The 288,358-nt window shown below is 45.7% G+C and overlaps 5 protein-coding genes and 1 pseudogene across 5 annotated transcripts in view; 4 read left to right on the top strand and 2 right to left on the bottom strand.

Moving 5' to 3' along the window:
• The first annotated feature begins 212 nt into the window (after window positions 1–212).
• On the top strand, window positions 213–29,311 carry LOC119159388 (growth arrest-specific protein 1). The gene is made up of 2 exons (XM_037412131.2): window positions 213–1,105; window positions 28,967–29,311. The coding sequence occupies exons 1-2, from the start codon at window positions 345–347 to the stop codon at window positions 28,998–29,000; spliced, it is 795 nt and encodes a 264-aa protein (XP_037268028.2). The 5' UTR covers window positions 213–344; the 3' UTR covers window positions 29,001–29,311.
• A 71,023-nt stretch (window positions 29,312–100,334) lies between these two features.
• On the bottom strand, window positions 100,335–138,180 carry LOC119159390 (serine/threonine-protein kinase ULK3). Its single transcript, XM_037412133.2, has 15 exons — window positions 138,050–138,180; window positions 137,827–137,967; window positions 137,625–137,745; window positions 137,452–137,556; window positions 133,795–133,938; window positions 131,584–131,666; window positions 129,424–129,579; window positions 126,845–126,950; window positions 115,409–115,449; window positions 112,657–112,759; window positions 112,217–112,284; window positions 109,736–109,811; window positions 109,594–109,631; window positions 106,120–106,210; window positions 100,335–101,674 (listed from the first exon to the last, which is right to left on the bottom strand). The coding sequence occupies exons 1-15, from the start codon at window positions 138,143–138,145 to the stop codon at window positions 101,652–101,654; spliced, it is 1,392 nt and encodes a 463-aa protein (XP_037268030.1). The 5' UTR covers window positions 138,146–138,180; the 3' UTR covers window positions 100,335–101,651.
• LOC119159389 (elongation factor Tu) lies at window positions 138,118–139,850 on the top strand. The gene has a single exon (XM_037412132.2). The coding sequence runs from the start codon at window positions 138,247–138,249 to the stop codon at window positions 139,657–139,659; it is 1,413 nt and encodes a 470-aa protein (XP_037268029.2). The 5' UTR covers window positions 138,118–138,246; the 3' UTR covers window positions 139,660–139,850.
• A 627-nt stretch (window positions 139,851–140,477) lies between these two features.
• Window positions 140,478–220,557, bottom strand: Phm (Peptidylglycine-alpha-hydroxylating monooxygenase). The gene is made up of 17 exons (XM_075865108.1): window positions 220,345–220,557; window positions 216,817–216,874; window positions 215,163–215,384; window positions 209,185–209,268; window positions 208,252–208,312; window positions 206,252–206,316; window positions 206,081–206,161; window positions 204,940–205,067; window positions 202,193–202,242; window positions 154,175–154,290; window positions 153,513–153,543; window positions 153,346–153,417; window positions 151,696–151,743; window positions 151,528–151,591; window positions 151,377–151,428; window positions 144,578–144,659; window positions 140,478–141,283 (listed from the first exon to the last, which is right to left on the bottom strand). Exons 1-17 carry the CDS (start codon window positions 220,462–220,464, stop codon window positions 141,142–141,144), a joined length of 1,476 nt encoding a protein of 491 aa, XP_075721223.1. The 5' UTR covers window positions 220,465–220,557; the 3' UTR covers window positions 140,478–141,141.
• On the top strand, window positions 155,298–187,982 carry LOC142761736 (mortality factor 4-like protein 1; annotated as a pseudogene).
• Window positions 220,558–285,184: 64,627 nt separating the features above from the next.
• Window positions 285,185–288,358, top strand: part of tup (LIM1_Isl and LIM2_Isl domain-containing protein tup) — a 184,413-nt gene continuing 181,239 nt past the window's right edge. The window contains exon 1 of the mRNA XM_037412135.2: window positions 285,185–285,709. Coding sequence (XP_037268032.2) covers window positions 285,688–285,709 — 22 coding nt within the window. The 5' untranslated portion in view covers window positions 285,185–285,687. The remainder of the gene's footprint in view (window positions 285,710–288,358) is intronic.

The raw sequence follows: 288,358 nt of genomic DNA on the forward strand, positions 1-288,358 counted from the left end.
AGAGCGCGGCGGGTGCAGGGAAGAGGATGGAGAAGGGGCACGAAGCAGCCGGAAAAGGAAGAGAGAGGCGATATTGGAGGCGGGAGAGAACGTAGCGGAGCGCTCCCTTTCCAGGCGTTCTCTTTCCAACTGGATGAAAACAAGTCGTCGCCCTCTCGCTCCCCGGTGCCGGCCCCTCCAGAGGAGCGGGAAAAAACGAAGCGGACCTCAGTCAGTAGCGAAAGATCGAGCGGACCGCGTGGAGACCCGACCTGCCGGCTTTTTCTCTCGGGAGCGCGCGGCTCGCTTGCTGGCTTCACCGAGGGCCAGGCCAAGACCGACATGCAGCTGCTTGTACCGCCGGTATGAGTGCCTGTCAGGCCGCCTTCTCGGTACTGTTGCTGTTCGTGGCGGCGGTCGCCTGTGGCCGGTCGTCGTCCTCGGCCACGCCGCCGGACAACAACGAGGACGCGCCGCCCCTGGTGCGCACCTGCGAGGAAGTGCAGATGCGGTGCGCGCAGCGCAAGGGCTGCGGCTCGGCGCTGCACGCCTACCTGTACCAGTGCAACGAGGTGATCCAGGCGGGCGCCTCGCAGTGTCCCGTGCCGTGTCAGCGCGCGCTGGCCGCCCTCACGTCGACGGACGAAGGTCGCGGCCTGTCGGACTGCGAGTGCGGCGAGAACGACGTGTGCCGCAAGAGCAAGCTGCGCGTCGAGGTGTGTCGCGAGGCCGTGGAGAAGCTGACCGCTCCCGGTGCGCGAATCCCGTGCAGCGTGGCCTTCTGGATGTGCGAGGCCGAGCCCCAGTGCGGCACGGCGCTCGCCTACTACTACCGCTACTGCCGCGGCGCGTTCCACGGCAAGCGATGCACGCCGCGCTGCAACAACAGCCTGGCCATCCTCAACAGGCAGCCGCGATCGGACACGCTACGTTCGTGCTACTGCGACGGCTCCGAGGAGTTTCCCTGCCAGAAGATCCGCGACAGGACGGACCAGTTGTGTTACGGCAGGCAGGAGCCGTCCACGACGCCGAAGCCCGGTTCCGCGGGAACAGCTGTGCATCCCGCCGGGTGGCCCCAGCTGACGGTCGCGGTCACGCTGCTGCTTCTCGTATCTCTTGCTACGCGGTAAGTACCTGTTCTGTTCTGTTTTAACTGTTTCGCTGTGGAGAGGTTGAGGTGCCTATTGCCTCGGCTACCCCATATCACAAAGTTCTGCAGCCAAAAATAAAATAATTATACAGAACGGTACCCAAATTTAACAATACGAAAAAAAAACATAATAGGACACTGAAACCAGTTCAAATAACATGCCAATACACAGTTTTCTTCACGAAGTTCACACAGTCGTAAACTACTTACACGCACACCTTACTAATCTAATGTCAGTATACGGTCTCTTTGACCTGTAAGAGCGCAGGAATTCATAGAGCGATAATCTAAACGGTCTTATCAAGTCGAGTGTGCCTGTGTCGATTAAGTGCTGCTTCACTAACATACAAGCTCGAGAATTCGCGCAAATTACTTGGAAATGCGTGAGGGTTGGCAGATTTTCGTTTCTCGAAATCAGCAAAACGCGATATGACTGTCGGCTTCAATCGCCTGAGATTGCGCTTTACCACTGGCTTGTAGGTTATGATAGGAAACCAAGATTACGAGACAAAAATACAAACGACTGTTTCCCACTCTCCGACATTCGCATCCTGCGAACTAGCACTACCAAGCTGTCCTTGCAGTTAGTGGACGCAGGCTTGAATACGGACCAGGCAACAACAACAAAAAAAAAGCACATGGAAACTTTTCGCTTAGCGTGTTTACCGAACCTGTGTGTTGATTGCTGGTGTGTGGTCAGTGCGAAACTTCCTGACAGGTTTACTACGCCACGTGTCGCCGAAGTTTTTCCTTTCATAACCAAGGCGAAAACGGATCGCGTCCAGTGGCGTTTTTTTATGTCCCGCGTGCTGCTTATGGCCTCGGCGGCACACGTGTGCGCGAGACGATAAACGTATCGAGCCCGCGAAAGAATGTTGCCAGTTTTACTGCTCTGCCCCGCGTGGCCAGTCCTGTGCCGTATCTTCCAAGCCAACTCTGCTCAAATCTTCGCGCAGCTTTTTGCTAGGAACATTCCATGACCCCCTCCCCCTTCTTTCCTCATCGTCAAAATTTCAGATCAGTGCTCGTTGCTGGTATGTGTACCTTATAGGGCTGCACACGCTGAAATGCGTGCCAAGGGTACGATCGCAGCTTTAACGGGACGCTTGTTTGATGTCATGCGCGTTCAGGCGTGTCTGACATAATATACGTGAATACACCTGTGCTGCGCACCAGTGGCTACATGAAACAGAGAAGCGTAGTACTTTTCGTTATCTTGTACATATACTTCCGCTCAAGCACATAGACACCGGCTGGATAGATATCCGGCACACCAGGCGCTGTCGTATTGGCTTGAACACATAATCGGCGCTCAATCTCATTCGTTATTTGAACAGCCGATCTGGCGATTCCCGCAACCACCTCTGTTTTTGTTTTCGGTAGTTTAAAAGATGACTTCAGCATCGGGGATTCCGTTTTGCATAAGATAGCCGATGTCACACGTGATACATCGAGCAGAGGTGGGAACGCACAAGGATCAGATGACAACTGAACTTTCGTTGATCGTTACATGGATCTACATGTTGAAAAGCTACTCGACTGGTCCTTGTGTTGTTCCATTTATTATGTGCCCTCTGCGCGTGATGCATTGCTTCTGATACCAAAACTCGCAAGTCTAAGATGGATTCTACACTTTATGCGCGCAATATGCTTACCGTCGTCACAATTCGTTCCGGGTTTAAGTAGCTCGCAGTAGGGAGGATTTCAACCATTAGATAGCGCAAGCCTTGCTGAGAGCACACCTGTTCGTGCGAGTAAGGCACAACACCAGCCAGCACAGAGATAAAGGCGTTACTTAAGCCCATTCGCATGCCTAATCATGCTAATCGATGGTAGTGTCGGCTAAGGACAGACAACAGAAAAGCAGAATCGACACAAAACAGTGTCGAACGTGCCTTCTTTGCTCTGTCTGCGTTTATCCTGTGCTATACACAAAGTAGAATGCAATACCAACAAGCCACAGCTACCACCTTCAGCGACTTCATTAATGATACTTAAGGACACTGTGCACTCGATAATCGCTGGTTTGCGCCTTTGCTTCACGGCCTTAGATAAATGTTTTACAAAAGCATTTACTGGTTTTCCAAATGCATATGGCAAATCGTCACTTCCTTCTGGTTGATCTACTGTAGCTGGAAGATAAACTGTGCCGCTAATAAAATGCGCGAATTCTTTGGAATCATACTCGCATGTGTAAATACTCTGATACATTTTCAGGTTCGAGTCTTTATGTGTCTCAACTAGTGAGGCGGTGTATATTACGAATCGTCTCACAGTCCGCAATTGCACCGCCAACGTCACCATCGCTAAGCATTGACGGACTTGCCTTCTCCAAGCGTATACATAGTACAACATTCTTTTGTCTTTCTGTCGTCACGGACTCACAGTCCGATCACATCCTGCGACCACGTTTGGTGTCAGTAAGGTGTCCCAGTGAACCTGGTCACATAATGTAGCAGCGCTTGCAAACAACGCGGACGCCCTTCCAAGAACACGTGTTCTTTAAAAGACGTGCACGAAAACATTTATTATTTAGAGGAAGTCCTTCCCAAAGGCGCGCTAAATGAACTATAACGGCCATTTCATCCAGTTTCGTCGACACCTGCGTCTCTCTTGGGCGCTGCAAACATTAGAGCGGGACAAAATTTAAATCCGGGTGGTTGTCGCAGCCCATGATTACCTCAACTGTAATAGCCTCGCGTGATGTTTCGCACATGTAAAGCGACTCCGACAATGTCGTAAAGGGTCCACAAATACAAATCAAGTCAACGTCTACAAAAGCGGGTTGCACAAATGCATGAACTCTCGCGCAGGAGATGCTCAAGCAACCTTAACGACTGCGCGTTCAATCACGCCTATCACAACCATGCGCCTGGTTTGTTATTATAGACGGCAGTTTTAAACAACAAGCGCGTTGGATATCCTAAAACCCCTCGCGTTTTCGTTGTCAGCTCTAACGGTAACCACTGCCTCGACATCATCGCTCGTGGTCCGAACGACTCGCGTATGAGAACTAGTTGCCCACACTATACTTTTCCAGAAGCCCAACGTCCTTATCGCTACATTAGCGAGTCTAGGGAAATCCTTTCCCCTTCTGGTGTTCGACGGCTGCGTCTTGACGACTTATCTTTCACTTCCCCTACACCGGCGGCGACCTTTTTCTCAGTCTCATCAAGGGTGTCTTCCTTAAGTAAACGCATTACCTTTGGCATTACGCAAGCCAAGTACTGCTCATCCTTCGAATAAATTGCGTCCGTAATAGCATCCCCATTACGGGGTATCCTTCCCCTATTTTCCTGCAGAAGATCTCCTCCGCTGAGCTGGGGGAAAAGTTTTTTTCCGGGCTTTGGTCGTCTTCCCTTCTGGGGCGGAAACCATTTCGCGAACTTGGCGAGTTCTCGCAGTTTTTTCGCCGATAATCGTTCCGCCTTTTCGCTTATGTTGTCCCATCGGTCCCGGAGGGGAAAAAAAAAGAGGTGGTACATGGGTGGTATTCCGGTGCCACGGGAAGATTCCAATTTCGTGGGATCGATCTGCAGGAAATGGGAGAACTCAAGTAAACGCGTCGGATTCTTTCGCATCGTCGCGAGGGCGCAAAGAAAGAACTCTGGTGAGGGAGTCATTTTTCCGCCGCAATTATCTCAGGAGAGAAACCGGATATTACTCCGGTGCTCCCTTTTTTCCGTTGTCATTAAAGCTATTAAAATTTCGCCCCATACTCCACCGGAGAGGTTCCAGGAATAAAAAAAAAAAGTTACTTTCGCGCTGGAACATGTAAGAAGAGGTGGATGGGGTTGGCGCATTGGATTGCACGCAGAGCAAGCGGGTGACGTGTTTGCTTCGCGTATTGGAATTCAGCTAAAACCATAAGGTATAGCTAGTATGCGGGCTTTTTTTTTTCGTGCGATGCTTTCTTCATTCACAGCAAATGAATCCTCAGCAGGTGCGTTAGATATTTCTCGGGCCGCGGGCAAAACGTAAACTAAATATATATAATTGGATGAAAGGGAAAACGTAACTGAGAATACTGAAGACATGCTGTACTTTCAACGTTCGCAAATTTTCTAGCGCTGCTTCTGTGCCAATCCTGAAACTTTTTTTTTCATATTTTACAGCCCCCTACAGCATTTAAACAAGAAGATGTGTGAATCACAGTACACGTTCGAGTCACACGTCGCCTATTAAACCAGCGATTCTTCGTCGTGTTGACAGTGTATAGTAGGAACGCCATCGCTTGGCCCGAACTATCTTGTGGCCCTACTGTGCCAAAATTTATATTCTAGCTACGTCTAGAAGGAATAATAAAGTCTTCTATATCTCCGCAGAGTAGGAAAATTTGACGCTATAACGGTCGTCGTATGTACAAGTCAAACACGCGTCCTAACAACCTCCTCTTTCATTTCCGCTATCGTTCATAACTCATATCTTCAATCGCGGAACCCCTAAAGTCTTAACTACCGCTCGTTTCCTGGGATGTAAAGTTCACCCGAGTCGCCTCCGTAGAGTTGCATATGCGCGGGGTCGTGTCCATGAAATATACGGCCAAGCTTAAACGTGAAATGTGGTTTCAAGGCGACGACGTTGTTTTACGAGAGTGCCGACACACACGACTCCGTGTTGTGCCTGTGTGCACGGCACATAAAATTTGCATCGAGGTGCCGGTATAGCAGTATGTCGAGAACTAAATGTTCTTGTTTCTGAACTCCGTGGACTCCATGCCTAACAACCATCGCTTTATGACTCCGAGACGGTGATGTAATGTTCGCAGAATTTTTCGAGTGATCATATAGTGCCAGATACGATACCAGATAGACGGGTAGAGCAGGAGGACGTGGGAACCAAAGCACGCTCCACCACTTATGAGACCACGTCCGGTACGGCAGTAACCATGGAGGTGATATCTTTAATCCAGGTGCACGAGCCAAAGAGGCCCAGCCCGCGTGACATACGATGATGATCACTACAATGGTTTTGTCATACAGATGAAGATGAAGTACATAGCGCTCACAATATATGTATATATATAGATTCCCAGCAGCGCGCGTCATCATCGGAAACTGTGCTGTATAGTGGATCGTGTCTCACTATTTTCCGCCCCAATGAAACCGCTGGCGCTCTTGCCGTTCTGTTTTAGTGACCCTACAGTTACGCCGGATAGCCAATACGTAATCGCGAACCATGTCAAGACTTCCCCGATCATTTCTTCGCAAGAGCTCGCGCGTGCTGTGGTGGAAACTTTTTTTTTTAGTTTCTACTTGGCGCTGTACTACAATGTAAGTTCTGCACACAACACCAACACTGATTCAGACTTTACCACGTCAAACTTCTCGAAGAATTTCACAGTTCGACTGATCAATTCATAACGGAATTTTTTCTCGTGGTTTTCGTCTTAACTGGGTCTAACGTTGCAGTTCCTTCACGAACTTTGAGCTCCTTCAATGTTGTTGTATGCTATAAGATTGCTTAAAAACGTTTAAAAAAGTGATGAGTCTTTAAGCTTCGCCTTTAAGAATTGAACGCGATATCAATATTCTGTCCCTAGTGCGTACTGAGTTCAAAATGACGTGTATCAGTGAAGCTTTAGCATGCGACTGTATCCTGTGCTATGGGTAGCAAGCTTTGATTGATTGATTTGTGCGGTTTAACGTCCCAAACCCACTATATGATTATGAGAGACGCCGTAGTGGAGGGCTCCGGAAATTTCGACCACCTGGGGTTCTTTAACGTGCACCCAAATCTGAGCGCACGGGCCTACAACATTTCCGCCTCCATCGGAAATGCAGCAACGCAGCCGGGATTCGATCCCGCGACCTGCGGGTCAGCAGCCGAGTACCTTAGCCACTAGACCACCGCGGCGGGGCGGGTAGCAAGCTTTAAATCACGGGCAGTTCTGCGTGCGAAATCTTTTCGAACTTGCTATGCACGTAGGCTTAAGTCATGAAAAGGCGCTGTAACGTATGTGCCTTTTGTTTTGGGCGGGCCGCTTCAAACCACGAAGTCATAATATTCGCATGTCTATACGCCCGATGGCAACGTATACGCTTGTACCACGCAGTATTATATTAGTATTATATGGCATGCTGTATTGCGAAGCACATAAGCAGAACACGTGTGTTTGGGGGGGGAGGGGGGCACATCATTGTTATGTTTACTGCATTTTTAAGCAGGAGTTATTTTGACGGTATTTCGAAGCACAAGCAGTCGCATGGCACATTGCAGAGACAACAATCTGCCACGCGACCGCTGTCCTTCGGAGTACCGTGAAAATAACTTACCATAGAAAATAGAACACTGCTTTATTGGCTGCAATAGATGCCATTCTGTTTTGCGACATCCTTCAACGAACCGTTAAAAAAGATTTCAACATTTATTCACATACCATAAAACGTGGATGCAAGACCGTAGTGCAGAACCAACGACTGCTTCAAGTATGCGTTTCATGCATATGACTCTTCATCTTAAGGAGATTTACGAAGAACTTCACTTCACACCAGACTGGCACCCCATTTTGATGAGGTGCTCATCCTTACCAACCCTTTGAAGAAATTTTGCTCCTCTTTTTCAGGACTTGCTAAGTGTGTGTGCGCGCATATATATATATATATATATATATATATATATATATATATATATATATATATATATATATATATATATATATATATATATATATATATATATATATATATATATCTTTCCGTGTATGTGCACTAGTTATGCGATTATTGTTGTCGCTCGGTGAATGCATCACTATGCCAAAGCGAATGTTATAATTTAAAATGCATAATAAACATCATGAAAGCAAAGAAAAAAACAAACCAGTCGCGTGGCTCTATTGCAAAACACTTGCTAAGCAAACGACCCGGGTTCGATCCTCTCTCACAACCAGATTTTTTAAATTTACGTCATTTGCATCTTTCTCTATTTTTCGTTCACGCACGAGATCATCGTTCTTCACTCACAACCAAGTACGCTGACGCTAACACTGGAATTGCTGCGAGACGAGCTATCTAACGCAGCCGCGTTAAAACATGGAATGATATGAAAGCACAACAAAGTCTGATCTTATTTTATTCTTTGAATGGCTATTTGTGAAACTTCGGAGAGGGAGGATTAATAAGTAGTTTGAAATAATGGGACCACTTGCACTGTACGGTCAGTATGTAGGGCAGAAGGAGAGAGAGAAAAAAAACTTTATTGTATCTATATATATGGGGAGTAAGTGGGAGGTGGTGCAAGACACCGCTCTTCATTGCAGAAGTCCATTGGCATCCAACGCGACTAAAGGGCCCGGTTGACCAGGGCCTTCTGGCTCGCCAGGTCGGAGCAGCCGAGAAGGGCTGCAGATCTCCCTAGTGGGGTTCAGTTTTGAAGTGAGGCGAGGGTTCGACTCACACCGTGTGGGAGATGTTCGAAGACTTCTCCGCACACTGCGGACATTTTCCATTTCGCAAAGGCGTAAGAGTAAACGCTCCTCCGCCTTTGTTATTTAGGTTCTTACAGGGTTTAGGAAGAATTGAGAGGCCGAATCGATAAAATTCAGTAATTTCCCTAAATGTAAAAACACTCTCCGGGTAACGCCTTCAGACTCTTCTGGAATGGATCTCGAACATTTTGAGAATAGAAGGAAAACGCATGGACTAATAATCAATACCGTTTTCAGTTGAATGCCGACACACTTTCCGAAGAGGGTACACAAAGATAAAAAAAAAACATGAGATCGAGATTTACGAAAGTACTATGAACTGAGCAGGCACACATTCTTTTAATATTCTATATGGATGCAAGGAACTATGAAGCCGCGGCTCCTTTTTTAAGCAATCGGCGATTGCACAGAAAGACAATTTCCCTTAAAAAAACCGGCCATCGAAGAGCATAATTATATCGCCGCAAATCTCTAATTAGCCTCTTCGTAGCGTTGTCCGCCAGGTACTGAATCATAGTAGTTATAAAATTAGGAGGGAAATAGTTTCTCTCTGAGCCCAGCTCAATGCTCTTTAAATAATTGCATCCTTTTTTTATGTTCGAACTGTTTGACACCAGCATTAACCACGTCTTTAAAGCTCCCCACGCAAAGTTCACACCAGTGCTGCTCGTAATGCACAGGCAGAAGAACTCATAGAAAAACAACCGAAATGATAAGAAATAATGAAACGTAAGGGAGTCGTTCAGCCACCGTTATAGTATACGTTATTTTTTTTCTTCTTACTTTATACAGCCCTGCTTCAACTCCTGGGCGGTATTTAAACTGGATGTCCTCGCATTGGGCGCGCGTGCTGTTACTATTGAAGCACTTACACGTTGACGACGAAAATGAGTGTTCTCGCTAGGCGGGACTAATCACGCGGACCGTATATGCATAAGAAGTGCAATTTAGCCAAGACGCACCATTTCTTATAGTTACTTCCTATTCTGTGCGCGACACAGCCTTATGAGCTCGCACATGTCTCTCCCGGCGGGCCGACATAACTTCGAAACTAACGACCCTTCCGTTCGCCTAACCCAAATGAAGAAGAAAACCTGAGAAAAAAAAAATCTCGGAACGGTTGAAAGAAAAAAAAAACTGAAATTGGTCAAACGCGCGCTCTGCTCTACATTCACGATCAACGTTCACATAGATAGATGCCTTACATGACCTTCTCCGAGACGGCTTATTAACACCGCTGACGCAAGTTTGTATCCGACCACATTTGCGAGGGCTTAGGGTGCGAGTGCAGAATCGTTAAATATAGCTGCGACTTTGTGACGTCTGCCAACAACGTCGTTGAACTCGAAGTGAATCAAGACATGTTCGGTAAGGTTGCAGTCGTTAGTCAAGTATATATATGGATTAAGTTTATTAATGCGTGGGTCGCTTTTATACATGCGACGCACAAGTGTAAATTCCATCGCGGATGTTTGCATCCGAAAAACAGTAACTTTGGTTCCTGCAAGCATTTTGCCGACGTGATCACGTTCTACAGATTTGTTAAGCGTAAGCCAGTTAAAAATAACCATTTAGTTAGCAGTACATCCGGCAATTTCTGCGAGGAAAGCTGGAGAGGTGACCTTTGTAGCGCGCGAAGGAGCGGTTAGCTGAAAAACAACGCTAAAAGGAAAGACGCATGGCCACGCCCCTTCAGTGTTCTCGCATTTGCATCTCGTGACGTCATTGGTTTCGAGATCGTTTGTTTCTCTCTTTCTACCGAGAGCTGTTTATCTATAACAAACACAGCGCATTAAAGGCAGACAAGACCCAACAGAGGAAGCTTTGACGACGGCAGAATAATTTTGAGTGCTTGAGATAACATTAACGTACACGGACGTTTCCGTTTCGGAATTGAATTCTCAAGAAAGTGAAGTTATACCTCCGTTGCGAAGCCAGTGATCAACATTTGTCCCCCTAAGGAAATGCAAACAACGCCTCTATACTCCACGCTATCTTGGCGTTTTTATAAGCGTTCCGTTTTTGCTTTTCCGCCACGGTGAATCAGTGGGTGTGGTGCTTGGCTATACTTGAAGGTCACGCGTTCAATCCCGTTCGCAGCGGCCGCTTTTCTGTGGAGGCGAAATGATATAAGGCCTGTGTGCTGTTCAAATTCGTAGCACGTTAAAGAACATCCCATGTTCCGCCACGGTGGTCTAGTGGCTAAGGTACTCGGCTGCTGACCCGCAGGTCGCGGGTTCGTATCCCGGCTGCGGCGGCTGCATTTTCGATGGAGGCGGAAATGTTGTAGGCCCGTGTGCTCAGATATGGGTGCACGTTAAAGAACCCCAGGTGGTCGAAATTTCCGGAGCCTTCCACTACGGCGTCTCTCATAATCATATGGTGGTTTTGGGACGTTAAACCCCACATATCAATCAATCAGTCAATCAAAAAACATCCCATGGTCAAAATTTCTGGAGCCCCCCCCCCCCCTACCTAAGGCGTCCCTCACAATTATATCGGGTTTCTAAGACGTAAAGCCTCAAATATTATATTACTTTTATGCACTGACGTCACCGATGCCACTATGTTGTCCTAAAACGAACACTGTGAAAATCTGCGCTGTATCTCGGGCTTGATTGATTTGTGGGGTTTAACGTTCCAAAACTACCACATGATTATGAGAGACGCCGTAGTGGAGGGCTCCGGAAATTTCGACCACCTGGGGTTCTTTAACGTGCACCCAAATCTGAGCACACGGGCCTGCAACATTTCCGCCTCCATCGGAAATGCAGGCGCCGCAGCCGGGATTCTAACCCGCGACCTGCGTGTCAGCAGCCGAGTACCTTAGCCACTAGACCACCGTGGCGGTCCTGTATCTCGGGCTGCTTAACTCCGGAACTACACAACACCAAAACTACACACAACAAAAATGGCGTGCGTTGACGTAACGTGAATACTGCTAATGAGTCGTGAGTATAGCGAAGTCATTCTAACATCAGACTCGCGATAACGAACTGAGGCGAAGCTACCGTCGTTCGCGTGTTTTTGTTTCTGTCGCCAGAGAACACACGAGCCGGAGACACGAAATGCGGAACGACGACGAGAGTGGGTGGGACAAAAGTGCGCGACAACTGTACAGCCACTCGCTCAGTGGCGCAACTCTCACTCGACAAGCTGAAAACCCAGGCGAGCTAACTCGTGTGCCGTGCTTACAAACACAAGCAGAGAGTCGGCTCCGTCGTAAGTGCGGCGCTTCATTTTTTTTTTTTTTGTAAGCTTTATCCGAGAGTGGGACAACAATAGGCGGCACGGACGTTTAATCTTTCTGGTGCGCGCGACCGGCTGGCTGCATGCCGCGGACGGCTGTCAGCCGGCGCAGGCGGGCGGGCCAGTGGTCTTCTCCGAAGCCTCGCTCGCTGGAAAAGCACGGCGTGCTCAGAGAAGGGGCCTGCCGCGCTGAGAAGAGGAAAAGGATAGCGATGTTCCCGCCCAGCGGACAACGACGACGATGGGAAGACAAAAGCGGCCACGCCGAAGCCGAAGAACAAAGCGCGCGGCGTTTCCCTGACTCTTGCCGGGAGAGGACCGATAAGGGCCGGGCTCGATTGGCCCTGCGGCGCGCTAGCAGCCGCCGACGTCGGCGAGCCGCCTGGTTCTGGCGCCTGGAAGAATAAAAGCTAAAGGGAAAAAAAAAGAACAAGAAGCGATACTGGTCCAATAGAGACATCAACTGGTCGGACGAGGTAGCCCACGCGCCGGGCCAGGCCGGCCGCTGGGACAAGCCAAACGGGTCTGGCCGAGGCACCTCGAGAACCGTGGAGCGCGCGTGGCAGCAACAACGTCACGAACGGAGAAGCTTCTCAGCTGCTACCCTGCTGCAGTGCAGCTGACACTCGGGCCTTGAAACGCTGGGCGAAACGCCGCTATCACCCTTGATATAAAAAAAAAACAGAAATGACTACAGCTTTCTTGTCGAGTACGCCGCTAAGCAGTTCGCGGCGAGGCAGGGGGTGGGGGAATGGCGAAAAGAACATTGTTGTACGTAGCTAAGCGGCGCAAGTAATGGCCGTCGTTCGTGGGGCGTGGTCGGAATTGCGTGTCTGGTATTGACGCCACTTCGTGGCTTGTGGGCGGTGACGACCTGGGGCCCTGAAAGAGCGTCCGAGAAAAAAAAACAAACACGCACACTGCAGTGGTGTGCGTGTGTCAGCGTTAACTGTGAGTGCGTGGAGTGTGATCAACGGTGAAGGATTAAGGACGGCGAATGTTTTTTTTTTCTTATCTCTATCATTATCTCGCGGTCACTCGCGTGCTGCGGCCATCACGTCATGATAAAAAGCCTGTACAGGGTGAGGCTCACGAGTGGAGGTATAGTGTGGGATCCCAACCGCTGGTTGGCTGTCTGATAAATTGCGCGTGCCACATGCGCGCTCGTATGATAGAGTATGGGAAAACTAACAACGTACCTTCACTCGACGCTCTACAAGAGCTGCGTTTTGCTGCGCTTGTTGCGAAGTGCCGACTTGTCGATGGCGGCTCCCGCAAACCGAGCGAGTATATTTCGTAAGCTCATTCCATACAAGCTCATATATTACACGATGCGTCCATTTCACGCACTACCTTTTGATTCACGTGGACGTGTTTCGCTATGGGCTACAGAGCGCCATCTATAGCCGTTTAAGATCCTTTAAGATCCACTTTTTCATTGTTTATTATTTTTCTTCGTATGAGACTTAAAAGAGGCCGACGAATTGCCGCCCAGTGTGGGCCACTTCCCAGCAATAGAATAAAACACGGATAGAATGCGAAATGCACAGCCGCAAAGTACGGGCCCATAAGAGATAAAGTTTTACGATGATGCGCCATCGTATGCTTCCATGTTTACTGTCGACCGTAAAGGAGAAATATCGTTATGGCCAAGCAAGCTCCCTCGACTTCGTGAAAGGACGAAACATATAGGAGCAGGGACGCCCGTAGACCTTTCAAATTACTATTATACTAATTGTCCTTATTGCGTGGCGTTCCAGCTCTTCGCAAGCCGACCGTAGATTTGTTTCTAGTAACTTGCGCTTCGTTTATGGCCCACAACCGGCGCTATAATGCCATACAAGCCATAGCCTGCCATTGACTTATCGCATCATATATATATAGCTCTCCTGGCCATTTCGAGGCGTCCAGAGACAGCGAGGAAATAGTGTGCGCGGAGTTACGTCGTGTTCGTGCCGCAGGCGTGGTGGTTGCGGTGGTGACAGCGACGACGACCAACCTTCAGAGACCGCCCCGCGCGCGCGCTCGCGTGGTGATGGATCGGCACCCGTAAACTGCACACTTCCGCTCGGCCTGTCTGGCGGAGTTTATGTGACGTCTTCCTAAGCTCTCGCCATCTTTCTTCGCTTCCTCGCCGCTGCGGTTGCTTCTGCGTCGAGAAGGCAGGAGGACAAGGCCGTAGCAAAGAAGACCAACACCACGGCCAGCAATACAGTTGTAAGACTAGCTGAGGGAGAGAGATAGGCCCGCGCACGAGTCCAGGGGACCTCTTTTTTTTTTCCATGAGCTTGTGGATCTGACGTTCATGTGGGGTTACACAACGAGCATTTCTTTTCCTGTCTCTCTTTCCCTGGCCATGGAGACAGTAGCGGGAGAAGAAATGAACTGTCTGTTGTGCGTAACTGTTGGGAGCCGAGGGCGGCCCGTTGCTTGGTTGGGAAGGGCGCTCCTAATCGGCTTGGAGGTGTGTACGGATCCGTGATGAGGGGCCGTGGTCCTAACCTTGCCCCGAACGAAGCCCGGCTCGTCTTCCGCGCGTCCTCCACAAAAGCCGCGGAGGAGGCAGGTTAGCGCTGGCCCGTGTAACCAGTGCTATATACCGCGGCCGCACCAATGGTCCCCGATACCGCGATGCGGCGGCGGGGGGGTCATCCTCTTTTCCGCCGCGTTTGTTGTTCCTTTCCTTTCGACTCGCTGGTTTCGCCGCCGTGCTCGGAGGGGATCAGGGGCCAGCCGAGATTGCGGATTGCGGGGCCGCTGGCCCGGAAGAAGGATGGCCTCTGTTCCTTGGACGCTGGCGCACCACATTGTCGCTTCGTGGCGGCGGGCCCAAACAAATCGTGGATCCGACGGCGCTGGAACACATTCGAGATCCCTCGCTAATACCGTGTACGTTGGGATGTTGCGGATGTGGCTGGAATTGCGACAGCGAGAAGACGCGGAGCGGTGTTGGAACTAAACCTACGATCTCGAGGACTTCCCTAAACCATAAACAAAAAAACACACAAATTGCAATCTGGCTCGTTGCCCAAGTACGAGAAAGCGCAGGCAGGTGTCGCGGCTGTAATGCATCCGGTTCTGAACGTGTGAGTGTATATAACTGTAATCGTCAAGAGAAGGCCATCAGAGCGGGATCAGTAGCAAGCGCGCACACCAGAGCCCTTGTAACTCTCCAATAGGATTCCGTACACGTGTCTCGCAACCGCAATCAGAAGGAAGTTGAGGTATATATCAAATGGACAGTAAAACCTAATTTGAGTTGTACACATCTTTTTGTGGTGTTATACGTAGCTACGTATTAAGCGACTATATCGGCGAAATCCCTCACCTGCACGCAGTGATGTTCCGTACTACGCCGAAGAATTCCCATTCAGAGACACGAAAATTCCCTATTTCGAAGATTTTTTCCCTGCAAGCGTGGACGAAATTCCCAGCACATTTCCCAGCACAATAGTATACTAATATCCGCGCCCATCCACGCACACGCATACCTATATTTTCACGCGTTTGGCGTACTGGCGACTTTTGAAATCATAACTAGCCCCTCAGCTGCCACACAACAAAAGCATGACTTTATTCATATACTGTTAGTACAATGCGCATTGTGGTCTTCAAGTCCAACACCAATGGTGAACTGTATAAATCGCTCCGGGTAAATATCAGAAACAAACCTCAAGGACTATGCTTGCGTGATGCATGCGCCAGAGCCGATTACAGCAGTTGATGGCACGCTGTGACCGCTAATTATCGGTCCTCATAGGAGAAGTTAATTAATCCTGAAATTCCCTGCAATATCACGAAGATTCCTCTTCTCAGATTTGGGTGCACGTTAAAGAACCCCAGGTGGTCTAAATTTCCGGAGCCCTCCACTACGGCGTCTCTCATAATCATATAGTGGTTTTGGGACGTTAAACCCCACATATCAATCAATCAAGATTCCTCTTTCCCGTTCGGCTCAAAATGACATGCGGGAATTTCCCGAAAGTGGGGAAAATTCCCTGCACAGAACGTCACTGCCATACATGCAACGCTCGGCTCTGCTAATGCTCAGCTGCTGGCCCGAAAGACGCGGTTTCGATCCCGTTCTCAGGGTCGCATTTTCATAGAAATGAAATGCGAAACACGCGATTACTGTACGATTTCAGAGCACGTTAAAGAACTCCCGGGAATATAAAGTTTACGAAATTCCCTTCGCAGCTGCAACTGATAATCATATACTGGTTTTAGCACATAAAACCCTAGATACTAATATATTTGTGCTGATAACTTAAAGTTGCTTATTTTTGTTTGAATGTTAAGCCTTCAAGCTGATGAGAGCAATATGGGTGTTGCACGTGCGATACTTTTGCTTTCCTTTTCATCATCAAAATAAGGTATCTTTCGTAACTGGTGCGAAGGTGAATACTATCTTCTCGCAAAAAAGGACCCCAACCGAGGCTACATCACGCGGTCAGACAAAATGGAAAGCAATCACACGCATTAGCCGTATTTACCTCAGGTGATTGACGGATAAGGATTTTACGGATATACGCCGGTATCCGAGATATACACTCTAGAAATCTTGGTTGAGTTTCGCCACAAAGCCGCTCACGTACGCAACAATCAGGAGACATGTCCTTGCGGGAAAACAAAAAAGATGCTGCTTTACATGGAAATTGTTTTCGAGCTTAGCACGTATAGTCTCCTGCGCTTTTGCTGTGGTTGAAGCTGATCAAAATTGTATCTTCTTACAGTCCTTCTAATACTTTTGAAGCGCTAGTCGAGCGCCCGTTCACTTCTTTACGTGCAATTTTGCGTTGGGTCTTTCAAAATCAACATTGTTCTATGACTAGACCTCCTCCACGATGCTCGATCTATTGCAAGCGCCGGAATTTTTATCAGGTGATTCGCACGCGAAATCGTCACGCTCCGATAGTTTACTGAAGCGTAATTGCGTCGAGGAGCCACAAGGATGCTTTTATGGTTCACTTATTTACTTTGATGCAAGAAGAACCGCGGGTATACGTTAACGGCAGTTTAGGCTCGGGAGCAGATCTTGGGTGCATGGTCTCACAGTAAGTCAGCCCAGAAAGCCAGACGATCATTTCTACAATTATTGAAGGAAACGTCACGGAACGACCGTCTCTGGAACCCTACACTGTGTGTTGTGTGCAATGTGCATCTGTTGCTCTGTCTTTCTCTCTCTCTCTCCCTCTCTCTTATCCCTTATTCCTCTCTTCCCACGTGTATACGGTAGCAACCTGGAATTAGTTTAGTTAACCTCCTTACCTTTCCTATATTCCTTGTTTCTCTCTCTCTCTACACTGCCTGTGCAACAATGGTATAATAGTCCTATGCTTTCTTTCCCTCTCCCTCATTCAACTATTTTAGTCATTCTTGCGACTGCCACCACGTCAGTCACGCATTCAACATGGACACACTTTGCTCAAGCGAATCTTGCCATATCGTGGTGAAGAAACAAAAAAATGAGGGGGGGGCGGGTCAAAAGGGAATCGACTCGTCATCCCCAAGTTTCCCCGACTTGTTTTCCCCAGCAGGCACTTTCGCAGTAAGCCGAATGGCTAATTACCGGCGCCTAATTAATGAGTTTATCGGAGTTGACGCACCACCGACATGTGCTCCAGGTAAGACACCAGCCACGATGCAAATTCTCCATTTATGCTAAACTAGCCAATGTACACGTCCCGCATTACACCAAAACGCGGTTGGTTACGCATCGCAGACTTACTTAAATTACGGCACCAGGCCCCGAAATCGAACCCGCGTCTTCTCGAGTTTAGTGGCCGCTGCGCTGGCGCGCAGCTAGCTACTCTGCCGCTTCTAAACATTCGCGGCGTCTAAACACCCACGATGCGCCCACGTGGGGTGGCCGCTGACCTGTCTCCACGATACGTGGACGAGAAAGATGAGCGGTCATTACGGTAATAATAACGGCCCTGGCACGCCGTTTTCCCCCAGCGGTGGTGGGGGCCCGGCCTTTATCAGCTCAAACGCTCAGCGTGCTGCCGCGCTGCGGCCCACCAGCCTCCACACATGGGTCTTATCGTGACCGACGCAGGTCTCGAGCCCCCGGTTCCCAGCAGCCAGTTCGGGGCGCATCCTTGGCCGTCATTTGAGGCCGCCCAGTGCCAAGAAAGTTGCGTGCAGCTTGTAACGTGAGGGAGGGAACAGGCGTGGCTCCTGTCCTAGTCAAAGATAGCAGCATGTCTGTTAAGCCCGTTCGGACAGCTTCTATACTCTCGCAGCCAGGATGTTTGGAAGATGCGCACCGTTGTACAGCTAAAAAAACGGCTGGTTAGGCACTGCGCCGTGCTCCCGACCGGGTTGCAGAAATTAGGTGCCTTTTCTCATCTTCTAACCACTAACACCAAACACGGCTAGCGCATCCGGAAGTGCCGGCGAAGACCCCCTGCACCGAAGAAACGCGAACGGCGGTCAGGATCGCAACGGCTGCGCTCAGCTGCGGTGCATGGAAATATATAAAAACCACGGGGGGGATAGAAGCACGTGAGAAAGGGACCAGATGTCTGAGGAACCTGCGCGGCGTGGCCACCCAGCGTGAAACGAGACCGCGTAGTCCCGGAGACACCCGCTATCTCCCCCTCTCGCCGCTGCACGGCGCTCGCTGCCTGCCAACGGAAAGCGGTGAACGGGAATGCGCGCGGTGAACGAAAGAACGCAGGCGTAGCCAGTGCGCTATGACGCAGCCCTGCCTTCACCACCTCTCCCCAGTAGCGCAACCGTACGGCCGGGTGCACGTGGCCCGGAGGACCTGCCGCGGTGGTGTTGCTTTGGACGACGGGGAAGGGGCATACACACTGGTACATGCACAACCTGCTCAGCCACACTGATTGATTTCGTGCTCCGCTGTTCATGACGCCGCTGGTGATTTTTTTTTAATAAACATGTAGTTCGCGGTGGTGCTGACGGGCTACTGGTCGGGGAAGTTCACAAAAATGATTTGCGGGGAAGGCGAAAGCAATTACTCGAAAAATAATGTGCATACGAGTGAGTCGGGATGTCTTGCAACAACATCGTCGATCTATATCAACACGCGAAATTTACGGAGTTAGCTGTAAATGTTGGCACTTATATACTGCGATACTAGGAGTATTTTCATTCTAAATAATTCATGCCACTTTTTATGGCGGCATGCAGAGCTTCATGTCTGTATCAATCTACATACGTAGATAAAGCTCGGGCGTATTTAGGGTCTAATCTAGAATAATAGTCATGAGAAATACCGTAGTAGTGATATCCGTGTTAATTTTTACGCTTGGGGTTCGTTAACGTAATCACAAATCTAAGTACACGGATGTTTCAGGATTTCGCAAGCACCGAACACGTCTCCTTGAGCTTAGCAGCGCAACACCTCACCTGCTAAGTGGTACCACCAATGCGCATCTCAATTGCCTTCAAATTTCCTGTTAATCACAAGAAATAGAGCAACAACTCCGCCATTTCCTTGTCAGGCTGAAAGAAGTATGTGCATTACAAATAAACGTGACATGCGAGCCCAAACCACGGTATGACTATGAGGCTAGCCGTAGTGGAGGGCTCCGAAAATTCGGACCACCTGGGGTTGACCGAGGACTGCTCAGAAAATTTGATGACTACACTGATGGAAAGATTGTCACTCAGTAGTGATTCAAACCAACCCAATTTTTTTCGAGAGAAGTGGAGTTATATTTTTATTTCTTTATTAAATATTGCGCCCCGACGTGGCTAAGGTACTCGGTTGCTGACCGCAGGTCGCAGGATCGAATCCCGGCTGCGGCGGCTGTATTTTTGATGGAGGAAAAAATGCTGTAGGTCCGCGTGCTCAGATGCACGTTAAAGAACCCCTGGTGGTCAAAATTTCCGGAGCCCTCCACTACGGCTTCTCTCATGATCATATGGTGGTGGTTTGGGGACGTTAAACCCCACACATCCTTAAATATCGCGAAAACAGCCTGTGGCGCCACATGGTGGCAGAAACTTTAATTATCCGAGCTGCCCTCTGACGCGACCATAAACTAGCGTACGCTGTCAACAATTTACTTGATGGTACTGAAGTATTGTTACTTCTTTAAAGTAAAAGATATTATTCGGCACAAACGTACATGTAAGCCTGCGTTAGAAGTAAGCATTAAAGTGGCGCTGCCTTCGCATGACGTAATCATTCCACGCTCGTCAGCGTGTCTTGAATAACTTTTCTGTGCGCTCATGGAACCGTGCACGCTGTTTCCAGGTAGCCAAAATTTTTAGCGACGTTGTTTTTTTTTTCTTATTTACAATCTGATTCAAAATTGACGTGTACATGCCAGTCGGAACAGCCGCGCTTTTGCGCAGTGACGTTTGTGGAAACTTGGCTTGGCTCGTGTGTCGAGAGAGTAACGACGACGGGACAAGCCACCCATTGATTGATATGTGGGGTTTAACGTCCCAAAACCACCATATGATTGTGAGAGACGCCGTAGAGGAGGGCTCCGAAAGTTTCGACCACCTGGGGTTCTTTAACGTGCACCCAAATCTGAGCACACGGGCCTACATTTCCGCCTCCATCGGAAATGCAGCCGCCGCAGCCGGGATTCAATCCCGCGACCTGCGGGTCAGCAGCCGAGTACCTTAGCCACTAGACCACCGTGGCGGGGCGGACAAGCCACCGACACAGGCACAACGTTGGGCGCAGGCGGACGCAACGAGGTACTAATACAGAGAAGCTGTATAAAGCCACATCGTTTCATGGTAATGGCTTGTTATTTTTAATAATAGTTGTAAAGCTAAAAATAAATGTGGTTAAGCATAGTTACAGGAACTCTTGCCAAACCAGAACAACCACAGCATGCACAGGTCGCTAGCAGGACCACCTGCATCGCTCTCGATTTTCAGCGTTGCTAGACAAAAGGGCACGTCCGTGTTCAGAGTCTTTCATGACGAAAAATGCCGTTTGTAAGATAACTGAGTGCTTTAGAGACTAACTACGGCAACTAAAAACACTACGAGAGGCAAGTTTTGTATCGCGCCGGAAAAACTTGGTCGAAGAAAATCAGTTGTCGGTCCCTTTCCTCGTAACCTATAGCCATTACTCCGATATTTCAGAACTTTGTCCGGACTGCCACAATCGCAGTGATTTTAACCACGTGCTCTGGAGGTGCCCCCTCTTTACAAAGAAAAAAAAATGAAGAATTTTCCGGAAACTCTTTTCATTTGATGCTCACGAGTCCGGTTCTCGTACAACAACTCAAGTCTGTCCAGAAGGCCCACGATGCGGTGGTGAGGCTGGACCTCCCCGTCCCTACGTGGGAGCGGCCCACGATCCTACCCCTATAAAGCAGGGTTTTTCATCCATCCATCGGCCCCTTTAATATCCACTGACATCGCACAGTACATAAACCTCTGACATTTCGCCGCCATTGAAATGCGACCGCCGAAGCCGGGATCAAACCAGCGACTTATGGCTCAGCTGCCGAGCAAGCATCGTGACTGTGAACTGTATCACTGCGGCGGACAACGCGCAGGCGTACCACAAGTACGCGTTTCGCCTTTGACGCGTTCACGAAGCAACTTCGGACCGCTGATCACTTCGCCCAGGCGAAGTGATCAGCGGTCCGAAGTTGCTTCATGAACGCATCGAATGCTGAACGCTGAACGAGTAATCAGCGGTCCGAAAGCGGGTCGAAACTGGGCAAGCACGAGCACCGAAAATGGTCTTCGTCTTTCGCTGACACTGCTACCTACGAAGGCGAAGTGATTAGCGGTCCGAAGTTGCTTCATGAACGCATCAAATGCTGAACGCTGAAAGAGTGATCAGTGGTCCGAAAACGGGTTGAAACTGGGCGAGCATGAGCACCGAAAACGGTATTCGTCTTTCGCTGGCACTGCTACCTACGCGCTGTCCATTCTACAGCGTATACAAATTTACAAGTCTATACTGTCGTGCACACATCTTAGTGACAACAATATGGCTTTATCGTTAATGCACGCAATGTCGTATATGAGTCAAAAGCTCTAGCGATTTCCCTTCCGCCATGTTTATGGCGGACCGTCTGTGGCGATTCAATAGCAGAAATTCCGCGTGGGCATGCTATAAATCGAGTCTGCGCATCGCAAACACGAATGCAAGTGCACTTTGGAAACATTGTCCGACTTGACGTCTAAGACATACGGCGGCATCTCAAGGAGCGGTTGAGTGAAAAGGAAAGCATAGATCAATGACGTGTGCTTCTGAGCGTGAATGCTATAGCCACAGCCACGACGACGGCGGCAAATATATATATATATATATATATATATATATATATATATATATATATATATATATATATATATATATATATATATATATATATAAGGGAAAGAAGTGTATACCTAAGGGCTCGTTTTCCGTGTTTTTAACACAATAATAATGAGATATAACAATAAGAATTCGAAGGTCGTAGGTTCGATTCCTGCTTACAGTTGGTAATTTTTTCATCCACTTTTCTTTCTTCTTATTTACATTCCATTAATGTCAATAACTTCCCCTGTACATTCCTTGGCATTACTGTCTGTTATATCTTATATATATATATATATATATATATATATATATATATATATATATATATATATATATATATATATATATATATATATATATATATATATATATATATATATATATATGGAGAGAGAGATGCAACGTTTTGAAGCGCCTCGGCTCAACGAGTGTGGCAAGGAACACGGTTCTTCCATTTCCGGCACAATGATGCAGGACAGAATTTTAAAGAAGAGCCATAAAACAAAAAGGAGGCAGTTGCAAACTGCAAGAAAAAAATTTCGGAGCGCATATTTCTTACTTCCGTCTTGAGAAGAGAGAAATCATGACATGGCGCGTTCTGCAAAGTCTGAATAGGAAAAAGGCGTACCGGCAGAAGGGGTGGAGGTAAGGGGAGAAGAGTTTAATTCTTTTTCTTTTTTTGTGTGTGTGTGAGACAGCCTTCTATTTGGTCGATTCGTCCCGGGTTTCGAATGCAGCTGTACCTACACCATAGCTCTAGTATCTTGCTATTTCTTGTTCTTTCTTCCGTATCAAAAAAAAAGACAAAAGAAAAGACAGCGAGGCACACAAATCTAGAAAACTACGCTTCGCTTGCCCCGAATGTAAATAAAATGTGGTTACGCATGGGCGAAAGAAGTATACCAGCTGCATTCCACGAGGCATACGAGAAGAGACAAACGCGGGAGGACAAAGAAAATGTGACATTTCGCCCACTCAGTCCGCGAATGGCGACGCCTTGAGGGTAAGTGAGAAAGCAGGGGGGGAGCACTCGCGACATCTGACTCGCATCAGATTCACTTTATTGACAAAAAAAAAAGGGGGGGGGGGTGTTCTGTGGCACGCGTAGTCCACACGGACGGGGCGAAACGACGCGGACCTGCGGCCTGCATTCGTCGAGTTGGGTGTCCTTCCAATTCACAGCACGGAGAGCACGATCGACGGCTGCAAAATAGGGGAGCCTGGGTTGAAGAAGGCCCAGGGATGCCTTCCACGGCTCGTATAAGGAGATTCGTTCAATCGGATTGACTTCCCACGCCCCATCCCACCCACTTACGTTTTCCCTTGAGACGTATAAAGAGAGGGTGTTTTTTCTGCTACGCACGCAAAGAGATAGAAAGAGGTGTCTAACAAACGGGCGTCTCCCTTACCTACCAGTGTCACGGCCTTCTCCAAATCCTTTTCTCCCGCGCTGCCGCTGTTTTCCATTACGCGCGCGGGCGCGCTTTTTGTAGACTTCTGATGAAACTTTCATTCGGTTGTCGCTCTTGCTGTTCGTTTTTTTTTCTCGGGACGGCGAGGGCATCGCGACCATGTGGGAATAAACTTTTGATTTTTCGTTCGGTGTGCGCTGTTGCTGCCGCCGCGGCCGAGAAGCGAACTTCTTTCGTTTCCGACCGCAGCTGTTGCGTAAAACTGCAAAGGCGGTGGGTGCGCGCTCCTTGCAAAGTAAGCAGCGAGCCAGGGGCTTGGTGATTCGCTTCCTCCCTCCCACTTTTTCTCTCTTGGCCGTATATTTGGAGAGCCGGCTGTGCGTGAGACGACCTGTGCTCGAGTTTTGAGCAAGGCCCTGAGGGCAAAGTCGAGACGAGCCCCGGTTCAGAGAAAAAGAGAGTGCGAGGACCCGAAAAAGGCCGTAGAGAAGGCCTCGAGATCATCGCCGGGGACAAGCCGCGAGATTTTGGGCGAACGAAGTGGCGCAGCAGCGGACGAATGTGCGGCGACCGCGGCGAGAAGAGACCTCGTTTTCGGGCTCTCCGTTTCTGCATTTTTACTTAGTTTTCCCTCGAAATGTTCCAAAACCGGCTTCAAGCCATTTTCTTCCAACGCTATACCGCTCTCTTCAAGGGTTTTCTTTTTCCTTCAAAGCAGAAGGTGGAGTATGTGTGTGTGTGTGTGTGTGAAAGGAAGTGGGGGGCGGGAGGGGGGGGAGTGAAGCGGTGTACGAGATTCTCACTCCCTCTGAGTTCTCAAGCCGCTGACGCGGAATGGAAGAGGAGGATCTGCAGGCCGAGCCCTGATTACGTCTTTGCTTCCCTCTGAGTCGACCGTTCTTTGCTTTCCTTTCTCGCATCCTCTCGGGGTCCCGAGAAAAGGGGCAAGAAATTGTAAGATAAAAAAAATTAAAAACGCACTCACTTGTGTATATTGCGAGTATAAAAAAAAAGCGGGAGGAAAGTAATAAGGAAGAAAAAAAAACTAGACAGGAGTGGCAGGCGCGAGAATTGTGCCACGATAAAAATTAAATAAGAGATGACGAGAATGAACCGTACGCTCAGCCCGGCACCGTATATATATACGCGTGGATAATGAAAGCCGGCAGAAGACGAGCCAGTGTAAGTGGGGGGGAAAGACGTTAAAAGAACTCGGAGAAGGGATGCCTTCGCTTCGCCCGCGAGGCAGCGAATAGTCGGGGCGAGGCAATTTGCGTCGGCGCCTCCGGCTGACGTGGCGGCGTTCAAGGCAGGTTTTGACTTTCCATCTACGGAGCTAGGTGACCGCGGCTGAACGCACGGAAAGGGGCGCGCCGGAGAAAAGGGCGGCCACGGTTGCTGTTCCGGGAATCGAGAGACGGCAACCCGGCGTGGAGGTGTACACCGCTGTCACGTGACGACCGAGTCACGCTGGGGCGATGAAATTCCCGCGGCATCCGGGGTAACTGATGGGGTCCGACTAAATAGGGTCGGCAGGCGATTACGCGACGCGAGAGACCGCAACCGACGTCCTTGGAGGAGTTCGTGTGCCGCTCACCGGCGTGGGAGTCTGACGCAAGCGTGCCACTGAGTGTTCCCCACAATACTTACCAGAGGGAACTCTGGCGCTAATGTCTATGGGAGTTGCAACACACGGCGCTTCAACGAGCATGGGAATGACGGGTAGTACACGCATTTGTCTAATTTTCGTACTTCTGGCCTGCTTCTGGCTCCGTGTGTGTTCGTGTGGCTTGGAGCTGTTTTTTTTTTTTCACGAAAACATAAATTAGCAAATGTTCACCGTTTGCGCTTCACAACCTTATTAATTTAAGCTTACTATTTTGAATCAAGTCCCTAAGTTCAAAAGGGTTCGTTCTTTCTTTCAAAACAAAACCGTAACCAGCAATAAACGAAGCCGCAAGTACGATTCGCCGCCCGCAAGTACGAAGACTAGGCAAATGTGCGTACTACCCATCATTCCCATGGTCGTTGAACGATCGCAGCGCCAGAGTGCGCTCTAGTTAATTTTGAGAAACTCTATGCGCGCCACAGAGTTGAATCGAATGACTACAGCAGTAGCCGCAGACCACTCGTCGTTGGCCAGTTCGTATGGAGCAGGCAGGCCCGGATTTTCTGTTTTCTTCGTTGTTCGTTTCCTTCGCCCTTCCTTTTCTTGTTGAAGCTATTGTAGATGTCGCCCAATACGAAATATCGTCGGACGACAAACAGAAATAGTACCGTTAGCGAACGGCACCGCTTTTCACGTGAAAAAAAAAAAAACATCTTTACAGACAACTGGGAACACTTTGCGCCTTGAAAGTGCACCTTTGGGTCCCAAGTGTGCGCACATTGCGCGTTTCTTTCTCGCCAGAATATGTACCTTTGGTCACTCGCTATGCGGAAACCAACTTATGAAATCTCCTTCAGTTCTGGACGAATTTCGATTTGCAAACTTTTGTTCTATGCGAACAGCCGCGTGTGGATTCCACGGGTGTTTCTCTTTGTTTGTTAGTATGTGTCTATCTCTTCAGATTTCTCGCAGTAGAATAACCTCGTTAATAATAACAATAAGAAGAAGAAGAAGAAGAAGAAGAAGTGCCTAAAACACGACAGGGTAATGAGGCCTGCCGTAACGGAGAAAGTTCTGACCATTTGGTGTGCACTGACAGAGCACAGCACGGGCCTCAAGATGTCGCCAGCATCGAAATGTGACCGGAATCGAACCCAGGACTTTCGGGTCAGCGGCCGAGCACAATAACCACTGCTCTGCGGACCCTCGCTTAGATCTGTTGCGAGAGTAGCGAAGACCCTCTGCTAGGCCGTGGGCTACGAGAGTAGCGAAGAGAGAGAAAGACAAGTAGTTCTTCGAAACGAAGTTCTGAGATAGCAGTCAAGAAAGAGAGAGAGCAACTTCGGCAAACGCTATACATAGTTTCGGCAAGTGTTGCGTTCTTCGCCAGCACACGTACATAGACGTGAGTCTTGTTCGGCCACCCTCCCCACCCTTATACAAGGTTCGTTTGGGCACACTTCCGAGCAGAAATAGGAAAATTGACTTTCTCCGGAAAACAACGCTGAGGGCTAGAGGACCAAAGAACAAATAAATAGATACGGAGAAGGGCCACCACCACGTACGCTTGGGAGCGGTGGTGCAGCACGGTCGAGAAAGGGACGGCTTCCACGGGAGGCCGCAGCACGAAATTGGACGCGGCGCATCGCTCGATAACACTCGCTCAACCGCGTCTGGCGCCAAGCGCGGACGTGGAAACAAGGTCCTCGAAGAGAAGCGACAGCACCGCAGCGTCCATCGACAGACGAAGTGGCCTTATGCGGCGGAAACAGTAAGGGCCAGAGACGAAACAGAAAAAACGAATGGACAGCACCACTCTTCGCCTGCCAGCTGGACCCTTACCCGTTTTCCAACTGGCTCTTCCTCTCGAAACGGCAACAAGCGACGGTCAAACGGGGGGCAAACAAACCTGGGCCTTTGTTATATGCGCGTATACACACAGCTTCGCTGAAGGACACTCTCGCGCGTCTGCCGCTGGCTACTACCGCGAGTATGGACAGTTATTAGTACAATGGACTATGGACATCCTACGGACTTGGACACTTTAGTTTAAATGTGTAGTGTATGTTGTGCTTTGTCCTTTGTTTGTTATTGTACCTGTTATACAGACGCTTGTCTCTTAGGTTTGTTGCGTCCCATGAAAGAATAAACTTTTTCTAAACAGAAGAGAGACAGTTGTTGTAGGTGACCCGAACTGGCGCACGACGGAAGAACGTTTCTCGATTCTTTCAGGGAGGACGCAAGAAATAGCTCATCGGCAGCATGAGCTCGCCCAGCACTCAGGCAGACAGGCGCTTGAAGGCGCTTAGTGGCACTGTTTTTCTTTTGCAAGCGCAATGAAACTTCGAGGTTTACCGAGTTATAACCGCATCGCTACTAGGCTTTTCTTTGTTTGCCCCCGCGGTATAGCTTGCGGAGCCGAGCCGATGAGTTCTTGCCCCGCGGAGGTAAGGCACGTCTTGTTGTCTTCGTGGCGCGGCCTCCGTCAACGCATTCTCTCGTCACCGGCGCGCTGCGGAAGGATGGAGTCCGTGCGGGCCGTTCTAATATTAGGTGCACGTAGAAACCAGCGAGAGGCATGGAACGAGGCATAAGCGAGCGCCCGAGCAGCCTGCAAGATTGCGCGGGCGCTGCGGAGCGCGAAAAAAGGGTTGCCGCATCGCCGATTCTCCCGAGATCCGCGTGTTTTGCTTATACACCGCGGTTCCCCGGGACATCCGGTAACGCAGTCGCGAGGCGGCTATATACTGCGTGCGACTGGCTTTGAACGCGAAGCCAGCCGCGATGACATTACTCGAGACCCTTCACCACCCTCCTCCCCCCCCCCCTTCCCGCTTTTCATCCGTACATGATGGGAATGCGGGCAAGCGAAACTCGCGTAGCACCATCTTCATAACTCTGTACTGGATCAGCATTTAGGAGTAAAGCTATGAACAACCACTTGAAAAGAACACGTTAGGACTCGGCAAGTGTACGCTCTGAGAAACACGACGAAATAGTATGCGTATAATTAAAAACTGTGCGAAATGAAAGGCTTTTGAATGTCAGTCTGCCCTCAGGATAAGCCGTATAGTTTACTCAAGTCATTGAAGAAACGCGTCTGAGCGTATATATAGCAGCTGTGTTGTCGTTTCCCCGCGCAGTGGTGGCCCGCAGGTAAGACCATAAGGGGAGGACAGTGGTGCAGAGGAGGGCTAATAAGAAATCAAAACTCACCGAAGTGTTGGGAAACGCTGTAGTGCCTTGAGGAAGACGATGAGAAAGAGCTTATTGTTGTTTGGTGCGCACAGTAAGCATGACTTCAGCTTGTTCTATGTCGCCCTCAAATAACAGAGACAACTGTTTGTGTATACTTAGCTACGGAGCAGAAACCTGGAGACTTACAAAGAGGGTTCAGCTTAAATTGAGGACGACGCAGCGAGCAATGGAAAGAAAAATGGTAGGTGTAACCTTAAGAGACAAGAAGAGAGCAGAGTGAATTAGGGGACAAACGGGGGTTAAGGATATCATAGTTGAAATCAAGAAGAGGAAATGGACGTGGGCCGGGCATGTAGTGCGTAGACAGGATAACCGCTGGTCATTAAGGGTAACTAACTGCATTCCCAGAGAAGGGAAGCGGGTTTGGGTGAGACAGAAGGTTAGGTGGGCAGATGAGATTAAGAAGTTTGCTGGTATAAATTGGCAGCAGCAAGCACAGGACCGGGTTAACTGGCGGAACATGGGAGAGGTCTTTGTCCTGCAATGGACGTAGTCAGGCTGATGATGATGATGATGACAAGGAGCAAGGATAATAATAAGATGTTTGTAAAGCACAAAATAGCAGTCTCTTTACGCGCTGTTGTCAATGTTTTATTACTTTTTTCTTTCTCTTTCGTTGCAGGCGCGGCCCGTGCAGTGTCTCTGAAGTGACGTGACCGCCTGCGCAGAGGACCGCGCGGACAGCAGCCGGAAGAAGCGGAGACGGCGCGATACAGACTTCGCACGTGCTCACGCGAGCGGAACTCTACCCCGGCTGAAAGCGTGCCAAGACAAACTGCAACGCGGCGCAGCTTTGACAAGGAAGCAGCGTCTTGTGGACTTTGTTTTGTCGGGAGTGCGTTATGTTTGGACTCGCATTTGAGTGGGTGCGTGCGTGTGTGTGGTCGACTGCGTGGGGGTGGGAAATAACGGCGTCGAGTCGCGTGCGTCGTCCTCTGAACGTGCAATGCCGGCGACGGGGGCGGCCGTGTACAGTGTTCCCCGGTGAGATTGAGAAACAGCATTCCTACGCGGCAGAAGTACGAGGGGGAAATCCAAATGATGGTGAATGGACAGGTCGCATCCTTCTCTCAACCGTTGAAAGTACGAATGTTAAGAAAATTTCTGGCTAGATCAAGAGCTCTGCACCGTCGACTGGGACGTCTGTGCTTCTGTATCGAATGGGCGGTGACGCGAAACTTGAGTGAATGGATAACGTTGGCTCGTAGATAACAAATGCGTCTATAGGAGGCCCTGAATCTGAAGCGGTTTGATGTATACAGTCATGAACAAAGTTATGGGGAGCACACTTCATATTAGCGACTGTAAATGGGCTCGCCCTAACTATAGGAGACGAACGAGCTTACGCTTGCAAGCGCGAGAGATGATGACAAGTGAACACACACGTACTTACATCCAGTTTTCGTTGTGCTTTCGCACCATGGCAGAGCGTTTCATGTATCGCCTGGGGCTGTGCACAACCTGCTGTCGGTTGCAATTTCACCGTTGCTTTTTTAACTTATCGTTCATTTTTAACCGAAGGTTCACATTCGAAAGTTCTGCCGCGTGCTTTTTTTTTTTTTTTTGAAGATACGAAGAACGAACCAGGGAGTCAGCGTATAGTTAAACGTAAGATATGTGTAAGTAGATATGAACTGGGTGTACAATCGTATAGCTAGCTTAGAACTCGTCTGCAAGCGCGCACTCTTAAGAATAGAACTTATCCGAGTCTAATCGATGTACGCATAGGTCTACGTTGTGGACATATTGTCTTAGAATATATGTTATAGAACTTCGCTCAGGGAAGCAAACATCAGCTTGCGCTAAGCAAGGGCAGCAATGTCGTATATTTGTGTAAATAACAAAAGTATCTATGTATATATTATATAGTTGTGTATAGTCAGCAAAATAGGCACTGTCTACGTCGTGGTATAACAGAATCAGGCATCCGCGTAATGCGTTTCACGAGGAGCGAAAAAAAGGCACTGTGCAAACCGGTACTTTCGTATCATTACACATGGCTGCTGCAACTGAAATTGTTGGCTCGTCAAGTGTTCAAACAAATAAAGATGGCAGGCTCCTTGCGAGTCTGTACCTCTCCTTTTTTTTTAACCTCTCGTGTCTATCTGAAAACTTTGAGTCCGCATGGCAGCACGAGGACGCAGGTAAAATTGAGGGTTCGAATTCAGGAAACCCTCTTACGCTGGAGTTGTTCGTAACAGAAAAGTTCAGCGAATCCGGGAGCAGGACGTATTGTTTGCGAAGGCATCCGTCCAATGGCAAAGGACATTTACGAAAGTAGAGCTTCGTGAATCCGTCCTAGGATTGAAGAACCACTGGGAATCAAAATGGAGCGTATGACCAGAGAAAGTTCAATGTCTCTTGCTTACATCAAACTTGGGTGTGATGAAATCACCGTAACTAAATTACATTCTGCTGTAATAAGCTTTATGAATTACTTTTGCGGCCTGGCAATCTAATGTCATGAATGGCCTCCAGTGAGTTATTTCAAGAAATTTACTGATTACTTTCCCAATAACATTTGACTAAGATACAGTTCTTTCGCTTCCCTCGTGGCACATAAAACAGATCTGAGTGCCAAGCCTCGGGTGCGGTATGCGAGGCAGGTCGAGAGAAAAATCGCATGGCATCCGCCCTTTTGTTAAAGTGATTACAAAGCAGCTTCATTACTTTTCAAAAGTAATAAAGCATTGACATTATTTTCGACCAGCTTTAGTTCGTAATGCATCATAATTACGTTTAAAATATTTCAGAGAAGTAATCAGTAATGTAATTTAACTATTCTTTCGAAATCATTTCGCTATCTCACGAAATGAAGAACGACATCAAACCTTCATGTATGATAAGTGCGTAGCTGCTTCAGATAGCGGCGTCATGTTGCTACGAATCCGGTCACAAAGAGTGATGCTGCCTCTGACGCAAGTGTGCGAGTTACACGTACGTGCCCGAATCCCTTGGTCAACTATAGTTTTACCACGAACACAACCACCGATGAGACGCAGACTAAAGGCGGTGAAAACAAATGCACGAAAGCTCTAAACTCTAAATCTCTAATAATTCTACAGTTTCGATCCGTTAGCATGCAGTGTATCGAGGAGCAAGACTGTCAACCGTTACTTCTAGGGCAGCAGCTCTGCAGCAAATCAAGTACAAAAGTTGTATACAAAGACAACAAAACTATTGTAGCGAAAAAAAAAACATATCCGACGATTTCCACTCACCATGGTACCCAACACCATGGTGATCTCGCAGACCATTCAGCACGTGTGTCTAATACTCAAACTATGAGACACAGCTATGGTACCGCTTCAACATGTAATGCATGCAACTATAGTAACAATAATTACGTGGAGTTTAACGTACCAGAATGAAGATGTGATTACGAGGCATGCCGTAGTGGAAGGCTTCGAAAAGTTTGATCATCTGGTGCTTTTAACTGGGCACTGGCGCACCACAGTATAATGCCCTCCAGAATTTCCCCTTCATCGAAATGTCACTGCAGCATGCCGCGACCGGGTTCGAACGCGCGGCTTTCGAGGCAGCAGCCTTCTGTACCACCGAGGAGTACGCACTGCATGCGAATGTGTAAACAACAACCGTCAAACTGTTGTTTTGAGAGATTCTCTGAAAATGGTGGCTTGAAGGGCGTTTGAGAATCAATCAATACAATTTATTATTCCTATAACAGTCAGCTGTTTTGCTGTACCAGTAATACACATAATGCGCGTAGCTAATCCGGGTACACAATACGTTCTTTGGTGTGTGTGTGTGTGTGTGTGTGTGTGTGTGTGTGTGTGTGTGTGTGTGTGTGTGTGTGTGTGTGTGTGTGTGTGTGTGTGTGTGTGTGTGTGTGTGTGTGTGTGTGTGTGTGTGTGTGTGTGTGAGAGAGAGAGAGAGAGAAGAGAAAGTTTAAAAGTACACTCAAAAGATGAAAGATGAGTACATGCAGCCTTTCATTAGAGCGGGCTGGAAGAAACCCCAACTTTCAGCTTCAGGCATATTGTGCTATAGTCTCTCCTGGTGAAGCTTCCGTTTGTTGTGCATACACCCTTCTCCGCAGTCTTCCTGTGAAAATCTATTGCATGACCCCCCCCCCCCCCTTGAGGCAGCCCGCTTATCTGAAATCCGGAGAATTGCCGCAATTTCAACTGAGAAGTCGTCGGCACACGTTCATGGGCTCCTTCGCCTATTACACTTCCATGGGTTGCGCGCAGTTTGCGATCTACGGCTTTTTTTCTGACTGAGCGTATTTTCGTGTTTAACTCAAAAACCGCACTCGCGCCTTTAAAATTTGTCCGGGCGAAGCAATCTTCGTGACTGCGTGTTGAATCAAAATATCTGTGCGTGGATCTCGAGGGAGTTATCTAGGTCGCTTTCTGCTTGAAATTTATATTCGTTCAAAAAGCTGCTTCTGAATTACGTTTCGCACAGATGACGGTCATCATGAATATATCTTACGGATAAACTACAGTTGCACCGCAGTTGAAGTCGTGATTGGAAATGAGAACCCCTCAAGCCACTCGCTTGGTGGCCATCTATTATACAGGCAATTAACAAAGGATTGCTCCAGACATATACACTACAAACAGATGCACTTCATGTGGCGAGGTTACCACCCTTAGTCACATGCTGTGGGAGTGTCAGGGCCTAATAAACAATTCGAACTGTGCCGATTCATCTCACTCTTCCACCGCCAGCCTCCGCTCGCGTTGGAAGGCCGCACTGCTCAGCTCGAACCTGACAGCACAACTCTGGGCCGTCCAGCGTGCCGAGGAAGCCGCTTCGAGACAAGGTCTCGGAACTGCATCCGCGGTGGGTCCCCAGGCCCACTAAAAAACGCCGGACTGTAATCGTCTGGATTCGACAAATAAAGTTTATGTTCTTCTTAGTCGAGTTTAAGGCCCAGTTTGCTATTGTCTGTCAAATTCAACTGGGCAGCCAGTTACTGCGTCGAAAAAGACGCGAATGGTTGTATTGAAGCGATCAAAAAAGAAAAGACAATTTCCTCTCCGGTCGCTGCCGCTTCGCCTGCTTTTCGCACCTTCCAGCCAAAGGAATAATTAACTAACTTTGAAAGCAGCGACATGTAGTTGATGAGAGTGACGTGGGCGGCACGCCGTGCAGGTCGTTTCACATCAACCGCCGCAGACGGAACGTAGCGCGGCTTCAGAAAGTTTCCTTGTACGCACGTATTGATTGATATGTGGGGTTTAACGTCCCAAAACCACCATATGATTATGAGAGACGCCATAGTGGAGGGCTCCGGAAATTTTGACCACCTGGGGTTCTTTAACGTGCACCCAAATCTTCCTTGTACGCACGTAAAGCACGGCAAAAAAATGAAAGTACATACAGACAGACAGAGCACTAACTTCCAACATAGTTTATTCTTGAAAACCAGAGAACATGTATGCCCTTGTCTGACTATAATGTTATTTTTTATTTTATTTTTTATTTTTTTGATACCCACAGCGCCATAAGGCATTACAGTGATGAGCTACCAACAAGCCCGCATCGCGTCTCTCGTAGCGCGAGTGCCTCACTAACCGGGAGACAGCGGAAGCATGTGTGCCGGTACGTTCCACCATGGAGTTAACCAGAGGGTACCGTGGCGCTGCGATCGTTCACCGGCCACAGGAATGATGTAGTACACAAATGTGCCTAGTCTTCGTTCTTGCGGGTGGCGAATCGCACTTTTGGCTTCGTTAGCGGTTTCGGTTTTGTTTCGAAGAAAAAAAAAACGAACCCTTTTGAACTTCGTGACCCGATTTGAAATTGTAAGGCTAAAAGAGTACGGTGGTGAAGCGCAACTACCGAACATTTGCCGATTGTTGTTTCGTGACGAAACAACTCCGAGCCGCGAGAAGCCAAAATGAACGTAAAGTACGAAGATGAGGCGAATCCGTCTACTACCCATAATTCTCTTTTTGATTGAAGCGCCACGCGTTGCAGCTCCCATAGACACTAGAGTCAGAGTTCACTTTAGTGTGTATATATGATACTATATATGCCTTCCACGACAGCCGGGATATGGGAGCTTCGAACTTGACTCGTATTTCTATATAGTTCGCGTATAGAGCCCGGCTTAAAGTTTCCTAAATATGCACTAGAAAGAACTCAGCCACTATAGCTATAGTGTTTATGGCAGCTGCAACGCACAGCGCTTCAGCGAGCATGGAAATGATGGGTAGTACATGGATTTGTTTAATATTCGTACTTTTGGCTCTCTTTCATCCCCGTTCGCTCTGGCAGTTACGACGACGGCGACGCCGCTAAACTCAGGATCAGGCGTCTAAGATCTGCGCTTCAAAAACGGGCCGCGAAACTCTCATGACAGAGAAAGCTAATTCTCCTAAAGCGTGCAGAAAAAGTGTGCGAGTACATGTATCTACTGCATAGCTCTAAAAGCTGGTGCAAATACCGTGACGTTTGGCCCGGCAGTTCATCTAGGCAGACGCCATTGTGTGTAAGCCGGTCTGCCAGTGATGCTTTCAACCCCATCGGCGCCCAGTCTGCAAGACGCTGTCCTGTAGATGTTCCAGGAAGCAGTCGGGTCTCAACGAAAGCTTCGCGAGACAAGCCTTTTGTTGAACTGGCTCGAACAGCGTCACTGTGGCTGGTCTCATCAAGTCAACCTTTCGACTCTGCTATTGTCGTCGCCGACGCGAAATCGTCACAAAAGCACCGTCAGCCCTGAAGCGTGGGAAGACGTCGAAGAAGCCGTTCTCAGGGATCGAGCGTTTGGACGGCCATGTTCGAGAGAGTTCTGGAAGCCTGTAGCTGAAAGCAGCTGTTGACCACTGCTGACGTTCGGGTCAGCGGCCATCTCCCCGGAGGAGCTTAACTTTCCCTCTTCGGACTCTACCTCCCCGCCCTGCGGTGCCTTCAAGGCGTGGGCAGGGTGCGTCATTATGTGGTGCACTTGTGCTACCATTGGACCTTTTCGCTCAGGCAAGTGGTGCGATATCTGCATCCGTTCTGGTAGATGGACCTCGAAGACTTCGTCATCTGATTTGTGGCAAGAGTGGTCACTACCTCCTTCGGACTGCCGTGAAAAGAATCAACGGGCTGTAAAAGCCGAGACATTTTGGTAATAAGCTTCATCATCAGCGGAATCATGAACTGAATCTCTGTTGCACATAATGCGGGATCTTCTGAATCACTGTACAGTTCCCATCTTTCAACTATCATGTAAATAAACCTTCGTTCTATCTCTCTTACGAACGCGTTTCTTCACTGGCGAATGTCAGCTATGCGGACGACGGCGCGGAGCCAGCTACCGCGAAGAAACCCGCCGTACCTGCTATCGACCTCGAGCCCTTAACAACTGGTGGCAGCGGTGGGATGCCATCTTCAACCTCATACCCTTAACAATACTGGAAGCAGCCGTAGCGGGGGGAGGGGGGGCAGCTGTCCTGATTTTTTTTTCTGTGATCACGCTGGGGGGGGGGGGAATCATCCCTTTTAAGTGTCCCCATTTGTCTTTCAAACAACATATACTTAAACTGCGCGACCAATAAGTACATCATCATCATCATCATCAGCCTGACTACGTCCACTGCAGGACAAAGGCCTCTCCCATTATCCGCCAGTTAACCCGGTCCTGTGCTTGCTGCTGCCAATTTATACCCGCAAACTTCTTAATCTCATCTGCCCACCTAACCTTCTGTCTCCCTCTAACCCGCTTCCCTTCTCTGGGAATCCAGTCAGTTACCCTTAATGACCAGCGGTTATCCTGTCTACGCGCTACATGCCCTGCCCATGTCCATTTCTTCTTCTTGATTTCAGCTATGATATCCTTAACCCCCGTTTGTTCCCTAATCCACTCTGCTCTCTTCTTGTCTCTTAAGGTTACACCTACCATTTTTCTTTTCATTGCTCGCTGCGTCGTCCTCAATTTAAGCTGAACTCTCTTTGTAAGTCTCCAGGTTTCTGCTCCGTAGCTAAGTACCGGCAAGATACAGCTGTTATATACCTTCCTCTTGAGGGATAGTGGCAATCTACCTGTCATAATTTGAGAGTGCCTGCCGAATGTGCTCCACCCCATTCTTATTCTTCTAGTTACTTCAATCTCGTGGTTCGACTCTGCGGTTGTTACCTGCCCTAAGTAGACATAGTCTTTTACAACTTCAAGTGCACTATTACCTATCTCGAAGCGCTGCTCCTTGCCGAGGTTGTTGTACATTACTTTCGTTTTCTGCAGATTAATTTTAAGACCCACCTTTCTGCTCTCCTTGTCTAACTCCGTAATCATGAGTTGCAATTCGTCCCCCGAGTTACTCAGCAATGCAATGTCATCGGCGAAGCGCAGGTTACTAAGGTATTCTCCATTGACTCTTATCCCTAACTGTTCCCATTCTAGGCTTCTGAAAACCTCCTGTAAGCACGCGGTAAATAGCATTGGGGAAATTGTGTCCCCCTGCCTTACACCCTTCTTGATTGGTATTCTGTTGCTTTCTTTATGAAGCACTATGGTAGCAGTTGACGGCTGATATTTCTACTGAATCAAACGCCTTCTCGTAATCTATGAAGGCTATGTATAGTGGTTGGTTATACTCTGAGCATTTCTCTATTACCTGATTGATAGTATGAATGTGGTCAATTGTTGAGTAGCCTGTTTGAAATCCTGCTTGTTCCTTTGGTTGATTGAATTCTAATGTTTTCTTTACTCTGTTAGCAATTACCTTTGTAAATAGCTTGTATACTACAGAGAGCAAGCTGATCGGCCTGTAATTCTTCAACTCCTTGTCATCTCCTTTCTTATGTATTAAGATGATGTTAGCGTTCTTCCAAGACTCTGGTACTCTTCCCGTCAGGAGACACCTCGTAAACAGGGTGGCTAGTTTTTCTAACACAATCTGTCCTCCATCTTTCAGCAGATCTGATGTTACCTGATCCTCACCAGCAGCTTTGCCCCTTTGCATGCTCTCCAAAGCTTTTCTGACTTCTTCTATCATTACTGGTGGGGTGTAATCTGGGTTACTGCTAGTTCTTATAGTATTAAGGTCGTGGTTGTCTCGGCAAAACTCCTCCGCTATTTTAACTATCCTATCCATATTGGTAGTTATTTTGCCTTCTTTGTCCCTTAGTGCATACATCCGACTTTTGCCTATCCCAAGTTTCCTCTTCAATGCTTTGACACTTCCTCCGTTTTTCAGAGCGTGTTCAATTCTCTCCATGTTATACCTTCTTACATCGCATACCTTACGTCTATTAATCAACTTCGAAAGCTCTGCCAGTTCTATTTTGTCTGTTGTACTTGACGCTTTCATGATTGGACGCTTCTTAATTAGGTTCTTCGTTTCCTGGGAAAGCTTGCCAGTGTCCTGTCTAACTACCCTGCCTCCAACTTCCACTGCACACTCCGTAATGATACTCGTCAGATTATCATTCATTGTATCTACGCTAAGGTTGGTTTCCTCACTGAGAGCCGAGTACCTGTTCTGCAGCGACACTCTGAATTCCTGTACTTTCCCTCTCAGTGCTAGCTGGTTGATTGGCTTCTTGCGTATCAGTTTCTGTCGTTCCTTCTTCAAGTCTAGGCGAATTCGAGACCGTACCATTCTATGGTCACTGCATCGTACCTTGCCAATCACTTCCACATCCTGCACGATTCCAGGGTGTGCACTCATTATAAAGTCTATTTCGTTCTTATTTTCGCCATTAGGGCTCCTCCATGTCCACTTGCGGTTTTCTCGTTTTCGGTAGAAGGTATTCAAAATCCGTAAATTATTGCGTTCTGCGAATTCTACTAGTAGCTCTCCTCTGGCGTTTCTAGTACCGATGCCATAATCTCCTACTGCCTGGTCTCCAGCCTGCTTCTTCCCTACCTTTGCATTAAAGTCGCCCATCACTATAGTATACTGTGTTTTTACCTTACTCATTGCCGATTCCATGTCTTCATAGAAGCTTTCAACTGAAGCGTCATCATGGCTGGATGTAGGCGCGTAAGCCTGTACTACCTTCATCTTGTATCTTTTATTCAGTTTAATTACAATACCTACCACCCTTTCAGTAATGCTATAGTATTCCTCTATGTTGCCAGCTATGTTTCTGTGAATTAGGAACCCCACTCCCAGTTCTCTTCTGTCTGCCAAGCCCCTGTAGCAAAGGACGTGCCCATTCTGTAGCACCGTATAGGCCTCATCTGTCCTCCTAACCTCACTGAGCCCTATTATATCCCATTTAACACCCTCTAGCTCCTCGAATAGTACAGCTAGACTTCCCTCACTAGATAAGGTTCTAGCGTTAAACGTTTCCAAGTTCAGGTTCCAATGGCGGCCTGTCCGGATCCAGAGATTCTTAGCACCCTCTGCTGCGTTGCAGATCTGACCGCCGCCGTGGTCAGTTGCTTCGCAGCTGCTGGGGACTGAGGGCCGTGAGTTATTTGACGTAAGCATGTGGGAGGTAGTGTCCAGATACTGCACCAGGGTGGCCAATCCTTCTCTGGTGAGGGAGTGCGTTCTCGGCGGTGTTTGCCGGTGAGGCCGAACCCAGGCCTCTTAATGCAGTTCCATCAACACGCGGATTTTTTTTTTTTTAACCGGTTGGGAACTGCGCGGTACCGGGATTTGAACCACGGACCTCTTGCATGCGAGGCGGATGCTCTAACCACTACGCCATCGCCGCCTCTGACCGATAAGTACAGTGCACTCAAAATTCTTCCTATCTGTTTTGCAGAGCATAGTTGAGTTCAATACTCCTCGGAAATCACTGCTTCCGCTCAAGCGGTTTCAGAGTCAATAGATTAAGGCAATTACGCAAGCAGGGAACCCACGCTGGTCCTTTTCGAATTTATTGCAAAGAATTATTTTTGTTTTATATAAATAAAAACAACATCCATATTTATAAAAACAATATGGCCGCCATGGCAAGCTGTTTGTCACCAGGAATACTCTGTGGTGAGCTAGTCGGTTCAAATTTCTGCACAAGTCACAGAAATGTGGGTTATTGCGCGCGATGGAAAAACGAAGAAAGGTGTCAAGGGGAGTGCCAACTTTCGACTATTTACTGAACACGTTCTGCTTCAAAATTTGTAAGGCGCAGAGAAGCGCAGAAAACAAGCACACAGTGAGTGCAAACCACTCTATAGTCACAACCTGTGAACTAACTCTCTCTCTGCCTTTCTCTTTCTCTCTGCCTGCGAGAGAGACACTGACGTATCAGTGATACGAAAGTTTGCGCTTCCTTTGGCCTTTCCCCCCGTTTCCCATTGTGCGAAAGTTGCCATATTTTTGTGGCTTACTCTGTGGTGAGCTAGTCGGTTCAAATTTCTGCACAAGTCACAGAAATGTGGGTTATTGCGCGCGATGGAAAAACGAAGAAAGGTGTCAAGGGGAGTGCCAACTTTCGACTATTTACTGAACACGTTCTGCTTCAAAATTTGTAAGGCGCAGAGAAGCGCAGAAAACAAGCACACAGTGAGTGCAAACCACTCTATAGTCACAACCTGCGAACTAACTCTCTCTCTGCCTTTATCTTTCTCTCTGCCTGCGAGAGAGACACTGACGTATCAGTGATACGAAAGTTTGCGCTTCCTTTGGCCTTTCCCCCCGTTTCCCATTGTGCGAAAGTAGCCATATTTTTGTGGCTTGTGCAGAAAAAAAAATGTTTGTCACCTTTTGTGATTTTCCTGGATTGATGCAACTGACCCAAAGAGTGAACCAGCACCGGACAGGTGCACATGTTGCGTCCTTTCCTTCGAACTTGCTTACCTACCATGACATGTCTCGAGCAGAACGCAAGGTCGCCGTTTTGAACCCACACGACCGTGGCCACTTCGAGATGGAGACTAACTATAAAGACATTATTTGTGTACTTCATTAAACCTCACACTGAAGTTCAGGTTGCCACTGTGGACGCGGTTCCCAGAACACTTCGGCATTTCTTACAGCTTCAACATTCGTGTCCACCGCTGTGGTGTAGCGGTTACACTGCTCGGCTGCTGAGCCGAAGGTCGCGGGTTCGATTCCGACCACAGCAATCGCATTTCGATAGAGGCGAAGTGCCAGAGGGCCGTGTACTGTTCGATATCAATGTATACTATCCGCGTCAAATGAAACCAGAACAGCGGCAAGCCTTCGCAATGGTACAGTTCGTGCCGTCCAGCCATCACCGCGGACAGGCACGCATATATCACAGCTAGTTGTGAAAGTTTCAGGAGATTCTGTGGATCAAAAGCCAGCCCGGAAGTCAGGAGGATATGCGCAGAGCTGCCGAACAGTGGCTGTGTTCCAATACTCACCGTATACGGCTAAATAGACAGCAAAACGGACGGCGGCCATCTTAAGTCCCATTCCAATTCTCACGTAGCTGGCACAGTAGACAGCTCCGAGAAGACCGCATCGTAGACAAATACGATGAAGGCTACTTTGCTGTCTAAACAAGACGGTGGCTCAGCGAATCACTCAGATAGATCAAATCTCGCCAGAATGGCCGTCTCCACACAAGCAGACGCTTTCCCAGACGCACAATGTGAGTAACGTTTATTTGTTTTTGTTTTATTTTAACACGAAATAAGCCAGAAATTACAACTGTTACATTTGTTTCTTTTAGCTTTTTCTTCTCGACGCGAGGTGGCGCATCGTCGCGTAAAAGGTGTCTAAACGTGTTCCCATTCTCAGACAGCATCCATGGGCTCGGTGCGGTCTTCTAAGCAGTCTGCGTAGACTGTCTATGTGCTGTCTAAGAATTGGAACACAGCCAGTATGCGCGCGCCTGTCAACGGTGATAAATGAACGTCATGCACTACACTGTCGCGAAGGCTTGCTGCTGTTCGGGTTTCATTTGACGCTGATAGTACCTTAAGGAACACCAGATGGTCACAATCTCTGGAGCCGCCTACTACAACGTCTCTCACAATAATAATGAGAAACGTTAAGAATGTAAAACCCCAACCATTAATAATAGCGTCAACATTGTTTAGAGACGTGAAGCCTCTGCACCTAAAGTGTCAACTGTTTCTAGTCAAATGTCTTGCAAGTTTCCATACCATCCTAGAACCCCAAACATACGTACGCCGTAGCATAACGTACGTTTACGTGATCTATTACGTCTTATCTCTTCCTCACCAGCCACGTATTGTTTGTCGTCGCGAAAACGTACGATAAAAAAGCAATTTCACTGCATAGTTTACAAAAAAAAAGGCAAGCATATAGAGTATATTGCTTTCATTTGCTTCGGTGCTGGGCCTCAGATTCCGCACAGAAATGCGTAACAAAAAAAAAAAGGACAGATAACGTAAACCAGCATGCAACTGGCGTCGGCCATACGTTATTACTTCAACGTCGCCGCTCAGAACGACATATACGGGGTGCGCGGGCTACCCCCCCCCCTTCTTTTTTTTTTTTTTTTTCCTCGGGACGCTTGCATCCTGCACGCACGCCTGAAGTGAACCTGGTCCGAAGTAAAAGCGATTTGGCGAGTGAAGAAGCTCCCTGCCTCGTCGTGCGCCGAGATATATCTCGGAGCACGCAAACTCAATTTTTCTCGCCACTCGAGCAGCGAGCATACACACATCGACGTTCGATGCGACGCAGCGATATGCGCGTCCTGGCTCAGCTCGCCCTCAGCTGCGTGCCCTCCTATATTCCTTCTCATTTTTTTTCTCTTCTTTTAGCAAATCCCCAAGAAAAACTTCGCTCCCCGAGGCAGAGAATCGATCAGGCCAAGTACAAAGCGTGCAAACACTGCTCGTTTAGAAAAAATTTTGATACGAAATGGAGAAAGGAAAAAGAACTGCACAGGTTGTTTACTCTGCACCGAGACACTATCAAGCGTGCAAGAACGAGAGCCTACGTTCGAAGTGCGTTCAGTAGCTGTTTATTTCACTCTATCTCTCTCTTCCCTCTCCAAACGATTCTTCTATTTCTAATTTTCACCCGGGATACACATAAACTCCCAACTTTGCGGCTGCTTCTGCTGCCCGTTGTTGCTTCAGCGGCGGCTGTGTATACAGTTGTCCGAACGCCATAACCGTCGCGCGTTTCGCTTCTCTTTCCTTCTTGCTAATTTTTCTCCTCCTCCTTACTTAAATTTTTACTTATTTGCATCCACGACGTTCCTTTCCAAAGAAAACTCCGCCACCACGCCGCCGAGATCGTCGAGAAAGTCCGGACACAACCGACCAGCGAGGCGCGCCCGAGTCGCGCTTCTTTTTCTTTTCACACATGGCCGAGATCGGCGTCGCCTAGCACAGAGCGGCTGCCGGTACCCGCTGAAAGCGACTCGCAATTTTCCCGGCGCGTTCGGTGGCGTCAACACTCAGCGTGAAGAACGACGCCTCGCCATAGGCGCACATCTCTCTCTCTCTCTCTCTCTCTCTCTCTCTCTCTCTCTCTCTCTCTCTCTCTCTCTCTCTCTATCTATCTATCTATCTATCTATCTATCTATCTCTCTTTCTCTCTCTCTCTCTTTTTTTCTTTCTTTCTTTCTTTCTCATTGGATGTGTCGTCGCCCGTCCTCCAAAAGAGAGCAGCGAGTGATGCATAGTACACTTCATTCCCGCGCTTCCCTGACGCAGTACAGCGGATGGTACATTATCAATCTACAGAGACAACTTCATTAGACCACGGACTTGAAAGCATCGACGCTGCATTGACTTCCGCTAATCCTTCCTTACGCTGCGCGGCTGAATCATCCAATGGGATCGGCGGACAACAAATGGGCGGGGAACTTGTTACGTGTACACATGTAGGAACGGTATACAATCGTCGACGATGTCACGGCTACAACCTGGTGGTAGTGGTTTCAATCGTCGATGATGTCACGGCTACAACCTGGTGGTTGTGGTTAGATGATGAGAAAAGGCACCCAATTTCTGCAACCCGGTCGGGAGCACGGCGCAGTGCCTATAGGCTACAACCTTCGGTGCGTACTGCACAGTATTCGAGGGCGACACAACGCGACGCGAGAGAGAGGGAGGGAGGGAGACGGAGCAACTCGAGGAGTCGCCCGAGCTGGAGGTATGCGCGTGGTACGAGAGGGCGCTGTGCGCCTACCTAAACAAACAGGCACACACACAGGAGGGTGCGGAAGCACTTCGTGGAAGCGGCCGGGAGAGATACTTGCTCGTCACTCTTCATCGGCCACGAATGCGAAGGAGAAATGCAGAGACAGCCACAGCAACAAAACAAAGTAAAGCGAAAGAAAGAATCTATGTTTTTCTTCAAAACGAAAAAAAAATCGCTTGCTCCTCCTACAACTGTGAAGGGGCATTCACGCGGCGCGCCCGCTACCTAAGTAAAATATGCATAACAACGTATATATATATATATATATATATATATATATATATATATATATATATATATATATTGAAATACAACGGTGCAGCTGACGCTTTATTGAAGCAACAGCAAAATGGCGCCGATCATGAAGAGGAACGGGCCGAAGACTGATGATGATTATTGATAGATGAGGAAGATGACGTACAATGAATTCTCACACTAATTTCCCCCGTCGACGGAAGCGGCCAGCCTGGCCGCGAATTACGCTGTGGAACGCATACAATAGGGCTTGAGACGCGAAACGTGCACAATCTCTGTCCCGCGGCAGCGTTGGTCAGTGGGGACATGAACAGGTGTGACACGGTAGTTCACCGGTGAGGTCTGTTCGATAACTTTGTAAGGGCCAAGATAGCGTGACTCAAACTTTTCGCATAAGCCAGGCGTTCGCGCAGGAGTCCACAGAAGTACATTGTCGCCAGGGCGGTAGAGAACGACGCGGTGAGTGGCATCGTAACGATGTTTGCGATCTTCTTGGCTAGCTTCGGTGTTTACGCGGGCAAGACGACGGCATCGAGCAACGCGGGACAGAAACTGGTCGCAAACGAATGGTGAAGAGTTGACGGGGCCAGAAAAGAATGAAACGTCGAGTGGTGATGTCGGTTGGCGTCCGTATACTAGGAAAAATGGAGAATAGCCTGTGGTTCGTTGAACTGACGTATTATATGCATACGTGACAAAGGGTAGTATGGCATCCCAATTGCGATGGTCCGGTCGGATATACATGGACAGCATGTCACACAGCGTGCGATGAAATCTTTCCGTTAAGCCATTGGTTTGCGGGTGATAGCTAGATGTTGTTTTATGAACTGTTTTTGATGCTTGAAGAACTTCACTGAGCGTGCTTGAAAGAAATGCCTTTCCCCGGTCGCTCAAAAGGACACGAGGGGCTCCATGACGTAGATAAATAGCATTCAAGAAGAAAGTTGCTACTTCCGAAGCACTTCCTGAAGTGATTGAGGCCGTCTCAGCGTACCGGGTCAAGTGATCAACCGCGGTGACTATCCACCTCTTGCCGTCTGATGTAGTTGGGAGGGGCCCGAAGAGGTCAATTCCGACGACAGAGAACGGCTCTGATGGACAAGGAAGTGGTTGTAGGGTCCCGACTGGAGGAGTAGTGGGCCGCTTGCGGTGTTGGCAAAGTGCGCACGAGGCAATATATTTAGCTACTGTCGTGGAAAGACCTGGCCAGAAAAATCGACTGCGGATGCGCTCGTATGTTTTGTAGTAACCCAAGTGTCCTGACGTCGGGTCGTCGTGGGAAGCGCGCAGAACTTCAGTGCGTAGTGCGCGTGGTACGACGGGAACCCATCGGTGGCCTTCCGGGTGCAAAATGTATCGATATAGCACATCGTCCTCCAACTTGAATAGTCGGAGTTGTTTCCGGAGCCTGGCATTAGGGGAAGACGAAGCACCGGTAAGCCGACCAATGATGTCAGTGCAATAAGAATCGGCTCGCTGGTGAGTAGCAAGTGCTGACGGACGGGTGGATGAAGGTAGGGAAGAAATGGATGATATCGACGAGGCGTCCTCCGTATAGCCAATTTGACAAGGGGATGTGACGTGCACCGAAAACTGCGGCAAAGGGCATCGTGACAAAGCGTCGGCATCTTGATGTTGTCTTCCAGTCTTGTAGATGACGTCAAAGTCATAAGATTGTAATCGGAGAATCCAGCGGCCAAGTCGTCCCGACAAGTTTTTGATTGTGGACAACCAGCAAAGAGCATGGTGGTCTGTCACAACAGTAAAATGTCGACCATGTAGGTACGGACGAAATTTTTGGATGGACCAGACAACAGCCAAGCACTCTTGTTCGGTTATCGAGTACCTCTTCTCTGCAGTGGTCAGAGTGCGGCTTGCATACGCGACAACTTTCTCGCGAAAGGCATGGTCGCGCTGGAGCAGTACGGCGCCGATTCCTTGTCCACTCGCGTCAGTGTGTAATATCGTAGGTGCCTTGTCATCGAAATAACAAAGCACCGGTGGGGATGTCAGTGCCTGCTTGAGTTCTTGGAATGAGGCTTCGCATTGATCATTCCAATCGAAGGAACCGGTATTAGCAAGGAGCTTGTGGAGAGGAGCGGCAATAGTGGCAAAGTTGCGAATGAAGCGGCGAAAGTACGATGCGAGTCCAAGAAAACTGCGTAGTTCTTTGGAGCGAAAGGGTCGCGGAAAGTTGAGGACTGCGGAAATTTTGTCCGGATCGGGCTGGATGCCATCTTTAGTAACGAGATGTCCTAGTACTTTTATAGCTGTGTTGCCAAAATGGCACTTCCTTGTGTTTAGTTGAAGTCCAGCGTTGGAGAGACATGTAAGCACTTGATCTAGGCGTTGCAGATGATCATCAAAAGTGGAAGAAAACACGACGATATCATCGAGGTAGCATAGACAAGTTTTCCACTTGAGGCCACGAAGAACAGTGTCGATCATCCTTTCAAATGTGGCGGGAGCATTACATAGACCGAATGGCATTACGTTAAACTCGTAAAGACCGTCCGGCGTAGAAAAGGCGGTCTTTTCTTTGTCTGCTTCGTCCATTGGTATTTGCCAATACCCGGACCGAAGGTCAAGGGTGGAGAAGTATTGGGCGCCTTGCAATGAGTCAAGTGCATCATCTATACGGGGCATCGGATATACATCCTTTCGGGTAATCTTGTTGAGCGTGCGGTAATCAACACAAAATCGTACCGATCCATCCTTCTTTTGTACCAACACAACGGGTGATGACCAAGAACTGGTAGAGGGTCGTATGATGTTTCTGTTTAGCATATCGGTCACGTTCTCCTCGATGATTTTGCGCTCGGCCAAGGAGACTCGGTAGGGACGACGGCGTACAACAGTCTGACCTTCAGTGTCGATGCGATGATGCGCAACTGTGGTCTGTCCTAGTGCCGAAGCATTGGCGTCGAAGGAGGCCTGGTGTTTCCTGAGCAAATTCAGCAACGCCTCACGCTGAGAAGCAGAAAGGTCAGGATTTATCCCGGGAGCAAAGGAGGAGGACGTAACAGACTGGGCCTGTTGTGGCTGAGCTGTCAAGGCGTCAAGAGAGACCAAAGAAACCGGTTGGGTATCCACATAACATGACACTGCAGAACCTTGGGGTAGGAGGACGGGCTCTGGGGTAGGGTTCAGGCCAATGATTATCGCTGCACTGTCTTTGAACCGCACCAGGCTGGAGGGGACTACAACGCCGCGAGCTAGACAGCTGCTGGAAGGGGTGATGAGGACGTCACCATTGGCAATATTCGGAGAAGTGATGGTGATGAGTTGCTCTTGACCCGGGAGTAGTATGGATTCGGAAGCTGTGAAGAAACGCAATGGTCTTTCGTCGACGCGTTCGCTGCAGTGATCGGTCTCGGTCATTTCGACTACACGTTGACGGCAAGAAATTAATGCAGATGCTGATGAGAGAAAGTCCCAGCCTAAAATTAGTTCATGAGCACATGAAATTAAGACAGCGAAGGTGATGTGATGAAGAATACCATCAATGAAGACACGCGCTGTACATTGGGCCGATGGTCTAATTATTGCTCCATTGGCCCCAATCAAAGATGATCCAAGGTAGGGTGTCTTCACTTTCCGCAATCGAGAACACAAGTCGGCACGCATAACTGAAATAGTTGCTCCCGTGTCCACCAAAGCCAACACCCGCACACCTTCCACAGTTACCAATAACATGTTTGACGGTCGTTCAGGAGGACTTGGGTCATTTCGCCGCGATGCAGTTTTCCCTCCAAAAACTGCACTGTTTAGTTTTCCGATCGCTGGGCAGCCAGTTGAGAGACAGGCCGAAGTGGTGAAACAGAGCGTCGGAGTGGCGAAGGGGAGCGTGGTCGGGATGCACATGTATTGTTGGTCGTGTTGGAAATGCGCACAGGAGACGGTGATCGGTGGTTGGAAGGACTGTCGGCATAACGGTAGTAACCTCGAGCATATGTGTCGTCTCGTTCAAAAGCGGCATAACCACGACGTTCATCTTGCTGCCGACGTCGACAGATCCGGGAAATGTGTCCTCGAATTCCACAGTAGTAGCAAATAGGACGTGGGGCCCGCCAGGAAGAATGGTAGGTAGGGTTCGGTGGACGGGCGACTAGAGGTGCGAGATGTTCGTGATCAGGTACAGGTGGTGGTGCTTGAGACGGCGAGGGTTGCATTGCAGCGATCTGTGCATACGAAGGGGGTTGGGCGCATGGTGGAGCACGGTGAATGCTTTGGAACGCTGACATTTCTTCCCTAATAATTCCACGCAGATCGCTAGAGGCGGGTTGAGCGGGAACGTTGTTAGAAGGAGGTAAAGTGTAGGCTTGCAATTACTCACGAATTATGTCTCGAATGATGGATCGGAGCTCCATACTGTTTGCCAGGGGGTTCTCAGAGAAGTCGGGTCGTAGGCGGATTGACTGCAAGGTATCAAGCCGCTGGCATACCGAGACGACGTCGGAAACCGTCGAAGGGTTGTGTGCGACGAGGGCGTTGAAAGCGGTAGGTCCGATACCCTTCAGAAGGTGCCGGACACGATCACCTTCTGGCATGGTGTCGTCGATACGGCGGCAAAGTGCAAGCACATCCTCAATATAGGAAGTGTAGGACTCACCGCAATGTTGAACGCGTTCTGCCAGTTTCTTGCGAGCAACTTCTGAACGGACGGTCGGTGTACCGAAAATGCGTCGGAGCTGGTCTTTGAAGGAAGACCAATCGCGGAAGTCGCTCTCGTGGTTCAGGAACCACGTCTTGGCAACCTGAGAGACGTAGAACTGGACGCGTGCTAATTTCGATGCCTCGTTCCAGTTGTTGTAGACACCTACGCGGTCATAGTTGTCGAGCCAGTCTTCGACATCTTCGCCAGGCAGACCGGAGAAGATTGGAGGCTCCCGAGGGGGGTTGTTGACCGGGCTAGGGTTGGCGGCTGGTGGTTGCGCCGGCGAGTGGTTCGGTTGGGCTTGCTCTTGGGCCATGGTGCTCTGCTGGCGCAAGCGACGTCCCGAACGGAGCTCCAGGAGCTGGCTTTGGATGGAGAGAGGTCGAAGAGATCGGGAAGCACCTTCCACCACTTGAAATACAACGGTGCAGCTGACGCTTTATTGAAGCAACAGCAAAATGGCGCCGATCATGAAGAGGAACGGGCCGAAGACTGATGATGATTATTGATAGATGAGGAAGATGACGTACTATGAATTCTCACAATATATATATATATATATATATATATATATATATATATATATATATATATATATATATATATATATATATATATATATATATGGGGGAGGCCGACGAGAACTGCTGCGCTAGTACGCACACATCAGCGCAAGTGGGGTGCAGAACGAATATCGTGTTATGTTGTTTGTTTACTTCTTGCTTTTCGTTTTCGTTTTCAACTCCCATTTCTCTTAGTTCATTATTCAGTATATGTATATAAACGCCCCATATATGTCCCTGCTGCACCACGATTGTCGCCGTTGCAAGTCTTTTAAAATGACAGAAAACAAAAGAAGAACACGCGCTCCACTCACGAGAGAGTGCGCATATACTGGAAGTTGGAACTGCGTTTCCATACAGTGCAGTGCGTAGGGTGGAGAGAAACAACACGACTGCGATATAAATATAATCGAAAATAAGTATGCCTCAAACATCAAAGCAAAAAGGAAATTCGTGGTGCACGTGGAAGTGTTTTTTTTTTAAGGGCTCTTATCTATTTGTATTTTATTTATTGATTTCACGTACTTTCAAGTGCTGCAATTTTTTCTAGGTCAGCGGGCTTCTTTATATATCAGCTGCGTCATGGAGTGTTGTACGGAAAAAAAGAAAAACAAAAGGATGCCAAAAAAAAAAAACGTGGCCGGAAGAATTATTGGCGCCGCCCGATTGCCTGCGCTGAAAAGGGCGTCGGGGCACGCGCAACATATCGGGACCGTTTTTCCAGAAAATAGTCCCCCGATGGGCAGCCGCTCCAAAAAATGAACGCGTTCGACTCAAACACGGCGCCGACCTCGGACAGGGCTCTATAGCTGCATGCCGAACGGATGTTTGGCGAAATGCGCTTTTCGAGTTCGTGGCAAATGACCCCGAACGCATCTTCCCGGTCGCTCGTGTGCTTTATTTTTCACGTCACTACAAGCACGTCCCCTCAATTTCTCATCTTTGTCAGGGGAGTAAAAGCTGCGTGCTACGGCGCCATGAGCGATATACACTCTTTGATAAGCTGTCACAGACACAAGGTAAAAAGAAAAAAGAAAAGGCTACAAAGAAACAAGGAAAACGTGTAAGCATGCTTGCATAGTCAAGCATACCTCAACGAGCGAGTCTTTTCCAGATGTTCCTTTCAGCCAGATGTTCTTTTCGGGGCAGGGAGCATGGGTTGACTACCTGCAATATACATGGTTGATTGATTTGTGGGGTTTAACGTCCCAAAACCACCATATGATTATGAGAGACGCCGTAGTGGAGGGCTCCGGAAATTTCGCCCACCTGGGGCTCTTTAACGTGCGCCCAAACCATGCAGCCGCCGCAGCCGGGAATCGAACCCGCGACCAGCGGGTCAGCAGCCGAGTACCTTAGCCACTAGACCACCGCGGCGGGGCGCAATATACATGGTCATGCGTGTGTTTGTGTGTGTGTATATTTACCCTTAAAATACTGAAAACTATTGGGAGCGATTGCGCCCCTCTCCCCCTACCATTTACAACTTGGCTGCGCCAGTGCATGGACCGAACGCCTCTGTACAGATCCGCGCGAGAATCAAGCGTGCCTGCAGCTCACTTATTCATTCGCGAGTAAACCACCCGCAAATCGAGGACGCGTCACTGAATACGAATATTGAATTATTTTCATCGTTTTATACATTCACGTATACGGCCGTCAGCACCTTTAACACGAACACTTCGATGCGTGGCCAGGCCTAGTTTGATTGATGCCAGCCGCGAAGTGCTCGGCACTTTTGCCGAGATTATAGCTCGGATAGGCTTGGATAGTATGTCGGCATGTATGGTTAGCATCCTGGCAACAGAAGCCAAACGTACGTGGCGTCAGCGTCAATCAAACTGCAGGACACGTGGTGGAGCATTCATGTTAGGCCTCGTTCTCACAGCCGTCAAACGACCCGACGCAATATGTGACGTCAAAAAAAAAAAAAAAAACGTAGCGAATACACGACGGAACTGTGTACGGACAGACGACAGTGGTTGCAAGGCCGACAGCAGCGCATTTTTGCACACGATAATCGCGTTTTCCATGACCATGCAAACACCTAGTGGTTCTATCCCCGCGTTCCTTTGTGCTCTGCGCGTTCGTCAGGTGCACCGAGGGGGAACCGGCCCCGGTACACTGAGGAGTGGGAGCATCACTCTGACGTCACCGTCACCCCGTTTTAGGGGCGAAGCTCCTTATGGCGTGGCTTGTGCGTCCCTCGTAGTACGTAACCACCAGTGGCACATACCCGAAATAGCGGTCCTTACGATTTTGACCTCCAAGGTGTTTCCGGTGAGAGATTTCGTCTGTGCGTTGTTGAACAATAAAAGATAGTGCTCAATGCACATGTTAATGGCTGCTAAGGGGGAATGAGAGTCAGGAGCATTCGACCTTTAGGTAACGCGCACGCTGCGATCCCCATTAGCAGCTATTGGCATGTACATTGAGCACGATCTGACAAGAAAGGGTTGCTACGTTATACTCGCTGGGTGTAACCTCCTTGGTTTTAGAAAGGTTTAGCGAGCGTTGGGCCGCATAGCCATGAATACAGTGAACTAGTATACACCATGAACTCGAGGTGGTTAAAGGTGGGAAGTAAACCCGAAGCGCAAACCGTAAGAAAGTGTGCATGTGCCACCTCCCGTTTAGTCCTTGAATTGTCCGCTGGATGGCGGTGCTTCTATATGGAGAATATATGACGAAAAGATGCGAGATGGTGGTACTTGGAGTGCTGAATAGATGGACGAACGGACACACAGACAGATGCATGGATGGACGCATGAACCGTGGATGGACGCATGGACGGTTACACAGACGTACGCAGGAACGGACGGAAGCAAGAACGAATGGACGGACGAATGCTTCGCCCCACTCCCCGTCATTCACTCCGTGGATATGCTGTCATTTTGAAAGAGAAAACTGGCCGGATATTCCTCTCCCCTGGCAAAAACCGGTGACGTCATGTTGACGTCACGGGTCGTTTGACGGTGTGAGAACGAGCCCATAAAGGTGTTGATGGCTGTACCATCACGCATGCACGTGCATACAGTACCGTCACAGAAATGACATGAGCTTACGTATACGGGACAGCGCCCGTTCATGTGAGTGCCTATGTGTCTTCACGAGTGCATAACGGCGATGCAAGAAAAAAAAAGATGAGAAATTAAGCTCGGCTTACGCCCAGCGGGCAAAATGAGAACTACAGAGCCCGTAATTATTCTGAACGTCCGAGCACGAAGGGAAAAATATGATAATAAAGGAACCTTAATGAACGAATGACAAAAAAGGTGAAAAAAAAAAGCCGGAATGAAGTGGGGGACTTTGCGGGCGACAGTAATCAGCGCGACCACTGGAGAGCAGCGGGAAACAAGAATAAGGTACGACAAGTCAGCGAGGGGTGGACGCAGTTACAAAGAGTACAGACAAACAGCAGGGACTATAATGGCGAGCCAGATCGGATGAATAAGTTAAAAGCGGAAACCGGGCTTGCGCATACGGGAACGCATTCGCAGAAAAAGTACGCGTACGTGTTGGAGCGCAGTGACTGCGACAGCTACAGAGCGATTAATCTGGGTTTACGCTGACAACCTACCCGCACGCGCGCTGTTTTTTTTTTTTTGTTGTTGTTGTTGTTGTTGTTTTGTGTGTGTGTGTGTGAGCCGCGAATGAAAGAGTCGGACACGTACGTACGTAGACACCATACACGCACGCACGGACCAGCGACGAGCGAGCCAATTTATTACTCACACGTGAACAGGCCGCATTTAAAGGTTCCGAGGCAAGCGCAGAGCCGGTCGTTTAAAAGCCGCGGGCGGCGAACGAACATTTGTTCAGCGAGAATGGAATGTCACCGCGCGGATTTTCCGCGTCGTCCGTCGAATCCCTCTCGCTCTCTCCCTATCGCGCTTACAGTGAACGGTTTGATAGGCGGCCGGTAATTACAAAAGTGAAACCGCCGGGCGGAGACTGAAGAATATTTATCGATCTTTCAATTTCGATCGACAATGACTTCGGAAAGCTCGCGGTGCACGCGCTTTTATCCTCAAGCTTTTGAAAAAAAAAATAGGTAAGAGAAAAAGAAAGAGACCGCGTACCACTTGCGAAGCCGCGGACGACAGTATAGACTCATCGGCGGCCAGAGGTTATTGTGCGCGACACATACTTTACTTGCTGGCTCTGCTCAGCCTGCGCTGGTCGCTCGCTTCATTGTGCGATAAAAGTGGTTTTCGGAACTGGCGGGAACTTCGCTGGTGCGGTGACTTTGTACATTTTGGGGACGATTCGTTCAAGATTGGGTCCTCCTCTTTCCGTTATCCTTGCGCGGGCGGTGCGGCGAAGGAATTCGTGTTCCCTCTCCCGTTGTTCGTCGCATCTCGCTCGTTCGAATTCATTCAAAATGAGAGATATCGAGACAAGGCGCGAATAGACAATGCCCGTATACACTCCGTGGTGGTCTTGCCTCGCCACTTACACGCAAGCAACTATAGAGCGAGTGCAAGCGAAGGGCTCAGCGGCACAAGTGGTCCGGGTCTGGATTTTTCTATCTATTGCAAGCACTACCGTTGGCCAGAGGAGTAACGAATGGCTACGATTGTGTTTTGACAAGAGCTTTCAGTACGCAGAAAAATGTGGTATAGAGCAAAAAATGTTCGCTTTTGTTCGTTTCCTTGTTTCTCTGTTTTTTCGCTATGCAACTTAAAACAAGGCGTAAACGTTTGATTGATTGATTGATTGATTGATTGATTGATTGATTGATTGATTGATTGATATGTGGGGTTTAACGTCCCAAAACCACTACATGATTATGAGAGACGCCGTAGTGGAGGGCTCCGGAAATTTCGACCACCTGGGGTTCTTTAACGTGCACCCAAATCTGAGCACACGGGCCAACGACATTTCCGCCTCCATCGGAAATGCAGCCGCCGCAGCCGGGATTCGAACCCGCGCCCTGCGGGTCAGCAGCCGAGTACCTTAGCCACTAGACCAGCGTGACGGGGCCTACGATTGTGTTTTCACAAGAGCTTTCAGTACGCAGAAAACCGTGGTATAGAGCAAAAAATGTTCCCTTTTGTTCATTCCCTTGTTTCTCTGTTTTTTCGTTATGCAACTTAAAACAAGGCGCAAACGTTTCCATGGTGTCATCAACCGCTGTGTTTGTTAGGGGCAAGAAATGAAAACCACAACAAGTATTTGTTTTAGTCATGGAAGCTTCGAAGGGTCTTGACTAGCCGAGTGCGGCTCGCTTGGTCACGAGGCATTTCTCGAAACTCGAAGAGTTGGTATACACCCAAGTCCGTTCAAATTGCGTATAGGTGTCTCTCTGCATACAACATCGTCAAGAATTTGCAGATATGGGTCAGTGCGGTGGCTAACTACTTTCCTACGGAATTAGGTATAGCGACGCACGGACGAACTCGGAAAATTCTTCTTGTTGTTGCGCACATGCTACGACATATACAGATGCTTCGCATGTCTCCTTCCGACTCTACTTAAGGAAAAAGACGATTGGTGCACACGTTTCCGCAAGCCATGCGCGGCCGGTAAGCACCTGCAGCGTTCCCGCCGCAGCCAACTTTATACTTTTCAGAGGCTTAAAAAAATTGTGGTAAAAATTTTGAACAAGAGCACCGCAAGCAACCAGAAAACAAGTATACAGAGACAAAAGCTATAGTCGTTTCATACTCTTCTTCGCTCTTTATTTCAATCTAAAGAACATCAAACTTTCTATTCCCTACAGTAATGATTAGGTGACAGTAAAGAGAGAGAGAGAAAAAAAAAGGTTAACTAGATACTGGAATCTGGTTTGTTACCCAGCACTGGGTGTGGGGAAATAAGGGCAAGAAAGAGGGTGTAGAGAAAGAGAGAGAGAAAACAAAAGAGAAAAAGTCACACGTGCACTCAGGTGACAGTAAACAATAACATCGCAAATAATGGGAGTATATGCTACACATTACCATTTCTTCAACTTTCGTAGGGACGAAAGTATGTATATTCCCTGTGCTATTTTTCCAAGTAGATAAAAGAAAAATAAATGGGCAAAAAAACTCCCAAGCATTTCCCCGAGGGTGAACATGGTTAAGTGCGAATACACGGGGTGATGCTATGAGGGGTATTTATTAATTCGCACTATTATATTTATTAATCACACTATGGTGCCTTTATGTTGTAATGGTTCCAGGGAATCGCAATTTGATCACACGGGGGAGTTTACGTTAACTCACTGGCGAATGCCAACGGATTTTAACTTTACTCCCCCTCACGACCCGCTCTCGACGGGAGACTGAGAGAGAAGGCGGGCGCGAGAGAGAGAGGGGTGCGCGCGCAGCCGCAGCGAGCGAGGAGAGCGGAGGAGCGAGCGAAGGGGGAGGGGGACTATCAGCGTCGCGTCCGTGGCTTATTCGGTAGAGCGTCGCGCTGCGGCCCGCCAAGTCCTCTTTCTTTTAAAGATAGAGAGAAGACTGCGGACGCCGCCGACGGCGGTGGATGGTATTGGGTCGCTTATAAAGTGTATTCACACTTAAAATTTGAAGGTTGCAGCACTTTAATCAGTCTCCTCAGACAGGCTAAACGGGACGGAAGGACGCAGTCGGTCTGCAGTCTGAGTGGAGGGGACAGTATATAGGTAGTGATATAAAATGAATAACGATTGCGCTCACATTAGCCCATATAGCGCCGTGCCTGCGAGGTTGCTCAAATACCACCCTTTATTTTGTCAGAATGCAGGCTACACAGGCAGTCACACAAACTTGTTGACTTACGTCGGTAAAGCTTTCGTTGCCTTCACGGTGTGTTCGACACACGTGTCCCTTCTCTCAGCGCAGGGTAGAAAACCGCGAGTGGTTCTTTTCCTTGTTTTTCTTTTTCTTGTGTTTTTTTGTAATTAACATATCCATTTTCTCTCCGGCCATGTAACATATATGCTCACTGGACTGTATACGTTCTTGGCATCGCGCATTCCGCTTTGGATGCGACGTGCGTTATACTTGAGCGCTCCCTGATCGAACCTTGCATAATCCACCATATTTTCCTACGGAGCAAAGTAGGTCCAGGTGTTTCCGAAATGCCAACGAGAGACCTGCACGAATTCGAGGTCCCAACAACTCTCTTCCAATTGACCCTCGTACTCTAATTAGCCGGTAATAGGGCTCTTAATCGATACAATCAGGCGTTATATATCGATCACAAAATTCCATACAATGCAACAAAAGATAATGAAAGGGGAATAACGATGGCAAATGATGGCAAATTGAGCTGTTGCTTTTTTTGCGGAAGATATACAGTTTCCAAACGCACACAATAACGCGCCGATCCAGGGTAAAATGGTAGTCTGGTTCAGCGCGACCTGCAGAGAGATACACGCATGCATGTACAGGGGACGCGGGCGAACTAAACAGATTGCCAATTTGTCATTTTTCACCGGCGACTTCCTGCCGTTTTGCACGACTCGTTCTGTTGTTGTAGCTAATATCTGTAAGTGGACGTGCCGCCATGAATTAAAGCCCCACTGCTTATCGTGCTCTTTTTTTCTATCATTCGCTTAACTGCTAAATGTTTGTTTTGTTTTTCATTCTACACGGCTTGCAACGTAGGCCGCCTCGTCCCAGCAGCACCCAGTGCTGCCTCCCGCACGTAATAAATTATCAGGAACCATTTTTCCCCGGCACGCACGCAGCTAGGAAGAAGACATAGCAGGGGGGGGGGGGGGGGGGGGGGGCACGCATCGCACTCTGATAAGGCATTTCGAAAGCCGGGGTGCAATAGGAGATTGCCCTAAGAGGGCTGGGAGCGAGGGGGGGGGGGGGGGGGGCTTGCTACGGTGCGCTCATCGGCGTCATGCACTGCATACATGATAGTGGCAGTGCAATGCGCGTGTGTGCGAAAACTGGAGCCATCACTCTATCTACCCTCCCCCCCCCCCCGCACACACACTGCAGGTACACACATATGTTACCCGCCCAGCCATGCGTACTCGCGCGGTGCAGGCACCGTGACACACACGAAGAGTGTATGTGCACGTGCACACTGCTTTTTTCGTGCACGGTCACGTACGTGCACCTTAGAAGTGTGGCAGCTCGGGCTAGTTGGTAATGACATGTGGCGACAGTTATAGCGCCAGGACGACGACACAGAGACAAGAAGCGCTCGTGTCCTTCGCGTCATCTGTGTCGTCGTTCTGTTCTCGCGCTACAACTATCGTCATCGATACGGGCACCAGTGAGATGCTATCGAAAACAGAGGCTCTCACTTTCTCTCTCTTTCGCAAACACACACACACACGGATGAATTCTCAAATGTGGTGCGTCCACGTGTGTATTGCTTGTGCGCTCACACATACACACGCTCACATGCACACAAACGCTCACGATGCACGGAGAAAGCGGAGGCGGCCATCTTTCCGCTGCAGGAGACCTGTGCGATGCAAACACATGTGAAGTGCACAACGCCGCCGCTCCGGGGCGCTCCCGCAGGCTGGGCACGCACGCCGCGACCCTGTTATTACCGCGACGCTCTGCCGGCTTGCAACTCATAATCGGCGTGCGCGCGGAGAAGCGCACGCCCGACGAAGAAAGAGCCTGCGGCAACGAACGATAATCACGTCCCAGTCACGACGGCTCCGATATACTATATAGAGACGCACACATAGCAGCAGAGAGGAATCGAATACGCGCACACACAGAAGCGGAGAGCAATTGAAGCGCGAGTTGAAAGAAAGCAAGGGATAGTGCGCAGGAGAGAGCGAGAACGCTATAGCACGCAGTCACGTGACAGAGAACGAAACGGGAAACAACGACAACCCAAAAAATCCTTTCGGGCTCAGAGACGAGGCCTGGCCAAACACGGCCCGGCCCGTACTGCGGAGAAGAGCAAACGAAGGCGAAGCAGGCAATAACAAGGCGGCCTCTTCGCTGTTGTCTCAGATCAAACAGAGAGCGGAGAGATGAACAAAGTATAGGGATAACGCCTGGAAACAAGAGAAAAAAAGGGAAAGGTCGGCCGAGTTCGGGAAAAGGTGTCCCTATATATATATATATATATATATATATATATATATATATATATATATATATATATATATATATATATATATATATACGTGCAAGCGAATCTTCCAACGAACTGTACGGCATTGACCGCGGCAGCCCTTCGGGACACAAGCCATCGCTGCGGGCTTTTCCTCTTGGCTTCTACATGCGCCGTACTTCTGTTCTCCGGCCGACCTAGCTTTGTATGTCCGTACTTCTATTTTAGCTTTGTATCAAAGCTAGGTCGGCCGATACAAAGCTAGGTCGGCCGACCTTGCTTTGTATCTCCGTGCCCTTTTTGCTTGAGGTGTGCTCTGTAGAAAACAATGGGGAAAAAAAGCGGGCCACAGGCTATCCAGCTATTCGGGAAAAATAGACGCAGCCGCTATCTCCGAGCCGCAGGGCGCGAAGCTTCTTGCGCGAGAATGCGGCCCGCTTCGTCTTCTCCTTTTGGAGCCCGAAACTCGCAGAGAGGGGAAAAAAAAAAGCGAAGGCGCGCAAAGTCAGCGACCTTTGCTCGCCTGAGCAAAATGGGCCCCTGGCTGCCTGCAGGCGTGTACACCATACACGCTGGCGGCAAGTTTACCCGGGCGTAAAAACCACCAGGCTATAGCTTGTCCCTCGGCTACACTCGTGTCTCGCATAGCGCAGCTGCGGTATGTAAGCGTGTCTCCGGACTCTCGTCCATTTTATTTTTTCAGCTTTTTTTTTTCTTGCTAAACGAAAGCGTTGCCCAAGAGCAATTAACCAGTCGCTCTCCGCACGAGTCTCCCTTTCGTCCTCGAGTGAAAAAGCGGACGATTAACTGCGAACAACAACAACAACAACAACAACAACAACAAAACTAGTAAACAATGAATGTACTTATGACAACACGGGTTGGTCGTGTCTAACGCGATGTTCATGTTGGGAGAGCTCAACGTAAAGCCCCGAGACTAGCCGCGTGGATGCGCTTTGAATATCTCCGACAACATGGCGAGCATGCGAAGACGCCTTGTCCAGGAAAATGGCCAATGAGTATAGTACCTGACACTGTGTTACTTTTGCCTAATAGTGCCACGGGGATTACAAACAGACGGAAGAGAGAAACGAGTGTATTTCCAATATTTACAGGTAGGTCTGACACCCCAGGGCTGCCAGCATCTCGCGCGGCGAGTCCGCTTCTTCTTCGTCGATTCGTCTACGACGGCGGAGCCATGCCCACTTATTGCTAGTGTTACAAAGCAGTAACGAAGTCCTTGGGCCGGATGCCCCCAAGCGTGCCTTCCCGTCATCTCGGACGTGTGGGGGCGGGTTGTCACCTGCACCGGCTCTGTTTGTCTCGGCTGTGCGCTTTGCCTGCGGGGCAGTGGCTACGGGCGGGCCCCTCTGGAATGTGCGGAAGGCCGGTTGTGTGCTACAGGAGGGACTGCCGTGAATTTATCCTGCGTGGTCGCTTCCGAGTCCCCGCGCGTGTGCCACGTGCATCTGCCACGTGTGTGAAGGGACACTTGTGTTGTGCTCTCCATGTGTGGTTGGTTCCCCGAAGAGACATTCCGCCTATATCTTCGGAACTGCACGGCGAGGCAGGGGGAGCAGCCCGCCAGAAGAAAACAGGAGAGTGTCGCGCGAAGAGTGGTCGTTCGGACGTTACTGTCCAACATGTTGCAAATAAACGTCTTGTTAAGTTTTCCTTTACGCCTGTCCCTCTGCCTCAGCTCTCGAGGGTTCTGAACGTCCCCGTGGCCTGCGGAATGACGACCACCACCCAGCTCCATGCTACCTACTGGGTCCGCTGCGGCCACCGACGCGGCTCGTAACACTAGTAACAGTTCAACGACATTGCAGCCAAGAATCAGGAAGAAGGAGTACGATGAAACTGCATAACAAGAAGCACTACTTGCACTACTTGCAACAGAAAAGTAATCCCGTAAGGAATATCGAAACGGTGTACAATTACCGTACTCGTGGTCAGCTTTATTCCTTTGGCCGTAATACTCAACTCTCCTACATGAGTAAGGCTTATGTGCATATGTGGATAAAGAGCCTGTATGTCTATTTCCAAACGTGCACTGGACCTCACGTAAACGCCCTTCAAAGACAGTCTTCATGGGCAAGAATACTTTTGTTCGGATTGTGTTTGTTTCGTTTAAAATTGCTGCTCTAGGCAAAAATTTACACGTCATGGAGTAAAAATTTCATCTCATCCTAGAAAGAAACACGATCCCTCCGGTATCGTTTTACAGCGAAAGCTGTTCTGAGATCAGAACACGGGTCGCGTATACGGCGCCGTATAATTGTCCGCCGCCACTGTCGCAGCCGGTGTCCGTAACCACTACCCCATGAAATAGGGGAAAAAAAAACTTTGCAAACAAAAACACCAAGAACATGACGGAATTTGAGCCCATGTCCTCTGCGTGCCAGCCCAGTGTTCTACCACTGAGCCACGCCAGTTTTTTTTTTCTCTTTTATTTCCGAATAAGATAAATATTTTACAATACAAAGAAACAGAACAAAATTACTACCGGGCCTTCAAGCACTGCTATAACACATCGCGTGTTAAAATTCATTCATGGACAGTATAGAGCGCCTATCCTTTCTACTTTTTCTAATCATAAAAGAACACATTCATTTGTTCTTTCTTTTCCAGCACCATATCAATCCCCAGATTAAGTGACAAGTAACATGAACGTAATGTATTTCCCATCTGCGAGTCCAGAGGTAAATTTGACAGCTTTGAAGTATCATCGAAGTCAAACGTAAGAAGCTTCGCAATATTGCTGGTGAACAAATTGAATGCAAGTGTCAAACTGCCAAAGTGTGCAGAAAAGTCCAAATATCTGAGTTGACCGCACGAAAAAAATTATACCACTTAATATGCGTCAAGATAAAAGCACGCACTGAACTATACGCGACGCATTCTGCATTATTCTGCGACAGTGGCTACTGCATGAATACGCAATGCAGTAATGCAACAGCCGGTGGTGAGATACCATTGATTTTCGCTAGCCTAACTTTGAGAGATGCAAAGTAGGCAGCACAACCCGTAGCAGCTCTCGCCTGTATACGCAACGATAGGAAAAAAAAAACGCCTGGAGAACGTGACGCGCTGCCAATATTCGCAAGCTTTAATACCACAATATGTATGCACGAAGCTATCCATCATCCGAGGATATATCCATCAGAGATTTTCGCGTATGCAGCAGCGGTCACGTCAGAAGTCCGAGTGGACTCCTTCGAGACGCCGATAAGCAAAATTAATAGCATGCCTCATAATACATGGTCGCTGTTCTGAACTTGGTTGGGAGAAATAGAGGAAGAAAAAACTTCAATGATATGCCGGAAAGTGAAGCCTGTGTGACAGCGCGGTTTGCTCCCCAGACTCCGGTTGGTAAACAGAGATCATGCAAATCCACGAATAACACATGCAATCAGAGGCACGTGCATGCAGAAAAGAGGTGTCATTTGCTGCGAGGTCTCGTCTAGGCCTGTATAGTTCGGCGTCCGAACCTAAACATGTGAATTGCACTACTGTTGAATCAGTTGTTGCGTATAGGTTCGGGCCATTCATTTCTGTTCATGATTGCCACTTTTTTTTTCTTTTAAATGCATTTCTTTCTCTCTGTAACCACTCTTGCAAGGGCCATTTGAGCCTGCGGTATGTTCAAATAAATAAAAAAAAGCATGCGCCCTCCATTCAGCTGGAGTTTCCCAGTGCGAAACGCTCGTTCCCAATTAAGTCTCGTGACGAATTCCGCATTAATGGCAACGAGCTCTTAGAAAACAAACATGTCGGCAAGATTTGTATACGAAAGCTTTTCTACCCTACTCGCGCCCCCTCCCTTTTTTTTCTTACGCTTTACTTCGCTGATGAATTTCGGTGCAAGGAATTTTGGGTAATGAGGCATCGCGCACTAGCAGTTGTGACTAGCTAGCATTCACCTTTGATAATGCCAGAGTAATGAGAACAGTTTATTGCACATCGTTAGAAAAAAAAAAACTGCGTGTTTTCCCATGTAATGTTCACGGCGTTCCTTCAACTATATCCATTTTTCTCTCTGTTCTTTTTTTGTTATTACGAATAAGCAAACGCACGCCTCTGGGGCTATTCCAATTAAACAAGTCACGCTGTCGCCGTTCAAGTCATCAGTTGTCAGTTGGACGCAACAAAAAAAAAATGCAACAAGTATAATGAATACACGTATACGCAAGAGCAGTCGCATCACAGCATGAAAGACCTGTCGTATAAATTTGTTCGGCGACTCGAGCAGACAGGTCGAGCTGAGAAAAAAATGAACACCCTTCGCATTCCAGCCGTTACTGTCTTCTCCGTGCAGCCAGTCGTTATACCGGTGTCACTTGTCGTTCACTACGCATGGGCGCTCCTCGACCGCGTTCGCCGTGTAGGAGAGAGCGGGTGAAAAGCAAGTACGCACGGTGCAAGAGCATATTTGATGTCGAGGCGCTCCCAACACCCCGCCAAGCAACACGTGAGCTGTCAACTGGTGGTGGCAAGCGGTTTTTCCCTTATCGCCTACGCACGCGCGGTTTGTTCCGGAACCCGACGACCAACGCAAGGTGCCCCCCCCCCTCCCCCCTACTCGAAAGGAAGCCCCAGTCAACAGTAGGAACTGCGAGCAAGGCGCCAGGGTTTTGCACGAGCGTCAGCCATCGCGTCGTGCATCTGCACCTCTCTCCTCCTCAACTGTGTTGCCCAATGCTCTCCGCAAGGTGCCGCAAACAGCGCAAGAAACGGAGAAAGAAGAAAGCGCTGAAGTTTACACAAGTAAAGATTCTAGACACTCACAAAGATGCGCACGCACAAGTCTAGAGTGTGAGGGGGTGTGCAGAGATGGGGGGAATGTGTATGTGGGGGGGGGGGGGGGACAAGACAGAAGGGAAGTGTGGGTGAACGTGGAGGAAGGCTAAAAAAGCAATATAGGTTCGCAGCGCCGCAGTGCTGATGGATAGAGCGATCTCCCGCCGTCCGTTCGGCGTCCTGAAGCCGTCCATCGTGTCCTGCCGTCTCCGCGCCTCCTCCGCCGCGGTCGGTGTTGCAACTTTTCTCGGCAACAGAAGTACGCGCGCACGCGCGCACCGGAGCAAAGCCGGCGTGCCGACAGTGCGGACTCTTCCTCCTTCGATGGCTTCGGGGGGCATCCTCTTTGCTCTAGAGAGGAGAATAACACGCACGCACACACACACACTCCACCCATGCTCCGCAACCCCCGCGCAAACAACGCCCCGCCGTTCTGCTGGGCAAGGGGCTCGCTCAGGGCCCTGGCAAGTGCCCCCCCCCCCCACCTTCCCCGTCCCACTCAACTTTTGATGTCTCTCTTAGCAGCAGCCTGCTGAAGCTACGAGCCCCCTCCTCTTCCCACCTCTGTGGTGCCCCCCATCTCCTCTCCCACCTCAAGGTCACGTACGGGGCGCCTTACCCTCACTCTCGTTTGTTCTGGTTTTTCTTAAACTTCGCTCCGCTCTTTTTCATTTAGGGGAGAGGGGAGGGGCAACTATCTCCCCTCAGGGCCTGCCTAGCTGGGTTCACCATGAGTGAGTGGTGTGCCGTGCCCCCGACGGCGCCGGGCCTTGTTTTCTTTCAGTTCTTGCGAAGAATCTGCATTTCTTTCTTTTTTCTTTCTTTCTTTGCGGGTGTGTAACGATCTTGTTGCTCCGTAGCTGGTTCCGAGGCGATCGTCTTCGGACTGCTGCGAGGCGGAAAGTGCAACAGCCCGTGCCGAGTGAAGGTGTGGCGCCTGCATCACGACTACGGACATTAGTGCGCAGCGTTTCAAAGACGAGACCCGACAATCGTCCGTCGTATCCTAGCCTGCATTCTGTCTCGCCAACACGTCCCCTATTTCGCTCAGAGCAGCTACAGCCTTTCAGCTGATATCAAGAGGCGCAGAGACACTGTCCCTGCTGTAGTAGTTACGAGTCGTGTCGGCGCCTCGAAAGATGGAACACCAGTGGAATGAGCAGTGACACGGTAAAAACTACGATGGATTATTACGATGTATAATCGTCTTGGTCGACTGGGTTCACACCATAACAAATGCATGTTTGTAAGCTTAATTGACGGGTGTCCGTTTGTGTGTGTGTGTGTGTGTGTGTGTGTGTGTGTGTGTGTGTGTGTGTGTGTGTGTGTGTGTGTGTGTGTGTGTGTGTGTGTGTGTGTGTGTGTGTGTGTGTGTGTGTGTGCGTGCGTGCGTGTGTGTGTGTGTGTGTCACGCACTTCGGGTGAGGCCCCGCCGATCCAATATCGACGTGCGGCAGACTCGCAGGCTTCCACTTTACGCTTCGGCCTGCGACGCCTAAAAGGCCTCGAAGTGGCACATTCCGAATTTATTTGCGGGTTGGTCGACCCGTGCGGGGTTGCACGTGTGGTGATGTGTGGGCCTGACCGACGCACTCATAGAGCAGACACGGAGTTCGATTACACATAAACAAGCATTTAATTGAAACAAGGGCAAAGGCAGGAGTTAACGAAAAATAACAAAGAAGGAAGAACTGATACGCGCGATAGAAACAACAGCTACATAACAAAATGTGCTAAAAACACTACAAAAGATACAGGCTAAAGACAAATAAGCGGAATGTTAACAAACTAATGACATGAATCAAAGGAGATACAAGGCAATAATTACAGAATACTCATGGTGGCGCTTTAGAATTTAAACGTGCGACGCAGCGCACACTACAAATATTTAAAAAAAAGGCTGGTTAAAACAAGTTTACGGTTTAACAAAAAAGTCACAATAAAAAAGTTCCATACGGACCAAACCAGCCCTTGGTGCACGTAGGGGAGTTGACGGGTGCCGCTGAAGGTCTCGCCGGCTTGGTAGACGACGAGGGTGCCCGGAATTGCAGCCGTCTCAATACGTTGCGCGGGTCACTCCGTGCTCGCCGCCTACGCGAGACTCGCGACACCGACGACCGCACTTGTTGCTGTCTGTACGTCAACTGCTCTTCCGATGCAGTTCAAACCTCCTCGGGGGCGTCAACGTGCTCCCGTCTCATCTGGGAGTAATTTTCCTTGTTGAGACCGCCGGTTCCCCTTCCGGTCAGGGGCAGGGAAGACGAGCCGGCGCCACGCTGGGTCGTTATAGTCGCCGGATGTCGTCTCCCAACACAAAAACGCCCTTCCTTGGAAGATGGGGCCCGCGGATGCTCCGAAAATTGGAGTCGTTTGTGACATAGCCCCCTTCTTAAGAATATTACCGCGTAATATTCAAGAAAATCACAAACGCTCAATGTTCGAGAGCCTGCCGTGTTCCGGTTGTCCACCAATGCGTTTTCTTTTTCGCGCGCAGCATTTCGCTGACGTGGACGACACCGCAGAGAACACCTGACACACCACACTTTCACGGTCACTATACGATGAAAGTCAGAACTCGCGCACAACGTCATGTCCACACACATGAAAAGACAATGGCAAAAATACTGCACATTTCCAAGCTAAGGCACGTAAGCATCCTTTGATGCCACATATTAAAAACAATACACGCTTTAGGCGGTATTAAAAAGTCACTTATTGACACGCAGCTTTCGAAAAAGATGAATAAGAAAGAAATCGGCATGATCGCCTGTACGCAGTTGCTGAACTTACTGTCCACTAAAGCGCTCTATTTTAAAATAATAATAAAAAGAAAAGTCTTGAATAACATAGCGCCATGTTTGTGCACTCATGCGTACCGTGATTTACTTCAATTGTACGACCAAGCAGTACCTTCAATTAAAAGTCCAACTAAATAAAATAACAACGTCTCTAAAACAAAGCCTTCCAAGCTGAACGGGTAATAGGTTGAAACAACGAACATCGTCTACAAACACACAGACGCCACAAGAAAATCAATAAAAAAAACTAAGCGATTGCTCCGAACGTTTATGAAATGTTTCAAAATCGAATGACTGAAATGAACATTGTTTCCAAAAAGTATCCCATTAGCCTTGAAGGTTGGGTTTACGTTTCGATGTACATACACATAAGTTTTATCCGCGCCCGAGGTGGTCGCACTCTTGGGGGAGCCGTTTGAAACAACCCGGGCAGACAAAAGAGCGTATGGCCGCTACACGGACGCCTGTTTCCCGTTAGTCTGCACCCCGGAGGCATGTCTTCATCGGCGCCTCGTTCTACGAAAACGGGTGCCCGAGCCACGTCGTGTCGCTCGGCCGAAAGGCGCTGCTTCGCCATGCACCCCGCGCCTCGAGCAGGGCAGTGGAGCGAAGGAGGTCGCCTTTTCCGAGCTCCACGAACAAATGCCTGCCTCACCCCTCTATCTGTCGGACGGTTTGAAGCATAGTGACCCACTCGACTGGTGAATGCCACAAAACGCAAACGATGCTTTCGTTGCGTTGATTGCCGTTTGGCAATCCGCGATTTTCCCGGTTGCTTTGCAGCCTTCGTTTTCTTTCGGCTTGTGCGGCGTCTTTTTCTTTTTGCACGTTGCCCAGTGCTCACTTTCGAGAAGTCCGCTTGCAACATTTGCTGAGCGGAACTTGTCTCGCCTGTCTCATCGGCTGTAAAGTCTATACAGTCGGGATTTTCCGTTAATTTGTGGACACCCTGACTTGCGGGAAACTTGACCGACGGCTGAACAATGCAAGTGTCTTCCTCAGGGCTGCGCCGCTCGCACCTGGGAGAACTACTTGCCCCAACATTGCCCAGCTCGCGGTGTGCGTCAGCACACGACTGTGCCCCGCTCTCTTTACAGGGGTCCTCATCTACCGGGCCGGAGGTACTGCGAACTTCACAGTTAGCTGCTATGGCGACGCACAAACAGGGTGGCTGTGCCAAGTCTATTACAGATGGCATTTCTGCATTCACAAGACTCTCCAGGCACAGCGCCTCGTCGCCATCACTGGGGCCTTCAGTGACCTTTGTGGCCACAACGGGACTTTCAGCAGCTAAATTTTTAGGTTCACTCGTGAACCCGATGTTCTCCCCAACAGTACTGCTATTTTGGCCGGCTCTCAGCGGTTTGGCACCTACGGGCTCTTTGCCCCTTTTGTGCCTTGCATCCCAGGCCTCAAACATGCGCCGTCTACTTTCCATTTTCTGGCGCAGTAGCTGAACATGATCCTGGTAAGACTGCTTGTTCAGGCCACGGTAGGTCACGCTACTGGGCGTTCCAGCGGCTAAGCTGGGACTCGACTGTGTGGCACACAGTCCCAAGCGCTCTTTTTCCTTCTGAATTCTAAGCCTTGAATTTTCTCGCTCCTGTTCCATCAAATATTCCAGATGTTGCCTGTACCTAATGCGTTCGGCATCGCGCTCCTCTTTAAGTCTATTTCGTTCTTTTTCGACGAAATTATATAACTCCTTGCCTACAAAGCCAAAGGCTTTGCCCTGTTCAATGAGCTTATCAAACTCCGTGCCGTCCATTGTTAAAACAGTTGTCCACCAACAAAACAATAAAAGGACGCCTACATATCACGCTCAGAGCTACGTCAGTCTCCCAGACATCACCACGTGGTCGGCCAGTCCTGTCGCGCGGACGCCAGATAATGTCACGCACTTCGGGTGAGGCCCCGCCGATCCAACATCGACGTGCGGCAGACTCGCAGGCTTCCACTTTACGCTTCGGCCTGCGACGCCTGAAAGGCCTCGAAGTGGCACATTTCGAATTTATTTGCGGGTTGGTCGACCCGTGCGGGGTTGCACGTGTGGTGATGTGTGGGCCCGACCGACGCACTCATAGAGCAGACACGGAGCTTGATTACACATAAACAAGCATTTAATTGGAACACTGGCAAAGGCAGGAGTTAAGAAAAATAACAGAGAGGAGTAACACTGATACGCAAAGGAAAGAACAGCTATATAACAAAATATGCTAAAAAAAACACTACAAAAGATACAGGCTAAAGACAAATATGCGGAACATTAATAAAATAACAACAAGATGGAAATCAAAGGAGAGAGATACAAGAAAATAATTACAGAATGATCATTGGTAGCGCTTTTTAAATTTCAAAGTGCGACGCAGCGCACACTACAAATATTTAAAAAAAAGGCTGGTTAAAACAAGTTTACGGTTTAACAAAAAAGTCACAATAAAAAAGTTCCATACGGACCAAACCAGCCCTTGGTGCACGTAGGGGAGTTGACGGGTGCCGCTGAAGGTCTCGCCGGCTTGGTAGACGACGAGGGTGCCCGGAATTGCAGCCGTCTCAATACGTTGCGCGGGTCACTCCGTGCTCGCCGCCTACGCGAGACTCGCGACACCGACGACCGCACTTGTTGCTGTCTGTACGTCAACTGCTCTTCCGATGCAGTTCAAACCTCCTCGGGGGCGTCAACGTGCTCCCGTCTCATCTGGGAGTAATTTTCCTTGTTGAGACCGCCGGTTCCCCTTCCGGTCAGGGGCAGGGAAGACGAGCCGGCGCCACGCTGGGTCGTTATAGTCGCCGGATGTCGTCTCCCAACACAAAAACGCCCTTCCTTGGAAGATGGGGCCCGCGGATGCTCCGAAAATTGGAGTCGTTTGTGACAGTGTGTGTGTGTGTGTGTGTGTGTGTGTGTGTGTGTGTGTGTGTGTGTGTGTGTGTGTGTGTGTGTGTGTGTGTGTGTGTGTTACATTGGATCACGAACTTGCACCTGAAAGGCTACAATGTGCGAAGGCTATGCTTACAAAGAGAACGCGATTCAAATGTTTTCTTGATATGCTTCCTATGCGCTGTTAAGAACTAACATTGTATCAGTTAAAACAGGATGAGGGCCAGGCATTCATGTTAGACTTGCTGACCAGGTCACAAGATGGCTGAGTCATATTGAGAACACATGGCATACATGAGTAACCACTTTTAGTAAGGACAGTAAAAATCATCTACACCGTCTTGTTCAAATCCCAGAGAAAGTATATATAAATAGATATATTGCGAGCCCAACACAGAAAGATGTTGCAAGGAAGCATCCACAAAGGAAGAGGAAGTAGTGGAAAGGAATGTAGGTTAGCCGGTTTTCAAATCGGCTGGCTACACTGTGCTGGGAAGAGGGAGGTGAGGTGAGTAAAAAGTGGCAAAGGAAGCATCCACAAAAATATGTCATGCACTACCGAGGCGACTGTGCTGGTTTGAGAGGTCCCGTCGAAAATTGGGGGATCCTTATGCTTATCACCTTTAGGAGTAGAATGCGCTACTGATGTGTGTGTATGTGTGTGTGTGTGTGTGCGCACACGCACACACACGCACAGAAAGAGAGAGAGAAAATTAATTGCATTTAGTTTTTGCGATTAACTTTAACATGCTAGCTCACATTTACACAGACTGTCTATCACTTCTAATGAAACTGCCAAGTCTCACTGATAACGACGAAAGAATTTGGAACATCAAGCTGCTTCTTAACCATATAATCTCGTCAGGGAAAATTATAAACCGTATCAAGTACCCGGCTATCTGAGAATTTTAGGAAACGAACTATATGACGCAGCAGCTGCATCAGGAGGGAGAGATCAGCCTCAGTGCGTTACGCCAAAATATCAATTCGTAGAGTACGAACTCAGTTTCATAAAATCTTGAATTCGTATTGCCACGCCCATTGGCAGACTGTTGGATCTGATTGATTGATTGATATGTGGGGTTTAACGTCCCAAAACCACTATATGGTTATGAGAGACGCCGTAGTGGAGGGCTCCGGAAATTTAGACCACCTGGGGTTCTTTAACGTGCACCCAAATCTGAGCACACGGGCTGTTGGATCTGAGACGACAATATATCATTGGATCCCAAGTCCGTAAAAAATTCTCAGTGGTTCCCCCCTCCTAAAAGCCTAACACATTTATTGTCTGGTCATGGACACTGTAGTATTTTCTTCATCGATTTAATACAACTATATCGTACAGGTGTATGTGTGGCGCACCTTGCTTCAGCTAGCTTCAATGAATGTCCAAACACACAACACATTGCATCCCACGTACGTGTGCACAACAGTGATACAACACTGCGCATTATTATGAGCTATTGGTCAATAAAGAATTTCGTTCGTATGTACTTCGGTTGGCGTCCGTAATGCGCAACTCTGTCACTATGGCAACCACATGACGCACATTAGAGATACCAACACTTTATCAGGATATCGCTTCATACTCCGATTGACCTCACTTGTTATCGTATCATTTTTGCGTGGGCGCCTTTCGATTATAATCGCAGTTACGCCAACAAAGGTAGGCAAAACTCCTGCGACTGATAATGATATCACCATTGCTAATTCTTCCCTAAGTATTATGAGAGACGCCGTAGTGGAGGCCTTCTGAAATTTCGACCACCTAGGGTTCCTTAACGTGCATTCGAACCTGAGCACACAGGCCTACAGCATTTCCGCCTGCATCGGAAATGAAGCCGCCGCAGCCGGGATTCGATTCAGCGGTCAACAGCCGAGTACCTTAGTCACTAGACCACCGCGGCGGGGCACCATGGCATCCGCAACACTTGCACCAGTAGTTATCCATTTGAAAAGCATGCCGCTATTTCAACTGGCACCTTGTTTAAGTTGACAATGCCAAACAGGCTACACAAGGTTTCCTGTTGCAGCGCTGGCCGAAACGATAGCCTACCATGCCACTGCACATGGTGAAGAAATGGACTCTGACTTCTGAGGTACTATACTGTTACCATCCGCATCAATGATTACCTTATCCTCCAAGCCGCTGGCTCGCATCCCACCTCGCCATTTTGTTTGTACTTTCTCGCATTCAACGGCAACGCATTTTAAATAAACACTAAGACATACAGACACACACGCACACACATACACGCACGAACCCCAAACACTGAATTAGGAAAAATACCGGTACACTGCTACTGCAACCTACCCTTTCCTGAGAAGCTAATTGGTTTATTGCTTCCACTTCCATGCGACACTCATTAGGTTTTACCCTTGTTATTTTTTTAAACCAATTGGCTTTAGAAATTGGGAAATTTCGTCTCGTCATCCATGTTAGAGAGGCTTGAGCTCGTTACACCTCCTGGTGGTGCGGGCCATTCCCATTTTCTAACAGCTGTTTTCCTATATATTGGGCCAAAAACATACACACACACACAAACAGCGTCTTTCCCGAACTCTAGCGTGCCTTCGCATCTCGGTGGATACCTAAACTGTACTGATTGAGAGAGAAAGAGAAAGAATATAAGAAAGGGAGCGAGGTTAACTAGACTAGGTCCAGTTTGCTACCCTATACATGGGGAGAGGGGAAGAAAAAAGTGAAAGAGAGAGAAGGAGATGGACAATGCACACATCAGTGTACGTAGAGGAGGCTGGGTGATCGTCCCTTTATTAAGAAGATCATGGCTGCGTGATCTTCAAGTACATCAGCCCAGAAAGCCACACGAGCCCTTCTAAAATTCTTGAAGGCAACATCACTGGGCGACCACCTGTGAAGCCCTGCACTGTGCTGCAAGGAAAGACAAAGTACAAACGCCCTCCGGCTCCAATCTTCAATTGTATGTGCCTGGAATTTTCGCTCACGGCCAACTCTACCTTTTCGCCCACGATTAAAGGTGCCGCTGCCGACAGACACCAGAAGTTCGGCGAGACGAGCTCTTTAACGTTCTCCCGTTAACATAAGGGACATACATTGAACCGCGAGGGGGCAGCCGACACCACAGGCACCAGAAGTTCTGCGAGACGAGCTCTTTAACGTTCTCACGTTGCTATAGGGGGTATAGATGAAACCGCCAGGGGGCGATATATCGCCGGGCAGCGACGCCATGTTGGCAGTCAGGCCGTTCGCGAGCGCAGTACCGACCGGCCTATACGTTCTGTGTGCGCTCCATCTTCACTATCCACGTGTCTAAGAGAAGTGTCGTAGCTCTCTACTGTGCAAGCCACGCTCCTTAGCTTACAAGCAGCAGTGTCTTCTGCGCGGTGCCCATTCATCACGTGAAACGTCTTCGAACTGGTTTATTTACGTCTGCGGAAAGGCGGTATACGTGCCGGGGTTACACACCAGCCAGCAGGGACAGTGATGAACTGTGCCGTACGTGGCTGTAACAACCACGCGAAAAAGAAGCTTAGGGATAGGAATGTTACCTCAGTAGATGTCTTTTTTTTTACACCAATGGTGCTGAAAAGTCAATGCCAGAAGGCCGCAGATGTAACAGCGCGGCGAAGGATGGAGTGGTTCCGCCGCATTAACCGCCGAGACATCCAGCCAAGCCAATTCGCGACCGCGTTTAACGGCTTCGCCGGCGCTAGCACGACAGAAGAAGCGCGATTAGAAGTAAACGCGAAATCGGCTTATTTTTCCGAGAACAGCGATCTTGCTGTGCAGCAGAACGTTCACGCCTGCACTTAACAGCTTCGATCACTCGGCTACACATGAGCACAATGCGCAGCGGTTGTTGAGAAGAAAACAGCTACTGCAGCAAATGATGTGATCCCTTTCCCGCCATTACATCCCGTTACCATATTCACAGTACCAACAGAACGCTCGCACGGCACCATAAACGCGATTACAAGTGGACGAGTACAGTTACCTTTCCGGCTACCACTGTATAATTGTGCTGTTTGAGAAAACCTTTACGCCCGTTTGCTGCACCCACCCGCTCGTAAAATAGTTGTTACCCTCCATGGATTTGTAAACATTTAGTTGCTCACATGACACAAAACTTGTCGCGTGAACGAGGTAGTCTTCTTCATGTCGGCGAAGTCGGCTAGTGCCAGCAGTTCAACAACGCGTTAGAGTTCAGCGTCTTGAAGTTCGAGTAGGTCTATGCCGCCGCACAGATGCACTTTCTCCAGGTAGCGCATCCAGGTTTATCCGACTCACGCGCGTATGCACTTAAATCTATTGCAGCCCACAGGTGCACCAAAAGAACAGAGAAAAACAGATAGCTCCACAGTGTCACCCCAGCCACCGTGTGCGCATCGAACTACTGAGACCGCTAAGATGATGTCAAGTGAACACCCCCTATACGTCAAACAGAAACGAACCTGCATTCGCTGTAACAGCTGGACCTTTCGGTCACATTGGTCGCTAACTGAATGCAGACTATTTTCATTCCTTTCTCACCCCGTCTACGGTACCATGTTCCACTTATCATTCTTTATGCATATCGTCCAAGCGCTTGTTTGCTTGTTGTTTTGTTTCTTTTTTGTTTTTTTACTCAGAAAAGTTTCTTTCTTTGATGCTGCGCAGCATTTGCGCAGGTATCGTCGGAGCATTTCATTCTTTTCTGAGCGTTCCGGTAGCTGGGAACAAGGTATATGCAGCAACCCTATCAGGACAGTACTTCAAGTAGCTCTTTGAGCAAACGCAGCCAACTCGAATGCACCACCGTCCCAGCCCGAAGGGTCGTTTCGGCGCAGACTACACGTATCTCGGAAACCTTTCACGACAGGCCACATCTCCGCGGCTGGGAGTGTGCACTCTACACTGGCCACGTCGCGACAACAGAGATCCCGGGGAACGGCCATGGTCGTGGGGACTGGCATCGCGGCAGCGGGCCTGTTCAAAATACACCGCACCAGCGAAAGCAGCCGACCGGACATGAATCCGCAACAAAGGCTGCGAGCAACACTGCTGACGTACGTTTCTCGCCGGGGCGCACCCGTTCGTTCTGCTGCCGTTCCCTTTCAGCTCCCGCTGTGGAAGGGAAGCCCAGTGGTGCGTCGAGACAAGGCGTAACACGGTGAACAAGAAAGGCGAGAGGGGCACGGACGCGAAAGAAGCAAGATGCGACGAAGGCCGATTGCGAGACGCCGGAGCAGACAGACGTGCACCGGAAAAGTGGGAGGCAGAAGAAGGTTCAGGCGGGAACAAGACGACCGGAGAGAGAAGGGTATCCGCTCTCCAACTGTGTCGTTCAAAAGGGCGAAAGCGGGAGGGGGAGGGGGGGGGGGTCTCCTTCAATACCCGTCATCAACAACAACGGCAACAGCGGGTAGCCGTCGCTGGTACAGCTTGCTTTAATGCTCCTCTTCCGAACAAGCGTCGCCGTGTGTTTCGACGTGCGAACAGTACGACACATTGCCGAGCTTTTCCTTTTCTTCTCGGACCATGGAACTAATGTGGCAGCCGCGCTTCTTGCAGCTAAATAAGGCTCAGCCGCTCTAAAAGGGGTTTTATCGGGGCGTGGGGAGGAGAGGAGTGTCGAGTAAGAACATACGAAGGAAGAAGACTTTGTTGTGGAGTATTTGAGGTCACTCCGAAGAATCGACAATGCATCCAGGGCACGCGTGAGAGCACCGCGGGAAAAGGACACGAAGAAAGCGGAGGGCAGCGGGGCAGGGCTTGTAAGTCATGCGGCTCTGAAGCCCGCGTAGCTTTGGAAAGCCAGTGCCGCCGTTCCGCTTTACGCAGAACAACTCGGCTTTACTCTAGGAAAGAATAACAAGCGGCAACACGGCATAGGGCGGCGCGCTGTATGCTTGAAGATGTCTGGCGGCCATAAAGAAGAAGAGCAAAGCGCGCCGGCAGCCTCGTGCGCGATGTCAGAAGTCCCGAACGGTGAGAAAGGGGCATGCCTGTTCGGCAAGGCTCCGTGCTAGACGAAGCCGGGGAAAAAAACAACATATATGGCCAAGGTGGCAAGGCTAGCAGTCGGCCCAAGTTTTATGACCGGTACTAGCTATACTTCAACTGCGCTGACAGAGTTATCTTTATCAGGATTTTCCACTGCCTACGGAGGTTCCTAAGGTCGCTTCCTCGTTCAGTCGGCGATGCTGTGCCCTTTCCTCTGAACACACGGCTGTTATTACAACAGGCTTGGCCGAAGAAAGAGAGAGGTGCCAACGAAGTGCTATTCGGCCTAAAGTCTATGGTTTCCAAGAAGCTGTCGGTGCCACTTACTCGTTCTTCTGAGCTGCTGGAGCTTCTCTCTTGGCTTACACACACCTCTGCTCAGCTGGACAAGATCAGGCTGCAACAAGTCTGGTAGGTGTATTACAAGGGATGAATAAATGTGAAAGAGGAGCGTAATTATGGTCAAGTAACGCGTGTGCAATTTGCCGGATGCAAATTACGCGAGGTGGTACGCTGTGCCTCGGTCATTAAGAGCAGACTCTTTTTGTACATTTACGCCGTCCCTCGTGAAGCTGAAAAGTGGCGTGCACTGTAATATCTTGAGGTTTTCACAAGCCGCACTTGTGCGGACGCGGGACCAACATTCAGTCGAGCGGACGAGCTTAAGCACACTTAAGGACCACACTTCTTTTGTAGCAAATGGCGAGTTTGACAGTAGAAAAGGTACTTGTAAACGGAAACAACCTCCTGACAGCTATGTGAACAGGTGCAGCACTGTATACTCTATTCACCGAAGATTTACTTGCACCATATACAAACGTCAGAGTGGTACAAAAGAGTGCAAGTGAAAGCATGAAAGGAAAGAGAAATGAGGAAAGATAAGATTGTTACTGACATGGCATCGTATGAAGTGAACTGATCGCGTCTTTGCGCACACCCTTGCTTGCTTTTTGCCTCGTCTGGCAGACATTTCTTTATGGGATTGTACCACCGGGAACTTTCCCCGTGGTGCAACGAACACTACATGCCTGTATCCTCGGGGAAGCGCATATACATCACACAGGGCGCGTGTGCAGCAGCGGAACACGACAGCGCCAATATTCTCGGGGCACAGGATCGATGGAGGGAATACCGGGAACCGAAAGGCTGTGTAGCTCCTTGACGCCCACCTCTCGATCGACACCAGGTCTTTTAATCAGAGAACGGGCTTTGTGGCGCAGCGACCGTATATAAGCAACGGGAACTGCTCCGACACTCGCGACACTATAAGTTCCGATATCAGGGCATGCAGAGACCTCGCTACTCGAAGCCCATTATAATTCATGGGCCACGATGAAGCGAGAGTTCGATGAACCGCGCAGAGTCGCGAACAGTTCTGTGTGTAAGCAATTACTACTGCACTACTCAGAAAACTTATACACCCACAAGCGGAAAACTGATTTTATCAATTTTAATTGTTCGACTCGGCTGGATGACTTTCCGTCCTTTTTTGCACTGGACGGCTGCCAGCGCGGCGGGGCTACTCAGAAAACTTATACACCCATAAGTGGAAAACTGATTTTATCAATTTTAATTGGTCGACTCGGCTGGCTGACTTTCCATCCTTTTTTTTTTTTTGCACTGGATGGCTGCGCTATTTTTAGTACACTGTAGCTGTGCTTCCAGGTTGATCAACTCAGACTCATTGCTTAGCCGTTGTTGCCAACTGGGCTCAGAAAGGCCCGCCTACGCTTGCCTTTTTTCTTATCCCCTGTGCCTCTCAAAAGCTCTCTCATACGTACACTGAAAGCTCAGTGCGGAAACGCTTCCCTTTTCATTCCTTCTTTTCTAACACTTTGTATCAACATGCGACAACCGAAGATGAAGGTGTAACAAAGGGGCCCGCCGAGAACGCCGCCTTAAATTGAGTCGTCACGCGCGTTTTTTTTTTCTTTGCTCTAATATATTTTTGCTCACGCATTTCTCATCATTGAACGTCTTTCGACTCATCAAACGTGTTGATATCGCGTACGTCTCAGCAGTATCGCTGCGTAATAAAGCTGCCTGTGCGTGAAGAACCCCCTTTCTCGCCGCAAGCAAACCGCAAAAGCGATGTATGCAAATAAAGCCACTCACATTCGGTGGCTGCCTAGTCTACAGCGCCGCCTGTAAACTACGAAAGACCTAAAACACACAAAAGAAAGCTCACGGAATTAAATCGGATAAGGACAGCTAGTCCTAACGAGCTTCATTCTCTCTCTTCCCTATCGCTAGCGGCGATGACCCCCGAGTTGATATGTATACGGCAAAGAAGCAAAGTCGCAAATGTTAGCAATTCAAGAGCGAGCCGGCCGCTCCCTGCCCGATTCTGGAGATGCTTATCCTACCGTCGGTGCGTTTAAATACTTGCACTTGCTGCTCCCAGCTCGAGAACTGCTGACTGCAATGCCAAACGCAGTGGAAGCGACACGACTGCGAAATCAGTGCCCCCGAGCGGTGCGGCATGGAACGTGACAGGAATGACGCAAGTTCGGCGGTATATACGCACTCAAGAAACGGAAGCTACGCCTCTCTTTAACAAGGTTCAGGAGGGCCGCCACCGCTTTCAGCAATCGCGCTTTTTGCCCATTCCAGTCTATATACATCATAGTAAGGCAGTTCTAGGAGAAATATGTAGTAATGTTACTTTTAAAAGTACAACGCCGCCAATGACAACTTTACTATACGACTGACCTTCCGTTTGTTTTGTACAATCCGTTCCTCCTTTCTTTTTCGTTTTCGTGTGCCTATTTAGTAGGTCAGTATCACTGAAACTCCTCCTTACGTGACAGCGTATACATCGCTAAACTGTTGTGTTTTCCCGGATAAACATAAATACATACAGACACATACACAAGTATGCAAGCTTACTAAACTGTAGTGTTTTCCAGGATAAACACAAATACATACAGACACATACACAAATATGCAAGCTTACTAAACTGTAGTGTTTTCCAGGATAAACACAAATACATACAGACACAAACTTACACACGTGTGCCCACACCAATGTGAAATTGTGTCTTCGTCCTTGCGTCTGCTTTCCAGAAAATAGTTATGTCGTTCGATAATAATTAATGCATGGCATCCAAGTCAAGACGAAATACTATGTAGTAGCTTCCATGAAGTTGATAAAAAACAAAAACACTTTGGGTACATACGCGCTCTGATGACCGTGTTTTCAACTAATAAAAACACCGTATGCGAGTGCCTAATTTCGACTGTCCACGTCTGTTAAGCACATATACACAAAGCTCTGAACTAACCATACACGGTGTCATATTTACTAATTGAAGCGCTTGTTAGCGCATGTAATGAAGGCATATCTTCACGCGTGTACTTTCACGGGCGCTGTATTTCTCTCGCTTTTTTTTTTTTTTTTTGCCCCGCCGCGGCGGTCTAGTGGCTAAGGTACTCGGCTGCTGACCCGCAGGTCACGGGATATAATCCCGGCTGCGGCGGCTGCATTACCGATGGAGGAGGAAATGCTGTAGGCCCATGTGCTCAGATTTGGGTGCACGTTAAAGGAGCATTGACATCAAATTTCAAGGTCGAGATGTGCTCATCATTCGATCGCTTGATATGCATAGGTCTTCTTGGCCAAATTTGAACGGCATCCGTCGCGTGGAAGTTACTTTAATTCGATGTCAAACAGCGTAGAAAAGCTAAGGAGGAAAAAAAAAAAAACGGAAAATAGACTGCCCTGCGACATCGACACTAGTGCTACGTGTTCGGTGTGATACATAATACCATCCTGAGTGACGATACCCTAGTAGCGATGACGTGTACGATCCGAGTGTTCTTATCGTGGCGCCGACTGGCGCCGAAGCACAGAAACGCACTCGTTCGTCGCGTCTGATCTTCGTCGCACCGGTTTGAATGATTTCGTGAAATTATCAAGATAAAAACCACCTTTAAAAAACGGCGAAAAAAAAGAGCATAATTAAACGTCTGCTTGTCGGTCAGCATGACGGGGAATTGTTGCGAGTTGCAGGTGAGCTGCAGTCGTCTAATTCGATGCACAGAAAAAGCGCCATGAGGGTGTCTTTTCATATCACGCATGTATTACACATCAACATGACCACAAGCTATCAAAAGTGGAACAGCGTAAAATCAGATATCATCGCTAACAAAAACATGCAGGTATCGTTGAATGTTAGTTCATCTGTAGATTTTGCGTCCACGTAAAAGTGATAATACCGTGTAAACCACGAGAGACTGGATAGGTGGGGCCATCTGGAGGCGCAAAAAGGAACCTGGCAAGCAGGAAACTTATTCTATTTCTCCGCTGACGCTCATTCGTGATAGCTATATTGCATTGACCACTTTGCGTATACCTGAATGCTTTGCACGCCAAAATACACCAATAATATAGCTGACTGAGACACACGAGCGAACATGGCTGAAACTAGTATCCTCAGGCACCTCTGTAGTGCTGCTTGGAACGACGTCCATTTCGGAATCACTGTTCTGCAAAAGGTCGATCGAAGCAAAAATAATTCGCAACATCGCGAATCGCGGGGATTCCAAGCTCCAGACTATCGTATTGAACCCGAGTCGACACTTTGTAGGGCGACGACAGCAATGCAGGTGACAAGGCATGACTGAATGTGTCCGCCCAGCAGACGAAATGTTTGCGGAGCAGCTGAGCCTGACGTCACTCTTTTCTCTGGAGAAGTGGTCAGCTGTGGCGTGATCTGGAGGTGACCGCGAGGTAGCGCCACTGCTGGTGCCCCCAGCGCTAAAAATGACGGGATTGCCGGCCGTTTTGAATAGTGCTAGGTACCAGTGATATAAATCAATAAAAGTGATAGTTATTCATCCATCAGTTACGTTGGAGGTCGCGAATCACTGCTACGAAATCTATAGCTACTCGCTGATGCAAAAATCTTGGCATGAGTAAATTTGATGTCAGTGCTCCTTTGAAGAGCCACAACTCCAGGCGGTCGAAATTTCCGGAGCCCTCCACTACGGCGTCTCTCATAATCATATGGTGGTTTTGGGACGTTAAACCCCACATATCAATCAATTGTTCTCGCTTTGGTTTTTCACTTGCCACTTTCGAGACTGCAGGTGATCGCGGGACAAGGATGACAGGAAAAAAAACTGCAGGCATGAGAGAGTGGCGATTCGTACGCCTGCCCCTCACGGCAACTCTTGAAGTGATGAAGGCATATTCACCGTAGCGATCGCCAACCATTAGAGGCGTAGACAGAATTTTTTTCTTGCGATTTACAACCATACTTTATGTATGTTCTTGTGTGCTTGCTCTGTGTAGACGTTCTTCAGTGCCAGGACCTGACGGCATCACTTACCACGCTCTGTGTCACCTAGGAGATCAAGCTCGGCAGGCACTCTTGCAGCTGTACAACGACTCCTGGCAAACTGGCATGGTTCCACAGGAATGGAAGTCAAGTCGCCTGATTCCACTTCTCAAAGCCGGCAAGTCACCCTTGGACATTTCCTCTTACCGCCCGATTGCCCTCGCGAGCTGTGTGGGAAAAGTTATGGAAAGGATTATTTTAACGCGTCTGGAATGGTACTTAGACTTCTACGAAATATATCCAGATGCCATGTCCGGGTTCCGACGAGGCCGCTCGTCAATTGACAATGTAGTTGACTTGGTGACATATGTAGAACACCAGAAGGCCTGCAAACGGTTATCTGCTGCTCTGTTTCTTGACGTTAAAGGGGCATACGACAATGTCACCCACGAAGCCATACTCAGCGCACTAGAAGGAGTGGGACTCGGTGGCAGGATATATACGTGGGTTCAGAGCTACCTACAGAATAGATCATTTCAAGTGCAGACAGAGAATGGCCCGACACCCGAGTATTACTGCAGCCGAGGAGTCCCGCAAGGCGGAGTGCTAAGCCCGACGCTGTTCAACCTAACACTCATTGAACTAGTTGGCAAGCAACCAAGCAGTGTACGACTTTCCATTTATGCTGATGACATCTGTGGGTGGACATCAGGTGTGACTCGACTTCAACTTCGCGCTCGACTTCAGAAGGCAGCATCAGTGACATCGTACCACTTACGCAAACAAGGGCTTGAAATCGCAAGTGAGAAGTGTGCAGTCGTGGCTTTCACCAGAAAACCAATGTCCGCTTACGGCATAATTAACGGGCAGTTGGTGTCATGCAGCCGGAGTCACAGGTTCTTGGGAGTCGTAATCGACCGAAACCTGTCTTGGACACCCCACGTAAACTACGTGAAAAAGCGGCTGACTGCCATTTGTCACTTATTCAGGTTTCTTGCTGGGAAAAGTTGGGAAATGTCTGTCAAGTCTATGTTACAGCTGTACAAGGTATTATTTACTGTATTCTTGCGGTATAGCCTACCTGTTATATCTAACACGTGCAAAACGAACCTGCGCACAATCCAAAATATTCAAGCCCAAGCGCTTAGGATATGCCTTGGTTTACCCCGCTGCGCATCGACAGCTGAAACAATTGCCATTGCACAGGACTACTCGATCATAACGCACATCACCATTGAAACGATGCGTACGTACCTCAGGCAACGTGCTAGGAATCCTTCCCACCACTTGGCAACCCTCGCTACTGAGAGGCTCCGCACGAAATTTAGTGCAATTGTCTGTGCTCATCGTGCGTCGTTTACGTCAGGTTTTACGCCTGCTGAGAAACTGGTGTATCCTCCGTGGTGCCTGACACTTCCACAAGTACGTGTTTCAATTCCAGGAATACAGAAAAAATCAAATTTGCCTTCATCAGCCCTAAAACAATTGAGCTTGAGCCATCTGCACGAAATGTACAACAATTACGTGCACATATACACCGATGGTTCAACCACAGCGTCTGGTTCTGGTGGTGCGGTGGTGATTCCAGCTAGAGGAATCACTCTGCGAATCAAACTGTCACATGTCACTACGTCCACAGCGGCAGAACTTGCGGCTTTGCGTGGCGCCCTAGAGTACATCAAATCCCAAAGACCGAGTAAATGGGCTGTGTTTTCCGACTCAAAACCAGCCCTACAGAGCATGCAGTCAGTCCTTCGACGAGGTTGCCATGAACAATTAACTTACGAAGTTGTCAAGCTTGTTCACCACGTCACAGAAACAGGCCACGAGGTCAAGTTTCAGTGGCTTCCTGGCCATTGTGGGATCAGTGGCAATGATTCCGCAGACAACGCGGCTCGCACATCGCACCAAGAAGAACACACTCTTCCGATTCCTTTGTCAAGGACTGACGCTGCAAAGCAACTTCGTCACCTGGCACGTAGTCCGAGTCTGCAGGAGTGGAACACCCCAAGCATAAGACATACGAGACTATACCAAATAAACCCTCGACTGGAACTTCGACCTCCATCCGGACTTCGTCGACGTGAAGCTTCACTTCTTTGTTGCCTTTGGTTGGGGGTTGCCCTCAAAAAAGCATATAGAACCCTCATCGGATTGACCGACAATGCGGAATGCGACGTCTGCTGCACCAAAGAAGACATCGACCATCTGATATGCCATTGCCCTCGATTTGCCTCTGAAAGACAGAAGCTTTCGGGCGCATCGCGACAATTGGACGATCGGCCACTCTCTGTGCAGATGCTACTGGAACACCGTCATCGCCTTTCGTCGGCTCAAAAAGCAGTCAAAGCTGTCTTGTGCTTTTTGAGGACTACAGGCCTATGTGACCACCTTTAACTTTTGTGTAGTGCCACCGCTGCATACGCGCCAGCCGATTGACTGACAATCCTCCTTTTTTCTCTCTCTCTTTCTCATCTCTTTCCCCTATCTCTCTCATCTTTATGCCCCCTTCCTATTCCCCCAGCGTAGGGTAGCAAACCGGGCATGTGCCTGGTTAACCTCCCTGCCTTCCCTCTTGTTGTTTATCCCTTGTGTGCACTCTTATATGTGCGTGTGTATACAACACACACGCAAGCAAAATAGAAAAAATTTTGGAAAAGAAAAGTTGAACCCCCCCCCCGCCTTTGGCCACGCCCTTGCCAACCACGTATATCAAATTGTTGGGCATCAATATGACCTCAACTATCGGTACTGATGCACGCATGGCATCCACGCGTGAAGCTTTGTGAATGTCACAAACGTCTAGCACTCTCTCCCGCGCGCCCCTTCGTCTTTGTATTGGAAAAAAGACTTCCAAGCTAACCTAACCTAACTACTCGGCAACGGCGCCGCTGCGTCTTCCGTACACCTGCAGCGAGAGACACGTATGTGTTCCGAGAAAGATGACCTCCAGGAGAAACCTTGAAGAAGTTTGACTGCTTCGGCAGTTGGCGTTCATCCAGCGAGAAGTATACGGTCGTCAGTGCCGCGAGTCTCGCGTATACGCGGCGAACATCAAGTGTCTCGTGCAACCCATCAAGACGGATCGCCAGACTAGAGTTACTGTATATGCTACGTAAAGGTAGCATTACTCTAGTATACAGTAACCCTAGTCTGGCGAGACTATCAGTGGCACCCCATCAACTCCCTTACGTGAACCACGAGCTGGATAGAACTTTTTATTGTGATTTTTTTCAACCGTTTCATTTTATTGCACCCAGCTTTTAAATATTGTCTTTGTGTGCGCTGCGTCACACGAGAAGCTCTGAAGCAAAAGTACGGTCTTTTTGTGATTCTTCTTTGTATCTCTTTTAGTTTCCATGCTGTCGTTATTTTATTAACCTCCCGCGTTGTTCGCTTGTACCTCTTGTAGTATTCTTCTAGAACATAGTTTGTATTGTTCTGCAGCTGTTCCTTTCATCGCGTATATTTGTGTTCTTCCTCTTAGTTCATTTTTGTTTACTCCTGCCTTCGCCCCCGATGAAATTAAAGGGCTGTTTTTGAACAAATGTCCGTGTCTGCTCTATGAGTACGTCAGTCAAGCCCAAACATTACAACACGTGCAACCCCACACGGGTCAAGCGGCCTGCAAATAAATTTGAAACGTACCACTTGAAGGGCTTTCAGGCGTCGCAGGCCAAAGTGAAAAGTGGAAGCTTGCGAGTCGGCCGCACGCCGCTGTAAGATTGGCGGGGCCTCACTAGAAGTCTGTTACGTGTGAATATATACGCATTTCTGGAGTATACACAAGGATTCTTCATGTTATTTCATCGCATTTGCAATTCGCCATCAGTCACTGATAACATTGTCATAGTAAGAAAGATCAATCCGTGACGACTTATCATATATTAGACACTGTTCAGAGCTAACGAATACAGATCATTGCTTCTTCTTCTGCTTAGAATAGTGTATTCCTTATATGAACCAGAAAAGAAATTCTATGGGTATATGTCATACATGGGCCCAGAGAAAAGTGGCCCGACGAGATAGGCAGCATACATCAGCAACAGAGCCCTCTGGCATTTGTCCCGCGCGGCCTAAAACCAATACAAAGCTCCTCCAATTTTGTTCTTATTTTCATTTTTATTCAAGCGCACTGAGCGTAATACATTGCGAGCCCCAACCCAAAACCCCGACCGTTTAAATAAAAAAAGTATTCGAGACATCATTGGACAGCGAAGCCAGTGACGAATAAACGCCGCTTTTTGTATATAACACGCACGTGTGCACCGGGAACGCAGATGCAAGGCGCACAAAAGCAATAACCCGGTTGAATAATGCATCGAGACGCCGTCGGCGGGCCGACCGGTAAATACGGAGCGTATCATTTTGCCCCGCACGAGAATGCCCGGAATCAGACGCTTGTTCGGCCGCGATTCGCCGTTTCCCAGTCCATGCTTTATGCAAAGCGCGTGTCATCGCAAAGAGCTGGGAGACAGCTTGATCGCTCAATACATGGCCGCGATCGTGTCTCGGCTCGAGTGGCTCGATTCCGCGCTATAGAGATTTGTACATGCGGCGATTCTATACGCATAGATGCGGGTTGGATCGAAAAACAAGAGACCATAAACAAGACAGGCGCACCGCCGCGCAGCGACTTGAATCATCCTTCGTGGTTAGGCATGTGTCTGGCGCACAGAGACGCTCTCCATGGATACGTTCAAGTATATAGCCGGATTGATTGATTGATATGTGGGGTTTAACGTCCCAAAACCACTGTATGATTATGAGAGACGCCGTAGTGGAGGGCTCCGGAAATTTAGACCACCTGGGGTTCTTTAACGTGCACTCAAATCTGAGCACACGGGCCTACAACATTTCCGCCTCCATCGGAAATGCAGCCGCCGCAGCCGGGATAAGTATATAGCCGGAACAAATCTCATTTTAAGTGCATGCGTCTTGACGAATGAACGTGCAGATTGCACATAAAGAAAAGTAACGACGGCGCGACAGCTATGATCATCATTATACTAACCATATGTCCATGATGCTGTTCTGAGGCTAGTCGTTCCTCAAAGCCTTCATTGTCGTTAATAACCTTTACCCTTAGAGTAGCTGGCTGTAGGGCCACATAATCCAGGCCGACCTCACCACCACTCTCTCCCTCTGTAGTGTTCGGGCGCAAGAGCTGCGCAAGGATTTTTATTTACTAGGGGAGAGATTGGGGCCTCCACGTAGAGTAAGTTCCCTAAGAGGGGCAGGGGACATACCACCTACCTTGGGTCAGATATACTTTTCTTTTTAGGGGTAGGGCTGACCAAAATGAGGGCCGAGTAAATTCTTTTCTGTGGGAGGGGCAGCCCCCTGAGCTTCCCTCCATACCCCATATAGTGCACCTTTGTTAGGTGTGCAGTGTCTGAACAAATGAGAGCAAGCAGGCAGCCTGTATACATAACGGACAAACGATATATGCGAATAAAGCAAGAGGCATGTGACATATACATGTACGACAGGTTTCAGGCAACAGTGCGAGATGGGCAACATAGAAGCGCCTGCGCATTCCTTTGTTCTCCACTGAAATCTTCAAGCTCTGCTGGACACCTTCCATGGCGACCATTTTAAGTATATTATTCCAATTACGTTATAACATTCCCGATTCGTCGGTGGTCAGACCAGCCTCAGGTCTGACCACGTCACATCAGGTTTGGCCGGCACGTTAACACAAGGATCGCGCCAGTTGTGAGCGCTGTGGATGGCAAGATAAAAAGCAAAAAGACTCTGCTCCATCCATCCATAAATAAGTAGAAGGCTGAAAATTCAAAACACACGCGCCTCGACAAATGATGTAGAGCAGAAAGATTTTCGAATCAGCGTAGATCATCCAAAGGTATTTGCTCTTGAAACGCGACATTATTTTTTTTTGCTCCTTTGTTTTTCTTTTGGTATAACGACTGGTATGAGCAATTTCTTGTGGTAACCATATCATTACACTACAACTCTGGCATCTCAGGTGCAATGTCGGCACTGGTGTAAGTGCTCGAGTAAAAATTACGCCTATACAACACGAACTGTATAGACGTTGGAAAGGAAAGTGCGTGCATTACAGCCCTAAATTTACATTATTCACACCAGTTGGGGAAATACACTCTTGACAACATTGTTTTGTTCACCCTTACAATGCAGCATACGGTTTTGCGGAAATAAAACCGCATTTAAATTAAGTGCGCAATCATTTTTCTTTAATTTTGTGCCCCATTTGAATCGCTCCCGCTGCTGGGAAACTAATCTGCACAACCCCATGGAGAGAAACCTCGCCTGACATACACGCATACAAGAACCACAATGCGTTCCGCGATGCCGAACGAGTTCTTCCGTCAATATATAGGCGCCTGCTCGGCATTCCTTGTAAAATGCTGCAGCAATGCTCTAGATCCTCATCTGCGTGCACTGCACACTATACAACCACTTCGTACCGACTGACACTCGTGCAGGGCGAGCGGAATCGTGACGGCCTGTGTTGTTGTTAGCCATTCCCGAAAATATAAGAAGGTGCCAGCGTGGTGATGGAGACGAAAATGAAAGAAGCACTCATGTTTGTTGTCGTCATTCGACAATTCTGGCTGTAGCTATACCATTCCTCTTCAGGCGCGCATAGCGGCGTACGGTCGACGAATTATTCAAATTCGCGAAGCACAATTCCAGAGCACTGAACATTACAATCCAATAAATAAAACTAAGTATAATGTGCTGTTTGTGCGAGTTTCAGCAGCTACATGTTATTTGTTTGTAATAAATACCTGATAATTCTGTCGTCAATCACGTTTCGTTTCAAAGTAAAAAGAATGAAATCAAAGGCCTCTCATGAATGTGAAATTAGTTTTTCGTTGCAATTATTTCGAGAAATGGAAAGTAATACTTTTGACGTTAGTTCTGGAACGCGACACGTCGAACGACCCATCGAACATCGCAGTGTCTTCAGCAAAGTGATCGGCTACGGTGACGCAGCACACAGAAGTCAAGTCACGTAGAAGGCTAATGCGTCCAACGAACAATGTATTTTCTTCTCTTTTGACCACTATAGTACACATAGCTAAAATTGAGGGAAAAAAATGCACGTGCAAACGTAGCTATACCACCGCTGAAGAGGACGTGTTGGTTAATACATTTTCTCCAGATACTTTTCAACGAATATCTGCGTATTTCAAGGCACTAAAAGTGCGTATCAGACGGTGAACACGGTCTCTAAGTAGCGTCCGGCTGCACGCGCCGCCTCATTTCGGATGCCATGCACTGCGATTCATATCAGGAGCTTCAACGTGTGAATTCGAGGACAGCTGATAATTATGATGGCGATCATTAGTAATATTTGCCCTGCCCATTCAAATGAACTGGTAAAAGAAAAAAAAGGCAGTGAATGCAAGAATCAGAGGTATCCCGTTACGATAAGCAATTTCATTCTTCCATTTATTGAAACCGATTGCTCCCTTTCAGTCGCGTGCTACGGGACCTCCTTCTTTATACATACTAGCCCCATTATGTTTACATCTTTCGTACGAATAATAATTTTTGATTGATTGATTAAAAAATTAGGTGGAACCTATTAGAAAGCAGATATTTCCGCTTTTAAACAATTCTCCTTCCGTTATCCATTGTTTCCTCTTTACCATTTCTATTCCTGCCCGGTGCTGGATGTATACGGTGAACAAGACATTTATTCATGTCGTAGCTAACGCGTATTCTATTCCATTCTCTTTTCCACCCAATCCGTTCAATTCAAGACTTCCGGTTCCTTTTTTTTTTCCGCACCCTTTTTCACCGGTATACCCATATTGTGAGAAGCCGCTTCAGTTAAGCCCGGCTCGAGTTAAAGCACACTTATGGTGATACATACATACGACGAAGATGTACAAGTGATGATGACAAGCAAAGAGAATGAAGAGTCATTCACTTGTCGAGCTCACAATATACTGAATGTCACGAGAAAGGAAACGGCGACAATTTTTCAGAAAAAAGAAAGGAGCTATACATATAAATCTCTTTAGATATCATCATCACTTGTACATCTTCGTAAACGGTCTAGCGGATAAACAGACCAACTAATATTTTGCTTTCGGGTTCCTTCACTCACCCCTATAGTGTATGCATGTATAGCGTCCACTCTAGAGAACGCTACGGGATTCATCTTGTAAAACAATCTTGGATTTCAAAACAGAGCATATACCAGCGAAAGACACCTGCAAGACCGCTGTTTTATGTATTCCGCCTTTCGCGGATTTTCGATGTGGTTTTTTTTTTATCTTGCCTCAATCGTGCAGTGCAAAAAGACTTATTTCGCGCACACTATGTTTAGACAGTAGTATGAAAATTATTTGTTGTGTATACGCCTTCGTCTCGTACTAACATGAGACGAGCGTGAAGCGCCACTTTTCTGACATAATTCCAGAAAAATGAGAAAAGAACACGCGTATAATTTCTATGTGATGAAGCCGATTCCTCCTCACAGACGTCTTTTCTGGGTGAGACGATCGAGCGTCATAATGACAATGGGTTTGCGGAGTCGCCATATGACAAGCCATCTTGTATTCTATACACGTCATAGTTTAATTGTGTAAGTCATATATTTTCATCAGGTACCATGTCAGCGCGACACGGTATTATCTAGATTAAGACTCCCTCGGGACGCCGCCGACCTCACGACAGTAAAGCACCAAAAGTAAGGGGGCGCAGGCGGGACAAATTACCACCAGGAAAACTCGTCTCACAAGCGCCGAGGTTCTCTCGAAGCAACAACGGTTGATGGACGCCCTGTTTGCCTTCGGCAGCGGCGCCACGCTTTCAGGATATATGTGTGTATGCAGTCCCCATTTGCGTGAACGCCATCAGAGACTCACGAGATCACTACTTCCATGTGAGAGCTTGTGTGCGTGCGTGTGCGCACACACACACGCACACACACCCACACGCACGCACGCACATGCACCGTGCATGCACATGCTCGTTCACGCTACCGTAGTGCAGGCGAGTAGTCGCTACACCCGACACCTTCGACAACAACACAAGAGGAGCCAGGATAAGAGAGAGAGAGAAGAAAAAGACGCCGCGCCACTTCAGCGCAGCGCAATTAGTCGAAGATCAGAGCAAGCCGCCGCCTTTTTAGGGACGCCGCCGCTAGTCTTGGAGAAGCACTCGCCGCCTCAGACGACGCCGCTGCCGACAATGGGGGCTTATGGCCACGGTACAATTAACCAAGCGCCCCCCACTCTCTCGCTTTCATTTTCTTTGTGCACTTGGTATGCTTTCTTATAGCCGCCTGCCGAAGAGCGCCTGCCAGGACACCGGGGGGGTGAAGGGGTGAACCAAGCGCACGCAAACGTCGCGTGTAGCTTTGACGCGGATGTCATAGTCGCGCGCGAAACAGTGTTCCCAGAGTGGTTGATGGGAAGCGAAGGCTTCCCGCGCGAAAGGACAGGTTTTGAGCGGGGTGTTGCCTAGAACTTGTCAGCCGTGAGCGGCCAAAACGTAGAGCTCATGCACGCAGTGCTTTTCTGGAACTTGATTCTGCACTTGCCCTAGATGTGAGGTTGAGAAGGACACATCTTCTGGGTATGAACGCCGTGATAGTTGCGCTAGAGGCGGATGACCGATCTGTATACGCCTAAAGTTGCATCGACCATATATGTATACTTAGGTAGTTTCCTTCATATCGTTTCGAAGGTCCAAGCGGTGACGAAATTCATTCACTGTGACATACGTTTCGCTCTCAGCTAGTGACGACAAAACACCATGTGGTATAGTAATGGCGCTTGTTCACCTTGTAATACTTGCCCTCTCGAAAATAAGAGCGGGGAATCGCCTAATTAGGTGGCATGTCCCAAGAACTCTCGCGGACGCCTGCCGCGATCTATTAACTGAACACCTATACACGAGGAAACACTCTTCGTCATATACACAACTTATTAAATTATACGTCTGCATCAGCATTGATAGAACGCGCGTAGTACAAAAAACGTGTCATGGGCGACATTACAAATGATAGAGTTTTGTACAGTTAGTTCATTGCGAAAGACGAAGACGCAAGAAAACACGCACTCACATTCATATGTAATTCAGCACTGGCCCTGAGTCTGCGTTTCTTTTTTTTTTTATCTTCGTCTTTTGAGCTGTTTACCTGGCAGATGTCGCACCAACTCGTACAAACCTAAGGCCCCTAGATTTTATCTGGGGACTTCATACAAACCAAATCACTCACCGAATTTAAGTATAAATGCAATCGACTGAGGAAGCGCGAGTGGATTAGGACGAAGAAAGAAACTGACACGATATTGTGCGTGCGTGTGTGCGTGTTGTGTGGGAAGGAGGTGATATATAGCGCAAGACACCACTACAAACGCGCAAAATAACATCGACGACAGCGTTTTTAGGAGAAAATCTGAAGCATAAGTGCAATTAAATACGTCCCGAATCCGTGCACCATGGTAATTTCACATCCATAAAGTTTTGAGTGGCCTTTCATACGCTTTAGTTTGTTTCTTCGTTGAAATGTTCATTTGTCTGGGAACTCGTTCGTACATGGCTCCCATAAGACGGACGCTTCCATCAGCGTTATCACTTCGTGCGCGCGGGAACGCGGTTTCACTTATGCGCCTCCACTGCATTCGGCGTATCAGCGCAGTGCCAGCCCAAACGAGCGGCGCACAAACTCAGATATGATCAAATGCGAGCTTATTGCCGTCCTAGAGCTCAGATCTAAAACTATATATTATTCTTGTCTCTCAGTTTGCCCTTGCTCGAGGAATGCGTGTTTCTTTCTCATTTCTTCCGACAGAACGATAAGGAGGGCAATGAAGGATAATTTGAGGAATGAATTGTTTTTTATGTATATACAAACGAGAGGAGAGCAATTTCGACGAGCCCCGCCGCGGTGGTCTAGTGGCTAAGGTACTCGGCTACTGACCCGCAGGTCGCGGGTTCAAATCCCGGCTGCGGCGGCTGCATTTCCGATGGAGGCGGAAATGTTGTAGGCCCGTGTGCTCAGATTTGGGCGCACGTTAAAGAACCCCAGGTGGTCGAAATTTCCGGAGCCCTCCACTACGGCGTCTCTCATAATCATATGGTGGTTTTGGGACGTTAAACCCCACATATCAATCAATTTCGACGAGTGCTCAGAAGCGCCACATCGCGAGCACCAAGTATACTTCATATCGTTGTGTGCTGCATATGTATAAGGACGGGGAATCCACAACTCAACGAAGGTCGGCGAGAGTTCGTGCTCGCGTAGAAAACTGTATGTGGACAATCGCGTTACCTGTACAGGCCGAAAATGCTGCATGTCGGTGGAAGCGGAAATCGAACGCAGGCTGCGATACGCGTTCTACAAAGCACGGCCGCAAGTATAGCGCGCGCATGCGAGCCATCAAGTAAGGTCCCGAGAAAGCAATCATAAACATGTTGTAGTAGCGAGAACTCGAAAGTGAAAAGAAAGAAAGAAAGAAAGAAAGAAAGAAAGGAAGGAAGGAAGGAAGAAAGAAAGAAAGAAAGAAAGAAAGAAAGAAAGAAAGAAAGAAAGAAAGAAAGAAAGAAAGAAAGAAAGAAAGAAAGAAAGAAAGAAAGAAAGAAAGAAAGAAAGAAAGAAAGAAAGAAAGAACGTCGCTAAACCACTAAATCACCCACGAGGAAATTATTCGAAAGCAAGCAGAGTTCTGCAACGGTAATAGTAACGCATTGATAACAATAATACAATTGAAACATGCATCGCCAACTTCCACAGAAAAGGATGGAAAAGTGAATAGCCTGAGCGTGGCTTCTTTAAAAAAATAAGCGATAGCATTTTGCACGGAGTGCAATGAATTTAGCTAAGATGAAGAAGCACGAATGAACAAGAACCTGAACAGCGCGTCTTTCCGCAAGTTCGTTTCGTCTTCGAATGCTCGATTTTTCAGACACTTATGGCAATCGAGTTACCCTGAGCAACTTAGTTTCTCTGCACTCTTGCACGCATAACAGACTCTGCAGCAAACGTGTGGCATGTTTGACAAATTAGGGATACGCCACTTCATGTTTCAGCCGCAATCTCGGGAGAATGGCGCAACGGGTGCTTCGCTTCCACGAATCAGTCCGTTTCAGCATTTTTTTCTTATCGGTATAATTAATGAATGAGAAAATAAGCGAGAATACTGAAATTAGTTGCGTACCGTACATCAAGCTAACTTAGCCGGAGTGTTGGGTTCTGCAATCTTCTTCCTTCAACAAATATACATTGCTGCGACGTACAGCCTAAGTGTGAACGGCGCACATGTGCATCGTTCCCACGTCACACACATCTGTATACATTTGCAATGCACGATTCACCCGCATTCAGTTTTTTTTTTTTTCCTCTTCGCAGGACGTTACCCTTGATTACGGATGAGAGCGCGTTTCTATTAAGCTTGGTCACTCCATAAAACACACAACTAGGAGCCCACGGTAAATCACGCGGTTAATGCTGATGCCCTCACTAATGTTCTCGTGCGTTGGCGTTTAACGTCCAGAGAACGAGCTAAGTTTTCCACCCGAGTCGTCTGCCGAGTTACCGAGCAAAGCAGCGTCAACTGCAAATGCAGAGGGCGGCGCTGTGTATATGAGTAAACTTGAATATAAAGTGACAGGAATATTGCGATTAGAAAGACAAGCGTGAACTCAATAATATAGAAATTTCGAAAAAAAAAGGCAATTTAGAAATGTGGTTCAAGATGGCATCACTTAATGAAGCCGAGAACACGGTGCGCCTGTAATTAACAATATGTTAATAAAACGTAATAGTAATTATTTGTGGGGCTTTACATACCAAGGCCACGGCATGATTATATGAGGCAAGGTGTAGTGAAGGGATCCGGAAATTTCGCGTCCATCAAAATGCGATCTCCGTGGCATGGATCAAACCAGCGATTCTCGATCGGGTCAGCATCCGAGTACGGCAACCGGCAAGGTCGGCAAAATATTCTCGTAAAATTGATTGACATGTGGAGATTAACGTCCCAAAAAAGCACCATATGATTGTGAGAGACACCGTAGTAGTGGAGGGCTCCCAAAATTTCGACCACCTGGGGTTCTTTAACGCGCACCCAATTCTGAGCACACGGGGCTACAGCATTTTCACGTCTATAAGATATTCTCTTCAGCTTGAAGTGATAGAGAAAGACGCGTCACCAAAACTCCACAGACAATGTCGCGTTTCGAGAATTTCCCAGAGATTTAAGCACGCGGCTGCCGGCGTCGCATTGTCTTCTTGAAACCACAGTATTCCCAAACAGTTTTCGGTACACCGGCTTTCGTGAGGCGCGAACGTAATGACACACTGTCCACAGTGTCAATCTTCGAGGAATGGAAAAAGAAGATCAACAATTTTTAGAATCAAGGATCAAACTCCCCTCGGCGCACAAGCGGGATCCACTCGATTATGGTTGTATACCTCTCGCGACTGATGTGAATCGAACAAAGACCAGCCGCTACCACGTAGGCCAGCCGGACCTCCCCGCTGACGACGAGACGGGGGCGAGCGAAGGCAACTCTCGCGTGAACTATAATAGCGTGCGCCGAAGGACACACGCGGGCCCATCTTGCTTTCATCGCTAATAGCCCGCCGCACTCGGTTCCTGGCTCAGCGACTGCCCCATCGTTACGCGCAAGTCGAGCCTCGCACTCTCAGCTCGTCGCTGAAGAAGGGCAGGCGGACGGCCGGGCGGGAAGGACCTTCTTCCTGGATGCACCGTGGCACGACCACCGCGGATGCTGCCCGCCATCCCACACACGAAGAAGCCCGAACCGCGGCCGGCCCGCCCAAACGCCGAAAATCAGTGCGACCTCGAGTCCACCCCTCCCCGCTTTCCTCGCCGCCCCGCGCACAACGCGCGCGACGCTGAGCAAGTCGAACGACAGAGCGTCAAGTGGGCGCGCTGTATAGCGCGGAGCGGATGAGTCGTTTCGCACCGCGGTATATAGCTTTCGACTATGAGGACTATGAGGCAATTTCTGGCAGACCCGCTGGAGCGGACACAGCTCTCTGCAGAATAGTTGGACGGGTGGGGGGATCAGTGTGAGAACATGAACCCCTCTACTAGCACAAGGATTTTTAGATGGGTCCAAGAACACATCGGCAGAGTAGTGCAAAATACGGAATAGTGATTATTACGCAAGACTTACAGCGATGCGAGATGCACTTGGTAGATGCTGTTTACTGAGCCTTCAGTCGGGCGCCACGAGGCAATATTGGGCCAGTTTTGTTTTGAATAAGCGAAACCAAACCAAACCAAATAATTAGGACTGCGTTCTGAGTGTTTCAATGTCCCGTATTTGGAGCTGTTCCTGCGACATGTTTCAAGGCGCGGAAGCAGTGGCGTAGCCAGGCGGTGGCACCACAGGCCCATGCCCCCCCCCCCCCCCCCCGCCCAAATGTTCCTTATTACTTGGGGACCTTCAATGCAAAAATTTTGGCATGTCTGTCTGTCTGTACATTTGTTTGTTCATCCGCCCTTAACGATACCCCAAACGGCCGACTCCATCCGCAGCACCCACCAATATTGCTCAAGATTCAGCGTTCATACTTGTGCGATTGTCAATTAAAAAAAACAATTATTGCGCATATCTGAGGAGGCCCCATAACAACACCTATATATTCTGTATGTGCGCCTTTACTAGAAAAGACATACTTAAGTGATTCTAAGTACCGTAGCGTTTATCACGCTGCGCTGACAATAGGCGGATAGCCAAACGGGGCACGTCGTCTGCTACGGTACTTCCGGTTCAAGGCCTATCCTTTCGCTGCTTCAAGGTGCCTGCTACGCAGTGTAATCGGCGTGGAAACACGTGTAATTCTGCGACGCTTGTTCAATGATTGTCTTTTTCAATTCTTTTTTTGCGAATGGATAGATGATATTTCGCGCATTTCGAGGAACGAAGCGAGACGTGGACATGGGCAAAAACGAAGAGCGTTGAGAGATAGTTTTCGAGCACAGCATGCGAATATGCTTTGACACACACAGTAAACTTTTGCAGAATCACCTCGATTTAGTATTTTAGAGTGAATACACTTACCGAGAACACTTCAATATCACTCACACATATGTTCACATGCTGCCATAAGTCAATATACGTACGATGTCTACATATGCACGCGCACTTTGCGCCATAAAGTATGCCGATATAGTAATTTCTATTGTATAATCTACATCGCTAACTGTCTGTCAAGTTGATTGAAACAGGTGAGTCCGCAAAAACTCAAATAAGGGTATCGTGCGACGTGAAACGATCGAAGTCGCTTTTGAAGCAATGAGTAGCATGGTATAGCATCTCTGTTGTGTCAGACTTGCAAGCGTGAATTAATCGCCGATAGGTCATGTTATACTCCGACTCATAGCTTTAAAGGCTATCTTGCACAACTGTACGCTGAGTGCGGATAATTTTGCGTGCGTTGAAAAACACTGTTCGAGCGGTTGAGGGACGACACCTCGCTTAAAAAGATATTTAGAAGCGCAAAAAAAAAAAAAACAACAACAGAGAACTACGAGCACGTTTCACTTATAGCGTTCGAAACCCATTACTACAGCCATTTCGCTATATCGAGCCCGGAATGGTATATTTGCAACCCGAAAGTTGATAAATCATTTTACGGGTACGTGAGCAACATGAAAACAAGTGAGCGAATATTTCGTGATCCCACGATGGGCAGAAAACCTTTGCATGTGACAAAAACATGCGCGATATAAACCTTCGCTGCAAAAACAACAAGCATGTGTCCGGAGGTGCAAGCCACTTCAATGAAAAAAAAATCACCACTCGCACGATCTCGTAGTGATTGCATTTGTCATTCAATCACGCTGCATAGCACTAAAAAAAAAAAAAAGTCAAGACAGCTTTGGGCACTGACCCCGCAAACAGATAACCGAGCTCCGGTACTTAGCTATATGCTAAGCCGTTCGTGTACGCAACTTCGTGAAACGGTATAGTGCGAGAAACCACACGAAGCGAACGAACGTCCGGGTTTACGGCGCTCTCCGGCAGGTGACCACTTCCCCGCACGCACGGGCTTACCACGAAACTGATACGCCGAAACTGTGACGGACTCATCTACTCCCGCAGCAGCGGACCGACCATTGCAAGTGAGCGTTCGTTCCAATGAACACGGGAAAGGTTGAGGTTCGTGGCTATACGGGATATCCCAGAACACGAAGACACCTGCACACGTATAACGCGTGTATCGCCATGGCGACGGCGTACACAATGGGGCCAGAGCAACGTATAGCCGCGAGGATCGCATACAACACGGCGTGGAAGCGGATGGCCGTGCGACGCCAGATTGCGCGCCAGCCGTAATAAGCACCTTTTCTATCTGACCGTGTGGTTTGAGCCGGACGGTACCCCCTCCGCGCGGCTCCTATCATCGTGAGGAAACATCTCCACGCTCGGCTCGTCCGCTGCGGGTCTTGCACGACCGATTCCCCCCCCCCCTCTCCCCCTTTCCCGGCTCTTGCAGTTCGAAGAGAGTGTCCAGCGCGTATGGCGTCACTACACTGTGCAGCGTCCGAACGCCCGCTATAGCTGGCGCGCGTGGTGGAGATTGCCGAGACGTAGCCGGCCACCAACGTCGACGCAGCCGAGTGGCGGGGGTCAACGGCGAGCGCGGCAATATGACCGGCAGGCGGCGCCGCCGTAGTAGTACGCCATGTTTTACGGCCGAGTGCGCCCAGCCCGACGATGCGCCGTCGTGCTTGACAAGCCGCACGCGCGCGCACGGATGTTTGTTGCTTCTTGTTCGTTTCGGTTTCGCTTCGGAGAAAGCCGCGTGGAAGGGCGTGGTGAAAACGAGGAGAAAGGAAGCGAGAGAGGTCGAAAGAGGACAAGAACGAATCTTTTAAAAGGTGCGGCGACGTCCGCGCATTATGGCTTCGTTGTGACTGGTTGCCGAGCGTACGACTTGGCTGAATGAACACACGCACTTTATTTTTGATCTCTAGAATCCTTATTTCCTAGAAAAAAAAACTAAAATACTTGGCTCAAGAAAAGCACACAGTAAACGTCTAATATTCACGCCGTTTTTTTTTCTTTTCCTCGTAGGCAACAAGTATTGACTACTACCCCGACAAAAAATCTTTCCTTTTTAAATTTATTTTACATGCAACAGAGCACATACACGTCGTGCAAGACGTGGCGTATCGAATGATGTCTGCACGTCAATGATAGCACGAAAGGAAGACTCTAAAGCTGGCTTCACCGCTAAAAAGGTACTTACGGGGAGAAGCCCACTTGTGCCGTTACATTTATTAACGAGGAAAAAAATGTTTTTTTCTCGTATTCGTATAAGTTACTCTTTCAGGATACCGAAAATACCACAATTGCGAGAAAACGCGCAAAAAAACGCTGGAGGCGACGCCACTCTGAAGTTGCCGCACTAACCACCGAGACGTCACGACTTTGATTGATTGATTGATTTGTGGGGTTTAACGTCCCAAAACCACCATATGATTATGAGAGACGCCGTAGTGGAGGGCTCCGGAAATTTCGACCACCTGGGGTTCTTTAACGTGCACCCAGACGTCACGACTTTGACGGCGTCTACTAGACCATACGCAGTTCCTAAGCAATAATGAAATACTTTGTCCACCGAGAGACCCAGAGAAAACATTCCAGTTCAAGAAATTTTGTTGGGCCAACGTGGCCAAAACACGAAAAAATAAACTTCATAATCCGTGACGTTTCGGCGGAAAATTTCAAATTGAGACTTTTGAGATTCATTTCCTCTTCTATCGATAAAGTTACGGTGGTAAAATTAGCGACACTAGAGTTTTCAGAGTATATTTCTTTAGTTTAGATTTGCTGTTTCGCTTAAACGACCCCAATGTTTAAAAATAACGAGAGAAAAAAAAAGAACGCCACGCCTGCGCGGAATGCACAGCACAGTCACAGCGAAAGCTGAAAGAGCGGCCTTTCTAGAGAATTATTTTTTAAAACACTCTTGAGGCAACTACTGCACTTGCATGGAACTCTTCTGCGCATATAATTGCTACCGAAATAAAAAAATGGCAGCATATCCACGGGGTGAATGATGGAGAGTGGGGCGAAGCAACCGTCCGTCCATTCGTTTTTGCTTCCGTCCGTCTATGCGTCCGTCTGTGTGACCGTCCATGCGTACGTCCCTGTGTTCGTCCATGCATCCACCCCTGCGTCCGTCCATGCGTCCATCCGTTCGTGCAGCCATCCGTGCTTCCGTGTGCCCGTTCGTCCACCTAATCAACACTCCAAGTACCACCATCTCGCATCTTTTCATCATATATTCCTCATATAGAAGCACCGCCATCCAGTGGACATTCCGAGGACTGAACGAGAGGTGGCACACGCACACTTTCTTACGGCTTGCGCTTCGTGTCTACTTCCCACCTTTAACCACCTCGAGTTCATGGTATATACTAGTTCACTGTATTCATGGCACTGCGGCCCAACGCTCGCTAAACCTTTCTAAAACTAAGCAGGTTACGCTCAGCGAGTATAACGTAGCAACACTTTCTTGTAAGATAGTGCTCAATGTGCATGCCAATGGCTGCTAATGGGGAATGAGAGACAGGAGAATTCGGCTTTTAGTTAACGCGCACGCTGCGAATTTTTCATTGTTCAACAACGCACAGGAGAAATCCCCCACCGGCACCACATTGCAGGTCAAAGCGTAAGACATGTTACGCACTACTACGAGGGACGAACGGGTGCCGCTTTAAAGAGCTTCGCCCCTAAAAAAAAAAAAGCGACGCTGAACGTCGTCAGGGGCCACACCATGCGCGCGCAGTGAAAGTATGCACGCGCGCACGGCGTGGAAAACGAAGAGCGAACGACACAGACACCAATACCGTGGAAAACTATTAAGTAAAGCGCCCTCCATATGCAGCGCGACCCCACTAGGCGACGCTAACTAAAAGCGTGGCACTGCCAACGAACAAAATCATGTTTTTTTTGACGGGAGGGCATGCGCCCGCGGGTGGCGAGAACGGCGGCAACTCCGGCTCGTGGCGTGAAGGCCCACCTTGCGCTCTGTTGCCTGGTGCGGCGGCGGAGGCGGGGCAGCCGTGGAAGATGCATGCTCGTACAAAAACGCCAAAATGCGGAAAAAGATTCCTAGATTGTCTGTGGGGAAAAGGCGTTATATCAAGGTTGTCTCTCACTGTTTCTTACATGGAGGTCGCAAATACATGTGCTTCTATGGAGCAGCGGCGGGGAATAGAAAAACTTCCATTATATCGAGTAACTCGTTATATAGAGGTTCGTTATAACCAGGTTCAACTGTAGTAACGTAGAATTATGGCCAAGCCTTTTGTAATAGTTTCGAAGATTGGAAGCATTCAACTACTCACTCGTTATATAATTCGCAATTGGCGTTGTGTGATGGGGCTGGTCGTCATTTTGCACTTTTAGACTGCTCTTTTACACATGTTAACACGATTCCTTCACGTGACATTTGTGTTTACATAGGTTCTGTTTGCGAATGAGTTTCAAGCGCCAATGTGGCTTAATCACAGAATACTGGGCTGCAATGCAGAAGGACTGGGTTTGAGTCCCATTCTACTCTGGATACCTTTAATTTATTTCGTTATTTTTCTTGTTTCGCAGAATAGCGGTTACCGACACCAGTGGTGGCAGCGGGAACTATAAGTCCCCAAAAGCAGCTGTTGTGATCTCGTACAACTTTCACTGTAAAGTTCTTCAACGAATACAATATAGCCCAATGCGAATTCTGTGCGCAGCTTCGTGTTAGGGCAACACTAGCTGCATGATTGAAGTTTTGGATATCCACAGTAGTAGCAAAGTAACAGTCGTTACATATTACTACAGAAACTGCCAGCGCACGAGTGCTGCGCACAACCACTCTATATATTGCAGGCGTCACGAACCAAGAGAAGCGCTGACCACCCCGTTGCGACAAGTGGAGTCAGCCGCAGTGCCCATGTACCAGCCCTGCATGCCCATGAGCTTCGACTTAGGGGACAGCGCGCGTGATGTAGGAAGAAAGTGCTGTTAGAGGCCAGTGGCTTGCGATGTCGGCAGACTCTGCTCATTACCTCTCTTTCGACCTCGTTCCCTCTATCAGTTACACTGATGCCAATGGCCACGCCAGTAATTGCAGGAAAGGGGTACTAAGAGCTGCGCTCTATAATTTATGTGCTCAACGTGAAAGCTGTAGGAAGTGCAGAGCAGTAATGCCAGAACAGTAATGCGTGGCTTGCTTTGAGTATCATTTCCGCGTACACACAGAAGTACAGTATCGTAAAAGTGGCAATTTAATAAAGAAAAGGACTTTGACACACTTTTGTTAACAGCCGGCTAACACCAGTGTTCCTACATGAGGAGGAGAGCAAAAGGATTTTGAATTGTTTGACCAACACGAGCCCATATGAAACTTTATTTACATGCCACAGGCTTGCTTTTGTGTCACAGGCTGCTGATAGAGGGAACCTAATTATCTTTAGGCCATAATGAGAAAGAAAGGAACACATGAGTGCGCTAGTGGAAGTGCTCACTGCAAAACTTCTGGATGTGTTTTCGTTGCCGCCATTAGTTTTTCTTATAATGTTTTAGTCTTCCAAGTCCAAATGAGTACAGTTCAAATTCAGCGCACCATATAACATGTGTAGCTGCTCTATTCTATTTTCGTAGTGAAAATGTCATAATAGAACCTGAAGTCCTTATGCCGAATCTTCTATGAAATACAGTGTAGCAATCAGTGCTGCACAATTTTCAACAAAAAGTATACAACCTTCATGAAATTCAGCACATGTGTAACTGTGATAAGCTGCTTTAATGAACACCTCGTCAACAACTGTACACAATAATATTTATAACATAAATGTGCACAACATTATGCAACACATTTATACTGTTTGAACAATACAAAAAAACCTTTTCATTCATTAAATGCTGCTTTGAACACATTCATTGTCCCTACGTGTGTTATCAAAGGGACACTAGGGGAAGATCCATATTTACTTTTTGTTGTTTCCAAAAGGTTAAGCAAGGACACCTACGACATATTTCACTGTTTGATAGTTTAAAAGTGTTCCAATAAACTGGGTCAAAAGAGCTTTTCTGTACATCATTCTGCACAGGGCAGTTCGATCATGCTAGTCGATTGTAAAGAAGTGCTCCCAATATTTATTACAGTAGGTACTACACCATGGCATCATGCCTTAAGCATGCCATCAGGCATGTATTCAGCTAACAAATTTCTGTCCAAAACAGACCAAGCTGGGCAGACTGCTCCAGCCCTGAGCTGCTTCCCACAGCGAAACAGTGATGCTGGTGTTGAATATGAGAGTTGTGTCTACCCATTAAATAAGATGCCAGCTCTAAGACATTCTAACGAGTACAAACGCAGGCTCCTGTGTGCAGTCTCCAACCAGACAACCCTATAAATTTACAAATTTACCACAGCTAACGAGTACAAACGCAGGCTCCTGTGTGCAGTCTCCAACCAGACAACCCTATAAATTTACAAATTTACCACAGCCTCACTGTAAAACACACTGTAAACACACTATCCATCTATAGTCGCTGAAAGAAGACACATAGCACGGACAGAATCAAGACAGCATGCTGAACGTGTGATCTGATTGATTTAAGTATGACAGTGACTGTAGCTTCCTTCGTGTTGCTGCTTAGTTTTTAGCATAACATTTTCTTTCTGAAGCTGTGGGTACGACATGCCCTCCAGGTTGTACACCACAAGAGATTATATTGGCAAGATCTGATAACAAACATCAACCAGCCTGCTGCTTCTATTTAAAAGGTGCATAATTTGTTTGTGCGTATTTCAAAATCTCAAAGTTATAATTAAAATATAAATATGCCTTCAGATTCAACCAAAACGTAATGAAGCACAACTGAGCTGTATTGGCTAAACTGCCTCGTAAAAGAAGAGCTCAGGACACCAACAGATCGCTGCACCAGTGACATAGCCTACCAGTCAAAACTTTTCTTCTGTGTCCTTTTAAAGCCTAATACAGCAACAGTGCCTACATGCAACATACCAACAAAGAACACAACATATAATTTACAGATATACAAGGCTCGTTGACAACCATTCCACACGACAATATTTCACTGTATCGTGCACGATTGTTCTGAAAAAGAGTAAAAGATAGAGGAGAGAGATGTTAGTGAAATTCACAATACCAATGCCTTCATTTGAAACATAGAAATATAAACTGAACATGGAAAAGCGTTAAAGGGGTCATGACACGGTCACCCAATAATTTGTGGTTTTCAGCGAAAACTACCGTTGAACTCCTTTATAAGAGGCATGCTTCAGGCAGCAATTATTGTCTCTTATCTGAGATGTCTCTTATAAGCACGGTACCTCATATCAGTTTTCTTATCTACCCGTATTTTCCTGTATGCACACTGGTGCGTCTTATACCAACTTCTCTCTTATATCGGTGTCTCTTATGAAGGGATTGAACGAACTGTAGATGTAGATGGGCTATTACGCCTATACGGATATGAAAAGTCGTTTATAGAAGAATATTTCAGTGCAAAACAGCCCCTAGAAGTCACCGGCTGTAAATCCTGCCCACTGCAAGTGACTGCCATTTTGCCATGGCACCTCTGACATCACGTGCAGCAATGAGTGGTGGTGTCATCTTCTACCACAGTTTCAGCCGCTGTGGATCGTTCAATTCAGTGCCAAATAGAAGAAAGTTCAATTATTCAAATTTTACACACTGCTGACCACAGAAAAATATCGTTCGCCGGATTGCAGATGCTTACACAGCCAGATGCTTGCTACACCATGGCTCTTGAGTGCACCAGTGTTGCCCGACTATAACTGAAAAATATTCGATTATAAATTAAAGGCTTGACAAAATATGCTAAAAGTTTTGCAGCTCAATTGTGAATGCCCAAGGATTAACCCACATAACACAAATTATGATCGAAAATTGGGTGTCATGGCCCCTTTAACTGAGAAACAAAGAAAACGACAGATTTTATACATCGCAAAGACCCAGGCACAGTACAGGTCATAGAAGTAACAAGCAAAAGTAACAAGCAATTAACCACCAAAAATAGATTAATTAAGAGATTTACCATGACAACAAATATGATGGCTTAGAGCAGGGTCAGGAATCTGCAGCCTGCAAGGCAGTATGCAGTATGCGGCCCACCGCACAATGTAAATACACCCCTTATGTGGCCACATACCTGACAAACACCTCCTGACTAACCTTTGAACACCATCACGACTGTGTCTGTCGGTGAACAGCCCTGATGTAGATATTTGTGAGCTGGCTGAGAATGTTTAGCACCCAAGTACCATTGAAAGAGTTTTTTTATTTTTGGTTGTAATTTATGTTTATTAATTGTACCCTTGTGACATGTGTGCTGGCAGTAAACATGACTTCTATTCGACTTTTCTACATCATCAGTTCAAATTCGCCAGACTTTTTTCTTGATGTTTGAAAAGCTCGCCCTTCCTCCGTTCCTGATTATCTATGTGTGTCAGTGCCCCATTCCTTCCTCAAGTTTTGTTATCTCCCCCGTTACGCTGTACGTAATTCTCAGTGTAAACGGCGCCTCCAGTGTTAGAGAAGCTTCAAAACTGTAGTAGAACATTTTGTTAAGATCACGGCTACTTAGTGAACATTACAGATTATTCTGGAACCTACGTGGTTGCTAGCGATAATGCTCGAATATTTGATGATACATGTATAAATGATGATGCGCTTCACCGCTTGTGAGTTGATCGACGGCCGATGCTCCGTTTGCCACTATCAGAGCCATTCTGCCACTGTAATCTGACTTTCCTTTTACCGGACATAGGTTCACTCAAATAAACAGTTTGATCTTAACGTCCAGTCTGCTGCCTTCAACCACGTCCCTACCCTGTGAAAGCAGCCTCAGAAGGTTGCTGACCCCAACCGCATGGACATGGACTGATTTCTGAAACAGTAATGGACCTTCAAAGTGAAGCACGAGGGCAATGAGTACCCAATTCAACCAAATCATAAAAGACTTAATAAGGAAGTGACAACACGTGAAAGCAACTGAACTGACATCTAAAAAAGGAGGGCGATGGGAACTTTTTTCGAAGGCGTAGAACAAGAGCAGATGAGACACACACATTATAAAATACAATATGCTGAGCTAACAAAGCTGATCAACTAGAAGAAAGTAAGTAGCAAACACATTGGATTATAACAACAAAGGTACAGAGACAGCAGTAAGAAAAGATGGCATCATTGAAACAGCTGAAAGGAAACTCTATTTAGGAAGGAATAAATGTGCACTTTAGAGAGATAAGCAGTGCAATGCGATAAGAAATTTTAATGACTTAATGAAGTGTGAATGAAACTTCAATGTCTCAAAACTTTGAAGTGCTTTTACAGTTCTTCAAAAGTCTTTGAAGACATAAAAAAAAGCGCCCAAGAAAATTCAACCTTTTCATGTGATGATAGAAGTAATACTGAAGAGCCAATGTTCACAATATTGGTAAGTCCTCAGCAGTACAAAATCTTCTTCCCAACCATAGATAAGAAATTTAATGCACAATACCTGAAACCCATACTTGCACAGAAATAAATATGTCATTCATAAATGCTGCTGAGCTGTTACTGTAGTAGAGAAACAAATGAATTCGTCGGATGTAAACAACCAGTAAGCCACTACTTTGGAAGCAGATAGTGCTTACTGGAAATCAGCGATTCTGCGTTGTAATGGCATAGGTCGGCAAAAAAAAAAGTGCAACTCACTCAGACTCAATGAATAGTTCTTACGCTTCGGACTCGCTCGGACTAACAAAACTTTTTTCAGCCAGACCCACTCAGACTCGCACTAACGAAAATATTACTCACCAGGACTCAATCGGGCTCAGACTCGCGACTCTATCTGATTTGACTCACGAGTGAGTTCGTCGACCTATGTGTAATGGTGCTACAGCCAGTAAACAGGCTTAAAAATTTGTTTTTTTTTACAAATACTATATAAGCTCAATAATTCGAGCAGAAGGTCATAGCAATCACATTTTGCAAATGTCAAAGTGCTGCACACTGTGCAGACAATCCATTTTGAAAAAAACATATTCCTACACCCCTCTCCTGTGCCGGACCAGTCCTATTTTCCCTCACAGTGGTTACGTAGCATAGTCCGTGCTACTTATTCTTGCCCATGGGCAACATTACATGGCACTGGCTTCGTCAACTAGTCTTTTGCACAATGAAATGATGCTTTCACCATGAGTTGATGCAGTTTTTGCTGCCCAGCCATTTTAATTTTCCTTTGCTTCCCTCTGCCGTTTTGGTAGAGCCGAGACTTCCGAGATATGCAATACCGCCCGAAGAAAGTATCCGAGATATCAAGAGGCATCTTGTGACTCTACCGCTCGGAAAAGGGTGCATACATTGTGTCATGTTTGTTTACCTCACCAGTGCCTAGTACCCTGCTGCTTCAGATGAGAACAATATGAAGAGGAAGCCCTGCTCTATTGTTGGATTGCCGGCAAAGACATAATCAGAGACATCTTATCACATTGCCAAAGTGGGCACAGTCATGACAAAGAGCTAGTGCGCCTAACCCTGTCTGCTGCTGAGAAGGGAGGTAAGGATGAGTGAGAAACCGAAACCAGTCGAAGCAGGCAGTTCTATACTTTGTAACTTTCTTATTACAGCACTAATTCAGAAAATTCTTGCGTCGCCACGTTCCCACCATAAAAGTGCACAATTATCTCTCTGTCATAATTTATAGCAGCAAGGTTGTTTATCGACCATGCAACAATAAATGAAGATGCTGGGTAACAATTACCCACAAATTTAGGATCACATTCAAAATATTAGTGAAGCATTTCACACCAAAGGATGGACACTTAACAAAAGCAGCAAAATTTTACATAAGGACATCTCGCTAATTTCAATACGAATGCTGCTGTCATCAATAAACATATCAGAAAGCTATTGTTTGAATAAGGCTCACTATGATCACAAAAACATTTGTGTCAGCTGACATATTGTGTCTGCATGTCAGCATCATGACACACAGAAACTTCAGCAATGATGCAGTACATGATAGTTCATAACAAATTTACCAGACCAAATATACCAGACTATATATAACATGCTGTGACACTTCCAAATATGCTTTCTTTTTTCCTGTCTACCATAGTAAAACAGAAGAGCCTATTGTGTAATTGCATGAATCAGCAATATTGCAAGGCATCCACAGCTAAAAGCAAAAACTTTTGTTTTTGCAAATTCCTCAATGAGCTTTACGTATTCTTATATTGCTAAATTCATATACTGTAACACACATGTAACACTGAGTCATGTCTGCACAAAGTTTTCCTATTACTAGTCATTGCTGTGAAGGCTAGCTAAGGCTCACGGTATTCAATAAATACACAAAATAGGTAAAATAAAAAAATAAAGATATTTTTCCTTTCTCCAATGGCAGAGCTAAGAATGAACTGCAGACAAGAGACAGGATAACTTGCACTAACGCAAAATTTGCATTACTTATTGTTTGGGCCAGCTTCATTAATTAATGGCCAGCCCAAACCAGCAAAACGAATCCCAAGTACCTGATTTCACGGGAGCCGTCCTTCCGACCTCCATGGTCTGCATGGCCATGTACGATTTGACTAGCTCCGCAGCCTCAAGCCATTTTTCAGCCTGTGTTCAGAAATATGATGAATTGCAGTTGATGTCAACAAATAAGCTAATGAAGTCTTGAAGTTAAGAACAGGCTTATAGTCCACAAATTCTTCCGATAACAATTGTTACGACAAAAAATAAAAATCTGACACACCTTGCTTCTGAGTGCCATAATATTAGGATGTTAACAAGCAAATGGACAAGCAAAACAAACAAGCAGAAAATCAAAACGGAACAGGTGTAAGTTATTATAGACAGTCCTTTATGAATAACCATCACAGAACTTTCCGTGATGGCAAGGCTATAGAATATATCCTAAATGAAAAGGTTGGTGGCCCTGCCGCTGCTGATTTAGTGCGCCGAATTCCTGAAAACACAGCTTCAATGGCTCATTTATATGATTGTAGTAATGACACAGGACTCAAAGCAGGCCAGCAATCATAGTCCTTTGTCTTACTCTTCTGTCGTGCTTGTTCATTCACAACACAAAATCAGATGTGCCAAAAGCATAGCCACGAGGCATCAACTTCACCTATGAAAGTTGCTCCTGGTTCATTGAAGTAGTTATGGGTCCCATCTTCTCCTAGAGGACTCTCTCACAAGCTTTCTTAGAGATGCCCCAGTCACTAGCAGCTAGTGCAACAAGCATCAATGGTCAAATACCTCGTAGAGCTGCTGCATGCATCTGTGGACAAGTGCCGTCGCAGGCAAGAAATCAGGCATGCCTCTCGACTCTAGCAGTGCCCCGACCGCTGTGTAGTGCTGTCCTTAGATCACCAGGATAGCTCCCACACGACCCGGGAGTAATGAAGGCAGTGGGCACAAGGTTCGAGCAACTAGATGAGGAAGACGACTGAATGCGATCGCTGGCCTGCTTCGAGTTAGCCTTTGTGGCAAATAAACCAGACCATCGAATCAACAACTGCCGGTAAAACACCCCTACTTGACCACACTTGAGCCTCGATATAACGAACCCAGATATAATGAATTATCGGTTATAACAAAGTAAATGAAGAAAAGCATTGTTATGAATACAGTGTTAAAAACACAAGTTTATAAAAAAATTTCATATACGAAATAGTTTCATGGAAGGTGTGACTTTGTTATAATGAGACTTGAGTGTATATGTGAGAATGAGAAAACACAATTTGCAAATTTCTACCTCATCATCAAAATACTATATTTAAGACATGTGCCAGTAATGTGTATGTGCTGTGAAGGAATAAAATGCATGTATATGACCAGCACAAGCAAACAAGTAATTCTTCGAAAGCGTCAAAACTGAAATATTAAACAGTGCCAGTTAACATTGTCCTTCAAGCCCTCCATGCACATTTTACATGATGAAGCAGAAGTTGATGCTAACAAACTTCCAGCCTGTCAATAGTTTCATTAACAGAGATGCCTAGACCTCTTCTCATCCCTCCTCCAGCAAAAACAATACTTCCTATTCTGTTTCGACGAAGGCAATTCATACCGTTCTGTCTTTTTTGCCATGAATTAACACTTTTTGCTTGGCTCATTGCATCTCACAATGCACAGATCAATAGCACATGTTAATTTAACACTTATCCAAGTGTAGTTGAAGAATCAAACTGACAACTTGTTATTTCTTGACTCTGTATGGAAGCAGTAGTGAGCGTGTTATTACTTCATTCACTTGATAAATTTGCAATGCCATGCTGTGGAATCGTATTGCAAAAGCTGGTACCGTATAGTTGTCACAAATGAGCACTCAGAAAAGCACGCACTGCCAAATTCTGGTGATGGTGACGATACCAGGTGCCAGAGAGATGCATCAAGGTCAATGCTAAAGAATAAAACAAGCATCCAAAGACACCCAGGGTGCACGCCATCTCTCTCCCTCGGAAGCGTAGTTTCACCGACTAACCTCCTCACATCGGCCGCCCAGCAAGCCCTGGAAAGATCTCGAAGGAAAGGGGCGTGCTCTGCGTCACGTGTTGCAGATGGCTCTAGAAATGTCTCGCCCTTTCCCCAGCCTTGGCTGTGCATCGCGCCGATAAAATGATTAGAATTTTCCGGAATGTAGCACAAAAGGTATTTAAGCGAGCAGCGGAGAAGGAAGTTTTGCGCAAATGTGGGTAGAGTTTTTCCACCTGAAGGGTGAAGGCCGGTGCTACCTTCAGAAGAATAGTGTGAGTCTACCGCCAGAAAGCAAAGACGCATCCTGCAATCGCACCGCGTGGGAAGCCGACGTGTTTCCGGCGAAGAAATTTGGTGCTTGGAGTGCGGACATTTTTGAAGACGAGGTTCACTGGAAAAGAAATTTCGGGGGCAGCGGATCGACAACAGTCCTCGACTTTGAGTGAGTCTTTCCTAGGAAAGAAACATTTAATTTTGATCCAAGAACTTTGGACTGAATAAGTGTCTTGGTTGTTTGATGCATGTGATTGCATTGTAGTGCGTATTGTTGTTTGTGTACGTTGTTTCGAGTGCATCTGATTTTACTGTGTAGTCCGTTCTTAGATTGGTGAAATATTGTACTAAACTATTGCCGAGTGTGCAGGTCTGTGCATCGTTTGATCTGCCATATTTGAGAATATAATGTTGTTTTGTTTATCAACTCTCGGCACTGACTCCTTCTTTGAACTACAGCTGGCGCCTGCTGGCGCGCCAAATAGGGCCACTTCTAAATTGTCCGTGCTTTCGTGGTGCCGTTCGGGGGGCCGGTACTTCAGCCCTTGGAATCAGCCCGGCGATCGTCTCCCTAATTAATCGGACCCATGACAATAGTATTGCCAATTAAAAATCAATTTTAATTGATTTTAAAACAATTTAATTGATTTTAACCAATTTTTAAAAACCACAGAAGCAAAAGCCTGAGTGTTTGCTATGATGATATTGAAGCAAAAGCACATACCATAGTGAGTGTCTGCATCTCGCAAACAAGAGTTCAAAGTATTGAACAAATGGGTCACGAACTTCATGACTGGGTCAACGATGCCTGGTGTGAACTGCCAACAGACACGGTCCGCATGGCTTTTTTCGCATGCGGTATCTCAGTACCACTAGCACCCCTTTAAACGGCGAGCAGCAGCAGTGGCTTACACGATGGCATTAATCGCAAATACATCTTTTCAAGCGACAATGAGCTGTAAAAAATGTTTCTTTGCATCACTCCCCCTTCTGAAAAACTTATTGGTGAGCTATGACTGCAGCATGAGACTGTACATGGAGTGAACTTTTTTTTTTTTTTTGCCTAGAAGGAGTTACAAGTAGGGGGGATCAATTTATAATCCGATCCAATGTATCAGAGTACAATACAAGAGCGTGACACACTTCACACATACATTGAATGTTCTATCAACTTGATTGCAAATCTGCATTTATAGGCTAACACATTGAAACACATTAAGCGCAGCTGCATTGGAGAAACTTACCTCTGCTCTCAGCACCTCCTTCTCATCTGGCCTGCATTCTAAAATTGAAAACATGTCAATTGAGTCAGCACCTTTTTCAGAGAATTACAAGGGCAGCATTGCACAAACAACAATGAATGAATGAGATACAAAAGGAACTTACTGTTCATAAATGGAATGACAATATCTAAAGCATCTTGGTAAGTCTTCAGAGCATCCTTAAGCCTATTTGCGACAGCCTGCAAGAGCAAGAAAATCATGACTTGAACAATTTTCCTGAACTGAAACCTCAAAGTAGAACATAACGATAAGTTCAAAGTATTTGAAACATAGTAATTTTAAAGAAAACACCTACTGTGTGCTTCATTTACATATTTTTCTCCACCTTACTGATGTGTTTTGATGAAATAATGAAGCCAGCATTCCTTTGCAGGTTATCAGCCAGATCAGTGATGCTAACCTTCATGCCTTTTTAATATCTCTAAGGACAACACCCCCAAAAGAGGTCTTCTATCTTTCGGGGGTACAGGGACTCACTCCCAAAAAACAGTTGATACTGAAGGGAGTAGTGCTCGCTGTACTCCAAAATAAACAAGTGCATTTCGCTCGGATGCCCACTTTTGGTATCGCAGCAATTTAAAATGTAGCTCCTGCTTCACGTTGCTACCAAAAGCAAAGTTGGAGCAGTTGCTCAATTTCTGGTCTCCTGAGGCATCAAACCGGCTGAAATTCATTGCCAATTGGTGAAAGTGTATAGATAGTCATGCATAAGTGTCGAGAATATTTGCAAGTGGTGTCAAGAGATTACAGCCAGTCATACTGAAATTCATGAGAAAAAAAGGAGTGTCAGGCCATCAATTTCTGTCACAGAAGTCTCGAAGCCCGAGATAATCTTGTGTGATGATGGAAAGATCACACTGGAAGCTGTCTGCATATTGGTTTCTCAGGTTTTCCGAAACAGCATCAACAGGATCTTAGAGGAAAAGGACTAAATTTCAATCAAACTTGCACCATGCGACATCTGTATAACACAAAACTACAAAAACTACACAAAGCTTTAATAGAATCTAGGTTTTAACTGCCCAAAACAACAATAGACCTTATGCAAAACTGCTGCCATCTGTCGGCCCTCGTGTGCATAGCCACCATGTTAGAGGCTAAGCGCAGCAGCGCAGCACACACAGTCTGCGCTTGAATTTACGTATACATATGTATACATGTTAGGCATATTGACGTGAGGCGTGTATTGACTGATAGTCGCAATGCTGACGTACTGCTGCGTTTTTTGCACTGCATACAGAGAGTAACTCGGAATACTGAAGGAAAAAAAAATAGGCTGTAAACTTTGCCTCTTGTTATTTTTTTCAAGCTTACGATGTTTCTAGCATGTGCTCCGGCCAAGAGCGTAGCCAGAATTTTTTTTGGGAGGGGGAGGAGGGAGAGGCTAGGCACCTCCTTAATTTCAGATGGGACACTCCCTAAAATTGGTCATTTTTGTTAATTTGCAGGGGGGGAGGCCACAAGCACTGTGTGCCATACTTCCCCCCCCCCCCCCCCCTGTCTACACCAGTGGCTCCAGCTACTGCTCCCGAAACATGTGTTTATGTTCGCCTTTCTAAGCAAGTAAGACTAGCAGCTTTTCACCAAGCGAAGGCAACTCGTACACTTCACGCAGAAGCCACCTTCACGCAACGAGCTTTATCGCAGCTGATTACACGTGCCTGCATTGAGTTCGTCCACCTTGGGGGAACACTGGCTACAGTGCTAGGCTACTGACCTAAAGGCAGAAGCGTAGCCAGGGGGTGGCACACACCGGGCCTATGCCCCTCCCCCTGTAATTTTTTTTTGCCATAGCAAAGAGAGCAAAAAACCATCATTTCAACCTCCCCCCTGAAAAACTTTTGTGGCTACGCCCCCGCCCAAAGGTTACGTGTTAGACCCCAGCCATGGTGGATGGTAGGCGAAATGGTAGAGGCCTGTGTGCTGTGCCATGTCGATGCCCGTTAAAGAACGGCAGATGTTCAATATTTCTGGAGCCCTCCGCTACGCCACCTCTCATAACCATATTGTGGTTTTGGGTTGTAGAACCCCAGGTATTATTATGCCTGCATGTCATAGGATATGCTGTTTTGTTTATTATGTTTCGTAAGGACACACGTACAAAATTTACAACTTTCAGCTCAGAAAACTGGTGCTCTTGCCGACTTCACGATAAAGATCATCAACAAAGTATGAATGTTAAATGAAGTAATGGCTGATGAAGCAACTGACCAAAACATCTGTAGAGCAATATGCATCCAATATCAAAGAAAAAGAAAAGAAAAAAAAAAGAATTGTAGCAGACTCATAGCCTCAAAAACTATCCTGCCACATTATGTGATTACAAAATAATTGATGTCTGGTGACTGTTATGTTTATCTGGTGAGGGTAGTAATTGCAAATGCAAACTTTTTGCCAGGGTGGTTACATTGTAACATTTAAGAACAATTTGTCGCCCCTCATCTATATTGTGGGGTAACGTTTGCCGCTTGAGAAAAATATCCTCATTAGTGACAGGAAAGAAAATCAAGACTCAGATTTTCAGTAGAGAAGCTGTTACAATAAGTGGCACACAAAGCACATGTGGAAAAGTAATTTGCCGCACCAGTTTTTTTGCAGAGTTGACCAGGAGAAGGGCACTCTGGAGAGGTGGATACCGATCACATATGTCCTCTGCAAATGTAAGGAATTATGCATGTTAAACATAGTCTGACAGATAGTAATGCACAGGTATCCAGAAACAAGTTTAAAAAAAATCTACACACTAGTTCAGCAAAGCTCCAAGTGGTGATAGAGATGTTAGAACACACTCAAGAGAGCACTTTACAAATCAAATTGAAACAAATTTTTTCTTTACTGCGCGCTTAAGGTAATAGCAAAACTGCACAAGCAGTGTAGCAAGGGCAGCTGACAAGTTGAATGTAACCTTGAGAAACAAAATAACAAAACCCAAACAAACATAGACAGTATAAAATTAGTGCTTTAACACAAATTTAAAAGCAATACTGATTTGTGAAAAGAGCCTTCAGTGGCACACTAACGCACCAAATTCTGTGCCACCTCCATGTCTGTCATCCTCAATGACAATAGCTTCTCTTGACTTCAGTGTTGACTTGAGGGTTTCAGCACGCTGAAGGTATTCACTGACCTGCAAATTAACCAATACCAAAGGTGCCATAAAATTGGCAAGCGTGCAATCATTACAAAGTAGTACTCGCTGTTGGGCTGGTTGGTGCTCGCTTTGTGCCAATAGCAAACTTGGCATTAGCTATATGTACTCGGCAACAACTTATCTTGACACTAGAGCGAAGCCAACGAGACTGGGACTTTCACACATTCACGTTGCTCTGCAAGTAGCACGGCAGCTTGCCACTGATTATGATTTTGCTTGCTGGCAACGTTCATGCATTTAGAAAATTATGTACTCGAAAATGTGAGTAGGAGAAACACTCTGATGATTCAGTGTACCTTTCAGTGCCATATTACGAGTATATTTTGCCTGAAGAACTAAACCGCACACTTGCAGCTGCACACTGACCCATTACGACACAGACATCCTGCTTACTTTATGAAACAACGAGCTCTAATGCTGGTGCTGTCTAAGAAATAGAAAGAAATTGCACGCATTATTACAAAGTAAGCAATAACTGCATTTTACCCATGACTTCCAGCAACTATTTTGAGTCTCATAATAGATAAAACAACATATATTTCAGCAAGGCAAAATGAGAAAATTATCAGTAAACTTAAGTACTATTTTCTGACATATTAGCAGGCATTCGCTTCAGTGCTGTAGCTCCCACAGTGCTGTCAAGAAAGTTGTCGCCAAGTATAGTGGCTGGTGCTTTACCTTGAACCTACAGTAAAATTCCTGCGGTGAGTGCGACTGGGCACGGGAGAGGCAGTCAGAAGGGGGATGGCTGGACAATTGAAAAAACACAGCGATCAAGCCTCCCCGTTCTTTTAACTTTTAGCCATGAAGAAAGGAAAGCTGAGGAGAGGCTCTCGCAATCAGAGCTGCGGAGCGAAAAGTGTGGCGGTAGTCAAGCGCTTTTGCAAAGGTGTTATAGGATTCTGTGGTCACGCCATCGTCTTGTGTCGTCTGCATCGCCACTCTCTGACCGCATTGTTGAGAGCTGGCTGGAGTTCTGAATGTGCATTCTTATGCAGCTGTTGCACTTCAAAGACGGTGCAATGTGTTAGAAGCCTACAGTGAGCATTGGTCTGCACGGTTGCGAGATTAGTTCATATCGCTTGCGGCCGAAAGCGGTCTTTTTCGAAGCTCATGCCCGCTTCTCCGAAAATTGTTGGCGCCACAGCATCGCTGTATTCCTTCGGCACTGTGCTGTTGCATGCCTCAGTGATGAAAAACTTGAATTCCAAGACAAGAATGGCAGTGCCTACAGCTCCTAACGGGAGAGGCGCCGGTGAGCCGTTCCCGTGTACGGCGGTCACATTTATCGGAAAGAAGTATGCGTCCCACTGTGCTCCCCAAAGCTTGCCGAATCAAAAATTACGAAAGTGCCTGACACAGTAAAGCGATTTTCTGTTTAAAATATTCTATCCTGTTTACATTTTGCGCGCGATAACCCCATTTTTGGCCAAGTTTTTTTTCGATATGGTTGCAGTCGGCCGACCCACGCTGCTCTAAACGACACTTGTGCGCACATATTGTGACACACACGGGTTTAGAGGTTCTTCAGCTGGCTAAATAGCAAGACCAAATAACATTTCACTGTTGCATTATGTTCCGTACATCAAACTCACCTTCTCTACTGAAGAAAGTTTGCTCAGGTTATTATCCGGCTGGTTCGCACTTTTGCTCTCTTGCATTCAGCGAATTTAACACGAAGGGCGAAGCAGCACGTTTATTGTAGATGATTGATTGATTGATTGATTGATTGATATATGGGGTTTAATGTCCGAAAACCATCATATGATTATGAGAGACGCTGTAGTGGAAGGTCCGGAAATTTTGACTACCTGGGGTTCTTTAACGTGCGCCCAAATCTGAACACACGGGCCTACAGCATTTCCGCCTTCATCAGCAATAGTTTATTGTGGATGCACAATATTTGTAATTAGGCTGCAAATAGCACACAGGCCCTATACAAGCGAGTATCACAGCACGTTTTCTCTTAATTAACACAAATGTTTCACTTTTCCAGCTCGTATATCAGATGGCGGTGGCAGTGCCTTTAGGCGCATTCAGGATCTACTCGTGCGGCTTGCCTCCCTCTCACCGGCAACAGTTGTGCATGCGCAAGTCGCCGAAGCATGGCCACCATTGCGAGGGGGGAGCCCTCGCAATGGTGGCCACTTTCTTACCTACTTTCTGCTTCACAATATGTTATGTAACAGCCTCTTCTCAGCATTGCTTACTCTGTGCTTTTAGCTAATAACTGTTCTGTCAAAGTAAGCATTGTGCACCAGCATCCACTCTGTTTCAGAAAATAAATAAAAGCTTAACACAATCGCTGCAGCAAGCTTTTATGAGGTCTCACTTTATGTGTGGATTGACCGACCGGTGGGCCACTCGGCGTATCTTCCAGGTGCACCGCAACTCACCGGTGGGGCACCCGTGGGTCATAGCATCTAACACTAGAAAAAATTTCTTCCAATTATTTATAACCTTTTGCAACAAGAATCGTACCTCTGCGTTCATTTTTTATGAAGTTATTGCATCAGTAAGCACACATTTGCTCTTAAAACCGTGGCCACACAGAAGAAGCACAGACCGTGACCCATCGATGACCCATGTCGCAGTGAATGTGTTAATATACATAACGAATTGTACCTTTGCTTGCAATGATTTCCACTTCTCCAAGTCAGTCTCGTCTGAAAAAGACACAAGAGCATAACTGTACGAGCAAGGTGTTCAAGTAGTCAAGGTTTTAAATGCTGCCACAAAACAGCAGCATTATGCTGCAGAAACTAGAAAATTTAAGATGCAGTGAAAGCATATCAGCAAGCAAAAGTATTCGTTTTACCAAAATGAAAAATTAACTGCTGGCTCTTTCCATGCCAGAACTAGCACTGATGCAAAGCATGCCTCATGGTAGGTTCTTTATTAATTTTGACAATGCACCTAAATATAGAACGCGGAAAAATTTTGCTTCTCACCCTCAAACACATATATAAAACAATTCTATGAAAAACTAGCACAAAGATGTTCAACAAGGAAGATTAATAGAGAAACATAGCTTGATTTACTATTAGAAAACAAAGAAAAAAATGTGATAATTCCAATTTTGTTCATTGTCAAGTTTTTTTTTTTTTTTTTTTCAATAGATGCTCATGTTTATACCAAAAAAATTAAGAGGTCTGAGAAGCATTTGACCAAATCAAGGTAGGCAAACAAGAAGTCAAACTCTTGAAACTGCTTTCAGAAGAAGTTCTTCCTAAATTCAAATACTCATTCTACAAACAAAAAAATTTTCAATTATAAACTTGTACTGAATGCACTTTCTTTCAATACATGGTCTGCAAGTGAATAAATTATTCAACCAATTCCAGGGTGACCAACTTACTAATACATTTCACTGCACTAATAAAACAAATCATGTTACATAAAACACACACAACCCCAATACATCGATCTAATCAAAAATCGCAAAATAGCTGTACATATTGTTACGTCTACGAGGGGTTTATTCGAAGCAGACGTAACGGTCGACTCGACGGTATACCGCAGTGAACGGGCAGCAGCGAGCTTTTGCCACCAACCGAACGTCCTCCTCTTCTGCTACCACCATGTTCCCCGCTACACAGGTGCACATACCTAGATTACACATGTGGTAACATTTCCCTCCGCGCAGACGAGGCCCACTGGGCGAGTCAAACAGTCTCTCGAGGAATAAAGCGCTTCAAACGTGCAACATGGACAAGTTCAGTTTTTGCAGACCGTCGGCCGTTTGAATGGAGACGCACTATGCGGTAAACTAAATCACTGATACGGTCTACAACAAGGTAAGGTCCCGCATAGTGCGCTAGCAGTTTCTCGCTCAAACCGCGTTTTCTAGTTGGTGTCCAGAGCAACACTAGGTCGCCGCGATTGTACGGCACGTGTCGGCGTCGGCGGTCAAAATGTGCCTTCGAGCGGTCTTGCGAAGCAAGAGTGCGCAAATAAGCAAGGCGTCTAGCTTCTTCTGCCCGACAGATGATCTCGGATATGCAGGGATCATGATGGTCCAAACACGGGAAGATTGTATTCAGGGTATGACGAGGTGGTCGAGCATATAGAAAAAAGAAAGGACTGTAGCCGGTAGTTTCATGCTGAGCGGTGTTGAATGCATATGTGATAAAGGGTAGAATGCTGTCCCAGTCCTTGTGATCGGATGCAACATACATAGACAGCATGTTCGAGAGAGTTCTGTTCGTTCGTTCAGTTAGACCGTTCGTTTGGGGATGGTATGGCATAGAGTGCCGAAACCTTGAAGCACAGACACGAAGCATCTCTTCCATCACGTCTGCTGTGAATTGTCGGCCACGGTCACTGATTACGATTTTGGGAGGCCCATGTCGAAGAATGACAAAACGTAGCATGAAGGAAGACACATCAGCTGCAGTTGCCGATGGTATGGCAGCTGTCTCGCAGTACCATGTTAAATGGTCGGTGCAAACGACTATCCAGCGATTTCCATCAGAAGACCGGGCAAAGGGTCCAAGGAGGTCAATCCCGACTTGCTCGAATGGAGTTCTAGGGGGTGTTATGCCAGCGAGTCCTCGTCAAACGACCGTGCCTCTGAAAAAGGCAATCTGGGTCAAGGCCAGCCCGCCGTCTGCCCGACGCGAACATCTCAACGGCGTGAACACGCGCGGCGCCTCTCTCGCCCACATGCATTGAGTCATCGGCGCACGTGACAGCGAGCCGGCGTTCTCGTGCCTGGTGGTCTGACGCATGGCGCGGCGACCCCCCCATTGGCGGAATCTGCTCGGACGACCCGCGGCGCTTCTGATTGGACACTTTGGTTGGACCCGGTGCAAATAAAAGAAGCCCTGCGGCGCGTCGCGATCGGCGGTCCTATGTGAGAGGCGTCCCCGTGTCGGAGTGCCGACATGTGTGTGAGTCAGCGGTTTTAGGCGAAAGGCTGACCTATGTATTAGAGAGAGGAGCTCGGCTCTTCGAGTCTCTGCCGGCCCCAGTGCCGAAATTGTAACGCCTCTGTATATATGCTGTACATAAACCTTGTTTAACTCACCGTCGTCTCGTCCGCTCGTCTCCTCAGCTCTGCGCAGAAGCAGTCGCGAGCTGAGAAACATACGCTACCAAACGGCTGGTGACCTTCCCGGCGGGGTCGAAAGCAGTGGCGCCTCCGGGACCGCGTCGGCGTCGCCGTCTTTCGCAACAGTGGTGGCTTCGGCGGGATCGGTCCGCCGTTTCTCAACAGTGGAGGTCAGCTGTGGGATTCGGAGGTGGCTTCGGCGGGACAGGCCCCTCGTTCTCAACAGTGGTGGCTTCGGCGGGATCGGTCCGTCGTTCTCAACAGTGGTTGGCAGCTGCGGGATCGGCCGGCGTCAGCGACATCGATGCGGTGAGTGCCTGATGTTTTCCCCTCAGTTCACCAGACTACTCTAGCTCAGGTTGTAGTAGTTTAGAGAAGGGCTGTGTGAAGCATTAGAGTGAGCTTTGATCGTTTCAAGCAAAGTCGAAGTGCTTTGAAACCAAAGTTAATGCGGAGGGGGTAAACACGGGAGAGTGAAAAGTTGCTTGCGCGTCTTGCTAGTTGACTTATAGTGGGTACGGCAAGTAAATTGTTAACAGGGGCAAACAGCAAGAGGCTAGTGTGAACGATGGAGAACCTTAAAGTGAAGGAACTCATCGAAATTTGTGAGGAACTCGGCATTACTTTGGGCCGTGCGAAACGAAAGCAAGCGATCCTTGAGATCATGAAGGATGAGGGAGTGTCGGCTGAGGAAGTCGATGAGGCCTGGGTGGATATTAAAGCACGCCGTGAGGAGGCTGAAAGGCGAGAAGTAGAAGCTCGCGAACGTGAGGAGGCTGAAAGGCGAGAAGCTCGTGAAGAGGCTGAAAGGCGCGAAGCTCGCGAACGTGAAGAAAGGCGCGAAGCTCGCGAACGTGAAGAAAGGCGAGAAGCTCGCGAACGCGAAGAAGCTGAAAGGCGCGAACGTCGCGAGGAGGCCGAGAGACAGGAGCGCCTCGAGATGAAACGAATAGAATTGGCAATCCTACAGTGTTCGCAGGCGCCTAGCGCAGCTTCTCCGACGATTCAGGTCAGCGGTATTAGAATTCGGGATCAACTGCCACCGTTCGTAGTAGGCGAGGACATGGCGAAGTATCTCGTCAAGTTTGAACACGTCTGTGAGCGAAATGCTTTGGAGCAGTCTCTTTGGGCGCGGAACCTGCTAGCTCTTCTTCCCGGCGAAGTGTCCGACGCGATAACTTGCTTGTCGAGGGAAGCGTTTGAGAGCTATGACGAGGTTAAGGAAGTGCTCTTGAGACGTTATAAGTTGTCACCCGAGGCTTTCAGGCAAAGGTTCCGGTATGCTAAAAAGGGGAATGAGTCACACGTTGACTTCGCGTTTCGTCTTAAAGCCGATTTGATTGAATGGCTCAAGGGCGAAGGTGTTTATGACGACCGCGATAAAGTGGTGGAATGCGTTGCATTGGAGCAATTCTACCGCTGCATCGAGGAGGATGTCAAACTTTGGCTGCAGGACAAACTTGGTGAAGTACAGCTAAACAAGGCAGCAGAGTTAGCTGAGGAGTATTATACTCGCCGAAAGTTGCATAGCAGGGCAGTGCGCGTTGAAAAGGATGAAAGGAAAGAGGGCTTTTCAAGGAAACCTGATCAACGGAAACCCGTTCCGCACCGTAATTTCAAAAAGGACCCGTCTCTCACGAAGGACAGTGTAGGGGAAGGGCAAACAGAAGCGGAGAGATCGAGTGAGGTTTCTACCACACAGTCATTTGAATCGGAAAACAAACGGAAGCCGCTAATCTGCTACAACTGCAAAAAGGAAGGACACATCGCGAGAAACTGTCAGGAAAAATTTGCCTTCGCAACAATCCGAGAATCAGAAAAAAACATGCGGTTGTTGGAGCCGTATCTCCAAGAAATTAGGGTCAATGAGAAAACGTGCCGAGCACTTAGAGACTCAGCGGCAACCATGGACGTTGTCCATCCTTCATTGGTGTCTCCGGATGACTTCACAGGAGAATGCGCGTGGATCAGGCAAGTCGCCGAGGAGCAGAGTGTTCGCTTACCAATCGCCACCGTTGTCATTGAAGGCCCGTTCGGTAAGCTTTGCACCGAAGCGGCTGTGTCTGCCGCGCTGAATGGTCGTTTTTCTTATCTTTTCTCCAACAACTCGGAGCAGCTTCTCAAAGAGCAGGGCAAATCGTTCTTCCCTGACTTAGCGTGCATGGCTCTCACGCGATCGCAAGCGCGAAAGCTTTCGCGGAAGCTGGACTTGGTTCCATGCGGTGAACTCTCAAGTGACCTTGTCGGCGGGTCGACGGAACCCCAAAAAGGAAATTTTCCGCATGAGTCATGTGAGCAGTCACGCGAGCGGCCCGTCGCGGGAGCGGCCGGCGCGGTATGCTCTGGGGGAGACGACGTGGCGCCTTTGAGTCAGAGCGAGAGGGATGCAACGCTCTCGCCTGTAGCGGAAAGTTGGAGCGAGCTGCCGAGAGTTGATCGAGAGACGCTCATTCGAGGGCAGAGTGAGGATCTCTCGATTGAAGCGCTAGTGGAAAGCCAAATTGAAGCGCTCGTGGAAAGCCAGAAAAACGCGGCAAAAGTGCTGTCGAAGGAGCACTACGAGAAATCGGGGAAGAAGCGCGCTTTTGAAGTTGATAATCAGGTAATGCGGCTGCAGCCACCCAAAAGGAACAAGCTTGAGGTTGATTGGGAAGGGCCCGTCAAAGTATTATCGAAGCCTTGCGATACAAATTATGAAGTGAAATTAGGAAGGCGGCCGGACAAAATTTACAACTTGATGAAACCATACGTTCAACATCAAGCGATCGTAAATCTGTTGTTGAATGCTTCAGAGGAAGAGGAAGCAGAAAGTTTGAGTTCTAGTGAGGTAATCGAAGGGGGATCGAAAGTAATCCGGGAGCAGATAAACCTAGAGCCTAGCTTAAGTGAAGGAGGACCTGAGAAAGAGGACCTGAGAAAGATTGGTTCCGAGTTTGAAGACGTGTTTTCGGACTGCCCCGGAAACATGAGGGTGATCGAACACGATATCGAGCTAAGCGGTGAGGAGTCAATCCGTAGCAAGCCGTATCGTTGTTCCCCTGTGCAACGTCGAAAGTGTGAGCCGCTCTTGGTGCCGCATAGGTATCGTCGCCTAAAAGTGGCCGGTTACTGAAGTGGAGCATGTTGCTCCACAGCGCAACTTTGACGTTCGCTAAAGAAAAAAAAAGGTAAACGCTAATGCAGGTGCATTGAACAGTGCGTTCCAGCTAGTACCTTCTCAACCTTTCGGTTTCTGGCTGGCGATTCGGGGCAAAATTTTGACCTCATCACGACCTGGCCTGAGCGCTCTCGTTCAGAGTGATCTCAAGGGGCCAACTTTATGTGGTATTCTAATCCGTTACGTTGTTGTACGTGAAAAAAAAAATTGAGTTGTCATTTTAGGGGTCTTTTGTCCCACATGTGCCTCTTGATGTAGAGGGAACAAAATTCCGATAGACACGTAGATAGGTATATGTTGTACTATACTTTGTCTGGTGTTCTGACGGGTGACCGAGGGCACTTGCTTGTGTCGTGTGTTGTCTGTTGTCGAACCGTTCTTAGCAAGTTGCAGAACCATCGACAAGTGCTGAACCCGAAGATGGTCAGAAGAGACGAGTGAAGCTGGTCAGCAAGTTGTGGCGACAAGCCAGTGGAGCTGGGATCCGTCGTCAAAATGGGATGTGTTCCCGGACCAGTCTGGAGCTGTATTCTCCCCATGGCCCTGGAGGCGAACCTGGAGGGACCAGGCGAACGAGCGCACCTGACATCCGAGCCCCGTGGAAGCAGCTCGTCTTTCCGGTGCATTGTCTGGCGGCGGGGGTGCTGTTATGCCAGCGAGTCCTCGTCAAACGACCGTGCCTCTGAAAAAGGCAATCTGGGTCAAGGCCAGCCCGCCGTCTGCCCGACGCGAACATCTCAACGGCGTGAACACGCGCGGCGCCTCTCTCGCCCACGTGCATTGAGTCATCGGCGCACGTGACAGCGAGCCGGCGTTCTCGTGCCTGGTGGTCTGACGCATGGCGCGGCGACCCCCCCATTGGCGGAATCTGCTCGGACGACCCGCGGCGCTTCTGATTGGACACTTTGGTTGGACCCGGTGCAAATAAAAGAAGCCCTGCGGCGCGTCGCGATCGGCGGTCCTATGTGAGAGGCGTCCCCGTGTCGGAGTGCCGACATGTGTGTGAGTAGGCGGTTTTAGGCGAAAGGCTGACCTATGTATTAGAGAGAGGAGCTCGGCTCTTCGAGTCTCTGCCGGCCCCAGTGCCGAAATTGTAACGCCTCTGTATATATGCTGTACATAAACCTTGTTTAACTCACCGTCGTCTCGTCCGCTCGTCTCCTCAGCTCTGCGCAGAAGCAGTCGCGAGCTGAGAAACATACGCTACCAAACGGCTGGTGACCTTCCCGGCAGGGTCGAAAGCAGTGGCGCCTCCGGGACCGCGTCGGCGTCGCCGTCTTTCGCAACAGTGGTGGCTTCGGCGGGATCGGTCCGCCGTTTCTCAACAGTGGAGGTCAGCTGTGGGATTCGGAGGTGGCTTCGGCGGGACAGGCCCCTCGTTCTCAACAGGGGCAACACCGGATGTAATCGCCCGAAAGAAGCACTTGTTGGGCGCTTATGACGTTGACACTCGTTGCAGCTAGACACGTATTGTTCCGTCATGTGGCGAATTTTGGGCCAGTAGAATCTTTCTTGAAGACGGCAAAGAGCTTTTCTGTGCCTAGATGACCGGATGTTGGGTCATCATGCATAGCCTGCAAGACATAAAGGCGAAGACTCTTCAGAACCACCTGAAGATATCGTGAGCCGGTGTTGGTGTAGTTCTTTTTGTAAACTAGCCCGTCTCAGATGCAGAAGCGCGTAGGCAATGATTTTGGTTTGGTAGCAAGAAGCTGTTGTATGGTGCTGTCCCTTTGTTGCTCATCCTTAAAGGTCTTGTTATCGGGAAATGGTTGGTCGAGTGATGCAATGTAGGTATCGAATGTGTCCACGTCACATTCCATCGTTGGAAGCGGTAGTCGCGAAAGACAATCTGCGTCAGCGCGACGTCGGCCGCTTTTATACGAAACCGTGAAGTCATATTCTTGTAGACGAAGTGCCCAGCGCGCCAGCCGACCAGATGGGTCACGCATATTAACCAACCAGCAGAGAGAATGATGGTCTGTCACGACGGTAAAGGTGCGTCCGTACAGGTAGGACCGTAAGCACTGCACTGCGAAGACTACTGCGAGGCATTCTTGCTCTGTGACAGTGTAGTTACACTCGGACTTGCTGAGCGAGCGACTTGCATACGCTACGACGTGTTCTTGATTATCCAAGCGTTGAACCAGGACAGCGCCTACACCAATACCGCTGGCGTCTGTGTGAATCTCAGTGGGAGCGAGAGGATTGAAGTGTCGAAGAATCAGATGGGACGTCAAAAGAAACTTCAACTCCGAAAAAGCAGACTCGCATTCCGGGGTCCAGTCAAACTGCGCACCTTTCTAAAGCAGACACGTGAGCGGGTATGCGATATTGGCAAAGCCAGGAATGAATCGGCGAAAGTATGAACAAAGCCCCAAAAAGCTGCGCAGTTCTTTCACCGAGTTTGGCTGCTTAAATGCCTCCACTGTGGCCGTTTTGGCGGGATCCGGTTCTATGCCTTCTTTGTTTACTAAGTGTCCAAGGACGAGTGTTTGGCGCTCTCCAAAACGACATTTCTTTGAGTTGAGCACCAAGCGTGCTTTGCTTAGGCAGTCCAGTACGAGGCCAAGGCGTGTGTTGTGCTCACAAAAGGTGCGCCCGAAAATTACAACGTCGTCCAAGTAACACATACACACTTCCCACTTCAATCCACGCAGAATGTTGTCCATAAATCGCTCAAAAGTTGTGGGCGCGTTGCAGAGTCCGAACGGCATCACATTGAATTCAAATAGTCCATCTGTTGTAACAAATGCCGTTTTCTCCTTGTCTTCCTCGTGCATTGGAATCTGCCAGTAGCCTGACCTCAGATCCACAGACGAAAAGTAAGAGGCCGATGATAGACAGTCGATAGCATCATCAATCCGTGGGAGTGGGTATACGTCTTTTTTAGTGATGGCGTTGAGACGGCGGTAGTCAACACAAAATCGCCATGTCCCATCCTTCTTCACTAGAATTACATTTTGCTTGAGCCTCTCGCAAACCTGTTCATTGATCACTGCGCGTTCTGACCGCGATACACGATATGGTTTCTGTCGGAGAGGTCTGTGAGATGTCGTGTCGATTCGGTGCTTTATACGAGAAGCAGGGAATGACGGTGAATCATGCTGAGCGAAATCAAAAATACCGGCATGTTTGCGCAGAATACTCGCCAGTTCATTACGTTCCTTGGTGCTGAGTGACTTATCAATCATAGCCATAATGGTGGTGTCCCTGGCGTGCAGATTATTGCAACGGGTCTTATCCGGGGAATCATTGCTTTCTGCGAGGATGGCAAGCGAGAATACTTGGTGTTCACGAATCTCTGCAAGTTTCAGACCCTTCGGCAGCACTGTAGGTTCACTAGAGCAGTTAATCACCCACAAACCAGTATGGCCTTGCGCAACCGATAGTGTACAGTACGGTATTAAAACTGTCTTCTTTATGCAACTGAGATGCACGGGCTCCACAGTTGCGTCAAATGTTTTCTCGCTTGCAGGTGAACAGACAACAGGGACGCATTTTGCAGACAACGGCGGCACAGTTGTGTCCACAGACACACAAAGAGCACTTTCTTGAGAGGGCGAGTTTTCCATAAACGAAACTAGGATATCAGAATCTACTGTAATTTGTCCTGTGCGGCAATCGACAGTAGCACCACATAGCTTCAAGAAATCGAGTCCCAAAATGACGTCATGCGTAGTGTGAGGGAGAATAGCAAACTCTGCGACAAAGTTCTGGCACGCCAAACTAACAGTCACAGTGCAGACACCAACAGGTTGTAACACCTCTCCGCTCACTCCACGAAACATATCAAGACGGTCCCAACGAAACATAACCTTTCGTCCAAGAAGGCGGGAGAAAACTAAACTCATCACTGACATGCTTGCACCTGTGTCCACCAACGCCATCGTTGGTACACCATCGATAAGCACTCGAACCTTAATTCTAAACATAGAAGCTAACGGAGGTATATCTGTTGAAATCGAAGACTGTCCGGCGACCTCACCTCCAACGGCCGCGCCGGCTAGTTTTTCGCAGGAGGCGAGGAGTGGCGGCGCCGAGGAGACGGTGATCGGTTGGCACGAAGGGCAGATGGTGGTGTCAGACTGCGGTCAGAGGCCGGAGATCGGTTTCGTAGCGGTCCTGGGATCTCGTAAGACGCGCTTTTCGGAAATGTCGGTGCTCGGGTAACGCCAGAACGGTTAAATCTCGGTGATCTGTCATACCTTGGCGGCTGCCGGTAGTTGCAATACCTGGCAATGTGTCCTTCGAAGTCACAGTTGTAACAGACTGGTAGAGGACGCTCGCCGAACCAATGCTGGGACCGCTCAGCTGTAAAGGGTCGGTGACGAGCTTGTTGAGCGGGGGCTGCCCACCTCTGTGTGGCGGGGCCGTGTCGAAGGCATTGGCCATATCGCTGGTCGGCCACGAATGAGTCACGACGTGGCCGCGGATTTCCAGTTTTGCTGATGTCTGCCACACATACCGATGGTGGCAAAGGAGCTGATGGTGCCGCCGTGTAGTAGAGTGGATTGGTAGGTGGATGAGGAATGGTTTCGTCAACCCTACCACCTTGTCGTTGCAGCTCTTCACGCACAATTGCCCGAATAGTAGCGGCAAGGTCGGTGGGCGGGCTCACGTCGACGCTGGCAACCGTTGTCACATTTGCCAGCCTACCAAATTTCGGGGCGATGCGACGAGTCTTCAATTTTTCAAACGTGCGGCAGTGATGTTGGACGTCGGAGGCAGAGGTGAGGTGATCCCTGCCTATCAGAAAATTGTAAACGTCTTCCGCTATGCCTTTCAATAGGTGTCCAACCCTGTCTTCTTCAGACATCTGCTGGTTTATAATCTTGCAAAGCTTAAGAACGTCCTCTATATAGGCAGTGCAGGTTTCTCCAGAAGTCTGGGCTCTTCCAGCAAGAGTTCGCTCCGCGCTTTTCTTTCTTGAGTCGGAGTCACCAAAACACTTTTTGAGTTCTTGAGCAAAAATAGCCCATGTTGTCAAGGACTCTTCGTGGTTTTGATACCACATCAGGGCAGTGTACGTGAGAAACAGTGCGACGTTTTCCAGCTGATCGATAGAGTTCCAGTGGTTGTACCAGCTCACCTTTTTGTAGTGCGTTAGCCACGCGTCCACATCTTCTCCTGCCATTCCCGCGAACGGGCGGGGTTCCATGTAGTGATGCCTTGGTGTAGCCAGTGTAGATTGGCGTGAAGTCGAGGCGGTTGATTCCTGACCTTCGCTCTGGGCCATGACGACTGTTGTCGGCGGCAGACCGGCAAGACGACGGCTCCGGCGAACTCCGAACAGCTGTAGCTCCGTGGTACGTCGATGTGTCGTACGGTCGACTCGACGGTATACCGCAGTGAATGGGCAGCAGCGAGCTTTTGCCACCAACCGAACGTCCTCCTCTTCTGCTACCACCATGTTCCCCGCTACACAGGTGCACATACCTAAATTACACATGTGGTAACAATATTAATAAGTTTAAAGAAGTTTCCAAAATCTGCGGCTCTCATACAGTTTTCGCAGCCGGAAAATGGAAATTGACTGATTTGTCTCCGCAAGTCACAAATGCCATGCTGCTTACAACCGCATCACCAATAAGTACTCCCAACAGCAAATATTTATGAGACATTGGTTTCACAACAAAAGCGAATTTATTCTCTACTTCTGTGTAATGTTTCTAAACTAGCTAGTGACTGTACAGGTTGCCACAGATAGCACCAACATGCTCGAACATTTCTTTGGAAGCGACGTTCTTAACAAAAGGAGAATACGGCTTTTTCGAGGATTTCTTGTCCCGCAAGCTCTTGCTTATAGCTGCACTGCAGATGCCAGAAAACTCAGAGCCAAGTTCCTTACTCTGTAAAACAGGCAGCAGGTACTGCAGGCCCTGGCAATAAAGGTGTAGTGCTTCTCGAAGACAACCCTGGCTGTCCTTGGCCACTGCCTGCTGAATCAGAGAGGCCTGAAAAGAACCAACTAGTACTCTCAAACCTCGATATTACGATCCCAGATATAATGAAATATCGGTTATAGCGAAGTAAATTGAAAATAGTCTTGCAACACTTATAGTGTTAGAAATGAACCTTCATGACGAACTTTCAAATATAAAGAACTTATTTTCGTGTAGGATGCAAATTTGTTATAATGATGTTTCATTGTGCTATATCAGGAAATGGTTTACTTCAAAACTTCTTATTTAAATAAATAAAAATTACACAGCTGTTTTTCTAGACACCTTTTGTGACAAACCTTTACTTAGACCACCAAGTTTTCAATAAAATTTCTTGAAAACCAACAAGTTTCTAAGCACAACGAGTACCCACTACCAAGATTAAAACCAACCTTGCAAAAGCAGTTTTAGCTTTCTGTAATAGTGAACCTGCTGTTACATATCTAAAGTTATACTCTATGTTGGTCTAATGTAACTAAACATTTGTAATCAGAATTCATCAGTACACAAAATTTGGAAACAGTGTAAATTTTTTCAACTATGCTGTAAGTTCATACACTGAATTTGCCAAATCTAGACGCTCTAACCAATGCAGTTTAAAAGAATGTATGCTTCCTAGTACAAATTTGTAAACTTTATGCTTCTTTGTTAGACATTATTATTTTACATAGTATTTTACTTTTAAGAATATTTGTCTCAAGCAGAAATCCTGCTTCCTCAAATTTTTATAATTTACCTTTACTTATCAATTGTAACTATATTACTTTAAATTGGTCCACTCACTGTTATATCGTGAGAGCTTAGCATTTTACATCTACAGACGGGTTTACAGTGAAAAAGAACACTTTCTTATGCACCATGACCAGATTTCACTCTGTGGCAAAATAACAGTGGCTTAGATTTGTATTAGACTACAGCTGGTTGACTGTTCTGACTCCTTTTGATAGACTAGTACCATGCACAGAAAATGTTTTTATGTCTACTTGCAGTTATGAGGCCCGCAATATGACAGGTGCTCATCATGGTGTTCCCTGTAACAGTGGGCGGTACTGTACAGTAGGCTTTAAATCATTAAAACTCGAGGAACAGCAGGATTTTGTTCCAATTATCAAAAGTTCTTAATCCGGCTGCACCATTGTCATCACCCTTAAGCAAAAGTGAAAAGAGTGGATTCAGAGAAAGAAATACAGGACTAGTTGGAGGCTCTGTTGGTTATGCTAGACGATGAAAACCAGCTACAATCGGTTAATAGCAGGCTTGTGAGAATGTACAATCACTTCCGATATTCAAATGACTATTACTGTTGTCCAATTCGGGTTGATCCAAATTTAAATTATTAGAAACATTGAAGTGTTCGAAATGAACGAATAAACGTACATTTAATGTTGGCTGATTCCACGAGAGATCGACACGGGTCCAAAAGTTGATATTTTGGATTTCATTGAGTATTTTATATTTCGTGCACCTCTCACCAGGTAGCCCGAAAGTCAACTTCGTTTTATGATTAACGGCATAACTTAAGAGAAAAAAAATATCAAACTTCACCAATTTTGTCACCTGTCATTTTCGAAAATTGCAGATGCTATAAAAAGACAAATATTTTTGTTTCAAGGAAGATATTTGTTACCTGAAATGTATGTCTAATTAAGAATGAATTCATACGGTTTCAAGTTTATAGACCGAAAGAAAATAGCTTTTAAAAATGTTTAATTTTGCTACAGCTTAAAATAGTTACGTATTCCCCATTTTTTTTCTCCGAAAGTAATGCAAGCAGCGTTTTCAAACTTGACACATTTTAAGAATATAGTGTGTTCAATAGGTGAATAAATTATTGTTGCCGTAGGGTAAATGTAAATTTTTATATATTGCCTCAAAGTTCTCTTATTGGCAAAAGTGTACTTCACTGAAATTTGAATAATAAAAAACCCCATCTTCGATTCTTTTTAAAATCTCGTAAATAGACAACCGAAGGCCATCATAGAGTAATATAGAAAAACATGTTGCATTATTTTGTTTTTAGCGACAATATTCGTGGTACAAATCAGAGCTTTTCGAGAATGCGCTGATAAGTCGAGAAATCTAGAATTTGGAATATAGTTTAATCGTGTCCTAGGTGCTTTTCCATTTTGCTTTCATTCCACAATTATTATTCCTTGGGCACATTTGTACATACTGAAGGACAGGATGTTGTAGTGCAAAGCTCAAAAAAAAGAAAGAGGCCGACTTTTCTACTTATGTGTGCCTCTTAGCACTTCTTTTCAAGTTTTGTGCTACTGTATAATGTCTTCTTTTTGCTTCAGATGTCAAGGTCATACTGGTACCTATTATACAGTGCGTGCATGAGCGTGAGCTGACAGACAAAATGCACCCTCCTGCGACAGTCGAAAACCCCTTCCAAATCTAAGGGCGCTTTCCCGCATCCAAACATTTATTTTACTCCAACTCCCACCTGATCACTCACAAGAAACACATTCGAATTACTCACTCCTTTCTGAAGAGTTTCTGCGCTCGGAATGTGCTCCAAGTCAACAAATGGATGGGCAAAGAATTCTTCAAAGCCTATACGTTTCTCGGGATTCCGCTGAAGAAGCTTCAGCAGCAGGTCTGCACAGCAGTCGGACACTGATGCACCTTGTGGAAGCTGCAAACAAGAAAACATCAAAAACACATCAAAATCTTGCATTCACAAACACTATAGCTGCTGAATGTGGTTTCAGTTCAATACTGTAGTGCTACAAAGAAACTTCTCACACAAAACAATTAGCTCAAACAAATCTGCCTATTGCTGACTTTTCTTCAAGGCTAGAGCCAGTCATGAAGTTCCAGCCTTGAAGAAGACAAGTGCACTCGTCAAAACATTGGTTTGAGCACACAACCCCTGGTTACAGATTTTTTTTATTGCAGCCTTCCACTTGCCATCATTTTTTTTTTATTTGCTCTAACAGTAGAACCTCGTTGATGCATTTTAGAAAAAAAAACGCAGAAGATAAACATACGATCCGAATCTTGCAAAAATGGAGGCTGACAAGGCAAAATAGAGGTGGAAAGACAAGATACATTTATTTCTGAAAGAACAATTTTCTGCTGCTGCCTTTCACCCCTGGACAAAAGCTCCTTCTGCACACATTGTCGGCTCTTGTCCGTTTTTATTATTGTTTTTCGTGCAAAATAAGCGTTGTAAAGATTCCTGTTCAGCAAGCGCTTCGGAGAGGTTAGCCGATCGGCGCATGCTTTCATTCTCACCGCTGTCTTCCGATGCCTCGTCCCTTACCTCCTTCGCTGCAATGCCCCACACCACCTCCGCGACAATCTCAGCGACACCTTGCGGCGCTCTTGTGCTTCAAATAAATGTTGTCTTGTGTTGAACCTGTGGTTTTATTGTTAAGGTAAGTCTTGATTTTTGCTTCTCAAAAAATTTATTTAGTTGCTAGCATGAGAATCCCAATTTGCGGCTACCACAGTTCTTTTTTTCGCTACCCCTTAACTTTTCGTCGGTTTTCTGCAAAAAAATAAGTAGGATGATTATGCGAGTAAATACGGTATGCCTTAATTTTTGTAAAGATGCCAGCTGAAAAAGAAAACTACTGTGACGCAGAAAATAACAGGCATTTTTCGAAAACCGCTTGAAGACTTCGACGGCTCAGACGGGTCTGTGTGTGTATGAACAAAGAAACTGCCATCATCGCGCGGCGGCAGTCTGCCACTTGGTCTTTCACAAGCAGACGAGAGCGGTTTTCTTCCACACCTGAATGAAAATTTTTGCCCATGCAACGTGTCGTACGGCTGCGGTTTGCCGAATGCCGAACATTGCTGCCAAATAATCGTGCTATCCGGGAACTTACTCAGAACATAGCCCTATGGAGGCATTTCCAGTATTGGCGTTTTCCGAGTGTAGGAGCCGGGAAATCATATTAAGTGGGAACGTGTCAAACAGGTTCTGCTGTACAGTGTCTAGTAGTATAAATGTAATATATACAAGCAATTTAAATGCTCCCTAAACTACCACGTGGCTGAAATTTAGTTGTAGTGTTGCTGTTATGCACAAATCTTCAACAAATACAGCCACAAGAAATTTTTGAAACTTTGTCATAATAGCAGATCTACACAGATTTGATTACCGAAAAAATGGCCCCTGCTAGCTGCACTCCTTTTTTCATTAAGCTCCGTTTATCGGCTCTTCTCCTCGCCAAGTGCTCCTTCTTGCCACGTGAGCAGAAAAACAGGTTCTTTTTGTGGATGTCATGACCAGACTCAAATGTTGACATCACGGCAATCACTGAGGATTACCTAAAAGACTGGAGAGGAGAAGGGATCGTTTCTTTAAATTTGGAATGCGCCCGCAGCCCATGGCACTGCCACGCTTGGCATTGTTCATCATGATTGAATTCTGTACTCAAAGCCCTTGTTTGCTTCAAATGTTTAATATTATCAAAGGTGCTTTGGGAGACCTGTAATATAGAACCACGTCATGACTGTCATTTTCTCCAGTCGAGATGGCATGAATGCCATGGTTGCATCGCAGTTAAACTTGTGTTTCACGAAGCGAACTCAACCTGTGTTAAGCCTTCACACCAGCAGATCAAACTTTAGCCAAGCAAATGTTGGAAATCAGATTGTGAATAAACAAGCAACACACGGTACTTGCCTGTATAGGCTTTTCAGTGCGAATTTTGGCTGCTACCTCCTCGAAAGTTGGCGACGCATAAGGGGCACTTCCAAAAAGGCATTCTGCAAAGATATATCAAGACAGTCAATGGTGTAATTGTCAAACAATTATACACTCTGCAGATCAACACAGCATTTGAGTCTTTCAGTGTCTGCTGAAAGTGCCAAATGTTTTCATGTCTTCGAAAGAATATCTACCACAGACACAAAGCACTCAACAGACTCAATCTGTTGCTGAGATGAGAAAACTATGCGAAATGAAAGTGAAGCTACTTTTAAAGGGCTGGCCAAAAATTACCTCCGCTAGACTCTCCACTGCACTTTTCATCGATGCAATCAAGACATTCTTTGAGCTATATCACGAGCCGCAGGTAATATGCTGGGAAATAAAATACAAGCAGAAAATGAGGAATGTAACCAGTAGAATGGTAACCATAATCTCTTCGCTTGAACTGATCATCTTGCATAAGCAGGATTATCAGTTCTGGAGAAATAAATGGAGAGGACAAAGAATGCAGCACCTGTCTTATCTATTTGTTTCTCCCTCATTGAGAAGTTCCTCAGTGTGCTGCTTTGGACAATAATATCTATGCTCCTCGACTTGTCCAGCTGTTGACCTTAATGGTGTTGAAGCAATTTAACACCATGTAACCCTCCCTACTAAACTTCTTAAACCACAAAGATTTTGATGCTTCGTCTAATCAAAATTGTCATATTAAACACTTCACCCGCTCATTTATATTCCCAAATAATACATGCCTCGGAATTTCTACCATTCTTTGTATCGACTGTTGCTTTTTCATGTTCATGCCACTTCATGACTATACATCTTCAAGACTATAAATTTTCAGCTTAGTTTTTCTTGATGCGATGTTATACGCTTAAAGTTTATTCTGTATTCTTTATGCATGATTTTCTGTCATCCTGCTGCTTTGCCAACATGTAACGGGGTCAAGACCTCGTCAAGCTCTTGAGCTTTTAGTCCTGTACTCCTCCTATCAAAAGGAAATAAATTGATTGATTTATTAACATCTAAGCTATATTGTATATTTAAGCTATACTTAGCACTGCACAGCCAGAAACAGAACAGACACTTAGACTCATTGGTAGTGATTCATTATGTGCGTAAGAGTGCAAGACAAGAAAAAAAGAAAGAAAAATGACGGAACTCACAACTGTCTACAGTTTTGAATCACAAATCAATGGATGCACTGCAAGTTACTTATAGTGTTAAAAGTAAAACACTTATATGGTTTTCTCCATTGTCTTCATATTGCACTAATGTATTTAATGTACACACCATAGTGGCCATGAATAATGTTTTAAATAAATTCTTTAAATGTGTATATACTACAGCAGTAAAAATATCCTACAGCTGTCATACATCCCATTAACTCTATAACAGGTATTCACTAGTACTAAACTACCGGTATTCAAGTAAATGGTTGTTAATTCTTAAAACTTAGGTTTCATACTTTGACATGCTGAGGTGGGGCACTCCGGATCAACCTTGAGCGCTTGTATTTACTTTATGTGCACCTAAACCAAAGTACTTTAGCTATTTCACATTTCACCCTTATTTAAATCCGGCCTCTGCGGCCACAAAGTGAACCTGTGTCCTCAGCAGTACAACACCTTAGCCATTAAGCTACCATGACTGACAGCAAATGGTTGCTGGCAGAGTGAATTCAAGCGATTAGGGCTCATTCACAGTGGCTCCTGGCAGAGGTCGCATGACCAGCTGCAAATGGCACATAAGGAGTGAATAATCATGGCCACTGATGCTCACGTCAGCTAGCATGACGTCAATGTTATGCTCGTGCTGCCATCATCTCATAGAACAGGCAGACATCCTGCCATTGTGCCCTTTATTAGCTCACATACTTTGTGACTGGATTTGTGTAACTATATCTAGCTCAACAGAGAGCAATTGTCGGTGACACTCTGCCAGAGCTGCAAGTCACAAGTGTACATGAGCTTTCAAGGTCTTTTCAAATAATCCTGTCAACAACTGAAATAAAATTGTTTGAATGATCGTTCGTGCATAAGAGAGAGAATTCGTATAAAGTACCAATAAGAAAAGGCAAAAATATGTTTTATGAACAACTATTGAAAGGTGTCAAGAAATGAGCCACATGCCATATATATCTGCACCTCTAGCTTTTAAAACTTGTATGCTACTTCTACCTACCATACATGATGATGCCAACAGACCACAGGTCTACTTTGTTGTCATATTGATCACTGAGCAGCATTTCCGGAGCCATGTATAATGGAGATCCTCGAAGAGAGCTGGCCAGGTCACCTGATCGCAAATACTGTGCAAACCCAAAATCTGCGCAGAATAAACACAATATCTCATGTGCAAAAGAACAGATGTTCGTAAACATGATTAAGATGTTGTAGACATGTGCTTCAAGCATGTGCTCCAGAGTCACACATGCAAACAGCTGGCTGTGTTCAGATTAGAACATCGGGGCATGTCTGCACACCCCCTTTACTTCACCAGAAAAAATATATTTTGCTTTCCAAGTTACCAGGACTACAAAACTACTTTTTATATTGCAAACAATATCTTACCTTCTTAAAAAAATCTCAGAAGTGTGCACTGAGCTGTAAATGCTTCTTTCAAATTTTGCTAAAATTGGATTTCGATGAGAAAACGTTAAAAACTGTTCTTGCTATAGGTCTGAAAATTTTAGATCACATACTAAGAATAGTTTTCTTTTATAAACTGTCATTACTTTGAAGTTTTGATGCTGTTCTTTCAAGCCGAAAAATCTCAAAATTGACACACAGCTCGATATTGCTCAAATTTTAGCTTTTTTTTCCTCTATGTGTATAAATCTCAAAGTTCCCCAAAATTTCGAGAGCATTGCCACATGTTAGGTTAATAAATTTGTAGACGGTTATTTCTGAGAGTGACGTCAAATGTTGAGCGGAAACATTTAAGTGACGACATTTTTCTAAAAATGCAATATTTTGAAGACCATTTAAAGAACAAGAAAAGGTATCTTCGATTTTCTTCCAACTCTTCAGAATTAAACTCAAGCACATGCTCTAACTTAATCTGTAAAATTAAGCTGTGTCATTTCTGTGAGAACAAAGTTAAAAAGTGTGAAATGCGATGAAAATGACATAAACCGAGTAACTGCGACATTGACCAAGCAGGGGGCAATAATTGCCGTTACCAATATTTTCAGGTAGTGATTTTTCTTTTGTGCTCATGGGAAAACAGCATGAAAGGTTGAGTGATGCTTGACGACACCTCCAATTCCATTGCAAGCATTCTTGCCGTGCCCTGCTGCAAAAAATAGCCACTGCACTGAAGCGTATTTGGTCGCTGTAAGTTCGTGGAGGTGGTATCTGTTCTTAGAGAGACTCTGGGCACTGTCACTTACGTAGGTGACCAGTGCATATAAGGGAGCAACACCTTCGAGCCACTCGTGCACCTTTGCGAGATTGTAGCATGCGTGGGCAATGTCGTGGCCAGCGCCATCACTGATGACAGTGAAATTACAGGTTCCTTTTCTGGTCATGACGATACATGTAAATAACGAGACTTGGGCTCCTTGCCAATGATACGACTTGACTTCTTCTGCTAGAAATATTGATTGATATGTGGAGTTTAACGTCCTGAAACCACCATACGATTATGAGAGACGCTGTAGTGGAGGGCTCCGGAAACTTCGACTACCCGGGGTTCTTCAACGTGCGCCCAAATCTGAGAACACGGGCCTACAGCATTTCCGCCTCCATCGGAACTGCGGCCGCCACAGCCGGGATTCGATCCCGCGACCTGCGGGTCAGCAGCCGAGTACCTCAGTCACTAGACCACCGCGGCGGGGCTCTACCGCTAGAAATACAATACTGTTTTCTGCGAAGTGAAAATGCAGGAGGACGCAGCCTCTTTAGAGGGATTGTTTAGCTTCACTTATAGCTTTGCCCTGAACGTGCTGAATGTACGTGTGGCAACCATTTCCTTAAGCACTGTTAAAGGTGTTGAACGAAAGCATCCGGACTTTTGATGGAGTCTCCTGTATCCCAGGTTGTTAACGATACTTCCTCTTTTTCTGTGATTCCTAGGTCAGATTCGCTAATAACTTGAAGTGTAAGGCATGAGTCACAGAAGCACAGGAAACACTATGAAGATGGTGCTTTACAAATGGTCAGATCGTGAAGGTCTTTGACACTTTTTTTTCTGAGTAGTGGCTATTTCTAAGACTCCAGCACTTAGCTGAGTATTTGCACAGTACGCACAGACCCAGACTTCGTGAGGCAATGTGCACACAACCTTTTTCGGCCTCAGGGAGGAGAACTTCGTCAGCCCAATACCTGCAACTGATTGAGCCGCTTTAAGCATACAAAATGTTTCCCGTATGGACCTTGTCATCAGCTGTTTGGAAATGCACTCCTTTTGTCCTTTTCATCTACTTGCAATGACATCTTTTTTGTTTGGGGTTTGTTGGGTGCAGTTGAGCTCATCTTTAGTGTAGTATCTCATTGCTGCCTGAACGTCTTGCGAATTCAACTTCGATCTGGTGTAGAGGTTCGGACTTGATCACACCCCAAGGGTGTCTGCGAGTTTTCTGGATTTCCAAATGAGGTGTCGAGTTGTCGATGGGATGATTTCTTCTATCTCTTGACGAGAGACGTTCACAGGAAGCAATGTCGGGTCGCAGGAGGTGCGGTCAGGTTGCGCTTCTGCGTCATCAGATTACCGCCATGCCACAGGAAACGATAAATATCTAGCGGTAGATCCTCTACAGCCAAACTGTTCATGAGGTGTACACAAGCTTGCATTCGCAAAAGACCTGGAAAGCGATTCTCGCGAAGCATGTGGCTCAATATTGTGGCATGCTCAGTGGCTGCATCCAATCCACGTACAAGTTTTTGTAAAATGCACAGAAAAACATAGTTATAATTTGCTGTTCAAAACCACCTGTTCCTGCTTTTTTTTTTCTAGGTCAATCCATGATTTATTAATATTCACAGAACACATTCACGACCTAAAAATATTAACAATGGAAACTATTGCCCCCTGCTCGCTCGATGTCGCACTTACTCAGTTTACGTCATTTTTAACAATTTTTGCACTTTGTAAATCCGTTCTCACAAAAATAATGCAATATGTTTTTACAGATTAAATTAGAGCATGCACTTAGGTTTATTTCAGAAAAGTTGAAAGAAAATTGAAGGTGGCTCTTTTTTTTATGGTCTTCAAAATGAAGTTTCAGAGACATGTCCTCAGTTAAATGTTTCTGCTTAACGTTTGACAACACTCTCAGCAATAACGTGCAGCAAATTTGTTAACCAAACATGTAACAATGCTCTCGAAACTTTTGGGAAGTCTGACATTCATATGTGCGGAGGAAAAACCTAAATTTCAGCAATATTGAGCTGTGTACCACAATATCGCAATTTTTTTGCTTGAAATAACAGCGCCAAAACTTCGAAGTAATGACAGTTAAAAAAATATTTTCTTAGTATGTGGCCTAAAATTTTCAGACCTACAGCTATAACATTTTTTGCGGGATCTCATCAAAATCCAATGTCCGCGAAATTCGAAAGCAGCGGTTGCAGCTCAGTGGACACTTTTGAATTTTTGTTTTTTTAAGAGGGTAAATTTTTTTTCGCGAAACCAAAAGTGATTTTCTGGTCCTGGGAAATCGGAAAACAAAATATGTTTTTGCTGGCAAAATTAAAGGAGGCCCGCGGACATGCACCGACGTTCTTATCTGAACACAGCCAGCTTCTCTTAATATGTCAAGAACCCACTAAAATTTGTCAGTAAATGTATGGCCCGAACTGTCACCATGCGGCCATGTCATTTATGACAGCTACATACCTGCGAGCTTCAGTGAAGGATTTCGCACAGAAGAGAGGAGGATGTTTTGTGGCTTCAGGTCCATGTGAGCAATATTGTGTTGATGAAGAACCCGCAATGCCTTTGCTGTAAAGTCGAACACAGGCATTTAGCGGCAAACAATTCATACTGCACGTTATTTGTGTACAGCTTACCAAGCTGCTGAAGAAACTTGCGAACTATTGACTCTCGAAGTCGTTTGTTGACCCGTATGAAGCGATGCAAATCGCCGCCGGCGCAGTACTCCATAATTAGGTAAATAAACTGCTGATTCCACTGCAGATACAAGTACACGGCACAGATTTAATGTTTAGTACTACACCACCATCGATTATTACACCACGCATACGCTGTTACCTGGAAGTCTATAAGTTCCACAATGTGCTCGTTCTTTATTTTTTTCAGTATAGCTATTTCCGTGAGCAAATTCTCGGTTGCTGTCTTCGTGAGAGAGCTTTTGGAGATGCATTTTATAGCAACGACTCGCCGTGCACCTGTCTGAAACATGCAAGCAGGTCGACATTAGAAGGAAGGATAAAGTTACGCTCAAATGTACGATTCGAAATGCGAGAGTGTTCACCTTGTGGTACGCTTTGAAGACGGTCGCATACGTTCCTTGTCCAAGTTTCTCAGTAAAAATATAATCAGGAAGCTTGTGCTCATACAGCTGAGCCATGAGATCGAAACTCAGGTTATGCTGAAGATAGACAGGCAGTTTGTAGCCTCACCAACGTACTTTATTTGTTCAACTTCGAAACTGAAGGTTTGAGTAAAAACATGGCGCTGCCCATGCGTTTGCCGCAGAGTTTACGGTTGTGCCTGCTTCGAGACACTTCTTTGACGACCCTTGGGTCGCGACGCCGCCCAACATCGTTCCTCAGAACAGCGTTTAGCAGACACTACGCTGCCAGAAAAGTGCTAAAGCCGCCCCCGGGAATCGCGGAACCCAGCACGGACGAAAGACCGTACATCAATGTAGGTACCATTGGTCATATCGACCATGGTAAAACGACGCTTACTTCGGCTATAACTCGTGCTTTACATGATGAGGGGCTCGCATCCTTCATTAAGTACGACGAAATCGACCGTGCTCCCGAGGAGAAGTTGCGAGGGATCACAATCAATGCGACGCACGTACAGTACAGTACGCGCGCGTATCACTACGCTCACACAGACTGCCCGGGGCACGCCGATTTCATCAAAAACATGATCTGCGGCACTAGTCAGATGGATGGAGCCGTTGTCGTGGTTGCCGCCGACGATGGCTGCATGCCGCAAACTCGGGAACACCTCTTTGTCTGCAAGCAACTGGGCGTGAAAAAAATAGTAGGGTTTGTCAACAAGGCAGACATCGTGGACCGTGACATGCTCGAGCTCGTGGAACTCGAACTCCGCGACCTCTTTGAAGAGTACAAGTTCGAGGATTCCGCCTCGTCGCCCGTGGTGAAGGGATCGGCTCTGAAGGCCATGGAAGGTGACGAATCGGAGTACGGACTTCCATCCGTGCGCAAGCTCCTCTCCGAAATGGACAGTTACTTCAAACCGCCCATGCGCGACGTGACGGGCCCCCTGCTCATGCCTTTAGAGAACGCCATCAGCGTGCGCGGAAGAGGCACCGTAGTCGTGGGAACAGTGTTGAGAGGAACCATGAGCAAGAACCAACAAGTCGAACTCGTTGGCTTCGACGAAACTCTGCACACAGTGGTCACAGAAATACAGCGTTTCAACAAGCCCATTGACATCTGCCAAGCGGGCGACCACGTAGGTTGCCTTCTCCGTGGTGTCAAGGCTCAAGAAGTTCAACGTGGAATGACCCTGGTTTCTCCAGGAACAGCGACCTTGGGAAACCGCTTTGCAGCGCAGCTCTACCTGTTGTCAAAGAAGGAAGGTGGCAGGTCAAAGCCCATATCAAAGAAGTACATTATGCCTATGTACTGTGGTACCTGGACGATGCCTTGTCGGGTGGATGTGGCTAGAGACAGTATGCTCATGCCGGGGGAGTTTGCCGAAGTGGAGCTTACGTTGCCGAGGAAGATGCTTATGGTTCCAGGCCAGAGCTTTTCAATCCGTGAGGAGAAGCATACTGTTGCAACCGGTATCATAAGCAGGATCCTTCCGAGTGTTATAGCCACTACAGCTCAGGTTGGCAAGATAGACCTTGGTAACATAGAAGCACAGAAGGCTTCGTAAAACTGTTAAAGGTGCCATCACCAGTGTTAAACATTAGAAAAATAATGAATAGTGTAGCATACAAAATGTTTGTCATCCTCACTCTGTTCATTGCATCATTATGAATCAGTTGAACACTTATTGTTACAGCCAGTTGTGGCACAGAATATTGTAACTGAGAGGAAATAAAAAACTAAGTACTACTCTCCTTATTATTGTATAAAAGTCCTGCAATTTACAGCCAACTTTATGGCATTGCATTGCATTACTGTGCTAGAATGCTTCTTGTAACTTCTGTGAGTGATTCTTAAGAGCGAAAGGAAGAAAAAAGTGAGCCCCGTAACTGTCTGCTTCAGTGAGCAACACCTCAACAGTAGCTCACAAGGGATGGGGGTGAGGAGGGATAAAAAGGGTAGGAGGAAAGGTATAGAAAAGAGGAAGAGCCGAGAGGTGGTAAGCCAGAAGAAGCGACAAGAAACTGAGGGGATAGGAGAGATAGGAAAGATGGAAGCACGGTTACTGGAGTCCGAGGACGGGGCACACTTGCGAGAGCTCTTGTCGGCGTCGGTAGATGGCGCAGAGCAAGTCCAGTCGGTCAGAGCTACATTGTCGTCGAAGGTCGGCGGCGGCAGGAGGTGACGTAGGGCGAGCCCAGTCGGCCAGAGCTACGCTGACGCCGGAGATCGCAAGCGCGCGCGCGCACATCCGGTCGGCACGGAATCTAGCAAGCGACTCCCTTTTGTAACTTCTGTTAATGATTGGAATACAAAGCTATAGGTATTCTTCAGCACATAACTGTTGAAAACAGCAGGATTGATAAGAACAGATGCACACATAAATATTGGCCCACAAATGGTGTTTTTTTTTGAGTTCACAAAAATCAATGCACAAGGAAAATGCGAAAATATAGAAGACTGTACCACGGCCGCTGGATAAAAAACAAAAATTATTTTTTTAATCCAGCGGCCATGATAGTACATATCACACAACCAACGGCTTCCTAGTTCGTTGGGCATAATATAAGACATGAGAAGTGCCAGCCATCAACCAACACAACATATCACTGAATAGCTTGAGGCACTACTAATTTTAACTGCTCCACTAGGGCATAAATTGTATATTTAAAGCTTATGTCAGTCTTTGTTCAGTAGCTTTTTATGTAATTTTTCTCATTTACCCATTGTTTCTATTCTATGGTTTGTTAGCCACTGTTTGTGAAATAAGATTTCTAGTAAGGAGTTGCAGCACAGTCTTGTATCTTTTTTCACAGTTCTACTTCTAGCCCTACTGGCTTCATTAAATCATTGAAAATCTACTCTTTTTATTTAAGTGCAATAAAATTCATTCAGAATGGTTCAGCATATACCTGGTGAGTGCATTTTCTGGATTTTGCAGCATTTGGATGGAAAAGGCAGGAAAAATGGAGCTTTCACTTGACTATATACTAATAAGTTACCTGAAACATTTTTTTTTCTAAGTAACTCAATGAAGCTGCAAGTTAGCTCATAAGAACTCTGATATTGTATTGAGTAGCCCAACGAGCTGTTCATTTTTCGCCCAGTCAATACCAGCTGAGGTAATAACTTGCAACAAGGTGTTGTTGAGGACTTTCAGCTTGTGTTGCTCATCTTGCAGCTTTCTTTTCCTAGGAGAAAAAAGAAAACAGATTCAGAAGCCATTGCATGAGTGGAAATTTCGGGGTTGATGGTTTCATCATATCCTAATTACAAATATGCAAGGCTGTGAATGTTGGAAAAATAGAACACAACATGGAAAAGGAGTTGGACATAAGTTTAGGAGCATTAAATACAGGCATGGATCAATACTTTTGTAGCTTATAGGTACTCTAGGTAAAATTAAAGAAAGGTGGAATTTTGCAGGTGATAAACTTCAAATAGAAAGACAACCACTAGTTTAGTATCACAATGAGGGAGCGGGTGTCAATAGAACAAAAGAAATATTAGAGGATGTGATCAAATTTAGAAAAAATGACAAAAGATGGCTATGATAAAAGCAATGCAAGGGAAGTTGAACATCTCCGCAATATGTGTCTCAAACATAACAAGACACTGAGCCATGCTCTTTAACTGGGGCTGTAGAAAATGGTGCATTTTCTGTACCTTGTCCCTTATTCCATCAAGAGATTACTGTCCCCGATAAGAATCTCTTCAGGTCAAGCTTAACTGGGAATTTTTGAAAGCACACACCAATTATCATCATCATCATCAGCCTGACTACGTCCACTGCAGGACAAAGGCCTCTCCCATGTTCCGCCAGTCAACTCGGTCCTGTGTTTGCTGCTGCCAATTTATACCCGCAAACATCTTGATCTCACCTGCCCACCTAACCTTCTGTCTCCCCCTAACCCGCTTGCCTTCTCTGGGAATCCAGTTAGTTACCCTTAATGACCAGCGGTTATGCTGTCTACGCGCTACATGCCTGGCCCATGTCTATTTCCTCTTTTTGATTTCAACTATGATATCCTTAACCCCCGTTTGTTCCCTAATCCACTCTGCTCTTTTCTTGTCTCTTAACGTTACACCTACCATTTTTCTTTCCATTGCTCGCTGCGTCGTCCTCAATTTAAGCTGAACCCTCTTTGTAAGTCTCCAGGTTTCTGCTCCGTAGCTAAGTACCGGCAAGATACAGCTGTTATATACCTTTCTCTTGGGGGATAGTGGCAATTTACCTGTCATAATTTGACAGTGCTTGCCAAATGTGCTACACCCCATTCTTATTCTTCTAGTTACTTCAATCTCGTGGTTCGGCTCCGCGGTTATGACCTGCCCTAAGTAGACATAGTCTTTTACAACTTGAAGTGCACTATTACCTATCTCAAAGCACTGCTCTCTTCCGAGGTTGTTGTACAATACTTTCGTTTTCTGCAGATTAATTTTAAGACCCACCTTTTTGCTCGCCTTGTCTAACTTTGTAATCATGAGTTTCAATTCGTCCCCTGAGTTACTCAGCAATGCAATGTCATCGGCGAAGCGCTGGTTACTATGGTGCTCTGCATCAACTCTTATCCCTAACTGTTCCCATTCTAGGCCTCTGAAAACATCCTGTAAGCACGCAGTAATAGCATTGGGGAGATTATATCCCCCTGCCTTACACCCTTCTTGATTGGTATTCTGTTGCTTTCGTTATGAAGCAATATGGTAGCAGTCGATTCCTTGTAGATTTCTTCCAGGATGTTTATAAATAAAGTTCATCGACGCCTTGATTACGCAGTGTCTGCATGACTGCTGGTATTTATACTGAATCAAACGCCTTCTCATAATCTATGAAGGCTATGTATAGTGGTTGGCTATATTCTGAGCATTTCCCTATTTGTACATACCTCAAACTTGCGCCTTTGCACCATGACATTCTAAGCTTTCATAGTGTTGCCTCTCAGTGGTTCTGTTCTGTCATGCAATGTTTTCTGCGTCAAGGGTAGCTCGGCTACTATATTTATCTAAGCCATACAGCAATAAATGAAACATAGTAAAACACATGAATAAAACAATGACAATTAAACAAATAAAAATAACATTGCAATGACAACTGAATGATATTTACATGTCAGAGAGTTCATCTATTCAAACACGAAGGCACTACAAATGTGTGGCTTTTGTTTTAAGTGGGCCAGATTCATTAATCCAGTGTTGTGTCAACCAAAACGTAACCAAAACAACTAACATGGCCACATCAAATATAGTTCAATTGTGTCCTAGGTGCTTTGCCATTTTGCTTTCATTCCACAATTATTATTCTTTGGGCACATTTGTACATACTGAAGGACAGGATGTTGTAGTGCAAAGCTCAAAAAAAGAAAGAGGCCGACTTTTCTACTTATGCCTGCCTCTTAGCACTTCTTTTCAGGTTTTGTGCTACTCTATAATGTCTCCTTTTTGCTTCAGGATGGTATATTTGAAATGGAAGATGACTGAAATGATGATATTTGGCACCAATCTAGATTATTTCGTGAAAAACAAGAAGTGCTTTGAAACAGTGCATCATAAAACCAGCTAAGATGTAATGAAGAAAAATCTGAAGCATTTCTGAAGGTCCCAAGAGATTCCAAGGTAAAAAAAAAACACTGCCAGGAGCCTAGAAAGGTGAACCTGTTGCCTGAAAGGGCTACTCGCTCTGCATACCTTGCCGTTACATCCATGCAACAAAGGACGGCACTGACAATAGCATGGGGATGGTGTTAATTTTGTTGCAAAATATTGCTATATTAATCATTCATTTAGTCTTTTTTTGCATGGCCAATTCCAGCTGAAATGAAATCTTCCAATCTATAAGAGCCAAACCCAAATTCTAATCCTGAATACAGGTGACAGTGAGATATATAGATTTTACTGACAATATAGACGCTAGGTATTTTGGTAACAAGAGAATACCGGCAAATAATTGTTGGAGGATGCTTAACCACACATTGCCAGAAGCAAAGAACAGCATTTCCCTGTTTCACTGAAATTGTACCTGGCTCTTTTAGAAAGAAAAAAAAAACACCGCAGGTGTTCTTCACATACTATATCGACTATAGATCTAAACACACACCTTCAGTCAAGTTCAACTCATATTGTGCAGCCATAAATATGCCACTTCATGAATAACTATACGGGGCAATTTTGAATGGTGGCCTGTATGAAAGGGATAATTAAAAACCACATGATTATAGCACGAAGCCCCAAGGAAATCAATCTGGATTAGCAAAAGAAAAGCTTCTTATTTGATGACGATATTTGTCTTGGTGAATGTCTTTCCAGGGAGGCCCACTTTACCAGCTGATATAATGGGACGCTTACAATTGGCACAGAGAGGACGAATCAGTCAGCAACACAAAGCACGTGCACAAAGACTATCAAAGAACTCATTTCCGATATTTGCATTTTGTTGCAGAGCACTGAAACAAAATTCAGGCTGCATCTGTTGCAGTGCAAAAACTTACTCTTTCAGTGAGGACTTGCCTGCTCGATCTTGCTGTTTGTTAGATAAAAACTTGTTACATGAAAACTTCTTATCAATACAGCCTGAAAAAAATTTAACATCACTTTAATCAAAATGCCCAATATTACATTAAAAAGAAACAAAGTTGGCAAAAGTGGATATAAAAAAAAATGAAATTTTTAATCTAAAAGATGGACCATGAATTTGTGCAAATGTGCTTTACTGATGTAGGAATTATGCACAAAGCAACGTACTAACCAGAGGTGGCATTCTCGGACATCCGCTTTCAGTTGTATTTTCAGTTTCATATGAGTAATGCAACCCTGAATATGTGTATACGGCACATGCAGTCTTGACAACCAATTTTTGAAAAATACGCTACATAACAATTAAAATTACTTTGGTTCACCCTGCACAATTTTTTTATTATGCTTCATTTCACCCTAAATTTAGAATAAGTGCAGTGTAACAAGAACAAGATACATACTTCACTGTATGACATACATATGTGTCATCATCATCATCATCAGCCTGACTACGTCCACTGCAGGACAAAGGCCTCTCTCATGTTCCACCAGTTAACTCGGTCCTGTGCTTGCTGCTGCCAATTTATACCCGCAAACTTCTTAATCTCATCTGCCCACCTAACCTTCTGTCTCCCCTTAACCCGCTTGCCTTCTCTGCGAATCCAGTCAGTTACCCTTAATGACCAGCGGTTATTCTGTCTACACGCAGATGTGTAGTGGCACTGAAGTCGGAAGCTATAATGTGCACATCAACTTGAACTTCAGTTTCAAAAAGAGACTAAGGAACATGAAAGACAGCAGATGGAAAGAGAAAGTGTTCTAGTACATCCGCATGGGAAGATCATTGACTTCCAAACTAGGCGGCTCATTAGCAAGTATACGGCTGCAATCAATATGGTTACAAGGACCATTAAATGAAACATCTGAGAAGTGGAAAAGATGTATTGAATGGCAATGATGAAAAAACAACTGGCTCCGAGTAAGTACCGAAAGGGTAGAGACGCTATAACCAAGGATACATTTCAGGATAACTCATGTGAAGCCCTTTGCAAGCAAGGTTACTTTGCCATAGAATGTTTAGTTATAAGCTGAGATTAAGTAAATAAGAGAAATGCACATGTGAAGGTAAGTTAAGGAAAAGAAGAAGGGTGTTTTATTTGAATGTGAGAATATCCTCCTGGCTGTATGTAGGCATTTGCCTAAGATGACTCAAAACAGAAAGCTATTTTATTTTTCTTCTCAGTCGATCTTGTTGAGCCCTCAAAAGATTTCTGGACATTGCGTAATGTCGCACTGCCTCCAAGATCGGAGCTACTGCAAGCTTTGCGCACCTCTCCGGGATCAGCCCAGTTGCGACCGTGTGACGATGTCATTAGATGATGTCATCATTTGATGTCACATTATGCGATTTCGCATTAATACCACTGTAACTTCAGTATGACATGACCAATTCTGGCAATATGTGACCTCATGGTGACGTCATGCGGTAACAAACTATACGTACTCCTTATATTTTAAATCGTTTGCAGGTGTGTTTGATCAGGCCCTTAAATTAAGGCTTTCACCTAAAGGGACATTAAAGAGCAAAACAATTTTTCACGTATTAGTAAAGTACAATTTCACAATCCCAAAAACACCCCTATTATTGCAACATGACACTTAGTAAGCGAGAAAACATATCAAAAGAAAATACTGGTAAAGACGCCACCTTGAGATTACCCCTCCAAACATTGTGATGTCATGAATTTTGAAGGCGTCTGCTGGGCCATATGTAGCTTATAATGGATAAAAATGACGTATATTGCCATCTGTGGGTGCCATAGACCTAGCATACAAAGTCTCACAAAATTTCATTGAGCCATGTCACGCAAATACCAAAAGTAGATTTTGAAATTTCTGGCATCACGCGCGGAGATTTTGGTACGAAATTCAAAAATGGAGCTTCAACCTAGATTTTCTCCGCAAATAATGAGCATATTATATTGAAACATACGGCAGTGCAGTTTGTCAATCTAAACCGAGTCCTTGTTTCTCCTTAGTGTCCTTTAACTGGAAACAACTGCCACTCTAAAATTCAAAAGCTCCTCGACCCATTGAACAAATGAGAGATACCGGAGAAGGAAAAAACCAGTGTTGCGAAATGGGCGCCTCAGTTCTATTCCAATTCCATTCACAGGAATCAGAATTTGCCGTAATTCCATTCCCTTTAGTTCCTCAGAATGAAAAAATTGGCCCATTCCCACTCCGGGAATGGCACAGCCATTTGATTCCATTCCTTCAATTCTTCAATGTAGAAAATGCATCTTGATAGTTTTATTGAGTTAAGAATGAACGACCCCATAATGATAGTATCATGAGATGCATTAAAAAGGTCGAGGGGTAGTAGCTTTCAGGCATATCTCGAGTAGTAAAACCACCCTACCAATTCCTACTGGAGCAATTTTACCGCCACATATAGTATAATAACAAAACGCTCTAGATCTGCTGGTATTAGATGGAGCAGTGCACCGCTGCTCTGGGCACCTTGGGCCTTTGCATCCAATATGGAACACAGGGCCGCACTACTCATCGGCACTCATGCTTGTCAAGTACGCCGCGCTAGCATGGATGGGGTGAGGAGAACTTTGTGTTCGCGTGTGCGCAGGTATGCAATGTCTGTTTTGTTGGAAGGGTTATTTATGTGTGTCAAGTACTGAAGTGCTCGTATGATAATGATCAGGCCTTGCATAAAGTATGCAACTGTTGCATACTTTTCTTCTTCTTTTGGCACGACACACTTGGGACATAAGCTAGTAGTGGGTAGTCGGCTGAGGAGAAAGAAGGAGTTGGAACAATGGCAGAGATGCATTAATAAACTGGGCTGTGTTTTCGGAACCACGTTTCAGAGTGCTATATTTATTGGTGACCCGGACATGATGCGATGAATGCGGAACTTGTTCTCGACTTGAATGAACCATAAGGAGGGATCAGCAAACCACAGCTGTGGTAGCGTGATGGTAGTAGTACCTCCAACAACACCCGAAGAGGGTACATGGCCGGGTGCAGTGGCAGCGGTACCAAGGCTGAGGCTGTCGAGATGCTCACACTGCTCCATGGAAGGTCGCGTTCGTAGTCCGGGTCACCAATAAATATAGCACTCTGAAACGCGGTTCCGAAAATACAGCTGGGTTTATTAATGCATCTCCGCCATTGTTCCAACTCCTTCTTCTTTCTCCTCAGCCGACTACCCACTACTAGCTTATGTCCCAAGTTTGTCGTGCCAGGAGAAGAAAAGTATGCCACACAACCCTTTCGTGTGGTATCAATGAGAATTAACGTGCGAGGATGATTTATTTCTCTCTACAGTATCTGTTGCAATAATGCGTTTGTTTATACGCCAACTTATGCCACAGTTTCTCGTTTACAAATTGGGAGATTGTTCACACTTTTACAGCATGCATACCCTTGGCTTTGGCTAACTAAAGGTCGAGCTAAAGAAAGCATTTTGGCCTTCGACTTCAATAGAGCATCTATTCATGCCTACATGACTTATTTGAGCATGATATATACTACTAGCTATTAAAGGTGTAGAAAAATAGTCTTTGATGTCCTGTTTGCTTGGCGGTGAGAACACAGATATGTGACGAGTCGTAGGAACCAAGCGAAGTTACAAAAAAAAACAGATAACAATAATAATCAAATGATTCCACCCTGGAGTACTGGGAGTGCAGGATGACCAGCTCTCAGCTCGAGATTAAGGAATGTTTGATCGCCTAGGCTTGATCTCCCAAATGCCTGATCTTCCGCACGTGTTCGGCAATTGGTCACTAGTTCTTTGGTCACCAGGCTTTTGTCATAAAAGGTGCTTAAGCTTCCTCGAGATTTCTACATGCTGCAATAAAGGTCGCGAGCAGTACAAAGTGCAAAAATGACTTTATTTTATTTTTATTCATCGAAATTTTGCAACTGAATGTTGGAGCTAAATGAGCGATTCGCCATTTAGTCTTAAAACCAAATTGTGACTGGACGGATCAGGATCATTTTACGCCAACTGTCCCGACCTTGGCGCTCGACTATTTCCGATTTACCTGAAAAAAATTCAAAACTCTCTACCTAAAGCCATAAGCGCTTCCCCGAAACATTTTTTTCGAAAAAAATTTTCACGTACCGTAAGCCTCATTTGCAATTTTTTGGAAAGCTCGAAACCATAGCTCACAAAACACGTTGCGAAAAAGTTTGTTCTTTTTAAATTAGGTCAAGACAAATTTTTGCCTTTAGAACGATGGTTTTACTTAAAATATGTTTTATGAGCTTTCAAGCTTTCGTGTATTTTTTATGTGACCTCAAATATGGAGAATCTGGTTCATATTGGGGATTTTTTCATACAAAAACAAAATTAGGGGAAATGGGATAGTTGACATTAGCATGTTAACAGAATGTTGTACCAAAAACCAAAAATAGTTTCAGTTGTATACAGTGCAAAATAAATTGTGCAAGTGGCAACAAAGTCGCAGAAGTATTCATTTTGGCACACCTTCGGCTGTTAATTCAACCACGAGGCGGTCCTACTAAAACATGCGCAATAGCATAGTTAGTAGCAACCTTCATCGCCTACTCACTCAGAAAGCTTTATCAAATTATTTTTGTTTAAAGCGAGAAAACTATTTTTGAATTTGTGTGTTACCGCTCTCGGGGTGTGGACGTCTTTATATAGCCGTAAAACTGTGTCCTAGCAGTAATTAAAAGCTTCACGGACGTGGGGGGTCATCTGGACAACGTAATCTGCTTTGTCTGTGCCTATTTAAATTATTTGCAAGGTAGTTATACGTCTAGTTAACGAGAAATGCGGGACCTATTAGACAGCATTCAGCCACGTGACGCCGTTCACTGACAGCCAGCACATAGTATATACACATTTACGCAGCACTGGGAAGTTGTACAGATGTGTGCAACACAACGCTACTTATATGATAACATTTAGAAATAGGAAGATTACGATGAAGCAAAGGATCAATCGAAGGGAAAAAAAAAAGATGTGCTGCTTGGCAGCTAAGTTGCAGTTATGCACCAACATATGGTCAGTGGTGCCAAATGGTCAATTACATACAAATATATTTGTCCTAACTGTGACTTGTCAGTGATGCAAAACATGTTTATTTTATGAAGAAGAGCACTACCAATTAGGAAGAGCAGTACGATTAAGAAAATGGTCTATCTAGAAATAAAATTTTAAAAATGCTTTGCATCGCAGACAAGTCGCCGTTAGAACCGACATAATCATGCATAATTGACCATTTGACACCATTGACCTTATGTTGGTGCATCACTGAAACTTAGCTGCCAAGCAACATATCGTTTTTTAACTGCGAAAGCTGTTACAAGATCAGAACACGGGTCACGCGTGGCGCCATTGTAGGGTAACAAGTAGTAACACTCGCCACACACTGCCAAATAGCATTTCGAAGTATTTACATTAAACGATGTATATACGTAAAACAATCTTAAAAATGATTTCATTAGAACATCAAACTCCTTATGTTAGTTTAAAAGGGCCCTGCAATACTTTTTGAAGATGGTCAGAAAATGCTGCCAACTGACAATCAAGGCCGCTGTAAACAAATGATTCAAATATTACAACACTGCACGTGGCAAAAAATTCAGAACTATTTTTCAAAGCAGGTTAAGTTGCTTGGTCTTCTTTCGACAAATTACACCATCGACGTGCCTGACTGCATCAACGGAGGGAAGGTACGCCCATTTTCGATTCAATGATCGCGAGAACATGGTCAAGGTCACGATATGCACTGGCTTGTTGGCCCGTTGTCAGCCCTCCTCCGCCCCCTGCTCAGTGTTGCTTCCAGCACACTTGAAGAGGCAAAGTAATTAAAACATCCAATGAATCCCACTAACGCAACTTGTACTAGCCAGATTTAAGAGAATATTTGTGGCACTTGATACATCAGGAAACTGTGATAGTGAGGTCCCCCTATGATTACTTGGAAAAGTGTTGCATGGCCCCTTCAACTTTAAAGGGGTCCTGCACCACTTTCGAGCATGGACTGCCGATCGGTAGTCGAGGCTCTCGAGAACACTCGAACCAATTATTATAGCGCAGCAAGTGGCCTGGACTTTATAATAAATTTTCAAAATCGACTAAAAATCACTTTCTTTCCTGTCGACAGATGACACTACAGGCTCAAAAATCACTGCATCACAGGCCTAGTATCAGCCATAGGTTGATTTGATCATGGCGCGCTCAATACTGGAGCCACCAGGGAAGGCCACGACTTGTCTTGTGTACCCATGTGATCACACTGAAAAGCCACACATTCGAAGGAAAAAAAACAATAACAAAAGATAGAAAGTGCTAAAAACCACGAGGTGCATGTGAAATATTTTTTTGCCGCGTGCGATTCCTTCCTGTCTAGCTTCAAGCACTTTCGTCGGGACGAGAAAGGAGAGAATGCCATTACAGCGTGCGATGAACCTTTGTATCGCTGCTCGTACTGGACGGATTCTAAAAGTTTTTCGCGGCGCTGAATTCACAATGCAATAAGCTCCTTCAGTAAATACATTCCACAGCTACTTGGAAAAGTGTTGCAGGGTCCCTAGAAGAGCAACTAAGTGCACGAGACATACAAAAGCTCTCACTGACATTAATTCTACATTTAATAGGCTCGGCCAAGAGTGCATATCTCCAGCAAGTATTGAGGTGTTATTGCCATAGTTTGTCACATATTTAGCGTGAATAAAGCTTTATAAACGAAAACAGAAAAAAATGGGGGGAACACTTACTGTGGTAAACACTCTTCAAATTCGATATGGTCGCATTGGCTTTGTCAAGCTCCTGAGATGACAAGAAATGTGTACAACACTTTAGCTCACCATGAACTAATACAAGGCTCGCAATTAACTCAAACATGTACATAAGCAGCAATGCACATACCTGCCTTTTCTTTATGATCTCTTCGCATATTCGCTGATTCTCAGCACAGAGACCCAAGAGCTCACTGTTATCGAGGAATACACGCAATAGGTGTGGTTCTCATTCAACACCCACAACAAATCAACATTTCAAAGCAAGATGCAGTGGTGCTGATCTCATGCAACTTACCTGTCCTCCTCTTTCAATAGCTTCACCTGTTCGTCAGCTAGTTGGAGGCTGAAAACAGAAAACATATCAGGAGCTCAATCAACAAGTCACACAGTATAAATTGACTCACATTTTTTATAATTGCTTCCTTTTTTCTCTAAGCCCATCTTTACCAACGAACCAGCTTGACACGGTTATTCTGCGTGTAGAAAAAAATTGTTGGTACCTGTTTGCGGCATGGTGCTACCAGGGGCGGCGCCAGGATGTTTTTACTGGGGGGGCAACCACGAAAAGTGAGTTCCTCCGGGGGGGCAAGCAAGCTCTGCTCCTACTAGGTTTTCAATATATGCTTCCGGGCACTTAGGTGGGCATAGGGGGGGCAGGCGAGAATTTTGGGGGGGCTCCAGCCCACCCTTGCCCCCCCCTGGTGCCGCCCCTGGGTGCTACGTATGCAATTAATAAATATTTCGCTTCTCAGTAGGTGATAAATTCATCCTGTACCAAGTTTGAACTCAAGACCACCATGAAATCCTACAGTGGAATTTCATTGCTATGATTCTGCAAAATAATTTTCTTGGTCCAATATATTTTTATTTATACTTACAGACAACATACCTTAGAAATAATGCATCTATATGCGTTTCTCACGATCAAACTTTTCGGTCAAGCTCCAAAATTGGACCTTGACCAATATATTTAGAAATCCTATATTTCTTTTTCAGTATACTACATCAAACTGTGTCCCAACGTGCAGTGATCTGCAGGTTGCAGAGCCACTTCGCCCAAGGCAGCGTTGGTTTTGTGGCGAAAAGATCTTTGCCAGGTGATGTTTACAGTGTGAAATGAATAAAGTGCCGTACAAATTGATTAGGCACTTACACGTTTCTCAAAAAAGTGAGTTGCTGACAAAATATACGTTTTCCTCCTTTCGTTTATCCTTATTCAGCTAATCCAAATTTTGCATAATACATTTTATTTTCAGGTTACCGCGCAAGGCGCATCAATGAGATTTTGCTGTATACTCGATTAAAACTTAAAAAAAAAAAGTCGGCTCTGCCCACGAGAATCGTGGTGCACCAGCTCTAGCTGGTTTCTGCTCAAACCTTACGTATTTATTCTCGGCCAACATGAATCGAATGAGTTGAAGGATAACTATAGCTACCTAAAATACCACGTTTGGCTGAGGAATGGTGTTATGATTTCTGACAAAAGTTAGCAGAAAGTTCAGGTTTCCGACTTAAATTAGTGACACAGGTGTGTGCTTGTATGGGAAGTTGAACTGCCTAAATCATACGAGAAGCACTTATTGTTGTGAAAATAAATAATCATGATTAGATGGGGCATTTATGCAAGTTCTCCTGGGGATGGCCAGCAAGGGCCCACAGTGGCACTGATATTTTCTGTTAGGTTACCAGCCAGCAAGAGGCTAGCAGACTGCAGCATGAGGGTGAATTAACTGACTTGAAGTAAGGGGACACTGAATGAGGGAAAATCAATTCTGGCCACAAGGTGAAGAAAGGCGAATTTCTTTCCTTTGTAAACCTACATTCCCTTTGATACTGAACTTATTCGTATTATTACATATAGAGTAATCAAACAGGCTTTCAAAGAAATTTGCAGCCACTAGCACAAAAAGAAAGCTCCCATTCACACGCTTAGCAGCTTCCTTACCTTTGCAGCAGCAGCAAGTCTGCAGTGAAGTTGTTGACACTTGCAGCATGCTCTTCAAACAGTGCGGGCTCCCTATCATAATAAGAGTAAATGATAAGGCTCAATGGCGTTCACATCATAAGCACAATTATTATACAGTTTTCGTAAGAAGGAAACACTCTACATGCCTTTCAACTGCATCCGGGGCCAATCTTCTTGCTGAGAAGGAAAAACGTAATGATCCTTCAATATGCTTTCAAGCCTTCCAAACCAAATCTCTAAATGTGAAATCAACGTTCTCAAACAACTCATCATTCCTCATGAGAATCGGGAGAGCGTATCTTGATCGTACACCTGTCATCATTTTCCCTGGAGCTTCTTGATCTCGGCAGAGCTTGGCATATCTATGTGAACACAACGTTACATTGTGCAGCCCCGGCGGCTGTCACGAAAAACTGCCTTACAAAACGAGTTCTCTCAATCGCATGCCTCGACACCCTTCATTACAAGCTTGTGTTTGTAAGTAGCTTTCTACAGGACGCGCGATTCGCGGTAATTCATTAGAATTGGGGCAAGCGAGGGGCTCGATTTTTTTTAACTAATAACAAGACCCGTGTTTTTAGTAGATTCGTTTATCACATTGCTTTGTACAATCAATTGTCACCGGCGAGACGAAACGAACAGAACAGTAATCCTTCATTTCATTTAGAGCTAATGTGTAACTAGTGACTTCGTTTTCGCTACCTTAACCGAAACAAAACGGTAATTCAAAGTGATGACAGGCTACAGGGGAGACGGTCAAGCACCCAAAATAAACGCCAGTGCTTCATGCAGAATAAAAGGTTCTTGCCTTGATTATCAGTCTTGAGGCGTAGTACCAACTCCTCCAAGGTCCTTATGTAGTCGTAGATTGGAAAAAGGGGTTCATCATCAACCTGCTCGCGCGATGATCCGTAGCTGCTTGACCTGTGCCAGGGTATATGGAGTGCATGATTCAATGATGCGCGATGGCTTACGACATGCTCGTGACGCACCCACTCATGAAGTTTTGTGCGGCGTGGATGTGGGTGGCAGATATACGGAAGAAAAACTCAAATTCAACCCGAGTCGGAGGACTTGGAACGGATTAATCAGGGCCTGAACCAGAGAAAGTCTCGGCACTAAACACCGGCGGGCTTGAGTTTGAATTCACGCCTGCGCGGAAGCCGTTCTAGAGAGAAGAACTAAAAGTCTAAAGCACCAAAACGTTTCAGTTTCGGTTTCACTTTTCACGTTACTTTTCTGCTAACACTGCTGTGTTTAGCTAGTAATAAACATGTGATTTAGAGCCCCTGAAAAAAAATTATGAACTTCAGTGCTACCTGGCCAAACACAGCCAGAGACTACTGCGCTGCGCGGCGCACGAGCCACTCCCACACAAAAACGGCAGCTGCACCACACAGAAGTGACGTCATGCATTTTGCGGTTAGCGCTTTGTTTGAATAGTCGGGAGTGTCTAGCGGTACGTCTAGACGTAACGGTAAAAGCCGTTAAACTTACGTCCAAACGTAAAAAAAAAACAAAAAATGGTAGTTAGGTCCAGCGTGACAACAATACAAAACCGGCTTGTTTGCCACCCCACACTGATTGGCAATAACAACGCCTCCTCTAAACAATGCCTGGGGAATGGCTCGCGCTCCCAACGGAGTTGGCCTGCCTTCAGTTTTGAGCAAGCGCCGCGCGGTGGCGCTCGCGAGCAAGACTATTCTAATCTAATTTTTAATCAAGCAATATTAGAAATTAAGCAACGTGGAATAGGTAGGCTTGCCTTAGGAGCTCACGGGAATACACCAAATCAGAGAGTACAAGGTGATGGGATGGACATCATTTGAGGGCAGGGAAACTAGCAGCAAGATAAAATTTTGAGAAGCGATTGAGAGAAATGGGGGAGGAGCGTTGGGCTAGGAAGGTTTTCAGCTACTTGTACATGAAGAATGTCGATACGAAATGGAGGAACCGAACCAGGAAATCTACTGGTAAGTACTTAGAAAACAGCAGGTGGCCAAACCAAAAAGAAGGTTAAGAAGAAAGTGAAGGAAACGGAGACTGACATGTGGAGGATGGGCATGATTAAGAAGTCCGCACTAGAGATCTATCGAACTTTTAAGCAGGAAATTGCCAAGGAAAGGATCTATGATAATACTCGGGGTAGTTCTCTACTGCTTGAGGCCAGGACGGGAGTACTGCAAACCAAGACATATCGGGCCAAGTACGAAGGGGTAGACACAGTATGCAGTGCGTGTGGAGAGGAAGAAGAAACTGCCGAACACTTGATAATGTTCTGTAAAGGGCTTCACCCTATAGTTCAGGATGATGGCGCAGAGTTTTTCAAAGCACTGGGGTTTGGGGACCGGGATGGGCAAAACAGACTTTAAGCGGGTAAACTTAACTAGAAGAAGGTTATCTGATTGGTGGCTAAAGTCAAGGCACGAGTGAAAATTAAACTCTTCACTGCAAAGTACGAATCCTCAAACTCACATTTTAAAGAAAAAAATAATTTTTGATTCATTAAGTATTACGGCTTAGTGGCGCTAGCCACCGCCCGATCTAAAGGGTACAGCCATACCCATCCATCCACCTATTATCACAGCAGCGGGCGGTACCAGTACTACCAGGCTGCAGCTAGACGTTTTTCATCTCATAGGGGCGCGTCAGTCGAGAGTTGTTCGAGACCTGCAATTGTGCACCACTGTTTCGGAGGCTATGCAAAGTGAAGCGTTGTTGCACCGTCCGCCACAGGTGACGCTAGCGACCGAGAACATTCTAAAATGAAAGAGGGAAAGGGTGTGGCAGCCGTTCTTCTTATCATGCAGCAGGCATCTTTTAGATTCGCTCGCAGGATTCCAAGCTGGACGGTTGTGCCCTCGCGATCTCCGACGCCAGCGTAGCTCCCGCCGACTGGTTCGCCCTCCGCGGTCTCCTGACGCCGTGCAGCTCTCGCATTGTGGCGCCCCGCCCTAGGACTGCTTCGACCGGATCCCCACTTTCCTATCTCCTTCTTTTTTCCGTCGCTTGCCTGTCTACTTCTTCGTCTATTTTTCTTCTATTCTTTTTATCCCTCCTTCCCCCCACCCCTATAAGGCACTGCGCCGTGTCGCCTGAAGGCAGACAGAAATAAGGTGCCTTTTTCCTCTTCCTTCTAACCACTACCACCATCTTCTAGAGGAGGCGTTGGCAATAAAGAAAAAAAAGGCAGCTGTCGCGAAGTTGGTTAGAGCGACATATCAAGAACTGGTGAGGTCGGTGGTTAAAGTCCGCTTGCAGTCATTGTTGCTTTTTTTTTCTGTTCACGCATGCATTGTTTTAACATTTGCGCCTCCTCATCAGCCTGACTTGCTGCTGCTGGTGGTGGTCCCGTCCACAGGCCCTTTGATATTGGATCTTTAATGACTATTGCAGGATTGAATATGTTTATTATGATAAAGTGTTTTGTGAACTACAGCTCTTATTCGGGCGAGACGCAAAAAGACAAAAAAAAAAAACTCGTATGCAGCTTGCTGCATTGGTTTCTTCGGCACAGGTTCAGGAATGTTGATTTCCACGGTTTATCAAAGTTTTCATGACAGAAAGGTGCACTGCAACGTAGTCTCGGGCTACTTTTTTTAATGACGCTCAGTGTACCATCACCTGACGAGGTAATCGGCAGGCCGCTTCTTCTAAAACACTGTGATGTAGTAGCTTAAAAAAATTCGAGCATAGCAGACGACAGTGCCACATCACCTGGAAGATGAGAAGAATGAAGAGGCATTGCAGCGCGCCCATTGAAAAAGGAAGAGGAGACGCTCGCGGAGAACGAAGCTGTTCGGACGCCGGCAAGACGACGCAAGGGAGCCTAGGGCGAACCCGCAACTACGCGCGAGGTTCGAAAGGCCGGGTTCCTGTCCTCGAGCCATTGACGTCCTCGGGGCACGGCGTGTCGGCGTGGCCAAGCACGAGTTCTCGGTGAGTGGTCCTGTGGACATCTCCGGTACGGCGAGTGCCCTCGAAAGACCGGAGCTGCTGACCACGTCCACCGAGCCGACGTCGCTGACAGTGTGCGTCTACTGCTAGACCTGTTGATGCCCTCGACAGTGGTATGCTGACCTGGCACCCAAGCGACGACAGCGTCCAAGCACGCAACGGGTCCCACTTCAAGGCACCGGGCTACGGCACAGACTGTGAGACTGTTTACTCTTTTCTTTTGTGTGTGAACTGCGTACGTGTACGACTTAAAGTACTGTATGTGCAATAGTTTTTTGGTTCGTCCAATATAACTCCCTTTTGTTTTCCTCGCTGTATCCATCTTCCTCGCGTCACACGCTTTGCTATGTGACGAACTTAACCACGACAACACTGACGTGCCACCGCAATGTTCTAGACGATCAGCACTTCATAAACGATGCCCAAGGGCAAGTGCCGACGGCGTTAGCCCATCTAACTACCAAACAGCTTGTCTGTCTTGCTGAATAGCATGCACGGCCTATGACAGCACGGGAGCATTTACGTAGCAACGGATGAGAACGGCCGTACGTGTTCGCACTTGACAAAAAAGCCGGCATTGCAGCAGCTCTGGCCTTCGCAGATCACAGGCTTCGTAAGAACACTACAATAAAGTTGTTTCCATCCATCGTATGAACACTTCGCCGACGCACTGGGGTTTCATGCATGTGCGTTCGGTCAGTCACACGTGAACTGTGCGAAAGCATTTATTTCATCGTCGACCTTGCCACTCGCGACAAGCAAAACTCGGCAGCAAGAACACTTTCACCTTTGACAGCACCACGCTTGACATTGCAATCTAGAAAATGCAGTACGTCCAACAACTATAATCCACACTTCATACTGCGAAACTTTATTGCACACACACACTCAGATGAAGCTGCGGCGCGGTGGACGGCCGCGCTAGCTCCAATTACCAGGTTCAACTAAGCATCCAGCAATCACATGAAGCAGCGACGACACTCCAGTCCACCTTGGGGGTGGCTTAGGCCATAGCCACGATTTCATCAGTTTTCACCACCTACACGCATCGCAGGCAGCTACCATCTTGCAGTGGTTACCTTTCGCAGCCGCAGCGCCCATGGCGCCTCCTGTATTTAAATTACTTGTAATATGTGTTTAAATAACAAACCTAGATTTATTGACTCGTTAAACACCTGCTTAGTAAAATTTTTGTAGGTTTAACGCATTATATACGAATAATATGCACATTTAACTAGCTTTAGGTATTAATTTTAAAAAGACGTCACTTTCGTGCGGTGCAGAAGCCACTTCTTTGTGGGGCTGGCTTCTGCGCCGCGCGGTGCAGAAGCAGTTCTATACAGAAGGCACTGGCAGGAGACGTTGCCTTTCACTTTTTGATGATGATGATGATAATCTTTGATGCTCTGGCGCACACCCACAAAGGGGGATTGGCCAAGAACCGGGAGACAGGATCTTAACTAAAAGGCTTATGGTTTTTCAAACACAACGTAGTTTTGGGCTGAAAAAAAAATATATAGAAAAAAAAAAGCCAAAAATCGAAAAAGGAGTATATCTGAGCAGGGAGCGATGCAGGCTATCAGATGCGATTTGAGACAACGGTAATGGAGGGTGTAAAATGATTATATGTATATATATATATATATATATATATATATATATATATATATATATATATATATATATATATATATATATATATATATATATATATATATATAGATGAAATAGATGATGAGAGTTTCTTCCGGCTACCGTAATAAAAGTTATAAACTTTGAGGGTGACCCTGTGAGGGTGACCCTCTGCTACGGGAACTTGTATCATTTCACTTACATCCTCCGAAGAAGGCTGGTCCACCAGCCGAAACTGTTAGGATTAAATAAATATTTTATTGTTTTGTTTCCTATACTGCACTATTCTCGAAGTTTATAACTAATATATATATATATATATATATATATATATATATATATATATATATATATATATATATATATATATATATATATATATATATATATATATATGCCCCGCCGCGGTGGTCTAGTGGCTAAGGTACTCGGCTGCTGACCCGCAGGTCGCGGGTTCGATTCCCGGCTGCGGCGGCTGCATTTCCGATGGAGGCGGAAATGTCGTAGGCCCGTGTACTCAGATTTGGGTGCACGTTAAAGAACCCCAGGTGGTCGAAATTTCCGGAGCCCTCCACTACGGCGTCTCTCATAATCAAATGGTGGTTTTGGGACGTTAAACCCCACAAATCAATCATCATATATATATATATATATATATATATATATATATATATATATATATATATATATATATATGTATATATACCTAAGGGCTCGTTTTTTCCGTGTTTTAACACAATATTAATGAGATCTAACAGACAGTAATGCCAAGGAATGTACAGGGGAAGTTATTAGAACCAATGGAATGTAAATAAGAAGAAAGAAAAGTGGATGAAAAAATAACCAGCCGTGAGCAGGAATCGCACCTACGACCTTCGAATAACTCGTTCGATATATATATATATATATATATATATATATATATAGTCAAGTGAAACACAATAAAACTAGTATTCCCTACAGCCAAGCAGTCCGTTTTAAAAGAATATGCTCTGATAGCAGCGAATTTTCCCGCCACTGCGAACAACTTCGGAGCGCGCTCGAAAAACAGAGATATCCGGCCAGCATAATCACAGACGCCATCAAACGTGCAGAAGAGCTCGACCGTTCAGACCTGCTGAGTACTAACAAAAGACCCAAATATTGTTCGCGGACTAATCTAATGTTGACACATGCGGCCTCAGCTCCAAATGTGAACCACATATCTTAAAGAACCATTTCAACATTTTAATGCAGAGCGAGCGGCTCAAAGGAATCTTTACAGAACAACCACGCGTGGTCTACCGACGATCGCGGAACCTTCGTGATTTACTATACCTCATCTAAAACCACGTGTTCACATCATGAAAGCTGTCATCCCTGCAACAAACCACGTTGCAAAGTGTGCGCGCACATGACATCTAAAACAGATTTAAGTACATCGTCCAGTTTTTTTTTTTAAGATAAATGGGAACTACACGTGTGATAGTATCAACGTCATCTATCCTCTCGAGTGTTCAACATGCGGAGCTCAGTACATAGGTCAAACAGAGACAAGTTTCAGAATTCCTTTTAATAATAACCGTGCACATGCCGTAAGCCTCCCTAATCTACCGCTGTCGAAGCACGTCAGTATGCCTGGCCATGGTTTCGACAAAATTAGGGCCACTATTATTCAGTCCGGTTTCAAGACAAATCACGATAGGGAAGTGAGGGAATACTTCTTGATCCACAAATTTAACACCATTCGTTCAGGTATCAATGAAAACGTAGGAAAGCTCACCTGCCTAGCACTATAACAACACGACTTCTTAGATTAGTAAAATATTTTAGTGTATTTTAAAATGTATATTAGTCAACCGTGGTTTCTTTACTTCAGAGCTCTTTTACATGTCCTGCCAATCATACTGTGCCCCGCGTGTCGATGCGCAAGGAAATTTGAAACTTGTATATTCATGCACTCGTCGCATGTCAGTCATGTCAACACAAGGTTCTGACAGATTACCATTTTTTTACTTTGATTGTCCTAGCTGCTATAAAAGCGGCTGCATTGTATCATACCTACTTACTCTGACGAAGGCCGTGCCACGGCCAAAACGTTAGTAAATACGATTTCCTTTTCAAATGTGCTATCTGCAAGTTCATTCAATATATATATATATATATATATATATATATATATATATATATATATATATATATATATATATATATATATATATATATATATATATATATAAAGATTAACATGGCAATCGCTTTGTTTTAATTATGTATTCAAATACCGCACAGAGCAGACGTTCCTGTGGCTATAACCGAATTTGATGCTGCCAAACGACAAAATTACTGCCACATTTAATTCTAATCCCAATATTTCAAGTGGAGCTACCAGGTATCTTTTCCGCTGATGAGAACATCGGCGACAGAACAAAAAGAAGTGATCTATCGTTTTCATATCTTCGCAAGTCTGACATAAAGGTGACGCCTTTAGACCAACTTTATGCAAATAATAATTCAGTTGCGGAATAACGCAACGCAATCTTGTAAAAGTAACTTCCAAGTGCCGTGTTGCACACCACTGTCTATTCCAGCGGCATCTTAGATGTGCGACATATCGATATTTATCCAATGAGTAGCAGTCGTATTCATGCAAACCTTTTTCCTTCCTCCGTGATGCAAACAGAGGTTTCTTTTTGTTGTTGTTGTTGTTGTTGTTTCCCCGTGCCAATGGCTCGTAACCAAAGAAGGGGATTGGCCGATTATAAGGTGAAATTGCCCTAAACTTTCAGCATTGCGTCATTCTTACAAATTTTTTGTAACTTAATTTTGATTTGAAATACCGATATCTAGTTTGCAGAAAAAAAGAAAAAAGAAATTGTGAGACAGTAATTTAGCAAGAAAATCGTTTAGTCACATTTGGCAACACTGCTCGCTTCTTCTTCTTTGTTTTCTCGGTAATCAACACGGCGCCAAAAAGTCGGTTAGGCTTCTTCTAGCCACCCTAGCTCGGTTTCAAGATGGTAAGATAACCAGTTATTTCTTAAGTTGTTGTTATTTGTCGGCATGGAACCGTTTTCAGCCTTGCGCAGAGCTGTGGCGAGCTACCTTTATCATATTGAGCGTGACTTGGTCTCCGTATAAGTTGTTCGCGCTCTGGTGTGAATTTTTAGCTAGGTATTTTTTTTTTTAGCGGCACTGTTTTATGCGACGTTCCCGCAAGATCGCCGCGTTACTTTTTTTTAATTGTGTCGTCCCTCTCAGTTGTTGTTGAGCGCAGCAGTGGGCTTTAATACTTTCTGTCCTTCCTTTTTCTTTTCTAGGTGAGAAGGTTTCTGTCTTTCACGGGCCTCTGTTGGTGGGTGACGATAGTTATAGCGCGAGAACAAGACGACGACACAGAGACAAGAGGGACACAAAGTCCTTCATGTCTCTGTGTCGTCGTTTTGTTCTCGCGCTATAACTATCGTCTTGCTATACCAACTAGCCCAAGCTGCCACACTTCGAAGGTGAGTGCTCTTGACAGCGTCTGCTGACCCTTTGGGCAAGTCAATGAGGGTGGCGATTTGGGCTTGTTGGTATGGTTGCATGATGATGGATGGTAGCGCAGACAACGAACACGGACAAGAGAAGGCACATAGACACAACACAGCGCTAACTTTCAACAACAGTTTATTACACGCAGATCTCCGTGGTGTATGCGATCCACCACGCCAACGTCGCACGTGCGTAGCTCTAAAAACCATCAAATATAACCAACGCGCGTGTTCCAATACTTTACAATTTTATATTTTTCAATCTTTTTTTACTTTTTCTTTCTTCCTTTTATCCCATGTTACCACAAACCCTATCGCGAATACATGTAATCAAGTTCCTTATCTGTCAACACCACTGATGGGCTGCTCACACACGTGTCACCTAGCTCTGCAATTCTGCCGGCCTCCAATACCAACCGCGTCATCTCGTGCCTACTTCTATTGATTATAACCGTTTCCTTGAATTTCGGTGTGCACTTACATCTCTGGCAATGAAGGGAAAGAAAACCATCAGGAACAACACTATTTACTTTGTTATTGTGCTCGCGCAAGCGATCGTTTATGCATCTACTGGTCTGACCGATATAACACTTTCCACAAGTAAGTGGAATGAGGTATACAACACACATGATGCACTCCACAAATAGGTTTCTATGTTTCTTTTGGCATACATTTGATTTTCCCTTGTCTGGTCTTGTGCCTCTGCAAAGACTCACCAACTTATTGGGTGCCGAGAAAACTACGTTAGTGCCACATTTTTCCGCAATCTTTTTTATCCTGTGAGAAACCTTATGCATGTATGGAATTACGGCAAAACTTTCCTTTCTTGAGCTCACCCTATCCATCCCTTCACATCTTTTCTCCAGCACTTTTCTGTGCAATCCTTCAGCAACGGACACGACGAGGCTCTTGGGGTACCCGGCATTGCTTAGCCTCGAGACCTGTTGTCTGAAGCTTTCATTCATGAGGCACCGGCAGGACTTCTTTAGTGCCTCACTCAAGCACATCTTCGCAATGCCTCGTTTTACCAGTTTAGTATGCGCTGAGTGAAACTGTAGTAAAGGCTTACTTGCTCTGGGCTCGTAACACCAGCATGTCTTTTCATCTGAGAATTGAAAGTTAATGTCAAGAAATCTGAGCCTTCCGTCACATGGCATTTCAAAAGTCACTTCAAGTGGGTTAAGCCCCTCACGAAAAACGCTACACACGCTATTACATTGAGTAGCAAAATCTGCAGTTCTGTCATTGATAAACACTAAAAAGTCATCGACGTACCTAAATACGTGCACAACATTGTATTCATTTAGGCGTCCTGATAGCCTCCTGTCCATTTCAGCCAAAAACAAATTACTTAAAACTGGTGCTAAGCACGAGCCAATGCATACTCCTTGTTTTTGCAGATACAGGGTACCATTGTTTTCAATAAACGTTGACGACAAGTAAAACCTAAGTAATTCTAAGAAATTGTCGACTGACGTACCTGCTTGTGAGCTAAATCTAACGGCACCGTACTCATCGATGCATTCGCCAACACTTGTTAATACTGCTGATTGTGGCAGAGAATAGTACAGATCTTTTATGTCAGCCGAAAACGCTTTTAACCCTATGTTTTTTCGTTCCCTGACGAAACTTATCACCTGTTCCGAATTTTTTGTCAGGAAGGGGTCATTTATGTCAAGCAAGTTTAATGTTCTTTGCAGATACACAGCTACAGCTTTTTGCCACGTGTCCTTCTCCGACACTATCACTCTGAACGGTACTCCTTCCTTATGCGTTTTAGCACTAAAGAACACATCCAGACTGTCATTTTTACTTTTTCTGATACCGCTAAGCACACCTTCTAGATTCATGCTCTTACAAAGTTCTATTGCTTTTCCCCTCACTTTTTCAATCGAAATACTTTTCTTTTCGCTGAACACTGCCGTAATAGCACTTTTAGCCTTTTCTTTAAATTCATCATGCGAGAAAACCGCAAACCCTCCTTCTTTATCGACTGGAAGTACACTCAGAGCATGCTGTGTCAAGTAAGTTTCCACGCGTTTGAGAGGCAAACTGCGGCATGGAGGCCTACACAATTTTAAAGCGTCCACACCTTCGTTGATGATCCTGGTGGCTTGATCCTCGGGAACCCGCTTCGACACTTGACGTACAATTGATACGAGTTCCGGCTTGTTCTTTTGAGGTTGCACGGCAAACTTTGGCCCAAGTCCCAATACTTCTAGTACAAAGTCCGGTAGGCAGATGCCTTCTGCCACATGAACGTTGGAGGTTGCACTCACGCGCACTTTGTCCACCAAATCACGTAACAGTCGTAATTGAAGCTTCCAGTGGAATTCTATCATTTGGTCTGCCAGACGTAGATGCTTTCGAAAGTGAATCTCCGCTGCATATGACTCGTAAGTTCGATGCATCTGCGCCCGTAGGTAGGCTCTGAAAAGGCGTACCTGTCGAAGCCATTCTGAGCGCTGAATTTTCATGATCCTCGTTCTGTGCCCATCTGAAGGGGTACACCCTCCGAAGAGCGCTCGAACATCCTCTGGTAGAATCTTGTTCCTTATGGAAAAACTGAGCGTTCTTGCCTTGCACACGGCGTTGACGATGAGGGCTACAACACCCGAAGGATCTCGCAGTACATGAACGAAAGAGCCCGTTGAACGAGAAATGAAGTCAATGAGGGTGGCGATTTGGGCTTGTTGGTATGGTTGCATGATGATGGATGGTAGCGCAGACAACGAACACGGACAAGAGAAGGCACATAGACACAACACAGCGCTAACTTTCAACAACAGTTTATTACACGCAGATCTCCGTGGTGTATGCGATCCACCACGCCAACGTCGCACGTGCGTAGCTCTAAAAACCATCAAATATAACCAACGCGCGTGTTCCAATACTTTACAATTTTATATTTTTCAATCTTTTTTTACTTTTTCTTTCTTCCTTTTATCCCATGTTACCACAAACCCTATCGCGAATACATGTAATCAAGTTCCTTATCTGTCAACACCACTGATGGGCTGCTCACACACGTGTCACCTAGCTCTGCAATTCTGCCGGCCTCCAATACCAACCGCGTCATCTCGTGCCTACTTCTATTGATTATAACCGTTTCCTTGAATTTCGGTGTGCACTTACATCTCTGGCAATGAAGGGAAAGAAAACCATCAGGAACAACACTATTTACTTTGTTATTGTGCTCGCGCAAGCGATCGTTTATGCATCTACTGGTCTGACCGATATAACACTTTCCACAAGTAAGTGGAATGAGGTATACAACACACATGATGCACTCCACAAATAGGTTTCTATGTTTCTTTTGGCATACATTTGATTTTCCCTTGTCTGGTCTTGTGCCTCTGCAAAGACTCACCAACTTATTGGGTGCCGAGAAAACTACGTTAGTGCCACATTTTTCCGCAATCTTTTTTATCCTGTGAGAAACCTTATGCATGTATGGAATTACGGCAAAACTTTCCTTTCTTGAGCTCACCCTATCCATCCCTTCACATCTTTTCTCCAGCACTTTTCTGTGCAATCCTTCAGCAACGGACACGACGAGGCTCTTGGGGTACCCGGCATTGCTTAGCCTCGAGACCTGTTGTCTGAAGCTTTCATTCATGAGGCACCGGCAGGACTTCTTTAGTGCCTCACTCAAGCACATCTTCGCAATGCCTCGTTTTACCAGTTTAGTATGCGCTGAGTGAAACTGTAGTAAAGGCTTACTTGCTCTGGGCTCGTAACACCAGCATGTCTTTTCATCTGAGAATTGAAAGTTAATGTCAAGAAATCTGAGCCTTCCGTCACATGGCATAATTCCATACATGCATAAGGTTTCTCACAGGATAAAAAAGATTGCGGAAAAATGTGGCACTAACGTAGTTTTCTCGGCACCCAATAAGTTGGTGAGTCTTTGCAGAGGCACAAGACCAGACAAGGGAAAATCAAATGTATGCCAAAAGAAACATAGAAACCTATTTGTGGAGTGCATCATGTGTGTTGTATACCTCATTCCACTTACTTGTGGAAAGTGTTATATCGGTCAGACCAGTAGATGCATAAACGATCGCTTGCGCGAGCACAATAACAAAGTAAATAGTGTTGTTCCTGATGGTTTTCTTTCCCTTCATTGCCAGAGATGTAAGTGCACACCGAAATTCAAGGAAACGGTTATAATCAATAGAAGTAGGCACGAGATGACGCGGTTGGTATTGGAGGCCGGCAGAATTGCAGAGCTAGGTGACACGTGTGTGAGCAGCCCATCAGTGGTGTTGACAGATAAGGAACTTGATTACATGTATTCGCGATAGGGTTTGTGGTAACATGGGATAAAAGGAAGAAAGAAAAAGTAAAAAAAGATTGAAAAATATAAAATTGTAAAGTATTGGAACACGCGCGTTGGTTATATTTGATGGTTTTTAGAGCTACGCACGTGCGACGTTGGCGTGGTGGATCGCATACACCACGGAGATCTGCGTGTAATAAACTGTTGTTGAAAGTTAGCGCTGTGTTGTGTCTATGTGCCTTCTCTTGTCCGTGTTCGTTGTCTGCGCTACCATCCATCATCATGCAACCATACCAACAAGCCCAAATCGCCACCCTCATTGACTTCATTTCTCGTTCAACGGGCTCTTTCGTTCATGTACTGCGAGATCCTTCGGGTGTTGTAGCCCTCATCGTCAACGCCGTGTGCAAGGCAAGAACGCTCAGTTTTTCCATAAGGAACAAGATTCTACCAGAGGATGTTCGAGCGCTCTTCGGAGGGTGTACCCCTTCAGATGGGCACAGAACGAGGATCATGAAAATTCAGCGCTCAGAATGGCTTCGACAGGTACGCCTTTTCAGAGCCTACCTACGGGCGCAGATGCATCGAACTTACGAGTCATATGCAGCGGAGATTCACTTTCGAAAGCATCTACGTCTGGCAGACCAAATGATAGAATTCCACTGGAAGCTTCAATTACGACTGTTACGTGATTTGGTGGACAAAGTGCGCGTGAGTGCAACCTCCAACGTTCATGTGGCAGAAGGCATCTGCCTACCGGACTTTGTACTAGAAGTATTGGGACTTGGGCCAAAGTTTGCCGTGCAACCTCAAAAGAACAAGCCGGAACTCGTATCAATTGTACGTCAAGTGTCGAAGCGGGTTCCCGAGGATCAAGCCACCAGGATCATCAACGAAGGTGTGGACGCTTTAAAATTGTGTAGGCCTCCATGCCGCAGTTTGCCTCTCAAACGCGTGGAAACTTACTTGACACAGCATGCTCTGAGTGTACTTCCAGTCGATAAAGAAGGAGGGTTTGCGGTTTTCTCGCATGATGAATTTAAAGAAAAGGCTAAAAGTGCTATTACGGCAGTGTTCAGCGAAAAGAAAAGTATTTCGATTGAAAAAGTGAGGGGAAAAGCAATAGAACTTTGTAAGAGCATGAATCTAGAAGGTGTGCTTAGCGGTATCAGAAAAAGTAAAAATGACAGTCTGGATGTGTTCTTTAGTGCTAAAACGCATAAGGAAGGAGTACCGTTCAGAGTGATAGTGTCGGAGAAGGACACGTGGCAAAAAGCTGTAGCTGTGTATCTGCAAAGAACATTAAACTTGCTTGACATAAATGACCCCTTCCTGACAAAAAATTCGGAACAGGTGATAAGTTTCGTCAGGGAACGAAAAAACATAGGGTTAAAAGCGTTTTCGGCTGACATAAAAGATCTGTACTATTCTCTGCCACAATCAGCAGTATTAACAAGTGTTGGCGAATGCATCGATGAGTACGGTGCCGTTAGATTTAGCTCACAAGCAGGTACGTCAGTCGACAATTTCTTAGAATTACTTAGGTTTTACTTGTCGTCAACGTTTATTGAAAACAATGGTACCCTGTATCTGCAAAAACAAGGAGTATGCATTGGCTCGTGCTTAGCACCAGTTTTAAGTAATTTGTTTTTGGCTGAAATGGACAGGAGGCTATCAGGACGCCTAAATGAATACAATGTTGTGCACGTATTTAGGTACGTCGATGACTTTTTAGTGTTTATCAATGACAGAACTGCAGATTTTGCTACTCAATGTAATAGCGTGTGTAGCGTTTTTCGTGAGGGGCTTAACCCACTTGAAGTGACTTTTGAAATGCCATGTGACGGAAGGCTCAGATTTCTTGACATTAACTTTCAATTCTCAGATGAAAAGACATGCTGGTGTTACGAGCCCAGAGCAAGTAAGCCTTTACTACAGTTTCACTCAGCGCATACTAAACTGGTAAAACGAGGCATTGCGAAGATGTGCTTGAGTGAGGCACTAAAGAAGTCCTGCCGGTGCCTCATGAATGAAAGCTTCAGACAACAGGTCTCGAGGCTAAGCAATGCCGGGTACCCCAAGAGCCTCGTCGTGTCCGTTGCTGAAGGATTGCACAGAAAAGTGCTGGAGAAAAGATGTGAAGGGATGGATAGGGTGAGCTCAAGAAAGGAAAGTTTTGCCGTAATTCCATACATGCATAAGGTTTCTCACAGGATAAAAAAGATTGCGGAAAAATGTGGCACTAACGTAGTTTTCTCGGCACCCAATAAGTTGGTGAGTCTTTGCAGAGGCACAAGACCAGACAAGGGAAAATCAAATGTATGCCAAAAGAAACATAGAAACCTATTTGTGGAGTGCATCATGTGTGTTGTATACCTCATTCCACTTACTTGTGGAAAGTGTTATATCGGTCAGACCAGTAGATGCATAAACGATCGCTTGCGCGAGCACAATAACAAAGTAAATAGTGTTGTTCCTGATGGTTTTCTTTCCCTTCATTGCCAGAGATGTAAGTGCACACCGAAATTCAAGGAAACGGTTATAATCAATAGAAGTAGGCACGAGATGACGCGGTTGGTATTGGAGGCCGGCAGAATTGCAGAGCTAGGTGACACGTGTGTGAGCAGCCCATCAGTGGTGTTGACAGATAAGGAACTTGATTACATGTATTCGCGATAGGGTTTGTGGTAACATGGGATAAAAGGAAGAAAGAAAAAGTAAAAAAAGATTGAAAAATATAAAATTGTAAAGTATTGGAACACGCGCGTTGGTTATATTTGATGGTTTTTAGAGCTACGCACGTGCGACGTTGGCGTGGTGGATCGCATACACCACGGAGATCTGCGTGTAATAAACTGTTGTTGAAAGTTAGCGCTGTGTTGTGTCTATGTGCCTTCTCTTGTCCGTGTTCGTTGTCTGCGCTACCATCCATCATCATGCAACCATACCAACAAGCCCAAATCGCCACCCTCATTGACTTCATTTCTCGTTCAACGGGCTCTTTCGTTCATGTACTGCGAGATCCTTCGGGTGTTGTAGCCCTCATCGTCAACGCCGTGTGCAAGGCAAGAACGCTCAGTTTTTCCATAAGGAACAAGATTCTACCAGAGGATGTTCGAGCGCTCTTCGGAGGGTGTACCCCTTCAGATGGGCACAGAACGAGGATCATGAAAATTCAGCGCTCAGAATGGCTTCGACAGGTACGCCTTTTCAGAGCCTACCTACGGGCGCAGATGCATCGAACTTACGAGTCATATGCAGCGGAGATTCACTTTCGAAAGCATCTACGTCTGGCAGACCAAATGATAGAATTCCACTGGAAGCTTCAATTACGACTGTTACGTGATTTGGTGGACAAAGTGCGCGTGAGTGCAACCTCCAACGTTCATGTGGCAGAAGGCATCTGCCTACCGGACTTTGTACTAGAAGTATTGGGACTTGGGCCAAAGTTTGCCGTGCAACCTCAAAAGAACAAGCCGGAACTCGTATCAATTGTACGTCAAGTGTCGAAGCGGGTTCCCGAGGATCAAGCCACCAGGATCATCAACGAAGGTGTGGACGCTTTAAAATTGTGTAGGCCTCCATGCCGCAGTTTGCCTCTCAAACGCGTGGAAACTTACTTGACACAGCATGCTCTGAGTGTACTTCCAGTCGATAAAGAAGGAGGGTTTGCGGTTTTCTCGCATGATGAATTTAAAGAAAAGGCTAAAAGTGCTATTACGGCAGTGTTCAGCGAAAAGAAAAGTATTTCGATTGAAAAAGTGAGGGGAAAAGCAATAGAACTTTGTAAGAGCATGAATCTAGAAGGTGTGCTTAGCGGTATCAGAAAAAGTAAAAATGACAGTCTGGATGTGTTCTTTAGTGCTAAAACGCATAAGGAAGGAGTACCGTTCAGAGTGATAGTGTCGGAGAAGGACACGTGGCAAAAAGCTGTAGCTGTGTATCTGCAAAGAACATTAAACTTGCTTGACATAAATGACCCCTTCCTGACAAAAAATTCGGAACAGGTGATAAGTTTCGTCAGGGAACGAAAAAACATAGGGTTAAAAGCGTTTTCGGCTGACATAAAAGATCTGTACTATTCTCTGCCACAATCAGCAGTATTAACAAGTGTTGGCGAATGCATCGATGAGTACGGTGCCGTTAGATTTAGCTCACAAGCAGGTACGTCAGTCGACAATTTCTTAGAATTACTTAGGTTTTGCTTGTCGTCAACGTTTATTGAAAACAATGGTACCCTGTATCTGCAAAAACAAGGAGTATGCATTGGCTCGTGCTTAGCACCAGTTTTAAGTAATTTGTTTTTGGCTGAAATGGACAGGAGGCTATCAGGACGCCTAAATGAATACAATGTTGTGCACGTATTTAGGTACGTCGATGACTTTTTAGTGTTTATCAATGACAGAACTGCAGATTTTGCTACTCAATGTAATAGCGTGTGTAGCGTTTTTCGTGAGGGGCTTAACCCACTTGAAGTGACTTTTGAAATGCCATGTGACGGAAGGCTCAGATTTCTTGACATTAACTTTCAATTCTCAGATGAAAAGACATGCTGGTGTTACGAGCCCAGAGCAAGTAAGCCTTTACTACAGTTTCACTCAGCGCATACTAAACTGGTAAAACGAGGCATTGCGAAGATGTGCTTGAGTGAGGCACTAAAGAAGTCCTGCCGGTGCCTCATGAATGAAAGCTTCAGACAACAGGTCTCGAGGCTAAGCAATGCCGGGTACCCCAAGAGCCTCGTCGTGTCCGTTGCTGAAGGATTGCACAGAAAAGTGCTGGAGAAAAGATGTGAAGGGATGGATAGGGTGAGCTCAAGAAAGGAAAGTTTTGCCGTAATTCCATACATGCATAAGGTTTCTCACAGGATAAAAAAGATTGCGGAAAAATGTGGCACTAACGTAGTTTTCTCGGCACCCAATAAGTTGGTGAGTCTTTGCAGAGGCACAAGACCAGACAAGGGAAAATCAAATGTATGCCAAAAGAAACATAGAAACCTATTTGTGGAGTGCATCATGTGTGTTGTATACCTCATTCCACTTACTTGTGGAAAGTGTTATATCGGTCAGACCAGTAGATGCATAAACGATCGCTTGCGCGAGCACAATAACAAAGTAAATAGTGTTGTTCCTGATGGTTTTCTTTCCCTTCATTGCCAGAGATGTAAGTGCACACCGAAATTCAAGGAAACGGTTATAATCAATAGAAGTAGGCACGAGATGACGCGGTTGGTATTGGAGGCCGGCAGAATTGCAGAGCTAGGTGACACGTGTGTGAGCAGCCCATCAGTGGTGTTGACAGATAAGGAACTTGATTACATGTATTCGCGATAGGGTTTGTGGTAACATGGGATAAAAGGAAGAAAGAAAAAGTAAAAAAAGATTGAAAAATATAAAATTGTAAAGTATTGGAACACGCGCGTTGGTTATATTTGATGGTTTTTAGAGCTACGCACGTGCGACGTTGGCGTGGTGGATCGCATACACCACGGAGATCTGCGTGTAATAAACTGTTGTTGAAAGTTAGCGCTGTGTTGTGTCTATGTGCCTTCTCTTGTCCGTGTTCGTTGTCTGCGCTACCATCCATCATCATGCAACCATACCAACAAGCCCAAATCGCCACCCTCATTGACTTCATTTCTCGTTCAACGGGCTCTTTCGTTCATGTACTGCGAGATCCTTCGGGTGTTGTAGCCCTCATCGTCAACGCCGTGTGCAAGGCAAGAACGCTCAGTTTTTCCATAAGGAACAAGATTCTACCAGAGGATGTTCGAGCGCTCTTCGGAGGGTGTACCCCTTCAGATGGGCACAGAACGAGGATCATGAAAATTCAGCGCTCAGAATGGCTTCGACAGGTACGCCTTTTCAGAGCCTACCTACGGGCGCAGATGCATCGAACTTACGAGTCATATGCAGCGGAGATTCACTTTCGAAAGCATCTACGTCTGGCAGACCAAATGATAGAATTCCACTGGAAGCTTCAATTACGACTGTTACGTGATTTGGTGGACAAAGTGCGCGTGAGTGCAACCTCCAACGTTCATGTGGCAGAAGGCATCTGCCTACCGGACTTTGTACTAGAAGTATTGGGACTTGGGCCAAAGTTTGCCGTGCAACCTCAAAAGAACAAGCCGGAACTCGTATCAATTGTACGTCAAGTGTCGAAGCGGGTTCCCGAGGATCAAGCCACCAGGATCATCAACGAAGGTGTGGACGCTTTAAAATTGTGTAGGCCTCCATGCCGCAGTTTGCCTCTCAAACGCGTGGAAACTTACTTGACACAGCATGCTCTGAGTGTACTTCCAGTCGATAAAGAAGGAGGGTTTGCGGTTTTCTCGCATGATGAATTTAAAGAAAAGGCTAAAAGTGCTATTACGGCAGTGTTCAGCGAAAAGAAAAGTATTTCGATTGAAAAAGTGAGGGGAAAAGCAATAGAACTTTGTAAGAGCATGAATCTAGAAGGTGTGCTTAGCGGTATCAGAAAAAGTAAAAATGACAGTCTGGATGTGTTCTTTAGTGCTAAAACGCATAAGGAAGGAGTACCGTTCAGAGTGATAGTGTCGGAGAAGGACACGTGGCAAAAAGCTGTAGCTGTGTATCTGCAAAGAACATTAAACTTGCTTGACATAAATGACCCCTTCCTGACAAAAAATTCGGAACAGGTGATAAGTTTCGTCAGGGAACGAAAAAACATAGGGTTAAAAGCGTTTTCGGCTGACATAAAAGATCTGTACTATTCTCTGCCACAATCAGCAGTATTAACAAGTGTTGGCGAATGCATCGATGAGTACGGTGCCGTTAGATTTAGCTCACAAGCAGGTACGTCAGTCGACAATTTCTTAGAATTACTTAGGTTTTACTTGTCGTCAACGTTTATTGAAAACAATGGTACCCTGTATCTGCAAAAACAAGGAGTATGCATTGGCTCGTGCTTAGCACCAGTTTTAAGTAATTTGTTTTTGGCTGAAATGGACAGGAGGCTATCAGGACGCCTAAATGAATACAATGTTGTGCACGTATTTAGGTACGTCGATGACTTTTTAGTGTTTATCAATGACAGAACTGCAGATTTTGCTACTCAATGTAATAGCGTGTGTAGCGTTTTTCGTGAGGGGCTTAACCCACTTGAAGTGACTTTTGAAATGCCATGTGACGGAAGGCTCAGATTTCTTGACATTAACTTTCAATTCTCAGATGAAAAGACATGCTGGTGTTACGAGCCCAGAGCAAGTAAGCCTTTACTACAGTTTCACTCAGCGCATACTAAACTGGTAAAACGAGGCATTGCGAAGATGTGCTTGAGTGAGGCACTAAAGAAGTCCTGCCGGTGCCTCATGAATGAAAGCTTCAGACAACAGGTCTCGAGGCTAAGCAATGCCGGGTACCCCAAGAGCCTCGTCGTGTCCGTTGCTGAAGGATTGCACAGAAAAGTGCTGGAGAAAAGATGTGAAGGGATGGATAGGGTGAGCTCAAGAAAGGAAAGTTTTGCCGTAATTCCATACATGCATAAGGTTTCTCACAGGATAAAAAAGATTGCGGAAAAATGTGGCACTAACGTAGTTTTCTCGGCACCCAATAAGTTGGTGAGTCTTTGCAGAGGCACAAGACCAGACAAGGGAAAATCAAATGTATGCCAAAAGAAACATAGAAACCTATTTGTGGAGTGCATCATGTGTGTTGTATACCTCATTCCACTTACTTGTGGAAAGTGTTATATCGGTCAGACCAGTAGATGCATAAACGATCGCTTGCGCGAGCACAATAACAAAGTAAATAGTGTTGTTCCTGATGGTTTTCTTTCCCTTCATTGCCAGAGATGTAAGTGCACACCGAAATTCAAGGAAACGGTTATAATCAATAGAAGTAGGCACGAGATGACGCGGTTGGTATTGGAGGCCGGCAGAATTGCAGAGCTAGGTGACACGTGTGTGAGCAGCCCATCAGTGGTGTTGACAGATAAGGAACTTGATTACATGTATTCGCGATAGGGTTTGTGGTAACATGGGATAAAAGGAAGAAAGAAAAAGTAAAAAAAGATTGAAAAATATAAAATTGTAAAGTATTGGAACACGCGCGTTGGTTATATTTGATGGTTTTTAGAGCTACGCACGTGCGACGTTGGCGTGGTGGATCGCATACACCACGGAGATCTGCGTGTAATAAACTGTTGTTGAAAGTTAGCGCTGTGTTGTGTCTATGTGCCTTCTCTTGTCCGTGTTCGTTGTCTGCGCTACCATCCATCATCATGCAACCTTTGGGCAAGGTTCTGTTTGGCGTTGCATAAGTCAGTTGCCAGACTTTGGGGTGGTTGTCGCCAGACTGCTACCAAATTTGGCATAGAAATTTGTCCCTGTAGTTGTGGCTTCTCCGTGAGGGTTTGGTGTCGTCCGCGGTGCATTTTGCGAGTGCATGATCGACGCCCGCCATTTTACTTAAAACCGTGCCTTGCAGACGTTGGGGCGCGTTCTCTTGCTGTGTGCGCTGCTGTGCAGTTAAGAGATCGTGTCTCAGAGTTAAGGAATCAACGACGCGTCGTCCGCCGTGCATTTCGCGAGTGCAATGAACTTGTCCGCGAGTGTGTGCGCGACGTAATTAACGCAATGAATCGCGCGTTACAGAAGTCGGGGCGCGCTCTCTTGCTGTGCGCGCAGCTGTGCAATTAAGAGATCGCGGCTCAGTATTAGGGACGACGGGGAAAACTGAATAGAGTCGCAGCAGGTGGTGCGCTGCCCCCCCCCCCCCCCCTCATCCTTTTTTTTTTTTCACAGCTGATCATGCCGCGTGCCACGACGGGGACGCGTAGTCCCCTAGCTGTGTCAACACTATATCGTTCGTACTCGTGTACGTCGGATATGCTACAGCTATATACGCCTGGAAGGCTGCTTTATCGACGCAGTTGGAGCGAATTAAGCGCGACTCGCGTGTACCTGTAAATGGGACCCCGCATAAGCACTCGTTATTTGGAATTTCGGTCGTTTGTGCTCATTGTGCGTGGGGCCCTGCAAGCGACGGCGACTCTCGTAGGTGGGGTCCTAATTACAGGTACGCGCGAGTCGCGCTTAATTCGCTCCAACTGCGTCGATAAAGCAGCCTTCCAGGCGTGTATAGCTGAAGCATATCTGACGCACCCCGATTAGCCAGCCTTGGGACGTCAATTCGTCACATTACACGAGTCCGAACGATATATCTTGCGCTGACACAGCTAGGGGAAGCGTAGCGTCCCCGTCGTGGCACGCGGTCGACGTGGCACGATCAGCTGTGAAAAAAAAAGAAAAAAAAAAAGATGGGGAGCAGCGCACCGCCTGCTGCGACTCTATTCAGTTTTCCCCGTCGTCCCTAATACTGAATCACAATCTCTTAATTGCACAGCAGCGCACACAGCAAGAGAACGCGCCCCAACGTTTGCAAGGCGCGGTTAATTCCGCTAAGTAAAATGGCGAGCGTCGATCATGCACTCGCAAAATGCACCGCGGACGACACCAAACCCTTACGGAGAAGCCACAACTACAAAAGCAAATTTCTATGCCAACTTGGCAGCAGTCTGGCAACACTAACTCTCAAAGTCTGACAACAACTTATGCAACGCCAAACAGAACCTTGCCGCCTTTTGATCCACATCATATAGGGAAGCCACGCCTTTCGTTTGATTTCTGTTACAGTGCATCAAGGCCCAGGTTAAAGACAAGCAAACCAAGTACTTTATCCACTACAGTGGCTGGAACAAAAAGTAAGAACACTCACGATCGAAAATATAGGACCGGCCTCTTGCGCAAGCCACCTGATTGGGTACAAATTTACAATGGTCCAGTGCAACCTCAGCGCCTACACTGGAGATGGAGCTGCGTTTGTTGCACTGCCTTGTCCCTAGTTCGCTGACAGTGGCCGTAACGCAGAAAACAGACGCCAGCGCGCGTACCCCGTGTAGGACGGTCACAATCCGCCTACTTATGCAGGGAGAGAGGCGCATGCATCGCATTCCATTCGAACTGACCCTGCCTCGATATTGCTTTTTTTTGATCTGCTAGGCTGTGCGTTCTCATGCTGCAGCCACAATAGAAAATTTGACTGTAGTAAAGTTGTAGTCACTCATTCACGTGGCCTGCGCCACCCAGGCGATTCCGACGTTGGAAATAGCATCCCTATTTACTCTGAAGCTGTCGGGAAGACAGGAACGTTCCACATTGTAGTTTACTTGAAGAGGGGCGGTTTGCTTTATCGAATCTAAAATTAAAAAAAAAAGCCATCAATGCAGTCTGCGACGAGACTCCAAAGTGGTCGTGTGACAAGGGTATCAATGAGAACATGCTGTCACATGCTGTCATCTTCGATAAGCCATCACCATGAACACTCAGCAATGAAGCCTTACGAGGCCATCCAGAAGAGTTAGTAGACGTCGGCCCTGCATACAAAAACATGCGTCGGATGTAACTTGGAATGTTGAAAGTCGAACGCTCGGATATACTGAAGCATATGAATAGACATGCCTGTAGCGAAACACTTCCACTGCTCATTGTGAAGCATTTGCAGTCTCAAACAGACATTGGACTGTCAGTAACACAAGCACCTGGATCTTGCAGCATGTGTGAAAGCAGAACATCTCTAAGACACCTTTGCTCTATTTTATGCATCATTTTTCTTGGTTGCCCTATACCTTGATAATCCTCTTTTTTTTTTCTCATAAAACCATCGGTATATTTCCAGCATAAAACACATCAAATCACTCACCAGCATTCACCTGACCCACAATTTTAGTTGGGACGAGTGGGTTCCTGTAAGCCGCGTACTCAAGTTCAACGATGTTAATCTCCAAAAGCAAAAGGAACTCAAGAAGGCACACCTGTAAGCATTGCGTTGTTTTTTCCTACTATATTGCGTTGCCTTACGTGCAGGAAGCATGTTCTGCATTATTTGCAGTGTGCTTGCAGATGTTTGTGCATGCGTGCCGTATTTGGCTGAAGATCTAAACTCCCTGTAAAAAGCACATACACTGAAAGCTACTATACACACCACTTTCGTTTGCCAGCTGCATTTGATCGGTTATGTAGTGGTTCCGATATGTGCACCTGTGCATCCCTTCAGATCATTCTGCTTGTGCTGACTAGTACGTACAGTTGTGTGTCTGTTACACCTCACTGAGTAGCTACTAAGGGCCGAAGTTTAAGGGCAGATTTAATGACAGCAAAATTTAGTTCAGGCAGTTTTTTGTTTCACACAAATGTCCACTGAATACATTTATATATAATAGAATTCCACATACCTATACCCTACTCCGTGACTTCAGCTTTAATTAACTCGGAGTGCTCTCCATTATTTTGTAGTGTCATAAAAAGAACAATCTTTTTCAAGGAGTAGTGCATGTTTAATTAATGTGCCGAAGCATAGGCCCCAAGTTTAAAAGTCTTCGTTGGTCGTTTTCCTGTGTCTTTCCTTGCACTGTAATCACTCTCGAAACAAAATACCAACTGGACCATACCGATACTTTGCTTTAAAAAGTGAAGCTTTGACTTTCATTTTCTTTTCTTGTACAGAAACCACTATGAAAAGATTAACCGCAGATTTTCCAAAAAAGGAACTTAGTGGTCTGAAGTGGTTTGCTACATGGATTCAGCATCCCTCTAAGGAGCATTTATCTAGGACTAGCATCATCAGGATTTTTGTAATCATGCTTTCATAAGTAGTGAATTTGCAGTTCTTGAAACATTGTTTGAGTATGTACAGCCAGTGGCAGAACTTTGTAGTACGCAGAAGCTGCAAAACATTTTGTCAGGATTACTGTATACCACAAAATGTGGAAGCATTACATCAGTCCACGGCAGAAGTGCTAAATGTGGTACAGAACTGTGGGCTTTGTGCATTCAATGCAAAGTGCTTGTCCTCTTCTTCAGTTTCTACATTCCAAGAACTTCTGTGATTATGTTCAGAGTTAAAATGCTTTATGAAATGGTACTTATAGTAAGCTTTCACCACTTGTATCGCAAACGGTTGAGTATCTCATTTGCAGTTATTGTGAAACCAGCAATCTCTTAAAAGAGCACAGACACAAAATTTTGAAGGCAAGATAATTAGTGATATAGATTTATGGGGAGACATACACAATATCTATGTAATAACAAGGACAAATATAGTTTAGAACATATTTAAAATCAATCTTAAATTGCATGCCACATGACTGAGTGATATGCTGAGCCTCTCGCGATGCCAACATCAATGCGGCAGCAATGTGTACAAAGCCATGTCATGAGTTTGTATTGGATGGTTGCTTGCGCTACCTGCGATTTCTTCCTCTGTGCTTGCATCTTTGCATGGGCTGGCTGTCAGTGCAGCACCCGCATCACTGTTTTGCGTGGTCACATAGCCAGCTATGTTTACCTTGCTGCTGGAACAGCTGCTGCCTAGCTTGGTGCTCTGTGACTGGGCACTCTAAAAACTATCTCTAAATAAATGCCCACACTCACGAAAATGAGGTTTCCAAACGTGATAAGTTCGCTGTAAGTTGTCTATTGCAAAAAATGATAATAATACTAATAAAAGAATAACAAGGTTTAAAATTTTTGTGTCGGCTTCTTTAAGCACATGGGTGCTCTTGCGCACTCATAAAATTACAATCTGTTTGAATGTTGTCCTAAGGGCTATTTGCATCTTGCCATGTCATATTAGTGGCGTGACACTGTAAGTCCGTGCCATGCTAATCTTGGTCACGTGTGGGACTGTTATTGACATGTATTAGCTAGACTAGTGTTGACTCTTGCATTCTTCTGTATAAATATTGCACTTTTTTTTTGTGGGGCTTTGCGAATAGGAGTACTTTTGGAGTAGATTTGCATATAGTGGGCTTTGCCCAGCAATGCTCTTTCATAGCAAACTGTCACAGTATTGCGGCACATAATCAAAGACGCACTGCAGAAATGCTTTCTGCTGACCGCAGCTGAGTTTAACATTAAGCAAAGGAACTTAGAATTGTGCAGTTTTATGCCTGCATGTGCCATGCTAGCAGCCAGGAAATACTTGTGGGAATCGCACAAGTGCTTTCTATTATGCATACTTGCACTACACACATGAAGCACATCTTGGTGCAGCTACATAGAAAAAAAATTGTAAAAAACTCATACACCAATATTTTATTCGGATTGCATTGCTCTCACTAAATTTACACTATAGATTCAGTTTGATCTAGTGTGCATGTGACCAAGTGTACAGTCTGTTTCACACTTAGGGGAAATTTCGTAGTACGTGGCATCGCGATGGAAGTTGTGCACCGTAAGCAACTCACGCGTGCGCAGACACTTGAAGGACTTGAAGTTATGTATGAAGCGTGGAAACTTGGGCAAGTTGGTCGAGAATTGCCCGAGTTGGTCTTGCCCAAGTTGGTCAAGAAACTTGGGCAAGAATTGAACGCAATAGAGTTATCCTGTACCGAGTGCGTATTTCAACCACTTAATGCATACTTCTTATTGCATGATGTTACTGAAGAAGTTTCAGTTGTGGATGAATACAATGTAATTGATAAGGATAAAATTGGCTTGAGTCAGTGAAGCTTTTGCATATGGCTGCATTCTGTGTAATGGGTGGCACACTTTAAACCACAAGCAATTATGCGTGTCAAATGTTTTCAAACTTGATATGCACCACAACGTGGACTTAAAGGAGCAATGACATCAAATTTACTCATGCCAAGACTTTTGCGTCAGGGAGTAGCTATAGACCCCGTAGCAGTGATTCGCGACCTAAAACGCAACTGAGGGATGAATAACTATCACTTTTATTGATTTATATCACTGGTATCTAGCACCATTCAAAACGACCGGCAATTCTGCCATTTTTAGCGCTGGGAGCACCAGCAGTGGCATAAACATGTTAATTTCATCACGAAAATGTAGCATCTGTGTCACTCATCTCCGTAGAAACGAGCTGTGGCAGCCAAAATATTGCATACAACAAAAAGCAGAATTTTAAATTTTAGCATACACCTCGCTGCTTCATGATTTAGCAGTGCGCTGCGGATGACGACGAGAAAGGGACTACAGGGCAAGTGATGCGCAAACTCACAACTGGTTTATTCACATCTTGCAAAGTGTCAGATAGGATGGATGAAGTGGAGGGCAGGACATCACAAAAAGACTTAATGTAAACAAAGATAATTCACGCATATGGCAAATGCCATTGTGTATGTCACTGTCTTGAAGTTTTTCACAATTTCTGGATCACCACATTGTTAGCCCATGGTGGTGGTGAAGACGTCAGGGAGATAAAAAAGCCCTTTTCATCATAGCTGCAAGACAGGAATGCATCAGTACACTCTTATTACACTTAAAACTGGCAGAAATAAAATTTGTAGAAAGTGACATCTGCGAAAAGTTTGTCTGTGCTTACGATGGCTAATGCAATATGCATGCATTATCTTTGTTTACTTTTATTTAGTCTTTTCGTGATGACCCCATCCATCATATCTAATTGTTAACCTATATTTAACACTTTGCAAGATGTGAATAAACCAGTTGTGAGTTTGCGCACCTCCTATTTTGCATTCGCTTTCTTACCCTAGTCTCGTCATTCGGAGTGCAACAAGAAATCAACTAACCCAATTCATCGCTCTGCTGACTCAGAAAATTGACATGAGTGCTAACTAAAACTCGTGCGTCTACTACTTTCAGGACCTGGAAATTTTTTTCCAGTTCGGTGTTATTAGCGAGGATGACAAGACGAGGATGAGTGACACCTTGCTGCTAACACCGATCTGCAAAACATTTTCCAAGACCTGAAAGTAGTGGATGCAAGAGTTTAATTTAGCACACGTGGCAATTATCTGACTTACACACGACGTTGGAATGAAGATGATGTGTCGTTTTTATGTAACCTATACCCTTCGACATAACCTTTGTTAGTAAGGTGTACCCTCCAACGAGCTAAACAGTTTTGTATAGTTTTTATTAATGTCCATACTTTTGCTAAGCTAAATTTCAAGACAGCTACACTTCACAACTCATGGAGGTATGAGGGCTTCGATACAGATAAAACTTTCAGATCTCGTTGACAGTGAATAACAACGAGGACTGCAAAAAAGAAAAGAAGAATGAAGGTTCATGTCTACCAGTGTTCTGCATTGCTTTCCAGAAAAGGGAAAACGAACAAGGCTACTAAAGCAAAAGAGGGAGAGAAGGAACGCTGTTCAAATCCGTCCCTAGGAAAGCCCCAGAAACGGAAAGGTATGTGCTAAGGCTCTCTTCTTGTCTGCTTTGCAAGGTTCTCATGGAATAGAAACACTAATTTAGGTATAAGTAGCACCTATAGTCAGGCACACGCCTGTACCTGTGTATACTGGTGTCGGGAACACTATTGGCTCATACACTTACATCAGTGTCTACATCACCTTTAGCGGCTAGGTTCGCATCAATACAACATGGTTGTCTCAAACGGTTCCACATTTGAAGTCATGATGTAACATGTCATTTTGTGAGCATTATACGTAGGCTATTCACTTTTCTCCCTTTTTCTGATTTCGTGAAATTTCCTCCACACACCGTGGATATCTGTAACTTGGTTATTCTGCTCGTAGATTGCCTTGTTCGAAAAATCAGTTCTGAGAAAGCACGATGGGGAAAGGAGGTATATGGAGGTAAAAATAACTTTTTCATAAATGTTTCTTGCCTTGGCCTAGCAGGCCACTGCAGTGCTGTTCTTTTGATGTTTCATGTTCATGTGCTGGAAGTTGTCAATTTGCCATCACGCTGTGATATGCTTGCCTTGTTAGCTCAGGTGGTAAGGCAGCCTAGCGTCTTAGTAATGCGTTGGCCTAGGGGGCTAAATTCTAAACCTGGATGAATTGTAACAGCAAAGCTGTAAATCAAATTACAGAGATGGCAGTGGTGTTGCTAAACAAGTTGCTGCGCCATTGGCTAGCAACTGCCGAGCTTAGCACGTGCCCTACCGACTGTCGAACCATAACGATGGCAGTGGTGCTGAAAAAAAAAAAAAAACAACTGTCACTTTGTTGCCTAGCAACGACTGAGCACAGCACGTGCTCTGTGATGGAGACAGCTGCATGGCGTCTTATGGCAATCTGAAGCCATGGGATGCAGAGCGTAGCTAGAGTGACGCCATGCAAAGTTGTGTTCTGTGATGGACACCAACGTGCATAGCGTCCCATAGCAGTTTAAAGCCGTGGACATGAAGAGAGAAAACTAGATAGAAAGAGGAAGCAAGCATTGAGAACAGATACTGCACCGTCTGATCAAGCCGCACATGCACGTTAGCCAAGCCACGGCCATTGATGCAGACGTGCGACAACTCCACTCTACAGTGCATTGCCTGGCTGTGCCCGATTATGCAGAGACAGCCATGGGATGCCTTAAAATACTGTGTACTCTCAAGGCAGATGACTCGCATCTCGAAGATAGATGTGACGATTGACTGGAAGTACAAGCTGCACCCATGCTTTGCTCAGCCAGGCTTTGCGCGGCTTAGTGCAAACTTCCTGATTTTGTCAATCTTTCATTATTGATTAACCCATTCGCTGAGAAATCCGTGTGCATTTTTTTTGTATGTTTGTGCTACAAATGGGTAGATGACAGTTTTTCTTATTTTTTACGAGTTGTTTGCTATGGTAGCATTTTGGCTTAATCTGCGCATGAGGAGGCTTCAGTTTTCACGTCAAAGTGCTTCACTTGTCATGTGAACAGGTGCTGCAGCGACGGCGGCAGCTGCTTCCCACCAGCCAACTGCTAGTCAGGCTTCAGAGTCTGGTGGCGAAAGACGGAGAAAGAAACGAAGGCGTCTGGACACCCATGTTGAGTCGGTGAGATATTCTAACCACACTCTCTTTAAACTTTAAACTCTCTTTAAACTTGAGGTGTGGGAAAACTTCGACGTCACCTAGCCATTGAAGTCCAAGCAGTCATGGATAGAACTGCTCCTTAAATCTCGAAAGAAGCTCCATTGTGAAATTTAATTTTGGATGTGTAGTGTTTTGCATTGTGATAAGTTGTTGCAGCATTAGCCTACATTTTTGATGGAGCCATAAGTGTATAATTACCATAATGCATGTCTAGTTTCATGATAGCTGTGCTAAAGGATTTTTCCTCTAAAGGAGAAAGCATTCTTGTCCGGAGATCAAGGTGCGGATACCAGAGGAACTGAAGCCATGGCTTGTAGACGACTGGGACCTTATCACAAAACAAAAAAAGGTATTGCCTTATTACTTTACTGCATCGGACAGCTTTCATTGAAAGCCTGATACTCTGTGTCAACCACATAAAGAAGATTAAAAAGACATAGTATTTCACTGCTCATATTAATGGTTAAAAATTACTCATTTGAATCCATAATTAATGTGGAATGTGGGTGTTGTGTAGCCTATATAGGCTTGCATATTATAGAGGCCTGTGACATGAACAGAATTAGTCTCGAATACCAGGTTCTGTCATTAGTGTTCCTTTTAAACTTTTCTTCATTAATAATAATGCCGTGCCCTGCCACGGTGGTCTAGTGGCTAAGGTACTCGTCTGTTGACCTGCAGGTCGCGGGATTGAATCCCGGCTGCAGCAGCTCCATTTTCGATAGAGTCAAAAATGCTGTAGGCCCGTGTGCTCAGATTTGGGCGGACATTAAGGAACCCCAGGTGGTCGAAATTTCTGAAGCTCTCCTTTACGGCGTCTCTCATAATCATATGGTTGTTTTGGGACAGTAAACCCCACATATGAATATCAATAATTGATGAACTATGCTTTATTTTTTTTTTTTTTTGTAATTGGTGTTCTGATGTTAAATGTGCGATTGCTGTGTTTGCATGCAGCTTGTACAGCTTCCCTGCAATGTCACTGTGGACCATATTCTCGCGGATTATGTGAAACAGACGACGTCAGTACAAGGAATTTCATCTAAGAAGTGAGTAACCTTACTTTAGCTTACCTGTGGTGTATAACTCTATTTGCCTGCAGCTCGTTTCTCTATTGTCTGCCCTGTGAAGACATTATGCAAAATTTGTTGCCATCTAGCAGCCGCCATCCGCATTTCCACTCCATATGTGCTCGCACTCCGCACGAACACATACAGAGCATACGCATTGACATGTGGCGGCTGTAAAAAACTGCAATGCCAACATATTTTCGTGTGCCGTCTTGTTCAGATAGATAATACTGGGATGCTGGAATTGTGTTACAATTTTGATGAGTAAATAATCAAAATGGCTCGTGCTTTAAATTCTGCTCCCATATTTGCATTCTACACACATACAGGTTTCCATCGCAATAATCATTATTGTTGTACCTGCCCTAGCTGCAGAGATATTGTGGCCTGAATATTGAACAGCCGTAAAAAAAAGCAGAAAAAACTGAAAACGCACAGCTTCTTCAAAAAGTAACAATCATGGTGCGCATGTTCTGCAATCTTCATAAGGGTGCTCATAAATTCATTGCAGAGCTTCTAACATAGGTCCCGGCAAATTATAAAGAAGCGTTAAAGTCAATTCACCATATTTTTGCAGGTTCTGCATGTTAACGGCACCGAGAATCTGGACAGTTAGAATTGCATTACAAAAAAATTGCCAGTTCCTGGTGTGTCAAAATTGCCAGAGAGATAGAAAAATACTTGCAGAAACCAAATATGTCAATTTTAAAAAATGAATTTTTTTGTCACTTTTTGGTTCCAAAGACCAGTCTGCCCCCTTAATCAAGTTCTTTTACACCAAAGTGTCACATTATGGGCACTGCACAAGTCGTGCCTGATGTGCAAAAGTGACAAGGACGGTTACATGTGTTAGTGACAAGGAAAGCATGCCACATACTGCTTTCGCAATATGACAGGTGTCAGGAGGTCATTCTGAGGAAAAAAGACCGAAATCAGAAAACCAGCAGTCTAACAAAGAAAGAAAATGAAGTAAACGTGATCAAGTTTTCGTGATTGATGCTTTATTGTACTCAATAATTGTTAGAGGTGTGAGCACAGAGTGACATTTTCTTTTCAATTTAAAGAACTTCAGTCCTAGCACTTCCAGTTTTCCAGATTAAGAAAAAGAAAGTACTCTAAAAATGAAATTGGCACAATGTAAACAGCCGATACGAAGGGGGCAGGGTCAGAGATCCATCTAAACATGAAGTGGGGTGGAAGATGATGTATTTCTTCAAGGCAGTCATGAAAAAAACGAATCCGTTTGTTGAAATGTTGGCTTTAGCAACGCCACGTGTTCACAAACTTTACACCTAAATATGCTGTCAAGGTGCGATGGGTGGGTGTGAGCCCATGCTACTCGCATGGTTGGGGAATAACTATGGTGTCTGCGAACAGGCAAGATGACAACAAACTAGTTAGCTAGGAGGAGTGCTACCAGTTTTTTCTTTATTTGGGAGAGAGGGGGAATTTCTTTATTTGGGAGAGAGGGGGAGAAGGAAATCAATGTTGGATTCGTGTACAAACGGCGGCCAAGCTGAGCCTGCTTGCAAGCACAGTTGTCAAGTGTGAGGGAACCACTGGGAAAAATTTACAAGCAGGGGAGACTTATTTGACCTTTTATTATGATAATAATATATAGAGAGTGGAGTCTCGACAGGTTTTGCAGCAGCCGTCATGTAGCTTATAAGCAGCCATCATGTAGCTTATAAAGTCCAAATTAACAAGATCCCCCAGCGCAAGCTGGCGCGACGAGCGCGGTTGCATAGGATATCAAACAAGTCAGCCCTTGCGGTGAAACTGCCTTTTTTTTTTTTGTCAACTGACGACAAAACGCTTTATGTTCAAACGGCGTTAAGGATGCATGAGAGCACTTGTTTTTTTATAGGTGGCTAACTTCGTCGGTCATTGATTGATTTGATTGATTTGTGGGGTTTAACGTCCCCAAACCACCATATGATTATGAGAGACGCCGTAGTGGAAAACTCCGGAAATTTTGACCACCTGGGGTTCTTTAACGTGCACCCAAATCCGAGCACACGGGCCTACGACATTTCCGCCTCCATCGGAAATTAACTTCGTGGTTCAGTTAATTTCAATGTGCACTGGCTAATTGTCACATTCCATCGGTTTTGCAATTTAAGACATGCAACAAGTGCTTGGACATATGCGAGCGGCAGCTGCACTACAACGTGCCAGACGCGCACCCTACGTGGATATTTAGGCTTAACTTTACAATAGGCATACTAAAGAACGTTGCTCAACATGACATAGCGGCCTCACCTTTTTTTTTTCTTTGTCAAAATCAAACAAGATGTTTCATGCCGAATCTTAATTTGCATAAATAAGCCGTTAATAGCACACAGTGCCAATTCCTGTTGCCCATTGGCCATGGTGAATACATAATGGTACCTTGCATCATTTGCGTGCGAAAAAAAAAGCCACTTTTCTACGTTGTTTAAAACAAATACGAGAGGCTATCGACCGCGTGCTAAACTTTCAACTACGGAGACACCCACAGCAGCACAGATACTTCGGTTAGGAGCAAGCAAAGCGAATTGGTGGCATTGTGAAAAGCTCTAATGGTGCTTCTTACGACAACCAAGAATAATTTTGGGCCTTAAACGGTCTGATGCGGTGTAAACAGGTGAACTAGTGAACTTTGGCGCAGTTAGTACTCGAGTGTGCGCAGCAAGGCACAGGGATATAGAATTGTAGCAAAATGGTGCTATTGGATCATCACTGTGAACATATAATGCCTTGAAATAGTGAAGCATACATCACCGCGTGAACGTGTTTGGTTAATTTCAGCAGTTACTTTGCTTCGAGATCTATAGTGCAGGTGCAGGTTGAAAGTGTGTGCACTCCTCTTTAAATCATTATGGCTCCTCAAATTTAGCTTGGCATTGTCTTTTGCTTAACGTTGCCTCTCGCTATAAAAAACTGGTCTAAAGAGATTATCAAACGTCTCTGTGTGTAATAGTTGCATGACACAGTTGTGTGTGAAAGTAGTTTTGTGCATTACTTTATATTGACAGAGAAACCACCGTGAGTTACTTTATACTGTTCACTAAAGTAGTATTTCACCGTGGGAGCACTGCCTTTGTTTTCAACATCTACTCTATGTATGCAAAAAGAAACATATTGTTTGTTTATGTTCTAGGTAAATGACTGGGAACTCTCAGCTCTTCAGCCTGAATGACTATACAATAGCACCTCCCGACTACCAACGGAAAGCCATCTGAAAAATGTAAAGCTGTGCTACAGAAAAAAAAATCTACAATCACTTTGTCAAAATAGTCTTCCCAGTACTTGCTGCATTCATCTACCCATAGGTTCTGCTCCAGTAAAAGACGTTTCAGGTGAGGAAAATTGTTTTCTTTTCGCGGAGCATTGCTTAGTCGCACGATGTCGTGCTTCTGTGTCGGCGCTGGCGTTGACCACACCCCCACTGCGCGTGCTCGGCTCGTCTCCTATGCGCTGGCAGAAGGCCTCTCCTTTACCTCCCTCCCTCCTCTCTCTCTCTCTCTCTCCTCCCTCCTCTTTCCCTCCTCTTTCCCTCCTCTCTCTCGACCGCGAGCGGAGTGCACGCTCGGAATTAAGTCAAGGCGTTTTTACTTGGCTTTCGCATGGCTTTCTTGATACACTCCGCTTTCTCAATATTCGGCTTTGGTAAACACTAAATAGAAATAGCAGTAGTTTTAGGACCGCAGCGGTGTTCCAATACGAAGTAGGGCAGAAACACGGAGATTGAGGTGAAGGTAGACATAAGTGGAGGGTTATGATTCGCTGGAAGTGGAGACCGTCTGCAATTTATCTTGCGTATCAACGTGTATGCGTGTCGGTGAATGTGTGGTGGAGCCTCCGGAATGTAGGCGTTTACACTTGCTTCAGATATTCAGGTCGTCTGTTTACGCCGCGCAACTGCCAACTGAAGTTATTTTGCGTGCGTTTACCGCTGTCAATACTTCACCCCTTGAGCAAAACGTGCCTTTTAGATGTCGCATTCGAAGCGCTGCAAGTTCTTGAAGTAATACTCGGGCATTTTTCTCGCAGGTACGCTGGAAGTTCACTGGCATCGAAATGAGGAGGAAGATGGCAAGTGTGCGCCAGCCTTGAAGCAGGCGAAAGTCCCTGCTATCAAATGGAAGGCAATGAAACTTGAGTATAACCGAACAAATTCAACAGACGGTGCGAGACAGCGTGCGGCCAAGTTGAAAGCTCTCTATGCCGGTTATTCAACAAGCCAAATCTTCAGCACCATCCTTGATGGTGAAATTCTCACTCACATCATTATACAGACCGACAACTACGCAAAACAGAAAAATGAGCACGGCTTTTCTCTCGACTTGGACGAACTCAAGAAGTTCATTGGCATTCTCATGCTCTCTGGCTACCATAGTCTTCCAAGGCAAAAGCTCTACTGGTGCGTCGACGAAGATGTAGGAGTGCCGTATGTAGCCAAGTGCATGACCCGAAATAGGTTTATTGAGATAAAAAGGTTCTTGCACCTAGCCGACAATAACTTGATTGGAAAAACAACTGACCGTATGTTCAAAATTCGTCCGCTCAGGAAACATTTGAATGAGAGATTTCAGCAGCATGGAATATTTCATCAAAATCTTTCAGTGGATGAGTCTATGGTCAAATATTTTGGACACCATCCTTGCAAGCAATTCATGCGAGGCAAGGCGATTCGTTTTGGTTATAAGAACTGGATGATGTGCAGTGCGGATGGTTATTGTTATGCTTTAGATACGTACTGTGGGAAATCAGCATGCACAGATAAAAGTCCTCTCGGCTCTCGTGTTGTCCTCTCATTGCTTGAAGCAACTTCCAATCCCAGTGACCATTTTGTCTTTTTCGACAATTTTTTTACTAGTCACAGTCTCCTTCTTACTGTTCGTGATAAGGGATTTAGAGCTACAGGCACTCTTTGCGAAAATCGCCACATGAAGTGCCCTCTGCCAAGCAAGAAGGAAATGGGAAAAAAACAAAGGGGGCAATTTTGCCATTGTTTCGACCCTGCCGGTAAAGTTCTCCTACAACTGCAGTATGGGAGGGGTTGACCTCTTAGATCAAGCCGTAAACAACTACAGAATTCACATTCGTGGCAAGAAGTGGTGGTGGGCTTTGTTCACACAAATGCTGAACATGGCCACGGTGAATGCTTGGAAAATTCACCAAGTAGTTTCAGATGAGCCTATGGACCTCCTTGCGTTTCTACGCACTGTCACAAGATACTATCTGCGTCTCGGCACAAGAAATCAAAGTATCCGCCGACGGCCAGCTTCAACTGTGTGTGATATCGTACTAGACAAAGGGGGCCATTTTCAACACAAGTTAGAAAAACAACTGCGGTGCCAGTCTTGCCACATGAGGTCAATGTGGGCATGTGTGAAGTGCGATGTAACGCTGTGCTTGAAACATGGATGCTTCAATAAGTTTGATGTGTCGACGTAGCACCATGGAGCAAATTTTTGTTTTGCTATCAAAAGGGACCAGTGTACTATAAAAAGTACACTACTGTAACTTTTGACGGAATAAAACTATTTTTATAAAACTTCAGGAATTTTCTTATCTTGATGCTTTGACATCGTGCACCTAAAATAAAGAAGAATGACCGCGTAGATTTTTCTTGGTCCCTAATGGGTTAAATAATGTATCCCATGAATGAAGACACCAAAAGAATAATAGCGATAACAATCGTGTAATGACTGTATATGACTAATTGCTACCATAGCCTCCACGTTAACCGCATTTAGGTTGTATGTTTTGTGCAGATATAGTGTTCATTTTCAAAGTTTATTTCTCAGCCCTGAATATTTTGTTGGACAACTTTTATTTACCGAAGGTGTGCATGTTTATAGTTAAATTGTACAAGTTTCAAATATAAGATTTTCAAACTCCCTTCATCGGTCCATTTCCTCGCGTTGGTAAGGATTCTTTTACCATAAATAAAAATGGTCTATGGTAGAAATGTGGCATGCATTTTGAGGTGGAAGCACAGTAGACTTTATCAAAAAGAGATGCCAGTTATCATAACAAGGCTTGCTGCTGATTCTAGTACTATATGCATATGGGTCCACCAACGCATGTTACACTTGAAGTATTGGAATAGATTAGGTGTAAATGTCGGACACACAGGTGTTTAAGGAGATGTTTACAGTCAAGCTTAGTAAGACTGTGGCTTCATACCACCCTTTGAGATTCGACTATATGCATTCTTCCTGAAAGCACATGAAGTGCAGCACAGTAAATCTGAAATTACAAAGTGCATGTAATATCTCATTGTATCGCAATTAAAACTGTGCGATAATGGAGGAAAAACTCCCTCTTGCATTTTCAACAACAAAAACAAGTTCTATCTACAGCCGATAACATGGTTAAATCAGTGATTCAATTAAACGGTGCAAAAGAGAAAAGAAGTCAAATGATTTGTGCTTATTTGTAAATATCAAATGTACTACTGCTACCTGGAGAAGAGGAACATAGATTAAAAACTCAGAAAAAGCTTAAACAAAAAAAAAGAAAAACAGGTAGAAGTTCCTATGCCAGCCAACCATGCAGTCATATAATTTTGCTGCGTCTGCTTTGGGCCTACATAATAATTTCCTCTCTTGTTTAAAATAAATTCCAAGAAATATGCTGGGTCTGCCATCCCATCATTCTCGCTACTGTCACTGCCTGTGGTTTGCAATTCAAACACAGATCCCATTTCCCTATCACACTTTTGTACATTTCACTCTTGTTAGTGTGATTATTGAAACAAAAAATATTCTTTTTACACATACTCTCAATAAAGAGTGGATGATTGTGGTAAACTGAATACTCCTAAGTGGCTCTTCAAGGTGATAAAACTTCTATGACAGCCGTTAATACGAAGTCGTTACTTTTTGGCATTCCCTAAGCTTGTTACAACAGCACTGTCGTGCATTTCCCTCTTACAAGAAGACTGTTTAGGGCAAGCCTAAAAAATATTTTACATGATTCTGCAATGAGAATTCTTTTCTAAGATCCAAATTTATTACAGACTTCAGATTGCACATACGTACTTGTCATTACATAATATGTGGTACAGAAGAACTTGACACATCACATAGTAATTGGAATGGGAAGACTTACAATCACAGTAACCATCACCAGTGTTAGGATTGTAATCTGCCAGTTGAACCATAAATTTTCCCACTCGTCATAACAAGATACAAAGGCAAGGGAACAAGGGAGCACGTAAGAGATTTCCATTCATTGATAATCTATGTGCTTGCATGTTTCGAACATTTTATTGAAACTCATGTGCTGTGGTCGAGATTTTACAATTTATTAATTTATTATTGACAGGTAAGGACAAAAAACACTTTCTGTTCTTACATTGCCAAACTACATTCTTTCACCCTCTGACAAAGCGACACCTTGTGTAAACACTGCACACATGCCTCTATTTCCGCTCTTGAACCTGCCACGAGAACATATTGACATTTAATTAACAGCCCTCTAAAGCTTTCAGTGATTTTCAACTGTGCAATTCATAAGTAACATGTACAATTTTGCAAGTCAAGTGTTTCTGTAATGTGATATAAGAAAAACCAGAAGTCCTCACGCAATATATGTCTTCACGTTGTCTGAAAACTAAATGTGTGCGAATATTCAACCTTTCGAATATTTTTCTATTAGTGTTTGCTATACCATTCAATTTGCACTGAAATTTCTACTATTCGAAGTACTTGAACTTCCTAAAGACAGCTCAGACCTCTCTACCTTTCTGTAAATAAATTCTCTCTCCTAAAGACAAATACAGTCAACATCCAATAGGCAGAGACCACTTCAAAATCTTTATATATATATATATATATATAGCTCAGTGGTTAGAGCATCGAACGCGTTATTCGAAGGTCGTAGGTTCGATTCCTGCTCACAGCTGGTAATTTTTTCATCCACTTTTCTTTCTTCTTTCTTCTTATTTACATTCCATTGGTTCTAATAACTTCCCCTGTACATTCCTTGGCATTACTGTCTGTTATATCTCAATATTGTGTTAAAACACGGAAATACGAGCCCTTAGGTATACACTTCTCTCCCTTATATAAATATATATATATATATATATATATACACACACACACACACACTTCACCCCCCTTTACTGTTGCATTGCAGCGAAGCTGCCTTGTTTCAACATGGAGATGCACTGCTATGTTAAAATAACCCCTTCGTATTTTTGAATGCTTCACTGCATCAGACTTCAGTATTGAGTCAAAGCTGCCTCTAGGGCTACCCTATGGCCATAAATTAGGCTTGTGCGAATATTCGTATGCTTCAAATATTCGAACGGATAATCCAGTATTCGAATTTACTTCGAATGGAATTCAATTTATAAAATCTTCGAATTATTCAAGACAAACAAATAAATACATGATGATAGTTATAGCACGAGAACAGAATGACGACAAAATGACAAGAAGGATGTTCTGTTCTCGCTTTAACTATCATGTCATACCAACTAGCCCAAACTGCCAGACTTCGAATAAATACATTTTAGCCTTTATGTACACCCTGTAAAGGTGGTTTCACTGCAGTGAAGACTTGCTAAGCTATGAAAGCATGTGTCCAGGTGTATATTAATTCGCAAATAACTTTTTGTAAAATTGGTTTCACTGTAGTGAGCTAGTGCTGAGCCGTGCAATCACCAGTCTAAGGGAAATTTGCGATGCTCCTTTTCAAGGCTAAATGAACTTGTTACCCTCAATTAGACTGATCATTTTTTAAGTTACGCTTGTTATACCACCTCATATGCTCTAAGTATAGAAAATGTTAAAATGTAAGATATTTTACAGGCTATAACTTATGTTCTACCGAAAGTCAAATCCTGCTACTATTCAAAGTCGCTTCCTGTTCCTTTGATGCAAAAAAATGACATTTGTACAAGCCTTGTTTTAACTTAAAAAAAACATTGTGCAGGTTAGCTTTGTCACGACAAATATGCCCCTTTTTATAATATGTCATATATATATTATTCAATTCGAAATTATTTGACCAAAATCACTATTAACACAAGCCTACCGTAAACATATAGACTCACGAAAGCACTCATTCGAATCTATGCAGTAGTGGTGGGAGCTTCAACGTGCTGTTTTGGGCCAGAAAGTCAAAAAAAATTTAATGAATATTTTCAGCATCCGAAACTTCAAATGTCTTATACATTGAAACGTACAGGGCAAATTAGTGAATTCTTTGTATCCCAAATTATTGGGGCTTCCACTGAAGCTGAAGGAGAGAGGTGGAGGAATCAGCACCTTTTCATATATCACATTGGTTGCACCGATTCATGTAAATAAATACAATTCCGTCTCTGCATTGTTGCATCTTTGATAAATCTAGAGAACATCACACCTCCAGCACTTCAGCTGTTTAGCCAAAAGAAGCACTTCCACGTTTATATTATGAGAATGGTCTTAGGGGTCCTCCCCAAGCTTTTTTTTTTCTTTATTTTGACGTCAGAGTATTTGAAAAAAATATTAAGCAAATATTTGACAACTATTTGAAAAATATTCTATTTAATTACCTCTCAAACTTTAATATTCAAATTTGCTTCGCACCCAAAATTTTGCTATTTGCTCCGCTCTACTGAAAACACAAAAACAGACTGCCTGTTTTAATGACAAAAACACAGGTTTCATTGCTATGTAGTAGACTGATCACATATGTAGTCGGAGGTTTCTTGGGCTTGCCTGTTTGATACTGTTATCACTTGCATGTAGCCACATGCACCTTATTCTGTCCATCCTGCTATCATAATCACAATGAGTGCGAGACTATGCTTGGAGGGCTGCGTGTAGCAGTCATGATGAAGGGTGATACCATACATTCCGCCAGCGAAAAAATGGGAACCACCCATCCAATGTAATGTCTTCAATTCATCTCGTGGCAAACTTGCCAGACCAAACAAGGTTTATGTGCAATGAAATAAATGCTAAGGGATGCACATGTTTATATTATTTTACATGTGGATACCATGTGTGCGATTCATCAAAGGGAACAAGAGTGCAGTTTAGCCAAGAGCTCACAGATCATGCACTACTTTGTGCCGACCTATACGTGATCTCTGGCTCGACTGCTGTGAGAAATGAATAACAATCCAGAGTCATTCAGAACCCTAGCTCTACAAAAAGCAAGTTCAGTATGACAAGCAGCCTGTCATAGCCCCTTCTGCTTTTTATTTTATAGTATTCCATCAACCTTCTTGATTGTAGGTAAGCAGCACTAATACAACAACTAGGAGTAGGCATGTTCTGCAGAAACATGATTTTGCCTGTCCACTTTTGCCAGAATGTTAGCCCCATTGCAAGGTAAAGCAATACTGGTTTTTGATTTCTGCGTCATGTCAAAATTTATTAGTGTACCAAACAGAGCACAGGATGCTGTGCTCATACTGAAAAAACACTACTATAACCAGCGGGTTATATAATAACTCAAGCTGCATGCTGATTTCTCAGCATGTTTCACGACATCTGCAAATGTTCTGCAGTGCTACAGGCAAGTAACATACGAACAGCAGTGCAACAAATAAGATTTACTCATGCTTCCGAGGTTAACAGCACATGAAAATGGGTACGTGTCACACATATGTACAACATGCACATTTATAGTTTTCGATAACAGCTTAACTGACGAGAGTTGTCAGTTTCATAGTAGTGTTTGTAAACAGGAAGAAGGGACATTTGTAACACATATACAGTTGAATCGTGAATGTTATTGGAATGTATTTACCGTCGTGTACTAGACATAACAGGCACACAATTATAAAGATCACAGGAACAGTATGGTAACTGCATTACTACCAGCTTCAAACTGCTTGGTGAGCCAGTTTGTCCATCTTTATTTTTGGCTAAACTGCGAACTCAGATCAATGATTCAGAACCTCGCATAATTACACCATCCATTCATTCAATCGAGCAATAGGAGTTGCTACAGAGAATAGGTGCTACTCCGAGACTTAGAAAGGCTAGTTACAGCTTGCTGTACATGCGGCTTGTTGTTTTCAGTAGCTCCTGAGAACTCTAGTGAAGTACATGCATCACATGCGTCTGGTTGAGATTAAGCTCTCTAAATATGTTCGATTAGCTCTTTCAGAGCACTGTGTTCAAACTGAGAGTGTGAACAAGATCTGATCAGGTGACACCAGCTGTTTTTATTCTGGCATTATGTCAGTTGCTCCAGCAAGTCTTGTTTCTTCGCAAGAGGAAATGCAGTAATGTAATTCCTGTCCCGGCCTTCAAATACTCTAGCAAGCGGCTGCACTGCGTATTCTCCCGTTTTTATCGAGAGCAGGCTCCACAGTGTTGCACTCCGAGTCAGAGCACAGTGGTATCCAGCCAAATGCACAATAAATTTGCAGAATAGCTATAACACTGACTGTTGCCAGCTAATTAGCAGTGTATCATAGTAAACATCTTCATTTCTCTCCTCTCCATCTAGACGCTCCTTAGTGAACTTCAGGATTTTGAAAAACTTAAAAACAATGCAGACTAAGTCATCAGCATTGCCATTTAGCATTGCAACAGGCTACATAGCTATGGTGTCAAGATAATAAAATCAACAACGATCTCGGCATGTACAGCCTTTGTCAAAAGCACCACACGGGCTACTCGACACCTACATGTAAATAACCGGTGTGTGCCCAACATTTCAGAACTTTTGACAGCAAGCATGACAATACATTCCAGTCTTTGGGATGTTGGGACTTTTGGCATGCCTTGAAAACTTTCTACAGTTTGCAGAGGGCAATGCTAGTCGCAAGCAACATAGCTTGCATACTTTCGACAAAGACTGTACACTACTTCAATGCCAGTTAAGTACTGTAGTTTAGAGTTCATTCAATGACTAGCACATAAATAAGCATAAAACAGCATGCAATAAAGAGCATAAAAAGTAACTGCACAACATATGTTCGTGAATAAAGTATTTCAACAGGGCTCCAACAAAGATTCTAACTGTAGAGATTACCAGTATTTTGATTGCTGCGTGTGTTTTGGTTAGCGAAATGAAAGACGCATGAAAGCATAAACATCCCAATGATGTGCCAAGATCTTAGTCTTCCTCAAAAGTGCGAAGTTCTGCAGCTGGGTGTGCATTCCTCATGTAGACACGTGGCATGATCGAATCGCATAATACTTTAGATAGCCATGTTTAAATTTCATTCCTCCAAGTTGTTATTTTTGCAGTGGCTAAGTACAGCGTATCGCCTGCATTAGCAATTAATGTTTAACTAAATCACCTGGCTCTTCAGTCTCTCTTAAAATACAGCTTCTGTCAGTAGTAAAATTAGTAACAGTCCACTATGACATGGTTGTGCAAGAAATTGGGGTAACTGGTTAGAATAGACGCCTAAGTGGCTCCATTTCAAGAATCCTTGGATAATGATGCTATTTATGACTGTTTCCCGAGCGCCTCTCAGAGCAATCAAGGCTAAACATGAAATTCATCAAGGTGGAAATACATACTTTTTTCTATTTTTGCGCACAGATCTTATTCAGAACCAGCTTACTGCACTGAAGCATTGTATAAAATTCAATGGCAACTGCACACACACATTGACAGGCTGATAAAAACAGAGCTTCAAAAATGCAAGGAAATATTCACTGCAAAGGAGAACAAGGTGGTTCATAGGAGAATCAGAGGTTTAGAAGTGATCGGTGCAAAAGAACCTACGTCAAAGTACTATATTCCTGCTTTGGTATATGTCTTACAACAAACATGGACTGGATTTTTTCAGGTGAAAAAGAAATGAGCCTGGCAAGGCCTGAACACAAAGCATGCATGGCATGCCGCTGGTGGCAGAACACAAGCTCTCTAAGCTGCTGTGTGGCAGAATTTTTGAGCCGCAAAAAGGAATGGGTTCGTGTGCCATTTTACGCGGCAAACCATGTGGCGCTTTTTGAAGAGACCAATCAGGATGGTTCCCTCGCCCTTTCTGCTATGTATATTCTCCGTATAAGTGAGGCGACCCGGCCAGATACAGATTGATGGGGAGACTTCCTTAAGAACTGGTTTGGCTTGCTCAGGCTTATGGGACTGACGTAATCCTTTGCCTACTGCGGTGTAAATTGGCATGACCCACCAAAAATGTGCCTTGGAGCGAGTGCCTTGGCATAAGCTGGGAAGACTGAACAACCGTGGCAGCTCTTAATGCCAATGGCGCGACACTCGCATATTCACGCTAGTGTGTTCAGGCAGCACAGATTCTGAGGTATCTCATTACAGTTACAGAGGCTAGGGTGAATGAAAGGAAAGAACATAAGGCTGTACGAAATGCTGAAACAGGAAAAATAGGTCAGTTACATGTCACAGTGAAAATTTTTTGCATGCAAATCGGTTTTGATCCAATTTATTTCTCATTCATTTTTCCTGATTCCAAATTTGGATGGAACACGTTGGCCTTACTATGCTCACCGGCCCTTTTCAATTTTCAGAGTCTGCTCTTTTTTTTCAACATTTCTATTTAAGAGAGGCACTTTGAAAATATATTTGTGCAACTAAATGATAGCAGTCTTTTAGAAAAAAGTACTTCAAAACCCATAACCTGATTATGAGGTGTGCCTAAGCAAGGATGCTGCATTGAATATGACTACCCAAGGTTGTTTAACATGTTAGCATGTCAATCAAAGAACATGTGTTTTTGTATTTCACCCCCACCAAATGCGGTTGCCACTGTAGGGATCGAAAACACATCTTGCTCAGCAGTTTGACAACATAGCCACTCAGCTACCGCAGTGGGCTATAGAAATACTTTTCATGGTATTGAAAATAACAGACAAAAAATGTCAATAAGAACATCAAGAGGTACCAAGACAGGCATATGCCTTATCTCTGCATTCACTCATATACAAGGACTTGTAGTGGAAAGTAACAGATGACAGTACAGTGAAAACGAGCACGAGAATGAGTGATACAAATAATGAAGAATGCTTAAATTAACAAAAATGTTTGTTGTGTTTGAGTACACACAGACACCTTGCAAGACATGCGAAAAACCCAGACTTGAAAAAAACAATGCAGTCACAAGCTGCAGCAGTCACCAATCTTTAAAAACTTTCTCCAGTAATTAGTGTAATAAAAATATGATTAGGAACCTTGATTCCACTTCCTCCATATATAGTATACTGAGCATGCTCAATTATGAAAATGTTAACTAGGGAATGTAGATTGAATTATCAGTTAAGAGCATGATTTGCTCTTCCATTGGTGGATTTCGGGAACCTACTGGTCCAGGTTTCCTATCAAAGAAGATTATCAATGCCATAGAAGAAAGTTAAGACAACAAGCAAATCTCTTGCAACACAAGCACACTGATCTATCTCGAGCATTGAAAGTTGGGCAAACACCGAGCCACTAAGCTGCCAGGGTCAGTGATGACGCGACCGTGCAGATTTGTTCTCACAGTTGAGACCCTTCAAACCAGCCATTTCTAACTGCTGCCAGCTTAGGTGCTGCTGGAGTCAAAGTGGGAGTTACGAAATGATGGTCAGGGAGTCAGCAAATCGCTGAGAGAAAAATGGGAGTCAAGAAGACCGGTCACACAGAAAGGTCAGTGACTCATGCCAGGATGTGAGTAAAAGTTAGTTGAGAGTGCTCGCATCCCTGTCAATCTGGGTAGTAAGTGAGTCAGCGAGGAGAGGATCACGGCCCCAGTAGTAGACCGGTGGCCCATAGGAAAAGCAGTCCTTTTTGTCAAGGATCCTGTCACCATCCACGTAGTACATCATGTAGAAGTTGCACATTTCATCGTTGCCTGTAGAGCTGCGAAGTGGAAAAACAGGATCATCTACTATTGTCCTTTCCTTGTGCTTCAAGGGAACCTTGAGCTTCATTGCACAAATGTTATCCCACAATAATTGTGCAGCTGGAGAGTGTTAGGATCCCCCAGCTTAAGCTCCCAGGCCAAAAAATAACTGTACAACTAGACATGAAGCATTGAAACAAGTAAGCTGGCTCTGCACTTGCTAACAATGTTGAATGATGCAAATCACAGCACTTACAATTGCAAGAAAAGGTTTTCAGGTTATTACTGCTGCAGTCCATCCCAAGTTCTATTCACATTGCCACTTGTGATTTGCTTATTATTTTCATTTCAGTTAAATGCAGTGATTGAATTCTACTGTGCTCTCTCCGGCTTCATTGTCTCTTTCAGCATACACTAGGGAGTAATAAATAATTGAGCCTGTCAAATGCCATTGTTCCTCTTGCATATTAAAACTAGTGTCACATATTGCAGCCTCCTTGTGCTCTTGCAACTACTACCAGTTTCCACGTGTGTAAGAAATAAAAACAGAAGTTAAGGCTGAGGCACAGATTTTCAGATACTCAAACATATGTAGCCATTAAGATAAAGTATGAACAAACTCAAATTAGCCTCCCAACACAAAAATAAACTTGAAAGCCAGAAGGTTGGCAGCAAAAAATACTGCACAAACACAGCAAAACAGCTTTACACAAACATGTTTTTTTCAGGCTGGCATGATATAACTAGAAGTCCCACTCTCCCACTACCTCTACATAATTCGCAGTGATAGACGCGTAAAGATACATGCATATATGTACACGAATGAAATCTTAAAGCTATTTCAGTGGTGGGAATGCCTTCCAGTATTTTGAAGCAGCCATTGGAGCAGGCAAAATCTACTTTCGGAGCAGCTACCTTTGTGTTTGGAGCACGCATGGACTTTCCATGACACAGATGGAGGAAGAAAAATTTGGCTTTAATATAGTTTAATGCAGCTCAGTGGCAGAGCATCGAACGCGTTATTCGATGATTGCAGGTTTGGATCCTGCCGTTGGCAAGTTATCTTTTCATCCACTTTTCTTTCTCCACATTTGCATTGCGATTACTTTTAGTAACAACCACTGTGCTTTACCTGGAATTTTTGTCTGTTAATTCTCATTAACATTGTTTCTAACAAAGAAAAAAAGCCCTTGAATTCACACTTTCCTTCAATTAGTTTACATATTCGCTTATAAAGCAACAGGAAGGCCACAAAATAAGCACAAAAAAATAAACACAAGTAGAGTTATGTACAGAAGTGGTGACACAAGACAGTGAAGGATATATTGCACCAGCAGGCCAGCTGCAGCATGAAGTTTATAGCAGCGTGTACACACACGCACACACACGCATGCACACACGAGGACACAGACAAATTGAAAGCTTGTCACAGTAAAACCTCATTAATACAAAGACACATGCCAAGAACCTGCCGGGAAAGGGGATAACTGCGCACTAAACGTTGTAGGACTCGTCCACCAAGTACTTAGGCGCGCGCAGGGTGCCCCTTCAAGGTGGAAACGTGGGGGTGTTCGTCACAGCACTGCCCTCTCTATCATGTGAATGTATGGGGCCTGCCTTTGTGCCCCCCCCCCCCCCTGGCACACGCCCATGACAAAGAACCAATTTGTGTTTCTTTACGTGCGCCATCACCGCTAAAGAAAAAATCAATATAGTGCCACAGCAAATATTCCCTGATGTGCACGCCACAAAGCCACTTCTTTCTTTTTGCCAATGTTCAGGAATGATTGGCATTCTCGTCCAATGGCATGCGGTAGAGACACCACAGAGCGTTTCGAAACTATTACAGGGTCTGAGATACACATCCAACGCAGCGACTGACATCGAAACGCAATGGACATAATCAGCTCTCCGCGATAAATGCATACCTTAATCTGCTACATAGCATTTATTTTTATTTTTAAGACGCGGTGTGATCGCAGGTAGCTGATCGTGTACTGGCTAGTTGCGTGCAGCGCTTCGACTATTTGGCGTAAGCACCGTGCCGAGTCACTTGCGCCCACTCCACTTCAGACCATGCACAAATGCAGCATGAAGCCTGTTGAGTTGATGCGACAATGCGAGCTTTCTGCAAGCAATGCTCTAGTGGTCCTCGCAGCGGACAGAGGCACGTTTGGGCTGTTGACTCATGAAAGCGTGTGCTACGCTTGCCATCTCCGTGCGCGCGCTCCACAAGGCTCAACTCCGTAACAACGAGCTGCTTTCGTTTCTGCAAAGCGGCGCATGCTTAACATGGTCCTGCACAGGTGGCAGTGATCGGCACCTCAGTGCTCTCGGGTAGTTGCCAGCTATTAAAAGCGTGTCGTAGCTTAAAGGTGGCGCTATGCCAAACACGTAGGCTTTGTGTCAACGATAAGTGATATTGGCATGCCTTTCAGTAGTCGCCACATCGCCTTCGTTCTTTGCCAATGGTTATCAGAAAAGGCACTGCCGCGATGGTGCAGAAGTCAGAATAATTAATAGTCGATTTCGTGCTTTTGCAGCAGCACAACTGTATGCAAATTTAGCAGCACATGTGTACAAGATGTCGACCATCACTTAATATCTGCTCACAATGGGTGCTGTCAACATTACTTTCGGTTACAAAACCACCTTGTGGTGCAGCAATGGTGCCAATGAGACAAAAAAAGACCTTTTTGGAGCAGTATGGTGCTGTTATTTCCAATTGGCACAGGTTGGCACAATTGGTGCAGCTTTCCCACCACTCCTATTTTCAGCTACTTACCCAACATAGGTGGGCCTATTCCTGAAGTTGTACATTGTGCAGCGGGCAGCCTACAGGGGAGACACTCAACATTAGAAATGATGACTCTTATTCATCGTGTGGAAGGGATATAGATTTTCATGGGTCAAATGCACCTGCACTACTTTGCTAGAAGGAATAATACTCTACGCAGGTGCAAGGTGGCATACACTAATGCTGATGATCACTGAACAAAAATATTTGAATTAAAGAAACACAGCTCTTGTAATTGCCTATGATATTACTAAAATGAAAAGATTAACAATGCAAAAGAAAAGTATTACCGTATTTACTCGATTCTACCGCGCCCTCGATTGTAACGCGCACCCGATTTCCACCGTGAAAAAAAAAAAAGTAAGACATCAATTGCAACGCGCACCCATTTTTCTCGCTGGCCCGCATGATCACAACACTCGAAAAAACGACTCCTTTCGGGAGCGTCTTCCATTTAAATATGAAGTACGGGCGAAGCTTGTGCCCATCTGACGTGTAACAGAGCATTGCCGTCACTGTAGTTTTACCGTGGACCGATCTCAGCACGCGAACTTGCTTCACCCCCTTCTTCTCGACGGTTGTGGTGCCAGGCATGTCGAAGTAAAGAGGCGTCTGATCGGCATTCCCGATTTGCCCAAGCAGGCAGCCGTTGTTGCGCCGCAAGTTTAGGACGAACCTCTGAAAACTGTGAAGCTTTTCATCGTACTCCTCCGCAAAACTTTTCGCATATGCATGTTCCCCTTCGGAGGGAAAAGCCTTTCCTCTTCATAAAGTTAGTTAGCCAGCACCTGCTCGCTTAAAACTGGCTCCGCATTAGACCTTTTTCTAAGACTAATTGCATAGCCCGCACTTGGAGCAGTTCTGTCGTCACGGGCCGCTGTGCCGCTCGCTGCTCAAGCACATACTCGCCGAGCAGCTCTTTAATTTGCGGAAACCGACCCTGTTGTGGTCCACTGAAGCCTTTGCGAGAAGCTTTGCTGTCGACAATCTTCTGCTTTTGTTTCCGCCGGTCCCGCACGCACGTTTCGGGAACTCCGAACGACCGCGATGCGGCCCGATTTCCGTCCGTTTCTGCACATGCGATGACTTTTCTTTTAAAAGCGGCATCGTGGAGCACTCGAGTTTTTGGAGTCCGCCCTTCCACGCCGTCGATGCTAATGCACTACTAGATGACGAACTCCTCAGCACACGTACGAAGTGCCGCACATGGGAAACACATAGGCAGAAATAGCCGAAGCGCCATGCCGACGCACGTAGGGGGCGGCCATTTTGGATTTGCCGATGGCAATAGATTGACCAAAATTTTTTTGTTCGTGCTCGATTCTAACGCGCATGCGATTTATGAACTCGCTAAACCGGAAAAAAGGTGCGCGTTAGATTCGAGTAATTACGGTACACATAAAAGGTAATAGAATAACGAAACAGAATCACATACCTCATTACAGAACATTTTTATTATTACATCATTCATTATTCTTTGTGAGTAATGAGGCATCTCAGCACAATAAATGACCACAATGCATCCGGTATTATTGTCTGACAGGAGCTCTGCTGCTATTATTCGACCCCCTCAGACTTGACACTGTTGTTTTTTGAGGATACACTATAGGGCAGCTTTGGCAATTTTCCAACCTTCACTGATCCTGAATGAAAAATTTTTAGATATCTTCCTTTGGCACTTGGATGATCTGTGCCAAGCTATACAATTGCAAATAATTTAGTTTACTTGAAACTTAACTTTGAAAAGCTTTAGCGAATTCCTATACTGAGCCTTTGAATGCATCAAGCCACCTTGTGTTTGTGATGTCAAATAGTACATTCTACCTCTTTGACAGAGGGGGCACAGAATGAGAAGAACATCAAACCCAATAATTGTAAAACTATCTGTATCATGTATTTCAATGTTTCAATAAATTTTCAGCTAAGATGGTAAGCTCTGGCCGCTGATGTCGACCAAGTTGGCCAGCAATCTTCCAAGTTATTTCACAAATATCATGCTGTTCTGTGAGCTTAAAGAGGCCCTCTAACACTTTTTCAGCATGGCCAGAAAATGTTGCCATTGGTAAGTCGAGACTCCTGAGAACACAAGAGCCAAATGTTATAGCGTAGCACTCAGCCTGGAATTTACAATGAATTCTCAAAGTTAGCTAAAAATCCTTCCCTCTTCTTTCTACAAATCATGCCATAAACCCAAATGAGTGCACCAAAATATATACCGAAATTCTTTGCCATTGACTGATTTGAGCATTGTGGGCTCCACAGTTACTGCAGCCGCCGTCCGAGGCCTCTCTGTACCTGCAGTACACTTGCGATCGCAATAAATCTAAGCCGCACATTCCAAGACAAAAAAAAAAGAAATTAAAAGAAAAAGGAAAAAGTCATGACACTGGCACGGCGTAACTTCTTTCCTCAATGTGATTGTTCCCTGCTTAGCTCCCAGCCCACTTGTTGAGATGAGAGAAAACTATCACAGCGTGCGACAAATCCAACTCCGCTCGCACTCGACAGATTCTAAAAATCTTTCCAATGGTTGATTCGCGAGACAATAAGCTCCTTTAGCAAAGCCATTTCGTTGTTTACTTTAAAAAGTATTGCAGGGCCCTTTTAAGAAGTATGAAAAGACAATGCTGCAAGTATGAAACCAAGAAAGGTAGAGTGGATCACTGTAACAGTACAAAATGATTCGATATGGCGATACCTCACATCACTAGCAACACTGACATAACAGAACTTACCAAGATGTCGCCCTTGGTGACTTTGATGCCCTTGTTTGCAGGGTAGAACATCTGCGGCTGCAATGGGTCGTGCTTCCCAATGTTCATCCACCGTCCATTTCTAACAACATAACCAGAGACAGCCTTGCCTGCAAATGGAAATAAGCAATATAAACTGTTGCCAACAACATTTGTACATTACAAAACAATACAAATGTGTTCTCTTCTAGCGGTCTTCAACGGGTAGCACTCAATTCATGATTGAGTCAAACTGCAGCCAGGTATGTCCCTTCTTGTAAACTACCCTCGCCTTTAATAATGACAGCCAACCTTTTCCGTCTTGTACCATAAAAAAATTTGAGAAAAAATCTCTCAAGCAAACATCAACTCGTTGAGCGTCGAACGTGCATTCACTGACCTCAAATCAACCATCCCTCTTTCAGTAGTCAGAGGCGCATGCCCAGCAATACCGCCTTTCCTACATTATGTACAAATGCCAAATAAAGCACGGACATTAAAGATTTATTTCTTGCAACTGCTATAAAGAGACCTTTCTTTTCTCAGAAGCCGCTAATAAAAGAAAACTAGCAGACTTAATTGGACACTAAACAGTTTAAGGTAACAAAATACAACACTTCAAAACTCTTAATAATTGCTAGTTTCACAGAAAGAAAGTAATCATTCGAGGGCCGAATTTTAACAGTTCAAAATTTCCACAGCAGAACCCAGCGATAACATATCAATGCAATAGATGACACATTGTTGCATACTTCTCTGCTTGGGACATTGTGATACAGTAGAATGACTGTAGCCCTGTTTAGTTCTAAGTTCCTTTAATGTACACTAGTTTGCCCTTACAAAGTAAATAACTAGGCCCGAGAAAATGCTGTCAACATCCACTATGCCATAGCAATCTGGCACGGGCATTTCAAATTGATGTAACCTTACGACAATCATTACTAGTTGTGGCAGGGGCATTTCAAATTGATGTAACCTTACGCCAATCATTACTAGTTGTGTAAGACTAAGATGACAAATAATGATGCAATTTTGTGCAATGAAAACACATGCTGGCATTAAAACATAATGCTAAGCAGCACAATACAAGTCACAAGCCCTGCTTGTATTCTATCAAGAACTACAAAAGAATCAGTCTACCTACCAAGCTTGTGTGTATGAGTCCTGAAGGCAAATGGATACAGCGTCAAGTTCTCATCAATGAGACAGGCAGTCTCGAAGTGTTCTGGACACAAAAGAGGAGAGTGTACCAATGATTCACTATGACTTTTCAGCACACACTAAATGCCGTCACCTGGCAACAGTGATGTATTACCTGTTTTGTGCGAAGGAATCATGCCTCCTGTTCCCAAAAGGTAAATACCAGCTCGTCGTTTAACGCTAAAAGCAAGACATGTAGGAAAAACACAAACTTAAAAACAGGAAGATGAATATAAGAAGTACAATAATTTATTTAAAGGTGAACATATTCGATGGAGATATGTCTGGCTGGATGAAAATCATACGAATAAAACTCTTTGGCTACTTATAGTCCAAAGTTTCTAAACTTAAAATTTGAAAACTATAAACTGACCCGACGTTTCAGGACCGCTTCGGTCCTTTCTTCTGTGGTGACTGTTCAGCCGGCTCCGAAGCTAGCAACTTCTTTTAGTGGTGTCCCCTCTCTATCCTCCTTCTTCGCATCGTTCTTGTTGCTAGCTTCAAAGCCGGCCAAACAGCCAACATGAAGATGGGACCGAATCGGTCCTGAAACGTCGGGTCAGTTTATAAGTAGTTTCTAAATTTTAACTTCAGAAACTGTACTTTAAGTAGCTGGAGGGTTTATTTTATTCGCATGAATAACTTAATTGAATGTTGAGAAATGCAAACTGAGCCTTAGTACACTTCGAATTCTTTTCATTATCTGCTGTTTGCTGTGTTGCAGTTGTGTGCCTCTTGCTTGTACGCCTGTGCCACCAGCCGGTGTCATGGTAAGTCACGAGAATAGTATGAAATTAGATAAGCTGTTGCTCATTACTATTGCATTACCTATGTTCTGGAATACAATAAAAAAAGTGTACCAAAAACCAGTTAACAAGCTGCAGGTCTTTACAACTTGGACAACAGCACACTTCTCACAACACAGACACGGGATTTCGTGAGCTCCATTGAAAAAGGATGGTGGCTTGTGCTACGAAACTCGTAGACAGATGTATATTTATAAATGCACACGTACAGCCGTTGTGTTTTCAGCACATCAGAAATATGTTTCACGATGTCATTTCATACAAAACTTGTTGCCCCATGAAGTGGCTGTTGTATTGAACAATGTGTTGTATAAGATGCAAATGAGCCCTAAGAATAATCAAGTTAGCTGAAGCTGTGTGCACAATGTAAGACAACAAAAAATAAGAGAAAGGGACAAGCACATATAGTTCTTCGATTTCAGAAAGCATTAGCACACAACAGCAGGTAAGGGATGGCACTAGGTAGTATATATCAATGTGCATTGGCAGGCAAATTGGTTTATCATGCTAAGTTTGAACAGCATGACTAAATGTAGACAGAGAACAACATGCACACACACAGCACTGCCTTTCAACTGGAAACGTTTATTTTTACGTGCACGTGACACATATATATACATACGCTGACACGTGAAAACAAAGCAAGAAAGACAGAGGAGGAGGACCCGAATGCTCATACCTCTGCAGCAATCGCAATGTGTTGCTACAAAACCAGGTTAACAGGTCTAAAAAACTCCTATTCTTGTCAAACAGCGAGAAGGATGGCATGCTGACACACTTATTATTCATTTTTTCTATTTCACAGGTTTCAATTATTTCCCTTGTCAATCCATCTTTGCCCCTGTTTGAAATGCTTCTTTTACCAAAGATTAGGATACAGTCGCCTCTCTCACAATGAATGGCAAGTTGCCACGAGATTACTTTCAAGACGTATTTAAGCTTCTTCAACCTTTGATTAACACAATGGCCAGTCTGGCCAATGCACACCTGTGCAATAAATTTGTAGATTGTGTTAAAGATGCAATCGGTTCAATCCTGTAGTGTTGCACACAGGTGCATATTGGCCGGACAGGCGGCAGTGTTAAACAAAGGTTGAAGGATTATAAATACTGCAATAGCTTTTAGGTGAAGCTGTGTTAAAATTTTAGAAGTTTAAGGGTAGAAAATCCCACTTTCTTGATGTTACGAATTTCCCGAATCAACCAATTTATTCTATTGACGTAATTACTTTGTTCCAACTCATTTAAACTGAAATTACAAAATTATTTCTGACTCTTCCGACTTACAGTAGAAAAAATCAATTACTCACAGCTGTGTATCCCCAGGCAACACAGAGAGGACAATACCAGACATGTCCGTCTTTCTTCGATCTAGGAAAATTCAAAGAATAATATTCCAATAGATGATGTGAAAACATGTTTACAAAGCACTTCAAGCAAGTCCGCTGGTAAACAATTCATACTCGCATGTTGCAGTGGTAATTCATGCCTCAAGTTTCTGCTAGATAAACACTGAAATAGATGTCGCTAAGTAGACCCGTGTTCCTAGTTACATGACTTTTTGTTTGTGAAATGACAGCATTAACATAGAATACAGTCGATTCTAGATATATCAAACTCGGATATATGGATGATATGGATATATAGAGGATGGCCACCACTGTAGCTCAGTGGTAGAACATCAGACGCGTTATTTGAAGGTCGCAGGTTCAAATCCTACTTGTGGCAAGTTATGTTTTCATATACTTTTATTTCATCAAAGTTACATCACAATTACTTTTAATAACCACCCTGTACTTTTTCTGGCATTATTGTCAGCTGGTTCTCATTAATATTGCGGAATAAATACTCAGCACCAAGAACAGACACCACAGTGCGGACACTACAGCGCTTGTGATGTCTGCTCTCTTTTTTTCAGCTGTCTCTGTTTGTTTATTCCGTAACAAAAAATGTGTCTTAAAACAGTGTAATTACTTTTTCACAATGTACTCATTGTTCGCAGTACCTTTCCTAGGCTCGGACACAAAGAAACCATATCGGACACAAGGAAACGACTTTTGCGTCAGTACCTCTTTAATTTAAACATATTTTCGTTTCTTGTGGCACTTGATGCTTGTTGTTAGTGTTAATTACATTTCAGTATCGGTGCATCCAACTTTTCTCTTTATACAATACATAAGATGTGTAAAGTGAATTACACGTAATATATAAGCAGACATTGAAACTGCTGGTCACTTACTTACCCAGAAATGAGGTAGTGTCGGCGTAATGCACTTGAAGCACCAAGTACTTGATACCACTATCTCCACCAATCTTGAAGCCCACACCTGAAATATAGCGACAGAAAGCATGTATACACTGTACCATTTCCTAAAATGTTGTTTGAGTATGTTCATGCGAATGTATTAGACTTGTGCAAATAGTGAATTTTAGGTTCAAAGTGAACTCAGAATAAAGTGATTTCGGTCAAATAATTTCGTATTGAATTCAAACAGCATATATCACATACTATTAAGAAAAGTGGGCATATTTGCCGTGACCTAACACAACCTCCACAATATATTTTTTTTGAAAATTGAAAAAAAGGCTTGTGCAAATGCCTTTTTTTTTTCGTTTTGTATAAAGAAAGTGGAAACAACTTTGAACAGTATCCCGATATGACTTTTAAGAGAATGCAAGTAATAACCTGTAAAACCGATAACCTTTTAAAACTTATCCATCCTCGGAGCCTATAGGCCAGTATAACAAGCTTTTAAACTTCAAAAATGATAAATCGATGTGGGGGTAATAATATCATTCAAGCTTGAAGTGGAACTTCGCCGCAATGCAAAGTCTTTTAAACAGATGTTTTCATGGCTTAGCACCCACTCACTACAGTGAAACCAACTTTACAAAAAAATACTTGCACACTAATACATTTTTAGGTGCTTTCATGGCTTAGCACCCCTCTATTGCAGTGAAACCATCTTTTAAAAAATTACATGCGAACTAATATACCTTTATTTCTTCATTTCGAGTACATATAAATTTTCAATAATTTAAATATGAATCAAAGTGAAATGGAATACTGCTATATACATTCGAATATTGTGGTATTTGAAAACACTTCGACTGAAACATGATCTTCTAGCCAGTTTTGGGCAGTAACTAGTTATTATTAATGCGTTACCAATAACTAGTTATTTTTTCAGTGACTTGTAACTGTAACTAGTCGCATTTAAGTTAGAGGAACTCATAACTAACATTTTTTTTACTCAGTAACTCTAATAGGAAACACTGTTTCAGTTACTTAAGTTGTTATAAAACAATATCAAACGGCAACACTCATTAAAGGCCAATGTTAAAATGCTCTTCCCTATATCGAACTTTCTTCTTTGCTATATCCTTTCCTTCTTTCAACTTTCCACAATAGGGCTCCCATTGCAGTTTAGGAGAAGAGGTCACTGAGAGAAATATATTCCCTGCAGAAGACCATGTTCAGAGTACACTTGTAAACTACGTGCATCTGTCATGTTGCTACTGTTTGTTACTTGAGCTTCCAGCCCTGTTCTTGATGTGTCGGTGGAGCATTCCTTTGTCCAAGCCTTCGAGCTAATCGTGTTCGACATGTGGATAGAAAACTGCAGTGCAAAACGACCAATAGCCTGAAGTGGCAAAACTTTTCATTGCCAAAAATCTACTCCGACTTCAATACACGAGATTTCTCTCGCTGCCCACGAAGGGGGCATCCTCAGTATACACAATAGTGGATACTATTGCGAGCCCCTGCATCGAGGCGAATAAACTATGTTTCCAAGAGTACTACCCCCCCCCCCCCCCATCCAATTTCCCTTATGAACTGGCGTCATTGAATCGTTTAGGTCGAAGTTATACCCTTATCAGCAGGGTTCAAGGTCCGCAAAAATAAAAAATGTGTCGCACGGCTGACTTTAGCAACCTCTCATTCACAGATCCTTTTCTGTTCGTTTTGCTGATGTAATTCACTCCCTTCGTAAACCCCGCACCGCACATGTAGATAATTCAGCACTGATCGTCCGCAGATGTGCGGTCTTAGGGTTTCGCGAACATGCGTGTCAAGGTATGGCGAGGCTGATACTAATAATACTTAACACAGCCTGCGTTTCACCCAGTTTTTAAACTCTGCTGATTTGTTGAACGCAAGAGCAACCTATGCAACACAGCTTGGGGACCCTATGTCTTGGGCCTCCGATTCTCAAACTCTCTGATATCTCGGGTTTTATGTCCCAAAACCACGATATGATTATGAGAGACGCCGTGGTGAAAGTCTCCGAAAATGGCAACCACCTAGTGGTTGCCATTTTCTCTAATGTGTACTGACATTGCACAGTAGACAGCAAATCTAATACCATTTACAGCAAATGTCATTTGTTTGTGATGTCATTTGTTTGCTGTCACAAGGAGAAACTAATGACATTTGATAAAAATGAAATTTGCGGTTGAAAGAGTTCTGAAACTTATTCACACTAGATTTCAGGTTAAAATGCATAGTGTCGATGCCAGGGACTTGTTAGGAAGATGGCTATTCTAATTCCTCCTCGGTGGAAAAGTGGCTAAGGTGGCTGCTGGTTGCAAGTTCGACCTCAGTCACAGGTGTCGTATCACGGTGGAAGCGTAGTGCTAGAGGGCTGTGCGTGTGCGATGTCAGTGCAGGGCAAAGAACACCACACGGTCAAAATTTCCGAAGCCATCCACTACGGTGTGTGGACTTACGGGGCAAATGATATCGTGGACTTAGCGGGCGAAACCCCAGGTATACCGTAATTACTCGAATCTAACGCGCACCTTTTTTCCGGTTAGGCGAGTTCATAAATCGCATGCGCGTTAGAATCGAGTACGAACAAAAAAATTACGGTCAATCTATTGCCATCAGCAAATTCAAAATGGCCGCCCCCTACGTGCGTCGGCATGGCGCGCCGGCCATTTCTGCCTATGTGTTTCCCATGTGCGGCACTTCGTACGTGTGCTGAGGAGTTCGTCATCTAGTAGTGCATTAGCATCGACGGCGTGGAAGGGCCGACTCCAAAAACTCGAGTGTACCACAATGCCGCTTTTCAAAGAAAAGGCATCGCGTGTGCAGAAACGGACGGAAATCGGGCCGCATCGCGGTCGTTCGGAGTTCCCAAAACGTGCGTGCGGGACCGGCGGAAACAAAAGCAGAAGATTGTCGACAGCAAAGCTTCACGCAAAGGCTTCAGTGGACCACAGCAGGGTCGGTTTCCGCAAATTAAAGAGCTGCTCGGCGAGTATGTGCTTAAGCAGCGAGCGGCACAGCGGCCCGTGACGACAGAACTGCTCCAAGTACGGGCTATGCAATTAGTCTTAGAAAAAGGTCTAATGCGGAGCCAGTTTAAAGCGAACAGGTGCTGGCTAACTAACTTTATAAAGAGGACAGGCTTTTCCCTCCGAAGGGGAACATGCATATGCGAAAAGTTTTGCGGAGGAGTACGATGAAAAGCTTCACAGTTTTCAGAGGTTCGTCCTAAACTTGCGGCGCAACAGCGGCTACCTGCTTGGGCAAATCGGGAATGCCGATCAGACGCCTCTTTACTTCGACATGCCTGGCACCACAACCGTCGAGAAGAAGGGGGCGAAGCAAGTTCGCGTGCTGACATCGGTCCACGGTAAAACTACAGTGACGGCAATGCTCTGTTACACGTCAGATGGGCACAATCTTCGCCCGTACCTCATATTTAAATGGGAGACGCTCCCGAAAGGAGTCGTTTTTTCGAGTGGTGTGATCGTGCGGGCCAGCGAGAAAAATGGGTGCGCGTTGCAATCGATGTCTTGCGTTTTTTTTTTTTTCGCGGTGGAAATCGGGTGCGCGCTACAATCGAGGGCGCGGTAGAATCGAGTAAATACGGTAGTATTTTTACTATTTCGTGTAATTCCTAAATATCATAGTTTTACTAGATTCAATTATGACTGCTTTGATGACAGAAAAGCATGGGCAAAATTTTCTAAAGGAAACTCTCAACAATAGCGGCTGGACATCAGTCATGTTTATTTGTGCTCTGTTGTCGTTGCCTGTATTGGGTGTTTTAATCATCCAATTGCACGTGTTTGGGTAATCGAGGAGGTGACTACAAGAATTAGCTGCCGTCATCTCGTTTCTGCAACCGGAGTGATAGTCGTGCTCTCATCCTTCAGTTAACTGTCATCATGCCTCGTCATATCGTCTGCCTTGTTCGTTTTCGATTGGCTCTTGGCTTTACCATAGACTTAATTCGTTTCTGTTGTGCAGCTAGGGCAAGTTATAGAAAATGGCTGTGTTTATATTCTTGCAGCAGATTTTTAGCAATAAAAATTATTTTTTAGGATATACGAACATTTCATGTAAGTAGGTTTTAATTGTTTTTTATATCTGCTAAGGTCATGGCTATCATTGTGAAATGATATTTCTTATCATCATGGGACAGCATGTAGGTAAAATGGCATTAAGTTCACCTAATAGGGTTAGTTCTAAATGACTTAAGATTGGCGATGTGACAGGGACACTAAAAACGGTTGGTATGCCCAGCTGGCGCTAAGCTTTCAAAATAAGTTGGGTTGATGCACCTTGAAGAATATGGGGAATAGACTCCATGGATGCCGTCTTCACTCATTACACACTCCTCCTTGCTCTCAGCATACTTTTATTAAATAAATTTCATCATTTATTATATAATTAACAACTTATTTTGAACGGTAACGGTAAAGTAACAACATTACTTTTCACCCTAACTGTAAAAAGTTACTGAAGTAAAATCAGTAACTGCAACTGTAACAGGGTTACCTTTACGGCTTAGGTAACTCTAACTGTAACACTTACTTTTTGCCGGTAATGTGCCCATGACTGCTTCTAGCTGTTCGATCTTGCAGCTGTTCGAAGTGAATTCGAATACTGCAATGTTCGTTCCAATATTCGAAGCATTCAAATATGTGCACAAGCCTACTGTGTACAGCACTTTCACTCAACTTTCACTCTTTCAAAGAAAGCCTGCGTGATCATCAGACCAAGAAATGCTGAGCAGCAGTACCTAGTAAACAACCTTATTATTTTTAACGACTTTATGAATTATAAATACCAAGGGGCTCAAATTTTAATTTTTCACAATCATATAGTGCCAACACACAATGAACCACAGAAAGAATCAACTGTTTGTTTTTAGCTGGAATAGCTGAAACATAAAAGTAGCAATTAGATATGAATGCATAAAGGCCACTTATACAACATGCTGCAGCTGCTAGCCAAATCCACATCTGTAACATGCACATGATGCTATACCACCGGTGCTCATCTTTCGATAGATTTTATTGGGTATCCATGTCTATGCTCTATATCTAGTCGTGTAAGTATTACGTTTGTCTTTCGCCTGAGGCAGTGGACCATGGTACAATTAGCATTTTTATAAGCGAAACTCTGTATGGCGTGGGTCTGTCCATCCTTTGTATGTATGTAGTAGTATGTAGCCACCGGTGGCACATACCCGCTCTAGAGCGGGTATGTGCCACAGGGGATGCGAGATGGTAGATGGTGGTACATGGAGTATTCACTAGATAAACACACAGAGGAACGGACAGACAGACTAGCAGACATAGGGATGGATAGACGGACGTACAGACGGATAGACATGCGGACGGATAGACGCGTGGACGTACGGACGGATGGACGCACAAACAGACAGATGGATGGACTCACAGATGCACGGACGGACAGACAGATGGACGGACGGACTCACGGACGGATGCACGGACAGACAGATGGACGGACGGAAGTATGGACGGGCTGATGGACGCTTCGACCCACTGATCATCATCCACTCCGTGGATATGCTGTGATTTTGTCACATAAAACATGCACAAGCTTTCCTTCCTTGCTCTGGCAAGACACGAAACCTGGTTCTCATTGACATAGGTGTTAAAAAAAAAGAGGGAGAAAGAAAAAAACATATCTGATCTTCTAGCTGTTTGAGCTAACTCTTTGGGGTCGGAAAACTTTACCCACATTACGTCCCTTTCAGTGTGAAGCTCAAGTAAACAAAACTCAAACAAAAAAAGTTCATTACTCATTGGGAGATGATCCACAAAGCAATGGGAAAATGCACCCATGAATCAACCATGAAACAAGTTATCGAGAAGTGCCGTACCATGAGCCCCTGTGGTCACGTTGCATTGTTGGTAGTAGAGTGACAATGAACCATGAAGAGTTAAACCTAATTACCTTCTGGTAATGAAAGAGGGGGAGCATCTCGGGCCCATGCATATATGATCTGAGGTCCTCGAGCACAAGTCGGCCCTCGAAAGAACTCCGAGTTGGACTTGCTCATCTCTCCGCAGTCCCACACCGCACGTGGAGAATCCTGCTCACGGTAGCCCGGTTCCTGACAGCCATAGATCAGTATGTGATGGGCCACGTGCATTGTTGCATTTGGCTTGAATGCCACTGAAATGCAGACGGACAGGTGTTCCATTGTTAGACATTTCTCAAGTTAGAAAATTTTAATTACACAATGTCCAAAGTAGAGCCCAACATTTCTCCAATATTAATTAAAGAAACTACCACAAGCAAATACACCTACACAATCTCCCATTTGTGTGCTCTCTTAAAATTAAAATAAAAGCCATTTATTGGATTTAATAAATGGCTGTAATACTGTCCATCCATAGAATAGTTGTCCTAGAATTTTTTAGTGAAAGATTCGCGACTCAACTTATACAAAGATTTGATATTATTTTAAGATCCATATAATATACCTTTCGAGGCCCATTTATTATCGGCGGCAAAAGTCTCACAGCCAAGCTCCAAATATGAAAATGAGCAATATAGATAAAAAAGTTACACTTCAAAATGCCAATAATTGTGTGGATGAACTGACTGATACAACAGAAATTCATTACAGCTATGTTATTCTACATTCAATATAACAAAGCTATAAAGAACAGTTACTAGATCTCAAAAAATACAAGAACATCAGCGAAAATTACATCAGCATAGAATGCCTCTGAGAGAATCTAATAATGGCACAAAAAAACATCAATGTATGTCTGAAAAATACACTTTCAAGCCAATATACACATCACTTCTTGAAAACAAAACAACTATATCTGAAAGCTGCAAGCCATGACCTAGATGTTGGAGACAATACTACTGTCCTTAAAACGGCTACACAGATATTCACAATCACTTGCTTTTATGATTTTATTTTAAGAGGGTGCTTTTAACAAAGAGACACAGTTTTTTTAAGTAGAAATTTCTTCAGAAGAGCTAATCTGTTACAAATAGTTCCACCTGTCGAGAGCTGACAGGGACATAACTTAGAGCATGACCCAAAGAATCTCCAGCACTTAATGATCAGCAAATGCGCTATAAATCTATAGACAAATGTGTCCATATGAAGCCAACATCCTGGAACATTGGAATGCATGTGCTCCTGGCAAGCCACGTGCTCACAGCTAGAGCGATGTCCTCACATATTAGGATCTCTTATGATTTTTAAGTGTCGTACCATTTGTCATAGCACCTTCATATGGAAGTGTCAAGGTATCCAAGTTGTTTGCTCAAACTATTCTTTTTAAAATGACAAGACCTGCAGTGGATATTTACCACCCATTTTTTGGCTATGGGAGCTAGACAAGAGCGACATGCCATTTAAAATGGGTAAACTAAACAGGCATGAGATTCCAACAATGAGCGAGAACTTTTGCTGCAATTCGTCGACAAAATATTGCGCCATGCTTTGGCAGATTTTTTTTAGCTTGCTATATTCATGCGCTATCCAAGTGTTAATTGAATAGCTCGTGTTTTTCTCTAACTAATGCAATTAACCATATTGCAATGACTTGGGGAACTGCTCCATTTTCCCTTTCATACTCACCCACATACTTATGCTTGTTCGGTGTTATGTGGAACGCTGTACAGAGGTACGTTTCATTCTGCGACAGAGGTAAGAGAAAATAAATTACATAGAACACCCTTTCTCACATCTCTAAATGTGAAATACAGCTGCTCGATGAAAAGATAGTGTAACCAGTGGTGTGCCTCGCAAGTGGCGGGAGCCACCTAGCTGAGACTGTTGCTGCTGTTGTGCCTGAAGACATGTTGCACCAAGTTTGTTTAAAGAAGCACTGACACAAAATTCCAAAGGTGAAATAATGAGCGAGGCAGATTTATCTACATATATACACACCTATGAAATATCAAGGGCAAATATGCCTAGAACATATTTAAAATAAATTAGCAAGTAATTTTCGCGACTGAGAGAGGCACAGCTCCTCGAAACACCAATGTCAACGCAGTGACAGTGTAAACAAACCTTCGTTGCGCGTTTGTGTTCGCTGGTTGCTGGGACGCACCTTGTGCTTGCACTGCGTGCAATTTCTTCCTCAACGCCTGCAGCTTTACGTGTGCTGGCTCACAGCAAGGTGCCCATCTGCACATGCTCTTATGCGTAGCCACAACGTCACAGTTTTGCATGCTCACCTGGCCAGCTGCATTTAGCTTGCTACCAGACCTGCTCCTGGCTAGCTTGGTGCTCTTTGAAGCCGATACTGCAACTGGGTTGTCTAACAATGCCTCTAAATAAATAACCATTGTACAATTATGGAAGCGAGGTTTCCAGCTGTGATAAGTGGGTCATAAGCTACCTATTACAACAACAAAAATAAAACAAGGTGCAAAATCTTTTTGCAGCGCTCTTTAAAGAAAACACAAGTTTTCTTGTGTTCCCTTGAGGAGCCTTGAATTCTTGGAAAATGTTATTGGCGACCAGGTCACCAACGTTGCCCTGAATGCATTACTTCCTTCGAAAACAAGAATGCTTTATTTCATCATTAGGAATTTTAACAGCACTTATTGCCATACAAAAATTTGTGGTATAAATGGTGATGTCAGCATCTCTTTTTAGGATTGAACAACACAACGCAATGGAGCAGCTCTTCAGCATGCTCATATATGCCGGGACAGCGTCATGCGCGGCTGTATGTGTACTAATACGAAAACAGCAGAAACAGTTAACACAGCGTTCCCCCTTGTGCTCAGTGTTTTATCGCAATGCAACAGGCCACACTTTTTTTATATCGAGCGGCCATGTTTGAACACTGGAAAAATGCTACACACTGGAAAAATGATTTACACACAATTATGAGAAAGAATGTTGGTTGGCTGAGAATTAGTGCGCAAATTCGCCCTTCACATACTCCGACACAAAAAAGCAAGCAGTTACTAGTTGGTCTCTCTATCAATAAATACTAAAAAAAAAAACAAGAAAAACGACGGCAGCTTTACCCTAGTGGTGCCAAGTGTGAAGGAAGTGCTGAGCTGGGCAGCCTCCTTTGTTTCTCCTTGCCTCTCCTGCTCTCTTTCTTTTTGTTCTCTCTTTCAGTTACTTCTGTGTTTTTCAATTTCTCTTCTTCTGCATATTCTGTTTCTTTCTTTCTTTCTCCCTTGCCTCCTCTTTCAGTTCTTATATGTGACAAGCATTGCGTTTCCTTGGCCACATTAGTAATGTCAGCACTTCATATCATCATCAAGGCACTCAAAGAATGAGAGGTAGAAGACTTCTCTTTCGCACAAGCACGCACTCAATTGTTGGCTATGCTACACATAGTTTCATCAGCGTTAATATCACTATCAAAGCTTTCAAGGGACAAGAAAAGAAGACGTGTCAAGATTATCATCAAGGTGCTCGAAGCACAAGAGAAAAAGAACACCTTTATTTGAGGTGAGCGCACGCTCCATATGTTACACCTGGCTGTGCTATACGTGTTTTCGCCTGTGTCATGCCAAGCGACGACAACAGCATAATAACCTGGCCTGCAAAAGGGCCCCCCACTTTGAAATTCCTACTGTTAATAGTAGAGTGCAGCAAATGCCAGATCAGAAACACGTAGACATGTTTTTTAGAGACATTTCCAGCAGTCGTGGTGCATGTATTTGCCATTGCACAGTTATCTATATAATCTTTCGTCTAGATGTCATGGCGATTTGATATTTTGCAGTATTGTTCATAGCGAATGGTTTCTGTTGCTATAAATAAAATAACTTCTTGAAATCCGTCAGTTCATGACACACAGAGCGTCTGTGTGTGTCACGTATTTCTATGTCTGTGTGTTTTTGTACAGTAAAAAACTACAGTATGACATACCAACACACCCAAAACGCCACGTCAATTATACTATGCATCCACATTTCAGCGTAAAAGTAAAGCTGAAAGCTGCTTATAACAACAGAAAAGCGTACTTCAGCAGTCCTGAGACAAAATATTTTAATGCACTGTCGATTACAGCTCTATATTTCCACAGACACATGAAATAATACGATTCTACAACAGTGACGTTAAGAACTGACAGTTCACTCTAATAGACAGTTTATCATATAAGGCATGCATCCGGCACGTTTACTACATTTAACTTCTTACAAAGCCATCACAGAGCTATCGTAAGTCAGCGCAGTACAGAATTCTCAATGCAAACTGCAGCCCAAGTGCAACGAGAGCTGTACCCTGAAAGTGGCTTATTCTACGAGCATCTTTTAAACAACGTTTAATTCTGAAGCAAATAAAATATAAATACCAAGTGAACACAATCATGATGAATGAATATACGATTGTCACAAAAAAAAGCTGGTCGTTACATTAAAAGACATAAAAGCGAAAGAAACACAATAAAATAAAGAAATAGAGCTAATATGATGCACCTGTCAATGTTGCGAAGAATTCGCTGACATTTTCCCTTTCATAATTCTAAATAGCGAAAGTAAGATAAAAATGGAATGCAGTCGCGACTGGCATGGCCAGGTGCATTAGTTGGTTTCCTGTTCGTAATCAGTAAGCACTTACAGACATTAGTAGAGCTCTCTAGAAATTTTCGCTATGATGTTTAACTTTATGGTTTGTAACCATCGTCAACTTAACTAGCTGAAGCAAACGGCAGTGAATACCGGCAAGCAGCTGAGCACGAAATCCGGAAAAGAAACGCCAGTGTTTATTCCACAATGCAAATGGTAACTGAAGGTACGATGATATTTGTTATGCAAGATTTAGAGAGGTTGAAGCTGAATACCCACCGAAGCAAACTCGCCTAATCCAACTTGTACGTGACAATAAGGTATATTATTATTTAAGGACATGGGGCATAAGAAAAACAACGTTGCAGCGGTTGGAGGAAAGGATCATTGGATGCGATCTTGAACGTTACGCACGTTTCCATATGGTTTTTCCCGGTAAACGGGCGTTATGAGAAGACATCATTGTTTAATATCCCTGCGACTAGCACAACCGTCGCCTCGAATAGATGGCAGAATGCTGCGGTACGTGGAAAACAAACCTTTCTGTCATACTCGAGCATGGGTGACAGGTGGGGCAACAAACAATCAGGACGCGAGAAACAAAAATCAGACATGTTACCTGCGTGGGTCGGACGTGAGGCATCAGCAACGGGAACTGGGTTGCCGCCGATGTGCTCGCTGACATATATACGACTGTCACACATAGTGATAGAAAAGAGCAAACAAACACTCTTGCCATTTCCTTAGCGTAACACAAACAGCTGCTGGCGATTCTTCAGGTGTTAACAAGAGCCTCCTACGCGACGGAGAACGAAAATAGGAGGCACTAAGCGAGGAGGATAAGAAGCGATGATGATGATGATAGCACTGATCCTGATTCTCGTCACAAAATTATATTTAATAATAAAGTAATTTGCTGTTCGTGCATAAAAAGCACTAAAAAGTTTATAAAATTTTTGTGTTTTTTGTAGTACTTTTATACACCCTGCGTTGAAGACAATTTCCTCCAAGGTCTTCAAGTCTTTGTTGCATCTCTCTGAGGCTAAGTTTTCGTACGCTCCAAACGCCAAATGTGAAACATCGTGTTTAGAACAAAAGTAAAAATTTTGAAGGCTACATTAAAACATAATAAATAGTTCAACACAATGAAAGCATTTGCAAGAGTATATTATTTAAAAATTTAACCTTAAGTCAATATTTACACTTGCTGGGTAAATTTATTTAGGTCTTTGAGGCCATTGCTTTTCTCTTTATGAGCAAAAAAAGCGAAAACAAGAACAAAAAAAAAAAAACATCATGCACAGCAATTTTGCGTCATAAACAATACCCGAACAGTAATACGGGTGATATCTCTTGAGTTTCAATAATGTTTATTTGGCATGCAGCATAGAAAATATACAAAGTCTATGGGAGCAAGAATTTGCGTCACTCCTCCCTCCTCCTAGAGGACGCTGTCGTCGAGGCGCCCGTTTTGAAATCAGTGGCAAATCATCTTTTTGGCAATGTCTTGCCACCAAAAATCAAAATCTCAGGCGAGTTTTTATCTTAAAAAATATGGGTAGCATAGAAAAGGTGTTGTCTAACGATTGAAGTTAATGTTGTAGTTTCAAATCTTGCAGTCGCTTCCGCCGCAAGTAACTAGCAAAACAACGGCCTCGAAATCTTTGCAACAATCTCGGAGGCCTTCTTCGTTGATGTGCATTTTAGATACTATATAATATTTTTTAGTTATTAAAAAGTGTCTTAAATCAACTATAAAAGCTGAAAACAGATGCGAACTTAAGATGAGATTGGAGTTACACTGTTCTATTCGAGCCAAAATAACTTATCTCGAAGGCTATCGATTTCAGCACATGCAGCATGTGCAATAATGACAGATGGAGATAGTGTTAAAAGGTTTATTGGCGGACACTCCGCGATGATTCACGACAGTGACAGTCAAAGCGGCGACCGACTCTCTGCACGAGCTGCTCTTCTTCTTATGAAAAGGGCGACCCACTAGAAGGCGCTGGAGAGGACGACCCACTGTTCAAAGGCTTTACCACAACAAACCCGGGTACGAAAAGAAAGCCGCCTGGCGACCTAACAGCTGGTTACAATGAGCGGGTCATGGTAGGCCTTGAGGCGCTCCACGTTAACAATGTCGCGTCTTCGACGGCGCATGTCCGAAGATGGTTCGATGGGTTCAATCAAGTAGTTGACTGGGGAAGTGCATTTGACGACACGGTAGGGGCCTTCGTATTTGGGCAATAGTTTTGAAGATAGGCCTGTTGCAGTGGTAGGGATCGAGAGCCAGACGAGCGCTCCAGGGAGGAACGTGGGCGCAGTAGTGCTGGCGTCAGCGCGAATGCTTTTTTGCCGCTCTTGATCATGCGCAGTAAAGGTCTTTGCAAGCTCTCGACATTCTTCAGCAAGCTTGGCTGTAGCAGAAATAGGTGCCCACTCAGACGGATCTGGCCTGTGTGGAATTATCGTGTCGATGGTGTGTGACGGGTGCCTTCCACATAATAAAAAGAACGGTGAAAAGCCAGTAGTGCTCTGGGAGGCGGTATTATATGCATAGGTGACGAAGGGTAGAATGTCATCCCAATTTGTGTGTTCGGCGGCGACGTACTTGGAGAGCATGTCGCCGAGCGTACGGTTGAAGCGTTCCGTGAGGCCATTCGTCTGCGGGTGGTAAGCAGCAGTTTTGCGGTGAACAACGTTGCACTCTTTGAGAATGGCTTCGACGACTTCAGACAGGAAGACGCGACCTCGATCACTGAGCAGTTCCTGAGGTGGACCGTGTCGCAGCATGAATCGTTGGAGCAGGAAGGAGGCCACATCGCTTGCTGTAGCCGCGGGGAGAGCGGCAGTTTCGGTGTATCGCGTGAGGTGGTCCACAGCAACAATGGCCCAGCGGTTACCAGCCGACGTTAGCGGAAGTGGCCCATACAAATCGATGCCAACGCGCCCAAACGGCCTGGCAGGGCAAGGTAGAGGGTGCAGACCTACCGGCGACAGGTGCGATGAAGCTTTGCGGCGCTGACATTCTATGCAGGAGCGAACGAATTTCTGCACGTAGCGGTACATGCCGCGCCAAAAGTACCGTTGGCGAATGCGGTGGTAAGTCTTCGATACCCCGGAGTGCGCACATTGCGGATCAGAATGAAAGAATTCGCATATGTCAGAGCGCAGACAGTGGGGTATGACTAGTAGCCACTGGCGGCCGTCACCGTTGTAATTGCGCCTGTGGAGGAGGTCGTCGCGAAGGGCGAAATGGTGGGCTTGACGACGCAACGCGCGAGTAGATGGAGTGGATGGATCAGTCAGCAAGTCTATCAGTGAGGCAATCCATTGATCCTTGCGCTGTTCAGTAGCAATGGTATGAATGCTAATCGAAGAAATGGCAAGGTGAGACGCTGAGTTGTTGGCATTGTCGTCAAGCAAGGGAGAGCGCGACAGGGCGTCGGCGTCAGCATGTTGCCTTCCATTGCGGTAAAGCACGCGGATGCCATAGTCTTGCAGGCGAAGTGCCCACCGGGCGAGACGGCCTGAGGGATCTTTCAATGACGACAACCAGCATAGTGCGTGGTGGTCGGTGACGACATCAAATGGGCGACCATACAAATAAGGTCGGAACTTTGCAAGGGCCCAGACGATTGCCAAACATTCTTTCTCGGTGACTGTGTAATTAGTCTCGGCTTTAGTAAGCGTACGGCTTGCATACGCCATGACATATTCCGGGAACCCTGGTTTGCGCTGCGCAAGGACAGCGCCGAGGGCGACACCAATGGCATCCGTGTGTACCTCTGTAGGGGCCGTAGGGTCGTAGTGGTGGAGTATGGGAGGCGATGTCAACAAACGACAAAGTGTTGTGAAAGCGTCGTCGCACTGTGATGACCACGAATGGAGAGGCCCGTTACTTCCGAGAAGCTTCGTCAGCGGCGATATGAAGGTCGCGAAGTTTCGAATGAAACGCCGAAAGTTGGAACACAGTCCTACGAAACTGCGCAGTTCCTTGACGGATGTCGGCTTGGGGAACTTGGTCACGGCCCGAAGCTTGGCTGTATCAGGGAGAATTCCGTCCTTGGACACGACGTAGCCGAGTATTGTCAGCTGCCGAGCTGCAAATCGGCACTTCTTTAGGTTCAGTTGCAGACTGGCGTCGCTCAGACGCGTTAAAACATGCCGAAGGCGTTGAAGATGCGTCGAGAAGTCCGGAGCGAAAACGACGACGTCATCGAGGTAGCACAGGCACGTGTGCCATTTCAGGTCACGCAGAACAGTATCCATCATGCGCTCAAAGGTGGCGGGCGCATTGCACAGCCCAAACGGCATGACGTTGAATTCGTACAAGCCATCGGGGGTGACAAAAGCGGTCTTCGGTCGAGCGTCCTCAGCCATAGGTACTTGCCAGTACCCTAAGCGCAAATCGAGGGATGAAAACAATTTTGCTCCTTGCAGGCTGTCAATCGCGTCATCTACCCGCGGTAGTGGGTACACGTCCTTACAAGTTATCTTGTTGAGGCGTCGGTAGTCCACACAGAACCGCACAGAACCGTCCTTCTTCGTGACGAGAACGACAGGAGATGCCCAGGGACTATTAGAGGGGCGAATAACATCGCGGCGAAGCATGTCGTCGACTTGCTCGTTGATTACACGGCGTTCTGTGGGAGATACGCGATATGGACGTTGCCGCAGCGGTGGCTGTGCGCCTGTGTCGATGCGATGCGTAACGGTGAATGTGCGGCCGAGAGAAGGTTGAGCGACATCGAAAGAAGAGCGGAATTCTTCCAACAGGCCTAAAAGCTGGGAACGCTGGCCCGGCGTAAGGTCGTCGGGTATGGAGGGACCGAATACATCATCGGATGATGAAGCAGATGTCGAAACAGCACTAAGCGTACAGGAACTTGAGCAGTGCATGTCATCGGGTTGGTCCGTAACTTGCGCGCCTTCGATGGGTTCCACGCTGCCGAGACATTCCCCTCGCACCAACGTAACGCTGTACGGAGATGAGTTCACAACAAAAATAGTGGTGCTGCCGTGAGTTGCACGGTCGCGAAAGGAACCAGCAAGCTTTGTCTTATGAAAACACGATGAGATGGCGAAAGGAGTGCAGCGGTGTCGGAAAGGCTTGCGCAGTAGAGCGACACCGCCACGGACGAGTTTGCAGGCACTTGAGTGTCGTCTCTGACGAGTAACTTGCTTGCAGCAGATGGACTGTCGGCCGGCGTCAAAGAATAGAATTGCGCGAGTTCTATTTCTGCTGGTGCGCGATGAATGACGGCGTCGTGGCGGGAGAGAAAATACCATCCTAGGATGACGTCGTGAGAGAATGAAGAAATTATGATGAATTCGACCGCATACATCACATCCTGAATCACAAGGCGGGCTGTGCACATCGCTGTAGGGTGAATGCTTTGGGCGGTGGCTGTACGGAGGGAGAGCCCGAAAAGTGGCGTGGTCACTTTGCGCAGTAATCGGCTAAGTTTTGCGTCCATCACGGATACGGCGGCTCCAGTATCTACAAGGGCAGATGCACGAACGCCATCCACAAGCACGTCTATCACGTTCGACGGGCTTTCCTGAGGGCTTCCGCAGTTCGACAGCGTCGCAGCCCTTGCCCCGTGGACTGCGACGACTAGTTTTCCTGGTCGCCCTCGAGTGAACGTGGCCGCATCGGTGACGGTGAGCGACGTCGCGGAGATGGTGAACGGCGGGTAGACGGAACGGGGCGGGACGACGGTGACATAGGCGGCGGTTGGTCATAAGAGCGGCTTGACTGGTTGGGAGAGTTAGAGGCGACCTGCGGTTGCTGCACACGATTGCAATAGCGTGCTACATGACCGACGCAACCACAAGCAAAGCAGATGGCGCGATTGTCAGCAGTGCGCCATCGGTTCGCGGGTCCCATCCATGTCGCAGAACGCGATTGGCGAGCCGGCTGCTGATATGAGTGCATGGTAGGCGGCACACGGGGCACGTGGGTGACGCCGGCGTACGTAGGCGAGACAGTTTCTCCGAAGGCCTGAGGCCTCGCGACGGTGTCGGTGTAACTTGGGGGAACAGCGACAGAAATCGGTGGGGGCGGCCTGGCGACAACTTGGGCGTAGCTGAGTGGCGCAGATACAGGAGGCGGCTGGTGGTATTCAGGAATGACCTCCGCGATTTCCTGCTGAATGGCTCGTCGGAGCGGAGGCAGAAGTGTACTTGATGGCTGCTGAGCATGTTGTGGGAAAGCAAAAGCCAGTAAAGAGACGTGGCGGGCAAGTTCCTCGCGCACGAACGACTTGATTTCGGCGAGCAAGGTTGCATGGTCAGGAACTACTGACAAGGCCTAGAGATCAGCGTCACGTGGTGGCGGTCGACGGGTCATCAAGTGCTGCCGCCGCAGCTCGTCGTAACTTTGGCATAACATGATGACTTCTGCCACAGTGCGGGGGTTCTTTGCCAGGAGCATGGTGAAGGCATCATCGGCGATGCCTTTTAGAACATGCGTGATTTCGTCCGCCTCTTACATGTTCAGACCGACTTTCTTGCACAAGTCAAGAATGTCCTCGATATAACTTGTGAAGGACTCGCCGGTCTGCTGGGCTCGTTCACGTAAACGCTGTTCAGCTTGCAGCTTACGAACGGTTGGACGGCCGAACTCGTCGACGACAACGGTTTTAAAAGCGGACCAAGTCGGGAAATCAGATGCGTGGTTGTTGTACCACATGGAGACCACACCCGCGAGGTAGAAGAACAGGTTGCCGAGTTTACCTGCCTCGTCCCAATGGTTGGGAACGCTCACGCGTTCGTACATGGCCAGCCAGTCCTCGACGTCGGTGCCATCCGCGCCGGTGAAGACAGGAGGGTCGCGGATGCGGGGGACACCGAGACATGGCGTCAGCGTATGAGGAAGCTTTTGCTGGGCGGCGTCTTGGTGCATGGTTGAAGGCACGGTACGGGATCGAAGCTCCAAGGGCATCGAATTCGGACCGAAGGTGTTTGAAGGGCACAGCACTCTCAGCACTCTCCACCAAATTGTTAAGAGGTTTATTGGCGGACACTCCACGATGATTCACAACAGCGACAGTCAATGCGGGGACCGACACTCTGCACGAGCTGCTCTTCTTCTTATGAAAAGGGCGACCCACCAGAAGGCACTGGCGAGGACGACCCACTGTTCAAAGGCTTTACCACAATAGCTTTATTGAACAACGCACCGAGAGATGAGTTCCTAGGGCTGCGTGGTGGACCAGTCCCACGTCTACGTCTAGATTGCCTTTAAGATACAGAGCATTATCGAAGAGAGTGATATTTAAAAAAAAAAAGCCGGTAGGCGCTTATGCTTTATAAACAAGTTCGTTTTCGCTTGACAGTAGTCCCACGCAACTGTGTAACTTCACTGCGTTCACATCTCTCAATTACCTGAATTACCTTTCAGATTAGTAGTGTTTAATCAAGCAGAGACTTTAGTTCTTTTAGTTTTGGTTCGTGTACATTGATATGTGGGGTTTAACGTCCCAAAACCAGCATAAAATTAGTAGAGACGCCGTAGTGGAGGGCTCCGGAAATTTCGACCACATGGGGTTCTTTAACGTGCACGCAAATCTGAGTACACGGGCCTACAGCATTTTCGCCACCATCGAAAATGCAGCCGCGCAGCCGGTATTCGATCCCGCGACCTGCGGGTCAGCATCCGAGTACCTTAGCCACTAGACCACCGTGGCGGGGCTTGATTCGTGTACAATACAGCCCATTTGTTTGTTTCGTCGTTTTGCATTTTTCTTATCTCGTAACCCGCTCCCCTCTGTAATGCTTCGGTGATTGGGTGTAACAAGAAGAAATGAAAGAGTAACTAAACAAACGAATTAATCAATCAATAAACCAGGCAAACAAACCATGATCTCTTTTAAATGCTGTGAAAGCTCAAGATTATTATTATTATTACTACTACTATTCGGTGTTGTTGTTGTAGCCGTCATGGCGTCTTGCACAATTCATGATATGCCTAACCAACATATCCAGTCGGCATTCTTGAAACCATTGTTATCACCGTGAAATTATTGTTTTACACGGTGCTTACTTTTTACAACCACGAGGTACCGGCATGTCCGTTTAATCCCCTATGCTTTCTGGGTTTTCTGTTTTTTTCTCCCTGTTTTTCATCCTAAGCTATTTTTTTCTTCTCCCTGGTTTTCTTTTTTTTAATGCTGTGCTTCGTCTTTGGTCTTGACAGCGAAGCTGTTCCTATCGAGGATTTCATGTCAGTGAAGGTATCATCATCATCATCATCATCATCATCATCATCATAACCATCATCATCGTTGTCATCATCATATGCGGAATCTTGCGGGCATAATCAATGTATGGTGGCTGGAATCCTAGCCACCGTAATAAAGGGGCATACATATTTGGTAAATCCCACCCCTCGCCTCTGGTCCTCTAAAAATGAAGCCAACAATTATCCCAGCAAACGGGTACGTTCCACAGAAATAGGCACGGCCTACCAGAAAACTATCGTAAGCATGCATAGACGTGCATCTTATGTGGCACAGAAATGGGGTAAATGTTACCTCTCACCACTGGTCCGCTAAAAGGGAAGAAGGGTACAGTTAGCCGAACAAATGGCGCGACATAGTCATTCCACTGTCAAGTGAGTGAGTGAGGTTTGGTGCAGTGCAGGCGCTGACGTTGACACGCGTCGCCCGGCTACTCCCACGTGGCAGCTCTAGCCTGACGGCCCTGTTGCGGGTACATTAGCTTTGGCCCTGCAAGCTGTGGTGATAAAAGCTGGCGCCTATACTGCCACATCAAAGCTTAGCTTAATAAATGGAAGTGATACAACATATCTAAGGGACTTGCAAAACATAGAAATACCGGATGAAGGAAAGGCCACCCGCTTGCTTCCCTGTTTTATCAGTATCGGCAAAGCGGAGGAGGTTAGCTTTTTTTACTCCCCCAGCTTTTTTCACGCCAGCTTTTCTGAACCTTTTCCGTCTTTCTCAACGCCTTCCCCTCTAACCCTTTAAACACTTGCCCTCTCCTCCTCTTCTGTTTCGCTTGAAGAATCGCGTACGAAGCGTAGACATTCATGCGCTATGGTTGAATGAAGTAAAACAAATATTTGAAGGGCTGGTTTCCTTGTTTTGCAGTACCCTAATGAGAACTAGCAGCAATATCAGAAAAGAAAGAGCAAAAAGAAAGAGAATTTTGAAAAGAAAGAGCAAGAGAGCATGAAGCCTTGTAAGGAAAATTTCGTAAACAGGAGATGTGCCAGCTGGAATCAAGGAAAGGAGGAAAGTAAAGCCGAAGTTTCCACGAGTGCTGATTTTCACTGAGGATGCACATGAAGACAAGACACTTTTTGCCGAAACCTCGTAGCGACACCCTGTGTTTCAAGCATTTCTTATCGCAATGAACTAGCGTGATACCACAGCGATACTGCACAAACGTGGTCAGTGGAGTAGTCGGAGAGTGACTTTACCCCCCCCCCCTCCTTCTTCCAGCCGAAATTTTCAAACGCACGCATAGGCGTGCACCACGTTTCCCATCAAAAGGGGCGAAAATTCATTGCAGCTCGCCACCTCTAATTAGGTCAAAATATGGCACAGATTTCGCGCCCATCCTTTCTTATACCTGACTATGGAGAGGGTCGTCCACCCTGCCCAACCCCCGCCATGAGCGCGCGTATACGAACGCACGCACGAACATAACGAACGGCTAAGGTTGAGCGTCGGGCTTGTTGGTACAGCATAATTCAATGTTTCACAGCGCGTGGCGTGGAACGACGACGAACAAACAAGAGACACACAAAGCCCTGAACAAATATAAGTGGCTTTTATTTTCTTACCACAGCCCGCAGGTCGCGGGATCGAATCCCGGCTGTGGTGGCTACGTTTCCGAAGGAAACGGAAATGCTTTAGGCCCGTGTGCTCAGATTTGGGTGCACGTTAAAGAACCCTGCAGGTGGTCTGAATTTCCGGAGCCCTCGAAGTAATTCATAGTGGAAACGTGGACACTCTCATCGTGAGTGACGCCAAGTCGGTGGTCCGAAACTTTACGAAGGGATGGGTATCTGTCGAGGCGGCGCATATGCTAAACGCCAGAGCCGAGGATTTCGAGTCTGGTGCGATTGCTTCCAAGTCTCTCAAGTGGTTTCCCGCACACGTGGGAGAGCTTGGCAGCGACCAAAGATCTGACCTCCCGTCGAAACACAAAGAGCGCGCCCACTTCGTCGCGAGACTGCTAACCCGCCGCGACGCAGTCGAAAGGGCCGCCGATGTGCGACGCATTGACGATGGCGAGGCACCTTCGTGAGGTCGGAAGACATAATACCTCTACCACAACGATAACAGACACCGAGGCCTCACAGGACTGCAAGGACATCTTGGTTACTTTCCACGAGATCCTGAACCATTACAGAAAAACGCGACGACGTTACCCACCACCCGACATGCAGCTAGAAAGGTCTCAGGCGTCTGATCTGAGGCGTCTGCAGACCGACACATTTGAGAATCCCCGACACCTGCATAGACTGTGTCCCTCGCTGCACCCGTCACCTGGCTGTTCATGGTGCGGGCACGAGGCAGCCTACATGGCGCATGCACTTTAAGAGCGTGAGTGCGGTGTTCGCCGCCACTACTCGGACGAGCGCGAGTGTTCCCCAGGACGACTGGCTGAGCGGTGGCGAGCCGCCCTTCTCAGCCCACGTGCAGTGGACCAAATCTGGCCTGTCCAGTGAGCCAGGGCTATCGCCGAAGACATCGCACGATGCTCAGCGGACGACAGCTCCTGGAGGCCTGGCCCGGGCCAGTAATTCCTCGTTGGATCCTAATAAAGTTTATTACCTATACCTACCTCCACTGTGGCGTCTCTCTTAATCATGGTGGTTTTGGGGCGTTAAATCCCACATATCAATCAATTCTTGCCACAGCAACATATATGTGCTTTTTATGAGAAAAAAACGAAAAAAAACAGCCCACGAGGTATATAAAATTGAAGTCGATATAAACATCAAATCACTACCAATATCACATAATTTGCGATAAGAATTCGCTTTCTTTGCTAGAAAGAGCAAGCGAAGCTATAGACTAATGCACTTTTCATCACGTTTCTAAACTTACTGAGCTTCATTGATTTCGCCCGCTATCCTATTTTTATTTCTTGCGAGCACACGTGTATGACTGAAGGGGCTGGCACCCACAATCCCGAGGTTGGCTCAAGCGACACCCCTTGTACCAAGCAGTGGCGTAGCTAGACATGCCGCCCCCCTCCCCATTATTTTCTTTTTTTCTTTTGCCATGGCATCATCATCATAATCATTATCATCATCATCTGCATCATCATCATCATCAGCCTGACTACGTCCACTGCAGGACAAAGGCCTCTCCCATGATGTTCCGCCAGTTAACCCGGTCCTGTGCTTGCTGCTGCCAATTTATACCCGCATACTTCTTAATCTCATCTGTCCACCTAACCTTCTGTCTCCCCCTATCCCGCTTGCCTTCTCTGGGAATCCAGTTAGTTACCCTTAATGACCAATGGTTATCCTGTCTACGCGCTACATGCCCGGCCCATGTCCATTTCCTCTTCTTGATTTCAACTATAATATCCTTAACCCCTGTTTGTTCCCTAATCCACTCTGCTCTCTTCTTGTCTCTTAAGGTTACACCTACCCTTTTTCTTTCCATTGCTCGCTGCGTCGTCCTCAATTTAAGCTGAACCCTCTTTGTAAGTCTCCAGGTTTCTGCTCCGTAGCTAAGTACCGGCAAGATACAGCTGTTATATACCTTCCTCTTGAGGGATAGTGGCTATCTACCTGTCATAATTTGAGAGTGCTTACCGAATGTGCTCCATCCCATTCTTATTCTTCTAGTTACTTCAATCTCGTGGTTCGGCTCTGCGGTTATTACCCGCCCTAAGTAGACATAGTATTTTACAACTTCAAGTGCACTATTACCTATCTCGAAGCGCTGCTCTGTTTGGCTCTGTATGCCATGGCATATAGAGCCAAAAATAACACTCGGTCACATATGTTTGCCTGTGCCCCACTTCAGATTAAAAAGTTCTGGCTATGCCTCGTGTTGCAAGAATTTCATATCGCAATAAATCAGCATGATACCAAAGTAATACCGCTATTCAGCGCTGTGTGTGTTTCTTTTTACTATTTACACACAACTAGTTTGACATCTACTTTTTATTCCCAAATGTAATAATAATGAAAACGGTCTTATTAAAGGGACTCTAAAGCCAACTATTAAGTCGACGATGATTGTTGAAATGGCGGTCCAGAAACCTCGTAGTGTTACTTTTGTAGCAAAGAAGGGTCTATTTTGAAATGAAATCACGTTTTAGTGCTCCGCATCGGGTTAGCACACTTCAAATTACCCGCCTCAAGAAGCGGACCGACCGGACCATCTCACGTCATTGTTGCCGTGCACAACGTTGCCCGGCTTTACCGCGCTAGTGGCAGCAGACCGAAAGCAGTGGGAGCCACAGCAGCAACAACGGCCATTGATCAATTTCCTGCCATTGGCTACAAGATTGCAGACGTTTTTGTTTCAACTGCACCTCGCTAGATGGCACCACCTGTCCCGTGTAAACACGGGGAAATTGAATTTTTGAACCACTAGCGCTATTTCCCATAGTAACGTCCGGTGGTTCTTTTTTCCATGAATGATACAGAAACGAACAAGTAGCATTTCATTGCGTCTCTTGATGCACGGAAGGTTCTTTATTTAGTGCAGTTAGATCGATTACTAGTGATTAATTGTAGGCGGTTTGATGTCATCGGGATCATTTCGAAAATGTCCAACTGCGGCGCTTGTGTTCTTGTGCATTTACCTTGATTTCTCGGTAAGTAGGGCACTGTTGATAACATTGTCGTTTTGGATGTTGTCATACACTGTGATTTCACTCTGACGTAAATTGTTATTTCACTTTAGTGTCCCTTTAAAACAAAAGAAAAAGATATTCTCTTTTTCTATATTTCAAATATTTTATGTTAACTACTCGAGTCTTGGTCAATACCTCAAGATGAGTGTGTGCCAACGGTTTTAGAATATACTTCTACAAATTTAGTAACATTTATGTGTATGGGAATGGTCTGACTCCTTCCCTTCTGTATTTCTTATGCAACAAGGACAAATTAGTGTAATACTTCTCTTAACGCTGTATATAAGCTGGTCAGAAATGTACCATTTTTATCATTCAGTCGCTTCTATCCACTGAGGGAAAGCCTTCTCAAAGCAGCATTTAATCGCATTCGACTGAACCTCACTATTTGAAATATCGCTGCTCCATTGCTGCTACTTTTCCTTCTAATCTGGACCATATTTATTTATGTTTTAAACTATCATTTTTAACTTAGATTCATATTGGTGATTCTTACATTCCTGAATGGTGATACTATTCAGATGGACAGATAAACGAATGGACGGACGGATGGACGGACGGATGGGTGGATGGATGGTTGAAAAACTTGATTGAGAAATCCTGAAGAGCGTGGCTCAGCGAGCAGCGGACCACTTCTAGGTTGGAACATTCACACCAGGCCCGAGCACTGCATCGTGAGGAGGCCAAAAGTTGTTATTCGTTTGGGATTTCATTTAAAAGAAGCATTTCTCGGACAATCCTCCAGACTGGTGCGAAGCACTGACGCAGCACATAATCAATCAAAAGAGTGTAGACATTGCAGAACCACTGGTACACTTTGGTGCGCTAACGAACTTGGCGTGCGCGTAAATCCCGATTCGAACTGGCCGAACGGTGCTTTGTCTCGGCGTAATTAAGAGCGCCACTGTGCCAGCCGGGCCGGTACCTCCCTTCGCACTGGTCGTTCTGTACCCTTTGAGCCATGACGATGGTCAGTCGGCGGCCGAGTATATACGCTAACCCCTGTTAGACTGATGACGGTGCCTCGAGGCTTGCAGCAGCGGCAGCAGCAGTCCTGCCGGAGCCGACAGACGTCCGCCGAGGCGGGCTCCCCACGCGGGGTCGTACGAGCTTCATTAGCCACGCCGTTTGGGCGGGCAAACACAATTTGAGCCGCGCAACAGACCGCGAGTCCCTGCTCCACGGGACTGAGCCCGCGTCGACACGTCTCGGCGGGCGCCCGCCATATTGCGATGGTTCCGCCGCCAAACGTTAGGAGGGCCAGCGTAGCGGGACGCGGGCTCCCCCTAGCGGCGGCAACTCAATCCACTGCACTCCTCGCCGACAATGGGTGTCCCTAATGAATTTTGATCCCGCGACACGGTGCGGTGAGCAGCGAAGGCAGCCAGCCAGCCGTCCTACCCTGTTTCGTACCAGATCTCCGGGTATAGCATGTGCAGCACATCCGACGCGTCTCCCAGTTCCTTCCCTCGTCCCTCTTTATCTCATTTTAGGCCATTTCGCCTCTTCCCTTCTTTTCTTCTCGACGTACCTATCGCCTCCTAATTCAGGAATCTTTGCATGTGCTCTCCATCTCTTACCCATCTCTTTCTTGTTTTTTTTGTCGTTTCTTCATCGCCAAACGCCAGAGCACTACGTGTTATAAAATTTGATTTTCATATGTCACAGCTTACTGATAATTGTGTTCTTCTTATAACTGAATTGCTGAATTGCCGTTCTTTACTCTCATGAAGGAAAAGAAGCCGTTTAAACAATTTGTGGTACGTAATACTTACTGAGCCGCTTCCCAAGACACAAGGTTCAATGTTTTTGTAAAATAGCTCCCTTATTTGAGCAGGCGTATATAATCTGTGGTAATGAAATACCGAAGTTTGTCCCGCAACACTTCAGAAATTAAATTTTCTAGCTACTTTGTTAGCTAAACGTTCCTCTTTTAATACTCAAGTAATCCTGAAGAGTACATTGGCTCTTCGAAACGAAGCACCCGTCTTTCTTGAGGCACTACAACCATTTTGGTAGTTCATGTTTTATTTATAGTCTTTTTTTATCACCATTTTATTAGGTAATGTTTTGACTGCCCTTTTCACTCTCAATTGCTTTATTAATACTTTCAATATCGTATGTTTATTGAATAACTGAATATATCACTGCATAAAAAAGGGGAAATCTTCAATTTCTGTGTATGGAGATTCGCTGGCCCATTTTTATAATCCACAATTTCATATATACTGTCATTTAAACCATTCATCATCACCATCATCAGCCTGACTACGTCCACTGCAGGACAAAGGCCTCTCCCATGATGTTCCGCCAGTCAACTCGGTCCTGTGCTTGCTGCTGCCAATTTATACCCGCAAACTTCTTAATCTCAACTGCCCACCTGACCTTCTGTCTCTCCCTAATCCTAACAACTAACAATAACCTTCGAGTAATTAATATCTCGCTATGTTGCTCCAGATTTTTTGAAAACCTTGTCTCTCGCGGTTCACTATAAGTGCAAGAACTGTTGTAAAATTGGCGTATTATAGTATAAGCGTAATAGGACACAACCTCCTGAAGTTGTTCTATGTCCCTGGAAGCAGCGACCTTCACATGGATTAGCCAACGTCATGATTCTCTGAAGTTGGATTAAATATGTTCCATAAGAAACTGCTATTAGTATCAACTCACCCCAACTGCCAGTTCTTCTGGTAAGCACTATCTTGGTCATTGATGAGATAATGAATGCAAATGAAAATCAGCAGGTAATCAAGCCAAGTAATGTATACTTTCACTGGCTTCATTATCTGGTTTTCATTAATGTGTCAAACAAAGAAACGCTCGAAACTCTTTCTTCATTCATAATCAATGTAACCAATTCTTATAAACTTACTTTTCTTACCTGATTCCCCCCCCCCCCTTCCCATTCATCTGTTCCCCCGCACTCCACACTGTCCACACCCATAACACGTATTCCACAGCTAAACTTTAGTTCTCAAAAAAAGAAAAGAAAGGGGAGCGATAAAGTTACAATAAAACAGGGCCAATGTCTACGAGAACTATAACAAAGAATGATGCTAAGGAAAGTATAGGGAATGTTATTAGTAGCAATTATAATGCAAGCGTGAAGAATGAACATTCGAGGAAAAGATCGCTTGCTGCCGTTAGGGACCGCACCCATGATTTTTCGTTCCTTTTACTGTAATCGCTACTGGCGGACGTTTTAAAAAAGCAAATATATGCCCTACAAAGTGGACGGAGAAATGAATGCCGCTGTACAGCTCAGTTGGTAGAACATCAGACGCCTTATTCGAAGATCGCAGGTTCGGTCTCTTTCCAGCCGCAAGTTAACGTTCAATCCACTTTTCTTGCTTCATATTTACATTACAATTACTTCCAATAACGTTCCTTTTACCTTCCTTGGTATAATTGTCTGTAAGTTCTCATTAATATTGTGTATAGCAAACAAAATGAGTCCTTAAGTTTCCACTTCCTTTCTTAATAATAGCAATAAGAAAAGAGTGAGACAAGAAGACACCATATATATATCGAGTACGGTTCACTGAGAACTTAACTAAAGGAAGTATCTAAATAGCTAGGCTGGGTAGAAGCAGGAATCAACGTTAACAAAGCATCTCGCAAAAAAGCTACGACTTGCAGACGCCATATATATAGTGCCATATAATATTGACAAAGTTGATTGCGGGCGCATTTCTGAACAAAAAGAAGTGCCTTTTGACGACTATATTTTCTCAGTAACCATAGCAACAAATTGCAAACAATAATCGAGGAATAAAATCAATAAAGCACTAATGGGGCCTCAATACGATGAAGGCAAATATAATGCTGAATAGCTTGGCGAAAGGAAAATAGTTCCCGATTTGAAACCATACATTTGAGTGTATACAAGGATATACCTATATTACACACGACAGATTATTCCCGAAAAGAATTCGCCAAAAATAGGCCTAGAGTGCATTCGTTAGACACTCCAATAGATATGAAGAAATCTGACACTGTCGTTAAAGCGAAAAGTATACAATCACTGCATACTGCCAATTTTAGCATGCATATGGGGCTCAAAAAGGAGAGAGAGAGAAAGAGGCAAAGGAAAAGCAGGGAGGCCAAGCAACTTGTTCCCGGTTTGCTACCATACACTGGGGGAAGGGGTGGAAGAAAAAACGAGGAAAGAGAACAAGTGATAGGCTCACACATGTCAGCGTTCACCGCGCACACTTCGACACTTACAACTGGAAAGTGTTTGAGACTGCAGTTCATCCGCAGTTGTCTAAAAGTAGACTAGAATTCAAGATGTTCACAAAATGCTTGAAAGAACTGGCCCCCAAGAATCCAAAACTTGCCATGCGCATTCGGCTGAAATAGGAAGGATAACAAAGCAACCAAAGATAGAGTTGGGAACCACGCAGTGCGAAGGGGAAAGTAAAATTGTAGGCGGGATTGGAGGACGGCAGAATGGGTCAGGGAACCAAGAGAATTTGCACATATCTAGTTGCACATATAGATACGGGCCCGGACTGGCCACGCCATAGAGTTTCATACAATAATACCTAGAGGGGAATCTTGCGCTAGTGTCTACACGGGCTCCTTCAGCGGCGCGTGTACTCCCATGGGAATGATGGGAAGTACAGGCTTAGGATCTGCTTTGGATGGATTGCGTTTTCGGATCTGCTTCGGATGAATCACGTTCTTGGGATTCGAAACGCTTTTTTGCCGAATGTAAAACAGTCATATGAGGTCATTTTTAATTGAAAATTGCTTCACTCTTTTGCATGTAAATCTTGTTGTTAAATGTTTAGAGATTAGATTTGTGGGGTTTTAACGTCCCAAAACCACCATATGATTATGAGAGACGCCGTAGTGGAGGGCTCCGGAAATTTCGACCACCTGGGGTTCTTTAACGTGCACCCAAATCTGAGTACACGGGCCTACAACATTTCCGCCTCCATCGGAAATGCAGCCGCCGCAGCCGGGATTTGAACCCGCGACCTGCGGGTCAGCAGCCGAGTACCTTAGCCACTAGACCACCGCGGCGGGGCTTGTTAAATGTTTCCGTGACCACAAGGCAGAAGTGAAACGTGGACAAATTTAGCCACCAGGGTATGCATTGCTCTACGATTGCGTTCCAGATTTAGCGTCAAGATATAATGAATTATTTTTTTTTCAATACTTGAAAACATATATACTTATCTTGCACTCGAAAGTACGCATTATCTATCTATCAAAATAACAGTACAGTATTAAGTGACACACACTTAACGTTTCGTCTGTTACGATGCCAGGTGCGTCTGTCCGAGTGGTCGGCCGGGACTCTGCCCTAAACGCACCTTGTTAGGGTTGAAAGGAAGGTCGCTGGAGGGCATCCCACCGCTGCCACCAGTTGTTATGGGTCGGAAGGACGATCACTGGATGGCATCCCACCGCTGCCACCAGTTGTTGCGAATGGTGTTCTACCCGGTCTCCTGTGGTAGCGTGGTGTAACCGGGTGGAGGAACTGAACGCTTACAAGAAGAGGATACGAAAACAAAACAAGTTTATGGCACTATTCACACGTATTTACAGCAAAAAAAGGTTAGTGGTTTCACAAACCACGAGCGTGGTGGTTGAACCGTTACATGGTCCAGAGCGACGTCCAGCACTCTGCGGCGTCGTTTTAAGCCCTGTCGGGCTCCTCCTCTCCGAGTGGAACACCAATCACACACACACAACAGGTGAGGGGGGCGAGCATGCACGGTCCACGTGAACGTCCAATATTGAGTTGTGAACACTGCACTGCAAGGTGGCGCCAGCAGGGCTCTTCCTCGTCGTGTGTGTGCCGCTAGTCGAGAGTTCCCACAATCCTGACAGCGTACATCAAAGGGTCCGCCTATTTGTTCGCTTAATTAGCGAGGCGATTTGCGGCGGCCGCCACGGTCTCTTCCAGGAAGATGCTTTCTTTGTTGTCCTCTCTAGAACTGTTTACGATGTCGTGGCGACACGACGTCTCATCCTCCAGCTAGCAGGGACAATGCCTGGCGGGCATAGGCAACCGGCCGGTCGGCTACTTGATTGGGGATTAAAAGAGCGCCGCTCCCCCATAAGCTCTGGCGCCGGTCACGCCAGCTTCCCCGTCGCCCGATGAGTCGCCGAGGGCATCAGTCACCACTTCTGCTCGAAGAGACGACAAAAGGGTCCGTAGTTAGGAACTCGCCTTCGCTTGTCACATGGTCTGGGTAATTACTCAAATATTCGACAGCGTCTGGCAGACTGGGTGCCGAAAGGATTGAGAGCTTCTCCAGTGGACCGGCTTACGCACCATGGCGTCTGCCCAGATGAATTTCCAGGCCAAACTTAACAACATCTCGTTATGTTGTGAAGTCAGCGGAGCGTGACGGTGCGTCTACTTTGTTTCACCGTCGTTTTGCAGTCGTTTCGAATGAGTTTAGGCAAGGCGCGCTCGTGAGAAAAACATGAACTCGATGGAATATCCTGCACTGGCAAGAGACTCTACGTCTATATTGCGCAGCGGTGAGTGGATGACGCTTCCTTTAAACTGTCAAATAATACTCGTAAAGCTCCAACGTCGCAGCAAATCAAGATACCTAGTGGTCTTGAGCCTCTTAAAAACAACAAAGGCACTGCTTCAGCGTTTTTCACCGCACCCCACTACCCGCGCTGTGCGAAGAACGAAACTGAAACTGTAGAAAAAGACTTGCAGGCAGTTCGCTAGCTAACACTATCCAATCCGTAGCCTGTACTTCCCTTAATTTTCATGGGGGTACACGCTCGCAGTGCCAGATTCCTCTCTATAGGTATTATTGTATGAAAATCTATGGGCAACGCAGTGCGTAGAACAGACAACCAGTGGACAGCGAGAGCAAAGAATGATTAGCAGGGTATGGAAAACGCAGTCGGGGAAGACATGCAGAGAGTTGGATGGAGTGAAGAAATTAAGGACTTCGCAGGGATAAAATGGAATAAGCTCGCACAGGATAAACTGAAGGTCACTGAGAGAGGCCTTCGCCCTGCAGTGGAGTAATAGAGGCCGAGAATGGTGATGATTCTGACATGCATGATGCTTTTCAGGCAACAATATGAATTATTATTATTATTATTATTATTATTATTATTATTATTATTATTATTATTATTATTTCCATACACATATAAGACATCAAAAAACGAAGAAAGAGAAGCGGCCGAGTTATCAATTGTTTCCTTAAACACAGGAGATCGGAAAATAACAAAAACGAAAGGGGGGGGGGGAAGAGATGTGCTCTGTAATAAGATACATCCCAAAGTTACAAGCATTACAGACGAGAGTCTGCTACAGACTTGAGAGCCTCAAACTTCGACCACACAGGAACAAGTAATTACAAATTGCTACTCGAGAAAGACAACCGGAATTTGTGTACCAGCAACCAGCTGAATATTAGACGTGGTGAATGCAGTGACACCTAGTCCAAAGATAAAAAAAAGAGTACTGTCTTCCAACTGTGGGAGATTGCGGTTTTGTGGTCAGAAAAGACGCTTATTTTTGCGACCCGAGGGAGCACGGCGCAGCGTATCTTTTACCCCCCTCTCCATGGAAGACCGATCATTCCGTCCTATTCTTCACCGCGTTGTAACAAGTTTGAGAACTGCTCAGCAGCACACAACCACAGCTGCGAAATGTTGGGCACTCCATCAGTAAGAGTTAGAGCGTTCCACGGTAATGTCCACAAGCCGGTTACGAAGAGCTTAATGCCCGTATACCTGTCAGTGAAACATGTACTTTATGCGATAAACACATTTTTTGTTATTCTCCGTAAGTCACAAAAAAATAAAGACAGTTATACAACTATTGTCGTCCCACCCTTGAGACACCATACTGGTAAAAGAAAAGAAAACAAGAAACAAAGAACTGACAGTTTCTGTGTTTGTGTACGTACCTTGATCATATACGTCAGTTCTTTTGTGGCTGGCAAACTAATCTCTCCAGGGGGTTCTTCCTAGCGGGCCCGGCTCGTCAACGTGCTGCTTCCCCGTGGTCCCGTTGGCCTCGTCACGTGATGTAGCTGTAAAGCCCCGCTGATCAAAGGCACTGTCGTGTGACCACTAATCCGCTAAGCGACAAGGAAACACCGCGGGAGCGACAGAAGAGAGGAATGGGGCGACCTGTTCGGTGGTGGCACGTCTGCGAGGATTTCCTCTTGGGGAATAAGAGCGGGAACAGGAACGACAACAGCCGGCACCTTCGACACAAAACATTTGGTCTGTCTGTCTGTCTGTCTGTCTGTCTGTCTGTCTGTCTGTCTGTCTGTCTGTCTGTCTGTCTGTACATTTGTCTATTTGTCCACTCTTATCGGCATCGAGTACTTGAAACGGCCGACCCTATCAGCAGCGACCATCAATGTTGCTAAAGGTTGAGCGTTCATGCTTGTGCAATTGTCAATTAAAAAGCAATTATTGCGCATGTCTAGGGCACCATAACAACACGCGTATATTCTGCATATGCATCTCTTATATACTAGAGAACGCACACATAAGTAATTTTAAGGACCGTAGCGCTTATCACGCTGCGCTTACCATGCAACGCTTGCACGGAACGGGGAGTGTTTCCGACGCTTTGCTAAGACGAGATGGTGGTGGCACCTACCCGTCGTCTCGCGTTCTACAGCTTATCACCTCTGAGACAGGCACGCACGGCCACGCACTCTGTTTTCCAAAAGGAACTGCCAGACGGCGCTCATGTCTCACGTGTGACGTGATTTGATGCGCTCGTTCGCCTCCGCTGCACGCTCGAGGCACTCTAACGCAGCGCCTCCAGAATACCATTCACCAATTTTCTTGCGCAGAACATCGAATAAATGGTTTGCCCACTCTCTCCACACGCAAGACTATATCGTCTTTCAACGACATTTGCAGATTACATGCAGATACGGGGCCATTTTTTTCTATTTTGCTTTCTCGTATGCCTTTCAGCATATTGCATATACCACCGACCCGTGAAAAAATTGGAAACAAATGCAAATTTGCCCGAGACGTACGGCTCCGACTGCAGGATATTGTTTCATTCCTGGACGCGTGCCATAACCTCAGAATTATGTCTCAGGCATTCGCCATTGCTTAACAATGTGCTATCTACGTAGTTATATATCTGTACATCTATGGGCGCTATCTATGCACGTTATCTCTATGTCTATGTAGTTCCAGCAGCGTTGCGACCTGATCATGATACTACTGAGAGAGCTTCGTTCGCTCAAGGATTAAGGAAACAGTGGGAAGAGGGGGTCGGGACGTCGGAACAGGAGGATGCACAAAAAAAGTTCGGTCTTGTGTGAACCTTGCGATAGCTATAGTATCACAACAGGAGGGCATGGCGGTTATCATGGAAAGATATGATCTGTTCCTTTTTGCTCTTGTTAAAAAAGCAGCGTTTCAAAACGCAGCCTATGATGGGAAAACGACAAACTTGAAATCCGTGACGTCACACTGGAATGGCGGCACTGAGGCTGCGGCACGAATTAAAAGAAAAAGAAAACTGCGATTATGGCATTTATTAATTATCCTAATAATCAACCTATTAAAGCAAAATTGACAAGAAATCTGAAAAATGAGCTAGTCTATTCTTGGTTGTCTCCACTTAGTGGGTCATTTTAAACTGTACAAGCTGAACTATTTATTGTTCATACTATACGTAGTGCCATAATGAATCCGTTATTAAGTGTTTTTAGGAGCGAAGCTTTTTATAGCGGCACCCGTTCATCCCTCGTAGCCGTTGTAGCATGTAACAAGTATAACATTTTGACCACCAAGGTGGTGCCGGTGAGAGATTTCTTCTGTGCGTTGTTGAACAATAAAAAATAGTGCTCAGTGTACATGCCAATGGCTGCTAATGGGGAATGAGAGACAGGAGCATTTGGCTTTTAGTTAACGCGCACCCTGCAATCCCCATTAGCAGCCATTGGCATGTACATTGAGCACTATCTGACAAGAAAGGGTTGCTGCGTTATACTCGCTTGGTGTAACCTCCTTAGTTTTAGAAAGGTTTAGCGAGCGTTGAGCCGCAGTACCATAAATGCAATGAACTAGTATATACCATGAATGAACTCGAGGTGGTTAAAGGGGGGAAGTAGATACGAAGCGCAAGCCGTAAGAAAGTAAAAGCCGAATTCTCCTGTCTATCATTTCCCATTAGCAGCCATTGGCATGTACATTGACCACTATCTGACAGGGAAAGGTTGCTACGTTATACTCGCTGGGCGTAAGCTCCTTGGCTTTAGAAAGGTTTAGCGAGCGTTGGGCCGCAGTGCCATGAATACAGTGAACTAATATATACCATGAACTCGAGGGGGTTAAAGGTTGGAAGTAGACCCGAAGCGCAAGCCGTAAGAAAGTGTGCATGTGCCACCTCTCGTTTAGTCCTTGGAATGTCCGCTGGATGGCGGTGCTTCTATATGGGAAATATACGATGAAAAGATGCGAGATAGTGGTACTTGGAGTGTTGAATAGATGGACGAACGGACACACAGACAGATGCATAGATGGACGCATGAGTGGACGCAGGGTGGATGCATGGACGAACGCAGGGACGGACGCACGAACAGACACATGCACGGACCGGCGGATGGACGCATGGACGGTCACACAGACGGACGCATGGACGGACGGAAGCAAGAACGAATGGACGCACGGATTTTTCGCCCCACTCTCCATCATTCACTCCGTGGATATGCTGCCAATTTTTTTAATCGTCTGAAACGCAATATTACAGCTGTTTTTTTTTAGCAAGAGAACCTACGAATAAACTTTTAAAATACTATATTGAATACATATCGTGATATGTACTGATTGTATTGTCGCTGTTTCGTTTGCGAAATTTAGAACACGATGAGTTAAATTTTTTCTACCGTGTGTAAACATGTTTACCAATAAACATATTTCTGAAAGTGCTGCCCCGCTCTACCACCCCAGCCTAACTTAATGACCTGTACTCTAAAGGGACAAAGTGAGTGATGGGCAAAGTATCTAAAACGTGACTTCAGCAAAATGAAACACATAACGTGTTTACGGCTATGCCCGCAACACGGGGTCTGTTTTCATAAGTACCCTTTTACTTAGAAAGAAAGAAAGAAAGAAAGAAAGAAAGAAAGAAAGAAAGAAAGAAAGAAAGAAAGAAAGAAAGAAAGAAAGAAAGAAAGAAAGAAAGAAACCATCCAACGTGTCCAATGGGTTGCTCCGAATGACGTGGGAAGTGACGCGAAATGCTTTAAAAAGCTTCATACTATACACATACAAAATAATGTTATTCTCTCGTTTTCAGCACAATGTGTTTTTTCCTTAAAGGAGACACCAACATACGAAGGTAAATACACTTCTCTCACCGATCCGGCAACTTTGGCAAGCTTGAAAGCTCGTAAGTCTAAAAAAAAAAAACCTATTAAAAACAACCGTGAAAAACAATATGAGAAAATTTCACGAACACGCTCACTGGATACCTCACGCTTCCAAGCGTGTGTGTTCGTGGAATTTTCTTCCCTCGTCTACACGCGTCCTTCAAGGCTGGGTTCGTGGATTTTTCAAACTACAAACAGGGCCAGCATCAGAGACTTGTTCGTAAGTTTCGATGTTTCGCCTTTCAATCACGCCCCACCTGTAATCCATTCAGATCTATTCGCGTCGTTCTTCCCATTCAAAGTTGGTAAGCCAGGTCAGAGTATCATGCGCAAACAGGATTGACTGGACGCAACTATATATACTAACCATCATCTTGATCGTGAGTCAAGAAGCGCGTGTGCAGTGAGCAGCAGGTGTATAAGGTGTTTAGAGTTCCTCATCAAATTAATGGGAATCACTCAAAATAAACGGGGCCACAAGGGAGAAGGAAACATGAAAAAGAACGTGCCGCAAGTGAGTCGCGAAACTCGAGCCACGCGCCACTGAAACGAGAAACCAGCCTATGCGAACGCAGGAGTCAATAAGAGAAACGAAAAAGAACAAAAAAGAGGGAGAAAAAAAAACAATATGACCTCCGGCGAAGAGACGATTGGAATAGGCAGGCAACATCATCAGTCACTGAGGCAACGAGGTGGACGCGCTTTCAGTGAACGCACATACATGCACGCGTGTACGTGAACACAAGGAGCGTCGTATTTATGGGATCGCGTTCTTTGTTCTTGCAGTCCCGGTGCATGCATTGCACTATCTTCCGCTTCCCCGCGCGCCGCACAAAGCGTCAGACAGGCGGAAGAAACAGGCGCGTCTGTGCGTGAACGCAGGCGCGGGTGGATATAGTGCCACGGACGCGCCACATCACCCGCTCCTTTGCGCCTTTCTCCGCAAATTGAATCGAACCACGCTGGCATGCTAAAAATAAATAAATGAAAAGGACAGACAAAGGGACAGGCAGACTTACAGTTTCTTTATTTCTTTTTTTTTTCTTTCAGTCTCACTTCGGAGTGATGCGCAAACCACGAGTGTCGGAAAGTCACCTCACCGCACCGGAAAAAACACACAGTTACGATCGAGAGAATGAAAGAGGTTGAAACGAGCGAGAGAGAAGGGGCCTAAGAAAGGAAAGAGGGCGCGGAAAGCTGGCGCTATGTGGGTTCCGACAAGTGTATAAGTGTGCGAAGTGCTGCAGGAAGCAGAAATTAAAACGCGAGTGGACTGCGGCGGGGTTCGTCCACGTGGTTGCATGGAGCGAGAAGCAAGTTCGGTTGAGCGAGCATCCGGGGCTACAGCCGCAGCAGCGGAAGAGGAGAGCGATGGGGGCGAAAACCCGAGTTAACGCGCCCACAGTCCACTGGAGCACAACGCCGCTTAAGCCTTTTTTTTTATTTTCTTTTTTATGTTTCAGCTCTTCCATCGTACCAACCGATCCAACCTCAGTGCACTAAGAGCAGAAAAATCATTCGCGATTCTGAGGCCACGCTCGACTAAAACCCACCCCTAAAAAAAAAAACGACAAAAAATGCTATGAGGGAGTAGAAGCGAGATTTATGCATAGCGGGCTCACAACAGGGTCACTGAGGCAGAGCTGACTTCTCAGAGGTCGCAGCGCATCTGGCGCTGTTTTTTGGCAGCCAAGTGAAGCGGCAATATTAGGAGCGGCGCGATAACCGAAAGGACAGTTGTTTGTAAATGTTCTCTCTCTTTTTTCTTTCGTTTTCTTCGCGCTTACGCTGTTATCCGAGCACTCACTTTTCTGTTTCCACGTGCTTTGAGAGATGTATCGGAAGAGAAGAAAACGGGAGAAGGGAAGTGAAAGTCCGGCGTCGCATTTGAGCTTTACGACTTGTAAAATGCGCCACATGGTCCCACATCACGGGCCACTGGTGGGTAAAAGTTGGGGGACGGGAGAGGAGGACACAGTAAGGACGCAGGAACGATGTTAAAATTGGAAACGTCTGCTATGTTCCCGTGCAGACACGCCGTTAAATTTCTACCTCCTTTATAAAGTTAAAAGGGCCGGGACATGCACTGCGCTCGAAGCATTTCGTTTTACTAAACTTTTTTTTTTGTCCGCTATAAAAAAATGCATATTTGCACATTGACAGTGTCGTAAGGAAAAAGTATTTCCTGTTTGATATGGAATGACAACTGCGTTCACGCAGTTGTTATGATTGACGATATGGAAGGGAGTTTTTTTTTTAATGCCGATGGCGTTTGAAAAATTACTTTCAAAGGTTATACGCATCAGTGAGACATTGAAAAAAATAATTTCGCTATACGCTATTAGACTGCGATTTTGCTTGAATGCTCTAGAGCAGTTTTAAGAGCTCATTGAACGCAACAGTATTAGGTTAAGAATTGTCAAACGGCTTTTTTACACTTATTATTTGTCATTTTTTTGTTTTATACGAAAGTGAAGGTTATACACAAGCGCACTGAGATAAGTAGACCATGTTGTTTAATTTTCAGTGCATGTAATTAACGTAGTTTATTTGTTTGAGTATTAAAATGATTCAATTGTAAAATTGATAAATTTCCTTAGAAGCCAGATCCTGAATTTATTTTTCTCATCGCGATGTACATTAAGTTACATGGAAACACCTCTACTTATGTCGTAATCATCACTCGTATTCACCACTTTGTTAATCATGTGTTTTTTTATTTTTCCTAATTACTTTTTCGTCCATGCATTACTCACGTAACAACGCATACTTCTCATCAGTACACCTCTTAAAATATTGCAGAGTAGATATCGTGGTTTGAAATAAAAGGACAAAGAAACAATAGCCACGATGTATGCATAAAGCGAAACAACAGTATACCTTATTCTCTGATAGCCGCTCCCAAGAAGTCTTTTCTACACCTTCCGACGCCAATGTGCAGCAATCGTTATGGTGTTCTTGCTTTTGCCATTTTGCCGACTGAGGCCGCATTTCAGGAAGGGTGAGATCGAAAAAAATCACAGCATATCCACGGGGTGAATGATGATGAGTGGGGCGAAGCGTCCGTCCGTGTCTCCGTCCGTCCGTGCAAGCGTCCATGCGTCCGATCGCGTTCGAGAATGCAGACGGCGCGCGGGTAACACTGACGAGACGCGAGCCGAGGAAGCCGAGCGCAATTAAGCGTCTTCGACGCACCCGCCGCTGTGCTTCGTCCATTCCCCACCAACTATCGCCACGTACGGCGACTATAAGGAGACTGAGGGAGGCACTCCTTCCTCGGGCACCCAGACACAACCCACGCAGCAGCCAATCGGAGAGTAGTGGTACAGCGCCATCTAGAATATCCTCACTCAACTGCAGTTTGTATGTACTCCTACGAGACAGTGCCGTTTACTATACTGTTTGTGAGAGACTGCGTTCCTTTTTTTTTGATCTCTTATCTCGGTTACGCCACACGCAGGAGAAGGTTAGATTCAAGGAGGTTATACTAAAACTTATAACCTCCTTGGTTATATTACTGATCTCCACCAGGGAGGTCAGTGGGTTAGTCAAAGAAGAGATTCGCCCCTAAAACGTCCCTGTACAAAAGTGTGCCTTAAAAATTGTTCGAATTTAATACAGGGCACCGCACTGTTGCGTGCCTCATGATCGAGAGCGCTCCTCCGTAAGCTTTCAAAGAAGATGCTTGCTTGGAATTTCAATGTTCAAGATGGCGACGGCCACAGAAGATAGCCCACGCGCGAGAGAGGGAGAGAAGTTGTTTATCCAGAAAGATGGGCGCCATACTTATTGAAAGGAAGTCACATCGGCAAAGATTCTATAATGCCCTCCTCTAATGGAATGAAAAAAAATTTATTTCAGTCCTGCAGGACGCGCTTAGCGCGTAACGGGCATCTCCCACGCAGGGACCGACAGGGAGTACCTGGCGGCCGCTTCGTGGGCCTGCTGGACGGCCCATTGCTGGCGTGCGTTTATTACCACGGAATTTCCCTTTTCAAACGTTTTCTTTTTATGCTCTGTCTAATGTGTGCACTCGCGTAATATGGATGAGTGTTCATAGCGAACACGAGGAAAGTAACGCCCGCCCCAATGTGATCGTGTCCGGCCGTAGTATACTGTGCGGGAGCAGTGAAGCATTCATCTTATATAAACAAAGCAGGATGTATCTGGTGATCCAGCGTCGAAGATTGGTTGGCCAATAGGGAATCGTCGTTGGCACTGCGCCTCTAACGACAAAGCTTTCTTTGACGTTGGCAGCGTCGTCACGCTATATCTGCAGAGACCAGGTTTCATACCATTTCCCTGTACTGTATAAAGTACTGCATTGTACTGTACTGTACCGGGCAGTAACATATATTGTAATATATATGAAGTTGGCCCTTTATTTGCATGAAGAAATTAGTACGAATAGATTAAGACAAATTAACTATACTTTCTGTGGGTTCCTGTGGCCACTTCATCAAAAATTCAGCTTTTTCCTTTCGTGACATTGAAGACTGTAGTTAATTACCTGGTTCTGTTCATTCAAGATAACCATGCACGCATAGTTGTGTATCCGCTATCCGAGACATGTGCTCATGACGTCTATCGAAGTGTATTTATGTACTTGTTCTTTTTTAACGCTGTATCTTATTTTTGTGCTTATATTCATCTCTGTCAAACCACTCCCGCCTGGCACGTTTTGCGCTGCGTTATGTACCAATGAATGAATGAATGAATGAATGAATGAATGAATGAATGAATGAATGAAGAACACGATGTGATTGGAGGCATGCATGCAGATTAATTTTGGCCACCCGGATATCTTATAGGTGCATGTAAATCTTAGCACACGGGTGAATTGAAGAATACTAAACAGCCGTGAGCTATATCAGTGAGTATGCTGTATCAGTATATGGCACGGCTGGCTGAAATAAATGCAACAGTGACTGACGAAGCAAAAGCAAACACCGATTAGAATGAAATCTCTAATCTCGTATAAACCCCTGTAAATATTACAATACTGTCATTATCATGCTGTGGGCAATTTCTCGCTATCTTATTCCTCATAGCTTCGAAAAGAAATCTTTCAACTCTAAGGTGTTGGAAGAAAGGTGGTGCATATATGTGCTGTCACTTGGTTGCACTTTTGCAGTTTCATTTACATGACATCTTTACGCAAGATTTTGAACTGCCGATAATGCCCTTTAATCACTACTCAACGTTCTTTTCCATTTTATTTTTGTGTTTGTGAAATTTTGAATTTTTAGCGTTATATCGTGAGTCGAAAGATACATTTCTGACCTATTATAGTTCCGTCTACAGCTCACACGTGAATAGCTGGAAAAATGATGAGGGCATATCTACGAAGGGTTCATCGGCAAACCGTGAACAATCCATCCATCCATCCATCCATCCATCCATCCATCCATCCATCCATCCATCCATCCATCCATCCATCCATCCATCCATCCATCCATCCATCCATCCATCCATCCGCACCTGCTGAGTGAGTCATCGAACTAGGAGGTCACGTACGATCTAGGAGGGACAGACCGACGGCTTTAGGAGCTTCGCCTCTAAAAATCAATCTCTGTAAAATTGCGACTGATCCCTTGGCCAACCTTTTAGGGGCGAAGCTCCTTACGCCATGGGTCGTGCGTCCGCGATGTATGTAGTAGTAGTAGTAGTAGTAGTAGTAGTAGTAGTAGTAGTAGTAGTAGTAGGTACGGTAGCCACACCTAATTTAGTCCTTGGAATGTGCACTGGATGGCGGTATACTTCTATATGGTGAATATAAGATGAAAACATGCGATATGGTGGTACTTGGAGTATTCACTAGATTTACGGATGGACGGACGGACGGACGAACGGAAGCAAGAACGAACGGACGGACGGAAGCGCGCAAGGACTGACGGCGGCTTCGCCACTCATCATCATTCAGTCCGTGGCTATGCTGTGATTTTTTATCGACAAAGCAGGTCGTGAAATTCATTTGAGTCGTTGAATATAAGAGAAACACTAATTTGGAAATGCTGTGATAAATTAGGAACGAAAATTAGTAGGGCTATTTTTCTTTTTTTATCCCACATATTCCATAATAATCCCCTACGGAAGACAGACCATTATAACAAAGCATATTAGCGAAAAAAGTTGACCTAATGTTGTCATTTCTAGCGGAGATAGAACTAACCTGTTACATTATGCCACAGGGTACAATAAGTTAAGACTAAGCAGCTGTATACTTTGCTATAAATGAGCGCCCCGCCGTGGTGGTCTATATCGGCTAAGGCACTAGGCTGCTTACCAGCAGGTCGGGGGATCGAATCCCGGCTGCGACGGCTGCATTTCCGATGGAGGCGAAAATGCGGTAGACCCGTGTGCTCGGATTTGGGGGGCCCGTTAAAGAACCCAAATCAGTCGAAATTTCAGAAGCCCTTCACTACGGCGTCTCTCATAATCATATGGTGGTTTTGGGACGTTAAACTCCTGATGTTATGTCTTGTGCGATGAATGACGTTTCTGTGATCCTATACAATAGGAAGTCATATATTGGCAGTGAAAGTCCACGTCCTCATTGTCTACGCTCGTGCCCCTTTCTTTGTCCAACCTTGTCCTGCGTCAGGCATAACCGGCCAGACGGACAAGTGACAGACAGAGAGACGCACGGACGGACGGACGCTTCACCCCACTCATCATCATTGAGTCCGTGAATATGCTGTGATTTTTTATAATATTTCCTCCTTCATTCTCAGCAGACTAAGCAGTATTAATGGCTAGATTAATTTCATGTGCATGCAAACCTTTTTGTCTCCCTAAATCAGTTTTACAATCTCACTTATCTGTTATTTCTATGGCGTACTTACAGTGTTTACAAGGAAAAATGTGCGAAATTGCAACTGGAGGTGACGCTTGACATCCTGCGTGTGACGTTCATACCCGTAAAAGGTCCCCTTTTACGCAGCTTTGGTAAGATCACATATGAAGCAAGCGGAAACGGATACCTTGCCAGTCTATACTTCTTTCAACTGATACTACGGAAGGTAACAAGCGCAAGCTTTGTCAACAGAGATGTCACGTTTGATCACGCGACGATACTGGCACGTGCCTATATTTTGCTCACGACTCACCTCATGTTTATCAAGTTATAGCGAATGTAAAAAAAAAAAGGCGAGAACGTGACTGCTACTTCGCACGGAGAATACGAGCGATTCGCTCGCCGTGGGCATGCTGTTCTTCACGAGAAGTAGGAGTGATGCAGTGCGACACGCGTAACGACTGCTTCGTGCTTGGCATTTGGGGAGTTTGCAAGCTCCTCACGCGCGCCGTGCGTGTAGAGACGCCATACACCAACTGGCAGCAGACAGCGGGAACGAGCGCCAAATCGAAATAGGAAAGGCACGCTGTCCTGGCCACACGTTGGGCGCCAGCTTCCGTCCTGCGCAGCCGTCGCTTGGCGTGCGGCTCGTGCAAACGCACCGCCAAGTGAAAACGGCAAAGCCCACCGAATACCAGAGGAGACGGCGCCAAAAAAGAGGGTTCTCTCCATGCGCAACACGCGCCGCGCGAAATGTACGCCGCGCTGTGCTCCGGCCGTTGAGGGCGGGGAGCGAACTAAACCAAACCGACTCGAAGACAGAAGATAGCTGTAGCTGTTTTCACGAACCGCAAGCGATAGCAAAGGGCGCGCTGCACCACTCTGCCATAACAAACAGCGGCTGCCAGATCAAAACAAGAAGGAAACGATATTGCCCCCTCCTTCTCCATGCACCGTGCTTTCGTTTCGCGGCGTCTTTCCGGTTTCCACGTTTGTGCCATAGTTTCTTCCTGTCCGAATCACGCGGGGCCGCAACTCCGGATGCTGAGTGCTATAGGTGTACACACACGCGCGCGACTCCGACCACGACCTGAAAGACAACGTTGCCGTTCTGTTTACGCTCGGGCTCCGCGCCGTCACGCAAGAGACCCAGGAGCCAGCAAGACTCCAGTAGCGGCTTGTGGAAGAAGACTGGCAGGGCGCAGCGTAGGGAAGTGGGGGAGGGGGTGCAGTCTGGGCTGCGCATCAGGGGTACGCACAAGCTAAACCACTGGATAAGGTCAGCGGTAAAGAAAGGAGCGCGTGCCCTGGTTCGGTCTCTGTACTGGACAGGGTCCTCGTCCGTCGGTACGCGGGCAGATAGATATGCCTCCGTCAACGCCGCGGGCATAGCAGCCCACGCGCAGAAAGGCCCGCGATGAACAAAAAAAAAAAAGCCAGAAAGCAAACCAAGCACGGCCGGCGCCTGACTAGAAACAACTCTCGTTCGGGGGTCGTGGTGGGCATCGGTTCTGTCTTGGCGGCGGCGGGGCGGGAGCTCGGCCATCGTCGACGTCGCCGCCAAGCCTGTCGCCTGCGGCGGCGCCGGGCACTTTTTTTTTCTCGCACTCTCGGCCCTCTAGACGAGAAGCAGCGACGGCCTCTTCGGGACCCAAGGATGCACGAATCTGTGTAGCGGGGCGCTCGGCCTGACAGATAGGAGCGAGAGGATGACGTGTCCCAAAAGCCCTCACGAACCGGGTGGCCCCTGGCTGCGTAGCTGCCAACGCCGTAGTTTATTGTCGCGGCTCGCGGAGATGTTGTCTTGAGCGCGCGCTGCCAGCTTTCGTTTGCGGGCCCTGCACTGTATACACTTTGCACGTCCGCTGATGGACGAGACGGCCGCCGTGCGGAGACGGCGGGTTTATTCCACCCCGGGAAGGAGGCGAGAGAGGAGCAGAGCTACCGGCCTGCCATGAGCGCCGCCCGCGGGGTTGATGGGATTTGTCTTGTTGGTTGGGGGCGTATACCTGTTACTTGACGTCTTAATGCGAGGCCCCTGCGGCGCCGCTTTGACGAAACATAGACGGCGGGAAAAACAAAGCGCTTTCGGATGACGAGAGAACCCGACTCCGTCAGCAGTTCAATATCGAATTCGCTCTTGCTCGTTGCAGGTCGCAGAAAAGCGCTAACATGAACGCTATATGCAATATGTGTCATGATGACAGAATACGTCAGAAGTACGTAGATATATTCACGGCAATTACGTTCTTGTTTTTGTGAGTAATGTTTGAAAGAGCAGTGTTTTCGTATAGCTGGTGGTTTCCAGTAGCTATATGACACGCTTTTCTACGTGTGACTCGTTGAAACCTGGGTTGGTATATTTTTGCTCTTATAAAGCATGTGGTATACTATCACCCGTCCTGAACACATTATATCAAATATGATGTTTACAAACTTTTCCTAAATGACAGGTAAGAGCGAACTGACATACGCTGAGCGGATACTGAAGAATATATTTGAACAATAAAGGCGGATGTATTAGCATGAGAGGGAGAGAGTGAAACTTTCTTTTAAGGGAAAAGGAAAAGGGGGATTTTAGAGCTTCTATGGTCGGGGCCCTATGTCCGGGGCTCCACTGGCCTTAGTCGCCTCCACCGGACTTCATCCAGGAAGGTGAGCTGCACTCCTGAGTCCGAGCTGGCGAAGTGTGCCTCCCACTGCTCCATACTATAGGTCTTAGTGGTTTGCCTAGAAAATTGGCTTCAGTCGCTTGGTTTACGATTGCACCACGACCATATGTGGTGGAGAGTCGGCCTATACCGCCATGCGGACACACGGCCGGGTAAAGAGCGAGGTTCGGCGAGGAGTAAGGTAAAGAGAGACTGGAATTGGACCGCAAATGAAATGGAACAAAAAAAAAAAAGAATTTACTAGCACAAGAACAAAAAGAGAAAACAAGAGGGAATATCTGCGCATGACAACGAATTGGGTGTGTCTGCAGCATGCAGAAAGAATCCGAAGACGGGGTCCGTCCGTATAATTTGAACTTCGTAGCAAAAATTTGCTTCGAGAAAATCAATACGGAATATGAACAAACTGATGGATGGCTAGGCTTTATTAAATACTCACATAGATAAAAAGACCCGTTTACAATATGGGGAAGCAACCAGGAAAGTTACCAGCTATAGTTATTTTGACGGCGTGGACAGGGACACAAGGAAAATGGAGTTGAACGCAAAATTGGAGATGAAGAAACGGCATATTCATATGTGCGCGCGTAGATGGCGCGCGCAGATGGGAAAAAAGACAGCGATTAATGGGCATCAATAAAGAGGGCGATTCCGTAACTTCATAACAAAAACAAACAGATAATTATCCTATTAAGGTAAGAAATAATGTGTTGCTTTGTGTCAGTTTCAGTCATTAATTGTAATTAGTATTAAATTATTATTTAGACGCTTTGCATTCAGTTACGATTCATTCTGACTCGAAAAGAATGAAATAGCAGTCTCTGAATGTGTGTGCAAGTAGTTTTTGGTTGTATTCTATATATATTCTGAGAAAAGGAGCATAGTATACATATGAATTTGGGCCTGGAGCGCCCGCGCGTCAGACGTCCCATCGAACATCGCAGTAGCCTCACCAAAATAGCCGATTAGAGTCACACGCAGCACGATGGAGTGAAATCGAGACACGTTGACTATGGAGAAGGTTCAGTTCATCGAATGAGCAATGTATCTCGCTCTCGTTTCACCACCACTTCACCCCAAGTAGCATAAAAAAGTTGGATACACAAACGTAGCCACTGTTGCTGAAGTAGTGATACCAACTAGATTGAAATCTATAAATAGAAGCTTCGTGCTAAATCACATGACAGTTGACTATTATATTCTATAGCCTAGAATAGGAAAATCCGTTTAGTCACCACAGAAAATTTCTCGGTGACGACCGTGTAGGCCTATAATATAGTGTGGCAGCTTGGGCTATAGTTGGTATAGCATGACGATAGTTACAGCGCGAGAACAAAACGACGACACAGAGACAAGACTTCATGTACTTCCTGTCTGTGTCGTCGTTTTTTTTCTCGCGCTATAGGACCTAATGTAGGGTCTCGAGAAAGTGCACGGCCATTATATATAGGATGCATATTTCGCTGTCGTGTAGCCGTATCCATCCATAGGCTAATTAGTGAACGTGTGGATGATTACCCGGCTTGAGGCTTCGAACTTTAAGGATAACAGGAGAAATACTATTAAATATCGCCTTCGGATACCTGGTCTTTGTATTTCGCATTAATTGTAAAAAGTAAAAAAACAAATCGGCAGATCCCACGTACCTGGGAAATAACGTTATGCGATGCATGCAGAGTGAAGGTGACAGTGTTGCAATTTTTTTTATTGACAAGCCATGAAATGACGCTAAATATATGTACAAATGTTGCACGCACAGACAAGTGTTGAAAAGTTGCAGATGTTCATATAACCAGTTATTTCCACTTGCGCAACGATGCCAACTGGCATCATGCGAGGTCTGTGGAACCGAAGAAGACATCGATAATTTGCTATGCCTCTCCTCAGTTTCTAGGGTCTACTTCTAATCTATTCTATACTCTACCCTATAGATTTGACTTTGAGAGACGTACACTTCCTGACGCGTTTGGACGGTTTCACGATCGGCCACTCTCGGTGGATGCAGATGCTGTTGGAGCACCGTCACCACCGCTCGTCAGCTCACAAGCTAGTTACAGCCCTTCTTTGCCTTTTAAGGACCACGGGACAGTGTGAACGCCTTTGAAGTTTGTGTAGTTTCACTGCCACATACGCGTCAGCGCATTTATTGGCCATGTTCTTATTTCCTTTTCCTACTCTCTTTTTATCTTTCCACTATCCTTTGCCATTCCACCAGCGCAGGGTGATCAACCGGACATGTTTCTGGAGCCTCTTCACCTTGCCTCTTTCCTCACGAAAAAAATTGGGCAGATACCACGTACCTGAGAATCGACGTTATGCGAAGCACGCGGAGGGAAGGTGACCGTGTTGCATTTTTTTTTCTTATTGAGCGACACATCATGAAATGATGCTAAATATATGTTCAAATGTCGCACGCACAGATATGTCGAAGAATTGCAGATTTTTATATAAACAGTTGTTGGCACTTGAGCAACGATGCCAACTGGACCACGCGTATTAGCAACACCATAAGCTGATATGAAGCGCTGATGCTTGCGAGGATGTTGGCCCTGGACACTGCTGCATAAATAAACTTCAGCGCACGGCAAGTAACCATGCACAATTGACGTTAAGCCGACGTGACGGCTGTGCCAAAGGAGTACACATGTAATGTTTATAAAATTGGATAGACAGCACTGTAACCACTAATAACGTTTCACGAAGATTAGCGTCTATTTGAAAATTAGTTCCGAGACCTGGCGTATAGCTCTGTGGAAGATGCTTCATTGACACGCAGAATGCTTAGGTTCGATTCCAACTGGGATCCTAACATTTATTCTTTGCATTTGTCGGGTCGACGCTACCGATGTCGGGTATTTCTTAAAGCTTGCGCGTTAAAATTGCCCATGCGTGTTCTCGTCGTTCCTGGGTAGATACTAAGTGTCAATCACATGTGGCAAATAGCCGCGTACCAGCGGCACGCATGCCCGCCCATGGACCCGTGCCACTGTTTGACAGGAAGTGTTTGACATCGTACACGCGACGAGATTGTGACATTATACATGTCTTGAGCAGCGCGTCATATATATTCGTCAAACCATCTTATCCTCCCATTATAACTTTGGTTCATGACAAGTTAAGGGGGTGAACACGAGAGCACCGAGACGTAGGCGCATAGATAGATAGATAGATAGATAGATAGATAGATAGATAGATAGATAGATAGATAGATAGATAGATAGATAGATAGATAGATAGATAGATAGATAGATAGACAGACAGACAGACAGACAGACAGACAGACAGACAGACAGACAGACAGACAGACAGACAGACAGACAGACAGACAGATAGATAGATAGATAGATAGATAGATAGATAGATAGATAGATAGATAGATAGATAGATAGATAGATAGATACAGACAGACAGACAGACAGACAGACAGACAGATAGATAGATAGATAGATAGATAGATAGATAGATAGATAGATAGATAGATAGATAGATAGATAGATAGATAGATAGATAGATAGATAGATAGATACGCTCAAAGTTGCCGAAGTTCGCTAAGAAATGCTTCGCATATGAAAGCCCCATTCGCCCCCTCTCCCTAATGGAGAATCATTTAACGCACGCCTATGATGATACATGTTTCGAGACCTGCTTGTGCATACGGGCTTTAGTTTTCACTCTGGAGCCTCGCTTTAATGTGCGTGCTGCGGAAGAGAATATAGACGCTGCAGATGCTCCTCTCTATATCTCTACTGTTCGATTGATATGTGGGGTTTACCGTTCCAAAACCACCATATGATTATGAGAGGCGCCGTAGTGGAGGGCTCCGGAAATTTTGACCACCTGGGGTTCTTTAACGTGCACCCAAATCTGAGCACACGGGCCTACAACATTTCCGCCCCCATCGAAAATGCAGCCGCCGCAGCCGGGATATCTCTACTGTTCAGGGCTTGTTTCCGCGTGCCTGCGGAGGACTTCGCGCGCACTCGCCCGCTATCGTGGTCGCACGTTTCACGCGCCAATCCGCTAATCGGGCAACGGCCGGTGTCAAATCGTCCCGCGAGCTTGACCCGCGGTCCGGTTGAAAGGGCGCCCCCGACCCTGCCTGGAGAGCGACGCCCGGGGGCTTGACACTCTCCGCCGCGATTTGGGGGTCAATAAGCCACGCGCATACAGGGCGCGTCTGGAGTGTTCGGCAGATTGCGGCTTCGTTTCATCAGTCCGCGCGACACTGTATGTACCGATCCGCCGAAAACACTTTTTCCACTGGCATGCATCTCGAACTTGCGCGCCTCGACAAACACTCGTTGTTCCTCGCTTGTCTCTCTCTGGTCTGTCAACGAGCCCTCGAAGAAAGAAGCGTCGTGGTGCTCGTGAAAAAGACAACACACCGCAGTCGCGAAGGCCTCTCGTGTGTTTTAAAGGAGAGCGACTGATGTGCCGAAAGCTGCGAAGTCGACCGCGTGATGATAGGGAGAAGTTTGCGCAAGGACCCGCTGCTCGCATCTGGCATGCAGTCTCGAAGCACGAAGGCCGTGGAGATTTGAGCTGTGTGCGCACCTGACATTGGAGATATGCGCCGCTGGGAAGTGAGTATAGACATATATACGTACGATCCCGCGTGGCAAATACAGGAACTCTCTAAAAAATTCATTTGTACTGTACATTCTTTTGCGATAAAGGCCAAAAGTCATGACCAGTAGACGCGCCGTTGCTGGATACTCCGCATTAAATCCGACAACCTGGCGTTCTTCAACGTTTACCAAAATCGAAGCACATGTCCGATTTTGCGTTTCGCTCCTATACATAAATAAGACTGCCTCAGCCGGGAATCGAGTCCGCACCTTCATACTTACGGTGCTATAAATGTCCACCGTGCACGAAGGCAAATCAGCGAGCACGCTCTTACTAAGCTAATGGTGTTTCGTAATGTGCAGATAAAAAAAAAACACTGTCACGTGTTTACCAGCCTACACCAGCGTCTTTGTATGCTATACTCATATATGATATAATCTTTTTTCCTCGAATACTTGCGAAAGTATGTTGACGACTTTAAAGGTTAAAAAATAACAATAGAATGTGACATCTGCCATAAGGAAGTAATCATGAGGCAGAAACACATATGTGATTTGTTCAAGGCATAGTTACTATACGCAAACTCTTCCTTCGTTAACTTCATCTGCTTAACACGTTTAATACCCGTACGTGAAGTGTACATGTCGCTACGCAGTATTCTCGTGTAGGTGTTCCGCCCTATACTATAAGCCCTAATTTTCGTCGATGCGGCCTAATCAAGTGTGAGGCCCGAGGGATGGCTTTCAGCTTTTCCATAGTATGGAATACCGAGTACTCTAAATCATTAACCACTAAACGCAAACGGCATGCACAGTTGTGTCATGGATTACAACGATTACAGCAAGCCGAACGAAATGTTTTTTTTAATTATTAAATTTGTTCTACGCCCTGGGACTCGATAGACGCATTATATTGCTGTGTACCAAACTGCGTGCCGTTCCAGGTTGCGAGAATTCTTCGGCACCTCACTCATGATCGGCACGCGATGTGCTTTTATAATAATGCTCACGGCAAAACAAGACTATATATCATCGCGAGCTGAATTCGTAGTGTCCACAGTGTATTTCGGCGCCGACGCATCGAACGATCTGAAATACCGCTCGTTTGCGAATCGTGTCGTCCACAAAAGGGAAAGCAAACGAAGAGCTTTAGCGTTGTGCGCTATATCTGATGCGCTATAGCGTGCTATAACTCATTAGAACGAGCAACCCCTTGGCTTCAAAACTTGCGGCACTGTCGTTACAACAATACATATCAAGAACGTGCATTCACACGAACTGCGAGTGTAACTCTAATGATAACGGAGCGACGAGTAAACACATCCGTCCGTATACACACAGGCATTGATGGCGCATGATGCAAAGCAACAAAAGGAGCTCCATAATCGAGGACGTTGTATACCAGCTGCTGCAGCCCTTCACTGAGAGGTGGGTACACACCGCGCGAATATTCTATATAAGCGCGGCAAACACCATAAGCAACTCCGTTCGGAGTTGTATACCTCTTGTATGCGCAATGCCGACCATACAAACGGGAAACGTGTACAGATACAGCACACACACACACACACACACACACACACACACACACACACACACACACACACACACACACACACATATATATATATATATATATATATATATATATATATATATATATATATATATATATATATATATATATATATATATATATATATACCTTTGTCATCACTGCATATGTGTATATAAACGACGCGAGTCTCTGTTTACAGGTAATACCTGCACAGGGCCCCGGTTCCAGAGGCCGTATATGCCTCGCTTTGTTGCGAAGACATGACATACAGTGCCGGCCGGGCTCGTCCTCTAAAAGCTAATGGAAGCTGCCTCTTTCCCTCCGCCCCCTTTTTCGACGCCCCACACGCCTATACCGTGCGTGCTATTGTAGGCAAGGCGGGGTTTATACGTGTATTTTTTGAACGACGGGAACGGACTGAAGGACTGACAGACAGGCCCACAACATCCGTATTTATACCGCGTGGCATGCAGAAACCCATTGCTTTTCTTTTTTTCAACCTGCGTGACAGGCATGCATGGAAATGTATATATATATATATATATATATATATATATATATATATATATATATATATATATATATATATATATATATATATATATATATATATATATATATATATATATATATATATATATATGGTTTGAAGATGCAGCATGAATGTATGCATGCATGCTGCTCGGCTCTGCACTATATATGTAGCCTATTGCAGAAAGCCTTCTGTGTTTGCGAAGCCTGTCTTATTGGATATATAGAAGAGTGATGCATGGATCCAGTCCGCGCTTGGCGTTGATATATAACGTTATATCGCGAAGCTCGAAGAAGCTTCCAATCTTACGCCACGTGAATGTACTGCAAATAACTTGCGATATATGCTGACTCTGTATATTACTGTAATGATTAGTTGGAGCAGTTTTAGTGGAATGGTGGTAACTTCTGGTTTTATACAAAACGGTCCCTATATCAGGAGCGGTTGACGTTCGCGAGTGGCAAGCCTGAAAACGAAATGCGAGTTGTGACAACGATTTGAAATGCCCGCAACTGTGCACCATGTTTTCAGTATATAGTAAAGTTTATCCTTATTGGCGTGAGTAATAAAACTTCGTTAAGTTCTCCCTAAGTAAGTTTTATCACTGAATTCAAAGACGACACCTTAAGCACAAAAAAGGAAGAAGAAGAGTAAAGAAATAAAAAACGCCTTCTATGATTTTCGGGAGTCACGTTATATAAACACAAAGAAAGCACAAGGCGTGAATATTCATCAGAATGTATTTACACAGAGATGCGAGTCTCTGAAGGAAAGGCGGATAGTTAACACGCTTAACAACAACGTCTTCGTCGCCACAATCGTTAGAGCGACTATTGAATACTGCTTTCTGACTTCAGAAATTATCCAACAACTTCTACAGGCACAAACGTTGTAGAGAAGACACACGTGATGAAGTAGACACGATAAGCGCGATTTACACGAGATACGATTGCGCTTGTCGTGTCTGCTTCATTAAATGTGCCATCCATATTTGTTTTGGTTCGGGTAACTGTAGGACAGTTTCGTTACTTATGGCGTCTCTCATAATCATATGGTGGTTTTGGGACGTTAAACCTCACATATTAATCAATCAGTTGCTTTAATTATGTTAAACCAACTATTCTCATGCTTCAATTCGCTTACTTCAGCAATCCTGTCGCACTATTCGCCTCGATATCAAGTGGAGTCGCTGCCTGGTGGCCATGGATGCACTGGCTTAAGCGCGCGGACTCAAGGAGTGGTTCGTCCCGCTCTGTTAGGGCAAGTTTAACTGCTTGTATAAGTTTACCTACAGCAAGTTCTAGAGACACATGTGGCCTTCCCGACAGTATATGCACTGCAATACGACGGTACGGGCACTCGACGAGAGTGCTATGTCGTTGTACTCTCCATTCGCCAGGATCATGTATATATATAGGTGTACGTGCTGCACTTTAGTTGAAGCACATGGTAAGGTGCATTTGGTGTCGTCCTAAACATGAAGAGTAAATTTTGTAAATTCAGCGCTTTAGCGAGTAAGTGGTAAACGATGTCTTGCATTGCTGTTAGGTGTATAACTGCGGCGCTGTTACTTATCGGACGAGCTTTTGAGATAATCATTTATTGTATACGGTCCTGGTCAAACTACAGCGAAATATTTGTCTAGTTAATTCTGACACTTCCGTACATAAAATGGAACATGAGACGGATTGATTGATTGATATGTGGGGTTTAACGTCCCAAAACCACCATATGATTATGAGAGACGCCGTAGTGGAGGGCTCCGGAAATTTCGACCCCCTGGGTTTCTTTAACGTGCACCCAAATCTGAGCACACGAGCCTACAACATTTCAATATGAGACGGATGTGACTGAACTTAGAGAGAGGTGACTTAATCTTAATATTGGGCGAAATTTATACAGACACACCCGAGTGTTCATACTGATTTGGGTTCGATTTAAAAAAATTTGATGGTGAAATTTTAATCCAGATGGCGTGCTTCACATTTGTCAAAATTTCATGCAAAACGTCTTTTCTTAAACACAATTCTGAGCGCTTTTGTGGCGTTGTTACAAAGTGACAAAACTAGCGAACACTATTCGTTCAAAAAAAAAAAACAACTTTTGTCCCATCAAATAACCACACCATTGTTACATCCCTGTCCTGTACACAATCAATCGAAGAACGCTGCGTGTTGAACTGTTGCCTTTTTATACCGTTATTGGAGTAAAAACAAACGCAGTAAAGCGCTGTCAGTCACGCAGCTTTCCTCAAAAAACCTATCAACTGTTCCACGTTCATTTCACGGAGCACTGAATAAGAAAAAAAAATGCGTATGCGCATTCACGGTTCTCATCGTCCAAGGACATGGCATATCTTTCCTTATATATATTTTAGTATCCAAGACCACCATGCATGAAGCAAAGAATGAATTCAGTCACACTACAGCCACATACGTAGATGGTGGGACACAAGCCCAACAGTTACGAACAAAAACACAAGACGCCAAGCGCGCTCGTACCTTTCATCTGCGGATTGCGTTTCTCTCACAAGCAATATAGTAACGTTCGTCGAGCTTTCTGCATCCATTCGGCAAATGACGACATATATATCATACTGCCGTCAATGAATACTGCTTGCCGACAATCGGCACACACCACTCACAAAAAAGTGCCCCTGCGTACATTTGAATGCGCGCCACCGGCCGCCTATATAGCCACACTAGCACGGTAACTATATATATAGTGCTGCCGCCTATAGCCTGATCTTGGGGCGAATACTTAACTGTGGTGAAAGGGCCATATAGGATAACGCACCTACTTATGTTAGTCGAAAGAACGGCGATATTCATTTTGAGTTCACAGACATGAACCGTATTTGACTGGACGCAGTTGCAGCTGTATGCATATATGGCGGAAGCACGGTGTAACTATTCTTACACCGTGGGCGGAAGAGAGAAAAACGACGCTGACGTCGAAGACCTGACGCACGATGTTGCATATATATATCTTATAAGATGGCGTCGAGTACTTTCAAGACTCTTCTTGATTGTCTCGAGTAGGTGCCCCACAACCTAAACTTCACTGGTGATGATGAGTATGTACAGATGAAAAGATGAAACGCATAAATATAGCTCACAATATATATATATATATATATATATATATATATATATATATATATATATATATATATATATATATATATATATATATACTTGTTTCCCTTATTTATTAACGAGGGTCTCGTACTGGCAGACTTGGTGCCTTTAGGCTGTATACGAGGGACTATTTGGTCAGCTGCCAGTTAGTAATAAGTTCACGTTCTGCGTGACGCCAAACAGGCTCATAGAGAGTGTGCCACACTCGCCGCCATGGCTACTATAGTGGCGCTGACTGACACTCCCACGTTTAAATTGACATAGATACCCGATAAAGTGGCTGGGGGGGATAGCTGTCGTGGTAGCTCAGTGGTAGAGCATCGAACGCGTTATTCGAAGGTCGCAGGTTCGAATCCTGCTCACGGCAAGTTATCTTTTCACCCACTTTTCTTTCTTCTCATTTACATTACAATTGGCCTAATAACTATCTCCTATACCTTCCTTGGCATTATTGTCTGTTAGATCTAATTAATATTGTGTAAACACGGGAAACGAGCCCTTAAGTATATACATTTGTTTCTCATATATATATATATATATATATATATATATATATATATATATATATATATATATATATATATATAATATTTTTCATTATTATTCGTCATTCTTCGAAGAAGCACGGAGGAACGCGCTAGACACCTGTAGGTGATTTTGTGCACTTTGTTGTCATCAGCAGCAACAGCATTAATAAAGAATTATTTGTGAGCCTTTTTATAAATAGGTTGGAAGCATTAAACAACCCTCTAATTACGCAATTCATATCGCGTGACGCTAGAGGTTGCCACTTTAGTCAATTCTAAAACGCTCTATATTACACATGTTAACGCAATTCCTTTGCCGACATCTAGGCAGAAAAGGGTTAGTTTGCTCCGGAGTTTCAAGCACTGCAGTGTGTCTGTGGTAAATATACTTTACGGTGACGTAAAGGACGAGGTTCAAATTCAATTGTATCATAGGTGTATATTTATTTAGTGAGTTTCTCCTTATTTCATTCGATATCGGTTACGGCGGATGCGTGGTCGCGGCACCAATATTGGAGTTTGTTGCGATTTCACAACAGCTATCGCAGTAGCACTCGCGTATCGATACGATCGACACCTTCTCTGACAGGTCAACACAGTGAAGAAGGTACCTATGGTGAATCAAGGACACGCGTAAAAAATTATAATGTTTTAACGCCGACAAACACGCACGCTTTTCGGGCTCTTTCGCAAGGTCGAATTTTGCATAAGCAAGCTAAACGTATATACGGCGAGCGTATAGTATACTCATGACACTTTACTTTGAATACCCGTCATATATTCAGACCATGGCAAACACAACAAACGATCCTGTCAATCTGACATTCAGGTGTGCTCTAATCATGGAAAGAGAGAGAGAGAGAGAGAGAGAGAAACGAGAAATAAGGAAGGCAGGGAGGTTAACCAGATGCTAGTATCCGGTATGCTACCCTACACTGGGGTTGGGGAATAGGGGGTTCAAAGAGAAAGGGAGAGTAAAAAATAAATAAGAGAAAAACACCGACACACACGCACGCACAAAATTAGTCCACTCAGAGGCGTTCCGACAGGCCAGTAGTTCGTAAGAAGCCCAGTAGCGCTTGCACGGCTTTCTTCTGTGACGATGACTCTAATCATGGAACTTCTCGGTTTCGTACATGCAAATAGTCAGCGCACTCGGTCGGACTAGTTGGTTCTGCAGAAGACGATGTTAATGGGACACACGCAGTGCAGCGTGCTGTGCGTCCCGTCTGTCCGCATCTTCAAAACGCATCCACGTAGTCGGGTACGTCTTCCAGATAAAAGCCGTCCCTTCCAATATTTGGCAGATGTTATGTTTCAAATATATGAAGTTACTATAGCCCTTTCTGTCACAAATTATGATGCGCTGTCGGAAACTCGTCAAATTAGTGAAGCATATATAATTCCAAGGCACCCAGTATTACATTCGAAGTGAAAAAATGAAGTAGAACGTTCCTTCCTGTGACTTATGGTAATTAAAGTTAATGAGTTGGTAACTGATTACCTAATTATTCTGCCATCAGTCAGCTTTAGTACTTGCATAAAGAGAATCCTCCAATAGGCCTGAAATGCACTGGCAGTTTTTTAGTTACATCTGTTTTGAATGAAGAAAAAAATATTTTTCATGTTGGTCTTGAAATCCGTCACGTCGAACGATTGTCAAACATGGTATTGCAGCCAGCAAAGTGATCCTCTGCAGCAATAAACAACATAATGTAGTTAAATAATTGCCAGCTGTCCACTCTGAGGCCTGCACAAATGTGCACACTAAGTTTCAAGCCATTTGATGAAACACGCGGTGTGTGACGTGCCATTGAAGTTGGCGTCTTTATTTACACACACCGTGACTGAATGGGATAGGATTGAATTTCTCAATGAGGAACAAGAATTTTCCCAAGGTTACAAAAAAAGGAGATCCAGAACGAGAACACATACTGGACGGTCTATATTTCTATTTGATGCTATATTCTTTACACTAGACTTGAAACAAGAACTCGGGGACCTTTGGGCCTCTAATTTACCTAAGACAGTCTGAAGGCAATAGCCACCCTTTTTCTTGTCAATTGATGAAAACATCGCGCTCCTCATTCCTCCAAAATCTTTCTGCACGTAACGTGGTGCATGAGTGGCGTAAATACAGAAACTTTCTTAGGAGGGATACACAACTTGTTATGGCGGTAACATTTTCTTATAAACATATATAGCTAGGTTTCATTTTTATTGAGAGAAAATTAAAGTCATGCCCTGAAATATATATATTCCGAGCATGAGCCTAGGTACCGGGCCAGTTACATCTTACAGGAATGAGCAGTCAATAGTAGAAACGCACGTCGGGTAAGTACAGTTTTGAAGAAGTTGAATTCATATGTGCGCTGGCATATTTCTAGTAAATATGCCATTTGAGTTAAGTAATGAAGTGTAGCACACTATAAGGTACAGTTTTTATTTAACCCCAGCTTCATTCCCCATCGTACATGCCATTTAGGAATGCCTAGTGTTGTAATGAATTGTACATTACTGTCAAGCGCTTCGACGTTTGAAAGGTAAATTTTAAGGGGGGCACTCGCAAGGGGTGTCATCACCAACGCGACCACAGGAAGGTTCAGGATCGACCCCCTCCCTGGTTTACGCCAGTGAAAATGATCTTGACCTGACTCCAAGACCGGAGGCATCGCTATAGTTTTAAATGTGGTCCCATGCTGTCTACGTCGTCAGTCCGTGCAACTTTGACAAAGAGACGATGCGATCTCGTGTGACGTCACAATGACCTCGTGATGGCGTGACAAGTTTTAGCGATACACGTGTTCCTGATGACATGACGTGGTCACGTCATCGAGTGATGATGATTTTTTTCGCGCCACTCGTTTAGCGCTGACGGTCAGCTTTTGCGTTTGATGAGATATTTAAGGATATCGCATTCATATAGGAAAACATTGGCTGGTAATGCATGGAAACTACGTGGATACTTTATAGACATGTCTATAAAGTTGCAACTACATACTCTTGTTCCCACTCAAGGTATACTTTCGAGAAAAATCGCTGTCGCGAAGACACACGCACGCCCAAACTATAAGCTGATTGCGTGAACATAGAAGTGACACAAATAGAATTCCCACCGTTGACGTGAAACAAATTGCGCATTTTAAATTGGCAAACAGCATTCCTGCGGTCGATTGATTGATTGATATGTGGGGTTTAACGTCCCAAAACTACCATATGATTATGAGAGACGCCGTAGTGGAGGGCTCCGGAAATTTCGACCACCTGGGGTTCTTTAACGTGCACTGAAATCTGAGCACACGGGCCTACAACATTTCCGCCTCCATCGGAAATGCAGTCATGCGGTCGAAACTGAGAAATTTATCGCTATTATATATGTATATTGGTAACGCCAAAGCTGTCGTGGCCAAGTTTACGGTCAAAGAGGCGTAATTGGAGTGTATAGTACTGTAGACTAAAGCAAAAAACCTGGCCATGCATAGAAGAACACTACACTGTGTGTGCTCAATTTTAAGATGGCGCCTCTTGACGAATACAATCTGCGCAGTATAACGAAAGCGAAGGCAAGTGTTTGAGAAATAAAAAAGTAAAAAAAGTATAGGCAGGCCGAATATAAGTGAAGCCCGCGACCAAACCAACAGTCAGTGAGACGCACAGGTGAGCATGCAGTCTCACACTTCTATGCACACCGCTGCACCCACACCACACAGCAGTTCAACGCGACCTTTCCTGCATGGGAACATCACGGACTGGGTTCGTGGAGAACCCCTCCGTATACACGTATACACGCAGCACACAATGACAGTCGTAATGGAGTTGGTTCATCTTTCCCAGCTCGTATGAACGCTTCAGTTCGGGTCCGAGGATTGTGCGCATTCAAAAAGGGACTGGCCCGCCCACTTGCACGCATGCGCGGTCGCGACCGCACTGCTGTCCGCATGCCGCGCAACCAGTGAGACGAAGGTTGCTGCGCACCTTTGTGTCGGTCTCGCAACTGCCGAACGTCTCCCACATCGGCGACCGCCCCACCCGCTGCACCAGTTACGCGGGTATTACAATAACAACGCCGCCCCGACCGACGCGGGGCTTGTTCAAAGCGCGCATGTGTTTAGGCGAGATCCATTAGCTTGCCTTTGTTGCGGTTGGCTGCGACAATAAAAAGAAAAAAAAACACACACTGATGAAAGGGGGTTGACGAAAGAGACGAGTGCATGGTCTAAGGAGGTCTTGTAACCACTCAGCTTGCGCGCTTCGCTGAGCGAACTATTCAACCGTGTTATGGCTAAAGTGGCTGGTTGCATGTCACGTATACGCTGTATTAGGCGACACACTGCGATACTGTATTGGGTGTACGTATAGAGGCTCCGTTCCTCCGGCAACGACAACGCTTGGATGACCAGCTGTTGTATAGAGGTATGCACTTGAAGAGATGAATTCCTCAGGGAGAAGAAAAGTACTCGCACTCTCAAACGAAAGGTGCGTTTCGTCATGATTAATATTTTTTATTTTTCTTGAGCTGCTCTATAAATGTATTACGGGTGAAAGAGAAGAAGTAAATGAACTGCACTGTGGTTAAATAAGGGAAAATGTTAAGGGTCTGGAATTACCATAAGGAAGACAACTCGAACCGCAAGGGAAAATTTGTCCGCGTATTTGCGTGCTTCGCTGCAAGTGACGTCGAAAGACGATAGTCTTCTGCTGGCAGTACTGCATGAGTCCTTGTCTCATCTGCGTGCGATATGGCGCTGCGTGAGATATGGACGACAGCTGGCAGTGGCGTCGGGAAACATGCGCTTGTGCAGAACCCAGGATCACTGCCAGGTGGCAGCACCATATCACCGGCAGAGAAATTTTTCGTAGATAGCGACGCATTTTTATCGTGCATATCGCATTTTTAGCGCAGCCTAAAACACTACAAGGCCTTTAGCATGACGTATATACGTACTTTCTAGTAAAGGAACACCCCCCCCCCCTGATACTTACGTATGGACGTTGCGCCTCAGCTATGCGTAATATCTGCTGTTTGATCGACAATGTTCATAAATTAAAGATAAGGTTAAAGATAACTGGGCGTTCAGCAAGTGCCTAAACTTTGGCCAAGTGGCTGAATCGCGTGACAGACAGACAGACCAAAATTTCTGCGTTCAAGTATCCCAAGAAAAATTATAGTCTTTCAAACCGCCAGAAATCGCGGTTAAAAACAATGCGTTCAACCATCCGCTTCCCTTCGCCGGAGCAATGCAAGATCACGTGAACCAACCCTGCACGTCACAGCGATTGCAGCGCCCGAGTCTCCAGTGGTGAGCATCGCGCCCATTGCACCGCCTTGTGAAGAAACGTGGCTTGCCTGCAATAGCGACATTGGAAATCATCAAACACGAGTGCGATGTATTTTGAGCCTGCACCGTCAATAGGAAATATTTATTTATGCCTGTCTGTTTAAAAAAAAATTGGCGCACATCGTGCAGTACATGAATATTCATATCATACCTCGCCTTTTCTATGCAGTAGACGTGCTACAAATTGTGATGATCCGAAGTATATATGACCGTATTAAACAAACTCGAGTAGAAGGATAGCCTGGAGACATCAGAGTGAAAATAAAAAGAAAAGATCAGAGACCGAGACGGACCTTGTGTACACGTAGGTTTGTAGAGCAGCACATCGAAACGGTGAGCCAAATGGTTATTAATCGAGGGCGGATGCATTCCGAGAAGACTCTGAGGAGCGCTTGGTTCATTGCAACCATAGAGGCGAAATTAACCTAAAAAGTTCTGCAAATCAAATGATCTCGAAACTCGGGATCGAAGAAGCGGACAGATCACCTTTCACGCACACATATATTCATGAACTCAAATATTTCTACGCTTGCAGGTGTGACGGCGCACAGACGAACGTTATACTATCTAGAGTATATATGGATTATGAGGCAAAGAGAAATACATTAACAGGACGTTTGGCAACGCATAAATCACTAGTGTGGCGTTATGGCTGATGTGTCTGATTACACATCGTAAAAAAGGAGCTGCTGAATATGTGCTTTCATAATTCCTTGTTATGCTTGAACGTGGACGTTGATGAGAATTTCTGCAAAGTTTTAATCTGCACGAGCTATATATATACAGGGCTGAAACAGGAATATAGACAAGCATACGAATGGCTGAATTGACTTCAAATTGGCATTACTTATTGAAAGCAGGCACTTTATGCATGTTAAACAACAGAACAACAGAGAAAGTAACAACCGAAATGACATGGTTAAAAACAGTGGGAACGCGTGTGCATCACGTATATACGCGGCATTGACCTGATGTGTCAATCTAATAATTTTAATTCTTTCCTTCATAGTGATATAGAAGAGCTGGCACGGCTATATCTCCCCTTTTACAGCAGAGCTGTTATGGTTGAAGTTATGGTCGAAGTGTGTCACAGCTATATAAAAAAATATCATCATGGCACACGTCTTCGGACTTTCAGAATAAAGTTTTCGCAACCAACCAACCGGATCGTGCTCTCTTCCTCGTCTTCCTTTTCTGCCTCGCTCCTTATAGAACACACACGTGCGCCGATTTGTCCGGTGTGGGATGCAATAACTCTTATGGCTGAGAGAACGAGTTCAGAGGGAGAGGGAGAAAAAAGAGAAAAACAGAAGTTCTTAGCGAAAAAAATTTCTTGGAGAGGCGGCACTCGAACCTGCGTCCCAGCCATTCGAAGGCGTACGTCGGAACTACTAACTACTCCCTTTTCCAAGAACGCCAGCAGAGCATAACATGGCAAGAGGGTAGAAAAGAATAGTGAGCGTGAGGAGTGTAAGTAGGAGAGAAAAGCGAGTACAGAGAGAAAGAGAGACAGTGATATATATATATATATATATATATATATATATATATATATATATATATATATATATATATATATATATATATATATATATATATATATGTGTGTGTGTGTGTGTGTGTGTGTGTGTGTGTGTGTGTGTGTGTGTGTGTGTGTGTGTGTGTGTGTGTGTGTGTGTGTGTGTGTGTGTGTGTGTGTGTGTGTGTGTGTGTGTGTGTGTGTGTGTGTGTGTGTGTGTGTGTGTGTGTGTGAAAGATAGAGCTTAGAGTGTAAGAGCCTATAGCCAAGCCGGAACCAGCTATAGGTGCTTACCAGCTCTGCTGTGATCCATGGCCTTGCGTGAATCAGTGACCAATTTTTTGCCACGTGAAACGAATCGACGACTCTTTTAGCCTCGGATGGGAACTATACCTTTCCCAGATGAGGCAAACACTATTGACTATCGCAACTCTCGCAACGCAAAGTGAGATTGTAGTGACCGTGCCGGGCTCAAGGACCGGCTGTGCTCCAGAGCAAGCTCATTAAAACGTCGGCCAATTTCGCCTATGTAAGACCGAGTACGTGGAAGGGTTATCTCGTAGATGACATTCAGCTAGTGAACTTTATCCGATGGTTCTGCTTGCATTAAGTTTCTTGTTTTTGCCTTGTCAACAGTCAATGTACGTGCCTCCTTGCCCCTTTTTCATCCTCCGGCGTTGCTCTCAGCGCGTTCGTTGTTACGAGGGGAGAGAGAAAGCGTTTAAGGCACGCGGCAAGTCTCAGTAACTCCGCCCGTATACCTGAAGGATCTTTTTTTTTTTTTTGCGGCAGTCGATTTGTGAAGCAATAAACCCTTTATTAAAACCATTCGATCATCACCTCAAGAATTGTGGGGCCCTTTTAGGTTGTGAGACAGATAATCCAAATCTGTCGCTGCAAGAATTAAGCAGGATACAAAAATTGGGGGACCCTTAAGCTTCGCCTTCAAGAATTGAACGTGCTAGCGATATTCTGTTCCTATAGTTTGTACTTTAAACACTTGGTGTATACATGAAATCTTTTCGAACTTTCTATGCACCCATTAGCCCCAAGGGTGCAGTATAGCGTGTATGGACTTTGTAGTGGGTGACTGGCTTTTAAACTATGAAGTGTTGATAATTTCGTGTTCTGGCACCCGATGGCAATGTACGCTTGTTCCAAGCACTTTCACGGCAGTATTTAATGTTGTATTGTGAAGCATGTACATATGATGCATGCGTTTGTAAAGCATTAAAGTTACTTTATAAATGCATTTCCATGTTATTTTCCTTGCATTCACGAGCAGAGGCGTGGCTGTGTGGTATAACACCAGCTTGCCACGCAAACGGTCCGAGCACGATTCCCTCTCATACCCGGGATAATTTTAATACTTATGTGCATTTTTTTCAATTTTTCGGACACGCGAAGAAGATCTTTCGCCCACAACCGCTGACACCGACGCCGGAAATTTCGCGACACGAACTTTTTAACGCTATCGCGTTAATAAACATGCATGACGCAGGGTGAATAACTGTCCTATATATTTGGCAATGCAGCGATGCTGTAAGAAGATATGTTACGCCCGCACAGTGCACACTTTACAGGCTGCTTTTGTCGCTGTTACTGGCGCGAAATCACCCGACGGTTTGCGCCGCACTGTCGGCGTCTAAGGTTGGTATCCACCTTCAATATACTATATCTCGAACTTACTACTTCTCTTGTATGAGAAATACCAAGACTCCACACATACCGTGACTTATCGGTTCAGCCGGACAGCTCTACAGAAGCAGTGGTGATACCAAGGTTGGCCACGACAATTAAATTCAAGACAACTCACGCAACAACATCAACGGCAGCAGAATTGGCAGCACTTCGTGCCACGTTGCAATTTGTCGTTGATCAACCTACACGCAAGTGGACTATTTTTTGCGACTCGAAGGCGGCACTGCAGTCTCTACCATCAGCCTTACGCCGTGGACCACACGAGCAGCTGGTACTAGAGATAGCAGAGGTTATACACCACCTGACTGAGAAAGGGCACCAAATTACATTTCAGGGGTTACCCAGTCACTGCGGAATCATCGGCAATGAACGGGATCAAGCTGCCCGCTCAGCCCACACAGAAGATCATAAACTGCGACTACCACTTTCTAGGACAGATGCTGCACGAAAGCTCCGCAGACTTGCTCGCCAGCAAACCACATCACAATGGAATCAGTCACACTTCAAGCATGCCCGACTGTACTCGCTTGACCCTATGCTAAGTCTTCAAGTCCCGTCGAAGCTTCGCCGAGCAGACCAGACCCTGTTATGTAGGCTGTGGTTGGGCGTTTCGTTTACCAACGCCTATGCTTTCCGCATTGGGATGGCCGACACCGCAGCCTGTGGCCACTGTGGCAAAGAGGAAACAATCCAACATATTCTTTGTGACAGCCTAGCGTATAGTAAACAACGACTATGCCTTCGCAAGGAACTCAGCAAATTAGATAATCAACCTCTGTCGGAGCAAGGAATTCTACAATATCGACAAGATGCAACTTCACAGAAGAAGGCCCTGAAAGCGCTACTACACTCTTTGCGATCGACCGGCCTTACTGGACGGTTGTAGCTGGGACGCCCTTCCAGTGTGTGTTTTCGTTTTCTTATGAGTGCGCGTGCGTTTTTCTCTCTATCTACCCCCTCTTCCTTGCCCCTACTTCCCCGCCCCCAGCGCTGGGTAGCAAACCATGAGATGCCAATATCTGGTTAACCTCCCGGCCTTTCCTTTTTTTCTCTCTAATCCGTCCATATACAAAAACTTGTATACGTACGGCGCAATCCCCAATCGGCATCCCAAAGCTCATGTCTCAATGTAAGGGTCGGTACCTGCTATATATCACTCGCGAAATTCGGATAAGAGAATCGAATCACTTGTTATGCAGAAATACTTTCGACTGAGGATAAGCAGAAGAGCGAGTGGCCGATGCAAAGGTATAGAAGAACAAATTAAAAACGGTGCCAAGTCAGACGGGAAAAACGTGAATACGCGTGATAGGCTCTAATGGTGAACGTAGGATGCCGGTAATAAATATACCGCGTATGTAAAAACGCCCGCCAAGAGGCCGTTTACGACGTGCACGTATTATGAGGTGCGTCGAGGCAGCAGGGTCGACTGCAGAATGCGCGAAGCATGCATCTCCTTTTCACGGCGAACCGCGCCGTATAGTATGTACGTATATATATATACGACTGTGCGACGACCGACCAATAGACAGAAACGGAAGAAAGAGAAGGGAGAGAGTACAGTGGGTCGGTTTTAACATACGAGGCGGGCCGTTGGCGCTTTGATAAGGCGTAGGGTCGAGCGGGCAGCTGCCTCTTTTATTGCCACACGTCTACGCCCGGTGCATGAATATGTGGCGAGCTGCTGCTTATACGCGCATAGAAGTAAGGCATGAAGGAAAAAAAAAAGAAGTTTAGAACTCCGTGGGCTGATATCAAAAATCGTCGTTTACAAACATTGCCACGTTAAACATGGAATCAGTAATTTTTCTTTTTATTTCGCAAGCGTGCCCCTATAGGCATAATGAATTTTGATTCAAAAAATACACATACAGGTTTGCTTCAGTAGAGAACGGTGGTGATGTCCAATAACTCCACTTCATATAGTGACATATGCGTGTAATGACAAAATCAATAATTCACTAATAAACGAACAAAAAATATTCGTGAGATAGAGATGTCTTATTCACTTTTCAATTTTAACTTCTTCCCTGCCCCCCCCCCTTTTTTTTTCCTCTAAAGAAAAGCCAGTTTTAATCATTTATGTAAATATAGTTGCCTATACAAAGGCGCGCTTGAGAGGATGAACCTTGCTTCAATGCGACTATATATATCATTCCAACGCCAAACTACATACAGCTTTTTTACTGGCGTTTGTACATTATTTCATTCCTTGAAGTCACTCGATATCAACGATACCGGTGACGGTAGCGAAGAGTAGAGTTACAATGAACTTCACCAAAACGTCCACCTCAGATTGTCCCAGGCATTGCAGTGTAATCGTCGACGCCGGATGCAGCTACAGAGATGGTGGAAGAAGCTTCTTTTCTGTTGGATATAAAGCTTCCACCCACCACGGGGGATTTACCATGAATACGGTGGTTATATAAAGAAAATTTGAGATCTGATGAGGCGGAACTAAAGCGGCCTCATTTTCGTGATGCATAACTACAAGCGAAATATACAAGCTTTGTTCACAAAATGTTTAAGTCCATTCGCAGTAATTAAGCCAGGGGTAAATGGTGCGCACACACACACACACACACACACACACACACACACACACACACACACACACACACACACACACACACACACACACACCACACACACGGTTATTATATATATCATTTATATTTTTTCCTTCAGTTGTACCCTTCGTAGGCGTGACGGCGACGGTGGAAACAAGCCACCAATACACACATGGGCTTCTAAGGATGTTACGCTATACCAGTTTACATGCATACCTTGGATGTGCCGTGATGGCAGGAAGATGATGATAATGATGATGCTCCTTGGATCATTAGCACCTACCCATACTGGGGGATCGGCCATAAGTCGGGCGGGGAAAGAATGTGTGGTCTGGAACACGCCTGTTCTTCATCGTCATCAGCCCCAAATTGCAGATAATGTTTTACAGATGTGTAGCGGGTACCTCGCTTATCAGCAGAATGACGAATGACATAATGGGATAGTGCACGTATAGGGCGTGAAAGTTGCGGTAGACATATTGCGTACCTTGCATGTGCTGTGGCGCGGACAACGGGCGAGCCTATAGACCCGTAAGTACTTCGCCCCTAAAACATTACGCTCATGATAGCTAAAATTTATCACAACGCTTTCTCGCAATTCAGATAAGAAATAAGAAACAGATATGTATTCCCAAAGCATTCTGCACGCTTTTCATCTGCACCTACCATGCGTATAGCCCCGCCGCGGTGGTCTAGTGCCTAAGGTACTCGGCTGCTGACCGTAGGTCACGGGTTCGAATCCCGGCTGCGGCGGCTGCATTTCCGATGGAGGCGGAAATGTTGTAGGCCCGTGTGCTCAGATTTGGGTGCACGGTGAAGAACCCCAGGTGGTCGAAATTTCCGGAGCCCTCCACTACGGCGTCTCTCATAATCATATGGTGGTTTTGGGACGTTAAACACCACATATCAATCAATCTATCAATACCATGCGTATATGCGGAAACGTTTCATTGACAGAGGGCGTTGCGGTCAAACACGTAAACATACACAGCTATATGTATACGTGTAAAGAAAGAGGTGGCGCGACGCAATAAAGGAAAGGCAGGGAGGTTAATATGTCCACTTGGCTATGCTGCGCATGAGGAGGGAGAATGAGAGGATAAAAGAGAAAGACAGAAAGCATCAGAGCGTATACAATCGGGGGCCAGAAGCACTATGTGATCTCTCTTCACATTTGCAGTTAGCACACATGCATGAATCAGCCGTACCAATCAGTGAGCTAGCTGTATATATGAATGAACTGATGAATGCTATACAGCGACACGCATCTGACACATCATTGTATATATTTGTCAAGTCGAGAAATGTTTGTTGGTATTTGCAGCTGTAATAACGCGTATCGAGGTTGCACATAAGCGACATGCTATAGCGGACAGTGCCATTAAATTAGTGTCACATTACGCGCGATGTGACGAAGTTTGCTTGTCTCTCTCTCTCTCTCTCTTTGTTTATTGTGACAGTATTTCTTGACGAGGGTGGAGCAGCGTGACTGGCCTCGCCACGCATGGGGCAGCGTCATCGGCGACGTGCGCGGTTCCCACAGATACCACAATGCCCCGCGGTGGTCACGGTAAAATTAGGGAGTTTTAGTGCTGAGTACCCAAGCGACTTGCGTACCCAGGCCGTTGGGGCAGCGGTATTGCGCATGCGTGAAGCCCCAAACAGATGCGTCGCAAGATCGCTGGGGCGATGGGGCCATGCGTCCGCGCGGCCATAAACAACGCTGCTACCACTGGCCTCCTAGCGGAGATAAGCTGCCCCGGCGCACATGCTGGCGCATCATGTTACCTTCACGGCGAGCAAAGCCGAGGCTGGCCAGAGCCACCACTTTGACATTTAAGTTTTAAGCGCGAATACTAGCCACTATACAAATAGCATGACACTAAGGCGCGAAATCTCGGACAGCATGGATCGGCCGCCTTGTAATGTCCACCTTCGCAAGAACTCACAGTATCCACACTGCGGATACTCTAGCCGTCGAGTTAAAATAAGCCAAAGTGCCAGCACGGTTTCAGCCAAATTACCAAAGCTAGAATGGCCTGGAACATAGAAACTAAAAATATGCCAGCCCCCGACCAGCTGATTAGGTGGCGCCATCTAGCGCGGTTATAGTGAAACAGACAACCACAACATTGTTATTGCAGAAACATTGTGCATTGTACATCTGATGCAAAAACTGCGCAGCGACAATATTACAAATGAGTAGCGTTTTTTATTTGTTCTCACCTCAAAAACACATACGCGTAAGCAAACAAGTCCATGACTGTGGTTGCACGAAGTGTTACAATGTCGACACAGTCGTTATAGTAACCTTAGGGAGTTTTAGTGCTGGGTACCCAAGCGGCTTGCGTACGCAGGACGTTGGGGCGGCGGTATTGCGCATGCGTGAAACCCCAAACAGATGCGTCGCAAGATCGCTGGGGCGATGGGGCCATGCGTCCACGCGGTCCACCTTCGCAAGATTCTTAGTCACGGTATCCGCACTGCGGATACTCTAGCCGTCGAGTCAAAATAAGCCAAAGTGCGAGCACTTATAGCGATTACACGGTTTTAGCCACATTTCCAAAGCTAGAATGGCCTGGAACACAGAAACTAAAAAGCATATGCCAGCCCCCGACCAGCTGATTAGGTGGCGCCATCTAGCGCGGTTATAGTCAAACAGACAACCACAACATTGTTATTGCAGAAACATTGTGCATTGTACATCTGATGCAAAAACTGCGCAGCGGCAATATTACAAATGAGTAACCTTTTTATTCATTTTCACCTCAGAAACATTACGCGTAAGCTAACATGTTCATGACTGCGGTTGCACGAAGTGTCACAATATGTCGACACTGTCGTTACAGTAACCTTGTATTTTTCACTTTTTTGCGTATACCAGATTACTGTACACAATGAAAAAGTGTACTGATCACTATGTATGTTTAATTTAACATTTTAAATCATAAAAAGACTTCAACAATACTTACGCGACGAGACGCTATGGCTCTGCGAGCGCGTGTGAACTTCCTGCGGCTTGCGTTTGCGTGCGTGCCACCGTGGCGCCAACTAAAAGGCATTCCGCTTGGGTATGGGTTGGGCACGCAACGCCACGCGCTCCCAAGCCCGCATCGCCCCAAGAGAATGCGTGTATACCCAGCACTAAAACTCCCTATTATGTTATGTCCGCCATTAGCAGCGCGATGGCAAACTTCTTTGGTATTGGACACTCACTGATCGCAGTTTGCACGTCTTTATACAGTCGCTACATGTAGTCTGGGGACTTCAAATTCTCGAGAAAGCAACTTTTTTCTTGTGGCCGAGATATTGAGACCGAAACAAAGTGCACGGGACAATTGACAGAGGTCTGTTTACCTATATATCACGCAGTGAAATATTCGAAAAAATTACAGCATATCCACGAGGTGAATGATGACTATAGTAGGGCGAAGCGGAATATCGAACGTACGGACGGGCTGACGGACGCTTCGCCCCACTCATCATCACTCACTCCGTGGATATGCTGTGACACCGTTTTTATTGACATTCAATGCAATGCAACTTGCTACTACGACGACTATAGTCGTCGTAGTAGCAGTAGTAGTAGTCGTATATATACGACGACGCGGGACATCCGACCCACGGCGTATCTTCGCCCCTAAAAAAACATCCGGTGTTAAGGACTAAAACCACGATATGATTATCAGACATGTGCAGATATATAAATATATTGTAAGTGACTCATCCTTAATTTTGACTATCGGTGGTTCCTTGACGTGCACCTAAATTTAAGCCTGCGGGTGTTTATGTATGTGTCTCCCATTGGTATACGACACCTTCGGGACCGGGAATCGTCCTGCTTCTCGAGTTGTATACAGCAGCGCCTGCGTATATATAAGAAATGCAGTTTTTTTACGCAGTTGTCTCCAGATTAGAATTTCCGATTATATACGTGTTTATAACGTAACAACAATAATAATATCTGGGGTTTAACGTCCCATATATGATTATGAGAGACGCCATAATGGAGGGCTCCGGAAATTTGAACCTCCAGCAGTTCTTCCATCCAAATCTGAGCACACGGACAGAATTTTCGCTTCCATCGAAAGTGCAGCCGCTAGCTGCAGCCCGGATTCGATCCCGCGACCTGCGGGTTAGCAGCCGAGTACTTTAGCCACTAGACCACCACGGTGGGGCTCGTGTTCATAGTGTAAGCCCTGCAGTAACCGGAACATTAACTTGCGGGTTTGTGTTGTAAAATATTCTCGGCTACTATTCCACTGCTCCGTGTTCTTTCTGTTTTAAAAAGAAGAAAGTGATTCTGCATGCACATTGTATGTTTCGGTTTCCTAAGAGTAAACTAAGTGGTCAATACAAAAAAAAAACCCCACTCTGATCCATTTTTCGCAATGACACACGCAGACACAAATACACAGTTGTAGATCTCTTCAGCAGAAAGAAGGGATACCTTCTTTCTAGGCTAAAAGCTGGAGTCAAAGCCTCGACAACGCATTTTTAATAGCATATGGAGAGAGGGTTATGACGACTTCTGTAGGAAACCTTTGTTTACATGGTGCATATTGGCAACCGACAATATAGTTTTTTTTTCTTTTTTTTTCAGGCGCTGCGCTGTGCTTTCAGCCGGGCTGCTGAAATTATAGGCGCCTTCTTCTTTTAACCACTATACCACTACCACAATATAGCCCTCGAGATGCGGCTGTAGAACCATAACATATAACTTTAAGAGTATATACCTTTTGACAAAGGGCTCCATGGGCGCCATTCTGATCATCTCTGAGCTGCGCCAATTAAACATGACGCTCCCCCCTTCTCCACCTCCGCCCCCCAGAAATGCGCTGCCGAATCTATGACACCAGCCTTTGTACACCTGTGCCCATCATGACGTTGTTCGTAGTGTTAAAACGCTATATTGGACCTACCCGGCAGTGTATTTTCAGAGGGGGACGCACGATTTATATACAACACCCCAGAGCTGTTATGGCAGAACCCAGGCAGCCTATTTAAATGTCGAAAAGGTACACCAAAAGGCGACACTTGAGCATGCTGATTTCTTTTGCGAATGTTTAGTTTTGTTTGTATGCCTGTCTGCCGTTGCCGGCTGAGGCGTCAAATGAGAGCTTCGTCACGCCTTCTTGTCACGCAGTAACACGAGCTTCGTTCGAACAGAATATCTTCGCGCGACACCAAAAAAACTGCGTGGCTCGGTTTCCGCAAGCTTGCACAGAATACGCGAAAGGCGTCGCTATAGATACAACTTGTCGCGACCGTCGACATGCAACAAAGGCATTCGCCGTATACGATCCCCTTTTTTCACGCCGCTAAAGACGTCCCCAATTAAGGAAACCATCGCGCGAGTATACAGCAAAGGAAAGACTCCATGGTCGGCGCCGCTTTGAAAGCACCCACGAGTCGCTTTTCCCCTTTCTGCACGTCGCGAGAAAAGTGCTCAAGCGAAACGGCCAACAGCCGTCTTTGTATAGTTGCCGCCCATTGAGGTTTTCCCGCGGTGTCCCGACTCGGAGGACGCTGTGGTTTGTTTATGTTTGTGTGCTAGCACACAAACATAAACGAGCTCTCACATGCCTTTGAAGGTGTCATCGGTGGTTACAAATGGAGGCGCATGCAGGCGATGCACATAATTGCCCGATGCTCAAGTCCGACTGCTCGGGTCATTCCGTCGCGCCGCGGCAAAGGGTGGCAGTGGTTGTTGTGTATCAGTGTGCGATCGTGTATACGACCCGTGCTGGGGAGACACAGACCTGGTTGGTAAACATGCCGCACCGCACCGTGCAAGACGGTGTTGCCGCCCGAGGAGAGTCATCGAGAAGAAATTACGGCCGATGGCAAAGAAAGCGGCGGTGAGTGAGTCGCTTGGGTATAGAGGCATCACGCTGCTTCTCGGACCGACTGCAGGTTGGGGAACAACGCACCGTACACACGACTTTCGCCTCCACAATGTGTCAACGCGGACTCTGATGGATCGGTTCGTCTACCCCGCACCGGCAACGGACCTTGCGGCAGTGCATGCTGGTTGGTATACGTTTTCGTAAACAAGCATGCCAGCTCGAGCTATAGCACCGGTCCCAGCAGGTAAGCACGGTCGCGCGCCTTGCGCATGCCTCTACACAGGGTGTCCTTCTTGTCTCTGTGTCGTCGTTTTGTTCTCGTGCTATAACTATCGTCATGCCATACCAACTAGCCCAAGCTGCCACACTTCTAAAGCTGCCCGTGAGCGCACGTGCCTTCGAGCACATATGGATGCGCGTCCTCGACCAAAAAAAAAAAAAACAAAGAACATGCTTGTATAGCACGGATTACGTATAGACCCATTCCATGTTTGTAAACACATGCAGGCCGACGTCAAAATAAAGGGCAAAATTATAGCGACGTCCGCACGTCCCTTCCGCCGTAAGCGCTGCATGAGGGCTGTGATGTGCGCCAACAAAACGACGTTGTGAGACGCCTTAAGTGATTGATTTCTGGGGTTTAACGTCTCAAAACCACTATTTGATCATGAGAGACGCCGTGGGGTGTTCCGTAGTGGAGGGCTCCGGAAATTTCGACCGCCTGGGGTGTTCTTTAACGTGCACCCAAATCGGAGCACACGGGCCTACAGCATTTGCGCCTCCATCGGAAATGCAGCCGCCACAGCCGGGATTTGATCCCGCGACCTGCGGTTCAGCAGCCGAGTACCTTAGCCACTATAGACCACCGTGGCGGGGCATGAGATGTCTTAAGAGTTGTGAAGGCCATAAGTGCTGAAGGCTGCGACGCGCGCCAACAAACTAAACTATAGGTTGTGAGACGCGACTCACATCCAACCGCGATGCAGCTCGTCGGCATACCGTTTCTTTTTCCCTCGTTGCTTGACTGAGAACACAACATTCACCATTGAAAACCCAGCAGAAACTGTGGCAGGTCGAGCGTCTTTTGCCTACCAAAACAGCGCCACCTCATTTTCGTGACGTAAGTCCGGTGGAATTTGTCTATATATAGACAAATTCTATATATAGACAAATTCTATATATAGACAAATATAGACTATAGTCTCAGCTGCTCTCGGCGCACGCCCCCACGCGAACGCGATAGATCAAGTTGCTCAGTGCCATCTTGCAGGTTACACGAGTGTCGTTCTGACTGCATACATGCCTGCTCTCAGACATATACCATATTGTGACGACACGGGATCGACGCATTAAACGGAGGACGGCAAACAAAGAGGTTTTATCAAACTATGCAAAAAGGCAGCCACGTCTTCCTAGTCCTTGTCCTTACCAAGTGTTTCCGCGCTGCGCCTTTGTCCTCGCCACCAGCACATACGTGCGGCATTACCCCCCCCCCCCCCCTTTTTCAAGCAGAAAAAAAAAAACTATGGTCACTGAAAGTATGTATGGCTTCATCCGAAGCAGGTGAACAAAATCTGGCGAATGTCTTCGGCTCTTTGAACTCTTAGGGCCGTCGGGAACAACCTCGTAATTCACCTCGCTGATGCGTTAACGCTTAATCTTATACAAGCAATAATCAACCCATTTTAAAATGCACGGAAAAATAGCTACGGACGTTTCATATGAGGCGTACGTTCCATACTGCAACATGCGCATGTAACGATTGCAGTTGAGCGCATACATCCATGGGAGCTGAACGGCGAACAAACAAACATATTGTTTCGCTGAAGCTATATTTCTTCCGCAACTAACTACTTTCTATCTATAAGAAATTGGAGGCCTGCATGAATATCCTCGAGCCTAAGTGCTGCAAACGGGTGGGTAATCGTCAATTTCACTTTCTTTCCTGCACAGCGGTTCTCGAGGAGTGCAACATGAGGATACGTGCCTGAATTGTGAGATCACGCGGCTATGGCAAGTATATACCTTTCTGAACGTTCCCTCTTGAATTTCTAAATTAAAATGTCTAGCTCCAAAGAGGCCACGTCAATAGCCATGTGCACTATCCTAAGGAAATATGCTTAAAGGGACTGCCTCCTTCGTTGCTCTCCTGTTTTGGGTCGCAATAAAAAGCATATGTGACGTGTCACCTTGCAGCGGTTTCTCTGGAAAGTGCGTAGAAATCTTTAAAACAGAATTTTTCTGTCCGCGTTATGTCTCCTTCTATCGGTGCGATGAATGCCCACAATACTGGGCGGTGCCGGTAAAAGTCGAAATCTGAAACCGGATGTGATTTTTGCAGGCCTAATTAAGTTTGGTTATTAATAAAACAAATATCTTGGTGGTCGTTTTAGGCACACACTTTTTTTTTGTTCACATGAGCGGTGGCGGACATCGTGGTCGTGTTTCTCCCCCGTTTGCAGGCAGGCATGCAGGCAAGCGAACACACTGCTGGCAGCGCCACCGTGCGCCTATTTGAGCACACGAGAAAAAAAAAAAAGCAAAACTTGGTCTCTGGCGCAACCTAAAGCTGCCTCTAGTGCATAAAATACAATTACAAGTTAAAAATGTTTGTTTTAAGCAAAATAAGTTTACCTGCGAAGATTTTTTGTCCTACCAATAGATTATCAAGATTGACCACATTCGCTGTTAGGTGATCCTAGTGGTCACTATTTATCGACTTTCAACATCAAGTAAAAATTATAATTCCTTGTTTTTGGCCCGAAAGCATGCTATAGTTGCCGCCAATGTGATGAACAATCTTTCCATTTGCGCCACAATCAGAATTTTTTTTTTCCCGAGGGGTAGACTGTCCCTTTAACTCATGCTTAACGTAAAAACATATCGTGTAAGGTGGAATTCATTGCTGTAACATTTGGATATACACTTTATCCGCAGTCGGCTCATACTGTATATATCATTCTGTTCTAAGTATGTTTTGAATTTCTGCCAACGCTAAAATGCTCCAATGACATGATAATCCGGCGGTCGATACAATATAATAGCTGTGTTTTCCGTTGTAAGCGAAACGTTTAGTTTAATTGCTTCTATATAACAAAATTATGTTATTTTTACGTCACTAATCGGTTATAGTGTCAGAATAATAGCCGGACACGGTTCTTCAGTCCGACATGAGTATAGTCTTTGCCCAAGTTGCTTGAAGTATATATCTGTACAGGCGCATAGCAAGCATTTGATTCCAACGCACAGAGTATAGAAAACAAAGAAAAAATATTACGGGCGCAGGTGATTCGCGTTTTATTCGCTGTAATTTTGAATACATCACACAATTCTCACATCCGTAAGGCAAAAATAATGTCAGCCCATAAATTACGAAAAAAATCCATAAATTACGAACTATTCATGTATGGTTCGCGAGAAAAGATGGAGATAAAGACTATAAGCCACACCTGCTACACGAGTATCACACGATAGCAATTCCCCTCGTGAGTTCATTTTCCCACTGGCAAAAAAACAAAAAAACAACAAACTAAGCTATGGGTATCGTGACGCATACTATCAACTATATAGCAACGAAACAGTGTGGAACTTGGCGACGTACTAGACATTGCGGATATCTTGTTAGTATAGGCTGAAAATAGCAGTAACAATAGTAACATATCTCACGGTATAATCGAAAAGTGCAAGCAGCGGGCCAAAGTGTGCGCAGGAAGCCGAGTATAACAAACCCACGATGCAACACCGGTGACTTGAACAAGGTCATCTGCTGCTGGTGAAGTAATAATCTCTCCGGGTCGCCTCACGTGACTGGCCCATCGATCAGACGCACGCTTACGTGCCTCGTTGCGCGAGGACCACCGTGCCCACATGGCGCGAGTGCTCGACCAAGCACGACTTTTGGTCTCGACAACTGCAACAAAGCGGTGCCGCCCAAACAACCGCCGATGATAACCGCGAAAGCTCAAACACTGGAAACTGTGGAGTTCCAACATTTTCGGAAAGAAGATAAAGGCGCCAACGAAGCGCCGAAAACCGCCGCGCCACACGAGGGGGGCGACAAGTAAGCTTGTCGGAGATTTTACTCGCTTTAAAAACGACGCGAGTCCTCCGGGAGCAAAGACAAGTTCGGGCCGGACAGTCGGAAGGCCGGGTTCGAGCACCGCGTCGATCCGACCTGGTTGCCCAAAGAGCCGAGCCGCCGCCAGCACGGCGGTTGCAGTCGCGTCACACACCTCACTCGCGCGCGCCGATGCTCTTCCCTCGGACACCCCTCGGCCGCATCAATCTCCGTCAAGCTCCTCCCACCGCTTGTGCGGTGGGCGTGCACTCATTTAGCGGCACCTTCGCGTTCGAATGAAAGCGCACGTGACAGCGACGGCCATTCAAAACGATCCGCCAATGGCGCGGTTGTGGGGCGGAGTCTCGAGACGCGGTCGTCAGGCCCCCGCTGCGGCGGCCGCAGTACGGCACCGCTCGCCCGGTGGTCGCGTCGGCGGTTTTGCCACAGCGCGCTTCGTCGGTACCGTGCAGCGGCGGTCGTTTTGTTGTTGTGTTCGCGTTGTGTTGTGTTTTGATCCGGGCGATGGGTGCACCCGAAGCAACGAGGCGCCCCTGCAGCCACGCGACGATCGGCGTGTGTTTCGTGGTGGGGTGAAGTGGACCGCCGTTGCTCCTCCTCGACTGTGGTGGTGGCCACCATCGTGAGCTCGGGCGCGCAGGGAGCTACCGCCGTCGTAGTTCCTTGCCGGACCTGCGGTCGCGACGAATTGGGACGTGCAGCTGCGGGTCGGCGGGACGACGCTGCCTAGCCGCTGCTTAGAGCGCGGACCTCTTCCAGTCCTTGCAGCCGAAAGGCCCCACTGGCGCGCTCTCGGACGGGCTCGCGGGCCCGCCAACCACCTGTCAAACTGGTGCTCCGTCCGACCGCCAAGATTTCGCCCTCCAAGGCTACCGACGCCAGCAGCGTCGGCGCCATGACCGAAGCCGTACCGCAATGTAAGTGATCGCTTCCACTCGTGTTGAAATGGCAGGACGCACCTTGACGCGTTCGCGTATAGCAACAGTGCGAGTTTGTTTCAAGCGTCTCGCGTTAATGCTGGTCAATGGCGGACGCCAGATTTTCTCCTTAGATATAAGACCCCATGACCGAAGCCGTACCGCAATGTAAGTGATCGTTTCCACTCGTGTAAAATGGCAGGACGCACTTGACGCGTTCGCGTATAGCAACAGTGCGAGTTTCTTTCAAGCGTCTCGCGTTCATGCTGGTCAATGGCGAACGCCAGATTTTCTCCTTCGATATAAGACCTACGATTTAAGAGCTCCTCCCGAAAAAAAAAAATAAAGAATCGTGCCCGTATTGCATATTCATCACGTTGTTTGACGACACCTCTTTTTTCTATTTGGACTGCATTGGACTTTCTTACCTGTGTTTACATAAGTATTTTCGACTGTTGCCCCGGTCACTGCATGCCGGAATAACGAACAGCAACACACATGGCTGGACAGGCAAACATTCCAAGATAGTTGTCACTAGTTTAATAGGAGTCATATTACATTGATTGAATGGATTCGTCCGCGAAATGAAATAATCTTGCATGGCAGAACAGTTCGGCTCTGTGCCAATGAATGGGACTGGAGCTGCTTCTGCTGGTCACAACATTCCTTACATAATAGATATCCGCGTCGTTTGGGAGAACTATTTGTTCGATTTGTTCCTATAATTATAGAAAGTAAAGCACTCCTGATATTCTTCAAAGTTTTTGTGGGTTACCAACTACACCTGCTGCCCCCACGTATGTGATAGATACCGGTTTCAGACTTCACGTATATACCTTGGTTCAAGACTAAAACACACATTTCTGATATGATCTATGGACGCCCAAATATTTCTTGAAAGCATTCCCATGAGCTACAATCTCCTCATGTATATGTATACGTGTTCGAATACTTCAGCGGGTTGAATGACCTCATGCTTTGCGTTGCCCTCACAAAAATGCTTATAGAGATTTAATTGAGGTCAAATTGACTTTTCTCCGTAGGATGCACTGTGTTTGAATTAAGCGTCTATTGAGTTTTTTCTATTTAGTTACACAAGGATATTGGCCACCGTGTTTCTATTGAATATCAATTGTTGCGAACGAATTGAGCGCATTTCGAGCGAGTCAAAAGGATTTATTGACCAGCTAGTGACTTTCTGTACCGAGTGTCAATTGAAACAATTTAGGGGAGTGTATATTCAACCCTTATTGTGTTCGATCAAAATCATCAATAAGCAAGCGTGTTATACAATTTTCAAATATTCACGCAAACATTTCTTGAAAATTCGCCACTTGACTACTTTGTTTCAGAATCGGTACCGAATTAACTGATATCAGTTCAGTCTTTAAGCGGTTGCTAGAAATAAAATAGGGGTGATCATTAAAAACTCGCCGGAGCGACAATTTCTGGTCGCGTAAGTTATTTCAATTAGAAACACGTTCTGGTCGCGTAAGTTTATTTCAATTAGAAACACGTTCGGTCCCTCAAACAAGTTATAAACTGGGTGACAATCACGAATTACGACACGGGCACACAATTCACATGAATAATACCACACACGCACGTACACAGTGATGCACGGTGTTCTATAAATTGTTCAATCCAAGAAGCAAAACACAGATCTGTTAGCATCTTTGTTTATTTTTACGAAAACGACAGTATGAGACGACTAGGATCATTGAGTTGGTGGAGCGTCTGTTTCCGAATCACTAGGGTGAGGCCTGCCTGTAAGAAACGCAAAAAAGAGAGAAGGCCTTGTTATAAAAATAAAGTATCTAGGAGAGGAGGGCTCAATATTGTAAACCCGACTAATTACGCAGTTGAATATTCTAACATCCTGCGCCCAATACGTTTTTTCGGTTTTCCTAACTTCCGAATAGAACGTATAAAGCCAATGAAAAATGACAGGCTTACCATCAAAATAATCAAGTGAGGCACGTGGTTTGTAGATCAAGCAATTGCAGTGAATGTTGATCACAAATCAAGGTGACGGCGTCCATTTCTGTAGTTTGCAGAAAGGAAGCTGCGCCGGAGTCTTGCATGTAAGCGAAGTGTCCATTTTTCCGCTGGAAGGTTGCGATGTTGGGTCTGATGAACAGCCGTGCAGCCGGCCCAAATGTCCATGTACCGTAAAAATTGCATCACATACAGCGTAGTAGCTTCTTCACTTTTGAGCAGATAGTCTGCGTAAGTCACGGCACTCATTTTCCCCAAAATCAGGGCAAGAAAAATCAAGTGACAAGCACGACCCACACGTGTGACTCCGGTGAACCATTGTGAAGAAAGAAGTGCCGTATGGAGTGATAGACAACAAGCGCAAAGCGGCCATCTCAAACTTTCACTTCACATGGGTGTAACTGGCAGCTAATATTGTGAAGCTTGTTTGAGAACTAAGTTTCAAGTTTTTATAACGCAATGGTAAACACTCTACAAATTATTTTTTTTCTCGGTCTACTTTCTTGATCGCAACAGCAAAAGGGCTCAGGTGCCTTTTCACCCCTTCAGCGGTCGCCAACTCCACGTGCTTCCTCCCTGCATGTGCAACCACCACCGCTTTAGACTTGCTAAAAAAAGAAAGAAAAAAAACCGGTCAGACCGGCGAAATTT

Source organism: Rhipicephalus microplus, chromosome 1 (genome assembly GCF_043290135.1).
Source record: "Rhipicephalus microplus isolate Deutch F79 chromosome 1, USDA_Rmic, whole genome shotgun sequence".
NCBI classification, from domain to species: domain Eukaryota; kingdom Metazoa; phylum Arthropoda; class Arachnida; order Ixodida; family Ixodidae; genus Rhipicephalus; species Rhipicephalus microplus.

Excerpts from the sequence above, each read along its gene's own strand:
- LOC119159389 (XM_037412132.2), top strand. The coding sequence starts at position 138,247 with ATGGCGCTGCCCATGCGTTTGCCGCAGAGTTTACGGTTGTGCCTGCTT.
- Phm (XM_075865108.1), bottom strand. The coding sequence starts at position 220,464 with ATGGCAAGAGTGTTTGTTTGCTCTTTTCTATCACTATGTGTGACAGTC. Across the intron at positions 206,317-208,251 it reads TTGCCTGGGGATACACAGCT|CGTTAAACGACGAGCTGGTA; the intron begins GTGAGTAATTGA and ends TCTTGCTTTTAG. Across the intron at positions 151,744-153,345 it reads GACTTGCTGCTGCTGCAAAG|CCTCCAACTAGCTGACGAAC; the intron begins GTAAGGAAGCTG and ends TTCTGTTTTCAG.
- LOC119159390 (XM_037412133.2), bottom strand. The coding sequence starts at position 138,145 with ATGGCTCAGCTGTATGAGCACAAGCTTCCTGATTATATTTTTACTGAG. Across the intron at positions 133,939-137,451 it reads TCCTTCACTGAAGCTCGCAG|ATTTTGGGTTTGCACAGTAT; the intron begins GTATGTAGCTGT and ends TATTCTGCGCAG. Across the intron at positions 112,285-112,656 it reads TGGAGGTGGCACAGAATTTG|AGGACATATGTGATCGGTAT; the intron begins GTGCGTTAGTGT and ends TTACATTTGCAG.
- LOC119159388 (XM_037412131.2), top strand. The coding sequence starts at position 345 with ATGAGTGCCTGTCAGGCCGCCTTCTCGGTACTGTTGCTGTTCGTGGCG. Across the intron at positions 1,106-28,966 it reads CTCGTATCTCTTGCTACGCG|GCGCGGCCCGTGCAGTGTCT; the intron begins GTAAGTACCTGT and ends CTTTCGTTGCAG.